The sequence below is a fragment of the Muntiacus reevesi genome, chromosome 8, assembly GCF_963930625.1.
Source record: "Muntiacus reevesi chromosome 8, mMunRee1.1, whole genome shotgun sequence".
NCBI classification, from domain to species: Eukaryota; Metazoa; Chordata; class Mammalia; order Artiodactyla; family Cervidae; genus Muntiacus; species Muntiacus reevesi.
In genome coordinates this window covers 30,735,858-31,005,047 of record NC_089256.1, presented here as the reverse complement: position 1 = coordinate 31,005,047, position 269,190 = coordinate 30,735,858, and the positions used below count along the sequence as shown (strand labels likewise).

At 41.1% G+C, this 269,190-nt stretch overlaps 2 protein-coding genes across 4 annotated transcripts; one reads left to right on the top strand and one right to left on the bottom strand.

Moving 5' to 3' along the window:
* The first annotated feature begins 29,227 nt into the window (after positions 1 to 29,227).
* LOC136173611 (collagen alpha-6(VI) chain-like) lies at positions 29,228 to 176,431 on the top strand. Its single transcript, XM_065943303.1, has 37 exons — positions 29,228 to 29,399; positions 69,178 to 69,275; positions 71,571 to 72,158; positions 73,458 to 74,078; positions 75,181 to 75,741; positions 77,352 to 77,909; positions 81,024 to 81,599; positions 85,827 to 86,396; positions 92,279 to 92,622; positions 92,707 to 92,785; positions 98,159 to 98,313; positions 101,784 to 101,876; positions 103,220 to 103,273; positions 105,501 to 105,572; positions 105,658 to 105,684; positions 106,017 to 106,061; positions 106,152 to 106,205; positions 106,986 to 107,048; positions 109,457 to 109,522; positions 110,737 to 110,790; positions 117,241 to 117,276; positions 119,047 to 119,109; positions 120,743 to 120,805; positions 132,802 to 132,864; positions 137,000 to 137,062; positions 137,904 to 137,954; positions 139,948 to 139,983; positions 140,682 to 140,744; positions 145,285 to 145,347; positions 146,482 to 146,517; positions 146,635 to 146,671; positions 148,855 to 148,866; positions 152,395 to 152,888; positions 157,155 to 157,251; positions 160,263 to 160,934; positions 164,222 to 164,318; positions 174,451 to 176,431. Exons 2-37 carry the CDS (start codon positions 69,209 to 69,211, stop codon positions 174,668 to 174,670), a joined length of 6,813 nt encoding a protein of 2,270 aa, XP_065799375.1. The 5' UTR covers positions 29,228 to 29,399; positions 69,178 to 69,208; the 3' UTR covers positions 174,671 to 176,431.
* A 2,109-nt stretch (positions 176,432 to 178,540) lies between these two features.
* PIK3R4 (phosphoinositide-3-kinase regulatory subunit 4) lies at positions 178,541 to 263,357 on the bottom strand. 3 transcript variants are annotated; one of them, XM_065942681.1, is made up of 20 exons: positions 262,906 to 263,357; positions 261,135 to 261,919; positions 250,693 to 250,826; positions 248,963 to 249,545; positions 244,538 to 244,672; positions 241,643 to 241,864; positions 231,450 to 231,623; positions 222,622 to 222,767; positions 220,491 to 220,694; positions 212,700 to 212,901; positions 210,605 to 210,792; positions 209,661 to 209,871; positions 202,763 to 202,928; positions 189,205 to 189,369; positions 186,312 to 186,523; positions 184,622 to 184,753; positions 181,143 to 181,243; positions 180,477 to 180,565; positions 179,954 to 180,062; positions 178,541 to 179,111 (listed from the first exon to the last, which is right to left on the bottom strand). In XM_065942681.1, exons 2-20 carry the CDS (start codon positions 261,865 to 261,867, stop codon positions 178,941 to 178,943), a joined length of 4,077 nt encoding a protein of 1,358 aa, XP_065798753.1. In that variant the 5' UTR covers positions 261,868 to 261,919; positions 262,906 to 263,357; the 3' UTR covers positions 178,541 to 178,940. The 3 variants fall into 3 exon arrangements, with proteins under 3 accessions (XP_065798753.1, XP_065798752.1, XP_065798754.1); XM_065942680.1 differs by having other exon boundaries at positions 262,912 to 263,357; XM_065942682.1 differs by lacking the exons at positions 178,541 to 179,111; positions 179,954 to 180,062; positions 180,477 to 180,565; ... (1 more) ...; positions 184,622 to 184,753; positions 186,312 to 186,523 and adding an exon at positions 188,547 to 188,916 and having other exon boundaries at positions 262,912 to 263,357.
* Between the last annotated feature and the right edge of the window lie 5,833 nt (positions 263,358 to 269,190).

Genomic DNA, 269,190 nt, shown 5'->3' with positions numbered 1-269,190 from the left:
AATCAACTAATTCTAGGTTGTCGAAAATTTTTACAGTAGCCTTTACCGCTCTCTGGGAAGTTCTATAGTGAACTCTACTCATTTAATAAAGTTTTATTTTCCCCTAAGAGTACATCAGATCCCTACATCTAAAAGTGACATGGGTTATCAAGAATATGAGGCCTGGAGGGAAGGGGTGGGGAAGGAGGTGGGAGGGAAGTTCAGGATGAGGGGGACACATGTATACCTATGAATGATTCATTCTGATGTATGGCAAAAATCATCACAATAATGTAAAATAATTGTCCTCCAATTAAAATTAATTAATTAATTTAAATTTTTAAAAATGTGAGGCCAACTATGGTGAACAGTATGGAGGTTCCCTAAAAAACTGAAAATAGGGCTATCATATAATCCAGCAATTCCACTCTGAGACATTTATCTGGAGAAAACCATAATTCGAGAGGATACATGACCCCAGGGTCTATTCCAGCACTATTTACAATAGCCAGGACATGGAAGCAACCTAAATGGTCATCAACAGATAAGTGGATAAAGGAGCTGTGGTACATATATAAAATGGAATACTACTCCCTTGCATGTAGAATCTTAAAAAAAGCAATACACATGAACTTACATACAAAACAGAAACAGACCCATAGACATGGAAAACAAAGGTGTGGTTACCAAAGGGGAAAGGGAGTGGAAGGGATAAGTCAGGAATTTGGGATTAACAAACACACTATTGTATACAAAACAGATAACCAACAAGGACCTACTATATAGCACAGGGAAGTATACTCAAGATTTTATAATAAAGTGTAAAGGAAAAGAATATGAAAAAGAATATATATATATGTATATGGACTTCCCTGGTGGCTCAGACGGTAAAGCATCTGCCTACAATGTGGGAGACCCGGTTTCAATCCCTGAGTCAGGAAGATCTCCTGGAGAAGGAAATGGCAACCCACTCCAGTATTCTTGTCTGGAAAATCCCATGGACAGAGGAGCTGGTAGGTTACATACAGTCCATGGGGTCACAAAGAGTCAGACACGACTGAACAGTTTCACTTCACATACATATATACACAGACATGCATACATGTATATATATGTATGTGAAACTGAATCACTTTGCTCTACAACTGAAACTAATACAACATTCTAAGTCAACTACACTTCAATTTTTTAAAAATGTGAAGCCAGAGAAATTCACACGATGCTGAGGAGAGAATGAAAGGTCTTGTCTGAACAGCATCCTCAGCCACGTCTGGCTAGATTTGTGATGCTCGTGTCCTACAACCCAGCAACCTCACGTTAGATTTCCATGCCTATAGAAAGTCTTACACAGGGTACTCAAGGAACCAAATACAAGCACATTCACTGCAGCACAGTGTGTTTTAGTGAAGACATGAACCAACCAAAATGTCCTAAATGTGGGATATGCATAGAATGGAATGCAATACAGCCATTAAATTGATAAGCTAGAGCTGCGTTTATGGACAAATCTTGAAAAGAGTTGCAGATGGATATATTATGACATCATTCACACAACATTCTTAAACCTGAGAAGCAATATCATGCATTGTTTATGAGTACCCACAAATGGAGATAGAGCATATGTGGGGATGATAAACACCAAATTCAAGACAGAGGTTATCTTTCAGTGGGGAGGTGTAAAGCTAAGGTCCAATTGTCATTATAATGCTTTATTTCATAAGCTGGTTGGTGGAAAGTGAGTTTTCCTTATATAATTTTTTATACATTTTTGGATGCCTGACATATTTCATGATTTAAAAAGTGTAAACCAAGTCATGGAAATAAGTGTAAAATTCAAGTAAAGCCTTATGCTATACCTAGAATCGTGTTAAGATTGTGAGGAAATAATACATACATACATACATATATATATATATATTTATTTGTTCAGTTCAGTTGCTCAGTTGTGTCCGACTCTTTGCAACCCCATGGACTGCAGCAAGCCAGGCCTCCCTGTCCATCACCAGATCCCGGAACCTACTCAAACTCATGTCCATTGAGTTGGTGATGCCATCTAACCATCTCATCCTCTGTCATACCCTTCTCCTCCTGCCTTCAATATTTCCCAGCATCAGGGTCTTTTCCAATGAGTCAGTGGCCAAAGTATTGGAGTTTCTTTACATCAGGTGGCCAAAGTATTGGAGTTTCAGCTTCAGCATCAGTCCTTTCAATGAATATTCAGGACTGATTTCCTTTAGGATGGACTGATTGGATCTCCTTTCAGTCCAAGGGACTCTCAAGAGTCTTCTGCAACACCACAGTTCAAAAGAATCAATTCTTCAGTGCTCAGCTTTCTTTATAGTCCAACTCTCACATCCATATTCTCTCTCTATATATATGTATATATAGAATGTACATATATTCATATATATGTATGTACATATATACATATGTATATATGTGTGTATGCATGTACATATATCTATATATATGTACATATTATATATAGAATATATACATATATATATTCTAGAAACTGACTTAATGCAAACTCCTTAGAGCAAGGATCATTTTTATATAAAATATAAAACACCTTTAACATCAAGCATCAGGGAAACTTTTCTCCTTTATTGGGATATCACAGAATTTGAATCAATGTATAAAATTAGTTTCAATTTTGATGTGAATTTTATATCTGAGTGGTCACAATTTGATGCATGTAAGAGTTAAAAATGGTGAAATTAAGTGATCTTGACTGGAGGAACAATTGCACTGCAAATATAGGGAACTTTTAAAAGAGTGTATTATGTATTTTGAACATTCAGGCCAGAAGTAGAATACTGGAATGTGTGCAATTGAGAACCAACAGCAGAGAATGATCACAGGATGATAAAAATACATGAATACAGAGTAAGGCTGCTAAGTAGAGCCAGTAATTGCTTTGGAAATCAAAGAAGGAATAAAAAACACTTCGATTTGAATAACTGGGAGAAACTTCAAAGAAGAAATAGGATTCACACCAGGTCTCTCCCTCTAGTTCCTTTAAGAAAACAGTATAAACTCCTTTCATGCCTTAAAAGACTGCAAAATCTAGCATTTGCTCACTTTTTTAGCCTAATCTCTCTCCCCTGGAGGAAGGAACCCCTTCCTCTCCCTTTCTCTTGCTCATCCTCTGGTTGGGTGTCACCTGCTTGGGAACACCTTCCATAAATTCTTGAAGCTGAGCAGGGTAACCATCCTCCCTCCCAAACTCCCACTATGTATTCTTCCATTCCTGGATTGTTCCCTCTGGGTCCTCATCATTTCAGTTCAGTTCAGTCGCTCAGTCATGTCCAACTCTTTGTGACCCCATGGATCGCAGCATGCCAGACCCCCCTGTCCATCACCAACTCCCAGAGCCTACTCAAACTCATGTCCACTGAGTCAGTGATGCCATCCAACCATCTCATCCTCTGTCATCCCCTTCTCCTCCTGCCCTCAGTCTTTCCAAGCATCAGGGTCTTTTCAAATGAGTCAGCTCTTTGCATCAGGTGGCCAAAGTCTTGGAGTTTCAGCTTCAACATCAGTCCTTCCAATGAGCACTCAGGACTGATCTCCTTTAGGATGGACTGGTTGGATCGCCTTGCAGTCTGAGGGACTCTGGGAAGTTTATACTGATATCCTGGCTTACCCATCCACTTCTCTACGTCCCCAAGGGGCACTGAAGTGAGCATCCCTATAAGTTCATCCCCAACATCCCAGATGATCCCTGGCACTTAAAAGGCACCCAATAAAGACTGAATGAATGAGCAAACTCATCTTGAAAGAGAAATGTAGTTTAGTTTGATGGGGAAGTGGGAAAGGGCATGAGAAATGACAAGGAAAAGCTGAGTAAACAGAACAAAAATATGTGTGTTTGTGCACTGGAGTGGGGAGATTGGAAGTGTGTGATTAGAGCTTGGAAGGGACCCAGAGTGGCTGGGTTGGAAGTCTGGGGACTACTGGAAGCTGAAGCCACAGCAAGTGTTGTTAGTTGCTGAAAAGCCTTATTTTTTAGACTTCAAAGAACCTCAACAAACTTAAAAAAAAATCTTGAACCACTTCCCAGTAGCCAACCTGTTTGAATTTGGAGTGTCCTATAAACAAAATTGCATACTCTCAGAAAGGAACCAAAATGCATGCATTAAGCACACATTTCCCCAGGGAGTCTGTGAAGAAAAGACCCCTAACCGAGTCTTGACATGGATGATACATCGCAGAACAGCTGGTCAGAATAACAGATGACTAATAATCCTGTGATATTTCTGGAAGACTTCATGTGACATTTAAAATCTGATTCCTAACTGTTTTATCTGAGTGTGAGCAGTAGGGGTGAGAATTTGAATAATCATAGTTGAAAATTTGTGCAGCCTCTGTGGGACTCCCTCAGCTAGACCCTCTTTCCATCTCTGATCCAGAACTCTTGAATTTCCTTCTGACTAAATTTCTCCTTCAGCCCCACCTTGACCACACTTGCTCCTCTCCTTTCATGATATGCTAGGATCTTAACAGGCACTCAAAAATTATTTTTGTTCAGGAAGGGGTGAATGAATAAGCCCTGTCTTGCTGAGCCTGGCTAATTCCCTACTTGCCTCCCTCTATTTTCCCTGGCTTTCACTTTCCAAGCTGAATTTGGATTCTGTGTTAAGAAGAAGTCTGATCAGAGCTAGAAGCTGTCCTGTATACAAATTCTGCTGAGAAGGAAACTCTCATCCCCTGTGATGAGGACAATAGCTGTGTGGGAGCCTGGCTCACAAGACAACTCTTTGAAGTCTCTTCAGAAGCATATCTAAATAGAAAGCCCAGAGATAAATCCACGCACCTATGGACACCTTATCTTTGACAAATGAGGCAAGAATACACACCAGAGAAAAGACAATCTTTTTAACAAATGATGCTGGGAAAACTGGTCAACCACCTGTAAAAGAATGAACCTAGAACACTTTCTAACACCATACACAAAAATAAACTCAAAATGGATTAAAGATCTAAATGTAAGACCAGAAACTGTAAAACTCCTAGAGGAAAACATAGGCAAAACCCTCTCTGACATAAATCACAGCAGGATCCTCTATGACCCACCTCCCAGAATATTGGAAATAAAAGCAAAAATAAACAAATGGGACCTAATGAAACTTAAAAGCTTTTGCACAACAAAGGAAACTATAAGCAAGGTGAAAAGACAGCCCTCAGGTTGGGAGAAAATAATAGCAAATGAAGCAACAGACAAAGGATTAATCTCAAAAATATACAAGCAACTCCTGAAGCTCAATTCCAGAAAAATAAATGACCCAATCAAAAAATGGGCCAAAGAAGTAAACAGACATTTCTCCAAAGAAGACATACAGATGGCTAACAAACACATGAAAGGATGCTCAACATCACTCATTATCAGAGAAATGCAAATCAAAACCACATTGAGGTACCATTACACACCAGTCAGGATGGCTGCTATCCAAAAGTCTACAAGCAATAAATGCTGGAGAAGGTGTGGAGGAAAGGAAACCATCTTATATTGTTGGTGAGAATGCAAACTAGTATAGCCACTATGGAGAACAGTATGGAGATTCCTTAAAAAACTGGGAAAAGAACTGCCATACAACCCAGAAATCACACTGCTGGGCATACACACCAAAGAAACCAGAGTTGAAAGAGACACATGTACCCCAATGTTCATCACGACACTGTTTACAATAGTTAGGACATGGAAGCAACCTAGATGTCCATCAGCAGACAAATGGACAAGAAAGCTGTGGTACATATACACCATGGAATATTACTCAGCCATTAAAAAGAACACATTTGAATCACTTCTAATGAGGTAGATGAAACTGGAGCCTATCATACAGAGTGAAGTAAGTCAGAAAGAAAAACACCAATACAGTATACATGGAATTTAGAAAGATGGTAATGATGATCCTATATGTAAGACAGCAAAAGAGACACAGATATAAAGCACAGATGTTTGGACTCTGGGAGAAGGCGAGGGTGGGATGATTTGAGAGAATAGCATTGAAACATGTATATTATCATATGTGAAATAGATGACCAGTCCAAGTTCGATACATGAAACAGGGCACTCAAAGCCTGTGTACTGGAACAACCTGAGGGATGGGATGGGGAGGGAGGTGGGAGGGGGGTTCAGGATGGGGGACACATGTACACCCATGGCTGGTTTGTGTCAATGTATGGCAAAAACCACCACAATACTGTAAAGTAATTAGCCTCCAATTAAAATAAATTAATTAAATTTAAAAAAGAAACATATCTAAGACTCTAGATTGATGGATATTATGAGAACAGACTAGCAAACAGCCTAAGTCATCTCTTTTTAATGTAGCATAGTTAGATTTACAATGTTGGGTCAGTATCAGGTATATAGCAAAGTTACTCAGTTTATACATATACATATATTCTTTTTCATAATGTTTTCCCATATTTGCCTGTGTGAGCTCAATCATGTCCCTATAGGTTATTACAGAATATTGAGTATAGTTCCCTGTACAATACAGTAGGTCCTTGTTGTTTATATATTTTATATATAGTAGTGTGTATCTGTTAATTCCAGACTCCTAATTTATCCCTCCCCCCATAAATTCTTTTATCCTCTCAGTAACTTAGCACTTCTTCAAGGTAAAAAAATTGTTCCTAGTGTGACATAAATTGATCTACCAGTGTCCTGTGTTTCATGGTGTTAGAGGGCCACAATCCAGGCAGATGATGGCCCGTGACCCAGCCTCATCAGCATCACCCGGGAGCTTGTTGGAAATGCAGAATTTCTGGGCTTCAACCTGAGGCAACTGGATCAGAATCTACACTTTGAACAACATCTTCAGTTGATTCCTGGACATATATATGTTTAAGTGCTGGCCTAGAATTCACTTGCTTGAAGTTCTGCAAATGAGTAGGTGCATTTTGCTAATTTTCATTTCAGCTTGGCATCAATATTGGGGATCAACCATATAGTGTGCATTTTGCCACAATTAGGGGATATAAAAGTAAATAAGGGCTTCCCTTGTTTATGGTGGCTCAGTGGTAAAGAATCTGCCTGTGATACAGGACACACAGGTTTGATTCTTGAATTGGGAGGATCCTCTGGAGGAGTGCATGGCAATCCACTCCAGTATTCTTGCCTGGAGAATTTCATGGACAGAGGTACAGTCCATGGAATTGTAAAGAGTTGGACTTGACTGAGCAACTAACAAAGGTAAGTAAAGGTGACCTATACCTTGAATTAATGATCTAGCCAGGAAGATTGAGTCAGAAAGAGAGATCACTTTGATTTCATGTAGTAGTGCTAGGAGGAAGTGAGCAGAGAGTACTGTGGAAATATGTAGGCCTCCTTACCCCAGCCTAGAGAAAGTTTCATAAAGAATAGGTCCATTGATCTGGAAGAAAAAGATACAGTTGGCCAGGTAAAAATCAAGTAAGTAATCCAACCGTAAAATAAATTGTCTTCCCCAGCTCTTTGTCCTTAAAGTAACAGGTTTTTGTCTGAACCATAAACCGTATTGTGTTCCTGGGGTAGGAAGATTGACTATACGATTCTGTGTTGCTAACTGGGCTTAGTGATGATGGAGATGAGAATGGAGAGGTGAATACAGGCCAGCCACAGAGAACCATGTGGACCACATTTAGCTTCTGTTCTGGAGGCACCAGAGGAAGGATGTGGTTGAACTTTTATTATGGCTGGTCTTGGCTGCTGAGGGGAGAGGAAATTGGAAGGGAGTACTGGGTACAGCAAAAATCAGGTAGTTATCCAGGCAAGAGTGGACAGTGCTGCTCAGGTTGGGAATGAGTGGACATGGAAGGGAAATATCTAAAAGGTAAGATGAGCAGGACATGATAATTGTATGGTTGGGACAGAGAATGGGGGAGAGAGGGCTGGGTATTAAGAATTCAGTTCTCAGACTTGGCTGTGCAGATGAATCCCCTGGAAAGCCCCACCCCACCCAGAGTTTTTGATTCGGTCAGTCTGGGGTGAGGCCTGAGAATGTGCATTTCTAACAAGTTCCCAGCTCAGGCTGATGCTATTTGTCCCAGGACCACACTTTGAGAACAACTGCTCAAGTCTAGCCCGTTGACTTTTGCATTTGATTGCTCCTTGGGAACCCCTCAGAACTTTTTAAACTGCTGATGCCTGAACCTTATGCCCAGGGTTGGTACAAGGTGCAGTGTAGACACTGGGCATTTTTAGCACTAGGTGACTTGGAGACACAGGTTTAAAACTCAACATTCAGAAAACTAAGATCATGGCATCCCGTCCTATCACGCCATGGCAAATAGATGGGGAAACAATGGAAACAGTGACAGACTTTGTTTTCTTGAGCTCCAAAATCACTGCAAATGGTGACTGCGGCCATGTAATTAAAAGATGCTTGCTCCTTGGAAGAAAAGCTATGACAAACCTAGACAGCATATTAAAAAGCAGAGACATTACTTTGCTGGCAAAGATATGTCTAGTCAAAGCCATGGTTTTTCCAGCAGTCATGTATGGATGTGAGAGTTCGACCATAAAGAAGGCTGAGCACCATAGAATTGATGCTTTTGAACTGTGGTGGTATTGCGGAAGACTCTTGAGAGTCCCTTGAATTGCAAGGAGATCAAACCAGTCAATCCTAAAGGAAATCAATCCTGAATATTCATTGGAAAGACTGATGCTGAAGCCGAAACTCCAATACTTTGGCCACCTGATGTGAAGAGCCTGCTCATTTGAATAGACCCTGATTCTGGGAAAGATTAAAGGCAGGAGGAGAAGGGAACGATAGAGGACCAGATGATTAGTTGGCATCACTGGCTCAATGGACATGAGTTTGAGCAAGTTCCAGGAGATGGTGAAGGACAGGGAAGCCTGGTGTGCTGCAGTCCATGGGGTCACAAAGAGTCAGATATGACTGAGCGACTAAACAACAACAAAGGTGATTTGATCGTGCAGCTGAATGCCAGCTAAGTACCATTTATCATATTTGGAACATAGTCATGGGAGTCATTTTGGCATTTATTAAAATTATTTCCTAATATTTTCATTTTCTTGGTTAGTTAAGTAACACAGCAAAAAGTTAATTGCCTCTCCTGGGTCTTTGTCCTTAGAAAAAGTTTTTTGTTTAAACCATACATCACATTGTGTTCACAGAGATGGGGGACTGACCATATGAATTTTTATTGAAATGCTTCACAATATGTGTCCTCACATGTGTAGAAATATGTAGTCAATCCATTTGGAAGATCAATATGATGTTTGGTGGTTACTATCTAAAAGGGCAAATATTGAATAAACAATATTCCTATTCCAATAGTGCCTATTGGCACTATTTCCAACCTAAGATGAGAGGAAGAAGGAAAAAAAAATCACAAATTTGTCGAGTTCTTACTGTATACCAGATGCTATAATTGGCAATTTATATACATTATTTCATTTAATGCTTACACACACAAAAAAGGAAAAGTAAGCCGTCATTACCTCTATGGTAAAAGTGAGGAATCCAGGACTCAGAAAGAAAATGTCACACAGTTCAAGGTAAAGAGGGATTTAGAAATGGGTTTTCCTGTTTCCCCCAATGACGGTATTCTTTTTGTTTACTGTCGTGAGAAGAGAAATTGGCTCTAAAGTACAGAAAAAAATAGTCACCTGAGACATCAGGTACTTGAATTCTAGCCCTAACTCCACCCCTAACTAAGAATGTTTAAGCATGTTTTGCATCTCACTGTGCCACCTTTAGTGAACTGTTACATCCTTTGGCCTTGATTTCCTCATCAGTAAAGTGAGAATAAAGATGGTACCTAGCTCCATTGATAAATAAATGCATAAAGAAGATGTCGCACGCATGCGCGCACACAAACACACCCCCCCCACACACACAGAGGAATATTACTCAGTCATAAAAAAGAATACAATAATTACATTTATAGCAATACAGTAAACCTAGACAGCTCTGGACAGCTCTGCAACCTGGACTCACTCTGAACAGTTATTTTTGTTGGGTATAAATTTCTGGGTTCTCCTGAAGTAAATCTGGCAGAAAATGACAAATATGATACCACTGTTTGTGAAATCTAAAAAAAAAAAAAAAAAACTACTATATAAATGAATTAATTTATAAATCAGAAATAAACTCATTGCATAAATTTGCGATTGCCAAATGGGGAAGATATATTAGGAGTATGGGATTAACAGAATATAAGTAAAACAGCAAAGACCTACTGTATAGCCCAAAGCACTATACTAAATATCTTATAGTATCTGGAAAATAATCTGAAAAAGCAGATGTATATATGTATTGTTGTTGTTAAGTCACCAAGTCACTTCTGACTCTTGCAAAGCCATGGACTGTAGCCTGCCAGGCTCCTCTGTCCATGGAATTTTCCAGGCAAGAATACTGGAGTGAGTTACCATCTCCTTCTCCAGGGGATCTTTCTGACCCAGGGATTGAACCCCAATCTCTTGCATTGGCAGGCAGATTCTTTACCACTGATCCACCAGGGAAGCCTACACACACACACACACACACACACACACACACAGCCATATATATATTTATAACTGATCACTTTGCTATACACTTGAAACAAACACAGCATTGCAAATTAACTATACCTCAATAACAGTAAAACTTTTAAGTAGCAGTGAGATGCAAAACATGCCTAAGTTTTTAAAAATCACACTTTCAAAAAAAAAAAAGTACCCAGTTCATTGGACTAAGTGAAATAATTTTTAGCACAATGCCTGGCATATGGAAAATAGTAACGTTACCTCTTATTCTCTTCCTCCACTTTATCATTGTTACTAGCAAAGTAGTGATACTGAACCCATATTCCCTACAATTGCCTTGTTTTATAAACTTCATGGTTAAGAATTTGCTGGTTCTTTGTTATCTACAGCTTCTTTCTGAAGCCCTTCAACCAGTGACCTCATCTTAAGAACTGGTCTGTGTTAAGATCAGCTGAACTCTCCGTCATCCTCCCACAGCACCTGTGTCCCTGGGATGTCCAGCCAGCTGTGGGTGCTCCATCCACAGCTGTGAAAAAGTCAGTGTTATGGTGACTCTCACAGCGTGGGCTTCACTGTGCGGAGTTGGCTGTGTTCAACTCCCTCTATAGCACCTGTGTGAGATCCCTCACGCCAGACCAGCAGGATTGTTGTCCAGTGGACACAAGAGCAGTAATAAACGGACCACACTTCACAGCTTGGATGCTGAAGACCCTGTTCTGTTATCTGATACCATGTAGGCTTGAAGATGGTCCAGGATGAGATTTGGAATCATGAGACATGCAAGACTTGCTCTGCCACATACTGGTTAGGGGATGCTGGGTTTGTGACTTAACTTCTTAGAACCTCCAATTTTCTCATCTCTGTTCAGCTTTGTAGCAGCTGCTCAAAGGCAGTTAGGAGCCATCCTAAAGACTCTATTTGGAAGCTGGTGATAAATTTCAGGGTAGACCAGGGGACAGGGTTGTATAGAAATTTGGAGAATGCTAATCATGGCTTTCTAAGCCTTTTGCAGTAGACTTGGCTTGCCATCACTGTGACAGTTCAGTCACTGCTCAGGTAGCATAGTGCAGCAGCAACTTTCTCTTTGGCATTCCCACTGGCTATGTTTCTAAGAATTCTCCTACAGATCATCTGGGATAGAACGTCAGACATCGTCACACGCATGACTGTTCCATGGCAGTGGGCTGACTGCATGGTGACCCAGTCGATGGCATTCCTTCTCACATATGCCTCCTAGTAGCCAGGAGGCTTGTTTACCCTCCTGTGAGCATGGGAGAGAATGTCTGCAGGGCTTGTGCCAATGTTTGCAAACTGCCAAGTTGGGAGACTTCTTCCAACTGCCTGCAAACACATTCTGACGTTGGTATCCAGATCTCCTGTTTCATCACTTATCCCTGCAGTTGGAATAACTTTCAATTAAGCAGGGTTTTACCACACAACACAGTTTTACCCCAATGCCAATACGAAAAGGACACAACTAACATAGGCTCAGATTTGCTTGATTTCTACTAGAAACCATCTGGAGCTGATCTCCCAGCAATACTGTGGCTGCTTTTGAGAAGAGTTTCTGAAGTGAGGTCCAGGGACCACGCTCATCAGAATTTCATAGGTCATGTTAAAATGGAGAGTTCCAGGCTCCCCTAGTTCTACTAACTTGTAATCTCTGGGTGTAAACACATAAGCCTCATTTTAACACATTTCTAAAGTGAGTCCTATGTTGTATTATACTTTTCTCTTTTAATTTAAGTTGCTATAAAAGTATTGCTGCTAAGTAGCTTCACTTGTGTCCAACTCTTTGCAGCCTTATGAACTGTAGCCTTCAAGGTTCCTCTGTCCAAGGGATTTTCCAGGCAAGAATACTAGCTGGGGTTGCCATTTTCTTCTCCAGGGGTTCTTCCTGATAAAAATATTACTAGCTCTATATTTTAAAAAATCAAATAACACTCTGTGGGTGAAGGTGAGGGTGGGATGATTTGAGAGAATAGCATTGAAACATGTATATTATCATATATGAAATAGATCACCAGTCCAGGTTCAATGCATGAGACAGGGTGCTCAGGGCTGGTGCACTGGAATGACCCTGAGGGATGGGATGGGGAGGGAGGTGGGAGGGAGGGTCAGCATGGGGAACACATGCACACCCATGGCTGATTCATGTGAATGCATGGCAAAAACCACCACAATATTGTAAAGTAATTAGCCTCCAATTAAAATAAATTGAAAAAAAAAGCTTAACGATTCAGCATGCTAATACTGCATGTCATATTGATTTTAGACGTTGTCTGCTGACTTCCTATAAAGATTGATGAATATTTAGCAATTTATTCAACATAATCATCCATCCTTACCAACTTCATATGGTCCCTTAAATTTTCGTTAAATGAAAAGTTACAATTGCTAGTTTATAACTTTATTGCTGATCCTGTTGCAGCACCTTCCCGCTGTATCTCATTTTGCGCACTTTGGGCTGAACCCATGGTAGGCAAGACATGAGATGAGAGGCTGGAGGAAAATATGGGTGGCCATGGGAGCTGCAGACACATTATTCTCTTCTGGCCAGCACAGCAGCTGTAGCAGGAGACATAACGTAACACAGCATGACTGCACACAGCCTGTGACCAAGCAAGTATACCGTGAAGGGCAGGTGCAGCGCTATAAGCGATGTCGGCTGTTACATAATCACCATTTACAAAACGTGGGGCGAGAGCCTGACCACATCATCTTGGCTAATTTGCTGTCTCCGCACAATGACTACGTAACGGTCACTTGGTATTGAGCCAAGAAGGAACTATGAATATCTTTCTTTTTCAGCTTCTGTTTTATCTTAGACTTTCAGCTCTATCAAACAACTACTAATTTAATTTTATAAATACTCAAATATATAAAATACTTTGCATTTTCTATCTATTGCCCCGGGACATGTAACCCCTAGAGTACCCCGTTCTTCTGCTATGTGTGGACTCCTAATTCTGCTTTCCTTTGTAGATTTCCTTTTATCTGCTTCCATATCTTCTACTTTCTTAATCTACTTACTTATTTTGAAAAAAGCACATCTAGTAACTTCCCTAAAAGCCAGTGCACTGGAGATAGAGTTTTTCAGTCCCTACATGACCCCAAATGTCTTTGTTCTTATCTTATACTTGGGTTGACGGTGTATACGAGGTTGAAAAGTGTCCCTCTTAAAATTCATGTTCACCTGGAATCTCAACGTGTGACTTTATTTGGAAATAGGGTCTTCACAGATGTAATTAGTTAAGACGAGGTCATACTTAGAGTGGGCCCTAAACCTAATGAGCAATGTCCTTGTAAGAAGGCTATGGGAAGACCCAGAAACACACACAGAGGAAAGAAGGTCATGTGAAGGCAAAGGCAGAGATTGGAGTGATGCATCAATGAGCCAAGGAATACTCAGAATTGCTGACAGCCATGGAAGCCATGGAAGAAACATGGAACAGACTTCTTTCGCAGAGCCTCCAGAAGGAATCAACCTGCCAACGCCTTGATTTTGGACTTCTGGTCTCCATAACAGTGAGAGAATAAGGTTTTATTATTTTAAGGTACCCAGTTTGTAGTACTTTGTTGTGGAAGTACTAGGAAACTAATCCATGCTTTATCTGGGTGTGCAATTTTGTGTTGAGCAAAGACCCTAACACAGTTTGCTCCAAATTATGACAGCACTGTTCCATGGTGTTATAACTTCCAGCATTGGTGAGGAATTGAGCGCCACATTAGTTCCCATTAGTTTCTTTGTATATGGCATGTTCTCTGATGATAAACTTTCAGAAAGTTTCTTTATCTTTGGTGTCCTAAAATTCATAAAGATCTTTCTTAGGTATTTCTTTTTTTAACTAATTGAGGGGAGTTCGCGAAGAAACCGGAAATGAGGCAAATCAAATACTTCACTTCTGGGGAATTCTCTTGTGTGATTTCTTTACAAGTTTTGTCTTCTCTATGTGTTGAAGATTAAAATCTCCCAGATTGACATCTCCAAATTTCTTATCCCATTTCCTAGTCTCTATTTATCTTGGAGGTTTCCTTGGTTTTATGCATCTACATGCCAAGAAATACTTGGCATTGCTCTACTTTGTTAGAGAATGTTCTATGTTCTACTTTCTTAGAGATTTCATTTGGCCGATGTTCTCTATTTCTTCCATGTTGCTTCTTCTGATTATTTGGGTCTTTGTAATATTGGGAACTTTCCTCAGATGCCCAGTGATCTTTGGCTCTCTGTATTTAAGAGCGCAGCAGCAACTCCAGTTCAGTTCAGTTCAGTTCAGTCGCTCAGTCGTGTCCGACTCTTTGCAACCCCATGGACTGCAGCACACAAGTCTTCCCTGTCCATCACCAACTCCTGAAGCTTACTCAAACTCATGTCCCTCGAATTATTGATGCCATTCAACCATCTCATACTCTGTCGTTCCCTTCTCCTCCTGCCTTCAGTCTTTCCCAGCATCAGGGTCTTTTCAAATGAGTCAGTTCTTTGCATCAGGTAGCCAAAGTATTGGCGTTTCAGCTTCAGCATCAGTCCTTCCAATGAACATTCAGGACAGATCTCCTTCAGGATGGACTGGTTGGATCTCCTTGCAGTCCAAGGGACTCTCAAGAGTCTTCTCCAACACCACAGTTCAAAAGCATCAATTCTTTGGGGCTTAGCTTTCTTTATAGTCCAACTCTCACATTCATACAATGACCATTGGAAAAACCACAGCCCTGATTAGGTGGACCTTTGTCAGCAAAGTAGCAACTAGATGATTGGAAACTCACTGTAAGGGAGGGTTATCAATCAATTCTGGAGAGAGGAAGCAAACCAAGGTCCCAATGACTTTGCATGCAAAGTTCTAGTCATTCTCCCTCTGGCCTCATGCCTCATTATTTTCTTCACTTGCTGCTTTAAATCCTGAGCTTTTCCAAATTTCTGAGGGAAGAATCAGATGGCTTCTTGTCTCTCTAGTTCCCAAACCCTCAGTGTTTGCAATTTCCCCCGCTCTGCTAAGAGAGTCATTGCTATCTTTGAGAGATCGCTCTCTTCAAAAAACTTGTGTTACTTGTCACTTGGACTGAATGTCCTCTAATTCTCTTTGTCCTTATTTGTTAATACACCCCTCTCCCCTCCTCCTCTGCCATTTAAAGTGTTTACAAGAAGAGAGATGTGTGTGGTGTGTTCCATGCTGAACCAGAACTTTTCTTTATATTCTAATATACAAAACACAGCAAGTATTTCTATTATAATGCTGTATTTAGTGAGAAACCTCTAGTTAAATTAGAACACTGTCATTGTAATTAGAGAGATATAAGTTGACTTCAGTTCTGATATTTACTGTACACTTAAATTTCCTGAAACTCAGATTCCTTGCCTTTGAAGAGAGATGGATATACCCACCTATGTGTAGTCAGTGCGTTGAGTTCATGATTTCCATTTTGGAGATTACTTAGAGTCAATAGAATCACAAGTAGGAAGAAAGTCACAAAGAGTTTAGGCTAATTCTTGCAATCTCTGCAGACCCTCAGCATCCCCTACCCCCAGTTTGGAATAAAAGAATAATGATGGTGAGTGATAACTAATCTAACAAAATCACTGGACTCAGAAATCTCATGATGGAGAACTAGCCTCAGAAATAACTCACAAACTGTTACAGTACAAAGGAAAGGGAAAAAAAAGTCAGTGAAAATTGCAATCTCTCTCTTCTTTTGGTCCAAATGTGACAAGAATGGGGCTGATTGAAAAATTAGTCTTTTACATGGTTTCCAGAAACAGTTTATCTTTTTCAAAATCTAACTATAAAATCTCTCAGGATTTAGAAAACATTAACTCAGAGCCAAAATTCAGAAAGATAGTAACAACTTATTCATGGCTCAAGACATGCCTTTAATAACAAAATGTGTTGAGTAGCTGTATTTGAAATATTAATAAATGTTCACAAATTCCCATGTGTACAACCAGACTGAATGATCTCCTCAAATTTTAAGAACTTCCTGAAGATATATTATTTCTGCTAAAGTCTAGAGACTCTTATTCCTGAAAAGGAGAATAGCTGTGCAGTGAATGTCTTGAAGGGCATATTTAAAATATTTTCATTATTCCTTGCTGCTGAAGATGACCTTATTTTTTCTCTTTCAGCTAACATTTTGCTGGTTATGAAAACAATGTATCCATTATAGAAAATTTCAAAAAACACAATTTACATTAAAATCTGCCATTACAGATAAAGATTATCTCAATTTGGGTGCTAACTTTCATCAAAAAATAGTTAATATATATTTTTCTGGGCTCCAAAATCACTGCAGATTTGATTGCAGCCATGAAATTAAAAGACGTTTGCTCCTTGGAAGGAAAGTTATGAGTAACCTAGACAGCATATTAAAAAGCAGAGACATTACTTTGCCAACAAAGGTCCGTCTAGTCAAGGCTATGGTTTTTCCAGTAGTCATGTATGGATGTAGAGTTGGACTATAAAGAAATTTGAGTGTCGAAGAATTGATGCTTTTGAACTGTGGTGTTGGAGAAGACTCTTGAGAGTCCCTTGGACTGCAAGGAGATCCAACCAGTCCATCCTGAAGGAGATCTGTCCTGAATGTTCATTGGAAGGACTGATGCTGAAGCTGAAACTCCAATACTTTGGCCACCTCATGTGAAGAGTTGACTCATTGGAAAAGACCCTGATACTGGGAGGGATTGGGGGCAGGAGGAGAAGGGGACGACAGAGGAGGAGATGGTTGGATGGCATCACTGACGTAATGGACATGGGTTTGGTTGGGCTCCGGGAGTTGGTGATGGACAGGAAGGCCTGGCATGCTGCAGTTCATGGGGTCGCAAAGAGTCAGACACAACTGAGTGACTGAACTGAACTGAACTGAAATTTCTTAAAATTCAAAGTTAAAAAAAGTCAGAGATTGAATCAGGGATGGATAACTAGATGGAACACAGAGAATTTTTAGGGCAGAAAAAAATTTTGTATGACAGCATAATGATAGATACGTATTATATACTTGTCCAAACCTATGGAATGTACAACATCAAGAATGAACCATAATGTAAATTATGGATTTTAGGTGATTATGATGTGTCAGAGTAGGTTAATTGCTAAAACAAATGTGCCAGTCTAGTTAGGGATGCTGATATTGGGCAAGGCTATGCATGTATGGAGCAGGCCAAATGAGAAATCTCTGTATCTTCTTGCTAATTTTGCCATGCACCTAAAACTACTCTAAAATATAGCTTTAATTTTTGGAGATAGAAATACCCAAGTTATTTCAAACATGTAAAATATTTCCAACACTTGAATATTTTTAAAAATTTAAATCTAAGGTAATTAAAATTAAATGAAATAAAAACTTTAGTTGTCATTCTAACTAGCCAAATATCAAGGGTTTGGCAGCCACATGTAGCTGGTGGTGGCTATAATGGACAGCACAGATATGGAAGGGGAGGTCCATAGACATGCAGATATAGGGTAAGGGTAGGGATGTGGATATGTCGCAAATGAGCATTTCCCCATATCAATAGCATGTCAGCTCTTCCTAACTTGGTCTGTAGGTTCAACACAGGCCCAGTGAAAATCCCAGTAAGTTATTTTATGGATATTAACAAACTGATTCTAAAGTTTATATGGAGAAGCAAAAGATGCAAAATAGCCAACACAGTATTGAATGAGAAAAGCAAAGTTGGATGACTGATACTATCCAACTTCAAGACTATATTCACTACAGCAAACATTGTTCTCAACTGTGAAAACCTGAAAGCATTTTCTCTAAGATCAGAAACAAGTCAATGGTGCCTGCTCTTGCCACTACTATTCAATAGAGTTTTGGAAGTCCTAGCCACAGCAATGAGAGAAGAGAAAGAAAAGGAATCCAGATTGGAAAATAAGTAAAGCTAACTGTTTGTAGATGACATACTCTATACATATAACACCCTAAAGATGTGACCAGAACATTACTAGAACTAATCAATGGATTTAACAAAGTCACAGGATGTAAAATTAATACACAGAAATCTCTTGTATTCCTATACACTAACAATGAAAAATCAGAAAGAAATTAAGGAAGCAATCCCATTCACCATTGCAACAAGAAGAATAAAATACCTAAGAATAGACCTACCTAAAGGGACAGAAGACATGTATGCAGAAAACTATAAGACACTGATGAAAGAAACCAAAGATAATGCACACATATGGAGAGATATGCTATGTTCTTGGATTGGAAGAATCAATATCATGAAAATGACAATACTACCCAATGCAATCTACAGATTCAATGAAATCTCTATCAAATTACCAATGGCATTTTGCACAGCAGTAAAACAAAAGATTTTACAATTTGTATGGAAACAGAGATGACCCAGAATAGCCAATGCAATCTTGAGGAAGAAAAATAGAGCTGGAGGAATAAACCTTCCTGAGTTCAAACTATACTACAAAACTACAGTCATCAAGATAATACTGGCAGAAATACAGAAATATAGACCAATGGAACAATATAGAAGCCCCAGAGAAAAACCCACACACCTATGGGCACCTTGTCTTTGACAAAGAAAGCAAGAACATACAATGGAGAAAAGACAGCTTCTTCGATAAATGGTGCTGGGAAAACTGGAGAGCTCCATGTTAAAGAATGAAACTAGAACACTTCCTAACACTATACACAAAAAGAAACTAAGGGCGGATTAAAGGCTTAAATGTAAGGCCAGAAAACTGTAAATTTCTTGGAGGAAAACGCAGGCAATATACTCTTTACCGTAAACTGCAGCAAGATCTTCTATGACCCACTTCCTAGAGTCATGGGAATAAAAACAAAAATAAACAAGTGGGACATAGTTAAACTGAAAAGCTATTGCACAGCAAAGAAAACTATAAACAAGATTAAAAGACCACCCTCACAATGGGATAAAATAATTGCAAGTGACTAACTGACAGAGGATTAATCTGCAAAACATAGAAGCAATTCATACAGTTCAATATCAGAAAAACAAACAATCTGATTAAAAAGTGAGCAGAAGACCTAAACAGACATTTCTCCAAAGAAGACATACAGATGGCCAATAAACACATGTACCCCAGTGTTCATTATACAATTATTTACAATAGCCAGGACATGGAAGCAATCTAGATGTCCATCAACAAGTGAATGGATTAAAAAAAAAGATGTGGTACACATGTACAACAACCTCAGATATGCAGGTGATACCATTCTAATGGCAGAAAGCAAAGAGGAACTAAACAGCCTCTTGAGGAAGGTGAAAGAGGAGAGTGAAAAAGATGGCTTAAAGCTCAGCATTCAAAAAACTAAGAATATGGCATTCAGTCCCATCACTTCATGGCTAAAATAGATGAGGGGAAAATGGAAACAGTGACAGATCTTATTTTCTTGGGTTCCAAAGTCACTGTGAATGGTGACCGCAGTCATGAAATTTAAAGATGCTTGCTCCTTGGAAGGGAAGCTATGACATAACTAGACAGTGTATTAAAATGCACTTTGTGGACAGAAGTCCATAGTCAAAGCTATGGTTTTTCCAGTAGTCATGTATGGGTATGATAATTGGACCATATAGAAGGCTGACCACTGAAGAACTGATGTTTTTGAATGGTGGTGCTGGAGAAGACTCTTGAAAGTCTTTTGGACTGCAAGATCAAACCAGTCAATCCTAAAGAAAATCAACCCTGCATATTCACTGAAAGGACTGCTGTTGAAGCTCCAATACTTTGGCCACTTTGATAGGGAATGCTGACCTCTTAGAAAAGACTCTGATGCTGGGAGAGATTGAAGGCAAAAGGAGAAGAGGCCAGCAGAGGATAAGATGGTTAGATAGCATCACCAACCCAGTGAATAATGAGTATGAGCAAACTCTGGGAGATAGTGATGGACAGGGAAGTCTGGTATACTACAATCCATGGGATAACAAAGAATTGGACATGACTTAGTGATTGAAAAACAACAGTATATATATACACACACATACACACCATAATTTTAAAATGCTTTATTGCTAAACCATGCTAACCATCATCTGAGACTGGCAATCATAATCGTTTTGCTGGTGGAGCATCTTTGCCCCAGTGTTGATAGCTGCTGACTGATCAGGGTGGTGGTAGAAATTTCTTAAAATAAGCCAATAAAGAAGTTTGTCATATCAATTGACTCATACTTTCATTAACAATTTATCTGTTGCATGCAGTGATATCTGATACCATTTTACCTTCAGTAGAACTTCTTTCAAAATAGAATCAGTCTCCTCAAACCCTTCTGTTGCTTTATCAACTAAGTTTAATATTTTAATCCTTTGTTGTCACTTCAAGAAACTTCACAGCATCTTCACCAGGATAGATTCTATCTTCAGAAATGACTCTCTTTGCTCATCCATAAGAATCAATTCGTCATCTGTTCAAGCTTTATCATGAGATTGCAGCGATGAAGTCACACCTTCAGGCTTCACTTTTAATTCTAGTTCTCATGCTAGTTCCAACACATCTGCAGTTAGTTCCTCAGCTGAATTCTTAAATCCCCTCAAGGTCATACATGAAGGTTGAAATTCAACCTCCTGTTAATGTTTATGGTTTTAGTTCTTCTGAACATGATGAAATCTAGAATGGTGGATCCTTTTCATGTTATCAATTTACTTTGCACAGATTCATCAAAAAATCACTATCTATGGCAGCTTTAGCTTTACAAAATGTACTTCTTAAAGAATAAGACTTAAAAGTCAAAGTCCTTGGTCTATGGGCTGCAGGATGGATGTTGTGTTGTTAGGCATAAAAGAAACATGAATCTTTTTTTTTTTTTTTAGAAACATGAATCTTTTTGCACATCCCTGCCAGAGCTCTTGGGTGACAAGATGCATCATCAAGGAACAGCCATACTTTAAAAGGAATCTTTTCTTCTGAGCAACAGGTCTCAGTGATCGGCTAAAACTATCCAGCAAACCATGTTGTAAATGGATGTGCTGTCATCCAAACTTTGTTCTTCCATGCATAGAACACAGACAGAGTAAATTTAGCATAATTCATAGGGGTCCAAGGATTTTAGGAATGGTAAATGAGTACTGGCTTCAACTTCAAACCACCAGATGCATGCATATTACCATATGTGAAATAGATCGCCAGTCCAGGTTCGATGCATGAGACAGGGTGCTCAGGGCTGGTGCACTGGGATGACCCTGAGGGATGGGCTGGGGAGGGAGCTGGGAGAGGGGTTCAGATGGGGGGCACATGTATACCCAAGGCTGATTCATGGCAAAAACCACTACAATATTATAATTAGCCTCCAATTAAAATAAATAAATTAATTTACAAAAAAGAAAAATAAATCACCAGATGCATTAGCCCCTGACAAGAGAGTCTGCTTGTCCTTTGAAACTTGAACTTAGCATTGACTTCTCCTCTGTAGCTATGAAAGTCCTAGGTGGCATCTTCTTTCAATACAAAGCTGCTTTGTATATATTAAAAATCTGTTGTTTAGTGTAGCCAGCTTTTTTAATGATTTTATTTAGATCTTTTAACTTGTGTCAGCTTCTGCATCAGTACTCCTGCTCCACTTTACACTTTTATATTGGAAGACAGCTTTTTTCTTTAAATCTCACGAAGCAACCTCTGATATCTTTAAACTTTTCTTCTGCAGCTTCCTTATTTCTCTCAACTTTCATAGAATTGAAGAGAGTTAGGGCCTTGCTCTGGATTAAGCTTTGGTTTAGGGAAAGGAGTGACTGGTTTGATCTTCTATTCAGACCACTCAGACTTTCTCCATATTAGCAATAAAGCTATTTTACTTTCTTACCATGGTGTGTTCACTGGAGCAGCACTTTTCATTTCTTTCAAGAACTTTTCCTTTGCATTCACAGCTTGATTTACTGTTTGCCACAAGAGACATAGACTTCAGCCAATTTCAGCTTTCAACATGCCTTTCTCAATGAGTTTTATCTTTTCTAGTTTTTTTATTTAAAGTGAGAGATGTGTGACTCTTCCTTTCACTTGAACAATTAGAAGTCATTATAGGGTTATTAATAAGCCTAAATTGAATATTATTGTGTCTCAGGGAATTGGGGGAGAGGGCGAGATGGAGGAACATTCAGTTGGTGGAGCAGTCAGAACACACACAACATGAAAGATCAAAATGTCAGATAGGAAGATGCTGGGCTCACTTTCCCTTATAAACACATCAAAACTGCAGCTATATATAGAGAGACTTTCACTGAAAGTGGTCTGGACACTGGCAGGTTAGCTTCTCTAAAACTAAGGCTGTGAAGAAGAATCCACATGGAGTCTGATAGGGAGAAAAAGCAACCTGGTCTGTACCCACTTTACTAGCAGGGGACACAGAAGAAGAGGGGATATCACAGGCTCAGGGATCCTCCCTGGGGGGGTGAGGGGTTCAAGACACATATTAGACACCCCAGACCTGGAGTCTGACATCAGGAACACAAACTCCCTTGGCTGATCTGAAAATCAGTGGGCCTAGCTGGAGAAGAGAAGCAGAAAATTTTAAGAAAAGGTAGTAAGGATACATGGAAGAACTATTCAAAAAAGATCTTAATGATCCATATAACCGATCACTCACCCAGAGCCAGACATCCTGGAGGCCAAAGTCAAGTGAACCTTAGGAAGCATCACGATGAACAAAGCTAGTGGATGTGATGGAATTCCAGTTGAGCTATTTCAAATCCTGAAAGATGACACTGTGAAAGTGCTGCACTCAATATACTAGCAAATTTGAAAAACTCAGCAATGGTCACAGGACTGGGAAAGGTCAGTTTTCATTCCAATCCCAAAGAAAGGCAATGCCAAAGAATGTACAAACTACTGCAAAATTGCACTCATCTCAAACGCTAGCAAAGTAGTGGTCAAAATTCTCCAAGGGACGCTTCAACAGTATGTTAACTGAGAACTTCCAAATGTTCAAGCTGGATTTAGAAAAGGCAGAGGAACCAGAGATCAAATTGTCAGCATCTGTCAGATCATTGAAAAAGCAAGAGAGTTTCAGAAAAATATCTACTTCTGCTTTATTGAATATGCCAAAACCTTTGACTGTGTGGATTACAACAAACTGCAAAATTCTGAAAGAGGTGGGAATACCAGACCACCTCACCTGCTTCCTGAGAAATCTGTATGCAGATCAAGAAGCAACAGTTAGAGCTGGACATGGAACAGACTGGTTCCAAATTGGGAAAGGAGTATGTCAAGGCTGTATATTGTCACCCCGCTTATTTAACTTATACTCAGAGTACATCATGAGAAATGGTGGGCTAAATGAAGCACAAGCTTTAATCAAGATTGCTGGGAGAAACATCAATAACCTCAGATATGCAGATGACACCACCCTTATGGCAGAAAATGAAGAGAAACTAAAGAGCCTCTAGATGAAAGTGAAAGGGGAGAGTGAAAAAGTTGGCTGAAAGCTCAACATTCAGAAAACTAAGAGCATGGCATTTGGTCCCACCAATACATGGCAAATAGATGGGGAAACAATGGAAACAGTGAGAGACTATTTTCCTGGGCTCCAAAATCACTGCAGATGGTGACTGCAGCCATGAAATTAAAAGATGCTTACTCCTTGGAAGAAAAGTTATGACCAACCTAGACAGCATATTAAAAAAAGAAGACATTACTTTGCTGACAAAGGTCCGTTTAGCCAAAGCTGTGGTTTTTCCAGTAGTCACATATGGATGTGAGAGTTGAACTATAAAGAAGGCTGAGTGCTGAAGACTTGATGCTTTCTAACTGTGGTGTTGAAAAAGACCTTTGAGAGTCCCTTGGACTGCAAGGAGATCCAACCCATCAATCCTAAAGGAAATCAGTCCTGAATATTCACTGGAAGGACTCATGCTGAAGCTGAAACTCCAATAGTTTGGCCACCTGATGCGAAGAACTGACTCACTGGAAAAGACCCTGATGCTGGGAAAGATTGAAGGTGGGAGGAGAAGGGAACGACAGAGGATGAGATGGTTGGATGGCACCTACTCCATGGACATGAGTTTGAGTAAACTCTAGGAGTTGGTGATGGACAAGGAAGCCTGGCATGCTGCAATCCATGGGGTTGCAAAAAGTCAAACCTAACTGAGCAATTGAACTGAACTGATAGGACCAGATGCCATGATCTTAGTTTCTTGAACACTGAGTTTTAATCCAGTTTTTTCACTCTCCTCTTTCACCCTCATTAAGAGACTCTTTAGTTCCTCTTCACTTTCTATCATTTGAGTGGTTTCATCTGCATATATGAGGTTTTTGGTATTTCTTCCCACAATCTTGATTCCAGCTTGTGATTCATTCAACCTGGTATTTCACACGATGTGCTCTGCATAGAAGTTAAATAAACACTGTGACAATATACAGCCTTGAGGTACTCCTCTCCCAAGTTTGAGTCAGTCAATTATTCCATGTCTGATTCTAACGATTGCTTCTTGAGCTGCACACAGCTTTCTCAGGAGGCAGGTAAAGTGTCCTTGTAATCCCATCTCTTTAAGAACTTTCCACAGTTTGTTTTGATCCACACAGTGAAAGACTTTTTCCTAGTCAATGAAGCATATGTTTTCCTGGAATTATTTTCCATTCTCTATGATCCAACAAATATTAACAGTTTGAGCTCTGGTTCCTCTGCCTTTCCTAAAACCAGTTTGTGCACCTGGGAGTTCTTTGTTCACATACTGCTTAAGTCTAGCTTGAAGGATTTTGAGCTTGCTAGCATGCAGGAATCTTGTTTGTTTGGTCCCTTGTATATCTTTAGTGTATAGAATAGTGCCTCCCACTCAGTACCTGCTCAACGAATCTTTCCACAATGAGTGATGAATGATTAAACAGTCCATATATCACCTCATACACTCCTGTGGCTTCAACTACCAATTTTATGATGAACCCAAATCTTGTTTCCAATTCTGGCCACTGAATATCACCTCTTGAACAGCTCCCAGGCATCTCAAACTCAAAATACCAAAAACAGAATTATTTCTTTCCTCCCTCCCTCACTCAAGCCCTCTCTCCCTCCTGGGTTCACTATCTCAGTAAATAGCCTCACATTTAATGTCAGAAACCTGGGAGTTACTCTAGAGTCATCTTGCACTCACCCACATCCTGACAATTACCTGCTCTCCCTTCTCCATCTTCACTTCATACCAGGCCCCTCTATCAGCCAGCCATCAACTTCCATGCTTTCATGGATACTGATTCCTCAGACTTCCTAATTCAACCCCAGGTTCAACACTGATCCCAAGTATCATCTGCCTCCAGAATTCCTCTTGTGGTACCCAGAGCATGCAGACAACTATCACATTAATCATTGACCTAGTGACTCATCTCCAACACAAGGCTCAGAGGTCCTAAATGTGGAGACCATAGCTAATCACATCCTAGTGCCTAAGGCTGTATCTACCGCATAGTAGGCATTTAAAACGTGTTTGTCAAATAGATCTCAGTAAAACAAGTAAGATGCCTACATTCCATATATTAGTTTAATGTATGATGAAAAATACAGATTATCATTATAAAAATGATTCCAATACTTCGGAGTGCCTGACCTATGGAAGCATTCAATACATATTTTGTTGAAACAATGAGTAAATAAATGCAGAGGGAGCATCCTTGTCTATGGCAAGGAAACATGAAAGCAACATGAGATCAAGCAATGGTGACCAATTCTAGGACACCAGGCTTCACAAATAGCGGTGGAAGGAGGGCAGAAGGGCAACAGTGAAGCCAGAAAGAAGAATAGGAATAGACATAAAGGGCCCTGAATTTGGATTCTGATCTACAGGCAGTGAGGAGCCCTTTAGGATATAAAGTCAGCAGAATGATTGAGCAGATGGTTTAGAAAGATCCCTCTGTCAGAAGAATGAAAGATGAATTGGCATGAATCAGGTGGGGTGGAGTGGGTAAGGAGATGGCTTGACTTTGGAAGGTCCAATAGAAAATAACTTTAGTAGCTTGAGGGTTTAAGTTGTGAAAGTCTATCTGGATTGAGTCCTGGATTTATGAGAGAAGTAAACCTGGATATTCCCAAGCTAATGGAAAAGACATTGATTTTCTTCCAAAGGCTGAACTATGAATGTACAAGGCTCCCAGAATCTCATCACTGTTATGGTAGACCACTTATAAGTATGGATTAGGTTAAGAGTTGTCCATGTTTTCTAATGAAATTCATGACCAGTTTGATGAGGCTGTCATAGGTGCCAAAAACCCATTCAAACACATATTCTACCCATACTTCCACAGAAGTTACAGATGTTCCTCAAAAAGCTCTGGAAATACAGCAAAGAGAACTGGCCAGTTGCTCATTATTTCTCTGCTTCAGAAATTAAGGGTTGCACAATGGGAAAATTGGGGTCATTTTAGGCAACCACCTGCATTTACAAGATCTTTCTTCCTTCTCTGCCTTTTTGCTCTAGTTTAAGTAAAAAGAAGCATTATTCTTTGGGTGCTGGCCAAAGTTTGATCCAGTTGTAAAATTGGTTTGGGCATCAAAAGATCCAGGGGACATACAACAGAGTGTTTTGAGAGACCCCAAACAATATGTTGAGGGGACGTGACTTGTTGTCAAGGCAATGCTATCAAGTCTTCACATTATTGATCTGACATGATCATTGGTTCTGGCTAGATCATGAGTCAGAGAATTCTGAACTCATGGCAGAAGCCATTCTATCAGACTGGTATTTCCTATGCTGCTATGATAAAATGGGCATTGTTTGTATGTGTGGTACACTTTTACAATTTCGGGGAGTTGGCTATTGGTTAGAAACCATGCTAGCAGGAACTACATCTGCCTTTTTCAATAGTGATCCTGAAACAAAGAACATAAACTTGAATTTTGAAATGTAGTTCAATAATATTAATGCTCTGGAAGAATATGAGAAGTTGAATTAATTTTAGTCATTTAGGTAAAAACAACAATAATTTGAAGGTTCCAATGTTTATGTGTGTGTGTGTGTTCCAATGTTATCTCAGTCTACTTTGCACCAAAGCCAAGGGACCCACAGAAGAGTCTCCATTCCATAGTCACCTATCCTGGCTCTGCCAAGCCTATAAAGCCACTGAATCTCTGCCATTCAGTGAGGGGCATGAGGGGGAGGAGCTAAGATGGCAGAGGAATGGGATAGGGAGACCAGTTTCTCCCCTACAAATTCATTGAAAGAACATTTGAACGCTGAGCAAACTCCACGAAACAACTTCTGATCGCTAGCAGAGGACATCAGGCGCCCAGAAAAGCAGTGAGGGGCATGAGTAAGTGTCTTTATTTACGTTCCATGGGGGAACAAACTAAAATTAATGACCTGGCCAAAATTACAGTTGGTGATGGTCCGAGTCTTGAAGTTATGCCCCAGACTCCAGGGGAATCCTTGTTCTATGGGAACCATCTCTGCGTTGAACTCATCAACTTGTCAAGTTGACACTCCACGCTACACAAGCACCCCCTAGTCTAGACTACCTGTGTTCAATTCCAATTCTACCACTTCCAAATTAGTCTTTCTTCAGGTTTAAATTTTTTATTTACTTAGTATAACACTAAATAGTCAAGTTTTAAAAACACTCTTAGTTACCGTGTAGAGGGACAGTGGAAACATAAGTCTGTCTTCGCAGTCTTTGCTGCTGTTGCTTCATTTGTCTGGGACTCTCTTTTCCCTGCTGTGTCACTGATCCTGCTAACAGTGCCAATTGTCTCATTGTATCTCACTGTGCGCACTGTTCATTGAACCCATGGTAGGCAAGGTGCGCGCTAAGAGGCTGGAAGAAAACGCGAAGAGTCCTAGGAACTGCGGACACATTTATTCTCTCCTCCCTGGGGCAGCAGCCAGTAGCTGCAGACATAATATAACACAACATAACCACACACAACCCTCCAGGACTTTTCCAGGGGAAGCTTATATATACTTACCAAACAGAGGTAGCCTGTGGCCAAGCAAGTACCTTCTGAGGTGCATGCACAGGGCTATATGTGATCTCAGCTGTTGCATAATCATTATTCACAAAACGGGGGTCAAGAGCAGAGGGGCCAGTGGGTCAAGAGAGCTTGACCATGATGTCTTAGCTAATTTCCTTCCCTACACCCGCTTTCATGCCTATCTCACTCTTTAGATTTCAGCTTGGGCTTCATTTCCTTTGGGAAGAGCCTTTTGGCCCTGCAAGACTTGAATTAGGATCCCTCCTTCTGTGTTCTCCTGGCCTCACTTACCCCACCAGCAATTACCACCTCGGTTCCTGTTTCCACTCGTCCCGCAGTGAGGCTGAGAACTGAGAGCCCGACTTGGTTTTGCATCCCAAGCACCTAATAACAACACTTAATAGGTGCGCAGGCATTGGTAGAATGAATGCAATGCATGGACAGACAAATGAATGGGCTGTCAGTGGATGAGAGAGTCAGAAATACTCGGCTTTGGACCCTGAATTCCAAGTGGGGACCTCCGAGGGCGCTTGACTTCCATCATGGGATGCGCAGGGGTCTGGTCTCCGTTCACAGGCAAGTTGGGGCAGTTCCCACCCCCCTGTGCATCTGGCGGGCGCAGAGAAGGCGCGCACCTCCAACACCCCAACTTCTCCGACCTCAGCTTCCTCCCCGGTCTGCAGCCGAGGGCAGAGGTTCCACGGAGGGGAGAGGTCGGCGGGGCAGTGACAGCCCCAGGAACCCCTCAACGGCTTCCATCCCCTCCCCGTGGCTGCGTCCCCTTCCACGGGGACGCGCGCTGGGCCGGGGCCGCCGGGGCGGGGAAGGGTCGGCTCGGGGCGGGGAGAAGCGTTTATATAGCAGCGAAGAGGGGTTGGGAGCTAACGCCCGCCTGCGGGACACCGGGAGGCCAGAGGCTGCCCGCGCCGCCTCCTCCCTTCCAGCGTCTCCCCGGTCACGGCGGGTCTCCCCGGCGCGGGGCACTGGGCACTGCGCTCCCGGCGGTGCCTTGCGCTCTGCTCCGCGAGATCTGCCCGAGCTCCGGAAGGGCAGGGGACCGCGAGGACGTTTCCTCGAGGTAAGTGCTGGAGCCGCCGTTAGCCGTACAGACCAGAGCCAAAACTAGGTTGGCAAGTGGTCAGTGGATGCAGGGAAGGGACGCGCCGGATGGAGGGTGCTGCGTGAGGACCCCGGGAAAGGAACGAAGGAGTGTAAGCAGCTCAAACCCGCCGCTTCTGTTTCCACCTCCTCCAGGCAGCGTTCGCTGCCCTCGCTGCGACTTTTTCTCGCATCCTCCCCTTGGAGAGCGCACAGCACCCTCGGGTCGCTCTCTGCACCCGGCTCCCTGTCCCACACCCCACGACTGCCCCCACTCACTAACGGTGTCCCCACGCCCAGCACAGGGTCTGGAGTGTGGCAGGCACCCGGGACCGCAAGGGGAATGGATGGATGAGGTTGTAACCAGCCGGGGTCAAAAAAGTCCCTTCCAAGCCCGTCCAGACCCAACATGTACGTTTGTTCCTGCAGTCACCCAAATTCATTAAAGCTGCTTGAAGTTTTATTGTTGATTGAAGGGAGGAGAGAAGATGGGGGAAATCCGCCCTTTTATGAATGCCCAGTAACATTCTACAGTGAGTGGATCCTCAGCTAGCTAGCTCAGCTCAACTGTGCAAATGATGTCAACGGGGCGGGTAAGGGCAGGCAGGCGGGAAGAGGGAAAATATTGGCTCTAGGACGTGATTTATTTTCTTCTGTGTCCTTTTGTGATAAAGATTTCTCATTTCTGTTTTTAGAAGTCTACTCTATGGAGATATTAGAGGTGGTCTTTGTCAGTTGGAGGAAAGGTTTCCATAGGGGACTAGGGTGGTAATGTTGATTACCAATAGCTGAGGTGTCTGTAAAAATCATGAGACTTAAGACAGGAAAGCTATTACAAGTTTTTCATTAAGAATTTCTACAGTTACCGAATCCGCAGTCACACTGCTTTTTTAAAAGAAGGATCTATTTGATGAGTACTATTTTAAGATAAAACTTTCCAGCATGGCATTGTCTAATACATAGGTGGCCTTAAAAGTTTTCCTTCATAAAGGAAGTTATCAGCTTTCTCCCTCCTCCCACATTTTATTCCAAAATATTAGAAGTGCAAAGGAAACCTGAAAGGGAAGCTTATCTTTTACTCAAAAGTCCAGGTTAGAAAACTGTCCAAAAGGACGCTGTGCCATGTGAAATCAAATTTTATGGTGTACATAAAAAACTTTATGGGAAGCACTCCTTGAAGAATCATCTTTAACCTTTTCTGTAGTAAGAAAAACCATCTACTTTTACTAAATCTTCTTGTGAAACAATTCTCAAAAAACCCCGTTGTTAAACATAACATGCTTGCAACTTGCACTTTTCACATCCCCTTCAGATAGTCCAAACTGCAAGAAAGTTTGGATATTTGGAATGTTTATCAAGAATGAATTTTTTCTTAATCTATTTACATGGAGGGTGCCAAGAGTGACTAATTAAGACACCAAACAAAAGTCAGATTATAAGCACTGTGATAAAAGTTGGTGCATGATGCCTCTATATACATAGCATTCTATGTAGTCCTGCTAATACAATAGTATTAAAAATGACTGAAAATATCTTCCTTGACAGTAAATATCTACTGTCCCTGGAATTTCTCAAAAATATACTATTGCCAGGTATACAATCTACAGATAAATAAAAGTGGTCCCAACTAATGAGGGTGTATTTGTAACCAAAAATCACTCACTCTTACAGTCCCAAGAAATAAGTATGAAGATTTTTCTATGCTTCTTCTTTTATAAATGTCATGAATATAAGACGTCTTCAGGGTAATCAAAAGTTGGCCAAAACCTTTTTTCTCTTGTCCTGACCTTTTTGTTGTTTCTTGTCATCGCTATTTAAAGTAGGAAGTGGATTAGCTTTGCCCTGAAAAGAATCTAGATTCAAATTATAGAAGAGCTTGAAGTGAAGTGAAGTGAAGTGAAAGTCATTCAGTCTTGTGTCTAACGATCCCATGGACTATACAGCCCATGGAATTCTCCAGGTCAAAACACTGGAGTGGGTAGCTTTTCCCTTCTCCAGGGGGTCTTCCCAACCAGGGATCGAACCCAGGTCTCCAGCATTGCAGGTGGATTCTTTACCAGCTGAGCCACCAGTGAAGCCCATAGAAGAGCTCGGACAACTGCTTAATCTCTCTGAATCTTTTCTCACCTGTCACAGGGAGCATGCTACCTACATACCTCACAGGGATATGTGAGGAAAGAAAAAAAGATCCTTATAAAATGCCAGACACACGTGATCAATAAACAAAGGTGATGGTGATGGTAGTGGTAATTCTTAAGGGTCAAGGCCCCTAGAAGTGTTCCCAATAATTCATTTATCATTGAGCCCAATTTTAGTCCATATTTTGATCTCACTGAAATACCTTGTTGCCATGGAGTGTAAGATGATTGTAACATGATTCATAGACATGCATAACTCACTCAACGTTATAATCTCCCTTTTCCACCTGGAAGTGTTCCAGTTGGTAGAGATCATTTAAGGAAAGACCAGTCACTCAGGCATGCTGCCATCCCGAAAGAACTGTTTGGGAGTTGTGGCTGTTCTAATTCATTCTGTGTCTCTTTGCCTCTTTTGCTTTACAAGCTAGAGGAAATTTTCTAGAAAAGTCCAGTGGTGCCTGCAGGTCGAAGACTTTGAAAAGTGCACTCACTGTTTTAGTGTCTTTGGATAATGGTTTTGTGATAACAAAAATATCTTTCTACTTTCAGCAGAAAGGCATTAGGTCTACATTTTCAGAATTTTAAATTAAAGGCCTATAAAGCAACCTTCAGTTCTTCAAGGGAATGGAAAATTTAGAAGGCATACAGGATGCTTTGCAGAACAGTTAAGGCCAGACCTTTTCAATGAAAAATAGTAGTTAGAAAGATTTGGTCTCCCTCCTTTTCCAGATTCCTCACCCTCATTCCAAACTTGTCTTTTCTTGGGGTGACCCCAGGGTGCTGACAGGGAAATTTGGATGAAGATACCATGAATAAAAATGGATACTGTTTGGCTAACATAAGCAATGCACAGAAGGAAAGGTCTCCTGTGGTTCTTGTAACCACTATGTTTCCCACAGTACCTGGCGCTTAGTCGGTACTCAAGAAATATTTGATAAATAAATGACTAACTTTAAGTCATTTTGCAATTTTAGTGAAAGTCTGGCTGATGGACCCTTTTCATGTAAATCTGGAGCAGTTGCACTGAGAAAATCCAGACAGGAGAAGCGGGATCACCTCTTGCTTATGTCTTTTGCTGAAGAAGAAAGATTCTAAATCTTAACTTTACAAGTCATTTTGATTGACTGAGATAACCCTAAAAGCTAACACTTTTTATGATTCTAAACAGCAAACCTCAGGAAATTTGCTGATTTAATATTTCCATGAAAAGAAAGTTTTCCCCCAAATGTTCAAAAGATGGAGAGGAGGCAAGAAAAACAAGCATCTAAACCAACTCTGTCTCAAGCCTTAGCATTCCCCTCAAATCACAAAGAGATAATATGTATACATTTAATGATTCTTTAGCCATTTATAGTTAAGGATGGGGTATTGATTTGACTCAAACATGTTTTTGCAATGCTTTAAGTACTGTATCCTAAACTTTAGTGGGGAAAGATTTTGCCAGAGTTAGTTGGCAAAGGCATTTGTCTTGGCTTGAAAACCCATAAGCTAATCACTTATTGAGTCCTTTAAAAACAACTTGATGAATGTCTGGCAAGATGTTGTGACTGAAATTCTCCATTGCATGAGTCCAAATACAATAGAACTTTGAAGATCCTGGGCGAGTCAGAGTCATATTTGGCAGTTTTTGTTTGGTGGGAAAAAAAATACCCCAGTGTATCAAATGGCCCATGTGCTATCTTTCAGTACCCCACCTCACCATAAGTCAGTAGGTGTGGATTATGCTGTGATCAATCACATTTGTGTGTGCATTTCTCTGGGCAGATGGTGTTTTGTGTTGTAGTAGATTTCCCTAATGCCCAGGCTTTTTTCTTCTCCGCTGGCTGGCAGAGGGCATCAGAGCCTTATGCGTGTCGTTCTGCGTTCAGTGTTTCAGTGCTAGCTGCAGGCTTCTTATGTCAAACCCCCATGGAGGCCTTGAGGCTTTTCTCTGGCCTTGGGAGCATGGTTGACTCACTCTGGGAGCAACTGCTTACCCAGTAACTGATGAAAGCTGGTGAATAAGTATCCTCAGGCTTCTCACACCTTGGGGGAGGCCACTCTTGAGGTCTGATCTTTATGTTCTTCCCAAGGTGCCCAAGGGGATGAGCTCCATCTGCCCAGAACGCTAACCCACTTGCTCATTCACAGCTCTACCTGGCTCCCTGTCTCACCTCCCTGCCCCTCTACAAGTGATTCCAGGGATCCTCTCCTCAATAAACTTGTTGCACAAATTCTTGTCTAGACTCTGCCTTGAGGGAACCCAACCTACCACGTGCTTGTTAATGGTTTCAGTAAAGGCAGTGTTTTAGCCCTAAGTATTCTGTAGATTGTAGTCTAGCCAAAAGGTGAATTGTATTGCTCTTCCTCCTGCTTGTGATGTTAGTTGTCTTGCTGTATCTCACTGTGTACACTATTTGCTCAACCCATGGTAGGCAAGACGGGAGCTGAGAGGCTGGAAGAAAATGCTAGGAGCCATGGGAACTGCAGACACATTTATTCTCTTCTGGCTGGTACAGCAGCCACAGCAGCATACGTAACACAACATCACCACACACAACTTGTGACCAAGCAAGTACCTTGTGGCATGCATGAAGTGAAGTGAAAGTCGCTCAGTCGTGTCCGACTCTGCAATCCCATGGACTGTAGCCCGCCAGGCTCTTCTGTCCATGGGATTCTCCAAGCAAAAATACTGGAGTGGGTTGCCATTCCCTTCTCCAGGGGATCTTCCTGATCCGGGGATCAAACCTGGGTCTCCTGCATTGCAGGCAGATTATTTATTCACAGGTAAAGAATCTGCCTGTGACATGCATGCACAATGCAATAAATGATCTCAGCTGTTACATAGTCATTATTTACAAAGCATGGGTTGAGAGCCTGAACATGCCATCTTGGCTAATTTTCTCTCTCCCCACTCTCCACCCCTTCCGGGTCTCTTGTAGCACGGATTATGTAGGTTCTGCCCTCTGTAGCATCCCCCTAGCACACAATGCCACCAGTTGAACAAACATCCTGTAACAGCAAACAGCTATATCCCCAACACATAGCAAAACTCAATGCCAGGCATCACCTGGAACACAAGTTGCTGAAGGGGGGTTAGAAGGGCCCCCTTCTAGTTCCCTCACAGGGTTAGAAGGGCCACCCACTCTGTGTGGAGTGCCTTTATCTGCCATGGGAAAGTCCAGTCCACTGTCTGTCCTTGTGAGAGTGCAGGAAAGCCTCTGCAGAGGCAACTCCACTCCTGTGGAATTTTATTACTATGGAACCACACGTGCTGGGCCCACCCCTTCAAGGAGGGGATTTTTTTTTTTTAAGGCATTCACAGCTCATCCATATGATCAGTTTTCTACATCCAAGGACACAGCCTTCACAGTACATTGTCTACATCATAGGACAAAGCCTTCACAGTACACTGTCTACATAGGACACAGCCTTCACAATACACTGTCTACATAGGACACAGCCTTCACAGTACATTATCTACATAGGACACAGCCTTCACAGTACACTGTCTACATAGGACACAGCCTTCACAATACACTGTCTACATAGGACACAGCCTTCACGGTACACTGTCTACATCATAGGACACAGCCTTCACGGTACACTGTCTACACAGGACACAGCCTTCACGGTACACTGTCTACACAGGACACAGCCTTCACGGTACACTGTCTACACAGGACACAGCCTTCACGGTACACTGTCTACACAGGACACAGCCTTCACGGTACACTGTTCTACACAGGACACAGCCTTCACGGTACACTGTCTACACAGGACACAGCCTTCACGGTACACTGTCTACACAGGACACAGCCTTCACGGTACACTGTTCTACACAGCACACAGCCTTCACGGTACACTGTCTACACAGCACACAGCCTTCACGGTACACTGTCTACACAGCACACAGCCTTCACGGTACACTGTTCTGCATAGGACACAGCCTTCACGGTACACTGTTCTGCATAGAACACAGCCTTCATGGTACACTGTTCTAGATATACATCATAAGAAACAGTCTTCACAGTACACTGTTCTCCATAGGACACAGCCTTCATGGTACACTGTTCTAGATATACATCATAAGAAACAGCCTTCACAGTACACTGTTCTGCATAGGACACAGCCTCTACAGTACAATGTTCTGCATAAGACACAGTCCTTACAGTATACCTTCACAGAAATCAGTCCCCATTTGCATCTGCATAACCCAGATGGGGCCCCCGCCAGTTTGGGCCCCCCTTGGGGTCTTCACACTTTCAAAATGGCATCTCACATGCTGTTCCTTCCACTTCTCTCAGTATGGACTCACAAAACCCCCACAGGTGCTGGGCCTACCCCTGTATCCCAGAGTCACAAAAGCCAAGCTGTCAAGGTTCCCCTTGCTTTCGCCAAAATTTCTTACCCACATCAACCAACCCCACCTGAGTATATGGTCGATGTCATGAACTCAGTCACACTGGGGGCCCTGTGGGGATGACCCCCTTGAACCGCTGGCTGCTCACTCTTCACTTTCTGCCGTGTGACAGTCCTCACTGCCAGATAGGGACTGGTGGTCTCAGTGTTCCTTGTCATCATCCCTCATTTTATCTCATAGTCAAAGGCACTGGGTTCCTCAAGGCCACACACCTCTTGCTCCAGCATGCACGTGCAGTGCTCTAGCCTTCCTCCTGTCTCTGCAATGTGCACTTATGCATCGTCATGGAGGTCACTGTCTATATTCACCTTCAAGGCAATCAGGAAGGTCCACCCCATGGTGCCGGTGGCAGAATGTGCCACTCTGTCCAGCAAATGGGAGTTCACCACCTATAACGCCTTCTCAAGGCTGTGTGGTGACCAGTCCACCGCCTCCCAGTCTTCCACCAGGGCCCACACCAAGAGGACCATGGCCACCAGGTACCACATGCTGTATGGTGGCCACTGGCTTCTGCCATCCAGTGGAGTCTTAGACTCTTCTACCTTCTGCGTATTCTGCCGACTATCCCCATTGTATCACTGACCCTGCTCACTATGCCAATTGTTCTCGCTGTTCCTCACTGTGTGTGCTATTTGCTGAACCCGTGGTAGGCAAGGTGCAAGCTAAGAGGCTAGAAGAAAATGCGAAGAGGAACTGCAGACACATTTGTTCTCTTCTGACTGGTACAGCAGCTGTAGCAGCAGATGTAACAAGGCACAACATCACCACATACAACCCATGACCAAGCAAGTACCTTGTGATGCTCATGGGCAGCGCTACAAAGGCTCTCAGCCATTACATAGTCATCATTTACAAAATGTGAGGCCAGAGGGCCTGAACACCACGCCATCTTGGCTAATTTGCTCTCTCCCCACATGAATCAAGAATGGAATTCTTACTTTCCACAGGATTTTGAACAGAATTTTGCCCCCAGCTAGTGCTATTTCAATTGTATCTGGGTCAGTTGGCTTGTTGGTTGTAACCTAATCTTGAATTCCCCTGAGCTCTCTGAGAACTGTGTCAGGAGCCCATGGAGGGAGATAATCAGTGGAGGGAGAGATCAGCAAAGGCTCAGTATGACCCCATCTTTAGAGAAATAGCAACTTCCAGGGGTTATGAGAAGTGGCTCAAACCCATGCGCCACAGAATGGGACCAGTGTCTCCATATTTCTGGTGGATGTTCCCACCTACTCACAGCTTTGGTCACCGCTTTTTTCCTGTGGTAGGGGTCTCTAATAAGATATATGGAGGTGTGTAGAAGTGGACATTAATGATAGGAATTGGCTCACATGATTATGGGGCTGAAAAGTCCGTTGATCTTCCACTTATAAGCCAAGGCCCAGGAAAGTCAGTGGCATCATCAGTCTGAGTCTGAAGGCCTGAGAATCAAGAGCTCCATAATCCAAGGGCAGAAGTAAATGGACTTTCTAGCTCAAGAAGGAGAGCAGATTCACCCTTCCTCTGACTTTGTGTTCTAATCAGGCCATCAGTAGATTGGATGATGCCCAGTTGCCGTGGTGAATGTTATCTTCTGTATTCATTCTGCCAATCCAAATACTAATCTCTATAGGAAACACCCTCACAGGCAAACCCAGAAGTAATGTCTTATCATCTCTTGCATGCGTAGTTGCTTCAGTCATGTCCAGTCCTTTGCACCCCTATGGACTGTAGCCAAGCTCCTCTGTCCTTGGGATTCTCCAGGCAAGAATACTGGAGTAAGTTGCCATGCCCTCCTCCAGGGGATCTTCCTGACCCAGGGATTGAACCCACATCACTTATGTCTCCTGCATTGGCAGGTGTGCTCTTTACCACTAGGGCCAACTGGGAAGCCCTTGCCATCTCTTAGCTCAATCAAATTGACTCATGAAATTTGCCATCACATTTCCTGGTTACTTACTAATCCACCTCCAACCCCAAGCCAGATCTCTCCGTGGAACTCAGACCCAGGCATCTAACTGTCAGAACATCTTCCACCAAAACAGCCTAAAAGCCCTGTTCTTCTTCCTAGTCTTCTTCAGTCCTATCTAATCAGTCTCTACATCCTACCATTTGTTTCCTGCTGATTTCTGCAAACCCCTCTCCATCCTCCCTGTCATCTCTGCTCTTGGTCCCCAAACACCATCCTCTTTTTCACCCAGACCACAATCGCCTCCTTGACCACCTCCCTGCTCCAGTCTTTCTCCTCTTCTAGCATTTTCCATATTTCAGCTTCAAGTGAATTCCCTAAAATTGCTTGCTCATAATTTTTTTTCTGCCTGAAATTCTCCATTGCCTTTGAATTAAATTCAAAATCCTTGCCATAGTTGAAAATCCCCCACTATCCAACCTTAATTCACCTCTTCCTGCCTCTGGCCTATTTCTTTGCTACCACGGCCAATCCTTCAGGAGACCTTGCTCTCTCTCACCTCCTGCCATTAACATTTGGAATTTCCTCCACCTAGAATAGTATTCTCTGGGCTTAAATCTGGCATACTCCTTCTCTCCCCTTAGGCTCAGCTAACATGCCCATTCCTTGGGAAAGTATTACCGAGTCCCGCCTACTAGGTAAGATACCCTTCCCTGAGTCCCTACCATACCCTGAGTTCCCACCATTTCCACTGAACTGTGATTGCTTTGTCTTTCATGTTCACCAAGTTATCTTCAGTATTACCTACTAATTAGATACTCAGTAAACATCTACTGCAGAAGAAATGAACTGAAATCGAGGCTTCCTTACTAGGTGATGACCAAGAGCAAGTCACATAAGCTCTCTGAACTTTCATTTTCACATCTAAAGTATAAATTCTATCCAAACACAGAGGTTGAGAGGATTTTGTTCATTGGTACTGAACAGAAGATTTTTCTTTTAGATTCATCAAGATAAGCAATATGCTTGACCTGAGCCTGTGATGTTATGAGATGGTAAAGCCCATGTTGCAGGATACCTAAGTTTAAAGGGTACTCTGATAGAGGGGCTTTGGATGGAAGCCAAAAGGAGGAAAGTACCATGTAGCTAAAATTATCCTGCTTTCAAACCCGAGGTGGAGTGTGTGCTTGGAAATGAAAGTGATATAATAACATATAAGGTGCCTAGTTCCCTCACACACAGTTTCTTCCAAATATCCTTCTCCTCCAGCTTCAACATCTGCATTTCCTGGGTTAATGCCATGAATCCAGCTTCTAAATTGAGGAGCTTATTCCAAGAATTTTGCCTTAAAAAATTATTCTCCACTGCAATTCCTCCTCAGTTTCCCCCTTCTCCAGGATTGCTGTCATCGTTCTTGAAACACACCATTAAGCATCCCATTCTTGGACTTCCAGGAACTTCTGAAAATCCTTACAAACCCAGCTGCACATTTGTAGATTTAACTGGGTGGAGGTAAGGACTAAATTAATTAACAGATTTGCACTGGGCAATGATTAAGGCAAAAAAGTTTTCATACTTTAGTAATGGGAAACTGGTTAAATACATAATTTGGGTAAAAATTAGGATAAAAAAGTAACTTCAAGAGCTATGTATCTGCACATGTACAGGGTTTTTATTTTTAATTTTAATTATTTAAAGCTTTCTTGAAATATAGTTGATTTATAATGCTGTGTTAGCTTCAGGTAAGCAGCAAAGTGATTTAGCCGTACACACAGACAGATAGACTTTTTAGAATCCTTTCCATTATAAATTATTGCAAGACTCTGAGTTAGCTCCCTGTGCTATTCAGTAGGTCATTGCTGTTCATTTATTTTATTTAGTAGTTTGTGTATATTAATCCCCAATGCTTACTTTATCCCTCCCCTCCTTTTCCCTTTGTTAATCATACATTTATTCTCTATGACTGTGAACTTATTTCTGCTTCATAGATATGTTCATTTGTGTTGTGTTTTAGATTCCACATATACAAGTGATAGCATATGGTATTTCTCTTCCTGACTTATTTCGTTTAGTATCATTATCTCCAGATTTACCCATGTTGCTACAAATGACATTATTTCATTCCTTTTATTGCTGAATAATGTTCCATTATATATAGATATAGATATAGATAGATAGATATAGATAGATGTGTGTGTGTGTGTGTGTGAAAGTGAAAGTTGCTCAGTCGTGTCTGACTCTTTGTGACTCCATGGACTATATAGTTCATGGAATTCTCCAGGCCAGAATACTGTAGTGGGTAGCCTTTACCTTCTCCAGGGAATCTTCTTGACCCAGGAATCAACCCGTGGTCTCCTGCATTGCAGGCAGATTCTTTACCAACTGAGCTATCAGGGAAGCCTACATATATGTGTGTGTGTGTGTATATATATATACATACATACATACCACATCTTCTTTATCCATTTGGCTGTTGATGAACACATAGGTTGCTTCCATGTCTTGGCTATTGTAAATTGTGCTGCAAAGACATTGGGGTACATGTATCTTTTCAAATTATAGTTTTCTCCAGATATATGCCCAGGAGTGGGATTACAGGACTGAAATTCTGTCATTGAAATTGAATTTGATTAATATTTTCATTAACAAGTTCATTGTCAACTTGTTGTTTGACTTTTCATTAGATTACAGGATCCCACTCCTTGGATATATTTGGAGAAAGCTATCATTTGAAAACTATAAATATTATAGCAGCTCTTTATTTAGTTTTTAAGAAAGACTTTTAAATAATATTTAGTAAGTTACTGCTTTGGCACATCTACGTAAATCTATGGCAACCCACTTTTTAAGTTCACTGAGCCTGGGATGCTCATCCCACTCTGATACACAAAGTTTATGAATGCTCTTTATTTCTATACATCCCCCAAATTTGTGCACACTTAGCCATTTGTGGGCTTCCCTTGTGATTCAGCTGGTAAAGAATCTGCCTGCAATGTGGGAGACCTGGCTTCGATCCCTGGGTTGGGAAGATCCTCTGGAGAAGGGAAAGGCTACCACCCACTCCAGTATTCTTGCCTGGAGAATTACATAGACTGTATAGCCCATGGGGTCACAAAGAGTTGGACACGAATGAGCAAATTTCAGACTTCACTTCAGCCATTTGTAATTAACAATCATTATACTAAGAAAAATGGGTAAATTAATGGTTGATAGCATTGTCAACATTTGAGACCCACTTCATAAATCCATATTTATGTATCCCTAGATGCAAAGTACTTTAGAGAGATGATTTTTTTCTCCCCAAAGCCTGAGGGTTTTATGTATCTCTTTTCTTTTTTTATTTATGTATTGCTCCTTTAGTTCTTTCCATTTCTTCATGAAGGAAGTTGCAATTAGGCATGGGTGTTCTGCTGTCATCTCAATCGACAGCTTTCCAAGGAATCAAGGAATTGAGCTGGGTAGCACAGTGGACACTGGAGAGATTGTGGCTCCGTATTTGTGAGTCTATAACTCCCAGCTGAGAAAGAAGATGTGACAAGAATAGGTGACAAGGTTAGAATCACCCGGGGTAGAAAGAGATGGTTGCCTCCAAATTTTTTTCACACAGTGGATCTCCAATACTCTATGTCATGGAAATAGTGGATACTATGGATACTCTATATCAATTACCTTATCACTTATTAAGCATGTTATATGCCTCATCAGATTTAATCCACAACTCAGTGAGAAAAGTGGTACTATCATTATCCCCCTTTCACTGATGAGGGTCTGAAGGTTTCATGATGCATCAGTTTCTGAAAATCAGCACTGGCCTGAGGGGTATTTGAATTCATGATGTCAGAGCTTGACACTGCGACCTGTCTATTCTGCTGGGTCTGCTAGAAAATGTGTGCTTCTGAAGCTTTGAATGCTGGTGTTCAACTTAGATCCCTGCATGATCTAAATCATAACTCATAAGTTGGGTTTTTCAGGATAAAGGGAAATTTTGACTCAACGTTATTTGGTTTTCATTTATCTCTTACTTTTCAGTGGACTGAATCTTGGTCATTGAAATTGACTTTGTCTAATATTTTCAAAGCTCATTCTCATTTTGCTCTTCGACTTTTCATAGGATCCAAAAATTTCAGAGTAAAAATGGGTCTTACAGATTATTTCAAGTAGGTTTTGGGCTTCCCAGGTGGCGCTAGCGGGAAAGAGCCTGCCTGTCAATGCAGGAGATGTAAGAGATGCAGGTTCGATCCCTGGGTCAGGAAGATCCCCTGAAGGAGGGCATGGCAACCCACTTCAGTATTCAACCTGGAGAATTTCCGTGGACAGAGGAGCCTGGTGGGCTACAGTCCATAGGGTCGCAAAGAGTCAGCACAACTGAAGTAACTTAGCATGCACGACCACATATTTTATAACAAAAGTGATTGTTTCTCCCCCATCCATCTCCACAGTTAATATATATAATGTCTTCCCACTAATCTTGGGATAAAAGCAGAAATCGTTAGTAGATCCTGCAAATCCATGCATGGCCTGGCTGCTTCTTTTTCAGCCTCAATAAATGCCATGTTCCCTTTCACTCTGTATTCCAGTCATACTGGACTTCCTTTGGCTCCATGACCATCTGTTCTTTCTGCCACAGGACCTTGACACAAGCCCTCCTCCCTCCTAGCATAACACACTCCTCTTGGCCTGGTTAACTCTCACCATTCCCCTACATATCACCTTAAACAGCAGCCCCTTAAGGGAGCCTTTCCTGACATCTGAATTAATCATTTCTCTTTATTACATGCCATCCCAGCATATAATTTGACAAATAATTATTGAGTGTCTTTCTATGTGTCAGCCATATTTTAGGTTCTGGGAAACAAGATGGGCAAAGTCTTACCTCCAGGGAAGACATAAGTTATTACTTTATTAAGTCAACAAATGTGTTAAATGCTAGGGGAAAAACAGAGGTGTTTAATGGGGTAGTAAGGGCATGGGAGGTTATTTTGGATGGGTGATCAGGAAGGCCATCTCCTGCATCTCAGGAGGAGCTGACATTTGAGCAGAAACCCGAGTGAACTTGGGAGCAAAACAAGATTGCCTGGGGCGGAAAGGAGACAGGAACAACATGGGCATGGGAAAAGTAAAGGAGGCCAGTGTGACTGAAGGTGGGTAATGAAAGGAAGTGTAAAGAGGACAAAATCAGGTCAGGGGGCATGCCCTCTGTCTTTGGAGACTTGTGGCTCATTTTAATCTAAGCTTCATGGAAAGTCATTGGAGATTTTGAACATGGGATATGGATCAAATGTATGGTCTTCAGAGATCATCCTGACAAATGCCTGAAGAAAGTATGAAGAAGGGCAAGAATCAAAACACTAGATCTGCTAGCGTCATAAACCAGGCAAGAAGCAGTGGTGGCGTGGACCTGGGTAGGAGGTGGTAAGAGTGGTTAGATTTGCAGGTACTGTTGGCAGACTCACTGATGGATGGGCTGAGGAGCCTTAGGAAAACCTCTTCTTTTCAGCATATAACACTGCTGTCATTTTACACTTATTGGTGTCATTCTGTGAAAAATACATTGCTCTCCCAGTGGATTGGAAGATCCATAAAGACGAAGACCACATCTGATTTTACCCTTCTGCCCATCTGCTGCCTACACAGGGCCTTACGTTTAAAAATGAGTGAATAAATAAGTACAGTGAAGTGAAGTGGCTCAGTCGTGTCCAACTGTTTGTGACCCCATGGACTGTAGCCTACCAGGCTCCTCTGTCCGTGGAATTTTCCAAGCCAGAATCCTGGAGTGGGTTGCCATCTCCTTCTCCAGGGTATCTTCCCAACCCAGGGATTGAACCTGGGTCTTCCACATTGCAGGCATATGCTTTACTGTCTGAGCCACTAGGGAAGACAAATAAATATATTAAAACTACCTAATTTACAGAGAAGGGAAGTGAGTCTCTGAGAGTTGAAGTTAAAAGATTGACCTAAAAGATCTCTCAGTCTGGACCAGAACCCACTTTTCCACCTTCTTCATACAAGCTACTTTCCCTTGTGCAGCGGAGCGCCTTCCAAACTCAGTGCTCTTTTACTCGAGGGAGGAAGGGATTACCAAATGTACTTCAAATAGTCCTAATGGGAGACTCCACGCAAATGCAGCAGCATTGTCCTAATAACCCTTGTGAGGCTCTATTGAGGCAACTTGAGTCTGTGGCATTCTTTCTTTCTTTAAGCTTGTTTTCTTCTCCAGGAGAAAATAATTGACCTTATCTCCCTGTGTTTTGCTTTATTTATTTAATTTAATTGTATTTTATTGAAGTAGAGTTGGTTTACAGTGTTGTGTTAGTTTCAGGTGTACAACAAAGTGATTCAGTTCAGTTTCCTTTACAGATTATTTTCCCTTATAGGTTATTACAAAATATTGAGTAGATTTCCCTATGCCGTACAGTAGGTCCTTGTTGTTTATTTTATATATAGTCGTGTGTATCTGTTAATCCCAACCTCCTAATTTATCCCCCTTTCATAACTATGCGTTTGTTTTTTATGTCTGTGGGTCCGTTTCGGTTTTGGAAATAAGTTCATTTACATTTTTTTGTCTCATTATCGGTGAGTGTTATGCCTCAGACCAGGAGGTCAGCCTCAGCCATCTGACTTGAGCAATTTAAAAAAGAAAAAAATGCTACAGCTTCAGACAAGAGCAACTGGCGTGCTTAATCTTCATACAAGAAGTTAGCCATTCAAAAATGTTCACTCCCCAAGGGCATTTTGGAAAAAAGTCAGTTGAGGCAAGCTGTGATTAAGAGGGAAAAAAAGAACAGAATGCAATGAAGGGTTTCTTTGGTTCACTTGGAAGGGAAAAGCTGCCTGAAGTGTAACTTTCTCAAGCAGTGATCACATCCTTGGACCTCTGCCTTTCTAATCAAATTCCTGAGATTATATATATATACACACACACGCACAGACACACACACATATATATATATGTACACATATATACATGTATATATATATATATATATTTCATTTAATGAACAGCTGGTAAAATTGGATCCTTTCTCTGTGCTCTGTGGAGCTTTACCAAAGCCCTTCAATGCTTCTGTGTGATTGAACAGTAATATTTAACCCTGGAATACAAAAAGAGGAAATGAGATCTAACCTATCTGCACCCCATCCAGGAGCTTCTACACTGCACCCTTTCTGATCTACATAGTAATTGGTTCTGCTATTTTCCATGTTGACTGGGAAAACACACACACAATCTAAAAACTGTGAGTTGAGTTTTATTCAGTGTCTTACTGAGGACTGTGGCCTGCAAGATACCTTTCTAGTAGCTCTGAGGAACTGCTTTGAAGATATGAGACTTGGGAGGTGCAGGCCAATGTAGTGTGATTTTGATTAAAGAATACATGCAACCCAGCATACACCTTAGTTGAAGGTCACTGCTAATTAGAAGGGACAGATTTTTCAGTTAGTAATTTTAATGCTTTTGTAAGTATGGGAAAATGTAAGGATGTGGGTTCATAAAAATTTCTCCTGAAATATATCTAATTTTCTAAAGTCTTATTTGGCCTGTTTCCCCAAAGCACAGAATATCTCTTCCTATTCTTCATCCTTGAACTCCTTTCAGGGCATACTATAGATTGACTGTAGTGGCTAATGACTTCATCCTGTGGAACCAGACGGTGAGTGACATTCCTTTGGTTTACATCCGCCAGATCACTTCCAACATTGCCCACATTCCTCTTTCCATTGCCTCTTCTTGGAAACACCACCCAGAGTGATTTGTACCTTTCTGAGCTCTTTCTCCTGCCTTGAGTCCCAGCCTCCACCCTTGTGAAGCTTCCAGTCTAGCAGGGGGACAGACATGAATGAGATAAACACTCAAATGAAGGTTTAAACACAGATTTGTGATGTGTTATGAAGAAAAGTAATAAGGTCCAATGGGAGAAAAGTCACAATGAAGATCTAATTTATGAGGACAGGAGAGGACCTCCCCGAGAAAAGAGGATTGCAATAAAGACCTGGAGGATGAGGATGAGCAGGAGGAAGGGTAGAGGGCAGAAGTGTGGCCAGACAGACTTCCCTGGTGGTCCACTGGTTGAGAATCTGCCCACTAATGGAGGGGACACAGGTTGGATCCCTGCTCCAGGAAGATCCCACGTGCTGCAGGGCAACTGAGCCCATGAGTCACAACGACTGAGCCTGTGCTCTAGAGCCCATGCTCTGCAACAAGAGATGCCACCACAGTGAGAAGCCTGTTCACTGCAATCAGAGAAGCCCCCGCTCGCCACTACTAGAGCAAGCCTGAATGTCACAACGAAGAGCAGCACAGTCAAAAATTAAATGAGTAAATTTTAAGTCAGAGAAACTACAATGAGGCATCACCTCACACCAGTCAGAATGGCCATCATCAAAAAATCTACAAACAGTAAATGCTGGAAAGAGTCTGGAGAAAAGGGAACCCTCTTGCTCTGTTCAGTTGCAAAGTCGTGTCCGACACTTTTGCGACCCTGTGAACTGTAGCCTACCAGGCTTCTCTGTCCATGGGATTTCCCAGTAAGAATACTGGAATGGGTTTCCATTTCCTTCTCCAGGGGATCTTCCTGACCCAGGGATCAAACCTGCATCTCCTGCTTGGCAGGTGGATTTTTTACCACTGAGTCAGCAGGGAAGCCTCTTGCACTGTTGGTGGGAATGTAAATTGATACAGTGTCTATGGAGAAGTCAGAACAATTGCTTCTTGGAAGGAAAGTTATGACAAACCTAGACAGTATGTTGAAAAGCAGAGACATTACTCTGCTGACAAAAGTCCATATATTCAAGGCTATGGTCTTCCCAGTGGTCATGTATGGTTGTGATAGCTGGACCATAAAGAAGGCAGAATGCCAAAGAATTGATGCCTTCAAGCTGTGGTGCTGAAAATTCCTGAAAGTCCCTTGGAAATAAGGGAAATAAGGGAAATAAATATTTCCCTTATTATATTATATTCCCTGAATAGTCATTGGAAGGACTGATGCTGAATCTGAAGCTCCAGTATTTTGGTCATCCAGTGTGAACAGTTGACTCATTGGAGTCCTAATGCTGGACTCACTGGAGTCCCAGTCCCTAATGCTGAGCAAGATTGAGGGCAGAAGGAGAAGTGGGCATTAGAGAATGAGATGGCTGGATGGCATCACCAATGCAAGGGACACGAACTTGGGCAAACTTCAGGAGATGGTGAGGGGCAGGGAGGCCTGGCATGCTGCAATCCATGGGGTCACAGAGTCAGACACAACTTCAAGACTGAACAACAATGACCACTATGGGGAACAGTACGGAGATTCATGAAAAAACCAGGAATGAAACTACCATATGACCCAACAATCCCACTACTGGGCATATATCCTGAGAAAACCATAACTGAAAAAGACACATGTGCCCCCCCCCCCAATTGAAGCACTATTTACAATAGCCAGGACATGGAAGCAACCTAGATGTCAGTCGACAGATGAATGGATAAAGAAGTTGTGGTTATATGGGTACAATGGAATATTACTCCTCCATTTGAGTCAGCTGTAGTGAGGTGGATGAACATAGAGCCTATTACACAGAATGAAGTAAGTCAGAAAGATAACAACAAATATTATATAATAATGCATATATATGGAATCTAGAAAAATGTTACTGATGAGTCTATTTGCAGAGCAGAAGTAGAGACATGGACATAGAGAACAGGTTTGTGGACACAGTAGGGGAAGGAAAAGGTGGGGTGAATGGAGAAACTAGCATGGAAACATACAGACTACCATATGTAGAATAGATAGCTAATGGGAGGTTGTCATATAACACAAGGGGCTCTACCCGGTACTCTGTGACAAGCTAGAGGCGTGGGATGGGGTGGGGGTAGGAAGAAAGGTCAAGAGGGAGAGGACGTATGTGTACTATGGCTGATTCATGTTATTAAAGAGCAGAAACCAACACAGCATTGTAAAGCAATTATCCTCCATTAAATATATATATATATATATATATATATATATATAGAGAGAGAGAGAGAGATGCTCAAAAACAAAGGTGACCAGGAGAATGGCAGTGGTCAGAGGGCAGTGGGCGGGGCTTCTCAAACCTTGCTGCACATACCCATTGCCTGGAGATCTTGTTCAATGGCAGGCTGATTAACTAGGGCTGGGGATTCTGCGTTTCCAGCACCCTTTGATGGTGTTCTACAGGGATTGAGCTGAGAACCACACTCTGAGTAGCAGAGGTGTAACGCAAAGGTTGGCAAAGCCTTTCTGTAGAGTCAGACAGTAAACATGATCAGACTTTGTGGGTCCTGCTGTTTCTGCTGCAACTACTCCATGATGTCTTTGTGATGAGCAGTGACTAGCATTCGGATCAGTAGACTATGGGTAAAGCAGATTATCCTCCATAATGTGGGGACCTCATCTAAGCATGTGAAGACTCTAAGATAGGACAGGACAGTCTTGTAGGATGTTTAGAAATATCCCTACCCTCTGCCCACTAGATGCCAATCACACAGATCCCTCCTCCAGCAGTAAAAATAAAAAATCTCTCTAGACATGGTTAAAATGTCCCCAGAGACAAAAAATCTCCTCCAGTTGAGAAACACTGGTATAAATAACTTTGAAATGCAGGCACCATTGCTCCAATTAAACCAATGCTGCCCTGTTGCCCATGGAGGTCCCATCGAAACAAGTTTATCACTTTCCACAAAATCAGGCTCAAAACCCACTTCCACCAAAGGTGACCCTCCCTCCTCCAGACACCACTTCTGTGACTCTCTTTCCCTTATGCACACATTACACTCCATCACACTGTTTTCCGTGGGTCTCTTTGTAGTCTCACACATGTGTATACTTTGTCCTCTTCCACTGAACCAGGGGCCGCCTTGATAAGGGGAGTAGATAATTGTACTCAAGACCAAGTACTGCTGTTTGCCACCTTGGGATCTTGGGAGAATCACTCATCCTTCCTGAGTTTCAGTATTAATATCTGTAAAACAGGAAGAGTTAAGTCTCCTTCACAGAGTTGCTACAAACTTTAGAACTATGAAAACAGTCTCTCGGTCATGTCCAACTCGATGTGACCCCAAGGACTGGAGCACATCAGGCATTCCTGTCCTTCACCATCTCCTGAGCTTGGTCAAAGTTATGTCCATTAAGCGGTGGTGCCATCCAACCATCTTGTCCTCTGTCGTCCCCTTCTTCTCCTGCCTTCTATCTTTCCCAGCATCAGAGTCTTTTCTAATGAATTGGCTCTTTTCATCAGGTGGCCAAAGTATTGGGGCTTCAGCTTCAGCAACAGACCTTTCAATGAATATGCAGGACTGATTTCCTTTAGGATGGACTGGTCTGACCTTGCAGTCCAAGGTACTCTCAAGAGTCTTCTCCAACACCACAGTTCAAAAGCATCAATTCTTCAGTGCTCAGCTTTCTTTATGATCCAACTCTCACATCCATATATGACTACTGGAAAAACCATAGCTTTGACTAGATGGACCTTTGTTGGCAAAGTGATGTCTCTGCTTTTTAATATTCTGTTTAGGTTTGCCATAGCTTTTCTTCCAAGGAGCAGGCATCTTTTAATTACATGGCTACAGTCACCATCTGCAGTGATTTGGAGCCCAAGAAAACAAAGTCTGTCACTGTTTCCATTATTTTCCCATCTTTTTGCCTTGAATTGATGGGATAGAATGCCATAATCTTAATTTTTTTTAATGCTGAGTTTTAAGCCAGATTTTTCACTCTCCTTTCAATTTCACCAAGAGGCTCTTTAGTTCCTCTTTGCTTTCTTCCATGAGGGTGGTGTCATCTGCATATTTGAGGTATTGATATTTCTCCCAGCAATCTTGATTCCAGCTTGTGCTTCATCCAACCAGCATTTTGCATGATGTTCTCTGCATAGAAGTTAAATAAGCAGGGTGACAATATACAGCCTTGACATACTCCTTTCCCAATTTGGAACCAGTCTGTTATTCCATGTCTGGTTCTAATTGTTGCTGCTTGACCTGTATACAGATTTCTCAGGAGGTAGATAAGGTGGTCTGCTGTTCCCATCTCTTGAAGAATTTTCCGTAATTTGTTGTGATCTACACAGTCAAAGGTTTTGTTGTAATCAATAAAGCACAATAGATGTTTTTCTGGAACTCTCTTGCTTTTTCAATGATCCAGTGGATGTTGGCAATTTGATCTCTGGTTCCTCTGCCTTTGGACTTTTTACATGGTGATTGGTCCCTCCAAGAACCCCATGAACAAGGATGAAAGCTGCAGGCTTCTTAGACATGGTGTTGAAAGTCTCAAGACATCACTTCTGCCACATTCTAGTGATCAAATAAGTTATAAGGATAACCTGGGTTCAAGGAGAGGGAAATTAGATCTCTGTCTCAATGGGAGCAGTAGCAAAGAATTCTGCCACTTTTCTAATGAGTATAGTTTCTTGTCCCCGACGATGATTTCTTTTACTTTTTTACTTCTCAGTAATTTTTTAAGGGAACATATAGTGGAATGAAATATAAATTTATTTATTCTCTGTGATACTAAGTTTCCTTACCAGCTTGGCTTTCATAAGACATGAATAGTCCCTTTTTAAGAGCCCCTGTTTCCTTGTAAATTCTTACATTCTACTGCTGAGGATTATCTTTTCTTTTCTTATTAATGATTTTTAAAAATACACATAAAAGAACAATGTAATAAATATTCCTGACCCTAGTTCAATACTAACATCATGCAATGGTTGTTTCAGCTGGAGTGGTGTGGGGTTGGGGAGCAGGGAGAATAGATAAGAAGGAAATGGGCTCAAAAGATTTGTAAGACTCAGATGCTACAGTGCCTTAATGGTAGGTCATAAGGAATTTTGAGTAGATGTATGATATCATCTTATTTTCTAGTTTAAAATAAATCACTCTAGAAGAATTTGTAGTTGGGTAAGACTGGAAGAGGGAAATCAATTAGGAGGCTTTTGCTATAATCCAGGTGAGACGATGGGGTCTTAGATGAGGGTAGAAGTAAAAATGGTGTTGAGACATGGCTGGATCTGAGATCTACTTTTTAAAATAAAAACACACTTGCTGCTGGGTGTCAAAAAGAGAAATCAATGATAACTCCCATAGTTCTAGCCTGGGCAACCTTGTAGAGGTCATGTATTTTACAGAGATGACAGATGCAGTTAACATGCATCATTTAACAGTTAATTGTTCTTTAATTATTGTATTTGTTACAGGCCTATAGTCAAATTGTAGGTCTGTGTCCCTCAACACAGGCAAGTACTGTGTTCACATTTGATAGATGAGTTGATTCCACTTCTATCAGTTAATAGCTGTGTGACTTTTGGCAACTTGACTCAATCTTATCTGTAAAACAAGTATAGTATTTATTGATACTCATTGGGTTACTGAGCGAGTTAAATGTTTCCCTTAGAAAAATGCCTGGTGTATAATAAGTGCTCAGTAGATATTAACTCTTCTTATTCATTCTGTGAATCCTCCCTCCAACCAGGGATCCAATAAGTTACTCTTTGCTGTATTTGCTCAATGTAAGGTCAGAATATTTTTCAAACATTTTGCAGTTGTTGTTCAGTCTCTAAGTCATGTCTGACTCTTTGTGATCCCATGAACTGTATCATGCCAGGCTTCCCTGTCCTTCACTCTCTCCTGGAATTTGCTCAAACTCATGTCTAGAGTCAGTGATGCTATCTAACCACCTCATCTTCTGCCATCCCCCTCTCCTCTTGCCCTCAGTCTTTCCCAGCATCAAGGTCTTTTCCAATGAGTCAGCTCTGCATCAGGTGGCCAAAGTATTGGAGCTTCAGCATCCATCCGTCCAGTGAATATTCAAGGTTGATTTCCTTTAGGATTGACCAATCTTATCTTCTTGCTGAGGGACTCTCAACAGTCTTCTCCAGCACTCCAATTCAAAAGCATCAGTTCTTTGGCACCCAGCCTTCTTTATGGTCCAACTCTCACATCTGTACATGACTGCTGGAGCTGGTAGAGAAAATTCATGCCAATTTAAGCATGTTACCATGTCTGAATCTCTTTGGTTATCTCTGGATTCTCTTAACCTCCAATTTAGGAGGTCAACAATTAAAGAGGATCAGTTAAGCCTAATTCCTACTTTCTGCCATCCTAAGCCATGTATGCTTTTAATTTAGCTGCAATGAATAAAAAATATTTTATCAATGACCCAATATATTTCATTACCTCTCTGGTCCTTCAGGGTATTGCTGGACAGCTCTCCAACTAGCTGATATCATTGTTGGCTTTTGTGAATTGTGTCAGTATAGCTGACCTTCTGTAGATTCAGCCAAATAGAGAAAAAGAGAAACTTGGAGATAAAGAGCCTTTATCCAGAGTTAATGGGATCAACTGCAAAGAGCAGGAATTCACATTTGACATTCATTGAGAAAGAAGATAATTTAAAGAAATAATTTTCAGTAAAAAAATAATTACAGACAGATGACCCAGTACATTCTAACACACAAGATAAAATTCCTCCTTCCTCAGAACTCGATAGCATGCAAAGCTTTGCCCCAAGGGAAGCTCTGTGATGTAGTGAAAAAAGTTCTGGACTCAGAATTCGAGGACTGGCCAGGACCTGGGCAATGTTTAGCTTCTTTAACCCTCAGATATTTCCTTTGTAAAGTGGGAATAATAATTCTTATCAGCCCCACGAGGCTGCTGTCAGGATTCAGGGAGGTAATGGCTGTGACAGGACTTGGAAAGGTGCAGAATATAATTCCTCAGTAAAGTTGGGCCTATAAAAGCCTGTACAAGTATTGAGTAAAAATGTGTGGGGGGAAAGGAGAGGAAGCAAATACATAGCCCTCCTAGGTCATTCTTGCTGGTGTTCAGTTGCTAATCATATCTGACTCTTTTGTGACCCCATGGACTGTAGCCCATCAGCCTCCTAGATCCATGGGATTTCCCAGGCAAGAATACTGGAGTGGGTTGCCCTTTCCTCCTCCAGGGATAAAACATGCATCTCCTGTGTCTCCTGCATTGGACGGTGGATTTTTTTTTAACCACTGAACCGCCAGGGAAACCCAGGTTATTGCATAGACTGTATCTTTTCTAGGTTGCTTTACTTAAAAGCTGTCCCACTGTGAGGATGGCAATAACAAAAATAAAAATAATAATGCTGATAGCTATCATGATTTTAATATCAACAGTACGGCAACGCTACACCAACTCCTTTACATGTATCAGTTCATTTAACCCCAACAACAGTTCCTTGAAGTGGCTGTGGCTGCAAACACCATCTTATAGGTGAGAAATGGGCTCAAAGGATTTAAATCACTTGCCTGTCCTCCAACTAGTGGGTCACATGAGCAGGATTTAATCGTGCAGTTTGACGACAGAGTCTGTGGGTCTGACTACTAGACGGCCCAGCCTAGAGCTGAATCGTGGTATAACTGGACTGCAACATCAGGGTGGTTGTTGCCAAGTCAGCCTCAGTGTAGTGAATCCCTCTGGGTCTCAGGAATTTGTTCTCACTCCCCTGTGCCCTGGTCACACCCTCTCCTGTTCCTACTATTTCCTGTTACTTGACCAACACAGATGTTGGGGGCTATATTGGTTTGGGGGACACTTGCTGCTCTAGCAAATACACCTCAAAAATGTACACTGGAAAGCACAATAAATTACCCTGTCACTGATGTATCAGAAGTGGGTGAATACACATGAATGCACATTCATGGGGCAGCCCCTCTCTACAGCCATTCCGACCCCAGATGGACGTAGCTCCCCTCTCTTCAACGTTTGGCCTTGAGATTGTCTCCGTTCAAGCAGACTAGAAGGGGAAAGGCGTGGAGGGCCACTCTGCAAGAGGAGGCATCGGGCTAATTGAAAGCAGGTGATTTTACTTCTGCTCACATTCTACCGGCCAGGACTCCATGGTTAGCCTTTACAAGTGGGTCTGGGACTTGCAGTCCCCAGCTGGCAGCCACAGTTCCCTGACTTCTCTACAACACAGAGGAAAGCAGTACAGACTTCTGGTGAACACCTAGAGGGGTCTGCTACCAGACTCATGATGCTAGGTGGTTTATCAGGGGTGAAAATCTGTTGATTTGAGTTCCTTTATTTGGATCCCGTAAGAGGCCATGGCGAGTTATGTATTTGGGGAAAGTTTTTTTGATCAAATGATGTTCATGTTTCCTTGTTTCCCATGCCACTAAAATTAAACTTTTCACAGACGACAGTCGCAGTGGGAGAAATTTCTCCCTGTGACTGTTCCATGTCTGCCCACAACACATCACTAGGCTCTTAGCTGGACTGCCCTTTTTTTTTCTTTTCTTTCCTCTAAATGTATTTAATTTTAAAACTTGGTTATTCTTTTCTATACATGTGTTGGCTCTCAGGTGCACAGATAGGATTAATTCTAAACTTTAGTTCATTATACACATTCATCCATAGGTTCTTTCCATTAATTTGCTTGCTGCTTAATAATAAACCCATGAAACTCTATCATTGTGAAAACTGGAATATTAACACTAACATATATCTGTAACAAGTTCCCTGTCAATTCCATTCCCCTGCCTCCCACATCCTATACATCCTAGGTCATGTGTTTATTATTCTTTTGCTTTTTTTCCCAATAGATTCTATTTTTTAAAGTAGTTTTAGATTCACATCAAAACTGAACAGAGGTACAAAAAGGTACAGAAATTTCTCATGTACCCTAACCCCCCCCCCATATGCACATGCATACCACATCAACAACCCCCACCAGAGTGGTACATTGGTTACAACGGATAAATCTACATGTACACATTATTACCACCCAGAGTCTATATACTATGGTTCACTCTTAGTGTTGTACATTTTATAGTGAAGTTGCTCAGTCATGTCTGATAATTCTATGTTTAAGGTTTTGAGAGATCTCGATACTGTTTTTCATAATGACTGCACCAATTTCTATCACCATCAACAGTGTACAAGTGTTGCCTTTCTCCACATCAGCAATTTATTATATCTTGTCTTTTTGATAGTAGCCATTCTAACAGGTGTGAACTGATCTCATTGTGGTTTTGATTTGCATTTCCCTGATGATTAATAATACTGACCATCTTTTCACTTGCCTGTTGGCCATCTGGATGTCTTCTTTGGATAATCTATTCAGATCTTATGACCATCTCTAAATTGAGTTGCTTGGTTTTTTGGTATTGCATGAGTTCTTTATGGGCTTCCCTGGTGAGTTCTTTATATATTTTGGATATTAACCCCTTATCAGATACATGATTTACAAATATTTTCTACCATTGGACAGGTTGCCTTTTCATTTTGTTGGTGGTTCCTGAACACCTCACCTCACATATGTATACAAGAGCTTTCCCAGGAGTAGAATTGTCAGGGCACAGGCCTTGAGAATGTTCACTTTTATAAGATAATGGCAAACTGTTTTCCGAAGTGGTTGTGCCAATTTGCACGTGCAGCAACAATGTATGTGAGGTCTTGCTCATCTATGTCCTCTTTGGTACTTGATTTTGTGAGGTTTTAAAATTTTTGCTGATTGTAAGATGACATCTCAGTGTGATCCTGATTCATATTTCCCTGAGCATAAATGAATTTGAATATTTCTTCATATGGTTAGTGCCTATATGTTCTTCAGGCAGGTCTATGTTTTCAGTTTATGTTTTTTGCCCAATTCATGGAAATTCTAGGAGTGTTATATATTTTTGATACCAATTTTTTTTACAAACTTTAAACTTTTTATTTTGTATTGGGGATATAGTTGATTAACAATGTTGTGGTAGGTTCTGGTGAACAGCAAAGGGACTCAGCCATACACATAGATGTATCCATTCTCCCCCAAATCCTGCTCCCATCCAGGCTACCACATAACACTGAGCAGGGTTCCTTGTGCTACACTGTAAGTCCTTGTTGGTTGTCCATTTTAAATATTGCAGTGTGCACATGACCTTCCCAAAGTCCCTAACTATCTTTCCCTCTGGCAACCCTAAGTTTGTTTTCTAAGTCCATGAGTCTCTTTCTTTTTGTAAATAAGTTCTTTTGTATCATTTCTTTTTAAGTTCCACCTGTAAGGAATGTCATATGATATTTCTCCTTCTCTATCTGACTTACTTCAGTCAGTATGGCACTCTCTAAGTCTATCCATGTTGCTGCAAGTGGCATTATTTCATTCTTTTCGATGGTTGAGTAATATTCCATTGTACATATGTACCAAATCTTCTTTATCCATTCCCCTGTCGCTGGACATTGAGGTTGCTTCCATGTCTTGGCTATTGTAAACAGTGCTGCAATGATCACTGGGATGTGTGTATTCTTTTGGATCATGTTTTTCTCCAGATATATGCCCAAGAGTTAAACTGCAGGCTCATATGGTAGCTCTATTTTTATTTTTCTAAGGAACTTCTATATTGTTCTCAGTAGTACCAATTTACATTCCCACCAAGTGTTAGGAGGGCTCCCTTCTCTCCACACTCTTTTTAGCATTTATTGTTTGTGGATTTTTTATGATAGCCATTCTGACCAGTGTGAGGTGATATCTCATCGTAATTTTGATTTGCATATCTTTAATAACTAGAGATATTGAGCATCTTTTCATGTGCCTATTGGCCATCTGCATGTCCTCTTTACAGAAACTTCTATTCAGGTCTTCTACCTATTTTTAAGTGGGTTATTTGTTTTGATGCTGTTAAGCGTCATAAGCTGTTTGTAAATTTTGGAGACAAATCCCTTATCTGTCACTTTATTTGAAAATATTTTCTCCTTATCTGAGGGTTGTTTTTTTTTTTTTTGCTTTGTTTATAGTTTCCTTTGCTGTGAAAAACCTTTTGAGTTTAAGTAGTTCCCCTTTATTTTTGTTTTTTTCCCCCATTATTCTAGGAGATGGATCAAAAAAAAAAATGTGGTTGTGATTTTTGTCAGAGAGTGTTCTGCCTATGCTTTCCTCTAGGAGTTGTATAGTGTCCAGTCTCACATTTAGGTCTTTGACCCCTTTTGAGCTTATTTTTGTGTATGGAGTTAAAGAGTAATCTAAGTTCATTTTTTCACATTTGGCTGTCCAGTTTTCCCAGCACTGTTTATTGAGGAAACTGTCTTTCCAAGATTGTGTAGTCTTGCTTCTTTGTCATTGATTAATTGACCATGGGTGCATGGGCTTAATTCTGAGTTTTCTATCCTGTTCCATTCATCTGTATTTCTATTTTTATGCCAGTATCATACTGTTTTGATGACTGAAGCTTTGTAGTATAGTCTGAAGTCAAGAAGCCTGATTTCTCCAGCTCCATTTTTCTATTTCAAGATTGCTTTGGCTATTTGGGGTCTTTTGTGTCTCCATACAAATTTTGAGATTTTTTTTTTTATTAGTTCTGTGAAAAAGGTCGTTGGTAATTTGCTATGGATTGCATCAAATCTGTAGATTGCCTTCAGTAGTATAATCATTTTGACAATATTTATTCCTCCAATCCTTAAACATAGTACATCTTTCCATCTGTTTATGTCTAATAAAATTGACAACTTGGAAGAAATGGACAAATTCTTAGAAAGGTACAGTCTCCTTAGACTGAGGCAGAAAGAAATAGAATATATTAACAGAACAGTCACAAGCACTGAAATTGAAACTGTGATTAAAATCCTCCCAACAAACAAAAGTTCAGGATCTTACAGCTTAACAGGCAAATTTTATCAAACATTTAGAGACAAGCTAACACCGATCCTTCTGAAATTGTTCCAAAATGTTGCAGAGGAAGGAAAACTTCCAAACTCATTTAACAAGGCCAGCATCACCCTGATATCAAAAGCAGACAAAAAAGATACCACAAAAAATAAAATTGCAGGTCAATATCACTGATGAACATAGATGCAGAAATCCTCAGCAAAATACTAGCAATCTGAATCCAACAATACATTGCAAAGATTTTACATCATGATCAAGTGGGAACATCCCAGAGATGCAAGGATTTTTCAACATCTGCAAATCAATCAATGTGATACACCACATCAACAAATTGAACAATAAAAAACATATGACCATCTCAATAAATGCAGGAAAAGCTTTTGACAAAATTCAGCACCTATTTACAATAAAAACTCTTCAGAAAGTGGGCATAGAGGGTACATAGCTCAACATAACAAAGGCCATATATGATAAACCTATACTCAATAATGAAAAGCTGAAAGCATTCCCTCTGAAATCAAGAGCAAGACAAAGATGTCCACTCTCACCACTTTTATTCAACATAGTTTTGGAAGTCCTAGCTACAGCAATCAGAGAAGAAAAAGAAGTAAAGGGAGTGCAAACTGGAAAAGAAGATAAACTGTCACTGTTTGCAGATGATATGATACTATACATAGAAGATCCTAAGGACGGTACCAGAAAACTACAAGAACTCATCAATGAACTTGGTACAGTTGCAGGTTACAAAATTAATTCACAGTAATCTGTTGCATTTCTGTACACTAACAATGAAAGATCAGAAAAAGAAACTTCAAGAAGCAATTCCATTTACCATCACATCAAAAAATAAAATACTTAGGAATAAAGCTACCTAAGGAGGCAAAAGACCTGTACTCCAAAAACTATAAGATGCTGATGAAAGAAATCAAAGAAGACATAAACAGATGGAAAGATACTACCAATTCTTTATCAGTATTGTGGATATCTTTTTCCAATATGTAACCTCTCTTTCCATTTTCTTTCAGATATCTGTGGTCAGAAGCACTCATTCTAATATACTAAAATGTATCAGTTTTGGGGGTATTTTCTGGGTCTTGTTTAAGAAATGTTTCCTTAAGTAAGATTGCCAGTCCCAAAGAGAGCAGTGCCAAAGAATGTTCAAACTACTGTACAATCATGCTCATTTCACATGCTAGCAAGGTCATGCTCAAAAACCTTCAAGGCAGGCTTCAACAGTACGTGAATTGAGAACTTCCATATGGATTTAGAAAGGGCAGAGGAACCAGAGATCAAATTGCCAACATCAGTTGGATAATAGAAAAAGCAAGGGAAATCCAGAAAAACATCTACTTCTGCTTCATTGACTACACTAAAGTCTTTGACCATGTGGGTCACAGAAAACTGTGGAAAATTAAAAAAAATAGGAATACCAAACCACTTTATCTACCTCCTGAGAAACTGGTATGCAGGTCAAAAAGCAGCCATTAGAACCAGACATGGAACAATGGACTGGTTCAAAATCTGGGAAGGAGTACATCAAGGCTATATATTGTCACCCTGGTTTTTTAATTTATAAGCAGAGTATATCATGCAAAGTGCCAAGCTGGATGAATCACAAGCTGGAATCAAGATTTCTGGGAGAAAGTTCAACAATCTCAGATATGCAGATGATACCACCCTTATGGCAGAAAGTGAAGAGGAACTAAAGAGCTTCTTGATGAAAGTAAAGGAGGAGAGTGAAATCTGGCTTAAAACTCAACATTCAAAAAACCAAGACCATGGCATGTGTTCCCATCACTTCATGGCAAGTAGATGGGGAAACAGTGATAGATTTTATTTTCTTGGGCTCCAAAATCACTGTAGACAGTGACTGCAGCCATGAAATTAAAAGACACTAGCTCCTTGGAAGAAAAGCTATGACAAAACCAGACAGCTAAAAAGCAGAAACATCACTAGTCAAAGCTATGGTTTTCCAGTAGTCATGTATGGATGTGAGAGTTGGACAATAAAGAAGGCCGAGCACCAAAGAATTGATGCTTTTGAAGTATGGTGTTATAGAAGACTCTAGAGAGTCCCTTGGACTGCAAGGAGATCAAACCAGTCAATCCTATAGGAAATCAACCTTAAATACTCATTGGAAGGACTGATGTTGAAGCTGAAGCTCCAATAATTTGTCCACCTGATGTGAAGAACTGATTCATTGGAAAAGACCCTGATGCTGAGAAAGACTGAAGGCAGGAGAAGGGGACGACAGAGGATGAGACAGTTGGATGACATCATGGATTCAATGGACATGAGTTTGAGCAAACTCACGGTGAAGGACAAGGAAACCTGGTCTGCTGCCATTCATGGGGTCACAAAGAGTTGGATACAACTTAGTGACTGAACGATAGCAAAGCAAGGTTCAGAATATATCCACCTAAATTAATACAAAATACTAGTTTTTACCTAATATTTTAAAGTTTTGTTCTTAACATTTAAGAGCTTTATCCCTCTGTAGTTGACTTTTGTATATGGTGTGAAAGAGAGATCCAGTTTCACCTATTTCCATGTAAATTAGCATTCCCTCCCACCCCACTGGTCATCTCTGAACTGTCTATTCCATTCCTTTGGAATATTGTTGTTCAGTAAACTTTGTTATCAACACTTTACATATTACATATTTTAATTTTGGAGGGAAGGAGGGTATTTGACATTGATACTTTGTTAACATGATTCTTCTACAAGAACTATTAAGTTTTCTGGTTGCTTACTGTATTTGTATGGAAATGCAATTGACTTTTATATCTTGATGTTATGTGAAGACATCTTGAATACTTGTTATTTTTAATAACTTGTCTAGAGATGTAGACAGTCATATCACTTGTAAACAGTGATAATTTTATTTGTTCTTATTGTTTTTTTCATCCTTCAGGCTTTAATTTTGCCAGAACCTCAGAGTAAAGGAGGACCACCTCTATGCTTCTTCATTTTAGAGAAAGTATTTCTAATATTTTCCCATTAGGTTGGTTATCTCTTGCAGATTTTAAATATATATCCTTTATCAAGTTAAGTTTTCTTCTACTCCTAGTTTGCTAAGTTTTTATAAAATTATGAATTAAGTGGTTTTTCTTTCGTATTTACAGTTTATCTCCTTTAGTGTATTGATGTGGTAATTAGGTATTTTCTAACTTTTTAGACCATATTCAGTCTTTTAAAAACTTTTTAAATCTACTTTTCCTCAATACTGTATGTTTATACAATTCTAAATATACTTTCATCTGCAGTTATTACAAAATATTGACTATATTCCCTTTGAGCCTTACATTTGTGCCTCCCATTCTCCCCACGATGTTGCCCACCCACCAAGTGGTAACCAGTAGTTTGTTCTTGGAGTCTACATCTTTTTTGTTACACTCACTAGTTTGTTGCATTTTTTAGATTTTACACACAAATGATATCATACAATATTTGTCTTTCTCTATCTGACTTACATTACTTAGTCTAATGCCCTGCAAGTCCATTCATGTTACTGCCAATGGCAATATCTCAATCTTTTTATGGCTAAGTAGTATTCCATTGTATGTATATATGTGTATACATATATGTACATATATACATATATGTACATATGTACATACATACTTATATGTATACATATAAATACATATACCACATCCTCTTTATCTGTTCATCTGTTGATGGGCATTTTGATTGCTTCCATGTCTTGGCTTGTAAATAATGCTTCTGTGAACACTGAGGGGTGTGTATCTTTTTGAGTTAGCATTTTGTTGTTTTGACTATATATCCAGGAAAGGAATTGCTGGGTCATATGGTAGCTTTGTATTTATTCTTTGGGAAACCTCCATACTATTTTCAATAGTGGCTGAATCAATTTATATCCCTACCGACAGTGTACAAATGTTCCCTTTTCTCCACATCCTCACCAACATTTGTTATTTGTGTTCTCTTTGACGATGGCCTTTTCTAAACAAGTTGAAGTGGTGATCTTGTTGTGGTTTTGATTTGCATTTCCTGATGACTAGCAGTGTTGAGCATCTTTTCAAGTACTTCTTGGCCATCTTCATTTCTTCTTTGGAAAAATGTATTTTCTAATTTTAAAAATACTTGCATACCTGACATAAACCCAACTTGATAATAGTGTATTGTCTTTTTTATACACTAAAGGAGTTGAATTGCTAATGTTTTACTTAAGATTTTTTGTATTTATACTCATGAATAAAATGGATCTTTAATTTTCCTTTCTCTTACAGTACTTAACTGGTTTGCATATTGAGATTTTACTGGTTCCATGTAACTGAAAGGATGAATATTCATCTTTTTCTAATCTCTGAAATAATTTGTAAAAGTTTCAGATGATCTGTTTCTTGAAAGTTTGGTGGAACTTGCCAATAAATCCATCTGGGCCTGGGATTTTCTTCCTGTGAATATTTTAAAATACTGCTTCAATTTTTTAAAAGTCTTTGCCTTATTTACTACAGTTATGTCTTCTTTTTCATTTATATAATTAACAACTTATGCCTTCTCTCTTTATTTTCACTTTGATCAGTCTATTTTGAGGTTGGTGTTTTCAAAATTTAATCTTCATTATATATTTTTCATTGAATTTTAAAACTTAAAATTAATCAATAAATTAAAATCAATTCATTTCAATTAATTTTATTTTACTTTTCAATTAATTTCAACTTAATTTTCTTTATAAATTCAATTTATATATATTTTTTTTCATTTATTTTTATTAGTTGGAGGCTAATTACTTTACAATATTGTAGTGGTTTTTGCCATACATTGACATGAATCAGCCATGGATTTACATGTGTTCCCCATCCCGATCCCCCCTCCCGCCTCCCTCCCCATCCCATCCCTCTGGGTCTTCCCAGTGCACTAGCCCTGAGCACTTGTCTCATGCATCCAACCTGAATGGAACTTTAAACATTATAATTAATTAACTAATTAATTTCAATTAAAAACTGTACAGGCAATCCCTGAAAGTATTTTATGTTTGTTTCATAATTTGCTGATTTCTGCTCAAAGTTTTAGTACTTTAGTCTCTCTAGAGTACTTTTGGATTTATTCTGTAACTTTTCTAAGTTGGACACTTCATTCCTGGTGGATCTGCCTCCTTGGAATTTTAGTCCCCTCGAGTTTATGTCATGGGATCTAGGAGGACTCCAGCATCTTCAGACCTGGAAAGGATCAGTAGTCTAGACAGGCTCCTCCTCAGGCCAGTGTGAGCCCTTCCACATAGAACTTACGGGGGCTCTGGGGCAGCTTCCTCCACAGAATCGTTTCAGGAGGCGACTCAGTATGTTTGTGTGCTCTTAGCTTAATTATTTGTGCTTCCCCCCCCCCCCCCAGTACTATTTACTAGATCACAGAATGGTTCCCAGTGTGGAGCTGCTAGAATTTAGAGAGAATGTAGCTATTGTGCCTCAGATGAGAAGCGTAGTGAAGTGAAGTGTATCTGAAGTCACACAGTTTAGAGACTGCATGAACGCAGGTCATGAGACTGTATAGCCAGAGCTCTTTCTGATGAGCTGAGCGCCCCTCAACACAGAAGGGTGTGCATTTTACAGTGTCAAGGGCACCTGCATGACCTTGTTCAAATATGACCTCCATGCATAGCCTCTTTCTGTGTTTCTAGAAAATGCACTTGGGGGAAAGTGTGACATGAACAGTAAAACTGTGAAACTGACTTGGCACGCAGGCTCCCACTCGTGTGTTCTGTTTTGCTCCCCATCGTTGATTCAATGTTTATTTGTTGCTGCTGTCTGCCAAGGATTTATCCCAACAGCATTTCAACATGAACTCAACTCTCACTTTGAATATTTTTCTTTTTACTTTTTGACTTATAAGAAGGGAGGAAGGGAAACAGTGAGGAGGTGAGGCATTTACTAAGCAAACAATCATTTGTCTTGAATTTTGTGACACAGGTTCAGCGTTGTTTCTTATAATACAAAAGCTGACAGTTTTCTTGTTTCTGAAGAAAAGTAAAATTGGTACTTAGAAATGATATTTCCTGTATGCTCACTTAAAAGGAAAGAAATGGCGTTTATCTTAATTCTGCTGAAGTCTTTTTTATATCCCTTACTGACTTTTAATATTTTTTCAAAGACATATCCTATTAGATTATGAATTGGCTCATAGGGGCAGAGATCTCCCTGAAGCCCCTGGTTCTTAATAGCCTCAGGAGAAGTGTTGCACAAGTTCTAAGTACTCTGGGTCTGGAGCCAAAGATAGGGTGACTGTATTGCTTTTGCAGCTGTAGTTTAAATTAGAAACATTCTACCTCCTCAAAACAAAGTTTACAGAGATCCAGATTTTTTCACTCTATTTTTATAAAATGAGCTATTATTCATATACATTATGTTAGTTAAAGGCGTACCACAGAGTGATTTTTTAACTTTTATACATTATGAATGGTCATCACTGCAAGACCAGTTACCGTCTGTCACCAAAGTAGTTATAATGTTGTTGACTATTCTGTATACATTACACCCTTGTGACATTTATTTTATAGCTAGAAGTTTGTATCTCTTACTCTCCTTCATCTATTTCATTTCTTCCCCAATTCCAGCATCCCTCTAGCAATAACAAGTTTGTTCTCTGTACTATGAGTCTGTTTCCATTTTGTTTTGTTCATTTATGGTTTAGATTCCACATAAAAGTGAAATCAGACAGTATTTGGTTTTCTCCATCTTAATTTAAACACATAATAATGGAAAAACAAGATGCATATATACAACAAAATGTTAGTCAGTCATAAAAAAGAATGGAACCTTGCCATTTGCAACCACGTGGATGGACCTTGAGGGTATTATGCTCAAGGTTTTGAGATCCAAATCTTTTAAGGTTTTTCTTAAAATGTATAATTTTGGGAAAGGTATATTAGCCCAGTTTGCCCAAATCAGAATGAATGGAGTACTAAAAATTCTGATTAAAGAGATTTGTACCTTTGAGAGTGTTTCTAAAATAAGAAGTGGTCAGACTACTGCTATATTAACATGGGGTGCACCATGAATTTAAGTTTTATGTTATTACTCTAAATACCATCTCCTTCATTCTCCCCTCATTTCTTTGAGTATTAACAACTTTGGTTTTAAATAATTAGATATTTTAAACATTTAAGAATGTAAATCCTGACCATGTCTGGTAAAAAAACAACATGTAGATTATAGGCAACCCACCATGTGGTAAAAATGGACCCAGGCTTACGCTGCATTGACTTAGAGATTTCATCTTCCTGCTGTCCGTACTGGCCCCTTGTATGCTTTCTCATTCACAGAGCAGTGCACATAAAACCTCAAGAGCCCCTTCCACTGGCTTCCAGATTGTATATATAGCCTTACAGTACGCTAGATTTTGCATTCCATTTAAAGTTTCAAAAAATTGTTTAACAAGATGCTATCTGAAAGAACTCAACTTTTCAGGAGATGGCAAGAGTGAACATTGACATCTTAGGAATTGGTGAGCTAAAGTGGACAGGAATAGGCGAATTTAATTCATACGGCCATCATATCGACTACTGTGGGCAAGTGTCCCTTACAAGACATGGAGTGGCCCTCATAGTCAACAAAAAGACTGAAATGCAGTACTTCTGTGTAATCTCAAAAACAGCATAATGATCTCAATTAATTTCCAAGGCAAACCACTCAGCATCACAGTAATCCAAGTCTACGCCTTAACCACTAATGTGGGAGAAGCTGAAGTTGAATGGTTCTATGAAGAGCTACCTTCTAGAACTAACACCAAAAAAAGAGAGATGTCCTTTTCATAGCAGGGGATTATAATGCAAAAATAGGAAGTCAGAAAATACCTAGAATAACAAGCAAGTTAGGCCTTGGAGTACAAAATGAAGCAGGGCAAAGGCTAACAGCTTTGCTAAGAGAATGTACTGGTCATAGCAAACACCCTCTTCCAACAATACAAGGACAATCTACACATGGACATCACCAGATGGTCAATACCAAAATCAGATTGATCATATTCTTTGCAGCTGAAGATGGAGAAGCTCTATACAGTCAGCAAAAACAAGACCTGGAGCTGAGGGTGGCTCAGCTCCTAAGCTCCTTTTTACAAGATTTGGGCTTAAATTGAAGAAAGGAGGGAAAATCACTAGGCCATTCAGGTATGACCTAAATCAAATCCTTATGATTATACAGTGGAGGTGACGAAGAGATTCAAGGGGTTAGATATGATAGAGTGCCTGGAGAACTATGGACCTAGGTTCATGACACTGTATAGGAGGTGGTGACCAAAACCATCCCCAAGAAAAAGAAATGCAAGAAAACAAAGTAGCTGTCTGATGAGGGCTTACAAAAGCTAAAAAAAGGAGAGAAGCAAGAGGTGAAGGAGGAAGGGAAAGATAAACCCACTGAATGCAGAGTTACAGAGAATATCAGGGAGAGATAAGAGTGCTTTCTTAAGAGAATGATGCAAAGAAATAGAGGAAAACAAAAGAATAGGAAAGACTATAGATCTCTTCAAGAAAATCAGAGATACCAAGAAAACATTTCATGCAAAGACAGACATAATAAAGGACAGGACCAAGAAGGAGAAGATATTACAGAAGATTCTAACAGAAGCAGAAGATATTAAGCAGAGGTGGCAAGAATACACGGAAAAACTATGCAAAAAAAGGTCTTAATGACCTGGATGACCATGTTGGTGTGATTACTCACCTAGAGCCAGACATCCTGAAATGTGAAGTCAAGTGGGCCTTAGGAGGCATCACTATGAACAAAGCTAGGGGAGGTGATGGAATTCCAGCTGAGCTATTTCAAATCCTAAAAGATGATGCTGTGAAAGTGTTGTACTAAATATGCCAGCAAATTTGGAAAACTCAGCAGTGGCCACAGGACTGGAAAAGGTCAGTTTTCATTCCAATCCCAAAGAGAGGCAATGCCAAAGAATGTTTTAACTACCATTCGGTTGCGCTTATTTTATATGCTAGCAGGGTAATGCTCAAAATCCTTCAAGCTAGGTTTCAACAGTACAAGAACTGAGAACTTCCAGATGTATAACATGAATTTTAAAAAGGCAGAGGAAACAGAGATCAAATTGCCAACATCTGTCGATGTTGTAGGGAAAGCACTGGAGTTCCGGGGAAAACATCTACTTCTGCTTCACTGACTATGCTAAAGTCTTTGACTGTGTGGATCACAACAAACTGTGGAAAATTCTTAAAGAATATCAGTCTTCTGAGAAACCTGTATGCAGGTCAAGAAGCAACAGCTAGAACCAGACATGGAACAATGAATGGACTGGTTCCAAATTGGGAAAGGAGTACATCAAGGCTGTTTATTGTAATCATGTTTATTTAACTTACATGCAGAGTACATCATATGAAATGCTGGGCTGGTTGAATCAAACCAGTCAATCCTAAAGGAAATCTACCCCGAATATTCATTTGGTAAGACTGCTGCTGAAGCTGTAGTTCCAATATTTTGGCCACTTGATGTGAAGAGTTGACTCATTGGAAAAGACTCTGATGCTGGGAAAGATTGAAGGCAAGAGGAGAAGAGGGTGACAGAGGATGAGATGGTTGGATGGCATCACCAAGTCAATGGACATGAGTTTGAGCAAACTCTGGGAGACAGTGAAGGACAGGGAAGCCTGATGTGCTATGGTCCATGGGGCCGCAGAGTCAGACACGACTTAGTGACTGGACGATGACAGTATTGACCACCTGCGTGGGGAAATGTCCAGATGCTGCATGCTGTTGTGTCCTTCCTAACTGACCCTCACTTTTCTATCCAGGTCTAAACTTGCATTCGGTACTATTTTCTTCCATCTTTGTTATTTACCCTATTGAGCAACCTAAAGCTTCTTCTCTTATCTCTCATAGCTCCTAAAGATAGCACTCGTTTATAAAGTTCATAATGTAAACAGATGAGAAGTGAACAACATAAAGCTCTGATTTGAAAAGCAAAAATAAAAAAGTATGAAAACAAATACCAGTATCTATCCCTTAATACTTAGGAAAAAACAGACATAGAACCAAAAACTTGGAGACACTTTTTGTGTTAATAATATTTTTTGGTATTGTATATAGAATGAATAAGCAACAAGGCCCTACTCTACAGCATTATGAATCAATAAACCATAATGGAAAAAGGACAAGAATATATTTATATATAACTGAATCATTTTGCTGTGTATCAGAAATTGACACAATATTATAAATCAGCTATTCTTCAATAAGATAAATTTTAGAAAAACAATATTAGTTTGGGATGCAGAGGAACTGAGTGCTGCAGTCCAGATTTCAAATCAGAGTGATTTGGGTTTTAGTCTTAACTAGGGCCCGTTTCATCCATGTTATCTTGAATCACATTCCCCTTTATGAATCTGCTTCCTTATCTGCAAAATAGGGACAATAAGATGACCTGCTTATAGGTTTGCTAGGAGAACATGTATAAAGCTGCTGGGACAGGGCATGGCACATTGTCAAGGCCAACCAGAGAATTTGTACAGAGAATATGACTTAATTTTCACTTTGGGCAATCCACGTTTGGGCTAAACTTTCTCTTAATGAAAAGATGGTCTGAATATAACCTCTTAAGGGCCCCTTCCAGCTTCCTGATTTCCTCTGAAACAGAATGGATAAACTGACTCTAAAGTCAGTTTATCTGACTTTAAACTGACTTTAAACAGTCAGTTTAAACTGACTCAGCCTGAAAAGTTTATATCATCCAAAGTTCCTATGAAGGAAAGAACAGAATCCCAAATTCCAGAATGTCAGAGGGACGATGGAGTAGGTGAGGAAATGGTAATGGAATTTTTTGTGGCAAAGGTCCATTTTCTGAAAGGGTAAAATATTACACAATAGGAGACTGCCTGACAAAGGAATGAGATAGCCATAGCCACACGTATCAAACACATGTTTGGGTAAGAATTAAGCAGAAAAGAGAAGTGCTAGTTTATTATCATGGATCAATTCATTTTTCATTCAGTGGGTGAGTGAGTGGATGAATGAGCCCAGCCTGCTTAATTATCAGATTTATTGTCAGTATCTTCAGTATCCTATTTTATCCAATGAAATGAAAATTCAAGGTGGCTGAAAATATTTTAGGCCAAATTAGATTCAAAAAGCCCTTGATTCATATGGTTATAAGTAGTTGGAAGCAAAATGGTACAAATTGTGTCATTCTGCGGAGCAAGACATCATATGGGATATGGAGGATCACTACTTATTTCTTTATGTCTCCTCTCAAATCTAAGAATAAAGGGAAATGGTTACTTGCTAATTATGTAAGAAAAGGAGTAAAGAAAATTTTGACCACATCTATAAATACTTCTCAAATATGAAACATACCTACATGTTCATGATGGAAAAATTACAAGTCAGGTCTTAGACTGTGTCCCAACTGTGAACTCTAAATTGTGCAATGAGTGGACAGAGGATAAAACTTGGGAAAATAATTACTAGGAACACATAATATTGGTGGAACTAGAATGCATCTGGCTACTTCCATTGGCTATCCAAAATCTCATGTTTCTACAGGGTCTGGGGACCGGAAGAAACTTTTTTATGATTCTGTAAATGTTGTAAATGTTGGCGGTTCATTTTTCCACAAAGCACAGATCAAATAATCAGGGAACCTCAGAAATTCCTTGTCTTCTGTTGTACCGAATTTATCATGTAATTTTGTGTGCTCATATGTGTGTGAGTCTTGATTTCTAAGTAATATCCACAAGAATTTTAGATGTTTATGTTTTTGCCTTTTCAGATTTCCGGTTGGTGATTTTTCAGGTTAAAATATGAAAATGCTGCTCATTTTGTTCCTTATAATAATTTGTTCCCATGTTTCTGTCAACCAACGTTCTGGTAAGGAAAATAATGAAAGGAATTCATTTCCTTAATTCTCATTATGGAAAATAGATAATATACGAGTCTGACTTGCTTAAAATATAAGAGTTTTGTTTTGTTTTGACTGTGATGATGGTGAGGGTGGGGGGGAGTGGTAGCTCAATTTCTTTGATGTCACCCCATGTTCCTTTGGAAATCATTTGTTTCTGGGGTTTATTCCCTCTTCACGATAGAAAGATATGACAGCTGTTTTCTTGTCCTCAGTTTCAGCTTCTTCTAGGTCTTCTGGGAGGTTGCATTTTCATGTGCAACCTTCTCTCTTCACATTAAGTTCAGGCCTGGAAAATTTGAAATGTCTCTTCCTACTTTGTTTGTTCCAAAATATTTGTCTTGGTCAAACATCCAGATTTGGCTCTAGTTTAAACTGTGTGTCTGCTGACTGTAAAGCAGGTGCTTTTACCCTGAAGAGGGAACTTCAGAACTGTCCTGTCTGTCAGCAGTCTATGTCCAATGGACTTGAAGTCAAAATACTGGTCAAGCCTTCACGGCCCTTACCACCTCCTAAAAAATCAGTCACTTCATGTCCAGGTTCTCCTAGATTGGTTTTACAGTTTTGTTTGTTTTTTTTTTTTTTCCCAAGGACTCTGACCTTGGAAGCAAGTTTTATGGAGAGGTAAATTCTTTGCCCTGAAAACATATTCCTTTGATGTCTCACTGGGCCTGATATTAAGCTTTTCAAAGAGAGGCGATGCTTTTTCTCCAGTTCCATGGCTCAGATAGAGTGATGGGCCTGGTTAAAACCTAAATATGTCTCCTGTGCTGGTGGCTACATTTCTTTCCTCCACACAGATGTGGGGATTTGTCTATGAATAGAAAGTTGAGCCACCCTAGGCAGTCCTCACCTGACAGTCCTCGGATGGGTCCCAGCCTTCTCTCGTTGGCTCCCCCTCACTTAGTGTTTTCCCGGAGATGCTGCTGGATATATGATCATCAAAGGAATCTCAAACTAGCTAAAATCAGGTTGCTTAGAAGAAAAGAAAGGACGATTGGTATCCATTATGCCTTGATTGGACTTCTCTAAAGAGAATGAAGTAACATGCAGGGGTACCAAGACTGTTTTCCTAGTAGTTGTCGACAGGAAAAAATTGAAGTTCCTTTCATTTGATCAGAATTTATATAGTAACTATTTCAGATAATCAGAATATCAGAGTAAAGAGAGACCTAAGATATTTTCTAGTCGAATCTACCCATTTTAATTATGAGAAAATTGAGGCCCAAGTATGTCAAATGGCTTGTTAGAGCTGGGAGAATTAGCTGATAACAAAGTCAGGACTCAGGTTGCTTGTTCAGTTTCACTGTGTTTTCTTAAACATAAAACATCCAGACACACAGAGGTATGTCCCTCCCTTCCCTGGACAAGAAATGGATCTTATATTACAGTCATGAGAACTCTGAATTCAAGCTAGCAGACAAACCACCAGCAAGTTATATTTTGTGCTTGAACCAAATGCTTCTCTATCACATACAAATATAATTTCACATACCTAACATTCAATCTGGCATTGAATGAAGCCTTAAAAGCTCAGCAAAGTATTCATCCCTATGTAAAAACTACATTATCAATAGAAACTTAAACTATAATCTCTTTCCTATCTTAAGGTATACTGATTTCTGTCACACTTTTCATATGTGAGAACAAATTTACCAATTATAATGCCCACTCTTGACTCATCAAAAAAATCATAAATAACTTTAAGATAGATTAATACATCTCTTATTTATGATTTTTAGGATTTTTTAAAACTCATCAGTTTGACACTTCGAATACAAAACCAATATGTTTATAAGTTAATTAGGTCACTTGTATTGTTTAAAAAAAAGTCAAAATGAAAGGCTATTTTTTCAGTTTTCTCTATTCAACAAATTTAATTCATTCTCAATAAAACTGCTTATTTTGTTGCTATAAACTGAGGTCAAATTCTGAAAGAAGAAAAGGACACAAAGGGAAATTATCCACTGAACTATCCATGTAAATATCCACATGATATTTTACTTCTTTATATGTAGCTATTTCTACTTAATTCCTTGCAAAAATGTTGCTTAATTTCATAAGTTCAAATGAGAAGGCTTATAAAAGAATTAGCCTAAGAAACAAATACTTCTCTTGAGAGAATATGTATTATTTAAAGTGCATTGGAAAGATATTACAAATGCAAGTAAAAAGGGAAGTAAGTTTTTCCCATATGGTTGGCATTAAACTTGGCAGTAAATGTTTGAAGTTTGCTTTCATTGTGTTTGTCTGTGGGTTTGTAGGTCCGGAGTATGCTGATGTGGTGTTTCTAGTCGACGGCTCTGACCACCTGGGAATTAAGTCCTTCCCGTTTGTGAAGATGTTCATCAACAAGGTGATCGGCAGCCTCCCCATAGAGGCTGACAAGTACCATGTGGGCCTGGCCCAGTACAGCGACGGGTTCCACGGAGAGTTCCAGCTCAGCGCCTTCAAGAGCAGGGGCCCCATGTTGAATCACATCAAGAAGAACTTCGGGTTCCTGGGGGGCTCCCTGCGGATTGGGAACGCTCTCCAGGAGGTGCACAGGGCCTACTTCTCAAGCGGGAGGGACAGGAAACAGTTTCCCCGGATCCTCGTGGTCCTGGCTTCCGCTGAGTCCGAAGATGCTGTGGAAGAGGCCGCTGAAGCGCTGCGCAAAGATGGGGTGAGGATCGTCTCGGTGGGGATGCAGGACGCGTCTGAGAAGACCCTGAAGTCCATGGCCACAGGCCAGTTCCACTACAGCCTCCGGACAGTCAGGGACCTCAGCATGTTCTCCCAAAACATGACGCAGATTCTCAAGGATGCAGCTCAATACAAGGACGGGGCAGTCAATGACGTCCTTGTGGAAGGTGGGTCAGGGTGCCTGTGTAGGGACAATGATGATAAAATACTTTCAGAAAATCAACATGAGGAAAGAATGCAGACTCTGTGAGCATCTCTTTCCCCAAAAGCTGAGCTGCATTTTCAGGTGTTAATTTCTGCATGCTCCACGATTGTGGCCTTTTTAAGCCAGTAAACTTGGGAAGCCTTGGTTTTCCATTTTTCACTTATCTCACTGCCTACTGTTTATAGGCTGCCTCCTCCCTGCCACCCAGCTGTCTGAGCTTTCTCCCTGGGCTTCAGCTGCTATGTAGCTTCACTTCTGGTTCATTTAAGAGGACAACTTGCTCCTAAAGAAATCCTTAATTCCTGAAGCCATGTAAAGTCATCCCAGATGGTTACAGCTTGAAACAACTTCAGGGAGTCCAAAACCTCTGTTCCACAGAGAGGAAGCTGCAGGCGCTCTTGGAGGAGATATGACCTGGCCCTGGGCCAGGCTGTGGTCTGGAGTTAGAGCTACTCCTGTGTGGGTTCAGCCCCATACTTGCTCCTTCCTGCAGCTCTGTTCTAAATCAGCGTTCCCGTGCTCTGCTCCAACTCCAACCTGCTCTCTTGGTCGGTCCCCCTGTACTAGTCTATTAGCAAGGATGGCCAAGTGTTCATGAACATCACTCAAGATAGGGACAGGGGAGAGCTGGTAAAAACAAAAAAAAACAAAAAAACAAAACTTTACTCTAAGTGTACAAGTCCAGACAAGTGACATATTAAACTCACATTATGTCTGGTTGTCAGAGTGAAGTGACGTATATTGACAATATATGCTTTCTTGTAGTAATCTAAGAAAATATGGAATCTTACTACTAGCATTTTCCCCAGATAAAATATTAGAACATCAACTGCTATTACATTTCCATCCATTAAGAATGTTTGGACTATAACTGCTGGTTTTAGTAGTGGATTTTAATACAATAGCAGCTTCTGTTAACAGAGTGACTTTTTATGTGCCAGTCCCCATGCTAAGCTTGACATGATCTCATTTAATCCATGCAACAACTCTATGAGATCAATATTCTTGTTACCTGTATGTTACAGACGTAGAAACTGAAGCTGGGAGGTGAGCTAAGATCCAGTTCTTGTGCCCAGGACCCCTTGATCTCAGCTGCATCATCAGTTTGGATACCTCCTTCCTTCTTTAAGTGCATAACTGAGCTCTAATTGCTTGGTTATTCTATGTGTATCCTATTTATAATTGCTCATAATTCCATGTGTCTTTAATGCCAAACAGAGATGCTGAATTAAAACTCTGCCTATTCATTCCTTGCCTGCAGTTTGCCAAGGCCCTTCTGTGGCTGACGTTGTGTTCCTGTTGGATATGTCCACCAACAGCAGCTGGGAGGACTTTGACTATCTTAAAGAATTCCTGGAAGAAAGCATATCTGCTCTGGACATCAAGGAAAACTGCATGAGGGTTGGCCTCGTGGCCTATGCCAATGAGACGAAGGTGATTAGCACCCTGAGCAGGGGTGTAAACAAGTCGGAGGTTCTGCAGGACATCCAGAGCCTTGCTCCCCAGGCCGGGAAGGCCTACACTGGAGCCGCCCTGAGAAAGATCAGGAAGGAAGTCTTCAGCGTGCAGCACGGCAGTCGGAAGAACCAGGGGGTGCCGCAGATTGCCGTGCTCGTGACCCACAGCCCATCCCAGGACAACGTGACCAAGGCCGCTGTGAACCTCCGGCGCCAGGGGGTGACCGTCTTCACCATTGGCGTAGAGGGGGCCAGCGACACCCAGCTGGAGAAGATTGCGTCTCACCCCGCCGAGCAGTACGTGTCCCAGCTGAAGTCCTTCTCTGACCTGGCTGCCCACAACCAGACGTTTCTGAAGAAGCTGCGGAATCAGATCACACACACAGTCTCTGTCATTTCCGAAAGGACCGAAACCCTCAAAGCCGGTAAAGCCTCTTGCAGGAGTAGTCTCATCCTACTGCTCTTTTTCTTGTCTTGCAGGTGTTCTCTCCTCACAAGGGCTTGGTGGGTGTGATGCAGGGAGAGAGAGTTGAGTTCCTGGTTTTTTAATTTAACCCAATAATTTAATTATTTAATTTAACCAATAATAGGAAATGTAAATTGGGGGAGAATAAAAGCTATTGAGGTGTTGGAATGGGAAGAAGGGATTTTTTTTTTAATTTCCTCTTTTGTGCAACTTTACTTATATTCTTCATTATTTCTTGACACCCCAGAACACCTTCCTTAGCTATTTCTCCCCCTGCCCTGCTTCCTTTCTTGCCTTTGCCTCTCGTGTTTCTCTGCTCTTTCCTTAGTTTCTTTTTGTGTGTGGAATTTTCTCTCCCTTCTCTCCTTCCCTCAGCCTCAAATTCCAACTTAGAGAATACACAGGAAGCATGATCTGGACTGAGGACAGGGTAATGAATTTACTGGGAAGTACTATTCTAGTATCAGTGAGTTTAGAGGGAGACAGAGAGCAAGGTACTTGTATATTTCATACATAGGCATGTATGCTACATAAATGATGTGTGCATACACAAGATTTACATATGTCTGCATCCTTCAACGTATATTTATAGTATGTTGACCCCAAAAGTGTCATTGCCCAGTGTAAAAGAATCCCCTGATAATACCCCTGTTGTGTTAATTGAGCAGCCGTGGATGAGGAGTAAATAACTCCTATGTCCACGAAGTCCAGTAAAATGCCTTCTTTAGTTAACAGAACACCACCTGACCTTTTGCTAAGCAGTCGCTCACTGGTAAGAGAAGCGACTTGTAGACAGTGTCTTCAAGTTTTCTTTCTGATCTTTTCCTACATCCAAATGGACTCCGATTCTGGATGCAAATCGTCTTAAACTATCACACACAGCTGACCCACCCCATGCTAAGGCTCCCCGGAGTCACGGCAGCAGAACAGGTCTTGCCCGCCATGAAGCTGTTTCCCTGTTTTCTGTCTGATGAGGCCAGCGTTGGCCCTTCCTCTCTCTAGCCCCTGCGTCTCTGCCCCACTTGCCCAGATGCCGCGTTCAGTTTCGGGTTGCATTTTAGGTTGTGTGGACACGGAGGAAGCAGACATCTACCTGCTCATCGACGGCTCTGGGAGCACGCAGGCCACGGACTTCCAGGAGATGAAGACCTTCCTGTCAGAGGTGGCGGGGATGTTCAACATCGCTCCCCAGAAGGTGCGGGTTGGGGCTGTCCAGTACGCTGGCCGCTGGGACTTGGAATTTGAGATCAGTAAGTACACGAACAAGCACGACGTCGGGAAGGCCATCGAGAACATCAGGCAGATGGGCGGGAACAGGAACACGGGCGCCGCCCTGAACTTCACCCTGGGGCTGCTGCAGAAGGCAAAGCAGCAGCGGGGAGGCAGAGTGCCCTGCCACCTCATTGTGCTGACCAACGGCGCGTCCCGGGACAGCGTCTTGGGGCCAGCCAGCAGACTGAGAGACGAGCTCGTCCACGTCTATGCCATCGGGGTCAGGGAGGCCAACCAGACTCAGCTGCGCGAAATCGCCGGCGAGGAGAAGCGTGTCTACTACGTGCATGACTTTGATGCCTTGAAAGACATAAGAAACCAGGTTGTTCAAGAAATCTGTGCTGAAGAAGGTAGGACTCCTTACCTTTGGACTTCAGCTCCCAAACTGCCTCCCTGCAGTATTTTCTTACATTGTTTGTTGAAGTATAGTTGATTTACAGTCTTCTGGTCAACTTCTGCTGTACAGATACACATATATAGACATTCTTTTTCATATTCTTTTCCATTTATGGTATAGCTCCCTGCGCTATGCAGTAGGACCTTGTTGTTCTCCATTCTATATAGCTGGCTTCTGCACCCTTCAGTATTTGACATTGCAGGTGTGGAGGAAGGGCGTAAATATCCCAGCTGAAATTTCTTGACTTTGTGGAGCTGTTTATTCTCCAGAAGAAAATGGAGGACCCATTATAGTGTTGCTCTATTATCTGATGTGTAAAAAGAGTATTTTATGTTTATTTAAGTTGCTTTTTAGTGAAGCTTATATGAAATCTTCTAAACCTAGGTAAGTAATTTTCAACCAGGGGTGACTTTCCCCCACCAGGGTATAGTTAGCAATGTCTAAAGACATTGCAGTGTCTAAAGACACTGTTGCTGGTCATAAATAGGGGGAGTGCTAGTTAATTGGCTTCTAATAAGTATTAATTAGTGTCTCGCCACAAATTCCTGTGAGGATAGATCTATGATTAGACCACTGCATGTGTAATATGATCAAATGATTTCTGATTCTAAGGATTATTTTGGGTTTATTTAAATCATTTTTTAATGAAACTTGTATGAAATCTTCCAGAGTTAGATCAGTAGTTTTCAACCATGGGTGATTTTGTCCCTTAGGGGATGGTTAGAAATGTCTAGAGACATTTACTTGTGGTGGTCATCACTGGGGGATGCTCAGTTCAGTTCGGTTAAGTTGCTCAGTCGTGTCTGACTCTTTGCGACCCCATGAATCGCAGCACACCAGGCCTCCCTGTCCATCACCAACTCCCGGAGTTTACTCAAACTCATGTCCATCAAGTCGGTGATGCCATCCAGTCATCTCATCCCCTGTTGTCCCCTTCTCCTCCTGTCCCCAATCCCTCCCAACATCAGGGTCTTTTCCAATAAGTCAGCTCTTCTCATGAGGTAGCCAAAGTATTGGAGTTTCAGCTTCAACATCAGTCCTTCCAATGAACACGCAGGACTGATCTCCTTTAGGGTGGACTGGTTGGATCTCCTTGCAGTCCAAGGGACTCTCAGGAGTCTTCTCCAACACCACAGTTGAAAAGCATCAATTCTTCTGTACTCAGCTTTCTTCACAGTCCAATTTTTACATCCATATATGCCCGCTGGAAAAACCATAGCCTTGGGGGGTGCTAATGGCATCTAATAGAGTACAGATGTCCTGCTAAACATTCTTCAGCATCCTACAGGGCGTGGATTTCCTTCCACAGTACAAACTTTCCAACCACAATGTCAGTTGTGCTGAGGTTGAGAAGCCCTGAGTTATATGTTAAAGCAAATCAATAAATAATAAAGAGATTAGGCTCCCCTTCATCATCTTCAATGCTTTATTTACCTGTTAACTACACTTAGCAACACACACCTAACTTCGTATAGAATTGTTTGTGTTTTAGCTTTTCCTGTTCACTCTTCCTCTTTTCACATGAAGCCACTTTGAATAGCCCATCTCCTTTCTCCCATGCAGCCTGCAAAGAGATGAAGGCCGACATCATGTTTCTGGTGGACAGTTCTGGCAGTATAGGACTAGAGAACTTCATCAAAATGAAAACATTTATGAAAAATCTGGTGAGCAAATCTCAGATCAGGGCAGATCGAGTGCAAATCGGTGTGGTCCAGTTCAGCGACGTCAATAAGGAAGAGTTTCAGCTCAACAGATACACATCCCAGGAGGAAATTTCAGATGCAATAGACCGAATGGCTCACATTGGAGAAACCACCTTGACGGGGAGCGCCCTAACCTTCATGTCTCAGTACTTCAGCCCTGCCAAGGGAGCCCGGCCCAACGTCAGGAAATTCCTCATCCTCATCACGGATGGTGAGGCTCAGGACATAGTCAAGGACCCAGCGGTGGCCCTTCGGGAAGAAGGTATCATTATCTACTCTGTAGGGGTGTTTGGCTCCAACGTCACCCAGCTGGAGGAGATCAGCGGGAGGCCAGAGATGGTTTTTTATGTTGAGAATTTTGACATTCTGCAGCACATTGAGGATGACCTTGTTTTTGGAATATGCAGCCCCCGTGAAGGTAAGCATGGGCATGTTCATCAGGGGGATCATCCAAACACCACACATCCATGTAGGTCCTTGCTTTCTGAACTAAGCAGACTGCTATGAACACTATAAACCAGTTTTGTTCAATTGAACTGTTTATCCAATGGCTTTTGGCTCACATATAGAAATGCAAGTTTCCTCAACAGAACTGTTAAAATCAGACAGTAAGGAACAATTCAGAACTGCCTAGGTTCTTTCCAGTTTGTAGATGAAGCACTAGGGGGATGAATCCTCCATTTAAGGAAAATAGTACCATACAGGATTTTAGGTCTGGTTCCCTGGAAGCAGAGTCTGAGTGAGGTGTTCTTGTGGAAGCAATTTATTTACTTATTGCTTTAAAAAAATTATTGAAGTATAATTGATTTACAAAGTCCTGTTAGTTTCAGGTGTTCAGCAAAGTGATTCAGTTATACATACATATATGTGTGTGTGTGTGTGTGTGTGTGTGTGTATTCTTTTTCATACTCTTTTCCCTTATAGGTTATTATAAAATATTGAGTATAGTTCCCTGTGCTATATAGCAGATCCTTGTTGGTTGTCTATTTTATGTGTAGTATATATATATATATGCTAATCCCAGCCTCATAATTTTTCCCTCCCCCCACTTTCCCCTTTGGTAACTATAAGTTTGTTTTCCGTGTCTGTGAGTTTGTTTTGTAAATAAATCTATTTGTATATTTTTTTAAGATTCTGCAAATAAGTGATATCATATAATATTTATCTCTTTCTGTCTGACTTAATTTAGTATGATAATCTCTAGGTCCATCCATGTTGCTGGAAATGACATTATTTCATTCTCTTTATGACTGAATAATATTCAGTTGTGTGTGTGTATATATGTATATATATGTGTGTGTGTATATACATATATATGTGTGTACATATATGTATGTATATATATACAATATCTTTATCCATTCTCTGTTGATAACACTTAGGTTATTTCATGTCTTGGCTGTTATAAGTGCTGCTATGAACGTTGAGGTGCATGTATCTTTTTGAATTATATCATTTTCTCTGGATTTATGCCCAGGAGTGAAACTGCTGGATCATATGGCAGTTCTATTTTTTAAATTTTTTTATTTTAAGAAACCTCCATGCTGTTCTCCATCGTGTCTGCTCCAATTTACATTCCCACCAACCACATAGGAGGGTTCCCTTTTCTCTGCACCCTCTCCAGCACTTATGACTTGCAGACTTTTTGATTTATTGAAGTGTCTTCAGAAGAGAAGTAGGGAAAGAAGGGCAGGGCATGGGTAGGAGTTAAGCGAGGAGGTTTTCTCAGCCGGAGTCTGGCTTCAGCCTGATCCAGCAGGGAGCAGAAAGCATGAATTACAGCACAGAGTCGGTTCCATCTGGAGGCAGGGTCCCGGCCTTATATAATCTGAGTTTAGGGGCAACATGTGGTCTGCTGAAGACAGGTAGTAGAGGGACATAACCCCTGGACAAGGTGGCTCTCCCTTTGACCTAATATCTACTATTTATGTTTGTTCATTTTACAATTTTTAAAAAATTTTTAAAATACTTATATGAAATGAGATAATCTTTGTAAAAACATGTTGATATTTATTAAATCTTATAAATGAGGAATATGATGTAGGAACTTGAGCAATTGATGCTTCAAAGGAAATAAATGGGTAGTCATCATTGTATACTCAGGGTACTGCAGAATGAAAGTAGTAAAGGTTCAGCAGAAATAAGGGACCCGTGGGGCTTGACAACACAAGCATTCCGAAAAACTTCTATGAAGGAGATGAATCTTAATGGAATTTTGAAGGAAAAAAAGGGACATCATCTTGTTCAAGTAGCAGTTCTGGCCAAGCCGCACTAGAAGTATTGGTGACTGCGATCTATATTTTGTGGCTAGAGGAGTAGACCTGGATTGTGCATCCTGGTAACTCCAACCAGAACTAATATTACTTCTCTGAAGGGTGCTTTAACTGAGCAGTCTGTCCTGCAGCCTCCGGGTAATCCAAGCAGGCTCCCCTGGGCAGCTGAAGGCCCAGGGGACATCGTTTCTATTTGTGTGAAATCAGATTTTCTGGGTGACATGGTCATGGCTCTGTACATGTGGCCTCTAGTTAGGTGGGTAAGTGTATTGGCTTTAGTGTTTGCAACAGTCTTACCATTGTTGTAAGGAAGTGGCTTCCAAAGAAGGGAATGTGATGAGCCTTGAGGAAGGGTTAGGGAAACCTTTTCACAATTCCATTTCTCCAGAATGGATGAGTTAATTATTGAAAATTACCTTCTTAAGGCCTGTAGACAGATGGTTCTACATAAGGACTAAATCATTCACCATCCTACAGCTCCACTTCTCTAGAATGAATGAGTTGGAGTTTGGAATACTGCACCTTGGGAACAGAATGTGATACACACATGGGTTACTTTACTTTTCCATGGCATTGACCCCACATTTACAAAGTGAATGAGAGGTCATGCTAGGATCACTTGGTTGGGCCAAGTGTGAAATGGGATAATTTCTACAACAAAGCCCAAACATGAATACAGATTATGTTTTAAGAAAGTCAATAAAAGGAGAAAACGTAACCTTGAAAAGTTAGCCATGAAGAAATTATAGTGTTGCCAAATTTGTTTTCATCTGGTCATTTCCCCAAGGTTTATCTTAAGAATAAAACCTCATGACCACTGTGGCTTAAAAAAAAAAAAGACAAATTTGTATAAATGAAAGCACATGTTGAAAGTACCACTTATACAGGAAAATTTCCTCAGAATTGTGAATTGAGTTTTTTTGGTCCAAAAACAGTTGTCATGTTTATCTCTGATGTCCTGTGACTGTCATTCCGCCCCCTTCCCACCCACTGTAGCAGGCTTCATGTCATATCTGCCTTGTCCTAAAAGACACACAAATCACTTCTCGGCCTTTTGGCTAAGATCAAGTCTAAAAGACACACAACTGAGCATGTGTGTTGTGTCTATTATCCAGAGAACAGACATTCAGATATACAGCTTGATCCTATGGAGGGGAGACCCTGGCATTTAAAATGTGGGGTGGGCAGGGTGGGTGATGTGAGTCCTCCATGATGTGCAAAGCTAATCTCATCAGTTTTCCTTTTCCTTCCTCTTTCAGAATGCAAGCGCATTGAAGTTTTAGACGTGGTGTTTGTAATTGACAGCTCTGGCAGCATTGACCATGATGAATACAACATCATGAAGGACTTTATGATCGACTTGGTGAAAAAAGCTGATGTGGGCAAGAATCATGTCCGGTTTGGGGCTCTGAAGTACGCGGATGACCCGGAGGTGCTGTTTTATCTGGATAGCCTTGACACCAAATGGGAGGTGATCTCGATGATCCAGAATGATCAGCCCATGGGGGGCAACACTTACACCGCTGAGGCCCTGGGCTTCTCAGACCACATGTTCACTGAAGCCCGGGGCAGCCGTCTGCACAAAGGGGTCCCCCAGGTCCTCATCGTGATCACCGATGGGGAATCCCATGATGCGGATAAGCTCAATGCTACAGCCAAGGCCTTGCGGGACAAGGGCATCCTTGTCCTGGCCGTGGGCATCGCCGGCGCCAACCCCGTGGAGCTGCTGGCCATGGCAGGATCGAGTGACAAGTACTTCTTCGTGGAAACTTTTGGAGGTCTGAAGGGGATATTTTCAGATGTGTCTGCCAGTGTATGTAACTCTTCAAAAGTAGGTAAGATTCATCCACTGAGTTTCCTTAATTATCAGAAGAGGTCCAAATAAGCAGGAAACCAAATGGGGCACTGAGGATTCTGTAGGAGTCCCCACCTTGTGAAATCTTCAACCTTGTATAGCATTCCTACTCGCCTCTGCCTAAATTCTTCCAATGATGGAAAATTCACCATTTTTTTTCTTTTGATGAAGAGGGGCTGTACTCCTTTTTTAAAATTCATTATTTTTTTAATTTTTATTAACACCAAAAACGTTTTGTATTGGGGTTTAGCCAATCAACAATGCGGTGGTAGTTTCAGGTGAACGGTGAAGGGACTCAGTCATACACACACATGTATCCATTCTCCCACAAACTCCCCTCCCATTCAAGCTGGCACATAACATTGAGCAGAGTTCCATGTGTTACACAATAGGTCCTGCTATATTTAAAATGAATAACCAACAAAATTCACCATTTTTTGAAGAGGCTGTATTTATTGGAGCCCAAATGGGTTTTTGCATGCCACTTGCACCCACAGAAAGTTCTTCTTTCTGTTCTTTACACAAGAAATCAAGTCCCTCTCTTGCTAAGAACCACTGGTTGAAGTCCTATCCCCTCCAGTCTGGAAGTTCCCAGTGCCTTCACATGTTTCTGTTACGACACAAGCTCATTTGAAACATGGAGCCCAGTGCTAAACACCCAATTTTAGCCTCAGATGTTTCCAGAGCAGAGAGCGTACAGGACTTCTTCTGCCCTAGATGCTGTTTTTGTTCTGACAGCTCGAAATTGTATTACCACATCCAAGTATGTATGTATTCATTCATTCATTTGTTCAGCTGCCAATTTATAATTTCATATCAAAGGGAGATTATGGTCTTTTAAAACTCCTTAGTATTTTTATTAGGATGTGTTTTACTAAAAATACCAAGTATTTTTGTTAGGAGAGTTAATATTAATCTAGGATTTCAATATCTTGGTGCAGTTCCTTTTAAAAATTATTTAACTTTCCTGTTTTTCATATGCTGTGCCTCTTGAGACTACAGCTACTATCTTTTTCGTTCACAAAACTAACAAAATCCATCTGGCTCTCAACAAAATCTGGGATGAGTCTCTTACCTTCAATTGGCCAATGTCTAAAATTCAGTCTGACCTTTTCAAGTCCACTGTAGAAGTTGAAACTGAATTTTTATACTGACTATTCTCCCTTGGGCACAAAGAAAGTTCATTTCCTTTATTTGAATCTGAAACAAAGGAATTTAATGAACTAACCAGTTCCTGAAGGATCTATTCACCCAATATTTTATCTCTACCTTGCTTATCTCAGCTACAGAAATCTCAGATATCTTTCAACTTTTCCGAGGCTAAAATGAGAATTAATAAAGTTAGGTCAGTGATGAGCTCTATGGGGAATTCAAGGAAATTTTAATGCTTTCCAGAAGGCTGAAGAACACACATGAGCATACGCCAAGCATAACTCATTCACTGACAATGGCCTTTCACATTCTTTTTTTTAATTTGCTGTGATAAGACAAGGGCAACATCTCTAAACCATAGCGCATTGTTCAAAATCATTTCTCTCAAGGGGACATTTTTGCCTGTATGCACCAGAAAGCAGGCTGGTTAAGAGACAAAAGAGACTAGATATAGGCTGAAAGTCTTGATTCTTAAAACTCAATTTGCCAGAAGCAAGAAAAGCGCTTATTGACTCAACTGGCCAGCAAGGCCAAGTCAATAATGAAGACCATCTGCCTGTTTGTTCGCATCCCTAGGTGGATGTGTCATTTATTTTTCTTGTTTTGCTACCACTGTTGCTGGGCTTTCTGGAAGTTAGCCTAGATTGCAGGTGAGAACTCATTTTCTATCACATCACCCCCAGTTCTCTGGCATCTCAGAAAAGAAAACAGTGTGAAGCCAAACAGAAAAGAGAAGCCTAAAAGGATGTGGGACTTTGCCTCATGCTGATTCTATGACATGGTGGTGTGTCTTTGTTTTCTCTCCAATTAATGGGACCACAGGGTGGCATAAGCTAAAAAACCACCTTCAGAAATAGCATTTCCTTTCAGCCGTTCAGTTCAGCCGCTCAGTCGTGTCTGACTCTTTGCAACTTCATGGACTGCAGCACTCCAGGCTTCCCTGTCCAGCGCCAACTCCAGTAGTTTACTCAAACTCATGTCCATTAGGTTGGTGCTACAATGCACCCATCTCAACCTCTGTCGTCCCCTTCTCCTCCTGCCTTCAATCTTTCCCAGCATCGGGGCTTTTCAAATGAGTCAGTTCTTCGCATCAGGTGGCCAAAGTATTGGAGTTTCACCTTCAACATCAGTCCTTCCAATGAACACCCAGGACTGATCTCCTTTAGGATAGACTGGTTGGATCTCCTTGCTGTCCAAGGGGCTCTCAAGAGTCTTCTCCAACACCACAGTTCAAAAGCATCAGTGCTCAGCTTTCTTTATGGTCCAACTCTCTCTTCCATACATGACCACTGGAAAAACCGTAGCTTTGACTATATGGACGTTTGTCGGCAAAGTAGTGTTTCTGCTTTTTAATATGCTGTCTAGGTTAGTCATAACTTTTCTTCCAAGGAACAAGCATCTTTGAATTTAATGACTGCAGTCACCATCTGCAGTAATTTTGGAGCCCAAGAAAATAAAGTCTGTCACATTTCCCATTGTTTCCCCATCTATTTACCATGAAGTGATGGGAGCAGATGCCATGATCTTTGTTTTTTGAATGTTGAGTTTTCAGTCAGCTTTTTCTCTCCCCTCTTTCACTTTCATCAAGAGGCTGTTTAGTTCCTCTTTGCTTTCTGCTATAAGGGTGGTGTCATCTGCATATCTGAGGTTATTGATACTTCTCCTGGCAATCTTGATTCCAGCTTGTGCTTCAACCAGCCTGAATTTTCGAATGATGTATTCTGCATATAAGTTAAATAAGCAGGGTGACAATACTCCTTTCCCAATTTGACATACTCCTTCCCTGATTTGGAGCCAGTCTGTTGTTCCATGTCCAGTTCTAACTGTTGCTTCTTGACCTGCATACAGATTTCTCAAGAGGCAGGTAAGGTTGTCTGGTATTCCCATCTCTTGAAGAATTTTCCACAATTTCTTGTGATTTACATAGTCAAAGGCTTTGGCATAGTCAATGAAGCAGAAGTAGATGTTTTTCTGGAATTCTTTTGCTTTTTCTATGATCCAGTGGATGTTGGCAATGTGATCTCTGGTTCCTCTGCCTTTTCCAAAACCAGCTTGAACATCTGAAAGTTCTTGGTTCACATACTGTTGAAACCTGGCTTGGAGAATTTTGAGCAATACCTTGCTGATGTGTGAGATGAGTACCATTGTGAGGTAGTTTGAACATTCTTTGGCATTGCCTTTCTTTGGGATTGAAATGAAAACTAACCTTTTCCAGTCCTGTGGTCACTGCTGAGTTCCAAATTTGCTGGCATATTGAGTGCAGCACTTTCACAGCATCATCTTTTATGATTTAAAATCACTCAGCTGGAATTCCATCACCTCCACTAGCTTTGTTTGTAGTGATGCTTCCTAAGGGCCATTTGACTTTGCACTCACTCCAGGATGTCTGGGTCTAGGTGAGTGATCACACCATCGTGATTATCTGGCTCATTAAGATCTTTTTTGTTTAGTTCTTCCATGTATTCTTGCCATGTCTTCTTAATATCTTCTGCTTCAGTTAGGTCCATACAGTTTCTGTCCTTTATTGTGCCCATCTTTGCAATAAATGTTCTCTTGGTATCTCTAATTTTCTTGAAGAGATCTCTAGTCTTTCCCATTCTATTGTTTTTTCTATGTCTTTGCATTGTTCACTTAAGAAGGCTATCTTATCTCTCCTTGCTATTCGTTGGAAGTCTGCATTCAGATAGGTGTATCTTTACTTTTCTCCTTTGCCTTTCATTTCTCTTCTTTTCTCAGCTATTTGTAAGGCTTCCTCAGACAACCATTTTGCCTTTTTGCATTTTTTCTTCTCGGGAGTGGTTTTGACCATGGCTGCCTGTACTCCATCCATAGTTCTTCAAGCACGCTGTCCATCACATCTAATCTAATCTAACTGTAAGGGATTTGATTTAGGTCATACCTGAATGGTCTAGTGGTTTTACCTACTTTCTTCAATTTAAGTCTGAATTTTGCAATAAGAAGTTCATGATCTGAGCCACAGTCAGCTTCTGGTCTTGTTCATTTGACTTCCCCTGCTCAGCAGGGGAATCTGATTTCATTGTTGTGTTCTTTGTAGACTGTGAAATTGAGAAAGTCGATCTTGTCTTCCTCATGGATGGCTCGAATAGCATTCATCCAGATGACTTTGGGAAGATGAAGGAATTCTTGGCGTCTGTCATTCAAGACTTTGATGTCAGTAACAACAGAGTGCGTATAGGAGCAGCCCAATTCAGCCACACCTATCGGCCGGAGTTCCCCCTGGGAACGTTCGTCAGCAAAAGGGAGATCTCGTTTCAGATTGAAAACATCCAGCAGATCTTCGGATACACCCACATTGGGGCTGCCCTCCAGCAGGTGGGGCACTACTTCCAGCCGGACATGGGCAGCCGGATCCACACAGGTACCCCCCAGGTGCTGCTGGTCCTCACGGATGGCCAGTCCCAAGACGAGGTGGCTCAGGCCGCTGAAGAGCTGAGACACAGAGGCATCGACATTTACTCCGTGGGCGTCGGGGATGTGGATGATCAGCAGCTCATTCAGATCACCGGGACCGCCGATAAGAAGCTGACAGTTCACAACTTTGACGAGCTGAAGAAGGTCAAGAAGAGGATTGTTCGTAACATCTGTACCTCCGGGGGAGACAGCAGTGAGTATCCAACAGGTCCCTAGGGTCTATGCCTTCTCTGGGGCTGGGGGGAGAATGCAGATTTGTGCCTGTTAATTTCAAATGGAACCTTTCAGTTATCACCTGTTTTCTGCCCCTTGTAGATTGAGACACAGGGTCTCAATCAGTTTTCCTCTCCTGGGAGCATATGCCCTCTTTGTGATGGGAATGCCTCACCTTCTGAAGGTGTGAGGACAAGGCCTGTTTACACTCTGGTTGGTTTCAGAGGCTGAAGAATGTGTCCCCCCAAAACAAACTATTTGACAGATTTGGGTTTCCTGGCAGTGGGGCTGCCAACTGCTGCCACAGGTAGGGAGGGAGCATCTTAGAGTTTAGAGCATTAATGTGAAACTTCAATGTGGAAGTTGGTAAATATCTTCTTAAAAATTTCACATTTTGACATTTTTTCCAGCAGATGGAAGGAAAGGTCTGGAAGGAGAAATAACTTTTTCTATTTTTATAAAAGTCACCGCTGGGTTGGCCGTGATTCTGTATAGCTACCTATGGTAAAGAGTAACCCTAGATTTCCACCAGGGATAGGAAGGCTAGACGGTTGTTAAGAGGCAGCTTTGGAGATGGGTGGTTAATGGACTATGAATGCCTATGTAACAGCCACTTTTTCTTGCACAAGTGGCTTAACTTCCCTGTTTAATTTTCTCATCTGTAAAAATTAACCACAAAACATCTAGTTCAAAAGATCCTTGTGAAGATAAAATAAGACATGCATATTTAACATTACTTTGAATAAACATGACACCTGGGATGTCATCATCAAGTCACTTCACTTTTGTCTACCATCGACCCATTTGATTTATTCACGGGGCCAGTTCTTGCCTTGCCCCCAGTCACTTTAAAGAAGTAAGTGACCCTCTTCTTGGTGATGAGTATGTCCATCCTTGTATAACTCTTCAGACTTCACACTCAGTCAAGTTCACTGTGCCTGCTGCAGGCCGAGCACCATGTCCATTTTAGTGCTCATTCCCCGCCTCCCACGTTGCCCCCTCCTCCCAGGCCTTCCCATCTCCTCACTGATCATGGTGTCCAGCCTCTCCAGAATGGGCTGGCCAAGGGAGATGGGCCAAGGAGGATCACGAAAGTTCTTAACTTGATGACACTTTTCAGAACTGCATTTTCTCAGCAACCCTTGTCCAAAGCTGGGCCCACCCGTGACTGCTTCAAAGACTTCCCCTTCTGCCCATTTGTCAGGTGCATCTGTCCCTTGGGGAAGGGGAGCATCTCTCAATTCCAGCTGTTCCCTTATGCCTTTCTCAGCTTCTGGGCATCTAGGGATGCCTCCTGCTTTATCTGCGGCTATCTCTTTGCCCCTCCAGGGGAGCCTTCTTGGATGGGAGACCAGAGAAACCCAACTCAACTCTTATGTGCAGGCATATCAACTCCATGGGAAACAATTATGTGTCAGTTTCCCCAGGAAACCCTGGAGTTCCAGTCCCCCAGTGTTGGTGTTCCAGCATGGGTGCCTCTCCTTTGTAGAAAGCAACATGACATCATGTGTCACTCTTTAGAATTTCTTGGCTGTATCATCTCCAGGTTGCCTCTCAAAGTGCCTCTCTCTTCACTTAAAGAGGACGTTATCTCCCCTCTTCGTGTGTGTGTGTGTGTGCACTTGTGGGCAGAGACTTATAGCACACCAACTGTCCCCTTCATAAGTCTTCTGGGCTCCAAGCACAAACCTTCTATTAGGCCCAGTGTGTAAGTCAAAGTTTAGGAGTCCTGCCATTGGTCAGGACTGTCTATGTAGATTGCACTCTACTTTCTTCCCATACTTTGTAATGTGCCTGGTGACCTCAGCCAAACATTCCACATGAATTTCCTGTTTCACATGAAATACCCATTTCCATTTATTCACATTAGGCTGAAAATGATCTTGGAACCATTTAATCTGTCCTTAATAGGGTGAAAGAAAGCCAAGCGGAAAGTCGAAACAGAAGTCATGAATGTATAAATAAATAAGAAAAGTACACTTTAAAGATAAACTTCAAGTGATTACTTAACAAACAAAAATGTGTGAGGCCTTTGTGGCCAAGCTGTGGTCTGAGGGCTAATGAGGCTGGAATGATAAAGCTGATAAAGCCTGTGCAAACATACTGGATGATACCAGCTCCTCTTGGACAATAAACTCCCAAATCAAAGGAAATCAGAAAGTAGCTTGATGTGTCTCAAAAGAAACCAGATTCAGAGCCTGAACATCCAGCTTTGCTTCTTATTAAAACATGTACCACTTTGGAACAGTCACTAACCTTTCTGAGTTTTCTCATTTGTGCAGTTAAATTATTTTTGTTTTTTCTTATTGTATTTAAGATTTAGTTTATGGGAAAGGATGATTAGCTGCACAGAGATATGAGGGAAAAATCAGTGTTTTTTGTGCCTCTATGGAGGGTCAAGCATTTTAAAATATTATAAATGCATTATCTCGTTAAACTCCCAAACTCTCTGTGGTTTATATTTTCATTCCCATTTACAAATGAGGAAAAGGGAGCTCTAAGGACTATTGGGAGCCCGGCCCAGATTTTACTGGAGGCAACAAACTAAGCAAATTTTAAAATCTACGTCTGTCTGATTCCAACCTATTTGTGGGTTGTTAAATTTTTTGATATAGTGGCTGTCTAGGTTTTCTTGATATAGTTGCTGTCTAGGTTATCTGGTGTTCACGTTATAAGTGTTGTGCTTCAACTATGAATTGCTGGACTTATTAAGACATCACGGGTTTATACCTCAAAAGCTTCTACTATGTAAAGAAGTCACTCACTGCTAGGCTGTCCCTTCCAGCAGTGTAATATAGCATTTGAAACCTGCATGACCTAGCATCACTGGCCACCCAGGAGGTGGTGGAAATAAGGTCGTTCAGTGTAGGGACTCCAGACAGGCCTGGATCTGATTCCCACATGCCAAGTCCACGATAATAACTTTGAGACCTCGGGCAAGCCTCTCTAAGCCACAGCATCTTCTTCTGAAAAATGAGTATCAGAAGCATTTCTATTTATTCCATGTGTTGTAGGGACACATGAGGAATGCGTGAGGACAAGTGTGTGTAAATATGCAGTGTGTCTTAGTAACTCTCATGGCGTATTGCCAAAGGTATCTTGAAGTGATTTTATAAGTCCTGGTGAATGGAGTGATGGAATAGTTCAGTTCACAAAAGGACAGTTTGCGAAGAGTTCCTTGATTCAGAAACTTTAATCATTTAGCAGTTCAGAGCTATATTTCGATTTAATGCCTCAATATACACCAAATTCCCGAAGCAACTAAACCGAACCCTGTTTTCTTAACTTCATCCATGCCAGTCTCCTGACTTTTCTTGGAGTCTGCATGTTCTAACCACCCAGAGAAGACCCCCAGCAGTTTTCAGGATATGGACTTGCTGTCTTCTTTGGCATGGAGCCATGACTAGGTCGGAGAAGGCAATGGCACTCCACTCCAGTACTCTTGCCTGGAAAATCCCGTGGACAGAGGAGCCTGGTGGGCTACAGTCCTTGGGGTCGTGAAGAGTTAGACACGACTGAGCAACTTCACTTTCACTTTTCACTTTCATGCATTGGAGAAGGAAATGGCAACCCACTCCAGTGTTCTTACCTGGAGAATCCCAGGGATGGGGGAACCTGGTGGACTGTCGTCTATGGGATCGCACAGAGTCAGACATGAATGAAGCGACTTAGCAGCAGCAGAAGCAGCATGACTAGGTAGCAAAAGAATTGAAAGTACCTCTTCTGTTTCACATTATCATGGAAGATGAGTCAAAAAAAACATTCAACCAAAGGCCAGTCTGATAAGGACAGAGTAGACACACTTTCAGGAACTGACTCAAGGAATATGAGAAATATAAGAAAAAATTGACAAGAGATCCTTGTCAACTTTTCTTGACAAGGATCTCTTTATGTTCCTGTCTTAATGAAGACTGTATAGTCTATGGAGTCACAAAGAATCGGACACGACTGAGCAACTTTCCCTTTCACTTCACTTACCTAACTATATTTTCTAGATCTTTCTTTCTCTTTTTCTTAATCTAAGATACCCCCTTCTTTTAAATCTCCAAAGAAAATTTTCTCTTATCCCAGCTAATAATCACCAACAGCCCAACTTTGCACTTGAAGTGTTTTCTCCAGAATCTGTCTTCTAATCTTATTAATATACCCTACTATCTTGACCATATTTTTTTCTTTTTAAAAAAATTTTATTGAAGTATAGTTAATTTACAGTATTGTGTTAATTTCTATTGCACAGCAAAGTGACTCAGTTGTACATATGTATCCTTGTTCATATTCTTCTTCATTATGGTTTATGATAGAATATTGAATATAATTCCCTGTGCTACACAATAGCACCTTGTTGCTTTTCTATTTATGTATATGGTAGTTTGTATCTACTAACCCAATTTGTCTCTCCCCCATCGCAATCCCTCTTTGGCAATCGTAAGCTTTTTCTCTATGTCTGTGAGTCTGTTTCTTAAGTAAGTTCATTTGTGTGACAGTGTTTCTTAATACTAAAACCCTGCCATCATTAATTCCAATTAAGGACTTTCTTTATAAGTCAGATAATTAGAATCAGCTTTGGGGTTTGGAAGGGAACCAGGAGACCATTACTGTCTTGCCCAATCCTTTCTCTTCCCTGTTCTTTTTGTACTTTTATCTTGAAATATATAATCTTCTTATTTTTATAGACAAGAAAGTTAATGCTCAGAGAGGTTAAGAGATTTGGCAGAAGTGATTTAGTAGTAACACAGTAGTGACCTGTACAGGGCTGAACTAAACGCTGCCTCCCCACTCCCGGCTTCCACACTGCTAGTTGTCAGATTCTCAGAGCACTGCTTTACTTGTTTTTACCACCCTTGGCAGCCAGTCCTCGCCCCCTTTTGATTTCCACTCCTGCTATTCGACTACCATCCTTCATTAATTCTCTTTGGAAATCCACTTTTAGCCTTCTTCCTAGCCCACTTCCGAAACCATTTCTGCCTCCTCTTGTTAGCTCTGAAGGGCTCTTGATTTGAAGGCAGACATCTCTGTAGAATCTGCAAGGCCATTCCGTGAGAGCCCACTTGACTTATATGATACACTCTCTCTAATTGTGTTTAGACATATGGCTGCCACCTCTGGACTGTTCCCCAAATTCCGTTTCTTTGACCACATTATCATGGACTCATTCATCAATCTGAATTAGTTAAATAAACAGCAGGAACTTATTTACTAGAGGTTGTAATTTTAGTAATCTAGGCAAAAAGCTAAAATACTCCATTTTTAAAGAGGACAGTTCCTAGGAGCACTCAATGATGACATTTTGGCATCTTTGTTTTTTCATAAGAGAGTGTTTTCCCTGAAGGCAGTAATGTGTTCTAGAAATTCAATGGTTTTCTGTTCAGGGATTAAATCATCAAAATCATTCCTTTAGGAGTTGTTGTTGTTGTTTTAATTTATTTTTCTAAACAACTTTTTGTTTTCAAATGTTTTTCCCTTTTAATTATAATTTAGTATTTGTTGAATGACCTGTTGATAGGTAGCATGAAATGAATTTCCTCTTTTGGACTATTAACATTTCCACAACATGTTTCAGCTATTTAAGTGACTCTTCATAGCTTCTTCAGTGGACACAATGCAATCTTTCAGAACTTTGTTATAGAATCATCTAGATTTTATAGATGCTGGGGGCAAAAAAAAAAAAAAAAAAACACCACTTTAACAGGTTGTGAAAGAGTAGTTCTGAGCCTTCCCAGTATTCACATCCTCTTCCTTGTTTTCCAGCTTTATAACTGGGGTGGAAACAAGAATTCCAAGTCTCATGATTCAAACATGACATCCAAATCAGATAAAGTTCTTTATTGGTCTAATACAGTATGCTTTTCCCTTGAATCCTAGATTGCTTTGTGGACGTTGTGGTGGGATTTGACATCTCAACTCAGCAGAATGGTCAGACTTTGCTCGAAGGCCAGTCCTGGATGGAAACCTATCTTCAAGACATCTTACGTGCCATCAGCTCCCTCAATGGGGTAAGCTGTGAGGTGGGCACGGAGACTCAGGTTAGTGTGGCTTTTCAAGTGACCAATGCTGCAGAAAAATATTCCCCCAAGTTTGAGATCTACAGTGAAAACATACTGAACAGCTTGAAGCATATAACAGTTAAAGGACCGTCTCTTCTCAACGCGAACCACTTGAGTTCTCTGTGGGATGCATTTCAGAATAAGTCAGCAGCTCGGGGAAAGGTAACTTAGTTTTATTTTACTTATTGGTTTTTGGTTACAACGACTTCCTTTTTACTCATTTTTCTTTTTTGAATACTCTCTTAGGTGGCTCTCTTATTTTCAGATGGATTGGATGATGATGTTGAAAAACTTGAACAAAAATCTGATGAACTTAGGAAAGAAGGTATGAAGCATAGGGAGTGCTGGGAAAGGAGTGTTGACAAACTTTATAATCTCAAAACTGAGTCCCGGCTCTTACACTTCCAGACTCTCAAATAGCTCTGACTTTGCAACCTCTCCACTCTGGATGCACTTGGGAGGGCAAACAAGCTCTCACAATGTTTTGGCATCTACTTTTTTCCTCCTCCCCATACGAAATAGCACTGAATATAGTGTCTTATCCTTTCTCTCGTATTACTTTATGTCTTCTTCCTAAGCTTTCCTGGAGTATGTTCCTGCCTCCCTTGCCCCATGCTATCTAATATTTCTATGTCTTAAGTGTCAGCAGAAGTGAACCTTGCATGTTTCTGCTTGACTAAGGAATGGAAGAGTTGGACAATTTTCTTCTAACACTCTTTAAGTTTTCAGAGTTGCAAGCATTGGTGGACAAGTTTACTCATGTCTTGGGACTTCATAATCAGTTCCTTCTTGCAGATGACAGATGGACCAACTATGGTGTTAATGAGTTTTTAAAGCTTTGGCACCAGGCTTTTGGCTTTAAGAACCAATGCTCATTCTGATTTATTGGCCATTTGTACTAAAATACAGATCAGTGGAAGGAAAATGCATTCACATGTTTTGAGTTGACTAAGAATAGAAACAGATTTTTGTAAGTGGTGTTACTGGTACCCCACCCAGACCCCTTACAGACAGGCTCTTTCATCGTCCAGCTGCTATGAGTGTTGGCTGCTCACATGTTACCCACAGGTTCCCCCTTTTTCTGGGGAACTGCCCTTCACCAACCTTGCCCGGAAGTTTACTCCCTGTCCCCATCTTTGGGCAGCAGGTGGAGTGCAGACACTTGGATGCCAATTGTGTGGTGTGACTCAGGCTCCAGAGTTCCCCACGGGATCAGGCTGAAGCTAGACTTTTGCTGAAACACTGTCTCACTCAGCTCCTTCCCCAGCCTGACCCTGCTTACCTCTGTTCCTTTCTTTAGAGAGTTCTTCCCCAATAAATCATGGGCATCTAACTGGTTATCTCAGACTCTGCTTCTGGGCATCTGGCCTGTCTCTCTGGTTAACTGTTAGAAGTGGATTGAAAGTGAAAGTGTTAATCACCCAGTCGTGTCTGACTTTGTGATCCCATGGACTGTAGCCCGCCAGGCTCCTCTGTCCATGGGATTCTCCAGGCAAGAATACTGGAGTGGATTGCCATTCTCTTCTCTAGGGGATCTTCCCAACTTGGGGATCTAACCTGCATCTCTCATGTCTCCTGCATTGCAGGCAGACTCTTTACCACTGAGCCATATTAGATTTTGTCTTTTCGTTGGTTCTCATTTCTCCATCTTAAACAGATTGTAAAATTCACTGAATTCACAGCTGAAGGGTAAGGTTTTTATTTTTATTGGATTTACTAAAGCTGCTTCTTTTTATTCTATTGCCTTAGCCTTTACTCTTGATCTGAAGAGGAAATATTAATGAAGACTGAGAACAGGACCCTCAGGTGGATAGGAAGTGCTTTTTCAATTTCAGCTTTTCTTTTGTGGGGGAAGATATACCTTTGCAGACAAGATCAGAGTTTTCTCCAGAAAGTTTCTCTTGGAACACCCAGATTTCTAAGACCCATCTTCTTTCTTCCAATTCATGAGGAAAACTGGTGAATGAGTTTTGACTTCAGAAGCTAGGTTTTTAACATCCTCAGAAATTTAGAATCTTTTTTCAGTATTCAAAATCAATTCTATTTCCAAACGCTGACAGTGAAAAACTGAAGAACAGAATTTAAAAAGTCATTTGCAATGTACACACGACAGGGAATGCCAAAGTATATGTTTAACAAAACATAGTTGCCTGTTTCCTGAAAATTACTAAAACAATGATAAAAAAGACTGAATGTGGTTAAATGTCAATTCTCTCCAAACAGATGTATAAATTCAATTAAGTCACAATCAAAATCAAGCAGGATATTTGTTAATTAAAAAAAAAAAAAAAGGTTCAAAATGTATGTGGAAATGCAAAAGACCCAAAATAGCCCAAACAACTTTGAAAAAGAGGTAAAGGTTGGAGGACTCACAGTAGCTACAGCCTTTCAATGGGAAAGATAAAAGGGTGTGGGCCACAGTCTTCTTTGAAAGGTGTTGAATGTCTCTCAGTTGAAACAAAGAACACCTCTGGCTGTGACCTCCCGTATTTAACATAGATGATTTCAGTTGATGCTGGGTCCTTCATCTGTTAACCCAGGAGAGCCTCTCTAACTTGAGGCCCCAGACTCTGTACCTGTAAACTGAGCCATCACTGTGGAACAAGAGGAGGCCAGGAGGAAAGGATGCTCAGGATGGATGTTACTTTATAACTAATCCATGTAGAGTCGGACACGACTGAGCGACTGAACTGAACTGAACTGAACTGTAGATTGGAGTTTGAATCAGGTTTTTCACTTTAAAAAATCCAGTACTCTGGAATCTACTCAGCGATTCTTTATTCTCCCAGTTTTTGAAAGCTTTTCTTAATTCATTTTTTAAGAATTGAAAAAAGTAAAGTTGCTCAGTTATGTCCAACTCTTTGCGACTCCTACCAGGCTCCTCCATCCATGGGATTTTCCAGGCAAGAATACTGGAGTGGGTTGCCATTTCCTTCTCCAGGAGATCTTCCAACCCAGGGCTTGAACCCAGGTCTCTCGCTTTGTAGGCAGACGCTTTACCGTCTGAGCCACCAGAGAAGAAGTGAAAACACTTGTGTTTAAGATCATATGAACCAGATGAGTCTGAAAAGATCAGGATTGGAGTCCTCTGTCCTGAGAAAAGTGAAAGTGAAAGAAAATGAAGTCGCTCAGTCGTGTCCGACTCCTGCAACCCCATGGACTGTAAACCTACCAGGCTCCTCTGTCCATGGGACTTTCCAGGCAAGAATACTGGAGTGGGTAGCCATTTCTTTCTCCAGGGGATCTTCCCAACCCAGGGATCAAACCCAGGTCTCCCACGTTGCAGGTAGATGCTTTACCAGTTGAGCCACCAGGGAAACCTGAGTTACAAATTATAGTTACATGCGTATTTCCTGCAAATCAACAACCCCATGGTTCTCATAACTCTTAAACTTCTACCTTTCTTGGGACTTAGAAGAAATATCAGATGTGAGATCTTTTCCCCTTCTAGATAGATCCCCTGGCATGCCTCCTTTTGATCATTAGACACCAGTTGATGAACTTGGCACTCTTCGTGGCCTCTCCCAGCCCCGATCCCGCTTCTCCCCATCATTCTCACTCTTGGAAGTGACCTGTCTTTGTTTGCTTGAGACAAACCAGAGACTGTTAGCATTAAAACCAGGAAAGTTCCGGCAAACTAGGACAGGTTAGTCACCCTGTTCTTTGGTATTTCTTCCTTTAGTTCGTGTCAGCAACCACATTGTTTGCCGATTGTAGAACTTGAGCCTCCCCACTGTATCCCTGAAACTGCGTTTTCTTCATTCTCCTTTTCCTCTCAAAGTCATATAGAAACTTATGTAAGAAAGCACTCTTGACTCTGCCAAGTCCTTGAATATTCTTTATTCTGATCCATTGGTTTTTAAGTCCCATCCAAAGAATTCTTCACCTATCCCTAATAAAGTGAGAAAAGGTATGCCAAATAGTTATGTTTTCATAAAACTAAATTTATCCAAGTTTAGGACTGGCCTTTATTATTATGTCCTTAGTACATTTTTGTTATTAAAATGTCCTTTGAGTGTAAGCTTTGTAGTCATGCTGTTGGGTGAAAACCTTTGCTCATCTGTAAAATAGAGCTGTAATCATACTTACCTGTAATGTTGTATTTATATCTTAAAAATAAGATAATGCACGTAAAGCACTTAGCCAACATCTAGGCACATAGTAATTATCAATAAATGAGAGCACAGTTGTTGCATGGTTACCTCCACCCTAATGTTTGCCTGGCTTATTACTATCACCATTTAATGTCCTTACTTTATAAAATAAGTCAGCCCTTTCTTAGTCTCTAAAAGTTTTCTTTGAAATGTGTTGATCTATAAACTTCCAGAGTCTATGAGTCACAGCTCTGGTTGGTTATATGACATTTGCTCCAAATTGCCTTACAAGAGACCTTTAGCTGTCTCTCGTACGTGTAATTCCAGCCGGATTGTGATTTAGACTTATACTTCTCAAACTTTAATGTGCATGTGAATCACCTGGAGATTTTATTAAAATATAGATTCTGATTCTGCGGGTCTGGATGGGACCTGAAATTCTGCATTTCTGATAAGCTTCCAGATGAAGGCACCACTGCTGCTCCAAGGACCTCCCTTTCAAGTGGCAAAAATTTAGAATACTTACGCTCTTGACATATGAATTCCTCTGTGCTTTAGTATGCTCTGTGGACTCCTTATTACTGTTATTAAATATAGTTGATTTACAATGTGTTGGTTTGTGGCATAGTGCAAAGTGATTCAGATACATAGAGATGCAATCCTTTTCAAATTCTTTCCCGTTATAGTCTGTTACAGAGTACTGGATACAGTTCCTTGTGCTATATAGTAGGACTTTGTTGTCTATTTTATGTATAGTAGTTTTTGTCTGCGAATTCCAAAGTCCTAATTTATCCCTCCCCACCTCCTCTCCCCTTTGGTAACCATAAATTGGTTTTCTATGTTTGTGAAGACTCAAGCATAGAGTCTGTTTCTGTTTTGTAAATAAGTTCATTTGTATTGTATTTTAGATTCCACATTTAAGTGATATCATATGGCATTTGTCTTTCTCTGTCTGACTTCACTTAGTACAATAATCTCCAGGTCCATTCATGTAGCTGCAAATGGCATTATTTCATTCTTTTTTTATGACTGAGTAATATGCATACTCTATGTAGCACACCTTCTTTATCCATTCATCTCTCGATGGATAGTTTGCATCCATGTCTTGGCTGTGGATCATAGTGCTGCCTTTTTTCAGGGTACATCAGGGTACATGCATCTTTTTGAATGATAGTTTTGTCTAGGTATATGCCCAGGAGTGGGATTGCTGGATCGTGTGATAGCTCTGTTTATAGTTTTGGAAGAACCTCTGTAATGATTTCTGTAGTGGCTGCACCACCAGTGTAGGAGGCTTCCCTTTTCTCTGTGGAGTCTTTTAAACTCACTATTTTACTTTAAGTCATCAGAGACCTCAAGGATCTGTGACAGTATATTATGTAAATTATTCTCCAACTTAATTAGTTTTGAAAAATGGAAATTCTTTAGTTCCCTAGTGATGATCTTGTCACTTGTCAGTTTTACAGTGTTTGGTGGGGGAGAATGAACTGTAAAACGAGTGTTCCTCTTGCAACTGGCTTCCTGGAATAGCAGCTTTCATACATAGGCAAAGAGGTTAAAGTACCCATACTCTCCTTAACTGGAGAATTGTTGACTGTGTTGGCTAGGCCTGAACGCCCTCATCACTGTTGCTCTGGATGGACCCACCAGTTCCAGCGACCTGGCTGATCTTCTGTACATTGAATTTGGGAAAGGATTTGAGTACAAGACACAGCTCACTCTTGGGATGAGGGATCTTGGGAGCCAATTGTCAAAGCACCTGGTGAGTTATTCAGAAAAGGCTCATGAGTTTAAATTTTCTATTTGTTTTGTATATGGGATTCATATTTAGGCTTATGAATGTGAACGAATTTTGTTCATTTGGGAGTAGAACCAGGCTTTTCTGATTTTGTGAAAAGCCAAAATGAGGGGGTGTTTTGAAAGAAACGTCATATCGTAGAGCAGTGTCAAAGCATGTTTCTTTTTGTTATTGTTCTCTATTTATTTATCAAAATATAGTTTATTTACAGCATTGTATTAATTTCAGGCTACAACAAAGTAATTCAGTTATACATGTAAGTCATATCATATGGCATTTGTCTTTCTCTGTCTGACTTCCCTTAGTACAATAATCTCTAGGTCCGTTATATATCCATATATATGGATATATCTATATATGCCTATACATATATATATATATATATATATATTCTTTTTCAGATTCTTTTCCCTTATAGGTTATTACAAAGTATTGAGTATAATTCCCTGTGCTATACAGTAGGTCCTTGTTGGTTATCTATTTTATATATAGTAGTGTGTATATTAATCCCAAACTCCTTATTATCCCTCCCCCACAATTTTCCTCTTTGGTAACCATAAGTTTGTTCTCTATGTCTGAAAACATGTTTAATTTATATGCTTGGCCAAGAGGAAAAAAAAGAAGGAAGAAGAAACTAAATAGCACCTATAATCCTGCCCAAATTACAGTCAATAAATATACTACCAAAAGGTGTCTAAGCCGTAAGAGTGACTTGGCTGATCCTCTAGTCAGCCAGTTTTCACATTCCTTGCAAATACTAAATGCCAAAATTCACCACACTGAATATGATTCTGCTGTTTAAGATATGTGTTTTCTCTGCAAATGGCCTGTGAATAGAGCTGATTCCACAGAGTTCAATTGAAAAAAGAACATCAGTTCCAATCTTGGAAGAAAAACTAGTGACGTGATGATGGACCCGCCATGTCATACTTTATGACAAAAAGATGTTTAAAAGTTGTCTTGACTGATGGAAATTTTTGCTTTATGGTCTATTTTTAGAACCTAACCCCTAGATAAGATGCATCACAATCCTGAAACATACAAGAATTCAAACTAGCTTGGTGAAGGTTTTCAAGTTATCTATAACTACTTTCACCTTTAATGAGTGAAAATTTGCAATTTGCTTGTAATTTATAAAATCTGTAACCAGCATATCAAGACACTTCCCAATAAGGTGCTAGCCCCTGCTACTTTCTTTTTTATAATTAAATGTATTTATTTTTGGAGGTGGTTTAGTGGCTAAGTCATGTCCGACTATTGAGACCCCATGGACTGTGTGTAGCCTGCCAGGTTCCTCTGTCCATGGGATTCTCCAGGCAAGAATTCTGGAGTATGTTGCCATTTCCTTCTCCAGGGAATCTTCCCAACCCAGGGATCAAACTCAGGTCTCCCGCATTGCAGGCGGATTCTTTGCCGTCTGAGCCACCAGGGAAGCTCTATTTATTTTTAATTGAAGGATAATTGCTTTACACTCCTGTGTTGGTTTCTGCCAAATATCAATGTAAATCAGCTATGGGTATACATACCTATGTCCTCTCCCTTTTAAACCTCCCTCCCCACCCTTCTAGGTTGTTACAGAGCCCTGATTTGAGTTCTCTGAGTCATATAGCAAATTCCCATTGGCTGTCTAGCTTACATAATTATAATGCATATGTTTCCATGTTAACTTTCTCCATACATCCCACTGTCTCCTTTCTTGCCTTCTGCCCATGTCCATAAATCTGTTCTGAATGTCTGTGTCTCTATTGCAGCTCTGCAAATAGGTTCATCAGTATCATCTTTCTATATTCTATATATATGCGTTAATAAATGATATTAGTTGTCCTCTTTCTGACTTACTTCACTCTGTATAATAGGCTCTAGGTTTATCCGCCTCACTAGAACTGACTCAAATGCATTCCCTTTTATGACTGAGTAATATTCCATTGTTTATAAGTACCACAGCTTCTTTATCCATTCTCCTGCTACCTTCTGACAATAGATCTTGCATATAGATATTTGAACAGTGTGTTCAGTGTAGTAATTATGTACAAATAATTGCTTAAAGAATATAGAAGTTTTGTTGTAACAATGTGGAAGTTTAGCTGTAATTCCTTTCTACATGGGAAAATGGTGTCTATTTTACAAATTTTTTTTCTGTCTCTGAAATTTGTAATGTAAAATTGGTAATTCATAGAGGGAGGAAGTTATTCTTCAAACAAGGTTATAGCTTTCAGATATCACATAAATGCAGTACTATATAAGAAATGTTTAATTTCAGAAATAGCCCATTTTAATGTTAATAGTAAAATATGCTGTAGGATGTTAGTGATCCAAAGAAAATTGATATCATCTAATACGAAATCACAGAATCCATTTTGTTGTTGTTGTTGTTTGGCTTCAGACATTTCAAGTTTTATTGGGTCTTTTGAGGTTTACAGGGAAAAAACAGAGGATTTTCTAATATCAGAAAAGAAACAGTATATAATAAGAAACAATTTAGAGGAGAAATTGTGAAATGGTTATAACAAAATATTTTTATTTTTCATCACGCTAGAATTTTGATGGGAAACTTCTCAACACAGAAATTGATTCTACCCCCACTGAGGCAAAGCACAGTATTTATTGCAGACAGAAGTTTCCTTAAAATAAATCTTATGGGTTAATTGTTCTCCAGGAAAGAATACTGGAGTGGGTTGTCATTCCCTTCTCCAGGGGTTCTTCCTGACCCAGGAAATGAACCAGGGTCACCGGATTCTTTATTGACTGAATCACCAGAGAAGCCCCCCCAAATGTGATGGAATATGTCAATTTTTCAGGGGATGACTAACTAGGCCCAGGATGAAATTCACTGAAATTTTAAAGATATATAGTATGTTTTTTGTTCAGAGTAAAAAATGTGACCAGAGTACAAAATCTCTTCATGTGCCCACCCTATACAGCAAGTGCTTCTGAATGTTGAACACATAATTGTTGTCTTTGAAATCCTGTCCCACACAAACTATTCTAGAAGTGTTGACCATTGAACTCCATGCCAAGCAATGTGACAGTGGACAGTTGTCTAAATTCTCCAGCATACAAATATTTCACAAAACAGGAAAAGGAAAAAAAAACCAACATGTATTCTTTTTATTGAACAAACTATTAGGGGCAGCATTATACAGGATAATTAAAAATACCATGGTCAATGTTGGGATGATGTGGGCACAGGAGATCCCATTAATAAATTAGCATGCAGTAAGTCGGCTGTGGCTAAACTGATGCCTTTTTGAGAACACAAAAACATCTTTGAGTTGATTCTGAGTTCCTCATTTGGTAGAGAATGCAGATCACAGAAGAAAGATGAAAGGTAAAGACAGTCTCCTTCATCCTCTCTAGAGCACCTTGAGCTTGTGTTGTGAGTGTGATTTGGGCAGCGAAATCATCAAATGTAATGTATTCCTACCCTCCTCAAGGTCAATGTTGCGGAAAGGACGTGCTGCTGTTTATTCTGCAAGTGCGTTGGAGGAGATGGCGCAAGGGGAGACCCTGGACCAGCAGGGAAAACGGTGATTTTAGTTGCAACAGTGGCTCAGTTTACTTGAATGTAGTATGTTTTTCAGAAACAGGCTTAGGTAGAAATAAGGGCTCCTAGGTAGAGCCTCTGAGGTAACCATTTATCACGCTGCTTATATGTCCAATTAGATAGGCTTCTTCTTGGTTTTCTAAATTGGAGTCTTTTAAAAAACCTTTTTATACAAGCATCAAGAGAAAAGCTGCTGATGGGACCTCCCTGGCAGTCCAGGGGCTATGAGTCCATGCTTCCACTGAGGGACCATAGTTTCGACCTACATGCCAGGCAGAACAGCCAAAAAGAAAAAAAAGAGAGAGAGAGAGAAACTGCTTAGATTGTTGATTATCCAGTGTCCTGGTAGTGATGACAAGATGCAGAAAAACCAACTGGAATCTCTTGTGATGAATAATGAAAGCCTCCTAAATACTAAGGAGTCATTTTAATTTCCATTTTTAATGACTGCAGTCATTTAAATCACATGGGGAATAAGTTGTGTAGTCTGCTGAAAAGCTAGATCAGATCACCCTGTCACAGCAAGAGATGCTAAGATGTTTCATTCAGCTCTACCCAGACCAAAATACTGCCAGAAATATGTAAGTAAAAACAGACCAAGTCTAAAAACAGTAACTAACAACAGATTCATATATTTCCTAACCCAAAGAAGTTAATGTACCCTTATGTGAAAATATGATTTGGGCTTTGAGGGAATGTTCAAATATGCATAAACATACTATGGGTGTGTTTAACAATTTCAGTACTACTTATTTACATGTGTGTTTGATTTGGGGTAATTTATAGATAGTACTGTAACTTCCAAATCACCATGGCTGTCTCTCTAAAGAAAGTTTTTGGACTAATTATTTTCTGAATCCTTTGATTTCATGTACAGAGAATGGTAGAATTTTTTTAAACAGGTATCAGGAAAAATGGAAAGAAATATGTGTGGTGTATTTTACATGTAGCATAAATCCTCAAAAAGAAATTTTAATGAAAAGAGGATAATTCTAGCCTGTCAGGGGCAAATATAGCTGTGTTCATTGAATGTTTGTCTAGGGAAAAAGCTCCAGCTCTATAAACCCCAGCTCTAAACCCCAGAGAGAGCTATGGAAAATATATTTCTCACACACCCACCCTTGAGTTATCTGGATACTTGTCTCAAAATTCCGTTTGTTTTTATGTGTGTAAATGCAGCTTAGTTTGTGGAGGGGGAGGACTGTATTTTGCAAACTCATACTATTCTACATAAAGTAAAACTGTGAAGTTGAGGAATTCTTGCTTGATTACCTCTGAGTTTTGGTCTATGGAGTGCTAATGTATCCTTCCTTTCCTTATTCCCAGGGACTTCCAGGTTTTAAAGGCAGTGAAGGCTACTTGGGAGAGGAGGGCACTGCTGTAAGTCAAGGTTTTTTCCAGCTCCATCTATTCCTAAGAACGTATCTACGCTATGACATCATTTATGTCAATTCAGAAGGAAGCGAGAAAAGTCAAGTTCTAAGGCTTCACTCTCAAAGTCTGAGGTTTTTCCAGGTCACCAGTGTTTTATTAACCTACTGTCCCCTCTTGGACTATCCACCAACACTTTATAATTAACTTAATGAAAAACTTCTCTTTTTCACTCAGAGAGTCAAATCACTGCCCTTTCCCCCTTCCATTCTGCATGAGTAAACCCACTCACCACACTGTGTATCTAGGACCTTGCCCTTTCTTGCATCTATTCATCCATTTGTCTTTCCTTCCTTCTTTCTCTCCTTCCTTCCATCCATTAACTAAGTGTATATTAAGCATCTTACAGTTTATCACATTATTTATCAAAGACCTCATCATAAATACACTCAGCATTCATTTAACAAATGCGTCTTAAGGCATCTCTCCATGTGCCAGGCACAGTGCTTTAGACCACAGAAATAAAAAAGAAAGAAAAAAAAAAGGATTGCTCCTATCTCAGGTAAATTCCAGACTAGTGGAAAGACAAATGAGAAGCAGTAGGTCTAGTTGTTATACACGAGGACTCTGCTAGAGGTATATGAGGTGCAATGTGATAGGGTGTGGAAGTGCAAATACCGAGCAGCCTCAGGTGACAGCCTGGGAGGAAGGTTGCAGACAGAGGGTAATGCTTGGGTGGATCTGAGGGAAGATAGAACTTTCTCCAGGCTAAGAGCCCTGGGGAGAATATTCTACTACAGGGAGAAGACTGTGATCAAGGGTGTGTAACTGAGTCAGAGAATTGTGTGTTTGCAGAATGACATATGGTCAAAATGGCCAGTATCCAGGACACGGTGAGAGGAGATTACGTTTCAAGACCCAGAGTTCTGGGAGTCTTGAAAACTCTGAGAAAGACTTGGAGGTGTCTTCCAGTTGATGGGCATCACTTAATGATGTTTAGTTAGTTCAGTTGCTCAGTCGTGTCTGACTCTTTGTGACCCCATGGACTGCAGCACACCAGGCCTCCCTACCCCTCACCAATTCCCAGAGTTTACTTAAACTCATGGCCATTGAGTTGGTGATGCCATCCAACCATCTCATCCTCTGTCGTCCCCTTCTCCTCCCACTTTCAATTATCCCCAGCATCAGGGACTTTTCAAATGAGTCGGTTCTTCGCATCAGGTTGCCAAAGTATCAGCATCAGTCCTTCCAATGAATATTCAGGACTGATTTCCTTTAGGATAAACTGGTTGGATCTCCTTGCAGACCAAGGGAGTCTTCTTGAGAGTCTTCTCCAACACCATAGTTCAAAAGCATCAATTCTTTGACACTCAGCTTTCTTTATAATCCAACTCTCACATCCATACATGACTACTAGAAAAACCATAGCCTTGACTAGACAGACCTTTGTTGGCAAAGTAGCATCTCTACTTTAATTTCATGGCTGCAGTCACCATCTGCAGTGATTCTGGAGCCCAAAAAAATAAAGTCTGTCACTGTTTCCACTGTTTCTATGATGTTTAAGCACAGGATTAAAAACGTCTAGGGCATGGGTTTAGAAAGCATCTCAGGCAACATCATGGAGGATGACAAGGTAGGGAGCAGGTGTCAAGCAGCAGGTGCAGGAAAAAGTTTAGGGCAGTGTGAATAGACATGTTAAGGAGGTTGAATGGATGTAGCTTGGTGATCACTTGCGGGGAGAATGACTGAGGATGACATCTTTGTTTCAGCTCACAAGACTGCACCGGCTGGTGGGATTATCAAGACAAGGATCACAGGAGTGGATTTGGGTTAAAGATAGAAAGAGAGAAAAGGAAGGAATTTGGTCAAGAAATCTGCCCCTTGCTTAGATCATACCTAGAGCATCCTGCTCTGATGTCTCATCAATTCTTCACTGTCTGTTCCCGGAATGTCTTCTGTAATCTCGAGAATGCATTTTAGTTGCCAGCCGTTGTCTGTGTTTTATTTAGATCCTACCCCACCCTGGAGAGTATCCAGGTGGGATCCCACACAGAGGGTTGTCATCAGAGTAGCTCTGATTTACTTCCACTCTCAGTTTTTATAAGCATGAATTCTGGGTTATAAACCCATGAGCAGTTGCACTTTTTTTTTAATCCAACACAAAGGTTGTCAGATTTCCAAGACAGATTCCAGATGACAATAGGAAAAGCTCATCTGTGTATGTGCTCTTCCTTAGGGAGAAAGAGGAGCCAGTGGACCTGTGGGGGAACAAGGTACTAAAGGATGCTTCGGTGCCAAAGGCCCTAAGGTAAGGATTGCATGAAACACTGTGAAGTCTTCCCCACGTTAATTCCTTTTCCTACACTAACCCCCACTGTCCTTTCTATTTTCAGGGAAACAGGGGACTAAATGGACAGGAGGTATGGAACCAAACATCATTTATCTGCCCATCTGTTGTTACTTAGAAATACTTTTCTTTTTGAGGTGATTGACCAGTAGATTGTACAAATGAAGCTTTGTTGACCTTCCTTTTTGTTGTTGATCATTTTGTTTTGTTTACTAATGCCTTTTATTGCAGGCAATGTTTATTATTGGCTGACAATCTCTATGACTCAGTAATCTTTAATGTGACCCAGGGCCAGCCCAGCAAAGAGCATGTATATAGAACCCAAAATTAGACTTTTTATTTGGTGTCTGGCTTCTTTCCACATAAATGCAATGCACTGTATTCTGACCACATCTGTCTTTTCAGGGAGAAGTTGGGGAAAGTGGAATTGATGGGTTAAATGGAGAACAGGTAGAACCTTCTCTTTGTATCATGAAAACCCTCTGAGCTAGTTCTCATTAAGGAAATGAGAATTTGTGTTTATTGTTCTCTGTGTTTTAGGGTGACAGGGGTCTTCCTGGAGCAAAAGGAGAGAAAGGCAATGAAGGAGCCCAGGTAGGCATTCAATAAAGGGACAACGTAGAAACTGCACTGGGAATTCAAGGTGTGACTAACAGTAAGACAGCTACACCAGGTGTATCTGTCAGCTAGGATGAAAGTGTTTTAGGATAATCAGAAGACCTCAGCTGCACGCAACAAGAAACATTAATTTCTGATGTGTCTGGGAAGTTCAGCTGATCTAGGCAGTGCATGGCTGACCTTGGTTCATGTGTCTCTAGGTTGGCTGGGGACCTTGTTTCACTTGCTCCTATTCTTCTCTGGGAGCAGAGAGCTGCTGGGCCACGTTGACCAAGACCTTTTATGGCCGTGGCTGAAGCACAAGGGAGCAAATAGAAACACACAAGTTCTCTCGAGGCCCCTTGGGGCCTAGGCTTGGAACTCTCATGGAGACACTGGTAGATCTTACACGTAGACCACGTGTTGACCACGCCCAAACTCGGGGGTAGGGAGCCAAATATGGATAACCTCTCTGAATCTCAGTTGCCTCATCAAAAGAAGGATAAAACCAATACCTGGTGCATACAGTAGTTATAAAAAAAAAATGGACAAGACAATGAATCTGTCTGGAACATAGAGTTCACCACTGTGGCAAATATTTGTGGCCACTTTTAAATTATTCACATGGTGTCTGAAACTACTGGTTGTTCCTCTTTTCTACAAAATAACTTTAGTAGGAAAACATTTAATAATTCAAATCAGGGAGAAGATAAGCTCCTTGTTTTTATTAATGTCACTTAAAATTCTTGTCCTTCTTCTCCTTTGTGTTGACTTTAGGGAATCCCAGGAGAGAGAGGAATTTCTGGGGACCATGGAGCAAAGGGCTTGCGTGGAGATCCAGTAAGTGCTTGGACCAAGGGGCTGCAAACTAGTGTCACGTCAGGGCTCATTTCCACATCAGCGCTTCTGGTGGGAAAGGGAAGCACTACTTTAAAGTACTGCCATAGCAGTTCTGAATTAAAATCGTCATGGGCACATCTGTTTAGAGTTTTAAAAGCAAGTCCCTTGTGCCTGATACTTGTCATGTACAAGATAAGTATGTACAGTGAGACAGTCTTGCCACTATTTGCATATGTAATTTTTGAGAAAACATTTTCAGAACTCCCTTGTGTTTCCGAGCTATGAAGGAATTCCACCCTATTCCATTATCTTCCTCAGGGTACCTCAAAATATGGACAGGATGAAAGAAATGGAGCCATCTCTTTTTTCTCTTCTCCAAGAGTCTTTCTCCATTGAGAATATTAGCTTCATTTCCTTGAGTCCAAGTCAGCTAAAAGTACATTAGGCAAAACATAGAACCCAGAAATACCTGCTTTAATGGGGATGCAACCCAGTTGAGTAGGCATAACCTACACCAAAACAAACAGGACGCATGCCAACCTAGGGGATATGCCAAGTCCATTGGACATCAGTACTCTAGGACTTTGATCACCCACACATCAGTCTTCAAAACCTTAATGGATTAGGATTTTGTAGGTTTTTTTAAACATCCATTAAAACTTTATAAATTGAGATATAATTGTGTATACAATGTGATATCTATATAACACTGCATACGTTTAAGATGTACAACAGGTTAGTTTGATATATTTATATACTAGGATTACCATCTTAGTGTTAGCTAAGTCCTTTAACACATACATAATTATCACTTTTATTGTGTGGTAAAAACATTTAAAACCTAGTCTTTTAGCAACTTGGAAGTGTATAATACAGTATCACAGTCTATAATCACCATGCTATTCATTAGATCTCTTGAATTTCCTGTTAAACTGTAACATGCATCAGAGAAGTACAGACATTATAAATGCACAGCTTGGTGACTATAAATACCCTGTGTACTCACCACTCAAGTAAAGAAACAGAACATCAGACAAGAGAACAAACCCCAAACCACCTCATGTGTACTTCAGTCACTACCAGCCCCCCTAAGGTAATCACACTGTCTCAGGACCATGAGTTAGTTTTACCCATTATTGAATCTTTCAGAGGAATTATATAGGATACACTCTTCATTTCCAGCTTCTTTCACTCAAGTATATTCTTGTGAGATGAATCAGTGTGGTGAATATCAGTGTTCATTCAGTCTCACTCAGTTGAGTTAGGTTCTGTTCAGTCACTCAGTCGTGTCCGACTCTTTGCCCCAGGGACTGCAGTCCACCACACTTCCCTGTCCATCACCAACTCCCGGGGCTTGCTCAAACTCATGTCCATCGAGTCGGTGATGCCATCCAGCCATCTCACCCTCTGTCTTCCCTTTCTCCTCCTTCCCCCAATCCCTCCCAGCATCAGGGTCTTTTCCAATGAGTCAACTCTTCCCATGAGGTGGCCAAAGTATTGGAGTTTCAGCTTCAGCATCAGTCCTTCCAATGAACATTCAGGACAGATCTCCTTTAGGATGGACTGGTTGGATCTCCTTGCAGTCCAAGGGACTCTCAGGAGTCTTCTCCAACACCACAGTTCAAAAGCATCAATTCTTCGATGCTCAGCTTTCTTCACATCCATACATGACCACTGGAAAAACCATAGCCTTGACTAGATGGACCTTTGTGGACAAAGTAATGTCTCTGTTTTTTAATATGCTGTCTAGGTTGGTCATAACTTTCCTTCCAAGGAGTAAGTATCTTTTAATTTCATGGCTGCAGTCACCATCTGCAGTGATTTTGGAGCCCAAAAAAATAAAGTCTGACACTGCTTCCACTGTTTCCCCATCTATTTCCCATGAAGTGATATATAACTGAATGCTGTACCCCCGAAACTATCACACTGTTGGAAACCAACTGGACTTCAATAAAAATAAAACAAACAAATGAAAAAAAAAAACTTTGCCTTCCCCAAGGGCAGGGGATGAGGGGTAAAATCTACCAACCCTCAAATATAAACTTGCTGAGGCCCCAAGAAAGAAGGTCAGAAGCTAAGAGAAAGAGGGTAGTAGCAAGAAGGAAACACCTCCAGACCCAGGATAGGCGTTTCCCTAAACACAACTCATGCCCCCCTGCCTCCTCGGCCATGTGTTCCATCACAGGCTCTCGCTTGGGTCTACACACTCGCCTTAGGTCTCCGTGCTCTCCTGCTAATGCAGAGCTTGGGAGGAAAAGAAGGCATTTATAAACCATTTATAATATAGTGTACTTCTGCTTTCAAATGGGTTAACCTTCTCGTCACTTTTTGGGGGGGGTGACCAGGTATGTTACAACCAATCACAGTTTTAGGAGAAATGTTCAAAGCCTATTATTTTCTATTTTTAGGGAGTTCCTGGATTTGACAATAGCATAGAGGGACCCAAAGGCTTGAAAGGAGAACTTGGAAGACAGGTAACTGTGGGGTTTTGGAAGTAACTTTGTAAATATGTGACAATGGTGGGCTCAGGGTTTTAGTGATAGAATATGAAATGTGTATAAAGAATTTGGAATCAGAGTGAATATACCTGATACAGAAAATCTAGTTTTAGAAGCAGAAAGATTTTTTTATTCCTTCTTACTTGCTATGCTGGAACTTAAGACACATTCTCTCTTCTGAATCTGATGCAAAGATCTAACCTCTGATTTAAAATGTAGGGCTAGCTGATAGAAAGCACTAGCAAAAGAACTGTGGGCCTTCCCAGGATCCAGAGGACACATATCCTAAAAAGATATCATATTACACATGGTACCTGATGTTTTTACAAAAAGGAGCAGAGAGAAAATAAGATCTGGTAGATATCTGCAAGCCACACTCTAAAGGCAAGTCTCTTGAGATTAGTCTTATGGGATAGCATACATCTAAATCTGATCATGTAAGCTTATTTTCCAGAATTTTAGGAAAACAATTGTCTGGAAAATGTGTGTCACTGGATTCATGGTGAGGAAGTTCTTTGGTGACTCCACCTGAGAGAAAGCCCTTTGGGAAAAGGCCTAGCCTTCATTTCAGGCTCTGTACCTTAGCGACTCTGTGGCCTCAACTACTTTCTACAAGTCTCTGTTTTCTCATCTTCAGAATTGGACAAGTAGCCTACTTTGGAAAGGGATGTGGGAATTCAGTGACAGAGTCTGCTACATCATAAACCTCCAGAGAGTGTTACCTGCCCTTTTATATTAAGTGGCCAGTGTATGTCTTCTTATAGACTCTATGCCCCCTTTTCCTACCTTGGGAGGACTTGTGTATTGGGAGATTTTATTCAGATTAGGGTGCTAGTTAGGCTGTTACACAGGCTAGCCAGACAGAACAGGAAGCCCCAAGAAAGAAATCCACACAAGTGGTAGCCATCCCATCACACGGATGATTCTGCGGCAACATCGAGACAGTTTGGTTGAAATACTCTAATAGCCCAATCACAAGTTAGACGGTGGTGATGAACAGATGAGGCCACATCACACCGGCAGAGAGGTGTGGTTTGTGACCAGTGGGTCAAGGCCTCATCCCTCAGGGATGGTAAGTCTAACCTGTGAGTCCCCATCCACCCTCCCGGGAGCACAAGAAGCCAGTGTTGAGGAGCGCGCATGTCAGTGCTGCGTCATTATTGTCAAACTGCTGTCTGTTCCTTTGACAGGGAAGAAAAGGCTGGCCAGGCCCCCCTGGAACTCCCGGCTCCAGAAGGAAGACAGTAAGGACTCACATAGACAAAGTGGCCCGCTCTGGGGGAGCCTGAACTGGGGTGATGAAATGGCTGATGGCGGGGCGGTTCCCCGGGACTTGCTACCCTGGGGAAACTGACTCAGGGTGGAGCTGGCAAAGGATGCAGGAAGGGCCCTGAAGCTGAGGCCAGACGGTGCCGGCTGCAGGGGAAATGACCAAATCGGAGGAAAGTGCCGGGCAAGGAGAACGAAAGGGTAGCCAACTAGGGGAAGAGTAGTCACAGTCTGGCCTGCTTACTAGGCCAGCTGAGGTTTTAGGTCCAAGACTCCATTCCTCTGCCAGATTCTATGACTATGCTTAGAAAAGTCAGTCCTGATGCGAGTCCTCTGTTCTTCTTTCCATTTTCTCTGATTTGCAAAGAAGAAGAATGTGTTCCAAGATATATAAAAATATTTTCTTGGATGAATTACAATATATGGTTCTGTGAACTCCTCCTCAGAAAGCAGAATGCACAATAAATGCAATATATTGAACTAGTTTTTATTTGTGCTAAATTTTTAAGTATTATAAATACAAATTTTATTGAGATATAATTGATAGATAACATTATATTAGTTTCAGATGTACAACATAGTGATTCCATGTATGTATGTATTACAAGATGATCACCATTCAGCTAGTAAGTCTAGCTGACATCCATCACCACACATAGTTAGGATTCCTTTTTTCTTATGATGAAAACTTTTTACGATCTCCTCTGTTGTGTAGGTGCTATGTTGTGTCCAGTTCTTTTATGATCCCGTGGACTGTAGCCCACCAGACTTCTCTGTCCATGAGATTTCCTAGGCAAGAATACTGAAGAAGAAAAAAAAATACAAAAGAGGGTTACCGTTTCCCTCTCCAGGGGGTCTTCCTAACCCAGGGATTAAACCCGTGTCTCTTGCACTGACAGGCGGATTCTTTACCGCTGAGCCACCAGGGAAGCCCTTCTACTCTCTTAGCAACTTTTACATACAATATAGTGTTATTGAGTTTCCCTAGTGGCTCAACAATAAAGAATCTGCCTGCCAATGCAGGAGAGGCAGTTTCAATCCCTGGGTCCGGGAGATCTCCTGGAGAAGGAAATGGCAACCTACTCCAGTATCCTTGCCTGGGAAATCCCATGGATGGAGGAGCCTGGTGGGCTACAGTCCTTGGGGTCTCAAAAGAGTCAGACACAGTGGAGCAACTACACAACAACATACTCTTATTGACTATAGTTACCATGTGAAGTGAAGTGAAGCGAAAGTCGCTCAGTCGTGTCCAACTCTTTGCAACCCCGTGGACTAGCCCATGGAATTCTCCAGGCCAGAATACTGGAGTGGGTAGCCTATCCCTTCTCCAGGGGATCTTCCCGACCCAGGAATCGAACTGGGTCTCCTGCATTGCAGACAGGTTCTTTACCAACTGACCTATCGTGCTATACATTAAATCCCATGACTTCTTTATTTTCTAACTGGAAGTTTATGCCTTTTGATTCCCTCCACTCATTTCACACCACCCCGCACTCCTCATCTCTGTTCTGTGTATCTATGAGTTTAGTTGGTTGGTTTATTTGTTTTGTTAAGATTCCACATAAAAGTGAGATAATAGGATATTTGTCTCTTTCTGGTTTATTTAACTTCACGTAATGCCTTCAGGACTTCCCTGTAGCTCAGATGGTAAAGAATCTGCCTGCAATGTAGGAGACCTGAGTTTGATCCCTGAGTCAGGAAGGTCCCCTGGAGAAGGCAATGGCTACCCTCTCCAGTATTCTTGCCTGGAGAATCCCATGGAGAGAGGAGCCTGGTGGGCTACAGTCCATGGGGTTGCAAAGAGTCAGACACGACTGAGCAACTAACACTAGTGCCTTCAAGGCCCATCCATGTTGTCCCAAGTGGCAAGATTCCTTCTTTTTAATGACTGAATAATATTCCACTGTGTGTATATGTGTATGTACACACACATGGTGGGTGTATCTTTTTGAGTTCGTGTTTTTTTTTCCTCTGGATAAATACACAGAAGTGGAATTTCTGGATGATATGGCATTTCTATATTTAAGGTTTTTGAGGACACTCCATACTCCTAAAGAGATTATATGTAATATATGTCTATAAAAACATATCTGAGAGCAAAACTAGGTCACTTGCTTATGAAACCTTTGGGGGGTCTTTGTTGTTTTTTTTTTCAGTAAGTATTTTTAAAAAGAGTTTCTGTGTTTGACTTCTTGGAAAAGTATTGACATTGTAAAATAAAATCTTTATCCATTAAGAAAATATAACTTTAATAAAATATACTTAAATGCCTGCATTGGGTTCTAAACTAGAACCCAATGTCTCTTCTCATTGTGCAACATTTTCTTTCCATTCTTTATTTCGTTATCCAGACTTCTCCAACTTCCTTCATCCCTCCCCACCCACTACATGTAGTGATAGATGCTAACTAGATTTATTAGCTGAATGATGGTCTTCTTGCAATATATACATATATGGAATCATTATGTTGTACATCTGAAACTAATATAATTTTAACGTTTTAAATTTGAAGACAAATAAAAACTAGTTTAACACATTACATTATTATGCATTGTATTTTCTGAGCAGAAGCTCATAAAACCAGCTATTATACTACAACAGGAAAATATTTTTTATGTTGGAACATGCTTTTCTTCTTTGTAAGACAGAGAAAAATAAGAACAGGGATTATGTTTAAAACCTGCAGAATTAATTATTGGGAAAGCCCTTAAAATGCATCTAAAGATTTTTAAAAGTACATTGGCTATTTATTTGACTTTCTAAAAGGGTGTAGCCAGTTTACATACCGCAGGAAAGTATTTTGAACTTAAAGAATATCGTCCAAAAAATCCTGGCATGGGAGATGTATTTTTCTTATTTTATAGAGGCTATAATCTCTCTGGAGGATAAGGCAATATCACCATGTATTAGCTAAACCACACAACTCCTGAGAAATACGGTCCCTTCTTGAATTATAGATTCAGCAGTGTCATTCAGGAGTAAAATTAGAATTCCACCTAAAGATAGTAAAGTCAAGGGATTTTTTTTTATACTACTACACTTCTATGCAACTTGCCAAAAACAATAAAAGAAATTTAAAATGAATTAACAAAAATGACAACTTCAAGCCACACATGATGACAGATGTTGGCCAACTATTTTACTTTTTAGAGGTTTTACTTTACTTTGTTGAAATACAGTTAGTTGTATTAATTTCTGCTGTATAGCAAAGTGATTCAGTTATATGTATATGTGTGTGTATATATATATTCCTTTTCATATTCCTGTCCATTATGCTTTATTACAGGATATTGAATACAGTTCCCTGTGCTATAAAATAGGATCTTATTCTCTACCCATTCTATATATAATAGTTTGCATCTGTTAATCCCAAACTCCCAGCCCATCACTCCCCCATATGCCTTCCCCCTTGGCAATCACGAATCTGTTCTCTATGTCTGTGAGTCTGTTGGTTTCCTAGATATCTTCATTTGTCCCCAATTTTAGATTCCATACATAAATGATGTCGTATGGTATTTGTCTTTCTTTTTCTGACTTACCTCACTTAGTATGATAATCTCTAGTCCATCCATGTTGCTACAAATGGCATTATTTCATTCTTTTTTATGCCTAATATTCCACTGTATGTATGTACCACATCTTTCTCTGTGCATCTGTCAATAGGCATTCAGGTCACTTCCATGTCTTGGCTATTATCAATAGTGCTACAGTGAACATTGGGATACATATGCTTTTGAATTTATAGTTTTGTCTAAATATATGCCCAGGAATGGGATTGCTGGATCATCTGGCAACTTGATTTTTAGTTTTTTGAGGAACCTCTGCATTGTTCTCCATAGTAGCTGCATCAATTTATATTGCCACTTACAGTGTAGGAGGGTTTCCTATTCTCCACAGCCTTTCTCCACAGTCTCCCTCCACAGCATTTGTTATTTGTAGATTTTTTAATGATGGCCATTCTGACTGGTGTGAAGTGGTGGTTGTTCAGTCGCTCAGTCGTGTCTGACTCTGCAACCCCGTGGACTGCAGCCCACCAGACTTCCCTGTCCTTCCCCATCCCTCAGAGCTTACTCAAACTCATGTCCATTGAGTCAGTGATGCCATCCAACCATCTCATCCTCTGCTGTCCCCTTCTCCTCTTGCTTTCAGTCTTCCCAGCATCAGGGTCTTTTCCAATGAATCGGCTCTTCCCATCAGGTGGCCAAAGCTCCAGCATCAATCCTTCTAATGAATATTCAGGATTTATTTCCTCCAGGGTTGACTTGTTTGATCTCTTTGCAGTCCAAGGGACTCTGAAGAGTCTTATCCAACACCATAGTTCAGAAGCATCAATTCTTTGGCATTCAGCCTTCTTTATGGTCCAACTCTCACATCCATACATGACTACTGGAAAAACCATAGCTTTGACTACATGGACTTTTGTCAACAAAGTAATGTCTCTGCTTTTTAATACACTGTCTAGGGTGGTCATAACTTTTCTTCCAAGGAGCAATCATCTTTTAACTTCATGGCTGCAGTCACCATCTGCAGTGATTTTGGAGCCCCCAAAATAAAGTCTGTCATTGTTTCCATAGTTTGCTCAACTATTTGCCATGAAGTGATATAACTGGATATCATGATCTTAGCTTTTTGAATGTTGAGTTTTAAGCCAGCTCTTTCACTCTCCTCTTTCACCTTCATTAAGACACTAGTTCCTCTTCACTTTCTGTCATAAGGGTGGTATAATCTGTGTGTCTTAGGTTATTGATATTTCTCCCAGCATTCTTGATTCCAGCTTGTGCTTAATCCAGCCCAGTATTTCCCATGATGTTCTCTGCATAGAAGTTAAATAAGCAGAGTGACAATATATAGCCTTGACATATTCTTTCCCTGATTTTAAACCAGTCCATTGTTCCATGTCCAGTTCTAAGTGTTACTTCTTGACCTGCATACAGATTTCTCAGGAGGCAGGTAAGATGCTCTGGTATTTCCATCTGTTTAAGAATTTTCAACCGTTTGTTGTGATCCACACAAAGGCTGCAGCAGAGTCAATAAAGCAGAAGTAGATGTTTTTCTGGAATTCCCTTGCTTTTTCTATGATCCAACAGTGTGAAGTGTACCTCATGGTAATTTTAATTTGCACTTCTCTAGTAATTAGTGATGTTGGGCATCTTTTCATGTGGCTGTTGGCCATCTGTTTTTCTTCTTTGGAAAAATGTCTATAAAGTCATTTTTCAATTGGAAGAAACCCATATTTCTGTCTTCCCCTTTCTTATGGCATCTGATATATTGTAAATATTTGTAGCATTTATCTCCTCTCCACTGTCTTCTGAGGTCAAGGACTGTGTCACCTTTATGACCCTATGGTTACCATCCTATATACTTTGTGGATAGTAGATGTTGGATAGATATTTTTCTGAATGAAACTGATGTGAATTGAACCAGAAAAGATAAACCCTTGTGGGAAAGGAGTAGAAAAAACTGCTTTTCATCCCTCTGATATGGACATTTTGACATTCATCACTCGGTGTTAAAGAAATAGACCTCTAATCATATCCCCAGACACATAGTCTATTTCCTAAATAACAAGAGATCTTGACTGAAATATAATTAGAAGAATTTAAAATTTTCAAGACCAACCTCACATAAAAATTTGACTTGACTATCTCAAATAAATTTCCATTACAAAAATGTCTAATATGCATTGAATTTTACAAATCCTGGATATCAGTCATGCTATAATCTGAGTCAGACAATAAAATGTCTTAGTCTCTTGTTTCCCATATTTATGAAATATTGATCTAGAAATACTCAGATTTTCACTTTATACATGAGAGTTGTAAGAAAAATCCATTTAGTCTAGCCACTTTTTTTGATCAAGTATTTTGTTAATATACTGAATTGAGTAATCTTGAATGCTTAAGTTGATTTTTCATTTTTGACAGGTAAGCTTGTCTGACTTCTTGAAGGGGAAGAGGGCTAAAATTAGTTTTTCTATCATTAGCTTCTGAAATCAATCTATAATAATGTTAATGAATTCTCCTAGTGTTTCCTCTGGCATCCTGCCATTTGGCCATTTCTACACTTAATTTCTGGCTTACTTGGTAGCACTTTGGAAAAATGAAAAGAAATACAATTCAAGTCAGCCAATTGTGGTGCTTATGGTAACTTCTAGCAGTAATTTAGTAGAAGATGAATTACTGACCACAATTTGTTCCAACCAGTATGTATAGTTTACATTGTTTAGGTTTTATTCATCTATTGCCCTAGGATAGAAATTCAGAGTTGGCAATATTTTGCTTTCATGGTGCAGTGGGTAATTTAAAGCAATATGTGGTAACTTTTTGTTTTAATGTCAATGCCCCAAGGGGTCTGTTATTAATTTAAGTTAAACTTTAAAAAGAATTTTTCAGGGTTAATGATATCTACTTTTTTCCCTACTGTAGGCAGCTCATGGCCAGAGGGGACATACAGGCCCACAGGTACAGAGATCTTTTTTTATTTTTTTTATTTTCTAAACTGCAAATGATAAACAATGTGTGTCCAGTCAAGGAGCCTGAATAAAGCCTTTGGAAAGTCTAAATTTATTTTGGTTTTTGATAATATTGGTTATAGAATCAAATTTGGGAAAACTTTTAAGCTATAACTTAAAGAACTCAAATCTTTAAAGAAAATTAAATATGGGCACTTTGATTAAAAAAAAACTCTAAATATTAAAGATCAGAAACAATGCTTGGCCCAATTAGTATTAAATTTAACTTTGTTTGATTTCAAATACAAACTCTAGTAATTCAGGTTGTTTTCAGAAAAATAACCTACAATTTTATACCTAGCTGTACTATGAGTGTACTATGACTTTTCCAGATAGACAAAGACCAAGAATTTACTATCCACAGATGCAACACACACACACACACACACACACACACACACACCCCTTTCTTTCAAATTTTTGTTCAGTTAACTCTGAAACCTTATTCATAATTTGCATAAACCCCTTTTTAACCAAGAGAGTACAATAAAACCTTAGTACAAATTGGATAATCTGAATGTTTTGTTCAAAAGTTAATCATGCCATCTGTCATATCATGCCCCCTTTGTACATGGTGGTGATATATTATACATGAACTTACAGTATTTATAAAAGAGCACTGATTTAGAATTTTACAAAATTGAGGAAGCACACATCCTCAGATTGAAGATGCAATAAGGATAAATAATAAATCCATTCACAATCACATCATGGTAAAACTCCAGCATGTTAAGGAAACATCTTAAACACCACCAGAGAGAAAAAACATTTTTACCCATGAAAGGAATAACCAATTAGAATTGCAATAGGTTTCTGCTCAACAATAATACTTGCCAAAAACAACAAAGTAATGTTTTGCAAGTGCAGAAGAAAAACAACATACAATTTTATACCTAGCTATACTATGAGTGATTATGACATTTCCAGATAGATAAAGACTAAGAATTTACTATCCACAGATGCTACACACACACACACACACACACACACACACACACAAACACACGCTTTTCAAGGTTAGATTGCAACAAAATGGATAGCAAATAAAAAAAATCGTATGAAGTGAATGAGATGAGATTGGGGAAAGAAAGTGTTGAGGAATTTCCTCTTTATTAGTTCTAGGAAAATGTATCAGTGAGGGACAGTTAATCTCATCTAACTGTGTAACAACTGAGACATAAATATAGGCTATCCAACTATCTAAGTTAAACTTTTTAATCTTATTTGGAATTCTTATCTGTGGCAGAGTTCAAAAGCAATGTGAAGGGAATGATCAACTTTTGATCCTTATTTAAATATTTGAATATAAATATAATGTAATATTTGAATATAAACATAATGTAAGATAGATGCATGAAGATCTTTTAAGAAAATGTGAAATAAATTGTGAGTTTCTATAGTTCAACACCCAAGTTTGATATAGTGTATAACCAGTGTTACAGGCAAAGAAGGGAGTGTGTGTGTGTGTGTGTGTACACATGTGTGCATGCACATATGCATGTGGTGTATGAAGAATGAAAGTAAATACACCAACATATTAAGCTATGGTTATCTCTACTTCAGATTATAGAAAATTTTTGTTTGCCTTCTTATATTTACATTTATTTTTCAAATATTCTGCATTGTCATCATGATTGCAAAAATATTTTGAAACTTGCACATAAAGGAGACAAAGTTTCTGAGAAAATACTGTTAACAGTTTGATTCTCCCTCCCCATAGGGGAAACCGGGCATCCCAGGTCCAGATGGACTTGCAGGGTCACTGGGACTTAAGGGTCCTCAGGTACGTAACAAGACTAACCAGGCTATGAGAACAGAAAGAGGAATCTGAACCCTTGATAGAATACAACCTTCTTGCAAAAGTACAGATGTTTCAAGTGTTTTCAGAGTAACGAAGTATGGAAGCGACACAGTCTTGACTTGTACAGTGCTTGTACATGTTAGTGATATATGTGAACTTGCAATGTTTATAAAGGGTTCTGTCCCAGTCAGGAGGTGAAAAGGGAATGAACTCTGGGCAGTGGTCCCTATACAATGGTCCAGGCTGACTGGTGTATCCTAGGGAGATCTTGAGCCAAATAAAATGCTGGGCCTCAAAACTGGGATTTTTGGTCAATTGAGCTATGTATCTGGATGCCTGTAATGTAGAAAAATTGGCTCTACCCTAGCAAAGAATAGAGCTGAGGTCTTCAGTCGGGGTGATGTATAGTCATCTTCCTAGCTCACTTCTCTAGGGAGCTGCCTCAAACACTTTTTCCTTTGCAAAGAACAAGCAAATGGTTGGCTCTTAACACTGCTTACATGAGGGGAAAGGAAACGTGTGCCAAAAAGAGCAAAATGTAGCCTAAAGCAATCATGGGGAGGGGAGGGAAGGGAAGTCCTCAGAAATGCTGAAGAAAGGTCAGGAATAAGAAAGTAAGAATATGTTTTTTTCTCTATAAACTTTTACTTTTGAAATCTTGAGAAGTAAATTTGCTCTTTGGCAAATGCAGGACAGCAATGATCCTGCAGTTTTTCAAGGTTGTAATCTATGTAGCTAAAAAAAAAAGGAAGTAACTTTTATATGTTGGCAGCTTGCTGCATGGAAGTTGGGCAAAATATCCATAAACATCAGAGGAGAAAGTTAATCCACATTTTACCAAGATTTCAGAGCAGTAAACAGTCTGCCCTTTGGACCTCTTATTACTTTCTAGTTTGATTGCTTTTGTTTGTCTTTCTTGGCAACTGAGGAATGTTCACTTTTCTTACCTTCAAGTGAGAAATATATGCCACTGGGATTGTAGGGAAGCGTTTCAATAGATTGGCTGGCTTTACTTCACGCTAAACAAGTAATACTACATCTATTCATCCATTTTATAGGCTCTTGCTTTTTTATGACATAATTTAAAATGAGATGCAAAAGCCAAACACAGTATGAAGGTTTCTCTGCATAACATATGGAATACAAAATTAATAGAAAACATAATACTCCAGATGTACAATTATCTAAATTTTGTCTTACAATGTGCTATGTCTTATTTATGACCAATCTTTAGTGTGGTTATTAAATAGAAAATCCACTTAATTATTCCAGTTTCAGATTTACATAGGTAAAAATTACTTTTAAAGTAACAGATACATGAATTTTAGTACAAAGATCCTTTAGAATAATTAGGAAGCAATACTGGAAAATTTAGCTGTTCAGTGTTTCTTCATTTTGACTGCAAATGCCAAGCCATTTAAGCACTAGACTGGACCCTTATGCCTTGGAGAGAAGGAGAAGTCGACCAAACCAAAGAGAACCAAAGGCATGAATGGAGTTCTCTTTTTAATTTCTGTCCATGTTACCGACTTAGCATTTCCATTTTTAACATTCAAGTTAATATTCTGATGTTCTCTTTTGGGGAGAAAATAACACTTTAATTCTCCATACGTAGGGTCCAAGAGGAGAAGCTGGTATGAAAGGAGAAAAAGGAAATCTGGGAAGTAAAGGTCCCCAGGTATGTAATGAGAGACAGTGTGCATCTGACTCTGATCTTGGCTTGAATGTGGATGTCCTTGTGGTTGCCTCTCCTCAGATGGAGTTATCTGCTGCCTGTGAACCAGCAAAGTGGATGAGGTTTGACCTTGGAGCTCAATGCGGTGGCTGCATCATGTTCTGGTCACTGCCTTGCAGAGTGGGTGTCATTATGTCAGACACAGAGGCGAAAGATAACAGCTCAGCCATTATTGTGATGTCAAGAATTCCTTCTTTATGTAATCAGGTCACATGACTCACAAATCCCAGTCCTCAGGGGCTTATCTTTGCACCCAGAATACAAACTACTTCAGTGGTCCTCAACTAACCACACATAAGAATCTCCTGGGAGAACTGTAAAACACCCAACCACCTGGAACCTGCTCCAGATGACTTAAATCCAAACTCTCATCAGGTCGTTCTCACATACGCACCCAGTATGGGAAGTGACTGTCCAACACCAACACTTCTTCACCTTCAAGATACTGAACAAACCTAAAGAACTTAAATGGAAGATTCTGGTTGAGCAGGTGTGAGATGGGGCTTGAGATGCTACACTTCCAACAAGCTCCTGGGTGATGCCGATGCTGCTGGTCCCTAGACTACACTTTGAGTAGTAAGTCTTCTACCTGCTATAATAGAATATATTTATTTTCTTAGCTTAACTATTTCTGAAACAGGCAAATTTAATTCATATGACCATTATATCTGCTACTGTGGACAAGAATCCCTTAGAAGAAATGGAGTAGCTGTCATAGCCAAAAAGAGTCTGAAATGCAGTACTTGAGTGCAATCTCAAAATGACAGAATGATCTCTGTTCCTTTCCAAAGCAAAACATTCAATATCACAGTAATCCAAGTCTGTGTCCCAACCCCCAATGCCTAAGAAGCTGAAGCTGAATGGTTCTATGAACCTGCAAGACCTTCTAGAAATAACACCCCCAAAAGATATTCTTTTCCTCATAGGGGGCTGGAATGCAAAAGTAGGAAGTCAAGAAATACCTGGAATAACAGAGGCAAGCTTGGCCTTGGAGTACAGAATGAAGCAGGGCAAAAGCTAACAGAATTTTGCCAAGAGAATACACTGGTCATGCAAACACTCTTCCAACAAAACAAGAGACCAACTCTACACATGGACATCACCAGATGGTCAATACCAAAATCAGACTAATTATGTTCTTTCCAGTCAAAGATGGAGAAGCTCTATACAGTCAGCAAAAAACAAGACCAGGAACTGACTGTGGCTCAGATCATGAACTCCTTATTGCAAATTCAGACTTAAATTGAAGAAAGTGGGGAAAACCACTAGGCCATTCATTATGACCTAAGTCAAATCCCTTAGGATTATACAGTGGAAGTGACGAGTACATTCAAGGAATTAGATTTAATAGACAGAGTGCCTGAAGAACTATGGGAGGGGGTTCATAACATTGTTCAGGAGGCAGTAATCAAAACCAGTCCCAAGAAGAAGAAATGCAAAAAGTCAAAATGGCTCTCTGAGGAGGCCTTATAAATAGGTGAGAAAAGAAGAGAAGTGAAAGGCAAAAAAGAAAAGGAAAGATACTCCCATTTGAATGCAGAGTTCCTAAGAATAGCAAGGAGAGATAAGAAAGCCTTCCTCAGTGATCAATGCAAAGAAATATAGAGATGGTTTCAAGAAAATTAGAGATACCAAGGGAACATTTCATGCAAAGATGGGCTCAATAAAGGACAGAAATGGTATGGACCTAACAGAAGCTGAAGCTATTAAGAAGAGGTGGCAAGAATATACAAGAGAACTATACAAAAAAGATCTTCATGACCTAGATAACCATGGTGTGATCACTCACATAGAGCCAGACATCCTGGAATGCAAAGTCAAGTGGGCCTTAGGAAGCATCACTACAAACAAAGCTAGTGGAGGTGATGGAATTCCAGTTGAGCTATTTCAAATCCTGGTAGATGATGCTATAAAAGTGCCGCACTCAATATGCCAGCAAATTTGGAAAACTCAGCAGTGGCCACAGGGCTGGAAAAGGTCAGTTTTCATTCCAATCCCAAAGAAAGACATTGTCAAAGAATGTTCAAACTACCACACAATTGCGCTCATCTCACACACTAGCAAAGTAATGCTCAAAACTCTCCAAGTGAGACTTCAACAGTACGTGAACTGAGAGTTTCTAGATGTCCAAGCTGGGTTTAGAAAAGGCAGAGGAACCAGAGATCAAATTGCCAACATCCATTGGATCATAGATAAAGTAAGAGAATACCAGAAGAACATCTACGTCTGCTTCATTGATTACTCTAACGCCTTTGACTGTGTGAATCACAAAAAACTGTGGAAAATTCTTCAAAAGATGGGAATACCAGACCACCTTACCCGCCTCCTGAGAAATCTGTAGGTCAAGAAGCAACAGTTAGAACTGGACATAGAACAATGGACTGTTTCCAAATTGGGAAAGGAGTACATCAAGGCTGTATATTGCCACCCTGCTTATTTAACTTATATGCAGAGTACATCATGTGAAATGCTGGGCTGGATGAAGCAGAAGCTGGAATCAAGATTGCCGGGAGAAATATCAATAACCTGAAATATGCAGATGATACAAATCTTATGACAGAAAGTGAAAAGGAACTAAAGAGCATCTTGATGAACATGAAAGAGGGAGTGAAAGAACTAGCTTAAAATTCAGCATTCAGAAAACTAAGATCATGGCATCTGGTCCCATCACTTCATGGCAAATAGATGGGGAAACAAAGGAAACAATGACAGACTTTATTTTGGGGGGCTCCAAAATCACTGCAGATGGTGACTGCAGCCACGAAATTAAAAGATGCTTGCTTCTTGGAAGAAAAGCTATAAGCAACCTAGATAGCATATTAAAAAGCAGAGAGATTACTTTGCCAACAAAGGTCCACATAGTCAAAGCTATGGTTTTTCCAATAGTCATGTATGGATGTGAGTGTTGGACTATAAAGAAGGCTGAGTGCCGAAAAATTGATGCATTTGAACTGTGGTGTTGGAGAAGACACTTGAGACTCCCTTGGACTGCAAGGAGATCCAACCAGTCCATCCTAAAGGAAATCAACCCTGAATATTCATTGGAAACACTGAAGTTGAAGCTGAAACTCCAATACTTTGGCCACCTGATGGAAAGAACTGACTCAATGGAAAAGACCCTGATTCTGGGAAAGATTGAAGCCAGGAGAAGGGGATGACAGAGGATGAGATGATTGGATGGCATCATTGACTTGATGGACATGAGCTTGAGCAAACTTCAGGAGTTGGTGATTGACAGGGAAGCCTGGCGTGCTGCAGTCCATGGGGTTGCAAAAATTTGGACATGACTGAGCGACCGAACTGAACTGAACTCACTCTTTGTCTTCCCTTCTAAACTGTAAGCTCTGTGAGAGCTAGGACTTTGTCCCAGAGCCCAGAATAACAGTGCTGCCACAAAACAGAATCAACGCGTATTTGTATAATGAACCAGTTAGTAAATGAATGAATGATTCTCAGTTGGGACTTGTGCTCAAGGCTAACATGAGGATAAAGCAAATCCCTTACTTTGTGTTCATTAGTTAAACTGGGCAGTGGTCCAACATTTAAGTGGATATGTTCATCTTCAGAATTTTTAAGTAGCTCTTTGCATGAATGTGTATCTAATAACACAATATTTAAAAGCATATTAATTACTGTTCATAATGATATTTTGTTCGTAATTTTGATGACTGTGCCCCTTTGAAAAGCATGAAAACCTTAAAATTTCATGTAGGATTAAACTAATGAAAAGTAACTGCTTTGCACTCACATCCTTGAATCTAAGAAAGGTTGCTGGCACCACAAACTGGGATTTTAAAATAACAGTAAGTGCCAAAGGAAATATATATGTGGCGATTATATCATCAGTTTATGTGAAATATTGAGATGTAGATTGACTGAAATCCAGAGCTTGATAATTCCCTTGCTCTAGAATCCAGAATTTTATCCAAATGGCCATTACTCAAATAAGGTATTTCATTTGCCGTGTAGCTGACTTCTACGGGTGGGTGCCCCTTAATCTCGCCTTGGCAGGGTTGGTCATATCATAAATCACCCAGCCTCTTGGCGTTGCCAGTTAGTCAAAAGGCACCACCTCCTTCTAGTTGAGCTCATCTGTTTATCTGCCTGGAAAGCATGGTTCCTTCCTTTCTTTGCTTTTCTTAAAACACCCTCATGAACACAGTGAAAGCACCATTTCAAAATGTGTAGATTTTTCTATGCTTAGGATATGAGGAACTCGATCTCAAAATTATTGCTTTCAGAGGGAAACCACGGGAGACAAACAATCCAATAAGAGAATGTTATTCTTCATTGGCTCTATAAATCCACAGATACATGCTTTGCAATGTTTTACAGCACAAGGACCAGTGTCTCAAATGGAATTACATGAGTGTTTCCTAACTGCAGTCTTTTGAAGTTTTTCTTAGGATGTACAGTTAGAAAAAGGGATGTGATTTTTGTTGATGGTGTCCTGAAGACTCATTAATTTATGCACTGTTGGAGCGTTCTGCATAAATCAAATGCAGAATGCAGTCCTAATGCAGTCAGGTATATGCAATAAAAGAGATACAGTCCGTAGCATAATGAAAAAGAAGAAAGGACTTTGAAAGGAATGGCGTATTCTTTTGTACCTTTCTTTGTTCCCTTCTTGTTTGATTTACTTTTAAGCCCTATGCTAATGTAACCAATGCCTACAAAAGAAATGGAAAGTAGATGCAAAATACTAATTCCAGTTAGAACTGGCATTATTCCTTGAATATTTAGACTTATTAGTGAGATAATCACTAGCATCATATGAAATATCAAGGAAGGTTGAAATTATCCAGTGCAAATTTGGAATACAAAATATAACTTCTGTTGTAATTTTTGCAAAGCCTAGCATAGTAGTCAAGGGCACAGAGTCTGGAGCCAAGCTGCCTGGGTTAGATTGCCAGATTTGTACCTTCTTAGTGGTGTGGCCACGGGTAATTTATTTAAGCTCTCTGTGCCTCACCTTTCCCAGATGCAAAATGAGAATAGTAATAATAGCTATCATAATTATATAATAATAATAATAATAGTTATAATACCACATTGGATTGTTGTGAAAGTTAAATGGTTTAATATATATAAGAATTTAGAATGATGCCTGCATTACAATAAGCATCATATAAATGTATATTACTACCATATTGTATCAACATTAGCTAACAGTTACATTCTATACCCAAGGCATGCTAATGCCAAACCAAGGAAGGCCATAATAGTAGTACCTCTATACAATACATAATCTGTATTGCAATTATTGAATTTCATCAGTCTGTGTAATCTGGGTTGGATCATCGACCATTTCTTCCACTCACTTGACAAACGAGTACTGACACACACTTCCTGTGGGTCAGGCCCTAATAGTAAGATAAAGGCTGAGATAAACATAGACCCTAGCCTCAGATGCTCCCAATCTCATAAAGGAAACTCGTGCAAACACATCGTTGAGATGTGACATGCTGAATGTTAAAATAGAATTATATGCAGGGGATAGAGCGGTGGGAGAGAGGGTGGAGTTTAAGGAGGACAGTGGCTTAGATTTTTATGGGATAAGGAGGTGTTTTCCAGGTGACCAGAGGAGAGGCAAGCATGGGAAAGGAAACACATTGTGTAAAAAGAGATGAAGATGACTTTGGGAAGCCATAAATGGTTCAGTGTGGATGGAGTGTAGGGTATACAAAGAAAGATCAGAAGTTGAGCTCGGGGGCCGTCTCCTAGACCAGCACTCTCCAGGTGAGCATCTTCTCAGGTGTCCCGGCGTTTGTTCTTGTATTAACCCTCCCCTTGCTGGTCTCTTGATTTCTATTTTCTCAGACTTAGCTCATATCTGGCTCTTCCAGAAGCTAAGAGCTTTATCTCCTTGAGGTATTCTATCCTGGCCTGATATCTGCTGGTTGTGAGTGTAGAAAGAATTTTACCCCCACAAAAATAGTGAGACGATTTCTTTTAAGTGTGGGAAGGACCCACGTCTTCTGCCCCTGCCCTGTCACAGCCTATCCAAAGGGTTCTATCCAAGATAGGTTTTCTTGGCAGCATCCCAGCCATTTATCCCAAACTCCTAGTGCAACTCTTTCTGATAAGATGCTACCTAAGACATAAAAAAAGAGAAAAAATTAAGCTCTAAGCATCTCCTTTCTATCCTCACTTAAGCAGTTGTGGTTGCCAAGGACGCTGTGTCAGAGTTGGAGTTTAGATCTCTCTAACCTGTTAGATCGCACATGTTGGAGGTTAGATCTGTCCCAGCCTCCTGCATCAAGTTTGGAGATTCACATTTTTAAAACTCCAATCTCAGATGATGCATGGATGGTAACAGTTTTGAAATCCTATCTGAAACATGGGCCTTAGGACAGAAGACAAGAGTGGCTAGGAGTTCAATCTCTAGAGACAGAATTGGATTCAGTTCCCATCTCATCCTCTTAACTGAGTGATTTGGGGTTAAATGCCTTGAGAATCTGTTTTTAACTGGCAAAATGGTGTTAACAACATGTGTCTCATTGTGTTGTTGTAAGGATTGAATAAGTCTATATATAAGTATCCTGGAGAAGGGAATGGCTACCCACTCCAGTATTCTTGCCTAGAGAATTCCATGGACAGAAGAGCCTGGAGGGCTACAGTCCATGGAGCCGCAAAGAATATATACCTCTCAGTACAATGCCTTTCACAAAATAAATGCTCAATAAAAGTCCACCATTATAGCAAAGCCGATGGAGATTTGACTTCTAACCAATGTCCTTTCCTTTTAGTTCAGTTCAGTTCAGTCGCTTAGTCGTGTCCGACTCTTTGCAACCCCATGGACTGCAGCACGCCAGATTTCCCTGTCCATAACCAACACTTGGAACTTGCTCCAACTCATGTCCAATAGGCCTGATGCCCTGGACACCTCTTTATTCTCCACAGCTGCTCTTCATCTCAGATCAAGTCAGTTTTTTGACTCGATATCTTGGGAGTGACAGGGAATTTTCCTTCTTTCCTTTAGAAACATGTCCCTTTTACAATCAGCAGTATTTGAGCAGGTAATATATCTGGGTACCAATTCCCTGACTCTTGAGCTCCACTCAAGCAGTCACAGACCCCAGTTTGTGTGATCTGGCCCAGGAAACAGAATCAGGTTTTCTGATGTTCTAATTACAAACCTGTCCATTTCCACCCACCCATCCATCCATCCATCCAAGAAATCTTTTGCTTTGGATGACTTTCAAACAGGATAATCTCCCATTATGCTTGTGTGTGCTTGTAGGGACTATACATGAGTAGCTCTGAGAAGTCTGCTGTGTCTCATAGAGCTCTTTACGTCTAGAGAAAACACACAAAAAGTGAGCTCTTAAATAAGACTTCCAATATATCCCTATTGTCAAGGGCAAATAAAATCCCTACTTCAGAAGTATGTTTCATGTACATGTGAAATACAAACAAATTTCATATGGAAAACCAACAAGCTAAGCACACTATTTCATCCCCCTTCGGGACCATTTTTGGATAAGTGGATGGATAGATAGAGGCATGGATGGGTGGAGTGATTGGTTCTACGTACACTACTAAGCCCAGAAATACAAAGTCAGTAAGACATGCCCCTTCCTTCAAGGAGTGTACAGGCTGGCATCTAGTGGATGAGAGAAATAAAAGAACAACTACATACGGAGGCATCTGTGGGACACTTATGAGATCCAGTTCATCCAGGGGATTCAGATCTTCCTGAAAAAGTGATGCTAAAAGTAAGACTTTTAAGGAAAGGGAGATTGTACCTCTCCCTAGACAGAAAATGGAACAGTTAAAGTAACAACTTGCGTAAGTGTGGAGACGTAAGACAGCAAGTATTTGAGAACTTCACATGGTTTAATGAGCATGACCACAGAGTGACTGATGAATGCACAGGCATGCAATAGCCACATTTTGAGGGATTTTACATATCAATAAAGGCCATCAGCTTTATTGTGAAACCTATTTAGAATTCAGAATTTCAGACAAAGTGATAGCATCATCAGCCTGACATTTTAAATCGAAAGGGAGAAAGAGAGGAAAATGGATTAGAGCAAGGCCAGGCTACATTTAGGGAAGCTGGGAATTTGGGCGAGAATTCAAGAAGGACCTGAAGGTAGGTGATGGCCTTGGGAATGGAAGAGAGATGAATAGAGAAAGGAAATAGAATCTGTAGGACTTGTGGCTGAATGGCTTTGAAAGATGATATAGAGGGAAGGGTCTAGGATGATTCTTAGGTTTCCAACCTGGGTTTCAAGGGAAGTCAGGGTGGTACCATTCCTTATGAAAAGAATAGGACTGAGTGTGACTGGTGGTAAATATAACTATCTCTGGTAATCAGTTTTTATGAAATACCCAATTGTTTAGTCACTGAGTTGTTCCCAATTCTTTGCAACCCCATGAACTTTGCAGCCCACCAGGGATCCCCCGTCCATGAGATTTTCCAGGCAAGAGTACTGGAATGCCATTTCCTTCTCCAGAAGTACGCATCTTAATAGACGAATCTGCTGGCCAGTTGATTGTTTTGGACCGGAATCATATATTTAGGATCATTTGATGGAAGTGGTATGTGAATCTATGGGGCTGTCACTCTGGAATAGCAGATGAAGTAAAAAAAAAAAAAAAGTCAGAGGAGTCCTTGGTACATGGAGATTTAAGAGGCCAATAGAAAGGAAATCTTCAATGGTTACTGAGAAGAAACCAGAGAGGAGACAGGAAAACCATGGTAACTGGGTGTTACAGAAGTTAATGGAAATGCTTCAAAGAACACAGTATTCATTATATAAGATAAGAACATTATAAATTCAACTGGATTGAACACACAGGTCTTGGGAACTCCATGCAGCAATGAAAGTAAAAGTTAGATGGGAGAGGAATAAGAGCTATGGAGAGTGAAGAAATTGAGACTCTCCCTTTTTGCAGGTTGTAGGGAAATTATTATCATCTTCCCTAGTAAGCAATCCGTTGTTCCACAGTCTTTCCTATTAGGAAATCTTTTATGTCCATCTTATCAAATCTTTAATTTTTTAAAAGATGAAAAGGTAATGTTAATTTTTTCATCTTGAATAAAATTAAGTTACTAAGGTTCATGCTTATTACACAGATTTGGATTGTTTATTTTTAAATTATAGCAGTCATGGCAAAAAATGGGAAAATGACTTCAATTCATTGGTGTTTGGATTATTTACAAGTACCTGTAAGCAGTTTAACCAAAAGAGCTTTCTGTTGCCATATGTTTGGAAATCCCCAAGGAAATATTCAATCCCAAGTGTCAAAAACATAGAAAGGTTGTTGGGCTGCTCTGAATTGGGATCTTTGAATGCTTAGCTCTATTCCAAGCTGTTCCAAGAAAGCATGCTTTCCTCCACATCCTCTCCAGCCTTTACTGTTTGTAGACTTTTTGATGGCAGTCATTCTGACCGGCTTGAGATGATACCTCATTATGGTTTGGATTTGCATTTCTTTAACGATAAGTGATGTTGAACATCTTTTCATGTGTTTGTTAGCCATCTGTATGTCTTCTTTGAAGATTGTTCAGTTCTTTGGCCCACTTTTTATTGAGTTGTTTGTTTTTCTGGCATTGAGCTGCATGAGCTGCTTGTATGTTTTGGAGATTAGTTCTTTATCAGTTGCTTCATTTGCTGTTATTTACTCTCATTCTGAAGGCTCCCTTTATGCCTTGTTGTGAACAACTAGGTGTTGTTTCACCTAGTTTCCTTCATTGTACAAAAGTTTTTAAGTTTAATTAGGTCCCATTTGTTTATTTTTGTTTTTGTTTCCATTACTCTGGGAGGTGGATCATAGAGGATTTTTCTGTGATTTATGTCAGAGAGTGTTCTGCCTATGTTTTCCTCTAAGAGTTTTATAGTTTCTGGTCTTACATTTAAATCTTTAATCCATTTTGAGTTTATTTTTGTGTATGTATAGAAAGTTATAGTTTCATCCTTTTACACATGTTTGACCAGTTTTCCCAGCACCATTTGTTAAAAAGATTTTTTTTTCTCCATTATGTATCTCTCTTATGTGTTGGTGGGAATGCAAACTGGTACAGCCACTATGGAGAAGTGTGGAGATTCCTTAAAAAATTGACACATATGACCCAGCAGTTCCTCTGCTGGGCATACACACCAAGGAAACCAGAATTGAAAGAGACATGTGTACCCCAATGTTCATTGCAGCGCTGTTTACGATAGCTAGGACATGGAAGCAACCTACATGTCCATCAGCAGACGAATGGATAAGGAAGTTGTGGTACATTGTTCTGCCCGTAGTCCGAGTCCCCGGTCAGGAAAGAAGACTCCTCGAAACAATGCAACTCGCAATAGGGGAATTTATTACTGACTCGAGCCAGGGCCTCCCGCCCTCATCAGGTGTGTGAGGACGAAAGGCCCCGAGCCCCAGTTCTCTCGGGTATTTATTAGGTCAAAACAAGCAGCAGGTAGTAGGCGCAATCGGATTGGTTACACAGTGGGTAGCTGGTGTAAGCGGATTGGTTGCACAGTTGCAAGGTAATTTTTGTTGGCCCTACGTGGGGCTTTCAGCTTTTCCCTGATAGGCTCCCTTTTTTCTGGCTAGGCATATGTTGACTGGCTGGCTCCAGGAGGCCTGATAATTATGTTACCCCGGGAAACCAGGCCTACTCCTACTCTAGGCTGCCTGCCATGGCATTAGCCGTGACAGCCTCACAACATATACACAATGGACTATTACTCACCTATAGAAAAGAACGCATCTGAGTCAGTTCTAAAGAGGTGGATGAAACAGGGGTCTATTATACAGAGTGAGGTAAATCAGAAAGAGAAAAACCAATACAGTATATTAATGCTTATATATGGAATTTAGAAAGACAGTAATGATGACCCTATATGCAAGGCAGCAAAAGAGACATAGATGTTAAAAACTGACTTTTGGACTCAGTGGGAGAAGGTGAGGGTGGGATGATATAAGAGAAAACATTGAAACGTGTATTACCATATGTAAAATAGATGACCAGGGCAAATTCAATGCATGAAGCAGGGCACTCAAAGCCAGTGCTCTCATACAACTTTGAGGGATGGGGTGGGGAGGGAGATGGGAAGAGGGTTCGGGATGGGGGACATGTGCACCCATGGCTGATTCCTGCCAATGTATGGCAAAACCACCACAATATTGTAAAGTAATTATCCTCCAATTAAAATAAATTAATTAATTAAAAAAAAAAGAAAGCATGCTTTCTAGACTACTGGAGAGACTTCTATCACATCAAATAGATTCTCCATATTGACACATGATATGCTTATTTGTTTGTTTTGCTATTAGGTTTATCAATAAAATGTTAAAACTTTATTTATGTAGATCTTTTATCTTTCTTGTTAAATTTATCCTGAGTACTTTGCAGGGTTTTTTTTTCTCTTATTGGTAACTGGAAATATATTTAGGTTTACTCTTCTGATTTATCTAAGAGAAAAAAATGTCAGAATGTTTATCTTGTACCACCTGAACCTGTCTTATGAGTGTTAATTATTTTTAGTAAAGTTTCTTAAGTTTTCTATCGTACTAATCATATTATTTGCAAACAAAGATAAGTTTGCCTTAACAACAACAACACACTTTTTCGGAACGAGAAGAATGCAGTTCTAGGCAAATGTCATCTGGGATGATGCCTTCTTCAAATGTTAGACATTTTGACAACATCTGCTCTAACAGCGAAACATTGAGAACCCAAAATCTCTTTGGAAGAGAAGACTCTCCGGGAAACACAGTCATTTAGGCACCATCTGGTCTGAATTACTTTATTAATTTTCTTTTATTTACTAGTCTTCATTTGACAGTTGTGGTACTTTTTTCCAGAGCGGGAGTCAATAAAGCCGTAACTCTTTCCCCATCTGTGGTTCATTTTCCTCTTAGAAGAGATACAGAGGGTTTCAAGGAAAGTTGCTTTATGTTCTGCTATATTTGCAATTCTTCTTATATTTCAGGGGCTTCCAGGACCAGCAGGAGAGGCAGGGAGTCAAGGCCGTTTGGGAAGCCAAGGAAATAAAGTAAGTCACATTCTTTTTACCCATGAAAGCTGAGGTTTTCTTCTCAAGGGAAATGTGTCTGGTTATGTTAGCCAAAGCCCTTTCAACACAGAAGAGAACATATCTCATTGCCCCTCTACCCTGGCTTGATTCTTAGAGAGCCAGCAACATCTAAGGACGTGGGTGTGGACCCAGATGAGGTCAGGGAATCCAGCTCAGCCTCAGCTCATGAGGAGCCACACCCAATCTGAGAATCTCGAGGAAGGGGGACTCTTCTAGACCAGCCCTTCCTTCTTTCTCCACCCCCACCCCTTCCTTCTCTTCTTTTATTTCTCTCCTCCATTTATACGAACATATGCTGAATACCTTTAAAGTCAGAGTCACTATGCTGGCCTTCAGCTGGGCTAACATCAGCTCCGAAAGGGCAGAGGTCTTTATTTTGCTCACTGATGCATCCCTAGAGCTTTGACTAGTACCTGGCATGTCATCAACGCTTAGAAAATATCTGTTTAATGAAAGAATTTCTGGGTCGTGAAGTGATACCTATGACATAGACTCAACCCCACAAAATTGAGAGAATGTTCAAGACAAGAATCTACAATGGGGCTTCTCTGGTGGCTCAGAGGTGAAGAATCCACCTGCCGACGCAGGAGACACGGGTTCCAGTGTTAATAGAAGTATTTCCAGACTGGAAAAAGAGGCATCATAAGGATATAGATTTTGAGTAGACTTTGGAAGATAAGAAGTGTTTAGTAAGGAGTGAGAAGGGGCAGGGGAAATTTATTGGAGAAATATTTCTTCAACAAATATTGAAGAAATAAATAAAGGAAAACACAAGACTGGAAAAAACCCACGAGCAAGTGTTTGGGGGTGAAAATTATCCCCCTGGGGGACCATGAAGAACAGGAAGGCCTGTGGTGCCTGACTTGACTAGGCAGCCAGTACAGTGCTGTTGACAGTTTGTGATCTGCATGTGTGAACACAGTCAGGTTGGGAAGCTTCTAAACAGGCAACTCAGTGTGGGAATATTTTGAAGACGGAGAGATTGTAAGCCAGGAGGACTGTTGGCCCCTCACAGACGTCAAGACAAGCCATGACTGGGTGACTCAGCAGGGGAGGCCAGGAGGGACTCAGGAGGGGCCTATGGAGCGCTCCCAGGAGGGAACTGAGACTCAGAGAAGAGGGCTGGATGGCTCTGGGCCCCCTACTTGAGTGGGAACCCCATCACAGAAGTGGGAAAGGCAGAGTGGGCAAAAGAGTGAGGGAAACCCCTTGGTCTGTGGGTGGGGCAGAGAGTCTAAGGCTGATTGAAGATGCAGGTTTCAGAATCATTGGAATTTACAAAAGGCTCTTGGTGATGACTCTTTGTAAGAAGGGTAAGAGGAGGCAAAAAAGGAACCATTGGAAAGGAGGGGGGAGAAACACAAAAGCACACTGGCTTCGGAGAAGGAGAGTCTTGGAGAAGCTGGGAGCCTCAGCTGGCATCAAGTAGGTAAGGGAGAAAGGACTAGAGCAGCTACCACTTCTGGTGGCCGAGATGCACCAACGAACAGATTCCAAAATGTAGCAGTTGGCCAGCTGCAAAGGACGAAGCAGTGTGTTTGGGATGGAGACCTCAGAAAGGCAGACATGATGGAGCTTGCAGTTGAGGGTCACAAAGACAGCTGATCACAGGATGCAATGAGATCCATCGGTGACAAAGATAACTGGCTCCGAAAGGGATTACTAGAGATACGGCATAGCAATAACGGTCTGGAAAGGAAAGTTTGGAACAGACACAATGGTGCCTTCTCGCCCTGGAGAGGGCTGCGGGGGAAGCGGTGTCTCTGGAAAAACTGTTTGTCCTACAGTGAGGATGCATCTGTGCAGACATCATGGGCATATAGAGAAGGTTTGCGCGTGAAATGAGAGCACTCCATAGGGGAGTGCTGGAAGAGACCACGACAGAGGTAGACAGAGACAGAGGGACCCTAGAGCTGGATGTAGATGAGAGTGTAGAAGTGTACAAGGAGATAGATAGGAGCAGGGTAGTTGTGCCAAAGAATATCATTGCTAATAAGAGAGATTTTTCAATGGGACGGGCAAGAATTTGGGAGGCAAGTGCCCTCAATGCCAACCCAAACCCTTTGGGAACCTCAAGATGGACCAAGTTCTCCAACTCTGAGATGAGCCCCAGACACTTACTCCTACCTTATTCCATTAAGCTCAGGTTCCCAGGGAAGCAACCAACCCAGCAGTTCATCCCAGGCTCAGTGTCCGGCTGTAACCAGTAACAAAGTGTTTGACCTTGAACAAGCCCTATGGCTTCCTTTGTCTCCCTAACTTCAAGCAGATGTTCTCAAACTTCAGTGTGCATAAGAATCAGCAGAGAAGCTTATTCATAAAGGCATATCCTTGGGTTCCACCACCAGAGACTGACACCAGCGGGATCCAGGAATTTCCTTTGGCATGTGGACCCTAGGTACATGGGAGGCAGGTGGCTTCCAGAGCACACTTTGGGGGCCACTGCCCTGGAAGAAAGTCTGCAAGGCGGGGGTCTTCTGCCACCCTTCCATGGAGCCCTAGTCAATGTGCCCCTCCAGGGATCAGTGTTGATGGACATTTGTCCATTTGGACTCCTCACACGTACTGTATGGTCTTTCTAATCTTAACAGTGAGTTGACCACTCCTTCAGTGTGGGCTGTGCACACTTCGGCTCTCTTGGAAAGGGAAAGGAGAATAACGAGACAGTGGAGAAACTTAGCCACACCTTCCTCAGCCAGATGGCCAAGGTCAATAGTGTCAGCCACATTGATAGGATATACTCTTTGATGTGAGAAGAAGGGCCCTTCACTTTCTCTCACTATGGATATTTTCTCCCCACTCATAAAACATAATCATGAGGAAAACATCAAACTCCAATTGAGGAACATTCTACAAAATACATGATCAGTACTCTTCAAAACTGTCAAGATCATCAGAAACCAGAAAATCAGATAAACCATCCCCATCTAGAGGAACCTACTGAGACCTGGGATCCTGGGACTGGAAACAGAGATTTGGTGGTAAAAACTAAGGGAATATGAATAAAAGGAAGCTGCTTGGGGCTTCCCTAGTAGCTCAGTTGGTAAAGAATCTGCCTGCAATGCAGGATACCCAGGTTTGATCCCTGGGTCAGGAAGATCCCCTGGAGAAGGAAATGGCAACCCACTCCAGACTTCTCACCTGAAGAATCCCATGGACAGAGGAACCTGGCGGGCTGCAGTCCATGGAATTGCAGAGTCAGACATGACTGTGCAACTAACTTTCCTTTCCTTTTAATTAATAAGAATGACTTACTATCCATGGGTTTGTTGTGATGAATATTCCCTACGAATGTAACTAATGTGAAGCTAACAATAGGGAGGCTAGATGTGATGTGTATAGGAACTCTTTATACTGCCTTCACAACATTTCTGTAAATTTAAAATTGAGATTTTAAAAGCTTTTTTTTTTTTACAAAAAGGAGTTAACTTTCTTCATTTATTTTTATTAGTTGGAGGCTAATTACTTTACAATATTGTAGTGGTTTTTGTCATACATTGACATGAATTAGCCATGGATTTACATGTATTCCCCACCCCGATCCCGGAGTTAACCTTCTTTTGTAAACCTATGTTAACTTTCCCAAGTAGCTGTGTGTCCTCAGTGTGAGACTGAGGTTGATTTATAACCCACAGTAGACGTGCTACTAGTCGGAAGTCAGAAACTGTTGCCAGGGATGTCATGCTATCTTGGTTATCTTGACTAAAACTCGATTAATAAGTCAGTTGATTCTGCAACATCCCGATGATTTGTATGGCTCATCACAGAGAACAGCTTTGTTAATTTTTAAAACCGTCCAGAGCCTCCTCTTTGACTCATGGTAAGACCTTTCCAAGGGCGTGGCTCATGGCCCCGAGTTGCTAAGATGGCAACTTGTACCAAACAATATGTCAGACTTGCCGGGGCTTCATTTATCAATGGAGGACACTTCACTCACCAACAGCAGTGCCTCTTGAATTGCTTACAGACTCAGTCCTAGCCACAAACCCATGATCATGGATGCAGTTGAAAATTCTTGTCTTAGTTCCATCATTTCTAACATCCTTTACAAAAGCAACCTAATAAAGACACGTGTCATTTTTCTGTTTCACAGGGAGAACCTGGCGATCTGGGGATAAAGGGAGCCATTGGCCTTCGGGGTCCTCGAGGCTTGCCGGTTTGCGTTTTATTCCTACTTTTGATCTGGCTCTTGGACTCTTTTTAGTTCAATAGGTATCTCTTGATGTGAGAAGGGCCCTTCACTTTTTCTCATTATAAGTCTTGAAAGTCTTTAGAGTGGTTCTCTAAAGAGTGTGATGAAGATAACAGCTCAATTGAGCTGTAGAATTTGCTAGAAATTGAGATTTCATCTTCATCTTGGCCAGCTTTTCCAAAGTGACAACTTCCCAGGTATCAAGCATCCTGGGTGGGATGCTCTTAAAGCCAAATGACAAAAGGGACAAAGCCTGTGGTTGACATCCCCCAACCTTGCTTCCGCTCTTTCGTCTCATTCAAACCCCTTCATGTGAAATCCAGCCCATCCTTCCACCAGTGCTAGGGGCTTCTCACTAAGGCCTGTACAAGGATCCAGCAGCAGCCAATACCCAGACACTTGGGAGATCTTTCTTTTATCCAGCAAACTGAAATGCTTTAGAGATAAGGTATATCTCTCTATAAATACAAATGTTATCCAAGAGAGATAACACTTCTACCTTCTTTTATTAAGATTATTATACATCTGAAATTTTCTCATTTCATTCTCAGAACACGATGAGCAGGTATAACTATTGTTTTTCTTTTATGATGAGACAAGTGAGATTAAGTGACAATGCCTTGTCTGCATTTGCTATTGAGAGTTCCCTTTAGTGCCACTATGTCAGTGGGCTCCCCCCGAGGGAGAATCCTGCTGCTTAATTTTTCTTAAGCAAAACAGAAAACTGACTGTCTAGTTCTCTTGTGAATAAACCTGTCTCCATCCACTGTTGGGGATGTTTGTAAATAATTGCTGCTTCTTACAGGGTGATGATGGCAACCCAGGTTATGGTAGTGTTGGAAGTAAAGGAGCAAAGGTAAGACCCATTGACTGAAAGCTGGTCATTTTCAGTTTTGTTGTTGCTTTTTTTGGCCACATTTAAGAGAAAAAAAGGAGTGAATAAGGTAGTCTTAGATCTTTGGAGATAGATTTTGATCATTTATTTGATGATATCTTATGGAGAATATGATAGGAAAAAAAAACTTGATAGTTTAAGGGGCAGGCAACAATTAAAACTCAAAATTAATTTCCAGTTCTTTGCAGAGATGTGCATTCAGGGGCTGACTGGTTCCAGCCTAGACAGTACATCTAATCTAGAACCCGAGGGAGGCATTCCAAAATATGTCCTCTGAATATGTTTTACTCTAACCATTTGTGAGAAGTTCTGCAGGGCCTTTCCAAATGCAATGGGCCAAGCAGTCATTCTAAGATTAAACCTCATAACTTTATATCAGAATTATAACTTAACATTGTCACTGAATACTGAAGTGCTGGAAGTAAGACAGATAACTTTACCAAAAGCAGTGATTGCTGTATACCAACAATAATCACTTAGAAATCATAGTAGCATCCATAAAAACATAAAATAGTTAAGAATATCCTTTCTACAAAAATATTCAAGACCTATAACAAAAATTACTAGGATGTAGAATTCCAATAATTGGAGACATACAAAATACTTGTTGGAAAGTCTGAAACATTATAAGGGTCAATGTAATCTCAAGTGAAATCCCAATGAGAATGATGTAAGGGTCTGTCTAGAAGGATAAACAAACTCCCCAAAGCTAAAATTTCTTTTTAAAAAACCCTAATGAATGAAGGATTTCCAGTGACATCTTCATTGAAAGTAACCTTAGTATCTGATAAAGTGGAACTATTAAGTAGCTCATAGCCCTGGAATATTGAAAGTGTTAGTTGCTCAGTTGCGACTAAGCTCAGTTGCAACCCCATGAACTGTGACCCTACAGGCTCCTTGGTCCATGGGATTCTCTAGGCAAGAATACGGGGGTGAGCAGCCATTCCCTTCTCTAGGGGATCTTCCTGACCCAGGGATCAAATCCGCGTCTCCTGCATTGCAGGCAGATTCTTTACCATCTGAGCCACCAGGGAAGCCACTGAAATATTAGCCACTCCTTAAAATGAATGTAGATGCTTTTACACATAATATATAGAACTTATGTGACAATGTCAAGTAAATATCAAAAAGTAATAAGAAAAAAAAACAAACGTGTATTCTAACTGATCTACCTGATCTCACTTGCCTCAGTTCTCCTGATGTGTTTGTAAGTCACCTTCAGGTGGTAAGCTTAGCCATGCTGTCCTCTACCTTAAGGCTTCCGCTCCTACTGGAAGCACTGACTGAGCCCAGGAAATGCCAGCTCCTGTGATAGCATCAGGGCACAAAATAAAATATGGCAAAATATTTATAGTAATGGTTCTGGGAAGTGAAATTTGGGTGAATTTTCTTCTTTCTGTCTTTTTATTATTTTAAATATATTTGAGGAGAGATGACTTCTAATGATCAGAAAACAAACATTATCTTAAATAAAATATTTTTTTCATCAAGTTAGGATTATCATACGTTTACAACTATAGCCTGTGGCCAAAGTAAGGTAAACAGAATACCAGAAAACAAATGATCCGATTTAGTCTGCAGGCTTCCCCAATTTTTCCTTCAAAGTTGAAATCCAGTTTAAGAAGACTATTTCAGAAACACATGGTCAGATCACCAGCTCTCCTGCTGAATGTTTATATTTGAAGGAGAGCTGAGGTGTACATTTTACCCATTGATCTTAGGTTGTCATGATGTTTTGGTGAGACCAGTCAATAGTTTAATTTAGAGACTGGAGTTAGTTTCTCAGACCATGCAATACAGGGTTTTTTTGGGGGGGGCCCTTCCTTGGTTCAGAGGCACTTTTTTTTTTTTTTTGGTTCAGAGGCATTTAAAATAAATAAGGCAACAGGCAAAATTAAAGTCAATATAAATCTACGCCAGTGATATGAGCATATATTAATTTTCTCAATTATAGGGGCAAGAAGGATTCCCTGGAGAAATTGGACCTAAGGTACTGTGTACTTCGTGCTAACTAGAGATCAGAGATACTCCTGGGTTTATGAAATGTGTTGTAGGACTATAGAAGAAAAATAATTATAAATGGATAAAAAGAAACCTTTACGGAGCAAGGGGAGAAGAAAGAAGCAGGCTTTTAAAAGTAATCTTTTATTTCTAGCTTTTTAATTCACAAGGAAGAAATCATCCATGTTTTTCTCCTCATGTGTCCTCCTCCCCCTCTACCGTATGTATTTTCTTCTTTGCTCAAAGGGAAGTAAAATGTGAGAAAAACCAAAATTACCTGATCTCACTTGCCTCAGTTCTCCTGATGTGTTTGTAAGTCACCTTCAGGTGGTAAGCTTAGCCATGCTGTCCTCTACCTTAAGGCTTCCGCTCCTACTGGAAGCACTGACTGAGCCCAGGAAATGCCGGCTCCTGTGATAGCATCAGGGCACAAAATAAAAAGCACAGTCCATATCTCCAAGGAGGCTGTGTTCCACCTGGAGAGACAGAGAAATAAAACAGTGAGATTTCAGTGGGGTGTGCTGAGAATCAGAAAATGGGGTCATCAGGGCAAGACACTTCAAAGAAGGCTATTAAAGATAAAAATATGTGTGAAAAATGTCTTCATTTGGAACCAGTATAAAAAGACACTGAGATATACCTCTGGTTTTACTAACCGTTTTGTTTTGTTTTTCTGAACTTATTTAGGGTGAGGTCGGGGACCCCGGTGGCCCAGGAGAAACTGGACGCAAGGGCGCTAGAGGCAAGACGGTAAGTTTCTTCAGTCATAAAAACCTACAACCTCAGCTACAGTGGGAAGTCCTACCTCAGGTTCTTATAGTCGTTTGAGTTGTCACTTTGTCCCATAAGCTTGTAAAACGTGTAGTTTTTGTTAAGGCAAACTTGGTGCAGGGAAATGGATATTTTGCTCCTTCTTTGCCAGCAATAAGGCAATGAACTATTGGCTCTTAGTGACCAGGTTCGCCTGATCTGACTGATAAGGTACCATTCTTAACACTGGAAATAAGTTGTGCATTTTTTTTTTTTTCTTAAGGAACCCTTGTGGTCCAAAATAGTGTTTGCACCACCAAATATGACCCATTTAATCCTGTCCCCTCAGCAGACTTCATGTAACTTACTGCCCACTGGCATCTTGTCTCCCTTTTTAAGGTCTTGTCTAACTACTTTAAGGAGGTGATCTTCTCCCAGTTTAGCTCAGGAAAGTACATCTTGAGCTATCTGAGAAAGTTTTCATTTATTATGTAAGACAGTGCCTAAAGCTTTGGACCACCCGCCTCTCGTACCCTCAGAAGCATCTGTACCTTGAGCTTGCCTTGGGTTCTCGTGGGCTAACAATGGGTTTTGCCTTTGCTGACTCTATTTACCATACATTGCAAAAGTGAGATGGTCGCTTTATAAAAGACACAATCTTATGACAGTCCTCTCCTGAGACATTATCTCTTTTCATCAGAACAACTCTGATCAGGTAAATAGATCTTGATACCATGTCAATTGCTGGATAAGAAAAACACAAAGTCTGATTTAAAAAAAAAAAACTGTTGCTTGAGGTGGTTTTTCAGTTTTGTCACCATGGTTGGTTTGACCCTGATCTGTTTTTTCCTACAAAGTATAGCGAAAACTGTATGTGAAGAAACTATTCATGTGGGCTTTAGGGGTACAAAGTTTGAGAGAAAAGCATTGAATCATGTATATTACCATATGTGAAATAGATCGCCAGTCCAGGTTCGATGAATGAGGAAGGGTGCTCAGGGCTGGTGCACTGGGATGACCCAGAGGGATGGGATGGGGAGGGATGTGGGAGGGGGCTTCAGGATGGGGAACACATGTATACCCGTGGGTGATTCATGTCAGTATATGGCAAAACCACCACAATATTGTAAAGTAATTATCCTCCAATTAAATAAATAAAAAATAAAATAAAAAACAAACAAAAAAAGAAATACACTATAATGATAAAAAAAAGAAAAGATACTTCTTTCCCTCCACCTTACTTTTCCCAAGAGGACTGCTTCCTGGATGTAATTCTTTGCCTTATACATGTTTTTGGTTGACTGTCCTTTAACATTTTTGCTCTCAAAAGAAAAAAAAAAAGACTGATAAAAGAAAGATAATTGGAAAAGACTTTCAAATTAATCTAGATGTCATCTGCATTTTGAATCCTTTCTCTGCACGTGTTAATGAGGTAGTTTACCCGTGAACACTGGAGACACGCAAACACAGCCAGCAGTTTCTTGACTTCTTTTATTGCCCAGTGACATATTTACCATTTAAAAAAAAAAAAACAAAAACAAACTAATGGGGAATATATAATCTTTTTCTCTTGGCCTTTGGTTACTTCATCTTTTTCCCACATTGGACAATTTATCATTGTCTTCAATTTGTTTATTTCACCTGCCAAGCTGCCTGTTTCTACAACTTGTATTTTTGAGTTTGAAGTTTAGATACTGAAAAACTTCCAAGTTTTCGTTGGAGGGTTTTGGTAATAATGCTTTGAGTATCTCTTTAGTTCTCTTGGAATGATTATATTCCTAGTTTAAGTTTTCTAAATCTTTACCTTCTTTCACCCCAACTGAAGCATTTGTTTTTTTGTTTTTTTTTTAATCTGCTATGATTTTTAACCTGCCTTGTTTGGGGTATAAAGGTATGTTTGTATTTACACTTTTATCAACTTTACAAGTGCACACCCTTTGAGGCAGGGTTCCTCGGTCACAGCACCACTGACATTCTGGGCTGGATAATTGTGGGGGCTGTTCTTTGCTTTGTAGGACATTTAGCAGCGTCCCTGGTCTCTACCCACTAGAGTCAGCATCACCCACTCCCCCTCCCCCCATCGTTACTGCCAAAAATATCTCCAGACATTATCAAATGTCGCCCCAGGAGTCAGGGCTGAGGGTCACAGAATTCCTCCCAGTTAAGGACCACTGGTTTGGAGAGTCAACTAATTTCACAAAGTTTCTGCCACATAGCTCCTATTTCTCTAAAAGCTGTCTTGTTGCTCTACTTTCTGGGAGATTTCTTTGACTTTATCTTACAATGCTTCTTTCACAGTTAAATTTTCAAGCATTCATTTTTTTTTTTTTTTTTTTTTGCTGCTTGAATATTCTTTCTTAAACTATCTTATTTTTGTTTCGTGGTTGAAACAGCTCGTCTCTCTGAGGATATACATTAGTACTTTTGGAGTCTCCTTTGCCCAATATAGCCTATTCCCGGCAGGGTTTCTTTCTGCTCTGCTCTCTGGGGCTCACGTGTCTCTCTGTTGAAGAGCTGAGGACACAAAATCTGACTGGAAGCCCCAAGGAAATGAACGGGGCTTGATAGCTACAAGTTTCATTAAAGAGTGATCTGACTGAGTTGCTACTTAGCAAACATCTGAGAGCAGCATCTTGGGGTCTTCTCTGTCTAGTCAGGTTCCCCTGAAAAGATTCTTTCAATCTTCCACCTAAGGGTGAAGGTCTGGCTGCCAGCTTTCTGGGAGCCTCAGCTTTCTGGGGGTCTTGCATCTATTCCACAGCTTCATTTGATTGCCTCGTTCTCTGGACAGTACCACAACCTTCAGATCTGCCTGGGGTTTCCTAGCGTGGGCCAGCTCACTTTTACCTCAGTCATCGAGGAGAAAGAAGGGACATTCGACTCAACTGTTGAGAACGGGGAGGAAGCTTGGGGATTCCCCAACCAACCTGCCTTCTTTGCCCTCTCTCCTTCGTGCCCACTTCTAGAGGTACTTTCTGAGGATGCATTATAAAACACTCAGCCTCTTAGGTTTCCCTGCTGCTGGCCTAGGATTCAGCTTTTTCAGCTCTAAGTCATTTAATGCTTTCCAGTTTGAAAGCTATTGTCTCATTTTTCATTCTCCCCATGTTTGTAATTTTTTGTCTTTTAAAAGAAAATTGTCTGCTCACTATAATTTTAGTAAAACACTGGAGGAAACAAAAGTAAACACTTATGTTCAATAAACCTTTTATTCCCCTAGAGGTTAATCTATATCTTCTAAGTAAAATAGTAAGGTTGTATTTTGTTTTTCTTTTTCACTCAACCCAGCAGGCTGTGCATATCATCAGAAGACACAAAGGCCATCAGTAATTATTTGCTATTTCATAGGCAATGCTTTTAGATATTAAGTTGATTTTAAACAACCTTATTTTTCACTCTGTTAAAGCTTATACATCTCATGACATTATGAATAAACAAAGAAATACTGTCCTAATTTTTAAACTAAATTCTAGCTTTCTTTATGATAAATTATATTGTTGAATGCACACACATAAAGTAAGTAGTCAACAACTGTTGTTTTTATTTGCTACTGCTATTCCCCATTTTACTACAAATATTTCCAGCCAACTGTTCTATACTTTCTTATGGTTCTTTCAAGGGTTTTTAATATTTAAATTTTTGCTTTTCTGAGTTTTTTTGTTTGTTTGCTTTCATGTGTTTTTTAGTTTAGTCACCTGCTAAATTTAGATAAATTGAGATAAAAATTCATTTAGATATAAGTTTCTCCCTTGACCCAGCAATTCTAGTTCTAGCAATTTTTCTTAAGGAAATAATCGGAATTGCACATATGACTTTATAGTGGTATGCTTATTGTAACAACAGCAAACTTAAATGCCAACGATAAGGTACTGATTAAATAAATCATAGTATCTTCATTTAATAGCATATTATGGCAGCCATGAAAGTTGATTTTTGTGAAAGAATATTTAGTAACATGAAAATGTCCAGAAATATATGTTTAGTTTAAAAGGCAACAATAAAAAGTATAAAAATATATTAGATGGAATGTAAAATACCAGATATGAACTCTAATGTAAACTATGAACTTTGGGCGTTTATGATGTCAATGTAGGTTCATCAGTTGTAACAAATGTACCACTTCAGTGGGGGATGCTAGTAATGGGGGCATCTAGGAGTGTGAAGGATCAGGATATATATAGGAAACGTCTGTAACTTCTTGATTTCTTTTCTGAACCTAAAATTGCTTTTAAAAAATACTCTTTATAATTAAAAATAAAGACCATGATTTTAATCTAAATATATATATATATAAAATATTAAGATATATATAGATTAACACCACAAGGATAAATAAATAAAAGACTGGAAGAAAAAACACCAAAATATCAGCGAGTATTATTTGGGGGAGAAGAGGTTGCTGAGAATGTTTTTCCTTCTGTGTGCTTTTTTGGGAATCTCTCAGTTTTCTAAAGTGAAAGTGTATTGCTTTTGAAATGTAAAACACCCACATCCACAAACACATATGTATAATTTTAAAGTAAATAAATTCTGCTTTAAGGTATCTGCTGGGCTTCCGGGAGAACCAGGGTCCCCTGGGGAGCTGGGACCTCCTGGACGCAAGGTAAATCAAAAACCCATCAATCACATCAGCTCCTTTTCCAGATAAATAGTCAGTGCCCAAAGTCTTCATTATCCAAACGTGTATGCTTTCTGTGTTTGCAGCTTGGCAATGATTTCCACCTTTAATGTGCTCAGGGAGAGGAGGGGGAAAAATTGCTGATTAAATATCAGTTGCCATTTCTCGGGTGGTGGGGGGAACTGAGGAAGGAAGCGAAAAGAGATTTCTTATTTCATCTAGAATGAGGTTTCTCAATGATCAGTGAATTTTACTTATCTGACCAATCCTTGCCTTTTTCTCACAGTGAGTGATCAGTGAATGAAAGAACAGAGAGGAAATTAACTAATAGTGAATAAGTTACCAACACTGCATTCATATGGAACTTATTTTCTTGAGGAGTTTGGGTGGGGCGCCATCACATTTTTCCCTGTCCCTTTGAGCTCAGCCAGACTCTTCCTGTTCCAACTTGAAACTGAACAGATGAAATACAAAACAATTCCACTTTGTTCTTTCTATACCCTACTCATATAGATAGATATGTACATATGTATGTGTGTGTGTGTGTGTGTATATATATGATCATATACACATATATATACAAATATATATATGTATATATATATTCATTTTTGGAAGACAGTGAGGATTACCTTTCCAGATATTTGGCTTGTCCAGTCCCTTTGTCATCCAGCCGATGATGGGCACAGATTCAGGCTCTGCTCAGCGGCTGCCCAGTGGCCAAGGCAAAGCGTTGGGGAGCTTGAGACCTCTGTGTTAAGGAGGGGCTGGCCCAGGGGATGGCTCAGCCTTGTCTAGTTCTAGCCCCAGGATCTGCTCCAAAGCTCTCCTGGCCAGTGTCTCATCGCCAGCTCTGTCTTTATCTTCTGGACAACCCTTATCGTCCAGAGACACAGCTGGAGGACAGCGGCCACTGGAGGCTCACTACTTACAGTTTCCTCCCCTTAGAATGTTATTGTTAATCTGGTGATGAGTATCCTGCATGGATTTGTTTCCTCCCTCTTACTGAGAATAAAAAGGTTAAGAAGCTATCTTTTTCTTAGAGTAATGTTGATGTGTATTCTGGCTCCTGAGATGTGCTTCCAAAACCCTGAAACCACATTCTTTTTGTTTCCCCAGGGTGTGAAAGGGGCCAAAGGATTGGCTTCATTCTCTGTACGTATCTGCTGACTCCAACAGAGCCCGAGCGTCCCGTGACATTTATTTATTTCTCAACTTGCAGGACCTGGAGCTGTTGGTTAATTCATTCTGTTTTATTTTTTTGAACTGCAGACATGTGAGCTCATCCAGTATGTGCGGGACCATAGTCGTAAGTACCACACTTAGGATGATCACCCGGGGTGTCAGCATTCGTAGAAGAAAAGCAGCAAATTCTGCACTCAAAATTGAGACTAGTTACCAGACAGTTTCTTAAAATTAGAGATGTCACTGTGTGTATTTGGGGGCGGCATAGACTGATGTCTATTAACTCCCTCTCTGGCGGCCAGCATGTCTACTGAAACGCATCCCAACACTAAGGAAGGATATATTTAGTGCTTTTAATCAGGGAAAAATGAAGATATGAGGTCAGAACTCTCCTGATGGTGAAATCAACCAGTGAGGAGTCACATTAAACTTTATAAAATTATTAACCCCTGACAACAGCTAAGGATTGAATCCAGCTGCTGTGAAAGAGCCAGCCATGGCAAGGAGGTATCCTGGCAGGTGGGAACTCTGACGTTTGTTTATCATTCCCTGAGAAGGTGTGCTTGACTACCTTGAATTAGACTCATTTGCTTCTAAAATTACCCAGTCTGCCTGTATTTTCTTTACTTTCAAAGTTTTAAAAGCCAAAAAGGGGTTTTGATTTGGCAAAGGCTCTTTTGAATTTGCTTTGAGACCCTTAGAGCAGCCTCTATCAAAACACGAGTTAGCAGCATCAGAGGAATTCCATGGACAAGATGAGGAGACTTGGTTGTCTAATGTTCACCTACAAATGACTTCCAAGATAAACGTTAGGACTGAAAAAAAAAGTCACGGTTCCCTCAAGGCATTTGAGGGGAGAAAACAGACAAATTAAGAACCCATTTCTGAAGAGGGGATGGGTCTCAAAGACATGGACTTTCCAAAGCTTTGAATGCAGTACTGATCTTAACTTTGCCTTGTAGCAGAATGGAACCATCCATTCTGGGAATCAGATCTATGCATTGAATCATGAAGATTGCTTGCTTTGAGGCTGGAGTAGAAGAGTGGGCTCTCTGATGTTGGAGTCACGTGACCTATATATTGACTCAATGGTAGATCCAAGTGTGATGAGATATGAGCTTTCAAAGTGTGAGGGATTTAATACAAAATTATAATTCCAAAATGAGGTACAAAACTACTTCAGAAGTGTCATTTAGAACAAGAAAGGAAATCACAGCCAATGACTTCTACCTGTTATAAAAGTATGTGATCATGTGAACGCATGGCTGGGCGCTTCACAAGGCCTTGCCAGGGGCCCCTTGGGTGAGAAGTTGACAACAGTGCTGCCCAGAACTTTCTGCAATGATGCAAGTGTCCACTGCACTGTCCAACATGTAGCCACTAGCCACAGGGGAATTTGAGCCTTGATGGATGGTTAGTGCAAGTGAAAAGCTGCATTTATCTCATTTAGTTTAAATTAATTCAAATGTAAAGAGTCACAGGAGACTAGTGGCTTTCCTATGGACAGTGTGGTCCTAAAGCTTAAGCTTCATTTGTGTCTGTTAGTCGCTCAGTCGCATCCGACTCCTTTTGGACCCCCCTGGACTGTAGCCCACCAGGCTCCTCTGTCCATGGGATTCTCCAGGCAAGAATACTGGAGGGGGTTGCCATTCCCTTCTCAAGGGAGCTTCCCGACCCAGGGATCGAACCTGGGTCTCCTGCCTTGCAGGCAGATTCTTTACTGACTGACCTACTAGGGAAACCCACATCAGAGAGTAATTTGACAATACCTATCGAAGTTGAAGATGTATGATCCTCTGTGTCCCAGAAATCCTGTTCCTACACAAATCCCTAGAGAAAGCTTCATTTACTTAAGAATAAATCTATCGAGGATGTTTACATATACACACACATATATAAATATGTATATATGTGTACCTATATATAATCAGTAGCTATAAATACCTACATGGGGGAATTTAGAGTGAAAAGGGATTAAGACCTTTTAACTTTCCAAATTCGGTGCATCTCTCTGCAACGTGCTGTCCCCTCCCAGGCAGAGAGCCTTTCCCTCTGACAGCTGGCTGCCTGCTACTGATTTATGGTCCTCCTGTGTCTCCAGCCCTGTTTCTCTGTGGAAGGACCTGTTCTTTTGCCAAGATGCTTGATCTGTCTGTGTATCTTCAAACGCTCTCTGTGGCCTTGATTTGTTGAGTTGTCTACAAAAAGCTCACAAAGTCGAGTCTCGGTTGTCATGATTTCTTACACAATACAGAACGCTGTTCTCCTACTAAATAATAACCCACTTCTTTTGTTCTTCTTCCCCAGCTGGCAGACAGGGTGAGTAATTTTATTTATAGCATCTTATAATCAAGCTCCAAAGTGTCGCACATCTGGAAAGATGATTTAGAACATTGTGTTGCCTACGAAATTATATAAATTTTATCTAAGCCCTCTTGGTAGCACAGCCCTCCAATAAATCACTTGAGTTTAAGCTGAGTCTCACAGCTCTTTGTTAACCAAGTGTTTGATTTTTTAATTATTAACATTTTAATGACTACCAGTACCGTTTACCTTACCAATAGACTTTTTGTAATGATATTTTCCCCTCCCTCCCTTTTCTTTCTCTATTTATGTCTGTAGTCTAGTTTTTAAGGATTAAGATGCAAAGGGCAAAAGTGCATGGAATAAAGTTAGGGATGATAAGATAGCAAGTAAGCTACATGTGTAGCTCAGATAGTGCTATAATCTATGGCGATCATGGCTGATGTTAATTACCAAATTGGCTTAATATATTCTGGGCCAGTTTTCAGGAATATTACACAAACTGGTTATATGATGTTTCTGTTTAACCCAGAGGGCGATGGTCCTCCATACCTTTATACCCTTATACTTCTTATATAAACGCATCAATCCATGTACTCTGGTTGCTTGTTCACTCATTCAACAAATATTTATTGGAAGCCCATTATGTTGCAGTCTCTGTCCCAGACAGTGCTGACTAAGATGGACATAATTCCTGTCTTTGGAAGCTTCCATTCTTATGGAGGATCCAGATAAGTGAACAAGCAAAAGAATTACAGAATCCTTTAGTTACTATGAAAGAGATAAAGAATGCAATATTCTGTCACAGAATAACATTAGAGGAGGGGAGAAATGCCTTTGAAGGGCGAGTTCATCAATGAGGCAATGACACTGAAGTCTGGATGAAGAATAAAGAAGAAGCCAGCTTTGCAAGATCCAGGCAGGGAATCCTGCAAGTGAAAAGGCCACAGCACAAGAGAGACCCAGGTGTTTTCAGTTCCTGATGGAAGCCCAAGGTCACTGAGCCACGATGGTGAGGGGGACAAGGCATGTGAAGAAATGGAGAAGGAAGCAGGGACCAGATCCCACTGGGCTTTGTAGGTTACATTTAGGAGGCCAGATTTTATTCAAAATGGAATGGGAGGGCATTAAGAGTATTGAAGATGTGAACTGATGAACAAGTTTTTAAAGTTTACTTTGGCTGCTGTGGGAGACTGAATTGTAGGGAAAGAGAAAGTCGCTCAGTCCTGTCCGACTCTCTGCCACCCCATGGTCTATAGAGTCCATGGGATTCTCCAGACCAGATTACTGGAGTGGGTAACATTTCTCTTCCCCAGGGGATCTTCCCAACCCAGGGATCGAACCCAGATCTCCCACATTGCAGGCAGATTCTTTGCCAGCTGAGCCACAAGGGAAGCCCAAGAATACTGGAGTGAGTAGCCTATCCCTCCTCCAGGCATCTTCCAGGCCCAGGAATCAAACCAGGGTCTCCTGCATTGCAGGCAGGCTCTTTACCAGCTGAGCTACCAGGGAAGCCTTGCAGGGAGGATGCGTGTAAAAGCCAGAGGACTCGCGTTGCAGGGAGGGGCCGTCTGGGGCTCTTCTAGGCCGGCTTGGTAGCGGCCTGGACGGGCCTCCGTTGCGGGGTGGTAGTCCCTGGCGAGACCTGGGTTCGCCTCCTTCCTTCCTCATTGTCACTTGCTCTATGCTATGCAGTGACCGTCAGCATATCGGTCCTCCACGTGGGGACTCACATCTGGGTAGGTCCTCCCCAGGACCTCCACAGTCCAGCCCAGCGTTCCTCAGAATCCTCGGGGTGCTGGCAGCATGCTGGTGAGCCCTGAGGGGTTTCCCCCTAAAAACCTGAATTTTTTTTGTTATCGTCAGCCAGGGTGCTTGTACCTTTTTCCCCTGTATGGAGCTGAGGCTGCAATGTTGTTATTGCTGCTGTTGCTGCCATGTGAGACGGCAGCCCAAACAAAAAACTAGTGGAAACTTTGTCGTGTTTGGTCACAATTTTACTCAGTTTTATTGTAAAATTGACGTGACGTTGGTTTTTTGAAATTTCTGAAATTTTTAAGTTTCTGCTCAGCCCCCTAAATTAGACTCAGAAAGCTAGTAAATTCCGTCCTTCTCCATTGAGATGTGCAATTTGGGGGTTGAATATTTATTCTTACTTGTCCTTTTGTCTATGAAGGTCCTAGCATCTAGGACCAGAGGAGATGATAACCCAGCACTAAGGTGATGGGGTTCCCCTTGTAGCTCAGCTGGTAAAGAATCTGCCTGCAATGCAGGAGACCCGGGTTCGATTCCTGGGTCGGGAATGGAGAAGGAAATGGGGTCCCTGGAGAAGGAAATGGCAACCCACTCTGGTATTCTTGCCTGGAAAATCCCATGGACAGTGGAGCTGGCAGGCTACAGCCCACAGGGTCGCAAAGTCAGACACAACTTAGCAAGTAAACCACCACCAAGGTGATGAGGTCCAGGTAGACCAGCTGAGAAGGTGACCCCCTCCTAGGCCAGTTGGCCAGCTTGGGTCAGAGTCCTGAGCTCGCCTGGGAAGAGTTGACTTGCTAGCCTCTGAACGAGAGGCGGCCCCCCTCCAAGGGAAGGACCACCCCCGACCTTCCTCTTACCAACATGCATCTCAACACCAGGCATCTCATCCATCTTGAAAGTTCTGTTCTTCTTTCTGTCCCTGTTCCAAAGAACTGTGCTTTGTTTGCTTCTTTTTCATTCAACATTTATGAGATCCCAGATACATGGCAGGGACTAATTATCAGCCATAATCATACCTGTATCAGTTCAGTTCAGTCACTCAGTCGTGTCTGACTCTTTGTGACCCCATGGACTGCGGCATGCCAGGCCTCCCTGTCCATCACCAACTCTCAGAGTTTACTCAAACTCATGTCCATTGAGTCGGTGATGCCATCCAACCATCTCATCCTCTGTCGTCCCCTTCTCCTCCCACCTTCAATCTTTCCCAGCATCAGTGTCTTTTCCAGTGAATCAGCTCTTTGCATCAGGTGGCCAAAGTATAGTTGATTACAATGCTGTGTTAATTTCTGCTGTATGTAAAAGTGATTCAGTTATATACATACATACATGTATATGTATATATATATTCTTTTTCAGATTCTTTTCCATTGTGGTTGATTATAGGATATTGGATATAGTTCCCTGTACTATACAGTAGGACCTTGTTTATCTGTTGTATATATAATATTGTGTATCTGCAATCCCAAACTCCGAATTTATCCCCAACCCCTTTCCCCTTTGGTAGGCATAGGTTTGCTATGTCGGTGAGTCTGTTTCTGTCTCATAAATGAGTTCATCTTTTGCTTTATTTAAAAGAGCAAAGTCAGTTTTTAGAATATAATCTTAATTATTCAAATTTAAATATTTGTGTTTTACTATTTGAGTTGTTAACATTTAATGACTTAGTTGTTTCCATAGTTTAATGTTTAACATTTAAAATTACTTAGCCTTCTATGCACGGATCTTTTTTTTTTTTTCATTTTAAGCAAGCGGTCTCATGGTAAGGCGCCTGTTCTGGCCTTTTAGGAGCGCCTCAGTGCCCCGTGTACCCCACGGAGCTGGTGTTTGCACTGGACCAGTCACGGAGCGTCACAGAGCCCGAGTTTGCGCGGATGAAGGCGATGATGTCCTCCCTTCTGAGCGGCCTCCGGGTCCGCGAGGACCACTGCCCCGCAGGCGCGCGCGTGGCCGTGCTTGCCTATGACTCCCACGCCAGGCTCCTCATCCGCTTCTCCGACACCTACAGGAAGGACAGACTCCTCCGAGAGATCGAGGCCCTCCCTTACGAGCGCTCCACGGCCAGTAGGGACATTGGCAAGGCCATGAGGTTTGTCTCCAGGCACGTCTTCAAGCGGATGCTCCCGGGGTCTCACTCCAGAAGAATCGCCACCTTCTTCAGTGGCGGCCCATCCGTGGACCCCCAGACCATCACCACCGCCGGCCTGGAGTTCAGCGCCCTAGACATCATCCCGGTGGTGATCGCCTTCAATCAGGTGCCTGCTGTCCGGCGATCGTTTGTGGTAAGAAGGGCCACCTGCCTCATAAGTCTTCTCTGTCTTTCTGCCCCTGTTCAGGGACATTTACAAGAAAGCATGGAGCTGCCTGAGTGTTTGTTACTATGTACCAGGAGCATGCCAAGCCCTTGATATGCACCTTCCTGTTTAGTTCACACAAGCAGTGTGTGTGAGATGGGAATCACTGTTATTCCCATTGTGTAGATGAGAACTCTGAGTCTGCAGAGTGAGTGAGTGAAAGTCGCTCAGTAGAGTCTGACTCTTTGTGACCCCATAGACTATAGAGTCCATGGAATTTTCCAGGTCAGACACTGGAGCGGGTAGCCTTTCCCTTCTCCAGGGGATCTTCCCAACCCAGGAATCGAACCCAGGTCTCCCTCATTGCAGGCAGATTCTTTACCAGCTGAGCCACAAGGGCAAGTCCAAGAGTACTAGAGTGGGTAGCCTATCTCTTCTCCAGCGGATCTTCCCGACCCAGGAATCGAACCGGAGTCTCCTACAATGCAGGTGGATTCCTTACCAGATGAGCTATGAGGGACGCCCGAGTCTGCAGAAGTGGACCTATGAGCCCAGGTTCACACAGCTGACAAGTGGCAAAGTCAGGGCTTGGATCCAGGCCTCTTTTCTCCAAGACTCTCTGAGTTGGCGCTGGTGTATAGACACTAAGTTGGAGGGCCAATAGACATTCAAGGATGTCACTGAGGTGGCCGGCATGTTGGTCACTGCTGTCATGGAAACCAATGGACCGATTTTATAACTTTACCCATCATGTAAATATCCACCCTTTATGAAGGAAAAGTCATTCCAGTTACAGCCTCTGAGGTTGAAGATTAAAAGCTTACCATGTAATATTTCTATTGACAGTTTGATTTCTTTATTTTTCATTCTTGAGTGCCCAGCAGCTTGTGAGATCTTAGTTCCCTGACCGGGCATTGAACCCTCACCCTCAGCAGTGAAAGCGCAGAGTCCTGACCTCTGGGCCACCAGGAAACTTGCTGTGTAGCATTTCTAGATAAACCACCCGGTATCACAGCGGCGTTCAAAACTCCCTGTGGCAGAGGTTCCTTACAAAAAAAGAACACCCGCTAGACCCAGCACATTGACCTTCTGGTCATCGGTGTCCCCCCAGCCTGCTGTATTGTTCTCCATTCATGGGAGAGCCGTGAGGAGAGATCACAGCGCAACCACAAAGGGTGTTGGAAAATACAACCTGAGCCAAGAAGACAAGTGTTTGAAAATTATTTCATGGAGAGGAGGGGAGGTGAGAAGCAGCTGAGCCCCTGCCTTCAGGTGTGTGGAGGGTTATTACTGGCGAGAACTAGTCAGCCAGCTCCAGGAGAGGAAGCTCTCCCATTAGAGAAACTGGGAGCCATAGCAGTGGCAAACCCTGGTTTAGACCTGAGTAGGAACTTTCTGAAGGCAAGACTGGTGGATGTTGTCACAGCCAGATGGCTAAATGTAAGTGGGCAAGACGCCTCCTTTCTCTCAGGCCTTTTCTAGGGACGGTCACTCACCTGGCAAGGGTGACCTCCATCTGTCCTGGAGAACTAGGATTAAGAGGCCTTTGGGAAGATCCCCTGGAGAAGGAAATGGCAGCCCACTCCAGTACTCTTGCCTGGAATATCTCATGGACAGAGGAGTCTGGAGGGCTGCAGTCCATGGGGTCGCAAAGTCGGGCACCACTGAGCGACTAACACTTACTTACTTACTTAGAGACCCTCTCCAGCTCCCTAATATTTTCTGTGAAAGTGCTAAGCTAAGCAGATCAGAACTGAAATACAGTACTCCTCCATAAAATGCATAAAGCAGTGCTTGCTTCCTGAAGTTGGTGCAAAGAGGAAATGATGTCGCTCCATGCACCAGTGCCTGGGATACAGGAAACACTCAAGAAAGGTAGTTCTTTTAATTAGGATTATTAGTCCTAATTAATTAGGATTGTTTAATTGTTCTGTTAATTAGGATTATTTAATCAGTTTCTTTTTTAATTAATTTATTTTAATTGGAGGCTAATTACTTTACAATATTGTAGTGATTTTTGCCATACATTGACATGAATCAGCCATGGGTGTACATGTGTTCCCCATCCTGAACCCCCTTCCCACCTTGATAGTGAACTAACGTCCGTTTAACAATATTAAAGTCTGCGTTGTTAAGAAACTGAAACTACTATTAGCATCATTGAACAAACTCAGAGTTATGCAAAGGAACAGGTTAATGTATGAGGCTCAGAAAATAAAATGCTTGCACATTAGAAGCTGGATCCAGCCTACGCTAATGAAGTTGCTGTGAGAGGCAGTGGCTCAAAAGCTCTGTGAGTGGACCCACAGTCGTCCTAATTCCCTATCTTTATTGGGAGCCCCCATTGTCCTTTGATTTTATGTAGTCGCAGAAAAGACAACTCAGTATCCTGATTCAAATAACTGATGGTACCTGTGATACAAATTTAAACAGACACAATTCCACCCACCCACTCAAAGGTATGTGCATCGCATAAAACTTTAAAAAAATGCATTTTGTTGAGTTTTTCTTTTAAGTTTTGGAGGACTGACAATCCCACTTAGAGTTTTTACCCAAATCACCTAAAGACTCCTTGTTCCTTTATTGAAGGAGTTTATCTCTGAAGACCACCAGTGGAGGTTCAAATTCTTGACAATGACCCTCATAGACCAGAGCAGTATTGGCTTCAACCTCCCTTGGGTAGAAAAAGAGTTAGAAATGCAGACAGAAGTCAGGCTTGGTCCCAAGGTTCATTCATCCTACATATGTTGAGTGAACAGCTCAGATATACCAGGTGCCATCCGAGACCCTGGGGATATCGGAGTAAGTAGAAAACCAAAAGACCTCACCCACTAGAGGATGGAGCTATGCAGGGATGTCCAGAGGGCTCAGAACAAATTAATAGGAACCTAATACCGGGCATTGCACAATAGAGATGATGTTACTACTTTTCCTTTTCCCCTCTGCTTCTTTTCGAATTTATTTTTAATTGGAGAATGATTACAATATTGTGATGCTTTCCACCGCATATCCACACGAATCAGCCATAAATATGTCATTTATTAGTACCTTAGGAACAGAGCTCAAAATTTTAATGACATGATACACTTTTATTTGGAGGCCATGTTACAAAGCTGTCATCTGTTTCATAACCATTGTTACTTTTCTACATCTCCATTTGCCTGAGAGTTCAGCAGAATCCAGCTGAAATTCAAAACTAGTGTAGACGCCTGTGGCAGGTCTCAGACGAAGCTGCTCTGACAACACGGGCTCGTTTCCCTGTGTTCCTGAGTGAACAGATTGTGTAACTCCCATCCTGGACATTTTTCACGATGGTGTGAAGCTGAGTGATGAGCCATTCATTCTGCTGTAACACAAGGCTATTTTGATTGAAAAACTTTAACCTCAGCCTTGTTTTGCCCTAAAGGTTTTTTCTTTAAATTTGTTGGGCAATTACCTCTTAATTCTGGTGAACTTTTATTTGCTGCATGTGAAGAATTCTAGTGTAGAATGGGCCTCCCTTTACAATATACTTACAAGAAATGTATCATTTTTCAGTTCAGTTCAGTCGCTCAGTCATGTTCGACTCTTTGCAACCCCATGAATCACATCACGCCAGGCCTCCCTGTCCATCACCAACTCCCAGAGTCTACCCAAACTCATGTCCAATTGAGTCGGTGATGCCATCCAACTATCTCATCCTCTGTCGTCTCCTTCTTCTCCTGCCCTCAATCCCTCCCAGCATCAGGGTCTTTTCAAATGAGTCAACTCTTTGCATCAGGTGGCCAAAGGACTGGAGTTTCAGTTTCAGCATCAGTCCTTCCAATGAACACCCAGGACTGATCTCCTTTAGGATGGACTGGTTGGATCTCCTTGCAGTCCAAGGGACTCTCAAGAGTCTCCTCCAACACCACAGTTCAAAAGCATCATTTCTTGGGCACGAAGGTAGACTTTGGTGGTACCTACCTGATACCAGTAACATGCTTTTCAGTTATGAACTCATTTTGTGTGCACCCTTGCCCTTTTAAAGAGTAACATGACTGTTCTGTTTCACAGATGAGAAACCAAGGGCAAAGTTGCTTGTCCTCCAGCTAGAGGGAGAGTCACGGGTTAAACCCAGACCAGTGTTCTTAGGCCCCGCTGACGTTCTGCCTCCCAGGGACCCTCTGAGGGGAAGGGGGCTCCTTTGCTCTCTGCAGGTCTCAGCTCTCTGAACCATCCTGGGAGGTGCCACAGCCCCACCCATGAAGCTCTTCTCACTTCTGCTTTTTGCAGATTGACGACACAGGCAGATTCCAAGTCATCATTATCCCATCCGGAGCTGACTCTGTACCAGCACTCGAGGAACTCCAGCGGTGTACTTTCTGCTACGGTGAGACCCCTGGGGAGAGCGTAACTTGATCAGGTCATTCAGCAGCACAGTGAGTCACTATGGAAAGGAGGGGCTGGAACTCGGCAGCAGCAAGTGGTCTTGGGAGGGTCTCCCGGGGGCTCACCCTGCCACACAGCCTCATCAACAGATGGAGCCTCTCAGCTCATGCACCTTCTGGGAGACAGGAATCATCTTTAGAAATAAACTCAGCCTGTCTCATGGCCAACTTCCTTGTGCGGTGAAATACATTTATGAGCTTTCTAAACCTCAAATGTTCACAGTCCCAAAGAAATGCTTTACCGTGGAAGTGGAAGTTAGCAGAAATGGATTTCTCATTGGAAAGAGGCTTTCTCTTTCATCTCTAACATCCCAAATGTTAGGGATCAGAAAGATTTGCAATGCCGATTTGCCTGTGACTGTTTACACCCAATATGTAGTTCTAGCTAGAGAACTGGCCAAAACCTGCATTTGAGTGTTCCAATCATTTGAACGTGCTAATAATTACAAAAGTGGGAGTTGCTGAGGTTTCTGGTGGGTGTGATTGCTAATAGTTATCAGACATTCATTATTAGCCACGCACTGTTCTAATTGCTTTATGTAACAGTGATGGTGGTGATGATGATATTTAATACTTAGGCTATTGGGTTTCATGCATTCCAAGTGCAGTGCAGTGCAGTGCAAGTCGCTCAATCATGTCCGACTCTTTTCAACCCGTCCATGGAATTCTCCAGGCCAGAATACTGGAGTGGGTAGCCTTGCCCTTCTCCAGGGGATCTTCCCAACACAGGGATCAAACCCAGGTCTCCTACAGTGCAGGCAGATTCTTTACCAGCTGAGCCACAAGGAATGCATTCCAAACACCCTTGTAATGGTTTCATTTGATCCTTGCAATGGCCCTAAAATTTTCGAATGATTATTAGATCCATTTTACAAATGAGGTGAAATAATTTGCTCACAGCCAAATTGAAATCAAGAAGACTGGTTTTAAGACACCTGCGGTTTATGAGAAACACAGATCACATTATGCTGTTCCCTGAGACTCTGTACTTGGCCTTGAAGGAAACTGTGAATTCCTTTCCTCTACGTGTGTCAAAGAGATGCTCCTTCTGGCCGTATGAGTGACTCCTGGGCAGGTGGTGACTATGAGAGGGAGGCGGGATTCTCTCTCAATAACGCTCTCTTCCTGCTGTCTTGCCCTCTGCTGCCCTCTGATCAGTCATTTCCCCAACCCCGAGGAGCTCACCACACTGCGGGCAGATTCTTCCCCCTCGAGTTTTCAGCTGTGGGTTCAGACTCCTCGGTGACACATGCGCCAGTGTGATTTGTGGTCGGAAGTTTTCCGCGTGTGTCTGGAGATATATCTGGGCTCCATTTCTTGGTTTAAAGCCTTGTTTTGTTTCTGAGGCACTAAATGGAAGGTGTTTTGGCTGTTGCTTCCCGCAATGGAGAAACCCCACAAAACTGAGCAAATGGGCGGGCTGCTGGTTTTAAATAAGTATTTATTTCTTTGGCTGTGCTGGGTGTTAGTTGCAACACATGGGCTCTTTAGTTGTGACATGCAAACTCTTAGCTGCGGCATGTGGGATCTAGTCCCCTGACCAGGGGCTGAACCTGGGCACCCCTGCGTCGGGAGCTCGTAAGTCTTAGCCACTGGACCACCAGGGGTGTCCCCAGAGTTTATATCTTTTTTGAGTTCGTGAGCAAGACTGGAGTTCTGAAGTTTGCTCCATCCATTAAGGATCTGCACTCTGCTTATTAACCTTTCATTTAATCGCTTTTATTCATGGCTGGGCCCTTGTCTAAGTACTGGCTGTCCACATGTGTAGTTAGTTTTCCATTTCTCTTTGGTTTTTAAAGAGAAAAGTCTCTTTAATGCTCATCCTTAACCATCAACTGTTATTGAAAATGTAGGACTGCAGAGTGTTGGCCCTATAAGGGCTCTCTAGGTGCATCTGATCCAACCATCTCATTCTATGGAACTGGGGCCCGGTGGAGGCTTGGACAGGGGCACACAGCTTGTTTGTTACTGGGGACAGCCAGACCAGAGCCCAAATATCCTGACTTTCAGGCCAGTGGGCCTATCCACCCTGCTGAACCATTGGCCTTGCCTCAAACAGTACAGCGCTGACTTCATATGCAGATACTTCTAGAAATGCGGTGTCCTTTGGCAAAATGATTTTATTCTCCTGCCCTCAGGCTCTTTGGTAAAATTAGATTAGATGACCTCTAAGATCCTTTCATTTCCAAGTTTTTTTTTGTTCCTCTGAGTATTGTGGTCAGATTCAGTAAAATGCACTCTGTTTTATTACTGCACTTTCTTTTAGAAAATGAGATATGCACACATTAAAATGACCTCATATTTTATGAAAGCCCATTAACATGTAGTATTTATATTCATTTATTTAATAAACACATACTGAGCTTTCAACTGATCGGTATAATATATAAATGGTAGCTCTGTTCTTAATGTCTCTACAGAAAAATAAAAAAACATTGAATTATAAACCTTTATTTAAATTGAAATAAAAGATGCATTGCTTTTTTGCACTCTTACATTTTAAGCAGATTTCTTTTCGTAATAAGGTAGCATGTGCAGAATGACAGGGGCCCTTGGTTTAACCTGTATATTGTCAATTAGAGAGGTCATTTCTTTTTATGTCATGATGCAGTAAACACACATGCAAACATGAGATCAACTGTCCCAAGTCAATCTTTATAAACTTAAAATGCAGCCAAGGTGAAACTTCTGTTGAAAGCAACCTAATTTCAAAGAGTCAGATAGTGTCAGTGAATGGAACTCCACACATGCGCTGAGTTTAAAATCTGTACTTTGGGGATCAGGGTGCAAACCACATTGTAGGAAATCTTCCTGTTGCTGACCTCCAAGTCATTTAGTTACTATATTAACATCAAAGATCATGCAGACTCCAAATGTCGAAATGCTTGAGATGCTATCTTCCCTTTTTCTGTCTGTTTCTCTTTAGTAACCCTAAATGACTTTCTGTCTGCAGATGTGTGCAAGCCGGATGCTTCTTGCCATCAAGCCAGACCACCCCCTGTGCAATCTTACGTGGACGCTGCTTTCCTTCTGGACGGCTCCCGGCACGTGGGAAGCGCAGAATTTGAAGACATACGGGGATTCTTGGGAGCGCTGTTAGATCACTTCGAAATCACCCCAGAGCCTGAGACCTCTGTCACCGGAGACCGGGTGGCCCTATTAAGCCTCAGTCCCCCTCACTTCCTACCTAACACTCAGAGGAGCCCTGTTATAAGCGAATTCAACCTGACCACCTACAAGAGTAAGCGCCTCATGAAGAGACACGTGGAGGAATCCGTTCAGCCGCTAAATGGAGATGCTTTCATTGGTCATGCCTTACAGTGGACTCTGGACAATGTCTTCTCGAGGGCACCCAATCTGAGAAGAAATAAAGTCATTTTTGTGATATCTGCAGGGGAAACCAGCCACTTGGACAGGGAAATGTTAAAGAAAGAATCCCTGAGGGCCAAGTGTCAAGGTTATGTCCTGTTCGTGTTTTCCCTTGGGCCTTCTTGGAATGACCAAGAGCTGGAAGATCTAGCCAGCTACCCTTTGGATCACCACTTGGTCCAGCTTGGCCGCATTCATAAGCCTGACCACAGATACGGTGTGAAGTTTGTGAAGGCTTTTATAAGCTCAGTCAGGCGTAAGTCATAAAATCATATTCTTTCTTGCACATTTCAGTATATTTGGTATTCCCCAAAGAAGGGCTGATGAACTGACATGGATTCTGGAAAGCCTCTGTCTTCAAGGGCGCTGCAGGGTCAGAAAGGAAAATAGGGAATGATGGATGGTGGAGGGAGGAAGCCTATGATTTCTAAGCGTTGAATTCTCTGGCTCCTCTTTTTTATGCCTGTGGTTCCTATGGAGAAGCAATCATAACAAACAGCTATTCACACATCTGTCTGCAGGGAGCAGCGTAGTCTGGGAGTGTGAAATCATAGCCGGGATACTAGTTACGAAGTAGAAACCCTTGCCATGTAACATTATCACGCTGCCCTTTGATGGAAAGTTTGACCAGTTAACACTCCGAGAGGGAGCTAAAGAAAAATTCAACAATCCTTGGCTTTACGCTTACAAGTTCTAAAGGGAGAGTTCGAAGCTTTAGGAGGCACCACATTACATGTCAGAATGAAAGATGCATCCTTGCAAAACTTTCTCAGCTTTATTAATGATTTTTTATGATGCCAGTAATTAGTGTCACTGTTGCCCATAAAAAAGAAACGTGGGTTGTATTTCTTGGCACGAGCTTGTCTCGAAAGTATGCAATTCATTTTAAATGCAGCAGGATGGATTCAGAGAAGCCCTGTCCTGATATGGCTATGGAGGTCAAAAAGCACTGTCATACTTCTGATCATTTTACTTTTGGAGTTCAGATGAGGGAAAGAGAACACACAGGCTAACGGACACCCCGTGCTGCATCCTATGTCTCAAACGTGTCACTGACATTCACCGTGAGACCAGCTAAGGCTGCAGAGACCCTAACTGGTCAGGGCCGGTGAGGTCTGAGGGGCCTTGGGAAGTGGTCTATGGGGTCCTCGAGTTGTCTGCTACTCTAGGTGTGAGTCTAGGACCAATGTCGCAGCATCTCCTGGGAGCTTGTGAAAAATGCAGACTCTCCTGCCCCACTCTGGACATTTTGTTCCAGAATCTGCATTTTATCAAGACCCCCAGTGATTCCTATATACATTATGGTTTGAGAAACACTGATACAGATGCTCCTGTGTTCCATATGCTCCTAGAATAAAACTTCTGTGGATGGGTTCTGGAATAGGAACCAGAAAGAAGAGCTGGGAAAATGACGGAAAAAAAATAAGTGAAGGCCAGGGGTCATTTGGAAAGAAGAAATCATAAGGCATTTATAAGGGTAAAACAAAAGAACACCTTGAAACTCAGCCACTGAAAAGCCAGGCACTCTTTTTATTAGCATTCCCCTCCCCCTCCTTCCTTCCCCTCTCTACAGAAGGGTTCTCCTGTCCTTACTATGTGGCAACTTGCTTGTGCCTTGTAATGGTTCCAGACCCTGAATTACAAGAGTCTGCTGATGTCAAATAAACCCATTTTCATGGAAAAGCAGAACAGAAAACACCTTGAAAGACTGAGAAATTTGTCAAGAAACACTTCTCATAAAGCAAAAAGTTGAAAGGAAGTTTAGATGGAATTTCCTTTCCTGGCCCCACAAAATTCTTAGTTGTGTTTCATGGTAACTAGTCAAACTGAATGACTAGGTAAATGACACCCTCACCACCACCTAGGGAGAGGGAGGAGATGCTTTAAGAAGAATCACTTGGGGTGGGTGAGAAATATATAAAGTGCTTGTCAAAGTCATGACACCACTTTTCTGAAAAGTACCTAGAAATCTCCAGCATTTAAACTATAGCTTTCAAAGTACAAAAAGTTGAAAAGACTTTGACATTCAGTTCAGTCGCTCAGTCGTGTCTGACTCTTTGCGACCTCATGGACTGCAGGACACCAGGCCTCTCATGCCCATCGAGTCGGTGATGCTATCCAACCATCTAATCCTCTGTCGTCCCCTTCTCCTCCTGCCCTCAATCTTTCCCAGCATCAGGGTCTTTTCCAATGAGTCAGTTCTTCACATCAGGGGGCCAGAGTATGACTCTGACATAATCATATTCAATCCCGCATCCTCCATTCAGAGCAGGCCCCCAGACCCACACACACCTCTTCAGTATTAACACATATGTAGGGGCTTTTCAGGTGGCTCAGGGGTAAAGAATCCGCCTGCCAATGCAGGAGATGCAGGATATGTGGATTCGATCCCTGCCTTGGGAAGATCCGCCGGAGGCAGAAATGGCAACCCACCCCAGTGTTCTTGTCTGAAAACTCCCATGGGCAGAGGATAGGCTCCAGTCCACAGGGTCACAAAGAGTCAGACACAACTAAGCAAATAAGCGCACAGCACATTAGGTACCTACTCTGAGCCACTCACTGTTGAGGGGCGGGGTATCAAGGAGGAACCAAAACAGATCTGGTCCCAACCCTCCCAGCATGCGCATCCAGCTCCCTCTCTACGCCACTCTTGTTTACACGCTACTGTGACAGAATTGGCTATCAGACACAATTCACATCAGAACAGACATATTTTCTAAGCAAAACTACTGACTAACAACCTGATACTTAGAGTGAAGACAGATAGTTAAACATCAGACGCGCATGAAGGAAACATCCCAGCCTTGGCCGTTCAGTCTAGACGCACACAGTTCAGTTTGCAACAGCAACCCAGGAGATGGCGCTGGGCCACAGCCCAGGGCCAGCTTGCAACTTATGATGACCCAGGATTACCAGCAAGAGGTTTAATCATGTTTGACACACAATTAAATAGAAGGCTTCAAGGAAATAAATAATGCCTTTTTAAAAGTTTCTCATCAAAAAAGTCTTTTTAATGTTTTAAATGGTATTGGAAGAAGCATGCTTTAATAGTATGAAAAAATAATATATTTCAGATGAAATGAATCATAGTGAATTAAAACCAAAATGGACTGCAGTTACTGTTGTTCTTAATGATACAGAGAACGTTAGGGGAATATCCTTCTCCTTTTGCAATTTGGCATTTCAAAGGAGCAAATAAAAAAAAAATAACTATTCTGATTAGTTCATGTCAGTTAGAGGCCAGACTGTTAGGATGGGCCCATCTCCTCTAATGTTTAATGGACTTGAGCAGCTAAGAGCATCTTATTGAAAAGTAAGTTGAATTCTCTACTTATACATTTGGCAGTCGTGAACCCAGTTCTAGACCTACTTTTAGAGAATCTGGTGAGAAATCTGCTTTCATCTCATATGGCCACCCTAGTTAGTGTCTTTCTTTCACGGATGTTGAGTACAGTGATGTGATGCTTTGCATGCAAAACCGATTGCTGTCATGTTCATTGCTGTGAGTGAGAGTCTCCTCACAGATTTTCTTTTTCTTCCTAGGTGCAATCAACAAATATCCACCAATAAATATCAAAGCAAAGTGCAACAGACTCAGCTCTACGGATCCACAGCAGCCCCCACTACAGTTTGTGCGAAGGTATTAACCTGCTTGGTATTTACTTGGACAAGGAATGTGCCACCCTCTTCCCCCACCTTCTTTTCTCCCTCTTCATCTATGCTATTTGGACAAAATCTATCACTATGTGACAATAAAATATAAATTGAGGGAACAAGAGATAATAAAAAATGACCAGGTTGAACTGAAAACAGAGTTTTTTAAAACAGAAAATCTAATTGTTGAACTAAAACAACCAATGGGACACCGCTGTGGCAATGAGCACACCAAATAGCCAGATTTTGTTTCCTAAGAATCATTCCCATTGAAAGCAATCAGGGCTCCTTGGAGAAATAACTAATCCCAGGCTGTAACAGGGCAAGTGCAGTGTGAACCTGGAACATGCATTATGCAAGAAAGTAGCAAAAAATCACAGTCATGTCAAAAGGACAAATGAGCTGTCTTGAAAGGGTTTACCACTGGCAGGATTTTGGACTATTTGAACATCAGAAAGAATAATGATGGTAATGGATCACAACACTGACTTTTAAAAATATGCAGCTCTATGCAGATACCCAGAAAGAGAGGAGGGGAGGAAATGTTCTTTTTTTATACAAGTATGCTAGCTAATAAATGTAGAAGACGTGGTAGAATTAGAAAACCACAAGCCTGTAATCCCTGTTGTAATAACTGAGTCAGGCAAGGATAAAGGAATGCTAAACCCAGTGGGTGACTATTTCCAGCCCCAGAGAAGCCCTCCCCACTTACTAATTACAAACAAGGGAACCTACCCTTTCCTGCTGAGGTCGGGCCACACCCACTGTAACCAGGATCTGACACTCTGTATCTCCTGAGGGGAGGCAGGGGAGACACAGTACCAAATGTGGGATTCTGGCTGGAGAGCTTTGACCCAAGTCAAATAATGGGGAAACCATGGGACAATTACAGAATGTGGACCATCCTTCAAAGCAGCCCACCTGTATTCTTTCTAGGTGTCAACATCATGAACAGCAGAGAGATGTGGGATAATATCCTAGGATGGGAGAGACTACAGACAAAATAGCCAAGTGGGGTGGTGTGAACCTTGATTGGATCCTAGAGAAGAAAAAAAAAAAAAGCCTATGTTAATGACATCTGGAGAAATGGCAACCCATTCCAGTATTCTTGCCAGGGAGAACCTGTGGACAGAGAAGCCTGTTGGGCTACAGTCCATGGGGTCACAAAGAGTTGGACACAACTGAGTGGCTGAGTACACATAACTGGGGAAACTTGAGTATGAAAATATGTTGCATGATATTATTAATTCATGTGAATTTACTTAGGCGTGGTGATAGTGTATGTTTGTATAAGAGAATGTTCTTGTTCTTGAGAAAGGTATGCTGGAAAGTATTTAAGAGTAACATGGATGATGGCTATAACCTACTTTCAGATGATTTCATAAAAAGAAGCAAAGCATGTGTGTGTGCATATGTAAGTATAAATGCATATATATGTGTGTGTGTGTGTAAGGAGTATGACAAGGCTGTATATTGTCACCCTGCTTATTTAACTTCTGCGCAGAGTACATCATGCAAAATACCAGACTTGATGATCACAAGCTGAAATCAAGATTGCTGGGAAAAATATCAACAACCTCAGATAGGCAGTTGATAATGATTCTCATGGCAGAAAGTGAAGAGGAACTAAAGAGCCTCCTGATAAGGGTGAAAGAGGAGAGTGAAAAAGCTGGCTTGAAACTCAACATTCAGAAAACTAAGATCATGGCACCTGGTCCCATCACTTCATGACAAATAGATGGGGAAAAAGTGGAAACAGTGACAGATTTTCTTTCCTTGGGCTCCAAAATCGCTAGATGGTGATTGCAGCCATGAAATTAAAAGACGCTTGCTCCTTGGAAGGAAAGGTATGACCGGTATTAGACAGGTATGCTGTCTAATATGACAGCATATTAGAAAGCAGAGACATCATTTTGCCGACAAAAGTCAGTATAGTCAGTGCTATGTTTTTTCCAGTAGTCATGTACAGATGTGAGAGTTGGACCATAAAGAAGGCTCAGCACCGAAGAATTGATGCTTTTAAACTATGGTGCTGAAAAAGATTCTTGAGAGTCCCTTGGACAGCAAGGAGATATGTCAGTCCTAAAGGAAATCAACCCTGAATATTCATTGGAAGATCTATTGCTGAAGCTCCAATACATTGGCCATGTGATGTGAAAGCTGACTCGTTGGAAAAGACTTTGATGCTGGGAAAGATCGAAAGCAATAGGAAAAGGGGGCAACAGAGGATGAGATTGTTAGACAGCATCACCGAAACAATGGTCATGAATTTGAGCAAACTCCAGGAGATAGTGGAAGACATGCTACAGTCTATGGGGTCGCAAAGGGTCAGACACAGCTTAGCAGCTGAGCAACAACAAAATGTATCTATGTGTACACACACAGGGGAGCAAGGCGATAATAGGTGGGAAGACCACTTAGATGAAAGGTATATTGGTATTTACCCATGGTTCTCTGTTCTCTACAATATTCTGCAAACTCGACCATTTTCAAAATAAAAAGATAACTTGTAAAATTCAATGGCTGGATTAAACAGAGCAATAGACACATCTGAAGAGAAACATAAAGAACTGGAAAATAAAGCTAAAGAAGTTGTTCAGAATGCAGCAGGTGAAGTCATCACAGTGAGAAGCCCCCTGTGAAGAGGAGCCCCTGCTTGCCACAGTCAGTGGAAGCCTACTCAAAAAGAGCAACAAAGACCCAGCATAGCCAAAAAAACATCAAATAAAAAAGAACTCACGACAGACATGAATTAAAAGATGAAACAAATGCAAGGTGTAACAGGCAGGATAAATAGAAAAAAACAAAAAACAGTTAGAATGGTGCAGGGGAATGCGGAACACCAGGATGAACAAAACTTAAAAGCAGCCAGAAAGAGGAGATCTGCAGAGAAACTATAATTAGGCTGACAGCTGAATAATCAGGAGCAACAGTAGAAGCCACAAAGCTATTGAGAACCTTCTAAATAATGGAAGGAAAGTTTTGCCAGCTTAGAAAAACTGCCTTTCAGTGTTTTTAACAGAAAAAAAAATACAAGTTGTACTAAGACTGTAAATGTGTGTTGATAAATATTTATTATTTATCAATAAACATGAGAAAAGACACCAAACAATGCAATTATCTTTCGGTTATTAAAAATGAAGCCTTGAGCTTCAATGCAGTGACAGAAAATGAAATGAAAACAAGCAATATAATATTTTTAAAGTAAAAAAGCAAGAAAGGAAAAATAGAAGTAGTAAGCACAAAGTAAGATAGCAGAATCCAGTCCATTTCTATATGTCAGCAATCATAATAAAAATACACAGATTAAGCATGTCAGTTACTAGATTTAAGAGAACAAAATAAAATCCAGCTATAACTGGTTTTAAGATAAGGACAAGCCAGAAGGTAAGGGCAAGGGAAAGTTGAAAGTAAACTTATGGAAAAAAGTATAGTAGGCAAATATTTTAAAAAGAAAACTGGAATAGCCTTATATTCAATAAAATATACTTAAATTTTTTTTATTTTATTGAAGTATAGTTGATTTACAATGTTGTGTTAGTTTCTAAGTGAAGTCAGATAAAATATACTTCTAAACAAAACCATTTTGTATAGATACAGTACATGATCACTACATGATGATAAAGTATTTAATTCATGATGAAGATATAACAATTCTAAATTTATATGAGGGGCTTCCCTGGTGGTTCAGATGGTAAAGTCTGCCTGCAGTGCAGGAGACCTGGGTTCAGTCCCTGTGTCTGGGAGATCCCCCTGGAGAAGGAAATGGCAACCCACTCCAGTATTCTTGCCTGGAAAATTCCACAGACAGAGGAGCCTTGTGGGCTACAGTCCATGGGGTCGCAGAGTCAGACATGACTAAGTAACACTTTCATAAAATAATATTGAAATGTACAAAGTGAAAATTGAAAAAGGAGTAGCAGCCATTAAAATATCATTAGGGTTGGAGATTTTAGTACATCAGTTTGAATACTGTTAGGTCAAGCAGACAAAAATTTAAGTGGTTTAATCATAAGTAACAAGCTTGATTGAATAGACTCATATAGAATTCTGCACAGAAAAATGAGACATTCTTCTGAACAAATGGAATGTTAATGACTCTCCATCAGGGTAGAGTGTACAGATGTCTATTGTGCAATTTTATTTATAAAGCAACTATCAACAAATCTCTAAGAACTGGCTTCATACAGTCCAAATTTATCACAATTAAGTTAGAAATTCATACATGCAATATTTTCACAGCCCATATATTTTTAAATCAAAATCACATTTCTAAATAACTAATGAAAAAGTTCATAATAAAACTTAGAAATATTGTTAGAAGTACATAACAATCAAAAAACTACATGCCAAAATTTGTGGGATGCTTGCTTCAGAATTCATATTTTAGCAAAGTTCATAGTTTTAATTCTTGTGTTAGGGAAATATCTTTGACATTCAATGTTATATTAGTTTCAGGTGTACAACACAGTGATTCAACATTTGTATACATTACTAGATGATCACCATGATAAGTCTAGCTATTCTCTGTCACCACTTAAAATTATAACAATATTATTGACTATATCCTATATTCTGTATGTTGCATCCGCATGACTTCTTTTTTATTTTATAACTAGAAGTTTGTGCCTCTTAATCTCCTTCACCTGTTTTGCCCATCCTCCCACACGCCCTCCTGTCTATCAACCACCACTTCATACTGATGAATCTGTTTCTGGGTATTTTGTTCATTTGCTTTGCTTTTTAGATTCCACATGTAAATGAAATCACATGGTGTTTACCTTTCTCTGTCTGACATATTACACTTAGCATAATACTCTCTAGGTCCATCCATGTTACAAATGGCCAGATTTCTTTCTTTTTATCACTGAGTAATATTCCATTGTGTATAAATTCCACATCTTTATCCATTCATCTATTGATGGACACTTAGGTTGCTTCCACATCTTGGGTATTGTATATAGTGCTGCACTGAACATACATTTTTTCAAATTAGTGTTTTCATCTTCTTCAGGAAAATACCCAAAAGTACAATTGCTGGATCATATGGTGGTTCTATTTTTAATTTTTTGAGGAACCTCCATACACTTTTCCATGGTATGTCAGGGAATCTTTTAAACTTTAAAAGCTAATGAGGTAGACATTGTTCTTAAGATGTAATAGAAAATATATACTAAAAAAATTAAATAGCAAGGTCCCACTGTATAACACAAATAACTGTATTCAGTACTCTATGATATTGGATGGAAGGGAATCCAATGGAAAGGAATATTTAAAAAAAAGAATGTATATGTGTGTGTGTGTAACTAAATCACTTTGCTCTATGCCAGAAATTAACACAACATTGTAAATCAACTATATTTCAATTAAAAACTTTTAAAATACTTCAGTAAAAAAATACTTCAATAAAAAAACAGAAACCAACACAACATTGTAAATTAACTATACTTCAATTTTTTAAAAGATGTAAAATGTAATTAAAAAACAATTTAAAAAAAATTCAAGTACTATAGGACAAAAACAGAAATACTCAAAGAATGGAATGACAGTAGAACTTACTTTTTAAAATATCTTAATTTAAAAAATTGCCAGCAACAAAGGCAAAAGCTAGTTATTTTAAAACAATAATATACATATAGATCATATCCTTTGCATGTACAAATATTACTGATTTTTAAAATTAGAAATAATTGAAATCAAGCAGTTAGGAGAGTGTTTTTTTGTGTCAGTGTAAATCACAGTGTACTAACACACGTCCCCCACGTACAGCTGAAGTCAGAGTGCCCCAGTTGGGGCTGAGACAGACGCCTCTGAGTGTGGCCTCTCTCGCTGTGAGGAGGGTGTGTCCCCGCGTGGTGATGGGCTGGAGAGCCCCCCTGATTTGGCTCCAGAAGCTGCAAGAAGCCTCTGCCTGGAGGCGCCTCACCTTGCTGGGAGGCAGGGGAACTGTCCAGCAGCAAACGCTTCTGAAGTCAGGCTCAACAGGCTGGCGCCGTCAGTCCAGGAGGGGCAGGGCTCCCCCTGCTGCAGGTGTCTGGCAGCATGGAAAGTGCCCTCGAGTTTGCATGAGCATCAGGCTTCATATATTATAGGTAACTGCAAGGTCTATGCGGGAGCCAGCCTATCAAAATTAAAGACATTTTTGGAAAACCTTCCCACCCTGCATTTTCTCCTGCTTCTGCACTTTTCCTTAAGATATACTCAGTTCAGTTCAGCCGCTCAGTCGTGTCCGACTCTCTGCAACCCCATGGACTGCACCACACCAGGCCTCCCTGTCCATCACCAACTCCCGGAGTTCCCTCAACTCATGTCCATCGAGTCGGTGATGCCATCCAGCCATCTCGTCCTCTGTGGCCCCCTGCTCAGATTCTCCTGCATACCAGGAAGGGTGAGATGCCAGGAAATGCCAGGCGTATGGAGGAGACAGATCCACACTGCTGTTGGTGATTCCCTGACAGTGTGTCTGACCAAGACTCCCCGGGTGTTTCCTAAGTCATCAAAGACCGTAATAAAAGCTAACAAGCCACACGGCTGCTTCTGAAACTCCCTGCCTGAGCCTTTCAAGAGCTAGGTATGCAGGATTGAGGGAGATGAGAATGCCTGGCAGCAAGGGGCCTGGCCACCAGGATGACTTCTTCGTCCTCAGAATGACTTGCATGAGAAAGGAGGTCATTCCACTGTCAGATTCTGAGAAATACAGATTGAAATTGGTTCTTTTCCAATGGAAAAAAAAAAAAAAAAAAAGACACTGAACCAAACCACAAGCAACCAAGGAAATGGATGCCCATGAGGGAGAGAATGCAGCCTCTACATAAGCACCTACATCCACTCAGAGAGAAGACCAAAAGCCACCTGCCTACTCATCTAGGCAGGCAAGAACTCCTGCCAGACTTGGAAGCGACAGCAGGCAGGCCAGAACCACAACAATTGAACTGTTAAAATGGACCCGGTTACCAGTGCCATGTGACTACACATCTGTTGTAATTCTAATTTCCAAAGTGTTTTCTCTAGACGCACAAAATGTGTAAGACGAAAAGAATTCTTGAAATAAAAGCCATTTTGCCTGCATTTTCCTCTCCACTGCACCCAGTCAACTAATAAATGCAGCTTGACTGATTCCTGGCTGTCTGCATAGTTGAAGGAATCTGTGATCACAGAGGAATGAAATCTGCAATTAGTCCCACCCATTTTCCTTTCCCAAGTTTTACTGGAGCTGGGCACAACTGCAAAATGAATGGATGGCATTTCATTCTTGTTTCTTCATGTTGACTACATCTTGTTGAAATTACCCATCAGCAAAGAAGTATCTGAACAACATAGAATGAGAGAAAGAAAATCAGAAAGTCTCTGTGATTTCTGGAATAATCAAATCATTGTTACCGAGCACTTAACCAATTACAAACTCCATATATGATCCAGTGGAAAAGATGGAAGATTCAGAGATACAGTGTTTATCATGTTCAACCCTTTTAAGAATAAAAATATTTGAGGGGGAAGGGTGGCATCACAATGCTGTACAAGGAATTTAACTTTTTCTTAACAAAGAGGGAGGAGGAAGACAAAGACAGCAAAATTTGCTGGAAAAAGGATCAAATACAAAGGGAGAGAGTGAGGCTGGAGAGAAGAAAACAGTATAGACAAGGGAAACTCAACCGAGGAAACAGTGTGTCCCAGACCTGAGACAATGTCCCCTCACGATCAGCGGGGCCATGGTTTGTGCATATAGACAGTTACCACTTTGGAGGATTTGAATCCGTAACATTTAGTCTGGAAGTTAACCAGAAAATGGGGCTTTCCTCATTGCTCAGTTGGTAAAGAATCTGCCTGCAATGCGGGAGACCCCGGTTTGATTCCTGGGTTGGGAAGATCCCTGGAGAAGGGATAGGCTGCCCACTCCAACATTCTTGGGCTTCCCTGGTGGCTCAGCTGGGAAAGCATCTGCCTGCAATGCAGGAGACCTGGGTTCAATCCCTGGTTTGGGAAGATCCCCGGGAGAAGGGAAAGACTACCCACTCCAGTGTCTGGCCTGGAGAATTCCATGGACCGTATAGTCCACAGGGTTGCAAAGAGAGACTAAGTGACTTTCACTTTTCACTTAAACAAGAAAATATAGAGAAAAGCGCAAGAGAGGAAGGTGTGAGGAAATTGCGTTTGCCCTGGAATTACGCCAGGGCTGCTATTCTTGGTGACTGAAGGAGCTTGTCAGTTGACACAGCGCATCCATGAGAGCACGGATAGAAGCCCAGACACAGCATACACGGTGCAAACGCCTCGGGGTCTGTGTCACAGGACCTCTCTGTTGGTCTGAGGTCTCCCTTACCCACCGCCCTCACTACAGACGAAGAAGAAAGCGTGGTGAGTGTGTGAGAGAGAAAGGGGACAGTAAGATAACTTTAGCTTCTTTTTACGCCCTTTACTTACTCGTTTTCTAAACCACGATGCTTTTGTGAGAGAGAGCGGACTGACAGCGGGACAAAGCAGAGAAATCCAGACTCAAAGGAAGGGACTGTGGTGGATGTGGTGGATGGCGGCTGCTGTCCTCACGGTCTCAACATTTTGGAGTTCTTAAGTATGACTCTTCCACAATCAAAACGCAGCTAGCTTCTCTTACGCCACCCAGGCCCCTCTCATTTATTTAAACATATTTATGGAGAGCTCATGGCTTCCTAACTTCTGCCCCTGGCAACCTGCCCTCCTTGCAGCCCTGCACCCGTGTATCCAGGTCTTCTGACAGCATGACTTCATCATTTCACTTTCTTATTCCAAATATCGTGAGAGTCCTCCATAGTTTCCTGGGTAAAAACCTAGTTTCATGGAAGTAACACAGGACTCTTAAACTCTCAGAAGAATCTGGTTGTAGTCTCAGCTCTGCCTCCCCTGAGTCCCACATTCACCTCTAAGCAGCTGACGCCATGGGGCTTTGTCACTCACAGCATTGGTGGGTTTTTAGTCTCTTTACACCTGAAGAAACAAGGATCCCTCTAGTTAAGTGGGCTGCTCAGCTAATAACTAGAGGACCTAGAATACAAGAATGTTTCAGGACCCACAGCTCTTTCCACGGCCTCCCTGTAAGATAAGGTCTGAAACAGCTCCCGTTCCATACTGTCCATTTCTGTTACCACCAGCTTTCAACTAAATGAAACTAAAGATTCACTTCCTCATCACACTATGCACATTTCAAGTGCTCAGTTGCACGTGGGGCAGTGGCTGCCAAACCGGCTAGTGCAGATCACGGGAGCTTTCCACCAGCACAGAAAGCTCAACGCGACAGGCTCAGACTTGTGGTCAGCTGCACTCGGCTTCTGACTCCCCTGACTCGCCGCACTGGCATTCAAGGCCTCTCCGAGTCTGGCCCTAGCTCCACTTTACTGTTGGATTACTCTTGACTCCCAACCAAACACCTGCGTGCTGGCCAGACCGGGTGTTAGGTCTGTATCCCCCACTGTACCTAACACAGTGCTTTCATTAGAGTGTGAACCTTCGGATGGACGGATGATGGATGGATGGGAGGGAAAGAGGAGGAAAGAAGGGGGAAGGAAGAGGAATTCATCCATATGCTTTCACTAGATCAATGCTGACAGCTAACATGTGCTAAGCACTCCTCTGGTTTCCTGGGGTTACCACAGTCACCAGATTTGGCTTTATGACACTTTCTGTCTGGGATGGTGGGAGGATGGGGAAATCACAAAGTTTACAAGTAAAAATTCAGATAGTGGTTAAGTGTTAGGAAAAAAGTAAGAGCCTATAGTGCTGAGTGTCTGGGACGGGGACAACTATACATATGGTGGTCTCTAACGAGGTATCATTCGAACCAAAATCTGAGTAAACAGAAGCCAATCATACGAAGTTGTGGGTAGAATGTGCTCCATGAAGAAGAAACATTGCTGTTACAAAATTAGACTTTTGCGTACTTTGACAAGGTGTCTTACTCATCCACTTCTGATATACCTGTGCAGTGTAAATCCCCAATCGAATCATCTTAATACACTTACCCTGAAGGAAGGCTAAAACAAAGAATGGGTACACGATCATTTAGGAAGACAGGTTAATACAGAGTCTGTTCCAGTTGACATGGTAATATTTATCTTCTATGTTGTTTTTCTTCTTTCACTGTATAGCTTTGTTCCTGGGCCACACAGGGCTACCCTCAAAGAAGATGCATTGAAGAAGGCAAAATTCTTTCAACACAAAAAATACTTTTCAAGAATAGCAAGAGGAGGCAGAGATGATACTATTCAAAATTTTACCAGAAACATATTCCATGTCTTTGAAAATGGAAAAAGGGTGATAAAAGCTGCTCCCAAACAACACGATAAAGGAAGCGCTCAGAGAGTTTAACCTCAGGAAGCATGGTAAGACTCTGGGCTTAAATAACTGCATTCATAGACACAACGTCGGGCAACTTTGACTTGCATTTCTCCCTGCATCTGAGGTCCAGTCTGAACATGTCACAGGTGATGGGTCACTGTGCAACCTGACCCCATGCACTCATTGGTAGTAGGATGCATCTTGTCCATTTATTTGACCATTCCTGATAGTTCTAGCACTCAGAGACTGGTATGTTCAAGAACTGTTATCATCAAAAGACAGAAGAATAAAAGGACTGTTTTGGAAAGCCTCATGGAGATACAATTTGAAGGTAAATGTTATGTCACATATACATGTGTATACACGGGCCAGCGCTCATGCTTTTGAAATTGAGGATCTCCATCTAGTCCACCTTCTACAGGCTGAGCCTTGCTTCTGAGCTTAGGACTGATTAATTCTCATCTATTTAGCCAAAGGTTAATGTTTTGGGAGATCTCAGCACCAACCCTAGATACCAATGCCATTTGTATGCCTAACTTTGAAAATCTGACCTTCCACGATTCCATTTCAACCCACCTCTGTCTCCTGGGACTGACTGGATCTCCGATGGGCTTGTGCTGGAAGCTTTCCTCCACCCTGTATAGCTGTTGGCTTGGACAAAAACAGAGGTTAACTTCCCCAGCTCCAAATCCTCTTTAAACTCGCTGGAAAACTCATATTTGCTAAGAACATAAATTAAGTAGACCTTGTGCCAGCACATTTTGATAGGACTTTTCTTCTTTCTCATTACTGTCAGTTATTATTCTTTTAAGTAACCTATGTATGCTTAGGCAAGAACGGTACAGAGAACATCGTGGGTGGAAGCTCTGCATTACCTGTCAGGTGGCTCTCTTGTTAATAGTGAGCAGCACCAGAGAGAACTGGCAGAGATCTGAAAAGGGCTTCAGTGCTCACTGAGCTTGGAAAAGACAAAGGTGTCCTTGTCCTCATCTACAAACTCTTATGGGGGGCGGGGGGAATGCAAAGAGGTCATTGTGAGTGACAGCAGGCAAGTTCTTCAAAGTGCACCTCTGGTGGCTCTTTCTGCTCACTCCCATCCAGAGCACATACCAAATTTTTAACCAGCTAAATAAACACTGAAGGAGCAATACTCAATTTAGACCTAACGTCAGGTTCTAAGAGCCTGCTCCACAGCTGGTCACAGGAGCCTGGCCGCGTAGACGGCCGTGGTCTCCGGGGAGGCCCTGCAGGGGTGGGTGAGGCACACAGCTATGGACACCAAGTCTGGCAGGGATCCCGACTCTCCTCCCTATGCCTCTGTTCACAACACCTGGGCAAGAGAGCCATCTGCAGTGTTTTCTCCAGATCACTTCTGCCATCCTTCCCCAGGCAACTCTATAGCAGTGGCTCCCAGTGTCTCCAGAGCAAGGAGTTAAACCGTTGTATCCACACTCAGGTAACAGAGAAGAATAAAGCACATTGGCCTTCTTTGTGTATACTAAATGGTGCTTAGGGGCTCAGGAAAAATTCAAGTACTGGAAATTGATGCGCGATATTTAAGAGGTATTTGAATAAAAGGGATTTTCCTGGTTAACTTTGGATTAAGCAAAAATTTCTTTTTTTGTTATTGTTGGAAATATTGTCTATCCTCTCTGTATTGGTAAGTACACCAAACAAGTATCCCATTGGTGATTTGAGATTATTTTAGCATTTTGTGGCATATTTTTAATCATTAGTTAGTGAGGGGTCTGAAAGCCTAATGTAAATATTAAGTTCCTTTAAAAAGTATTAATCCCTAATATTAGCATGTTTCCGTGATTTATTTTTCTCTTAAAAGGGCAAGTACCACAAATTGTAAATTAAACAAAACCTTTTTTTTTTCAATTTATTTTTATTAATTGGAGGCTAATTACTTTACAATATTGTAGTGGTTTTTGTCATACATTGACATGAATCAGCCATGGATTTACATGTATTCCCCATCCCAATCCCCCCTCCTACCTCCCTCACCACCCGATCCCTCTGGGTCTTCCCAGTGCACCAGGCCCAAGCACTTGTCTCATGCATCCAACCTGGGCTGGTGATCTGTTTCACCCTAGATAATATACATGTTTCGATGCTGTTCTCTCAAAACATCCCACCCTCGCCTTCTCCCACAGAGTCCCAAAGTCTGTTCTGTACATCTGTGTCTCTTTTTCTGTTTTGCATATAGGGTTATCATTACCATCTTTCTAAATTCCATATATATGTGTTAGTATACTGTATTGGTCTTTATTTTTCTGATTTACTTCACTCTGTATAATGGGCTCCAGTTTCATCCACCTCATTAGAACTGATTCAAATGAATTCTTTTTAATGGCTGAGTAATATTCCATTGTGTATATATACCACAGCTTCCTTATCCATTTGTCTGCAGATGGGCATCTAGGTTGCTTCCATGTCCTGGCTATTATAAACAGTGCTGCAATGAACATTGGGGTGCATGTGTCTCTTTCAGATCTAGTTTCCTTGGTGTGTATGCCCAGGAGTAGGATTGCTGGGTCATATGGCAGTTCTATTTCCAGAAACAAAACCCTTTTTAAACCAAGAATCACACAAAATAAGCAGTGATGCTCTTGATATAGAAAATCAAATTAACTGACTATAAAGTATAAAGGACAATTTCTTCTATTATCTCTGCACTCAGTATGAGTCAAATGTGTTTAAAAAACAAACAAAAAAAAAACTATGGAAGTCCAAAAGAGATGCAGACTTACTGCGGCGGCAGACAGTAACACTCAGAAACGATTCAGCCAAATGGCCTTTTTTGAAGCGGTGGAGGGGGGCGTGGTCTTTAAGCGAGAGAGTGAACAGGGAGAAGTCCGGGAGAAACGGGCGGCGGCACCATCTCTCCCCTCGGGATCTCCAAGTCCGTCCCTCTGTGGCTTGTCTAACAGCTCCAGGCTTGAGGCCCCTTTTCAAGTTGATGTCTCAAAAGCTGCCCCCAACCTCTTCAGACTCCAAACCTGACTCAGTAGCTAGAAACTCTACCCATGTGGTCTCGGCAGAGCTTAAGGGAAACAGAGGGTCAGCAACATGACGGCGCCCATGTGAAACCTGCAAGTTTCGGCGCTCCGCGGACGCCCGGCCCAGTCCTGGCCTGACGGGACTGCCTGACAGCTTTACTGTTTCCTGGTCTAAACACCAAGTGCGCTGAATCCTGTGCCCTGCAACTGTCATGTACGGTACTAAGTCAGGTATGTAGTTATAGAAAGTTAACTTTTTGGCATATTTCTTAAACAAGTATTTTCCCTGGACTCAGATTATCTATTCAACTTCTTGATTTTACAGACTCATGTTAACTAATTTCAAATCAAAATATTTTTGAACACCATAAACTGTTTGGCAAGTGGATGGACAGTGAAATGTGGATGGAGAAGTTCCTGTGCAGACAATAATCGATAAATCTAAAGGGTTCATTTTAGCGGGGAAGACCAAATTTTGGTCTTTTGAAAATATAAATTTTGGCATGTTTTTAACAGCTTCATCTTTTTACTTTTTTCTCTTCGTGCATTTAATAAATAATATACACTGGATAAAAGCAAGTTGATGGGCCAAGTTCCATAATTTATAGGAGAAACTATAAAAAAAACAGTCATGATGATCAAGAAGAGACACGTTTCTCTGGAGCTGACAATAGGAGATCAAGTCTCCAGGGTTAGACATCCAAGAAGGCCAGCTCTAAAACAACGGAGAAAGGGTGGGCCGGAGCAGGACGCATGCCACTCAGAGTTCAAAGCTCTGGACACAGGCCTGGCTGTGTTACTGAGCGCCTGTCACACCGGGCCCACACACTGCTGAAGGCTACTCTTCTGCCAAAGTTTACTGTTAAAAACACCAACAAACACAAACACACACCCATTAAAATGCTTGAATACAGTTTATTGGCTGTTTTGAATAGCATTTTTAATAGCAAAAAAAAAAAAAGCACTTACATTATAATAGCTTACAACCAACTTTCAACTGTCTTTTTTTAATACAAAGTAAATTGAGATCACGTAAGTCATTTTAAATTCCTTACCTCTGTGATATACAATAAGAAAGTGCCAGATACTACTGTCTAGCTAATTCCAGCTAAGATACACACAGGGACGCCAGCAAGTTCTTTAACCACCTTGCACAGGACCTGTTTAATCATGAAATAGACGTGATTCCGAAAACTAAGCAAAGGAATCTGCACTCACTCTGTTCTCTAAAAGCACTTTTTCTCGAGACACAGTGTGTTTATGTGTTTTTACAAACTACACCTATCTCCTAGGCTTTACTTCCACACCTTAACAATGCCATCCCTAGAGGCGGTCACGATGAAGCCCTGGGTGGTCTGGAAGGTGGCGACGTCCGTGATGATGTCGTGGTGGCCCACGGGCAGGGACTCCGGGCCCCTCCGTGGGCCGTCGTCACTCGGTCCCACCTTCTGCTTGTTCTGAATCTCCTGTGTGGTGGTTAAAAGCAAGGAGAAGGCCACAGTCAGAGGCGGGAGCACATCCTACTGCCTGTCCGCACCCCTGCTTCTAAGGAGCGCTGCTGTTTGTTTAGGCCGGCCCTGGTTCACCGGAGTCACAGAGGCTTTCAGAGGCACTGAGCAAGGGCGTCACAGCAGAGCCAATGAGACGGTCTAGGTGTCCAGTCACTGGACTCCACGCAGCCACTTACAAACATGGAAACTTACAGACAGGCTGATAACCTGTGCGTGTGACCTCCGTCAGCTTCAAAGAACAAAGGGAAAGAACTGGGAGGCAGCGACGACCAGGGCTTGGACACACGTATGTGCCCGACGCTCCAGCCCTCCTGAAGCTCGCTGCCACTCATGACGGAGCGCCGCCCGCCCTGCACTCGCAGGAACGCCAGCTCCTTTGCAGCCTCTGCCCGACTCAGGAACCCCAGCTCCTGAGCCCCGCTGGACAGGTGTCAGTCCCCACACTGCTGCTTACTAGCCGGCGGACCTGAGACCAGCTACTCAACCTCGATGTGCTTAACTTTCTCATTTACGGAAGGAAGATAATAAAGGCATGAAGTAGGACCCAGCAAGTGTTGCAAGTGCTTTACCCCATGTACTTATACATGCACTTTCTATGTTTATTCTACCTTAGTAAACTCAGTTTTAAAAATACAGAAAAGTCAAGAGAAAATAAAATATTTTTTAAATTCAAAGAAATATTGCCACTCTTGGCCAAAGCCATTTATGGTATTTATGTCAGCATAAATAAACATGATATTTATGTCAGCCATTTTTGTTCCTACAAAAGTTGAAAGGAAAACAAAGACTGCTCATACCTGGACGACTTCAGTGCCTTCAATGATTTTCCTGTAGTAGGACACAGACGGGGAACTCGTGCTCCCCGCGACGATGTACGACCTCTCTGGGTAGGCCAAGTCCCAAAACCTGGGGAGGAGGAGAGAAGGGACGACTGATCACTGACTGACACTCATCAATGCTGGTGTGTCCTCTTCTGCATTCGTAAAAGAGGTTCTTCTAGAAGAGCCTAAAATCAGTTATAAATGAAGTATTAACAGCTGTCCCTGCAAGATGTGGATGACTGCAAACATCATACCACTGCTGGTATCTATAACAAACACCCCTTTGTGGTAACCACTGTTAGTTACTATTCTCCTCTCAAGTGCTGAATGGGAAGTGTCTGCACTGTACCTTACTCTCATGTCTGAGCCCGCTGTCAGCAAGATGGGACTTCACTGTACCTTATTTTCATGTCTGAACCTGCTATCAGCAGGATGGGACTTCACTGTACCTTACTCTCATGTCTGAGCCCGCTGTCAGCAGGATGTGACTTCACTGTACCTTATTTTCATGTCTGAGCCTGCTGTTAGCAGGATGGGGTTCCCATCTGCAGGACTGCAGTAGAGCCCGTGGACACTGTGAGAAGAAGGCTGAAAGGAAGTAAAGAAATGGAGAGTCAAATGTCGCCCATACAGGATGCAGTCACTTCTAGAGATAAGTCAGCTATCAGCAGTTAACTGGAGAGACCAGAGACAGATCCCGTATGTCTTAGATCTTTCTTTGGGAATTTAAGATACATTTGTTCTGCATCACTCTGAATGAAGAAGCAAAGCCTCCTCAGCTTCCTAAAACTCTCCATTTGGAATGAGAAGGATCCCAAGTAAAGGAGTGAAAAACCTTTCCTACCCTCTGCCCCAACAAAGCACCTTTAAAAAGTTATGTATGACAGGGTCATGTGCCATTTTTTGAATGACCTAAGCTTTAATCTTTCCTTCTCTAATTAACCCAGATTCTACTGCGTTTCCAAAGAAACGTCACTTATGGGGCTGGCAGCCAGAACACCCACAGAAGCAGACACCGGTAAACTTGGGGAACTGGAAAGCAGAGGGTAGCAATTCTGCACTTACTAAAACCCAAGCTTACAGGACAACCCCCAAACCCACCAAGGATCGCGGCTGGCAAAGTCGCCTGAGCAGCTGGGGGTGTGGGAGAGGATGCTGGCCTCACCTGTAGCTCGGACAGCGGGGGTGCACTGCTGGCCCAGAGTGTGAGCCTTCGGTCACCCGTCTCCATGTCCCACATGGACACCTCGTTGTTGCCCTGGACAGCTGCGGGAGATAGACCAGCATTACTCAGACGAGGGCTCCGCACAGCGAGTCTACGTCCTGGCCGAGGACGTTAGCCTGCGCACGTTTCCATTTGCTCCCCACCCTGTGGGAAATGCTCACGGACACTTTAAGTCACGCAGTCACCCTGCCTCCACGCTGGAGGGCAAAAAGGAAATGTTCTGACAACCTACTGGGCAGTATTTTACTGCCGTCCAGCTGAGTGTAGAGGTGTGTCGGGTGGAAAGCAGAGCACAAACAGATTCTGCCCTCAAGAAACCTACAGTCTAGCAGGAAAGAAAAAAATACAAAGTGTAAGACAGTGAGCACAGAAGACAGAATGCAAAAGCCCAGGTGCACTCGGGAAGGAAAGGTCACACCCAGGGGTGACCGGATGAGCGAGGCCACTTCGGGGAGCACTGTCCTGGGACAGACACGGGGGCACCGGGTCATGGGGGCAGGCAGGACGGAAGGAGCCGAGCACACCCAGCCGTGTCCGAGGGTCGTGGTCAGACTGGGGTACGTCTGAGATGAGATGAGCGCAAGCAAGGGCAGAGGGAGACGCTGGGAACGGTCCCTGCACGCCTGAGAGGTGACTTCTCGGAAGTACTTTTGAGCAGCATTTTGAGGAGTGACAATACCCCAGCTTTCACTTCTTCATTAATGTTTACTGAACCGACTCTGTTTACTGTGAGCCAGTCCCTGTCCTGGATCTTGAGGAAAGGAGGACAAATAATACAAAAAAAAAAGAGAAAATTCCTTTTCACAGAAGTCACACCCTACTGGTGACAACAATCCCAGCAAAACGCAGAGGCCCTCAAGCAGGAATCTGCCCGAGCTCAAGGGGAAGGGCAGAAAGCCCTGTGGTCGGAATCTGGTTTTACTGCGCCGTGCTGTATGCTGCTCACACCCACACCTTTGAAAACAGTCCCTCTGACAGTAAGTGCTCCTCAAATGATCCTACTTGGGGCATGCCATCTGTTTCCTGCTGGAACCCTGACTGGCCAAGAAGGTGGGTGAGGAAGTGGGAACAGACCCCACAGAACCTCTGGGCCATAGTGGTGAGCCTGGCTGTTACGTGAGAGGCAGTGGCAGGTATCGAGCAGAAGAAAGAACCGGCCTAAGAGGAGGGATTCACTAATAGGAACAAGAGATGATGTCATCTGGGCTAGGGGACAGTGGTGGAGACAGTAAACGGTGGTCACTTCTGGACACACTTTGGACACACTTTAAGACAGGACATGTAGAAGTGGCTGCTGAACTGGAAGTGGGAAGTGGGATGAGAAAGAGAAACAAAACCAAGGACGGTGTCAGGGCTCCTCCGGAGCTTCAAGCTGAAACGGCTGCCATTTCCCGGGACAATACTTCGGGCGGAGCAAGCTTGTACCAGGGGAGGTGGCGGTGGGTGGGGGGCAGGTGGAAAGGAAACCAAGGGTCCAGCTTCAGCAGGTCAAGTTTCAGCTGGCTATCAGACATCTTAGGGAAGATTTTATTTTCTAATTATTAGACTTTTATTATTAAAAATGATGTTAAGATTTAACAGGAGTGATATAATCTTAGGTGATAATGCTGAACGATCTTTGTTGACTAAGTTGTTACCCTTCAAAAAATAATGAGCCAAGATGAACTTGAAAGGTAGAAGGCCAACAAAATGAGCAGATATCCAGATAAGCAGTTTACTAACTGCTTTCCTTTGCATCAGTTTCCATGTCTTTAAAACCTATGCCCTTCTTACCACACAGGGAGGCTGAGGTGCTGAAGCAAATCTTCAAAGATCAGTATTACGGAGTAATTTTCTCTTTGCAAGTGACAGAGCACTTCTGTCCTTAACTGTCCTTAATTTTTAAATTAATTTATTTTAACTGGAGGATAATTACTCCACAATATTGTGACAGCCTCTGACAAACAGCATACATGTGTCCCCCATCCTGAACCCCTGCCCACCTCCCTGCCTACCCCATCGCTCTGGGTTGTCCCAGAGCACCGGCTTTGTTGCTCTGCCATCTGTTTCACACATGGTAAGGTACATGTTTCAACGGTATTCTCTCCAATCATCCCAGCCCCGCCTTCTCCTGAGTCCAAAGTCTGTCCTTTCCATCTGTCTCCCCTGCTGCCCTGCATCTAGTATCATCGGTACCGCGTTTCTAAATTCCATATACATGCGTTAACAGACAGTATTGGTCTTTGTCTTTCTGACTTACTTCACCCTGTGTAATAGGCTCCAGGTTCATCCACCTCATTAGAACTGACAAATGTGTTCCTTTTTACAGCTGAGTAGTATTCCATTGTGTGTACCACAGCTTTTAGGGAAGATTTTAAATAGGTAGATATAAAAACCTGAATAAATTTGGTACTGTTTTGTCTGGGACTGGATGTGCTCACACAGGGAGCCAGTGCAGAAGGACCAAGACTGAGCCCTCGGGCTGGCCACAGATTAACAGTAGGAAGAGGAGAAACAAACAACAAATCAATCAATAGAAGAACCAAGAGAGTGATGACCTCAAAATCAGAGGAGGAAAGTTTCAGAGAGAGGAAGTGATCAACCAAGTGAGCGACAAGTCCTGTAAGACGCAGGGTGCGTGATGGCCACAGGAGGCGGCAGCATGAGTGATCATGACAGCAGGCGGGCTAGAGACGGACACGTGGACGGGGAGGGGGCAGGGAGGGGCCGCGTGGAGAGGAGGGGGCAGGGAGGGGCCACATGGAGAAGAGGGGGCAGGGGGCCTGGAGGGGATGTGTGGGGAGAAGGGGGCAGGGAGAATGGAGCCGACGCGTGAGGAGGAGGGAGCAGGGGGCCTGCAGGGAAGACACCATGAGGAAACACAGAACAGTAAGCGCCACTGCTTATCAAGCACTCACTGTGTACCAGACCATATGCATCACATGTGTTATCTCACATTCTTACAACTCTGCTAGACAAATATTTTTAACCACATTTTACAGTTGAGAAAAATGAGTTTCAAAGAGTTGCCCAACTGTCTTGCCTAAGAATCTATACAAGGAATTCTGAACACCCAATAAGAGAAGGGGAGGGAGGCTTGCAAGAAATGCAACAGAAATGGCCGCTGAGAGGGATGACCCAAGGTTTCCAGCTCAGATTTTCAGGAAGATGATGGCAACTTTAGCAAAAGAACGGGGAACACAGGAGAAAGAAGACAGTGGGAAGGAAACGGTGGTGGACAGGAATGGATGGTGCTGGTGTGACTGATGAGACTTCGTGAAACGCAATAAATGAGAAATGACCATGACATATCCATGGCAGGAACTTCCACAGAATCAGAGCTGACCACAGAAACCAGCACTGGCTCACAGGTAAAATAAAACTCCTTAGATGATGAATGTGGGCAGCAGGGCCCTCTGCCCGGCCCGCCCGCCTCCTACCTGCGATCACCCAGGACTGGTAGAGCGGGTGCATGGACAGACGCCGGACGCGGGCCCGCGCCGGGTGGCAGTGACTGGAGATGGGCAGCTGGAAGCGCATGTCCCAGCATGCCATGGCGCCGCTGCTCGTGCCTGCGGGGAGAAGCGCAGACGTGACCGCTGCAGGCTCCGCATCGGTGGCGAGCCCCACCGAGGTGATGCTCAACCCAGCTGGCCGCTTAGAAAAGAGGCTTTGCTTTCAGGAAGCTGCCCGCCCACCCCTCGGTTCCAAACAGCACCTTAGCCCAAAGGTACAGAGTGCTAGCACAGTGCTATTACAAACCCAGCAAGTGTGAAACAAGCATGAATAACTCATCAGTGACTGACACTTACTAACTGCCAAAGGCACCCGCGAAAGGAAACCAGAAGATCTAGAGAAGACATAAAACAATCTGATAAAGCAAAAGACCCAGACGGCCTTAAGCGAGCAGAGGGGGTTTACCGGCGCTCGGTAATCTCAATCAGCCCCAAGCAGCAGCAGCTCTGCAGCTGTCCTCAGAGCGCAATCTCGGCCACGTGCCCTTTCCTCTGAGCCTTCTGGAGACAGGCATGGCTGTCCGGGCACAGCAGACTCTGGAGAGACTGCCTGCAAGTCTGCCCACGACATCTGAAACCCCACTGAGGGAATGCCACCCATCCCAAAGAACAGCATGCACTCTAATGCCGAGACTGGTCTCCAGGTCCAGTGGAGATGGGGGTGGGAAAAGACCAAAGGGGCGGCAGGCCACTCTGTCTCCCGGCCCCTCTGCAGGCCCCTCAGAGCTGGTGGGGCTGTGTGAGCGCCACCGGGGCAACTCGCTAACCTGCGGCGTGTGTGACAGCTACTTTCCTCGGCCTGCACTACATCTTCCTGTGCCAGGGCAGCTTAGGCAAAAAATAATGTATTTCACACAAACCATATAAAATAAAGGGCTGATAATGTCACAAATGCAAGACAGGGAATCTATTGAATAGAAACTTAATATTCATGCGGAGCAGAATCTAATTCTTCTGAAAGAGTGTGTCAAGTGGCAATGAGTAAGCTCCAGTACCTTCCAAACGGGCAGGTTCAAAGCCTGGCACGGGGAGGGGGGGCAGTGAAAATAAAACAGGAAAGCAGCAGCAAGATCACAGGGTATGTTTCAGCGAGCAAGGAAAGGCGGTGGGAAGGGGTCACAAGGCAAGCAGCCACTGTTCAGCTCTCCTCCTGTGCTAGACGCTTTCACCTCATTAAATCCTCAAAGCCGCCCTTGGAGAGAATGGGCCCATCTGAAGATGAGGATAGTACAGAAGGGTGAAGCAGCTTGCCTGTGGTTACTGGGATTTAAAACTGAGCGTGCTCAAATTCAAATGCTCGCATCCCATAAACCCAGCCTGTTGCTTCCCTGGCAGAGTAAGAAAACGCCAGCAAATCTGACCACTGTAGAGCCTCGTTTAAAAACGGAGAAAGAGAGTAAACTGTTATACACACTGGATATTGACCTCACTCTTTTAAATTTGTTTTTTAATGCAAAAATTGAAATGCAAGTATTATAATAATTATGGGGGGTAAAAAAAAAAAAAGGACAAGGGGGAAAATTACCAATGAAGATAAAGGAAAAGAGCTTTCTTAAGAGGCACGCCCGACAGCAGCATCCAGACCCAGTCAAGGACCTGAAAGGCAGCTCCCTACCGATGCAGAGCCAGCACTGGTGGATGTCCACGGCAAAGGAAGTGATGAGGCCTGCCTTGAGATCGTGCCTCAGCGTCCAGGCGTTGCTGGAGGAGCGGAGGTCCCAGCCCACCAGAGCGCCGTTCACAGTTGCATAGGCCAGCACAGATTGCGCCCCGGAGCTGAAGTGATGCAGGTCCACCACACAGCCGTCCTCCTTCTGGTCTAGGACTCTAGGAGACACATGCCAAGAGGCAAAGACTCGTCCATCACTAAAGACACAGCACCCGCCTTCACCGCAGATCAATCTACATCCATCACTAAACACACAGCACCCGCCTCCACCGCAGATCAATCTGCATCCATCACTAAACACACAGGACCCGCCTCCACCGCAGCTCCATCTACATCCATCACTAAACACACAGCACCGGCCTCCACCGCTGATCAATCTACATCCATCACTAAACACATTGCACCCACCTCTACCACGGATCAATAAACATCCATCACTAAACACACAGCACCCGCCTCCACTGCAGATCAATCTACCTTCTAACCATGGTCAAGAAATAAAAACTCTGTGGCCTATCTAATACAAGGATAGATGAGCATTTTTTAAAAAATTACTTCAGAACTACAGAAGAGCTGCAAAAGTAGTGCACAGACTCCCATGTATCCTTCACTCACCTTCCCCTCATGCTGACTTCTTTTATTAGAAAGGATTTAAGATTCATTGCTGTTACTGCATTAACCAATCATTCATTCCGTTTTATTACTGATAATAAAGTGAAGTAAATAAAATTAGTGATTCCTTTTTAAGTACTATTCCATTCCTTGATATACCTGTTTTGTTTTTTTTTTTCAAGCTGAGGTATTTTTAAAATAAAAATAATACCATAAACATACTGGCCAACTTTCTTGATCAGTATGTATCAAGCCTCTGCACACACTACTATTTTAGCTTTATCAAGGGTCAGCAAACATTGTGTCTGTAGGAGCCAGGTAGTAAATATGTTAGGATTTACAAGTCACATACATCTCTACTGCATATTCTTTTTTTTAAAACAACCCTTTGAAAATGCAAAAATCATTCTTAATTTATGGGCCATACTGCTAGCTGTAGCTTGCTAATTCCTGTTTTAGGCAAACAATTGTATTTATAAACATTCTAACACTGACAATATTCCATAAAGTGATGATGAAAAGTCCAAATGCCAAATAAGCAGTGAAAAGGATCCACAGAGCCAAGGTAACATGAGTGGACTGAATGCAGGGCCCGCGCAGGACTTCCTGGGAGTACCTGCCATCAGGCAAAGCTAAGCCTCCTGGAGCAACCTGCCAATCCAGAGTCAGTGTTGCTCAGTGAAAGTTGCTCAGTCGTGTCTTGACTCTTTGCGACGCCATGGACTGACCATGTGATTCTCCAGGCCAGAATACTGGAATGGGTAGCCTTTCCTTCTCCAGGGGAATCTTCCCAACCCAAGGATTGAATCCAGGTCTCCCGCACTGTATGTGGATTCTTTACCAGCTGAGCCACAAGGGAGGCCCAAGAATACTGGAGTGGGTAGCCTATCCCTTCTCCAGCAGATCTTCCTGACCCAGGAATTGAACTGGGGTCTCCTGCATTGCAGGCAGGTTCTTTACTGACTGAGCTATGAGGGAAGCTGTAAGCGTTGCTCAGGGTAGACAGTAAAAGCTAGCATTCGCAATGAGAAGTGCCGTCAGCGCAGAGGCTCTCCTGCACGAAACCTACACTCTGCTGCCAGGTCCCCATACCACGCACACCGCCAAGAGCCCTCTGGTGATTTACACAGAACGCCGTGTGAAGGCTGCTCTGTAGCCACTGCCTGCCAAAAGGACTTCTTAGTTCAAGGTGATCATAATGGGTCCTGGACAGAAGCTGCCCAAGTCTCTTTAGTGAATGTGTTAAAAAAAAAAAAAATCTTAATTGGTAAAAGCAAAACAAAGAACAAACAAAACAATACAAACAAATAACAGAGTCCCAGGTGACCCAATCGTCACCTGGCTCTTCCTCAGTTGCCCAATGGCGGTGAGCTATGATCCACGGGAACTGTGGAGGCGCCTGCTGGCTCTGCTTCCTCCCGAGGGTCCCCGCTGGGCCTGCCCCGCCCCTCGCCACCACCTGCTGTGGCCACACCGGGTGTCACCCCTCCAGGCCGTCTCCCCGATCCAGCCAGAAGCTGGCCCCCATCCTGGTCACAGGGATGCTGGCATACTGCACTGAAGTCATCAGTTCTCTGGTCTGTCTCTCCCACTAGGCTTGTTTCTTAGAGAGTATAACAAACACATCTTACTCATTTCTTGAATTTTCCGTGTGCAGCACATACTAGTCAGCTGAAAAATTGTTCTATTTGACCTTTAAATATCTTACCTTGCATGGGTTTAATCTACAAGCAACCACAATCTGTAAAAAGTGGAGGAAATTCTTAGATAAAGCCAGCCAGGATCTTGTTTTTAAAATGATAAACAAACCATCTGACTGAAGGCTCTGCTCCATTCCCAGCAACTTCAGAGGCTTTACTGCCAAGTGACAAAATGCTGACAACACTTTTGAGTTTTCTTTAATGAAGAACACTCACATTTTCGAAACCAGCAGCCAGAGCTGAGACAGAAGATGTAACTGATAATTAGGTTATTCAGATTCCAGACTGGGATGGGCCACAAGTTCAAAGCTGCCCTTCTAACCTTTGGACAAATTGGCAGAAATAGTTTCCTCAAACTGTATGTGATAGATTTGAGTTGGAAACCCAATTTTATTCATTTCATGTGCTTAAAAAAAGAAGTACATTGTCACAAGCCCTCAGCTGATCCAAACTGTATTACAGAAGGAGGGTTTCATTATCCCAGGACACCAAATGCAGTTTAAAAAACACAAATGACAGACAGATACCTGCTTTGCAGAGGATGAATCTTGGGAGACTTGGGCAGCTTAGAGGCCTCAATCGCAAGAAGTTGGACAGCACCATTATCAGACGCTATGGCTAAGTAGTGGGAACCCTGGCAGAATGTGAGTGTCTTGACACGGCCCCCGATTCGGCTATACGTGAGGATAGACCTGCACAGAGAAAAGCAAAACTGTGTTTCTGAAAAGCCACAGAGTATCATTATTGCTGACCTTAAACAGCTACATGACTATTAACAAACAAAAAATGATACCCGGAGGTCCGTTTCACTCCTTGATCGTGTAACAGAAATAATTACCCTCAGAAGCACTGGTACAAAACCACCTTTCCTTCTGATATTTTTCAGTGGCCATCTTCACACGCTTCTCTCTGATCACAGAAAGACTGTCCATCCTCCTTTCCAGCTGGAACTCCCACACAGTGGCCCTGACCCAGCTCGCTTCCTTTCTGCAATTCCTGAAGCCCTCCTCTTACCCCTGCAGTTATTCTATAATCCCGCAGGTGCAGCCTGCCACAGCAGGACAGCACTGGCTTTGCAATCTGAGGGCCAAGTTCCACTGACTGACCACCAGTATGATTTGAGTCAAGCCATTTAACCTGCACTCCATCTCAGTTTACCCACTTACCGCCCAACGCTTCTAACTAGGACATGGTGTAGCTCAATTAACATATAAATCATGAAACATTCATTAACGCACAGTATCACTATAGTATTCAGTCTCTCCCACACACACATTGACCTATGATTCTGTCTATCCTCCTCCTTTAAATTTACCGCTGAACCTCCTGAATATGACGAGCGGTGCCTGCCTCCCTCACTGCAGAGGTCCTCCTTCATCACCCTCCACAAGGGTCACATACTCAGCCTTCTAAGGGGCCACTCCTTAAAGGTCACAAGCCCCAAAGCACCAAATTTATTCACCGCTATCTTCTATAACTTTATTATACAAGTTAATACATCTTAAATATACAAAAACTATTAAAACAAAAGAAAAGTAAAAACAACTCTATCACCCAGAGAGGAACACTTTTATTGTTGCTAAGTTGCGTCTGAGCCTCTGAAACCCAGTGGACTGCAGTCCCCGAGGCTGCTCTGCCCAGGGGATTTCCAAGACAAGAATACTGGAGTGGGTTGCCGTTTCCTTCTCCAGGGGATCTTCCAGACCCATGGATCAAAACGCTTGTCTCCTACATTGTTAAGCGGATTCACCACTGAGGTACTTGGGAAACCCACAGAGGAAAACTACAGACATTATTATATAGACTTCCAAAGACTTCTATTCATAATACAATATATTCACATTTGATTTATAAGTAAATATGGAATACTTTATATATTAGTCATGCCTCTCCAATTCACTTCTTAATAGCAGCTTTGCTGAAATACAATTCATATGCCATAAAATATAACATTCTAAAGTGTACAACTCTGTGACTTTTGTAGCATGTCTTGGCATTTTATCCCTTCCATGGCTAAATAATATTCCACTATATGGATATACTGTATTTGCTTATCCATTCAGTAGCTGATAGACATTATGGTTTCCATTTTTTGGGTATTATGAATAATGCTACTATGAACACTCATTTATAGATTTTCATGTGAACAAATGTTTTCATCTCTCTTAGGTTTATACCTAGGAGTAAAACTGCAGAGTAATAGGTAACTCTATGATTAGCATTTGAGAAACTGTCAAATCTTTTTCCAAACTTGCTGCATCATTCTACACTCATACCAGCAAAGTACAAAGGTGCTAATTTCTCCACATTGTCTCCAGCACTTGTTCTCGTCTTTTTGATTATATTCATTCTAGTGGGTGTGAAGTGGTATCTCACTGTGGTTTTGATCTGTATTTCCCTAAAGATGCAGAGTATCTTTTTTGTATACCTACTGGTTACCCCTTCATATTCTTGGGGGACTGGTTCCAGGACCCCCAGCAGATTCCAAAATCAGTGAATGCACTAGTCCCTCTAGGCCCTCTATATCCAAGGGCTCCATATCAACAGAAAATATTCTATCCATGGTTGACTGACTCTGCAGAACCCACAGGTATGAAGGGCCAACTCTATCTGAATCCTCTGCTTTTTAATTATTTGTTTTTTTATTGTTGAGTTAAAAGAGTTCTTTATATATTCAGAGTATTTAAACATACGATTTAAAAATATTTATCTCACTCTGTGGATTGTCCTTTCACTTTCTTGACAGTGTCCCTTGAAGCACAAATGTTTATAATTTTGGTGAGATCACATCTATTTCTTGTCACTGTGTTTTCCGGTGGTATATTTCAGAAGTGAAAGTTGCTCAGTCATGTCTGACTCTTAGTGACCCCGTGGACTATACAGTCCATGGAATTCTCCAGGCCAGAATACTGGAGTGGGTAGCCTTTCCTGTCTCCAGGGGATCTTCCTAACCCAGGGATCAAATCCAGGTCTTCCTCAACAGGCGGATTCTTTACCAGCTGAGCCAGCAGGGAAGCCCAAGAATACTGGAGTGAGTAGCCTATCCCTTCTCCAGCAGATCTTCCCAACTGAGGAATCAAACCAGGGTCTCCTGCATTGCAGGTGGATTCTTTACCATCTGAGCTGCCTAAATCCAAGGTCATGAAGAATTACAAGCCTATGTTTTCTTCTATAAGTTTTACAGTTTAGCTCTTACATTCAGGTCTATGATCCATTTTGAAAAATTCTCTGCAAATGCATTCTTTTGCATGCAATTGCCCAGTAACCTCTACACCATCTGTTCAGGCTATTCTTTCCCACACTCAGCTGTCCCTGTGTCAGAAAGCAGTGACCATAAACATACCTCTGCATGTCAGTTCTAGCCCACTGATTAATACATTTATCCCTATGCCAGTAACACAGTGTCTTGACTGCTGTAGCTTTGCGGCAAATCTGGAAGTTGTAATTTCTCCAACTCAGTTCTTTCCTTAAGACTGTCTTGGCTATTTAAGTCCTTCCCATTTCTTCATGAATTTTAGGATCAGAATGTCAAATTTCTGTAGAAAAGAGCAGCTGGAAATTTCATAGGGAAAATCTGAGGATCAATTTGGGGATGTCAGCTATATTAACAAACAGCAAAAGTTTTCCATTGAATGAACATGGGATGTGTTTCTACTGAGGTCTTCTACAAATTTTTTAAAATATCATTTCTTTCAGTGATGTTTGTAGCTTTCAGTATTCAAGTCTTGTACTTTTCTGTTAAGTTTATTCTTCACTATTTTATTGTTTCTGATGCTCTTGTATATAGAATTGCTTTCTTTAGTTCATCTTTGGATTGTTCGTTGTTGTTGGTGGTGGTTTAGCAGTTAAGTGGTGTCGGACTCTTGCGATTCTGTGGACTGTAGCCTACCAGGCTCCTCTGTCCAAGGGATTCTCCAGGCAAGAATATTGGAGTGGGTTTCCATTTCCTTCTCCAGGGGATCTTCCCGACCCAGGGATTGAACCTGGGTCTCCTGCATTCCAGGTAGGTGATTTACCAACTGAGCTATGAGGGAAGCCCCTAGTTCACTGTTAGCACACAGAAATCCAACTGACTTTTACACATATAAACACAATATGATCTTACATTCTACAACTTTTTGTTGAACTCATTTGATAGTTCTAATAGGCTTTTCTTTTTATTGCTTACTGTCCGCTAATACAGTTTTACTTCTTCCTTTCCAATCTGTATGCTTTATATTTCTTTTCCTTATCTAACTGACCCTACTAAGAACCATGAAAGCAGTTGAGAGTGGACATTCTTACATGGCTCACCTCAGGGAAAAGTGTTCGGTCTTTAATTATGATGTTAGTGGGCTTTTCATAGCCGTCCTTATCAGTACTCAACTGTAACTACTTGAGTTGCTTTTAATCATAAAACAGTGTTAGATTTTAACAAACTCTAAGAATCTTTTGAGACCATCTGTGGTCTTCATCTTTTATTCTATTAGTGTGATATATTCACTGATTGATTTTCAAGTGTTGGAAGGGTTTGCATTCTTGGGATAAACCACTTGGTCATGGTATATTATCCTTTTAACATGCTGAATTCAGGTTACTAGTATTTTGTTGAGGATTTTAAAGCCCATATTACCTATGCACCTTGGTCTGCTGTTTTCTGGTGATATATTTTGCCTGGTAGTGGTATCAGGGTAATACTGTCCTTATAGAATGAGTTAGGAAATGTTCCCTCATCTATTTTTTTGAAAAAGTTTTTGAAAGATGGGCGTTAATTCATTAAGTATTGGTAGAATGCACCATGAACCCATCTCAGCCTGGACTTCTCTTTGTGGGAAGTTTTTCTTTTAATTACTAACTTGTTTTCTATTTATTCTTGATTACCTCTGATAGGTTGTATCTCTCTAGGAATCTAATATATCCATTTCACCTAGGTTATTTCATTTGTTGGCATACAATTGCTCATAGTATTCCTCTGTGCTCCATAGCGATGGACTCAACAGTAACATCCCCTCCTTCCTAATTTTAACTTTAGTAACTCTCCCTTTTTAAATTGGTTACTGTAGAAAAGGTTTGCCAATTCTGATCTTCCCAAAGAACTGACTTCTGCTTTTGCTGGTTTTTCTCCTTTACATTCTATTCCCTATTTCATTTGTTTCTTCTTTGGTCTTTTATGATTTCCTTCTGTCTACTTGCTTTGGGTTTACTTTGCTCTTCTTTTTCTAGATTTAAGGTTAAAGCTAAGTTACTGATTTATGATTTTTCTTCTTTTTAAATACAGCTGCATGCAGGCATAAATTTCTTCTTGAATACTCCTTTCTTTAACTACACACTTAAGTTTTGGTTTGTTGTGTTTTCATTTTCAATCATCTCAAAATATTTCTCTAATTTCCTTTGGAACCACTGGTCATTTTGCCATGTGCTGCTTAACCTCTACAAACCTGTGAATTCCCCAAAATTCTGTTAGTGATGTCGAGTTTCATTTCACTGTGGTTAAAGAACATGTATGTTTATATAGCTCAGTGCCTTTAAATTCACTGAAGCTTGGCTTCTGTCCTAGATATTCTGCTGCAGTTGGGTAGAGTTCTATAGTTAGGCCTTGTAGATCTGCAGTGTGTTCAACTCCTCTATACAAGAAGAGCATTAAAGTCTCCATCTATTACTGTTGAACTACTTTCCCTTTCAATTTTGTCAGTTTTTCCTCCATCCAGGGGTTCTGCTGTTAGGAGCGTGTTTGTAATTGCTATTTTTTCCTGATGGACTGACACTTTTGTCATTATAAAATATCCTTGTCTATCTCTAGTATCAATTTTTGTGTTAAAATTTTGTCTAAGACAAGCATAGCCACTCCGACTCTCTTTTAGAAACTGTCTGCATGGTGTATTGTTTTCGGTCCTTTTACTCTCACACATCTCTGAATTTAAACTGTTGTCTCTCGTGGGCAACACACAGTTATATCATATTTTGTCTTATTTTCTACCAGCTCTGCTTTTTGACTATATTTAATGTGATTACCAATAAAATAGGACTTATATTTGACATTTTGCTATATGTTTCTATGTCTTACATGGGTTTAGGGTTGTTGTTGTTGTTGTTTTGGTTGTTGTTCTAGTCCACCACTGTTGCCTTGTGTTATAAAGATGTTCTCCAGTACACCATTTTAATCCCTAATTTCCCTTACTACACATTTTTGAGTTTTCAGTTCAGTTCAGTCATTCAGTCATGTCCGACTCTGCGACCCCATGAATTGCAACACGCCAGGCCTCCCTGTCCATCACCAACTCCCGAAGCCCACCCAAACTCATGTCCATGGAGTCGGTGACGCCATCCAACCATCTAATCTTCTGTCATACCCTTCTCCTCCTGCCCTCAATCTTTCCCAGTATCAGGGTCTTTTCAAATGAGTGAGCTTTACACATCAGGTGGCCAAAGTATTGGAGTTTCAGCTTCAACATCGGTCCTTCCAATGAACAGCCAGGGCTGATTTCCTTTAGGATGGACTGGCTGGATCTCCTTGCTGTCCAAGGGACTCTCAAGAGTCTTCTCCAACACCACAGTTCAAAAGCACCAATTCTTTGGCGCTCAGCTTTCTATATAGTCCAATTCTCACATCCATACATGACTATTGGAAAAACCATAGCCTTGACTAGATGGACCTTTGTTGGCAAAGTAATGTCTCTGCTTTTTAATATGCTGTCTAGGTTGGTCATAACTTTCCTTCCAAGGAGCAAGCGTCTTTTAATTTCATGGCTGCAATCACCATCTGCAGTGATTTTGGAGCCCAGAAAAATAAAGTCGGCCAGTTTCCACTGTCTCCCCATCTATTTCCCATGAATTGATGGGACCAGATGCCATGATCTGAGTTTTCTGAATGCTGAGCTTTAAGCCAACTTTTCCACTCTCCTCTTTCACTTTCATCAAGAGGATTTTTGGTTCTTCTTCAGTTTCTGCCTTAGGGTGGTGTCATCTGCATACCTGAGGTTTATTGAGATTTCTCCCAGCAATCTTGATTCCAGCTTGTGCTTCCTCCAGCCCAGTGTTTCTCATGATGTACTCTGCATAGAAGTTAAATAAGCAGGGTGACAATATACAGCCTTGACGGACTCCTTTTCCTATTTGGAACCAGTCTGTTGTTCCATGTACAGTTCTAACTGTTGCTTCCTGACCTGCACTGAATTTTACTAAATGTTTTTAAGGGTTTCTTTCAGTGGTTTCCCTGGAAAATACAATCAACATCTAAAAACAATCATATGAGCACCCATTTTGCTCCAATATATCTGCTCCCTCCTCCCTTGTCTGCACTATTACTGTCACACAAATTACACCTTCATGCATTATAAGCCTGTCAACGCAGTTTTATAATTATTTCTTTACATAGTCTTCTTTTAAATCAGACAGCAGGTAAAAAAAGTTACAGAAAAAAACTAACTTGTACTGTCTTATGTTCACTCATGTATCTATTGATACCTTTACTCAATGCTCTTTATTTCTTCATGTGGTTCAAGTTGGTCTCATGTCCTTTCCTGTCAGCACGAGAGACTCCTTTTAGTATTTCTTTCAGGGAAAATCTGTTGGCAATAAATTCTCTATTTTTATTTACCTTGGAATATCTTAATTTCTCCTTTGTTTCTGAAAGACAATTCTGCTAGACATAGAATTACTGTCAGTCTTTTTCTTCCAAGACTCTGAATGTATCATCTCACTGACTTCCAGGCTCCATCCTTTCTGATTAAATGTCAGCTATTAACCTTACTGAAAGTCCCTCGTACAAGATGAGTCTCTTTCCTCTTTTGCTCCAAGATTTTCTATGTCTTTCAACAATTTGCTTATCATGTCTCTAGTATGGCTCTCTGATCTTTATCCTATTTGGAGTTAGCTGAGCTCCTTAGATGTACAGATTAATGTTTTTCACCAAATCTGGGGGTGGGGGTGGTTCAAGCAATATTTCTTCAAATATTCTTTTTGTTCTTTTTTCTCTCTCCTTGCCTTCTGGGACTATCATGTGTATGCTGGTACACCTGATGGTGGTCCACAGGCCTCTGAGGCTCTGTTTAGTTTTCATTATTCTCGTTAAGTTTTTATACCTCTGAATGGATGTCAACTGAACTATTTTCAAGACCCTGGTTTTTTCTCTTGCCAGTTGAAATCTGATGTTCAGCCCTGAACTCTTCATTTCTGTTATTATGCTTTTCAACTCCAGGATTTCTGTTTATCATTTCTATCCCTTTACTGACATTGTCTATTTGATGAGACATTTTTCTCATAATTTCCTTTTAATCCTTTAGGCCATGATTTCTTCTAATTTTCTGAACATATTTTTAATCACTAATTTAAAGTCATTGTCTAGAAAGTCCAATGTCTGGGATTAGTGAGGTACTGTTTCTATTACCTGCATTTCTTCCTGTATATAGGACATGCTTTCCTATTTCTTTGCCTCACTTTTAACTTTTGTTCAAAACTAGATATTTTAATTGGTAAGTACTGACTCCGGAAATAAGATACCAATGTTGTCACTGCTTGTTTAGTGACTTGCCTACACCAATTCTACAAAGTCTTTTATTTCTCATGTGTGGCCACTGAACTCTCTCTTCAGTTAGATTAGTGAACAGCTAATGACATTTCCTGGTGTCATTAAAGAATCTGCCTGCCAATGTAGGAGACATGAGTTCAATTCCTACGTTGGGAAGATGCCCTGGAGAAGGAAATGGCAATCCACTCCAGTATTCTTGCCTGGGAAATTCCATGGACAGAGGAGCCTGGCGGGCTACAGTCCCTGGGGTTGCAAAAGTCAGATACGACTTGCTGACTAAATGACAATGGCATTTCCTTATATCTCATGAGCGGATGTGGGTCCAGCCTCTGTGAGGCTCTATGCTTGCTGGGGCACACCTTCAACACAGCAGTTTACAGCTCGGCCGCATCCTTCACCTCCTGCTCAGACAGAGACTCAAGGTCGGCCAGTGGTTAAGAACTTGCAGCCTCCTGAGTTCTTTCTTGGGCTTACACACAACCCTGCAAATGCATGTGGTCTTATAGATATACCCATGCATACATCCAAACTTTTCAAAAGCCCCCTACTGATATCGCACACTTGCTTTAAAGTTTTTCGTCAGCCTCTTCTTAGCTATAATTGGGACTGCCACCTCAGACGGCTGCAATGTTAAACAAATCCCACCAACAATTTCAACAAATGCTCCATGGGTAGAGTTTTTCCTCAAAGAACAAAGTAACAGGTCAAATAAAGACAGGACAGGCCCTGATCACGGAGGTTTACAGCAAGCTGATCAAATAGTGATAATTCTCTGGAAACGGGGCATTGGAGGAGTTCCAAAGCCATTATGACCCCTTCAGTGGCTACTAAGCTATTGGTTGTCATGGTTACTGTAGCCGTGGGACTGTAAGTTTTCCAAGCCACTGTACAGCTTGGAAGTAGCGGGGGATGAAATCAGGGATCACATACATGGCTCACTGTTCTGAGAGTCAGCTGTTATTCGCAAACAATTTTCAGATTGATGAAGGACTTTAATTTCTAGAATTCTGAAAAAGCTGATTTTGACAGCTTTTGCCAGTGTGTTCACTGTTTTAAGGAGGAAAAAATTTTTAAAAACCTTACTCTGTCATTCTAAAACCAGAAATCCTACATGAGTTCTTAAACCGACTTCTCAAACCTGTATTTTCACACACTATATCAATATATTCCATATCAAAAAAATGTACTTCTACAGCAATCACTTTATTTCCATAATAATCACTTATTCATCCATTTTCACTCCTACTGCTGAATCTTTAGTTCACTCCCAGTTTTTTACAATTAAAAAGAAAGCCAGAAAAGATAACCCTCAAAATGAGAGAAAACAATAAGGAAATGAAACAACTAACAAAGGATTAATTTCCAAAACACACAAGCCGTTCATGCAACTCAATACTATAAAAAAAAACAGCCAATCAAAAAGTGGGAAAAAGACCTAAACAGACATTTTTCCAAAGAATGCAAACAGATGGCTAATAAACACATAAAAAGATGATCAACACTGCTCATTATCAGAGAATTGCAAATTAAAACTACAATGAGATATCACCTCACACAGGTCAGGATGGCTGTCATCAAAAAATCTACAAACAATAAATGATGGAAATGGTATAGAGGAAAAGGGACCCTCTTGCTTTGTTGGTGGGGATGTAAACGGGTACAGCCACTATGGAGAACAGTGTGGAGATTCCTTAAAATACCAGGAATAAAACTACCATATGAGCCGACAATCCAACTACTGGGCACATGCCCTGAGAAACCCATAACTGAAAAAGACACATGTACCCCAATGTTCACTGCAGCACTAAATACAACAGCTAGGCCATGGACGCAACCTAAATGTCCACCAACAGATGAACGGATAAAGCTAGCTTTGGTATATGCATATAAAATGGAATGTCCCTCAGCCATAAAAAGGAATGCATCTGAGTCAGTTCTAATGAGGTGGATGAACGCAGAGCCTATTATACAGAGGGAAGTAATTCAGAAAGAAAAACAAGTATCATATACTATCACATATATATGGAATCTGGAAAGATGGTACTGAGGAACCTGTCTGCACGGCACAGGAAAGACGCAGATCAGAGAAGAGACGGGTGGACACGGCGGGGGAAGGACTGGGTGGGACGAATCGAGAGAGTGGCATGGAAACATATGCATGACCATGTGTAAAGAGAGAGCCAGCCGGAGTTTGAGGTATGACTCAGGGAACTCACACCGGGGCTCTGTGACAACCTACAGGAGTGGGATGGGGTGAGAGGTGGGAGCGAGATTCAAGAGGGAGCCGTATATGTACCATGGCTGATTCATGATGTTTGGCAAAAAGCAAAACAACACTGTAAAGCACTTATCCTTTGATTAAAAATAAATAAAAACGTTAGGAAAAAAAAAAAAAAGCCAATCTGAACAGCCTCAAAACTAAATATTTGAATTTATTCTTTTTTCTCCTTAGAATATGTACATCTTAAAGGCTTGTGATATATAATGTCCAAAAGCCTTCCAGGGGTGATGGATGCATTAACCATACTCACCAAAAGTCACTATGTGAGAACATCCAATTGTTTTACCAGGCTTTCATGCCACTTGGCACTTTTACTGCATTTGAGAGCTGCTGATAAATCTCTTTCTTAAACCCTCCCTTCTGTTGCAGTATGACATAACTTAAATGGTTTCTTCTCTCTTCTTTTCTGACTGCTCTCTTCTTATCCCCAAAATTCAATTTTGTAAAGTTCAGGCCTCAGATTAACCCTTTACTTCAGGGTAGCCATATAACTCAGAAACTTCAACTTCTAATACTATCTCAGACTCTAAACTATGTAATCCTAACACTGATAACTTTCTTGCACAACTCTTCATTGGAATAAAACTCTACTTAGATGTTTCACCATCAAATTTGGCAAGTAACAAATATATCAATGTTTCCTAAAATCAAGAAGCTAAATAAGCCAAAAATGGGGGAGCACAAAAAGCATTATGGAAAATACAGCTTAGAATACTACAGAGGATTAAATTTTAAAAACCTATGTGAAAGTTAAAAAAGCAAAAAAACCAAGCAATTTTTCAAGAATTAATCCCCAAGGGAAAAACTAAAAGTTTAACTCAAATAGGAAATAAGCAAACAGCAGAGCCAAGATCCAGATGGCCTAAATCACCGATCCAATTCAAGGAAAAGTCAGGGGTGCAACAGGGCGGTCAGCCAACATACCGCATGGGGGAAAGCCTCGGCAGTCAGAATGGACTAGTGAGACTGCCCAAGAAAACACTGCACTGCTCAGAAGGCCTCCTTCTCCCTCATCAGTTCACAAAGGTGTACGATGAGGGCAACACTTATTCCCTCGCCCTCTTTCTCTCTCTGGACCTGGAATGAAGCACCTCCAAGCTAAGGCCTACAGTCTGCTCTTACAGACAAGAGAACAGCTGTGTCCAGGGGCCACCCATTCTCCTAAACCTCATACAAACGTTCATTCCAAAGACTACAGTTACTGTCGGCTCAACTGTCACACTTTCTGGTTTACCACTGCCTAAAATATGACACTGGGACACAGGAGGCATGGCTCTGTGACAAAAATCATCTGGAATTAACGAGAGGTTTTCGCAAAGTTAACGGATGATTCCAAGATTTTACTTGAGAGGTTTATGCAAATCAATTAAACTTACCCTCCTAATAAAAGCAATAATAAATAAAACTAATGATGATAATAACAAAGAACCATTTGGAAAACAGTTATCAGAGGAGGTTTTTAAAACATTAATCAAAATGCTAATAATGGTAGGGAAAATCAAAGGAATGTCTGTAGACAGGGAGGAGGCAGGCATTTTATGCAAAGGAACATGAGGGAACATTGTAGTTGTGTTCCGTATCTTGAGAGTGGTTTTTAAGTTGCACAAGTATCTGTATTTGTTGGATCTTATGGAATGGTTAAGATATGTGTGCTTCACAGCATACAAATTTTATGCCCAAGAACAAAACGAGAACTATAAATAAATGTTAGCAATACACACGCTGAAATTTTTAGGAGAAATGTCCTGATATCTGCAACTCACTTTGAAATGCATTTTTAAAAGATGAATTGATAGGAAGATGAATAATTATATGACACAACAAATAAAGTAAAATTATTAACTATTTAGAGTCTTGCAGCAAGCATATGTATATTCACTGGAAAACCTCTCTCAAGGTTTGAAAATTTCATTTAAATACTGACAAATAACTAAGCGTGCTGCAAAAATTAGAGCACTTTAAAAAAAATTAACAGCACAAAATCCTATCAGGTGGGTAAGGAGTAAATTTATGAACTATTTTAGTTTATCAAAGATATTTTGTTGACCATTGTGGTTACTGGTCAAATGGTCAATTTGACCAGTTACTGGTCAAATGTGGATTAGACATCAGTGATTCAATGGTCATAAACCTGAGCAAACTCCAGGAGACAGGGGGGACAGAAGAGCCTGTGTGCTGCAGCCCACGGGGTCACAAAGGACTGGACACGACTTAAGTGACTGAAAAGCGGCACAGTCAATGAACTGAAAACGAGAAAAGCAACAAAGATTCCCCACATCTTTTCACGTACGAAGATTCAATTTTGATTTCTAATAGCTTTCTTTTCAGATCCAGACCAAATTAGGCACACAACAAATATGAATATCAAGTGGGGACACAACTATAAAGTTGTACAAATCTAAAATACTCCCCCCACTTATCATAACTTCTTCATGCATATTTGAAGAGTCTTCAAGATCTCAAGTAATAATTACGTCTCTCTTGACTGGGCACTCTAATCATTTCCTATTTTATCTGTTGCTCACACTCCATGTAATAATCCCTTCAGCAAATCCTGTTGACTCCAGCATCGAAACAGATCCAGAACGTGATCATTTCCCACTGCGTCCCCCATCTCACTCAGTTACAGAAGTCTCCTCATCTTTCTACCCTGCACCTCCTCAGTCTATTCTCAACACAAGAGCCAGAGTAATTCTGCTGAAGTTTGACTCAGATCATGTCTCTCCACCACGCGGAACCGTCCGAAGGCCCCCACCTCACTCAGAGTCTACGCCCCTCACCACAGCCTGCAAGGCTCTGTGAACTTGGGCCCCCTGACCTCCTTCCCCCTCACAGAGACCTTCCTGCTCTTCCCCAAACATGCCAAACGATCCTCTGCTTCATAACCTCTGAGGCCCATGTTTCCTCTGCTGAGAAGGCGCTTTCCCAGGACATCCACGTGGCATTTTCTCTCATATTTGTCAGGGGCCTCCTTAAATGATACCTTCTCCGTGAAGAAGTCTCTAGCCAATTTCTTTAAACTCTAGTCTACCCCACCTACTCATTCTCTATCCCTCTTTTTTGCTATCACTTTTTCCATAACATATCTTATCATCCCCAAACATGACCAGTTTTACTTACTTACACCCTGTTTATTATCTGTCACCGCCCATGATGTAAACCTTCCCAGAATATGTACTTGTGTCTGTTTATCACCACTGTATCCCTGGAACCTAAAGCAGCACCTGTCACGGCGTGAGCGCTCGGTAAACACGCTGACTGGGTGGGTGGGTGGGCTCTCCACCCGTGTGCAGCCTACCTGGTGGTGGTGGTCTTCCCCTCCATCTTCTGACTGTTCCAGACTTTCACTGTGCCATCGTTGGAACACGTGGCAAACAGTGAATGCTCGTCAGAGACTCTGATCCGATTCACAGCAGACTTGTGCTCGTGAAGATGTGCCACGAGTAGCCCCTTAGGTCGCCACCCTGAGGAAAACCAAGAGTGTGTCCTAAGTTTCAGTTTACAAATGCAATCTTCCCTTTATGCCCAACTACAAGCATCAACAGCCAACAGCACAGTTCACAAGAACTGAACAAAGGGTCCCAACACCTAGTCAATACTGAGTGGCCTACTGGACCACATCAGATACTGTTGCCTCTGGAGGAAAACATCCTTTCAAACAGCCTTAGAAAGAGTGCCCTATGGCCTTCTCCAGCATCTGAGAGGGCACACCACTCACCTGCTACCAGGAAAGACCCCGACTACTTGCTCAACAGCAAGAGGTAATGACTACCTTGATGTAGAGAAACAAGGCACTAGGGAGACAGCCCACTCCAAAAGCCTCAAAGACCCAGACCTATCACACCACAGTGTGACCTTGGGGTACTTATTTAAATTCTGTGGTTTCAATTTCCTCAAACACAAAATTGGGGTAAATTACTCAACCCACACAATGACTGTGTGGGTAAATGATACATAAAGAGTCTAACACTGCCCCAGGCCCACAGTAAAACCCAAATGTGGATTTCTTCTCTACCTGCAATCATTTATCCTATGACATCAACAGACTGGTATAAACAGGATTATAAATTAGGCTCAGAACGTCCAAGGATTTTCTAGTACATTATGACATCTATACACTTTGTTTGTGTATATTCTTTTCATGAATAATTAATGTCCTCTAATAAATAACAAAGTCCCTGAGGCCAGAGACTATGTTTTATCCATCCTGTATCATTCACAATATCCAGCATCCGTCTTTATATGTGACATAATATTTAATATTAATCAATTTTAAAATAAAACCTAGAGGGTAGGATGGGGTGGAAGGTGGGAGGGAGGTTCAGAAGGGAGGGGACATACATATGATGTTCAGTTGCTCAGTCGCGTCCAACTCTTTTGCGACCCCATGGACTGCAGCATGCCGGGCCTCCTGACCATCACCAACTCCCAGAGCTTGCAAAAACTCATGTATATTGAGTCAGAGATGCATCCAAACATCTCATTCTCTCTTGTCCCTTCTCTTCCTGCCTTCAATCTTTCCCAGCATCAAGGTCTTTTCTAATGAGTCGGCTCTTCCCATCAGGTGGCCAAAGTATAGCAGCTTCAGCTTTAGTATCAGCATCAGTCCTGCCTTCAATCTTTCCCAGCATCAAGGTCTTTTCTAATGAGTCGGCTCTTCACATCAGGTGGCCAAAGTATAGCAGTTTCAGCTTTAGTATCAGCATCAGTTCTTCCAATGAACACCCAGGACTGATTTCCTTTAGGATGGACTGGTTGGATCTCCTTGCAGTCCAAGGGACTCTCAAGAGTCTTCTCCAACACCACAGTTCAAAAGCATCAATTCTTCAGCGTTCAGCATTCATTATGGTCAACTCTCACATCCATGCATGACTACTGGAAAAACCATAGCTTTAACTAGATGGACCTCTGTTGGCAAAGTAATGTCCCTACTTTTTAATATGCTATCTACGTTTGGCATAGCTTTTTTCCAAGGAGCAAGCGTTTTTAAATTTCATGGCCACCGTCACCATCTGCAGTGATTCTGGAGCCCAAGAAAATAAAGTATGTCACTGTTTCCACAGTTTCCCCATGTATTTGCCATGAAGTGATGGGACTGGATGCCATGATCTTAGTTTTCTGAATGCTGAGCTTTAAGCCAACTTTTTCACTCTCCTCTTTCACTTTTATCAAGAGGATCTTTAGTTCTTCTTCACTTTCTACCGGAAGGGTGGTGTCATCTGCATACCTGAGGTTTACTGATATTTCTCCTGGCAATCTTGATTCCAGCTTGTGCTTCCTCCAGTCCAGCGTTTCTCATGATCTCTGCATATAAGTTAAATAAGCAAGGTGATAATATACAACTTTGACGTACTCCTTTTCCTATTTGGAACCAGTCTGTTGTTCCATGTCCAGTTCTAACTGTTGCTTCTTGACTTGCATACAGTTTCTCAAGAAGCAGGTCAGGAGATCTGGTATTCCCAACTTTTTCAGAATTTTCCAGTTTATTGCAATCCACACAGTTGAAGGTTTTGGCATAGTCAATAAAGCAGAAATAGATGTTTTTCTGGAACTCTTGCTTTTTCGATGATCCAATGGATGTTGGCAATTTGATCTTTGGTTCCTCTGCCTTTTCTAAACCAGCTTGAATATCTGGAAGTTCACGATTCACATACTGCTGAAGCCTGGCTTGGAGAATTTTGAGCATCACTTTACTAGCGTGTGAGATGAGTGCAATTGTGCAGCAGTTTGAGCATTCTTTGGCATTGTCTTTCTTAGGGACTGGAATGAAAACTGACCTTTTCCATTCCTGTGGCCACTGCTGAGTTTTCCAAATTTGCTGGCATGTTGAGTGCAGCACTTTCACAGCATCATCTTTCAGGATTTGAAATAGCTCAACTGGAATTCCATCACCTCCACTAGCTTTGTTTGTAGTGATGCTTCCTAAGGCCCACTTGACTTCACATTCCAGGATGTCTGGCTCTAGGTGAGTGATCACACCATTGTGATTATTTTTTGTACAGTTCTTCTGTGTATTCTTGCCACCTCTTCTTAATATCTTCTGCTTCTGTTAGATCCATACCATTTCTGTCCTTTATTGAGCCCACCTTTGCCTGAAATGTTCCCTTGGTATCTACTTTTCTTGAGGAGATCTCTAGTCTCTCCCATTCTATTTTTTCCTCTATGTCTTTGCATTGATCGCTGAGGAAGACTTTCTTATCTCTCCTGGCTATTCTTTGGAACTCTGCATTCAGATGGGAATATCTTTCCTTTTCTCCTTTTTGCTTTTCGCGTCTCTTCTTTTCACAGTAAGGCCTCCCTCAGACAGCCATTTTGCCTTTTTGCATTTCTTTTGCTTGGAGATGGTCTTGATTCCTGTCTCCTGTACAATGTCATGAACCTCCGTCCATAGTTTATCAGGCACTCTGTCTATCAGATCTAGTCCCTTAAATCTATTTCTCACTTCCAGTGTATAATCATAAGGGATTTGATTTAGGTTATACCTGAATGGTCTAGTGGTTTTCCCTACTTTCTTCAATTTAAGTCTGAATTTGGCAATAAAGAGTTCATGATCTGAGCCACACTCAGCTCCCGGTCTTGTTTTTGCTGACTGTATAGAGCTTCTCCATCTTTAGCTGCAAAGAATATAATCAATCTGATTTTGGTGTTGGCCATCTGGTGATGTTCATGTGTAGAGTCTTCTCTTGTGTTGTTGGGAGAGGGTGTTTACTATGACCAGTGTGTTCTCTTGGCAAAACTCTATTAGCCTTTGCCCTGCTTCATTCTGTACTCCCAGGCCAAATTTGCCTGTTATTCCAGGTGTTTCTTGACTTCCTACTTTTGCATTCCAGTTCCCTATAATGAATGAAGGTCTTGTAAGTCTACAAACAACCATTCAATTTCAGCTTCTCCAGCATTACTGGCTGGGGCATAGGCTTGAATTACCGTGATATTGAATGGTGTGCCTTGGAAACGAAAGGATATCATTCTGTCATTTTTGAGACTGGATCCAAGTACTGCATTTTGGACTCTTTCTGTGACCATGATGGATACTCCATTTCTTCTAAGCAATTCCTGCTCACAGTAGTAGATATAATGGTCATCTGAGTTAAATTCACCCATTCCAGTCCATCTTAGTTCACTGATTCCTAGAATGTTGATGTTCACTCTTGCCATCTCCTGTTTGACCACTTCCAATTTGCCTTGATTCATGGACCTAACATTCCAGGTTCCTATGCAATATTGCTCTTTACAACATCGGACCTTGCTTCCATCACCAGTCACATCCACAGCTGGGTGTTGTTTTTGCTTTGGCTCCATCCCTTCATTCTTTCTGGAGTTATTTCTCCAATGATCTCCAGTAGCATATTGACTCTGAGGGCTACTCCATTTCATCATCTAAGGGGTTCTTGCCCAGAGTAGTAGATATAATGGTCATCTGAGTTAAATATACCCACTCTGGTCCATAGTAGTTCTCTGATTCCTAAAATGTCGATGTTCACTCTTGTCATCACCTGTTTGACCACTTCCAATTTACCCTGACTCGTGGACCTAACATTCCAGGTTCCTATGCAATGTTGTTCTTTACAGCGCCAGTCACATCCACAACTGGGAGCTGTTTCTGCATTGGCTTATCCTCTTAATTCCTTCTGGAATTATTTCTCCACTCTTCTCCCATAGCATACTGGGCACCTACCAACCTGGGGAGTTCATCTTTCAGTGGCATATCTTTTTGCACCCAGAAGTCAATACAGTAATGTAAAGCAGTTATCCTCCAATTAAAAATAAATAATTTTCTTAAAAAGCTATGCTGAAGGATCTATGCCTGCTAAGTACAATGTCACCTTAAAATCAACTTATTTCTTTTACCAAGAAACAAACTTGAAACCAAGCCCATTGCCAAACCTGGAACATTCAACAGAAAAATACCATTCCCCTTGCATCTCTAGGTCACATGTGTGGAAAGAACAGCTGAATGTGATTTCCAAGGAGGATATGCTGGATTTGAGAATACTCAAAAACACTCTGCCGTGAAGTCTAGGTAATAGAGCAGGCTAGGTTGAACATTTCCCCCAAGAGAAAATCAATTTCACAAAACCACTCAAGTGTGGAAAGAAAAAAATAAAAGTCCAACAGTCAGTGTACATTTCGTGAACCATAAAATCTGACACCTTTTCTGGGATTACTGAATAAAACATATAGCTTCACTTAAGTATAAAATGCCACTTGTAAAGACAGATTCTATAATAAAATAGACAGTGTGTGATCAACATTTTTTGTCTTTAAAGCAGGGCTGATAAATCATATTGAACTGTATTATAGAAACAACTTAAACATTCCAGGGTGTTTATTTTCTTTAAACAAAAAAAATTTATGTGACTAAAGATACCACTCAGTAATATTTCTGAAATCTTTCAGTCATGGCTCTCCACTGGCATTTTTCCCACATTCACAATGGAAGCCTGTGGGAACTCATGTGGTTTTTCAACCTCTACCCAATACTTTGGCCACCTGATGCGAAGAACTGACTTATTTGAAAAGACCCTGATGCTAGCAAAGATTGAGGGCAGGAGGAGAAGGGGATGACAGAAGATGAGATGGTTGGATGGCGTCGCCAACTCAATGGACGTGAGTTTGAGTAAACTCCAGGAGTTGGTTGGTGATGGACAGGGAGGCCTGGTATGCTGCAGTCCATGGGATCGCAAAGAGTCAGACATGACTGAGCAACTGAACTGACTGACCCATAAGTGTATATTTCTTCTCAGTTTTCAAGTTACATATTTATTATTAAAATCTATATAGAAACTCATTAAAAATGTTTTTAAAAATCTGCCAATCCAGTATCAGAGACGAGCTCCACCACATAACACTGGGCATGTCTGTTAACATAGTTCAGTCACAATTCCCATCTGAAATATGTCTCAAGTTTCTTTACATTTTCTCAGAATACAGAAGTGTTTTCCCAAAAATATTAATGTTGATGATTGCTGAGTGATGGTTATAGGTGATTTTGTTTTCTCTTCAAAGCATTCATTATTTTCCAAATGTTTTTACCTAATTTTTAAAGAAAATTCATAGTTATTAAACCCTTCAGAAATTGAAAGCCAGAGTTTACTTGACGAAGCCTGACATTTAGTGAGAAAGTGGCATGACGCTAAGCAGGCAGGTAAAACCCAGCACTGTAAATGGGGACCATGGGCCATAGATAAGATAAACAGTAGGTTACTGGCCTAAAAGGCACTGTCAGAGCCAAGGAGATCCAAAGTCCACAAATACTGACTTGGGACTTCTCACTCATGGCTCCTCCTGGGCACTTTCCCTCATATATATATATATATGTATATATATGTATGTATGTATGTATGTATGTATGTGTGTATATATATACACATGTATGTGTATATGTATGTACGTATGTGTATACATATGTATGTGTGTATATATGTATGTATGCATGCATGCATGTATGTCTGTGTATATGTATATGTATGTGTGTATACATGTGTGTGTGTGTGTATGCGTGTATGTCTGTATATATGTATGTGTGTATATGTATATATGTGGGGCTTCCCTGGTGGCTCAGATGGTAAAGTGTCTGTCTCCAATGCTGGAGACCCAGGTTTGATCCCTGGGTCGGGAAGATCCCCTGGAGAAGGAAATGGCAACCCACTCCAGTACTCTTGCCTGGAAAACCCCATGGACAGAGGAGCCTGGTAGGCTACAGTCCATGGGGTCACAAAGAGTTGGACATGACTGAGCGACTTTACTTACTTACTTATATGTATATATGTATGCACATATGTATGTGTGTGTATGTGCATGTATATATGTCTGTGTGTATGTATGTAGGTGTGTATATATGTGTGTATATGTATGTCCATGTGTGTATGTATGTGTGTGCCTGTATATATGTATGCATGTATATACGTATGTGTGTATATATATGTATGTATGTATGTATGTATTTAGGCTGCGCCAGGTCTTAGTTGCAGTATGCAGGATCTAGTTCCCCGACCAGGGATCAAACCTGGGTCCCCTGCACTGGAAGCATGAAGTCTTAGCCACTGGACCACCTGGGAAGGACATCAAGTATCCTGCTTTCAAAGTGCCAGCCTTGTGGTCACTTCCTTTGTCTGGTAACTGCACTAGTTTCTTCCACTGGATCCCAGACCCTGGCACCCGGCTGGAATACGGCCGCCTGTCAACAGCACACGTACCAGGTGGTGGGGGTTTACTCTCCCACTCAGCGTTTTCCATCATCTGCTTGGCTATCCTCTCGGCATTGCACTGCTCCCGTTTCTGTTGTATGAGCTGCTGAAGCTCAGTTTTACACGTTGTGATCCGGATCTGGTACGTGGACGGTAAAATTGTACTACTTAAAACCTGTATTGTCGGTTTTCTATTTTGGACATTTGTCACTTCTGGAACCTGCAAAACCAAAAGAATAAGTATCTGTGTCATAAGCAAAGTTATGCTTGATGATTAAAATGTACCCATGGTCTATTTATTACACCAGACTTTTGTTCTTATTAATGTACCAATTTTTAAATCCATCTAAATACAGGGACATATTTTTCAGTGAAAACCTAATTAAAATAAAGTTTAACCACTAATTCCAAGTCTCTATTTTAAAAAATTTATTAGTGTAGCAATAACATTAAACAAAACTCTTCATTAATTTAAGTGAAAAAAAGAAAGAGAATTTTAATTCATCAGTTGATTCAATTAAAACGTAACTGGCTAGGGAAGAGTTACCTCAAATTAAAAACTTCCTTCAAACATATCCCAGTCATGACATTTCTCACACAGAGCAAACTTGGGACTTTTCTTCCCAGAAGTACTTTTGCTATCTTACAGATATAACTATGCTATATTAAATGAAGAATAAAAGAAGATTTTAAAGGTTCACTGCAGCCTATGACTAGAACCATAGTTCATAACGACGTCTTCACCCCACAGTTTCAGACCACCTTATTCGGTGCTTTCAATACTAGATTTCCCTTTGGCTGTGAAGATAAACCTCTCCTGGAAAGAAAAATGTCCTTCCTAAAAGATACGTCACTGTATTGATTTTTCCAGCACAATACACAGCCTTTAAACACCCAAAACAGTAGAATGAGATCCCCAAACAAAAAGCGCACTACTGCCGGGATGACAGTACCTGTGGAGAAGCCGACAAAGGGACGCAGATCCCAGCGGAGGACTCGGAACGCGGCGGCTTCCCAGCTGGTATCACCTCCTGATCACTCCCTTTAGGCAGGGCCTGCTGGATGCTCGGTGGTTCCAGCGAGCCAAACATGCTTTTCCACTCTTCATTGACATTTGAGTCTTGTTTGACATGTTTTCTAGCTATGAAAAAAGATCAGAATAATCTGAAGGAAGACCCTATGGCAAATACGGCTTTTATTACTCTTTGTGTGCGTGGGGCGGAGGAAGGGGGGCAGCATGGACTTCATGCGCTATGTCTCTTCATGAGGGCCAGTTTATTTATATTCACATCTAAACTCGCTAGTTCTCATTTCATCTCTAGGGCAGATAGACAGAGGCACTTTCAACAGTGTTAATAATAACTAACTGCTTCCTAGTTGTCCACGGCTAGCTCAATTTCAAGGAAACACTTTACTTGAAGAACCAACAAAAGTATAACTTTTTCAAATGTCACTGACTACACTGATAAATATGGCCTCTCTATATCCAGAATCAGTTACATGGGGTGAAAAAAAGAAGAAATAAAAAGTCATTTGCATCCTTATTCCTTCATTTGCATGCATATTCCTTCACATGTCTGTCAGCGTTTCTATGAGAAATTTCCAGAACTGAAAATGTAAGTCAAATAGTAAAAAAATAATCATATTAATAATATGTTCAATTTATAAGCTCAAAAACAGTGAATTTAGTGACAATGCTGACACACGCGTCATCAGTCTTCACTAATTACAAAGGCAGAGAATGGCATCCCATGTCTATTAGCATTCACTTCATTGTTCACCTTTTAAATGTGTATTTCTATCCTATCACTTGTATGTTCCAATCCTTCACTGTTTTTCTCTAGGGAGCTTGTGGTTTTCCTTATGAACTGCATGAGTGCTTTGATTTTACGGCTCTGAGTCAGGGGTGCCCACCCCAGGGCGTGGCCTTCAAGGAACCAGGCTGCACAGCGCATGGCTGAGTAGCCAGCGGAAGGGAAACCAACCTCATCCCGCATCTGCGGAAAAACTGTCGGTAACAGGTGCCAGAAAGGCTGGGGGATGCGGCTGTAACCATTCAGAGTTAAGCTGCAAATACTTTATTCCACGTTTAACAGTTAGAGGTCTTTTCTTTTTTTAATGTAATTCATCAACTGCCCTCAAAATCTGATACTAGAATGTTGTTGTTATGTTGCTAAATCGTCTCTGACTCTTTGGAACCCCATGGACTACAGCTCACCAGGATCCTCTGTCCATGGGATTTTCCAGGCAAAAACACTTAAGTGGGCTGCCATTTCCTTCTCCAGGGGATCTTCCCAAGCCAGGGATCAAACCTGTGTCTCCCACATAGCAGGTGGGTTCTTTACCACCCAGCCCCTGGGAAAGCCTGATACTGGAATGAATACAAGGATTTTAAAAGGCACTGGAAGTGAGTGTATTTCCAAAAAAGGTTAAAATGAAGAAAGCATGAGATCTTAAAACCCTCACACAATCAATACCAATGTCACAAGAGCCAATAGTTTTAAATCTCAAGACTTAAAATCATGAAAATTCCAAGTAGCCTGGTGGGCTACAGTCCATGGGATCGCAGAGTCAGACACCACGGTACGACTAACACTTTCACTTTCAAATCGTGAATGCATCTCTCCTTTGCAAGACTATTCAATTCACTGGCAGTTACCCACTAGTAACGGGCTAGGAAACTTTACCCTCATTTTACATAGACTATTGACGTTGGGTTGTTGCTTAAAGGATTAAAAAATAAAATTCTGCCTTCAATCATATACTTCCACAGAGCCAAGCAGACTCTGGAGTCAGACTTTGGACTGAATTCTGACTCCACACATGCGAATCCATGAATTTGGAAAATTGCTTAATTTCTTAACTGTAAGTCCACTTCTCCACCTTTCCTCCCCCAAATCTTCTTGCTATTAAATATAAATGGAGTCATTCACTCACTGTATTTGAAAGTTATATATCTGAGAAATGTGACTTCTTAGTTTTACTACTAAAAACTTATGAAATAACTAATAATAACAAGGTAACACACACACACACAAATGTACTAACCTCGCTTGTCATCTGGTTCCTGTTTAGTTTTAACAAGATCAACTTGTCTTCCAGTTATACCTAAGGCTGCCAAATCAATTACACCTTTCTGACTACTATCATGGAGATGACTCTGATCCACTATATTGGCCTTTGCTTTGTTAGATTTCATCATGAAGTCTTTCAGAGCCAAAAGCTTGTCTTCCTCTTCCTCTGTCATTCCCTAAAAACAAATAAAACCATATGTCCTACGTTATTTCTGCAAGTAATAACAGGCCTCAAAATGACTAACAACTGAAGGGTCAAACCACTCAATTTAAAATTTAAGAGTCAGAATGGTAAAATGAAGCAAGCAAAGGCAAGAGAAAAAGAAATTATCAATACAGAACAACATTACTCTGATCTCCAAGGACACTCTCCCTCTATTGGGCATTTTCTACTTTGTATTGTGATTTATACCTTAACATTCTTTCTAAAGGCAACATTCAAATATAATTCACCTTTGAAACCTCCAAAGAACTTTATAATATAGAACTTTTAAATATAGATCTTTAAATATACAACTTTATAATATAGAACTTTTAAATATAGATCTTTAAATATACAACTTTGATCTTTAAATATACAACTTTGAATAAATAAACATCTTGTATCTAAAAAATTCTGCAAATACAATATGAAGCAGAAGAAAGTGCGTGTACGTGGACTTTGCCCCTAGACGTGCTGGGACACCGCTGTGAAGGCACTCCGTGAGACATAAAGCATTTTGAATGCATGCCTCATGGACTGACAGGCAAATGGAGGCAACACACATGCCAGCATCCTAAGGTAGGATCCTTAGGTTCCTAAGTCAGGCAGCATCCCAAGTCAGGCTGCTTCAGTTCAAATTCCAGCCACGTTACTTACAATCTGTATGGCCTTGGGCAAGCCACCCACTTTCTCTGGACCTCTGTTTACCTATGAGGATAATTACTAGCACCCATCTTAAAAGACTATCATAAAATTTTAGTAAGTTAATCCATATAAGACAAAACACTTCAAACTGACAGCTAATGAATACTAATTAATTTAAATAATGAATTCAATGTGCAAAGTAAACATTCTGGTACTTGGAGCAGTTCTGCATTTTCTTAACTTTCCAACCTTCACCAACTCCTATAGAATGTTTTTATTATGCAAACGAAAAAATTAATAAAATGACAATTCCCTAAGGCCTCAACCTAAAATCCCTCTGAAACTGAAGCTTAAGGGAATAGTCACGATCCACTGGCACAAGAGGAAAATCAACTCTAGAAAGTCAAAAAGCTAAGGAATAATGAAATTAAATAACATTAAAGTATACCCCTTGTACAAGATCCTTGACAAATTTTTTCCAATATTAACCTGAAATTCATTTATTTACACGGCTCCTAAAATCTGCTTGGACAACGACATAGCTAACAGTTCTACTTTTTTGTTAGCCTACATTTCAGCTCACAGGAAAGGACGGCTCTGCTTCAGTCCACACAAGGGAAGGCCAGAACGAAGGCTGAGTGGAGAGACTGCCCGACCATGGAGGAGCTGTAAACATATTCCACTGAGCAAAAGCAGCCAGTCACAAAAGTTACATGCCATATGGTCCCATTTACACGAGATATCCAAGACAGGCAAACCCACAAAAACACAAAGCTGACTGAGTAGCTGCCGGGGGAGAGGAAAGTAGGGAATGACTGCGAACGGAGAAGGATGTTCTTCTCAGGTTGATGGAAATGTTTCAGGGGCGTCCCTGGGGACTCAGATGGCAAAGTGTCAGACTGCAGTGCGGGAGACCTGGGTCAGGAAGATCCCCTGGAGAAGGGAATGGCAAACCACTCTAGGATTCTTGCCGGGAGAATTCCATGGAGAGAGGAGATTGGCAGGCTACATACAGTTCACGGCGTCCCAAAGAGTTAGACACGACTGAGCAACTTCACAAATTCTAGAAAATGTTCTAGAATTATTAGACAGTGGTGATGGTTTCACAACCTTGTGAATACACTAAAAACCACTGAATTTTACTCTCTATGAACTATATCTCAATTAAAAAAATGTTAGAAATGCACCATCAGACAACAAAGAAAAAAACCCTGACAAGGACAATCAGCTCAGTCGATCAGTCATGTCCGACCCTTTGCAACCCCATGAACGCCAGGCCTCCCTGTCCATCACCAACTCCTGAAGCCTACTCAAACTCATGTCCATCACGTCAGTGATGCCATCCAACCATCTCATCCTCTGTTGTCCCCTTCTCCTCTCGCCTTCAATCTTTCCCAGCATCAGGGTCTTTTCCAACGAGTCAGTTCTTCACATCAGGTGGCCAAAGTATTGGAGTTTCAGCTTCAGCATCAGTCCTTCCAATGAATATTCAGGACTTATTTCCTTCAGGATGGACTGGGTGGATCTCCCTGAAGTCCAAGGGACTCTCAAGAGTCTTCTCCAACATCACAGTTCAAAAGCATCAATTCTTTGGCACTCAGCTTTCTTTATAGTCCAATTCACACATCACTACATGACTACTGGAAAAACCACAGCTTTGATGAGCTGGACTTTTATTGGTAAAGTAATGTTTCTGCTTTTTAATAGGCTGTCTAGGTTGGTCATAATTTTTCTTCCAAGGAGCAAGCGTCCTTTAATTTCATGGTTGCAGTCACCATCTGCAGTGATTCTGAAGTCCAAGAAAATCAAGCCTCTCACTGTTTTCATCATTTCCCCATCTATTTGCCATAAAGTGATGGGACCAGATGCCACGATCTTAGTTTTCTGAATGTTGAGCTTTAAGCCAGCTTTTTCACTTTCCTCTTTCACTTTCATCAAGAGGCTCTTTAGTTCTTCTTCACTTTCTGTCCTAAGGATGGTGTCATCTGCATATCTGAGGCTATTGACATTTCTCCTGGCAATCTTGACTCCAGCCTGTGCTTCATCCAGCCCGGCATTTCACATGATGTACTCTGCATAAAAGTTAAATAAGCCGAGTGACAATATACAGTCTTGACGTAGTCCTTTCCCAATTTGGAACCAGTCCATTATTCCATGTCCAGTTCTAACTGTTGCTTCTTGACCTGCATACAGATTTCTCAGGAGGCAGGTAAGGTGGTCTGTTATTCCCATCTCTTGAAGAATTTTCCACAGTTTGTTGTGATCCACACACTCAAAGGCTTTGGCGTAATCAATGAAGCTGAAGTAGATGTTTTTCTGGAATTCTCTTGCTTTTTCAATGATCCATCAGAGGTTGGTAATTTGATCTCTGGTTCTTCTGCCTTTCCTAAATCCAACTTGAACACCTGTAAGTTCACGGTTCACGTACTGCTGAAGCCTGGCTTGGAGAATTTTGAGCATTACTTTACTAGCGTCTGAGATGAGTGCAATTGTGTGGTAATTTGAACATTCTTTGGCATTGCCCTTCTTTGGGATTGGAATGAAAACTGACCTTTTCAAGTCCTGCAGCCCCTGCTGAGTTTTCCAAATCTGCTGGCATATTGAGTGCATTTGTTCATAGTGATGCATCCTAAGGCCCACTTAACATGGCACTCCAGGATGTATGGCTTCAGGTTAGTGATCAAACCATCGTGGTTGTCTGGGTCATGAAGATCTCTTTTGTATTGTTCTTCTGTATATTCTTGCCACCTCTTCTTAATATCTTCTGCTTCTGTTAGATCCATATCATTTCTATCTTCTATTGTGACCATCTTTGCATGAACGGTTCCCTTGCTATTTCTTATTTTCTCAAAGAGATCTTGTCTTTCCCATTCGACTGTTTACAGCAAAAGTGTAGTCCATTAACACCCCCTCAGACTTCTGCTTCCAGCCATGATGTATACCAGGGACAAGATTTACCCTCCCACTTAAAACAACTTTGAAACCAGACAAAAAATATGAGATGACACTTTTCAGACACTGGAAAACAGGAAGCATAGGACAATGATTCCCCCAGATAAAAATGAGTCCTATGACTGTCCCAGCTTACTTTTTGAAGAGTTTCCCAGCCATGGCGTGAGGAGAGCGATGGTGGGGGGACTCAAATAGAGTTCATCAGGGCCATGTTCAAAAGACAAATCAGAGTTCCAGGAAGCCAAATGGTCAAGCATGGGGCAGTGCCCTGAAGAAGAGAGATCCCACGCCAAGCAAGAGCTGTGGTCAGGGCACTGCCAGTCTCCCTCCAAGTGCTGAGCTTCATGCATATGAACACCAACACCCAGGAGCCAAACAACCCCAGAGCTGACACAGGGCTGGGGATCACTCACTCTGCTCCTACCAGCCAGAAGTGAGAGACCGCTTATCACACAGAGCATCATGTCCTCACAAGTCCCTAGGAGTCGAGCTAAATAAAGGTTGCTCTGGATCTCTCCTAACAAAGCTCGAAACCAAGGCTTAAAATCATCAAACCAACTCCAAATAACTTTAACTGTAGAAAAAATCCAACACTATACAGCCATCCTCAAGACCCCCACACATAACAAAATCCACAGATGCTTGATCTCCTAGATAAAATGGCAGCACAGTATGTGCAGGGAACCTACAAACATCTTCCTATATACTTTATTTTTTTTTTTTTGAATATACATAGAATATTATTAAGCTTTAAGAAGGAAGGGAATTCTGACACATGCTAAAACATGGATGAAGCTTGAAGACATTCTGCTGAGTAAAATAAGTCAGACTCAAAAAATCTTAGAATACCTAAAATAATGTAAATATTATGTAAAAAGTTGTAAATACAATGTAAATTATACACAAATAGTTACCAGAATGAGGCAAATTCAAGTTGTGCATTTTGGAACTTTGTGGAATTTTTTTTTTTTTTTGTATTTTCGACCCACGGTTGGTTGAATTCATGGATGTGGAATGTGTGGATACAGAGGGCCACCTGTGTAGTGTAAAGGGATTCAGCACCAAACAGTATAAAATTCACGATCAACAGAGAAAGAAAAATGGATGGCCAGGAGTCAGAGATTAGATGAAAACTTACATTTTATGTATATCTTCTTATAGAGCTTTTCAATTTTATACCATGCACCTATACTACCAAGTCAAAATCTTTTTAATTAAAAATATGTAAAAGTTTAAAATGTAAATTAAAGTATCTGTACTAGTATCTGTTTAAATGAATATGAAAAAAACAAGGAGCTCTCTCATAGAGAGATCAATCTAAAATAATCCTGACATGTGTTACCTCCAGATGGGAAAGTCTATTGAAAATCTGGAGTACAGGCAGATTTCAACTCCCACAGAGGTAATGTTCCAGAAGTGTACTTTAAGTCTATTATCTGGTGCTCTGTCAGAGAAACAACACTAGGCTGCTCTGGAAAGGCCTATTTCACTCACCCCATATCTCAAGTGTCTCAAGAGGTCCTACAGAAAAGAGCACTGAAGAACCCCAAGCAAAAAAAAAAAAAAAAAAAAAAAAAACGAAATGCTGTAGGAGGGTAAATTCTGCAGGGGCTAAAAACATATGTCTCCCCTCTGTATTCCTGACATTAGGAGAAGGACTCAGTTCTCACCTTCAAAACCTCCTCTGGCTCCAGGCCACTTCTAGTACTTCTAGCCACTTTCCAACTTCTAGTACTTCTAGTCACTTCCCAACAAACTCAGTAGCACAGGGACCAAAAAGGGAAAGCAGAGAAAAGGCCTGCAAAGGGCTGGAAGAGATGAGCTGCCCAGGGGCCTCTTCCTCAGTCCACATAAAACCCCAGCAAGCCTCTCAGCTTTGGCTCCCTATCCTCTGGGCATTTTGAGAGGCAAGATGTCACTTTGTGGGGGGGTCGTGGTCGTGTGTAGAGTGAAGACAGGTTTAGGGTCCAACACTAGCTCTGAAACGTAATGTTCACTAACTGTGTGCACAGGAGCTTAACTACCCTCACTGAGTCACAGTTCCCTTATCTAATAAAATGATGCCAATACCTACTTGTCAAGCTTATTTCAAGGACAAGCACACAACACAGAAAGTAGACTCACTTCGTGTTCTCGAACTGGAGAAGCCAGTGTTGTGCTGCTACCGCTGAGGGCCTCAGAGACTCCAGCCTGCTGTCCCTTCCAGCAGCAGCACGTAGCCCTTGAAGCAGAGCATCCTTGCCCCTGAGGAGTCTCCTGAGACTACCTGTGACTAGTCTCCTAAGATTATTCACAGAAACAGCATAGGACAGGGGATTCCGTGCTCCCCGCTTCCACTCACAGAAAGGAGAGACGAGCGAGGACCTCAAGCACTGAGGCTCAGGAATACAAGTCAGTGAGAGTGCAGTGGTTTCATCAGGACCCCAGTGACGGGGGCTGGCACCAGGGGAGCAGCAGGGCCCTGGGGCTGGGAAGAAGAGCAGCAGGACACAGAAGGGCTACTGATGCTGCCCCTTCCCTCGCAGTGGGAAACTTTACCCGTGGCAGTGGGAAACTGACACCCATGGCAAGGTGAAAAGCAAGTATCAGGAGCTAAGGTGGCTCCACAAAATAACTAATGACTCACACGGAAGAGAAAACTTCTGTATAGAACAGTTCAACTTATATATAGGATTTGCACGGAACAGAGAAAATACAAAGGAATCATACTATTCAAGCTCCAAGAAACATCTAAATTGGGGTGGTTTTTATTGCAAGCTGAAATCTTTTTGATAAGAATTACTTGCTCAGGAGAAAGAAATGGAAAATGTGATTCAATAGTCAATTTCCCACAAACTGGAAAATATATCTAATGTACAAGCCAAGGTTAAAAGAAAACTCAAAGAAACAAGCTCTCTGGCAATTCAAGTCACACCAAATTGAAGTTCTCTGAAACACAGGAAACAGAACCGCTGGCTTAGAAGGGACGTTCAGAGGCAGCTTAAGTCTCCAGATAAAGTTAGACCTCAAAGAACCAAGATGGTTATTCATCAGCATCCCACGGAAGCCTACTGCAGCATTCAATCACTCAAACCAACATGTGGACATCAGATGGTACCAGATGTTCAGTGACAGGCATCACTGTGAGAAGGGATTTATCTCCCAAAGCTGACTGATTCTCTCTCCGCAGCAGAGGTGTTTCCTCATCTTCTTTTCTCTTAGACAAGACAATGACTGATACTCATGCTCTTAACCATCATGTCCCACAGACTTAAAGACACTCATTAAAGGCGACCCCAAGTATTCACTTTAAGGCTCTCGGAACATCTTTTCAGAAACCGTAACCTTTATTTCTAACCAGTTACATTTCTACTTTGTCTTCTCTAGGATCCACACATCCCCTCTAAAACAGGATGCTGAATCTAGATTTAAATAATGCCAAGCATAATAACAAGGATTCCTAGTTCTAATGAGATTTTAGGATTGAAATCCACAGATTTCCAAGATATAGCAGTAAACTACTGGTTTATTCAATCTAAGACACATTGATAAGTCCCAGCATTTTAGTTGCTTGCATGTAGTGAAGACTCTAAATTTGAGCTGAATTAAACCAAGATTTTTCTTTATTGTGTTTGTGTTCTGTAATTTTTTTTCTAACTTTCTTTATATTTTTGATGAAATATGAAATACAATTAAGAATATTACTTAAATCTAAGGTTGTATCTACTTTTTCCCTTGTTTACATAGCCAGTAACCATAAACACACTTACAGTAACCATAAACCCATGATTCCTTATTTAACTCAACCCAGTGCCTTATCATCATCACAGCATGCCTTAGATATCAAAGCAAATGCGTATCTGCCAGATTTTTTATTCATTTGCTATGCTACAACTTAATCAAAAATATTCTTACACACTAGATGTATGCCTCCAGATTTTTATAAAATCTGCATTTAAATATAAGATTTCGGAAAGGCGATATTACCTGTGAGAGCAGTTTCTTCAGAAGCTGTGCTATGGCAGGATCCTCAGGTGGAGGGCAGTCAGGAAGAGACCCCTTTCGCTTCTTCTGACGCATGTGAAGATGTCTGAACAAGCTAGTAATATCTTTAGACCTCAAAGCATAATCAAATATAGAACGGCTTACTGGTTCTTTTAAAACACTGAGTAGAACAAGTTTTCTTTCAATCTATATTAGAAAAACAAAAAGAATCAGCCAAAGATATAATATTCAGTACAGCTGTTTTCAAATTCAATACATATAACCTGTGTAAAGTTAACATAGGTATTCATTTTCTAAGAAAATGGGAGATATCAACATCTACAACTTTTGCTTAGAAGAAAAAAGAACACCAGTGACCTTTAGAGAGTGAAGGTATTTCTTCATTCATTGTTAGCATCTGAGTATACATTTGTGTCTATCATACTTGAATATTACCAGTGTCCAGACCAGAAAAGTTCAGAGCCCGTTTTCTAGATCTCAAAACGTCAGATGACTTTCCAGATCTACGAAGTATCTGCAGTTCACAGGTCTAACAGCCAAAAGGTTCTAATCCAGGGAAGATGCTCAACAGCCACAGGGCTACCCTTCAATCATCAGCTTTCCCCAACAGCTTCAACCATTTCTAAAAAACAATACTCTCTCCAGAGTTCTTAAAATCTTTTCTTTCTTAATTCCCAAGAATATTCTCCTTGTCAATGTGTTTATAATAAAAGGGGTTAGTTAAACAGTAACCAAGAGGACTTTTTTAGATACATTTAACTACCTGGTGAGTTGGCCAATAGAAACCAGCATAAAAAGGTATCTTTTGTCTAATTGAAACTGCAGAAAAGTAAGAATTGTGAAACATATAGATAAGCAGTCTCTCAACTCCTAATCCTGGCCTTTCAAGATATAAAACAATGATAAAAGCAAAAGGTGACACTAATGACAATTTCTGAGAAACAAGGAGAACGGTGGAGATTTCTAACAAACCATGTAAATATCAGATTTATTTTAGTAAAACACAACTAAAGTTACTACAAATGTATGCAATTTTTCAATCCCAGAAACACTTCTTTCTTTCATTAATAGTTTAATAGCCAAACCTCTATGGCTCATAAAAGAATAAGCAGTCAAAGCAGTAGGGATCACTAGACCTGTTTCTAAGAAAGCCTTAATAAACTTCAAAAAAGGAGGATGTATTTTTAGCAATATTATCCATCTTTCACAGATATATAAATTGTTCTCGGGATAAAAATTTTAATTTACAAACTCTATGAAAGAAAGAATGATGAATCTCCAAGTTGGATTAATCTATTATGAAAACTAAAGACTGAAGACAGTCACAGCCACTTATTTGCAGAGGATATCCAGGCCATTTTCTCCAACCGCAGGGAAGGCACACTGGGCTTATAAAAGTAGAAGAAAGCTAGAGAGGAACAGGAAATTGCAAAAGAAAAACAGGTATTTTAGGCTGTTTTACCAGCTAGAATCCTCTCAACAGTCCATTCAATTTAAATATCAATATTTTGATAGTTGACTGTCGAACAAAATGAAGGGTATAAACACTGACAAGGTGGATAAATAATTGCCTTGCACAAACCAAAGACCCAAAGTTTATCAACAAGTGCTACACTGCTTGGGAAGGGGTGGGGGAGGGGCGGGGGAGCAAGAGGAGTCAGTGGTCATTAGGTTTTAAAAAAAAAAAAAGAAAAGAAACCAGAACCAGTGAGTGCTCTGAAAACCAACTTCTGAAAAAGCCTGCTTCCAATTTATTACAAATGTGGACCTGGGCTGAAATCAGCTATACTTTTATAACAAAAGCAGGGCCATCAATATATATTTCTGCTATACTTCCCGTAACAGCAGACGCCTCAGACACCACACAAAAGAACAGGTGAACCACTGAGAGCTGCACTGCACAGCGCATGATGGTCAACATAACAGCTCCCTGGACTTCTCTCACCTTCCAGAGCGTCTGTTCATTAATATTAACTACCTTGAAAGAAATATGAAAATTCTATAGTCCAATTTAAATCTTTACAAGTTTAAATAAAAACAGAGCTCTCCAAACCTTTTTCTTAAAGGGGCCCAGTTGGAAGGGAGGTTTGAGTCCAAGCTGGAACATGCATACCTGTATTATTGGTTGAGTAATATATGGGTCAAGGTAAGGCATCAGTTTGCAGTAGACATCAGCTGTGCTTATTTGGTGAGCTACCACAGTGATAAATCCCACAGCGCCATAACGTATCCATAGGTTGGGATGACACAAAAAGGGGGCTAAGAGGAAAAAAAAAAAAGGCATGGATTAAACCATGTTCATAAAGAGTTTCACACTATCAAGATACCATGTTCATGAAGAGATTCCCACTATTAAGATAAACAAATTCTTACCTTATAACACTACTGATAAAGGGATTACAGCAAATGTTACCATCAGGTTGCCTCTGATCTTCCTGGGACATAAACTGAACCAGGCGGACATACTGACGTTATAACATTACCGACCATAAATATGAACAATGCCATACGAGAGTAAAAACAGTTACCTCTTTCCTCGGGATTTAAATTGTTATATTTTCAGTCAGGGCTGAAGATGAGGGGACACACACTCATTTAAGAGACTGAGTTAAAAACTAGTGGACAGAGACGTGAGCCCCAACAGTACACGGCGAACTGTTACCCCCCATATAATCCACCTCACGGAGTCCAAGGACGCAGCATCTACCACATAGAGGGCAAGGACACCACGAAGATGGTTCTCCTCCAAGTCATGGCTTGGGTTAAGGGAATGATTTCACCTGACTGACATTCATTTAAATGCAAAGATCTGATCGTATCAAATACAATACTCATGAATTCATTCACAAGGCAATATGAATTGAGGCTGAAAGGCAGAAAACATACGCTGATGATTGTTAAAGAGTAAGATGCAAGATTAAATCACAAAATTAAATGAGTATCTTTTCACATCTTTTAACTATTTTCTGTACAACACCTAAAGTCAACGATTTCAATTAACTGAAGATTTAGAATAAAATTCAAACAGTTAAACTAACTGGATTTAGAATAAAATTCAAACTTCTAAAAACAAAAAACAAACCAAAAAAAACAAAAAACTTAGTTCTGAGGATACAAAAACATCAGCATTGAGGGAATACTGACGTCATAAGAAACTCAGGCTAAACCACTACAATATTGTAAAGTAATTAGCTTTCAACTAATAAAAATATATGGAAAAAAAAAACAAAAAAGAAACTCAGGCTAACAGAGAAGTAAGAATTCTGTCACCACGATGTCCATACTACAGTGGAGTGAGATGCTCCCTTCGTCTCTCCCCTTTACTCTACAATCAGTACAACACCGAAAACTCAACAAAGGTGCCTCTGTCCAACACGACCAGGTGCAGAATTCCACTTACCTAGACCTCTAGAGGTGGTGGTGCCGGAGCAAACGGGGAAGGTGGGAGCAGGGAATACAGTGGTGACTGCAGTCTGCCCTCTGCCCATGGCAGCTGAGCCGGGGCCCCAGAGACAGCGGCTCACGTGGCCCTGGCCTCCCTGCGGCAGCACCGACAGCCTCCAGTGACTGGGCATCACACCGACAAGCCTCCGGTGACCGAGCGGCAGCGGGCCCGGGGCCCCATCTCCCCAGGTACAGAGGCACCCACAACTCCAGCCCCCACACCTCCAGCCACGGCAGCAAAGCCCTCAGACTACAACACCAGACCCATCAGAGACGGCCCCGCGACCCCAGCTCTTGCCCACCCTCCCCCTCATCCTGTGAGAGTGGCGCCTGGGACTCAGGAGATGCTGCACGTGACTAAGGGCCTGCTATCCCGATGCCCCAGCAGGGACGCTAGCAAGAGCAGAGCACACGGCACACCACCCCCGGGGCGCGGGCAGCAATTGTGAGGTCACAGGCTACACCTCTAAGAGAGGCAGCAGACGGTGCAAACCTCAGGCTCCTAACTACAACCAGAGGCAGCAGACAGATGAATTTTACAAGTTAGGCTACAGTGCCACCTAACGGACAACAGGGAAAGACTACTCACTTCCAGCCCGGTGAATCAGAATGAAGTGTTCACTATTTCCAAGGTACAGGAAGAGAAACACCCTCATCAAGCACCTTGAAGAAGAGCAGGAACATTGTGCCACAAAAAGGAAATGAAAATTTTCCAGAAACTAAATCACTGAATATAGGGATCTGACAGACAATTCCAGATAGCCATCATGAGGAAACGCAGAGCCACAGGAAAACTGACAGAGGCAGTCCAGTGAGCTCAGGAATGAAATGAATGAACAGGAGGAACAGTTTACCAGAGAGAGTACAATGCAAAAAAAAAAAAAAGAAGTTTGCACTCGTGGCTCTTTGTCAGCGAGCAAGGACGCTTCTGAGAAAGCAGAATGGCACCAGCACCCGAGAAAGACCACCCCCTTCAGTGACTATCCCATCCAAAGGGTCAGAAGGCATCTTCTGGGGTCTTCGGGAGCCCCGCATGGGGCTCAGCCTCTGCAACCGCGAGGAGCCCGCTGAGGTGCGCAAGCAGGCAGACTTCCCTGGTAGAAAAAAGGAAACCTTTCTCCAGATTCACCAGAAAAACACTGACCACTGTCATCACTGCGAGGAGGTTTCAGTGTCTCAGGAGCTGAAACCTTTAAACAATCAGGGACTGCATGCTTCTAGAATGAGAACACGCCAGGAGCCCCTTGGGCTGGGACTGGCAAGATCCAGCCCTGGAGTCTTTGGAGTGGAAGCACTGACTCCAAGACCCTAGACTACCAAAGAACTAACCCTGGGAGTGTCAGATAGTGAGAACTCACACAAAGGAGACCACTTGAATACAAGACCGGGCATCACCCAGCCACCAGCAGGACCCTGTGCAGGACGCCTAAACAACAAACAAAACAAAAATACAAACCCAATCATGAGCAGACAGGATTACCACCTCACTCAGCCTTGCCCATCACAGGAAAAACAAACAAACAAACAAACAAAAACTCAGCACAAATCTCACCCTATATGAAGCGTACACAAACCACTAGACCAACCTTAGGGGGGCAAAAAACAAAAGGAAGAAAGAATTCAACCTTGAAGCCTGGGAAAAGGAGACCTCAAACATAATAAGTTTAAAAAATAATCATGAAAAGGCAGACAAATATTTCACAAAGGAAGGAACAAACTTAGAAACACAGAAGTCCAAATAAAGGAAGAGGAAACTACAAATCAAAACTACAGTAAGATATCACCTCACACTGGTTAGAATGGCCATCATCAAAAAGTCTACAAAAAATAAATACTGCAGAGGGTGTGGAGAAAAGGGAACCCTCTTGCACAGTTGGTGGGAATGTAAATTGATATAACCACTATGGAAAACGGTATGCAGATTCCTTAAAAAAAATATGACCCAGCAATCCCACTCCTAGCCATATACCCTGAGGAAACCAGAACTGAAAAAGGCACATGTACCTATGAGATGTTTTATATAAACCTCATGGTAACCACATGGACTGTAGCCCGTGAGGCTCCTCTGTCAGTGAGATTCTTCAGGCAAGAATCCTGGACTGGGTGGCCATCCCCTTTTCTAGCAGATCTTCCCCACCCAGGGATCAAATCCGGGTCTCCTGCATTAGAGGCAGATTCTTTACCAAAGGGGCCACTAAGGAAGCCCATGACATCCCTCATATGTGGGACCTAAAAATAAATGTTTCAAATTAACTGACTGGCAAAGCAGAAAGAGCCTCACAGACTTAGAGAATGAAACTATGGTTGCCCTGGGGGGAGGATGGTGGAAGGCACAGGCAGGGAGTTTGGGGTGGATATGTACACAGTGCTACACTGAAAGTGGATAACAAACAAGGAACTACTGTATAGCACATGAAACTCTGTCAGTGTTATGTGGCAGCCTGGATGGGAGGGGAGTTTAGGGGAGAATGGATACATGTATATGCATGGCTCAGGCCCTCTGCTGTTCACCTGAGACTATCACAACATTTTTAATCAGCTACAACCTGATACAAAATAAAAGGTTAAAAGAAAAAAACAAGACCCAAATACGTATGCTGCCTCCAGGACACTTACCTCGGCTCTGAGGACAAACATAGGCTCAAAGTGAAGGGATAGAAGACTCCAAATTACAGCCTCAACAGAAGGAATGTAGTCATACTCACATCAAGTAAAACACTCTTCAAGCCAAAAAACGGTAACAAAACACAAAGATGAACAATATATAATGATAAACCAGACAATTCATCAGGAAGACATAATAGTGATTTGTATATACATATATATACACACACACACCTAATTCAGGAGCACCAAAACATACAAAACAATCATTAACAGACCTAATGAAGAAACTGACAGCAAGAGAGTAACTAGGGGACTTTAACAGCCCACTTACGTCAATGGATAGGTCATCACCCAGAGAGAAATAAACCCACACTTGTGAACAAGAGCACACAATATACAATGGAGAAAGGCCAGTCTCTTAAATAGCGTTGGAAAAACGAAACAACTACCTGCACTCTCTCTCATCGTACACAGAAATCAACTCAAAGTGGATTAAAAGCCTGAACGCAAGACCTGAAAGCATACAACTACTACAAGAAAACATAAACAGCATGCTCTCTGACATCAGTCTTAGCAAAAGTCTTTAGATATGTCTCCTCAGACAAGAAGAACAAAAATAAATGGGCAACAGTAAACTAGAAAGCTTCTGCACAAAAAAAGAAATCCTCAGCAAAACAGGCAACCTACTGAGTGGGAGAAGCTATCTGCAAGTCATGGAGCCGATAAGGGGTTAATGTCGATGTATACAAAGAACTCAGACAACTCAACAGCCAAAAAACAACCACCTGCATAATAAATGGGCAGAGGAGCTGAATTTCTCCAAAGAAGACATACAGTTGGCTGGCAGACACAGGGAAAGATTTTCACCACCACTGATTATAAGGGAAATGCAAATCAAAACTACAATGAGCTACCATCTCACACTCTTAGAATGGCTGTCATCAAAAAGGTGAGAAACACCAAGCACTGGAAAGCATGTGCAGAAAAGGAAACCTGTTTTACACTGCAGAAATGGAAACTGGAGGAGTCACTATAGAAAACACTGTGGAGATTCCTCAAAAAGTTAACAACAGAACTACCATAAGATCCAGCTATTTCTGGCTATTTGGTGTGCCACACGTAAGTGATTTATCCAAAGAATAAAACACTAATTCAAAAAGATATATGCACCCCTATGTTCATTACAGCTTTATTTACAATAGCCAAGATAGGGAACAACCTAAGTGCCCATCAATGGATAAAGAAGTGGTATAAAGATGTGATGGAATGCTACTCAGCTATAAAAAAAGCAAAATCTTGCCCTGTGAGACAACATGGATGGACCTTGAGTGTATTAAGTTAAGTTAAATATGTCAGACAGAGAAAGCAAAATACCATATGACTTCACTTATGTGTGGCACACAAAAAACAAACAAAAAATAACGAATGAACTAAGCTAAACAAAAACAGCATATAAATAGAGAGGACACAGTGACAGTTACCAGCGGGGAGGGCAGGGAGAAGGGTAAGACAGGGAAAGGGGGTCAACTGAATGATGGAGGACAGAAACTCAGTTTTGGGGGTGAGCACACCACAGCGTGCACAGAAGCAGAGAGCTAATGCTGCACACGTGAAACCTGGATGATGCTACAAACCAGGGCTACTTCCATAAAAATAAATTTAAAAAATAAGAGATGACTGTTTACACAAATAGGGCAAGAGAAAAAAATTGTTCAAGATATCTGTCTCCAAAGTTCTCCCGTTTCCAATTCTTCTAGCTACACACGGAGTTGATTTTGGTTATTCCATCAACACCCTACAGCTTCTGAGACAGCCAGCAACGGAAGGGTTAGAGTTTCCCTCTAACAACAGAGAAAATGAGGGCTGGAAAAATACTGGAAAACCTCCAAAAGGTAACTCAACTCAAGATAACTTGGCAGAAGTTAGGCAGGAGACGAGGCTGAATCAACGGTCCCAGTCCTCTGTGTTACCTGTGTTACAGTCCCAGCCTTACCTGGCGCTCACCTGCACAACTGGTCCATCTCTGCCCGCCCCTCGGCTGTCACAGCACCTGCTCTAGCCAATGGAACGCCTGCAGATGTAACACAGACAGAGGCTCCAAATGCGCAGCATAGCGAGGCCTGTGCCACCACCCAGGACGCCACCTGGGCAGCTGCTGCCCCTCCGACATGGCCCCAGGAGGAGACAGATACATCCCAGTCCCCAAAGACAGTCTGGGAGATGCAAGGCCTAAAGCAGAGCCGCCCACAGAGCTCACATCTAGATGCATGATGAGAACCTGACTGAAGCACTTCCTGAGATTTCATGGTTGATTAATGTACAGCATTATTGTGCTGGTAAGCAGCTAACGGATACAAAGAACCTCAAAGATGCCAAATACAAGAAAACAGAATCAAGAGGATTTTCTGTAAAACATCCAATACATCCCCAGTTTTCTGGGGACAAGTGGAGGGAAGGTAGCGGCTTCCCAGGTGGCTCAGCAGTGAAGAACCCGCCTGTCAGGGAAGGAGATGCGGGTTTGATCCCTGGGTCAGGGAGACCCCTGGAGGAGCAAACGGCAACTGGCTCCAATATTCTTGCCTGGGAAATCTCATGGACGGAGGAACCCGGTGGGCTACAGTCCATGGGGTCGCAAAGACTAGGACATGACTTAGCGACTGAACGACGACGACGAGAGGGAAAGGTGAGTTTTCATAATGTCAAAGTGGGAGGATGAGTAATATCAATCATGACAATCACCACCACCAACACAGTTCCCATTAAGAATTGCTGGAACAGACTAACCACACACAGTTTAAAGAAAGAAAAACAGAGACATGCATACAGCTTATCATTTGTTTATAAGTAGGTGTTTCTAAGTTATTAAAAGCATTTTTCTTTTAAATAGTTCAAAATGCCAACAAATGATTATTTGCTTGATTTTTCTCAGCAAGGCTCATCTTCATCCCCATAGGTAGTATTAAATTCAGTTCTAGTTCCAAGGGAGTTCCACATCCAAAAAGCTCCTAATCCAATGTACCACACTGGATTTATTCTATACCTCAAGATAATTATTTTTACATTAAATTTAAGATACTTGAAGACCCCGACTAGAAACAGCAGGACTCAGAAAAATCTCTGTAGATTTTGATGAAAGGTAAAAAACTGTCTTTTATGATCATTTTAGCTTGAAAACTGACGGACATCCATTTTGCAGATAAATAAAATGCTACTTATATGCTATATCAAATCTCGAAAATAATTTCCAGATAAGCAACAGAAGGAATACATTATATGAAATTATAATATACAAGTACATATTTATATACAGAGGATTTTCATTAGAATAAAGACTATCAAAGTCAAAAGCAGGGAAAATTTGACCCTTAAAAAGTAATGCCACTTTCACAGGAGAAGGAAAAAAAAAAACAACACTAATGTGAGAAATGAGCAGGAAAATATTGCAGGCAGCAAGATATGTGTTAGGATGATACGTTTTCTCTTTAATATACTTATGAAAAGGGGTGCTTTCTACATCTGCCTTATACTACATAGGACAAGAAAGTCAAAAAACATTCTAACATCTTTTATTGTATTAATAATTTTTGCTTCCCGAGCAATTAGCTCTTTAAAAATTGAGGAAAAAAGAGAGATGATTCCCTCAAGGTTTAGTACTTTGTAGCTTATACAAAAAAATTAAAAGCATTTCAGTGTAGCAGACATTTTTAATATGACTACATTGCCAATACTCAAAACTTCACTATTAAATTTGTCATTCTTTTTAACATAATCACCAAAAAAGTTCAAATTAGGATTACAGACTAAAAGAATGATTATAGATATTAGAGTACAAAATAAGAAGTGTACATATACTCAAATTTCCACAAATATTTTCTTTTAAAAAGCTATATTCATGCATAAAAACTTTCAGAAATTTTATACCTCTACTATCTAACCATCTAATTTCAATAAACAAACTAATAATTCCTTTGTCTTTTTTGTCTGAGGATTGCCTCAAGAGAAACTTATCAATCAAATCTAATTAATTTTTGAGTTTTTATAGATTTTTTTTAGCAAAGTATTAAGCAGTAATAAAATATTTTATCTAAAAAGGTAATTGTCGAAGATTTCATGTCTTCTCAGTACAAAGTCAACTTGCAATCTTACATTGGTGGCTTCCTTAAAATGAAGTGATGAGGAAACTAAAAGCTTCTAGCATTTTTACTTTTACAAAGGGTCACATGTATCTATTAGTTCTTATTCTGAATTTTAAATTGACAAACACAGGTAGCTATTATAAAGGCCAAGGAATTACCCCTTCACTGGTTGACAGAACTGCTAACAGCAGTGATGGCAGCACTACGGGCGTCTCACTGGCAATCAGCGCAATGACAGACGTCACAGGCAGTCTTTCACACACGGTCTCAACACATCTAGCCATCAAGCGTCCAAAAACAAGCTAACTCTTCAGAGTGGCTGAAGATTTTATCTACATTGTGCTAAAAATAAAAAAATTTTCACCTTTCAAGGATCACCAAGACTTAACTACAGATTAAAACAAAGATGTATTTCCCAGCCTGGGCTGGAGAACCAAGGCTCCTGTGAGTGGCCTGTGTGTCACATATAACACGCATGCAGGCATAAGCATGCACGAGGGTGTGCATACATGTGCACACCCACACACACGAGACAACAGAGCTGAAAATTTGACTCGAGATTGTTTAGAAATCTCACAGTGCTATCATCAGTTGTAGCCATGCCCTTTCCCAGGGGATCTTTCCAACCCAGAGATGGAACTCAGGTCTCCTGCACTGCAGGCAGATTCCTTACCACGTCAGCCACCAGAGACGCCCACATTTCTCTTACCACTCCCTAGTTTTCCCATCCTAATTTTAAGAAGCAAAAACTTACCAATATCACTGGCAAACTCATAGACATGGGGTTTTTGCAGCAGCCCTAATTGACACATACAGGTAAGGGCATTAAGAGCTTTCACAATAACAAATTCCTCAGCATCACTAAGACCTTGTTGCAGCAGGGGTTTGAGAATTGAGGAGCTTTGCCAGCCAACATAGGCAGCAACACCTGAAAAAGAGAAGCAACCATACATGACTTTTTTATACCTGAAATTACAAATGTTATTAGTGAAAGTATTAGTTGCTCAGTCGTGTCCTCAACTCTTCGTGACCCCATGGACTGTAGACTGTCAGGCTCCCCTATCCATGGAATTCTCCAGGCAAGAATATTGGAGTGGGTTGCCATTTCCTTCTCTAGGGGATCTTCCCAACCAGGGATTGAACCTGGGTCTCCTGCATTGTAGGCAGATTCCTTACCATTGAGCCACCAGGGAATAAAATGAATCAAAAGCCAAATATGTTAAGCAATAACCCAGGGAGAGACACGGCATTTCCTACCCAGCACAATAAAAAAAAAAGACTCAAACCAATGCCAATCACCAAGAAATTCTGTGACACCAAGGGGAAAAAGATCCTATAAGCTTACAGAAAGAAAAATACAGATCCCCTAAAAAGGAAGTGGAATCAGACTGGCATCAGATGATCTTCAGCACCCATGCAGGCTAGAACACAACAGGGCAAGATCTTCAAGATTATGGAAGAAATTTTATACCCAAACTGTCAATAAAATAAGGATAAAAAAATGAGTCATCGTGAGACATGCAAGAACTATATGTGGTTAACTCCCATGCAAACATTTCTAAGAAAGTTTCTTGAGGATATTTTCCAACAAAATGAGGAAAATGTAGAAAGACAAAATGGTAGATATAAATCAAGAATTCAAGGGGGGAAAAGGATAATAGCTAGTAAAGACATAGAAATCAATCAGCCCAAATTAAAACTAAAAGTCAATAAACTTCAAAAATGTTATTAAGAAGAAAAATGGAAGAGATTATAAGAAATAGATAAAACTAGTAAGAAAGAAGCTAGATATTATAAACAGAGTGAAGAAAGTATATTTTCTCTCTAAAAGGAAAACAAAAAACTCAAACTCCAAAACAAAAAAAAAGAAAAAACTGTTCAAGAAAGTCATAGTGTAAAAATGAAATAAATTAAAATGTACTGTGTATTTTGTTGTCTGCAGAGGAGAGGAAAAAGAATCCATTGACCTTGATACTACAGACAGTCTCATCAAGTGATAAGAGTCATGGCATCAGAACTGTGGTGACTTGATAGGGATTGCATAGAATCTATAGATTGCTTTGGGTAGTATACTCATTTTCACAATATTGATTCTTCCGATCCATGAACACGGTAATTTCTCCATCTATTTGGGTCCTCTTTGATTTCTTTGATTACTTTCATCAGTGTTTTATGGTTTTCTATGTATAGGTTTTTTGTTTCTTTAGGTAGATATACTCCTAAGTATTTTATTATTTTTGTTGGAATGGTGAATGGTACATTTCCTTAATTTCTCTTTCTGTTTTCTCATTGTTCCTGTATAGGAATGTAAGGGATTTCTGTGTGTCAATTTTATATCCGGCAACTTTACTATATTTGCTGATTAGCTCTAGTAATTTTCTGGTAGAGTCTTCAGGGTTTTTTATGTAGAGGATCACGTCATCTGCAAACAGTGAGAGTTTCACTTCTTCTTTTCCTATCTGGATTCCTTTTATTTCTTTTTCTGCTTTGACTGCTGTAGCCAAAACTTCCAAAACTATGTTGAATAGTAGTGGTAAGAGTGGGCACCCTTGTCTTGTTCCTGATTTTAGGGGAAATGCTTTCAATTTTTCACCATTGAGGATAATGTTTGCTATGGGTTTGTCATACATAGCTTTTATTATGTTGAGGTATATTCCTTCTATCCCTGCTTTCTGGAGAGTTTTTATCATAAATGGATGCTGAATTTTGTCAAAGGCCTTTTCTGCATCTATTGAGATAATCATATGGTTTTTATCTTTCAATTTGTTAATGTGGTGTATACAGAACTAGAACAAATAATTTCACAATTTGTATGGAAATACAAAAAACCTCGAATAGCCAAAGTAATCTTGAGAAAGAAGAATGGAACTGGAGGAATCAACCTGCCTGACTTCAGGCTCTACTACAAAGCCACAGTCATTAAGACAGTATGGTACTGGCACAAAGACAGAAATATAGATCAATGGAACAAAATAGAAAACCCAGAGATAAATCCACATACCTATGGATACCTTATCTCCGACAAAGGAGGCAAGAATATACAATGGAAAAAAGACAACCTCTTTAACAAGTGGTGCTGGGAAAACTGGTTAGCCACTTGTAAAAGAATGAAACTAGAACACTTTCTAACACCATACATAAAAATAAACTCAAAATGGATTAAAGATCTAAATGTAAGACCAGAAACTATAAAACTCCTAGAGGAGAACATAGGCAAAACACTCTCCGACATAAATCACAGCAAGATCCTCTATGACCCACTTCCCAGAATATTGGAAATAAAAGCAAAAATAAACAAATGGGACCTAATGAAAATTAAAAGCTTTTACACAACAAAGGAAACTATAAGCAAGGTGAAAAGACAGCCCTCAGATTGGGAGAAAATAATAGCAAACGAAGCAACAGACAAAGGATTAATCTCAAAAATATACAAGCAACTCCTGCAGCTCAATTCCAGAAAAGTTAATGACCCAATCAAAAAATAGGCCAAAGAACTAAACAGACATTTCTCCAAAGAAGACATACAGATGGCTAACAAACACAGGAAAAGATGCTCAACATCACTCATTATCAGAAAAATGCAAATCAAAATCACAGTGAGGTATCATTACACACCAGTCAGAATGGCTGCTATCCAAAAGTCTACAAGCAATAAATGCTGGAGAGGGTGTGGAGAAAAGGGAACCCTCTTACACTGTTGCTGGGAATGCAAACTAGTACAGCCGCTATGGAGAACAGTGTGGAGATTTCTTAAAAACTGGAAATAGAACTGCCATATGACCCAGCAATCCCACTCCTGGGCATACACACTGAGGAAACCAGTTCTGAGAGAGACACGTGCACCCCAATGTTCATCGCAGCACTGTTTATAATAACCAGAACATGGAAGCAACCTAGATGCCCATCAACAGACGAATGGATGAGGAAGCTATGGTATATATACACAATGAAATATTACTCAGCCATTAAAAAGAATTCATTTCAATCAGTTCTAATGAGATGGATGAAACTGGAGCCCATTATATAGAGTGAAGTAAGCCAGAAAGATAAACACCAATACAGTATACTAACACATATATATGGAATTTAAAAAGATGGTAACAATAACTCTATATGCAAAACAGAAAAAGAGACACAGATGTACAGAACAGACTTTTGGACTCTGTGGGAGAAGGCGAGGGTGGGGATGTTCTGAAAGAATAGCACTGAAACAAGTATACCACCAAGGGTGAAACAGATCACCAGCCCAGGCTGGATGCATGGGACAAGTGCTCGGGGCTGGTGCACTGGGAAGACCCAGAGGGATGGGATGGGGAGGGAGGTGGGAGGGGGGATCGGGATGTGGAACACATGTAAATCCATGGCTGATTCATGTCAATGTATGGCAAAAACCACTACAATATTGTAAAGTAATTAGCCTCCAACTAATAAAAATAAATGGGAAAAAAAAAAAACTGTGGTGAGCAATTATAAATACAGTCCACTACTTGGTTCTAAAGTCAATAAAATTTACACACTCATGTAAATTATTTTGAATTTTCAGAATCAGTCTGTACAAGCAGAAGAGACTTCATTATGACTACAGAATTTAAATATTATCAACTATAAAAATGCAATTAGTAGTTGAAGTATCAACCAACAGAAGAAGCAGAAAGAAAGAAAATGATAAAAAAGGAATGAAGGAAGGGAAGGAGGAAAACACAAAATTCTTCGCAGTCCAAATCAGAAGACCAATTAAGAAACAACTGAATTATTTAAAGTTATAAAAACAACATAGTGATCAACAACTCAAAACAGAGAGGACAAGAGGGATCAGATTATGATATGAATGAGTTAACTCTTCATCTGGCACAGAAAAAAGTCAAGAGATAAAGTTGATACTCCTAAAAAGAATAATATGAAAATACTATACAAGATAATAGTCACCTGAAGATATCAAACCAGAACCACACACCAGAGTAAGCGCCTCTGGAAAGTGCAACTACTGCCTTTCACACATTACTTCTTATATTTTGAGTAATTTGTAAAAGTATATTTCTCTTATAATCGACAAAGAATTTTAGAATTGTTTTCTGTAGTAAAAGAAAAAAACGCTGTCTAAAATTCCAGTGAATTATATTTAGAAACTTTACAAACTAAAACGTGTAACAAATTAAAATAGTTCAAAATATTTTGGAAAAGAAGACTGACATTTGGGGAGCTTGTTCTACCAGATACTAAAGTTGCTTATAAATATATAATAATTAAAATATAACTATAAAGAGTATAATATTGAGAAGTGAATTTTTAAAAAATCAATGGAATAGGATACCTAGAAAAGTGACCCTAAAAGACATATGCATGCAACAGATGATAACAGAAGCTTCACAAATAAGTGGAAAATAAATGAAATGTTTAGTAGATAGTGCTGGGAAAATTGGTTACATTCCTGAGAAAAACTGGGATTTCACCTCATACCACAGCCCCAAATAAAGACTAATTAAGCAGTTCATGCTATGCTGTGCTCAGTCGCTCAGTCGTGTCCAACTCTCTGCAACCCCATGGACCGCAGCCCGCCAGGCTCCTCTGTCCATGGGTTCTCCAGGTAAGAATACTAGAGTGGGTCGCCATGCCCTTCTCCAGGGGATCTTCCCAACCCAGAGATCGAATCCAGGCCTCCTGCATTGCAAACCAGATTCTTACTTCTATGTAAAGCTTTAATACAAAAAAAAGACATGCACCCAATGTATAATTAACCTAATTCTGGAATGGAAAAATATTTAAGGGCAAAAGTAAAAAAAAAAAAAAGAATGAAAAGATCAAATAAGTTGACAACACTAAAATTATTTTAAACAACATAAAAAATAACAGTCAAGCTGAGAAAAGGTTATTTGCCATAGAAGTGATAAAATGTTATTTTTAATGTATACATAAAAGACTCAAAACAAATTATAAGAAAAGCATAACACCATCCAAAAATGGGAGCCAAAATAATAAATTAAAAATTCACAGAATTTTTATTTTATTTCAAAGAAATATGAACGAGTAATCAACATGAGGAATTTTTTGAACCTTCAATGATAAGCAAATAAATATACATCAAAACAAGTCATCACTTTAAGCTACCAACGAAGACTGACTAAAGCCTATTGCATACTGGAAGGCTGTGCAGTACTATTGAACAATACCCACCAGAGTAGATAATGATATTATCTCTTTGAAAAGCTTAAAAATGTGTCAAGTTCTAAAAATATACTCATATTATTTAACTCAGTAATTAAAATTTCTGACTCCCAACCTGAGAAAATAATCAGAAGAAAATATTTACGTAAATGGTTATGTGTATAATTGAAGGCAGGAGGAGAAGGGGACGACAGAGGATGAGATGGTTGGATGGCATCACCGACTCAATGGACATGAATTTGGGTAAACTCTGGAAGTTGATGATGGACAGGCCTGGTATGCTGCAGGCCATGAGGTTGCAGAGTCGGACACAACTGAGCAACTAAACTGAACAGATGTGTATCATATATGTTGACCAAAGTAAAAACAATTTAAATATTCAAAAGAACAGTTCATTAAATTTTGGTAAAAGTATAATAAAATATTTCTACTTGTTAGATTACGGTTTCAAAGAATTTTTAGTAACATAAGAAAATGTTCAGAATATACATGTTACTAGATAAAGGTTTAAAAAATAACAAGACTGAGAAGTAATATAATACATACAGAGCGCTTAGGGGCTAGGCATTATTACACATGTTAATTCATTTTATCTTCAAAACAACTAGTGGGTTAGTTAATATTATTATCCTCATTTTACAGGCAGGGAAACAAAGGCACACAAAAGATTAAATGATTTCCCCTAGAACCACAACCAGCAGGTGACAAAGCCAGGACTTGAGCCTAGCAATCTGGTGTCAAGAGTGGCTGCTCTTACAAACTCGACCAAGTGTTCAAGAGCAACCAACTCAAAACAAGATCCTTCTATGACCTACCTCCAAGAGTAATGGAAACAAAAACAAAAATAAACAAGTGGGACCTAAATAAACTTAAGAGCTTTTGCACAACAAAGGAAGATATAAGCAAGGTGAAAAGACAATGCTCAGAGTGGGAGAAAATAACAGCAAATGAAACAACTGACAAAGAATTAATTTCCAAAACATAAAAGCAGCTCATACAAGTCAAAACCAGAAAAACAAACAACCCAATCAAAGAGTGGGAAAAGATCTAAACAGAGATTTCTCCGAAGAAGACATACAGATGGCCAGCCAACACATGAAAGATGCTCAACATCTTATTATTTCCTCTGGTAGCTCAGATGGTAAGGAATCTGCCTGCAAGGCGGGAGATCCAGGTTTGATCCCTAGACTGAAAAATCCCCTGGAGGAGGGAATGGCAACCTACTCCAGTATTCTTGCCTAGAGAATTCCACAGACTGAGGAGCCTGGTGGGCTACAGTCCACAGGGTCACAAAGAGTCAGACACAACTAAGTGATTATTAGAGAAATTCAAATAAAAACTACAATAAGATATCACTCCACACTGGTCAGAATGGCCATCATCAAGAAGTCTATGAACAATAAATGCTGCAGAGGGTGTGGAAAAAAGGGAACACTCTTGCACTGTTGGTGGGAATGTAAATGGATACAGCTACTATGGAAGATGGTGTGGAGCTTTCTTAGAAAAACTAGAAATAAAACCACCATGCTGCTAAGCTGCTGCTAAGTGACTTCAGTCGTGTCCAACTCTATGCAACCCCATAGATGGCAGCCCACCAGGCTCCGCCATATGACGCAGCAATCTCTCCTAGGCATTATACCCTGAGGAAAACAAAATTGAAAAAAGACACATGTATCCCACTGTTCATTGCGGCACTACTTACAATAGCTAGAACATGGAAGCAACCTAGATGTCCATCAACAGGTGAATGGATAAAGCAGCTGTGAGGTGTGTGGGGGGTGGGGTGGGGAATAATAGAATATTACTCAGCCATAAAAAGGAATGCTATTGAGTCAGTTCTAATGAGGTGGATGAAACCAGAGTCTATTACACAGAGTGAAGTAAGTCAAAAAGAGAAAGATAAATATAATTTACTAACACATATATATGGAATCTAGAAAGATGGTACTGATGAATTTATTTGTAGGGCAGCAATGGAGAAACAGACACAGAAAACAGACTTATAGACATGGGGTGGGGGAGTGGGGGGAGAGGGTGAGATGTATGGAGAGTAACATGGAAACTTTCATTACCATATGTAAATAGACAGCCAATGGGAATTCGCTGTATGATGCAGGGGACTCAAACAGGGGCTCTGTGTCAACCTAGAGGGGTGGGTGGGGAGGGAGACGGGGGGTTCAAGAGGGAGGGGACACATGTATACCTATGGCTGATTCATGCTGATGTTCAGCAGAAAACAACAAAATTCTGTAAAGCAATTACCCCTCAATTAAAAAAATAAAAAAACAGTGCCACTCTTAGCCAGTACATAACATATGCCTCACAGTATATATGGCAGAATGGGATGATGGGTGGAAAGAGGAGGCAACGATGACCCAGAGGAAGGGAAAAAACAAAACCTTAACGGAGGCTGTACATGGGCTGGAGAACTGGAGGGGAGTTGTTTTAAGGTTTTTAGATCTTCCAATTTTTCTACATCTGTGCTAAGTCGTGTCGGGCTCTTTGCAACCCTGTGGACTGCAGCCCGCCAGGCTCTTCTGTCCATGGGGATTCTCCAGGCATGATTACTGGAGTGTGTTGTCAGGCCCTCCTCCAGGATCATGACTCAGGGATCAAACCCACATCTCTTATGTCTCCTGCATTGGCAGGCAGCTTCTTTGCAACCAGTACCACCTGGGAAGTCCAATTTTTCTATAGCAAGTATGTATTAACTTTTATACACAAGAAATAAATGAAAATTACTTTAAAAGTGAAAAAAGATGACCCATAACTACAATGACCCAGAGAGATGGGATGGGGAGGGAGGTGGGAGGGGGGTTCAGGATGGGGAACACATGTAAATCCATGGCTGATTCATATCAATGTATGGCAAAAATCACAACAATATTGTAAAGTAATTAGCCTCCAACTAATATAAATAAATGAAAAAAAAGAAAAAAGAACATAAAGGCCGTGTTTCAAAATACACATGGGGGCTTCCCTGGTGGTCCAGAGGGTAAGACTCCACCTTGCAGTAAGCACAAGGGACACGGGTTTCACCCCTGGTAGGGGAAGATTCCGCATGCTCTGCAGCAGCTAAGCCCGTGGCCACACTACTGAGCTCAAGCCCTAACGCCTGCAAGCCGCAACTCCTGAGCCTGTGCGCCACAACTGTGGAAGCCATGTGCCCGGAGCCTGCACTCCACAACAGGAGCAGCCAGCAATGAGAAGCCCACGCTTCACAAGAGTGGTCCTCGCTCATTGCAACTAGAGAAGCCCGAGTGCAGCAACAAAGACCGTCCAACATATAAAAAACAGAAAACCCAAAAATAAAATAAATAAATCAACAAATCTGTTTTTTTTTACATCTACATGAATTGGCCAATAGATGAAGTTTCAAGAATTACCTTTTCCAAAGAAAAGAAATAAAAATAAGATTACTTAAAGGAGAGAGCAAGACAGAAAGAGGTGAGAAGCAAAGCATACTGTGTTCAGGAGTTGAGTTAGATGGAGTCCAAGACGGAAGGCTGAGATGAAACAATAAGCTAATGCAAAAGTTAAAAACAAACTAGAAAGGTCTGAAAAGAGGAGGTACAGTAATCTCCAGTTATAACAAGCAAGAACAGTAATTTCAAGACTTTTGAAAAGTAGGAAGTATCCTTTTTTCTACAACATTATACAGTAATATTAGCAGAAATAGGAATACTATTGCTAAATGAGTTTCTTTCCTATTTTTATTTTACAGGAAAAACATCCAACAGCAAACCTTTTACCAGTTACTGTCCCAGATTACTGAAAATCAAAATCTATAAACCCCACAGCTTCTGCTACCACATGAGAAAGTCTGGATACCTACAAAGTTTCCCACTGTGCAGAAGAGTGTTTAAGCTTTTTGAGTTAATAGACAAGTTTTATAATCATGTGCAAAATGATATATAAAGAGTTAGTGGGTAATTGTAATAATATGGCATTAGCATATAATATTTCATAAATAACAAACTTAAAATTGAAAAGGTCAGTACAATCAGGTGGAAAATAATCAGTTACTACTCCAAAATGAAAAATAGTAAATCTTAGTGTAGAACATGACTTAATCTACTCAAAATAAGTTGATTTCTTTCTAATTTTGAATCTAAATGCAACAGGAGTCATATGCAGATAAAATCAAGATTAATTCTCTTCTTTAGATAAATCTGAAAATTAAGAATTCAAACATTTTGAAAAAATAGTGGGAAAAAAGTCAACCAATTTTTCACAGATTTTTGGTTTTACAAAAAGCAAAGCCTGTAAGCTTCCTAATTAGACTGATTTTCAATCATAACTATACTTTGTTATTTTCTGATTGCAAAAGTGATGCATGTTTACTATAGAAAATTTGACAAATATGGAAAAATGAAAAAAAAAAAAACCAATTACCTGTAATCCCAGCCCCAGAGATAATCACTGTTCACATCTTAGTATATTCAGCCTTTTTAATAAACATATCATTTGTTATTATTATTACCTATACTCAAATGAGTTCAGTCACTTTAGTAATATTTCATGGTACTTTCCCAGGTCATTAAATATTCTTTCAAAACATACTTTTTAACGACTACATGGTATCCCTTTATATGCAGGTATCAATCTCTTGATCAGCTAGGATATTTCCATCACCCTGAAGCATGAAGGACAGAAATACCAGGAATTCATTTCCCTATTAATGAAATCTGGTAGTACTATCACCTTTCAGATTGCATGGAAGTTATCTGTTTGAGAAGATAATCCAAATCTTAAAGATAAATTTAAAAACAAACAAAAACATACCAACTATACTATCAAAAAAAGCTCCACGCAGATGCCAATCATTTTTATCATTCAGGAAAGTGATCATGTGGGACAACAAAACATCATTGGCTTTCTGACGTCCAAAGAATACACACAACCGTGTTATCCCACTTTCCATTAAGGTTTGTTTCACGATATTTTCAGGGTCACTTAGCAAAGTGACAACTTTCTGCTGGACCATTTCATGTAAGGCTTGGAGCTCTAAAAAAAGAAAAAAGAAAACTGTGATCAATTTTTTTTCCTCCAAACATACAGACCCAGTCTTTCTCACTCCTTGGAGGAAACAGAATGATTATAGAAGCCACCACAGAAAAACTACAATCACTAAGTTTTTCCACTATTCAAAGCTTTGAAGGACAGCTGGGAAAATGAAACATAGACTGAAAAACATTGTAATAAGCAGATGCTACAAGCATGGTTACTATCTCACCATTTACTAGCTCTATTTATGAGGATCCAAGAAAAAAACTATGGAGAAGCACCAGAGAAAGATACTGTCCAATAAGATCGACCTAAGGAAGTGAAACCGCTTAAGACTGGTCAGGATATAATCTGATGGTACAGGTGTTGGTTAATTACAGTTTAGAAAGCCAGAAAACATACTGCAAGTCCTGACAAGACTTCACATGATCTGGCCATCACTTCTTTCTCTGATCTTATCTCCTACCCACCCTACCTTTTTCATTCATTTATTTAAGTAGATGGTTGTCTTCCCCTTACTAAAACAGTCTCAAGAGAGCAGGAATCTCTTCTGTCTCACTTACCACCATATCCCTAAATGTTCACAGCAAGCACACAAACTGCCTTATGCAAAACTCATTTAACAGTTATCCACTGACTAAATGAATGAAGGCAGAGCCCACTTCTGGTACAGCCACTGTCAAGGGAGAAGGTGGTCTGAAAGACACAATTCTATATTCACGTTAAGAAAAACTTTAGATTAACTCCCCAAAAGTTTTATTGCCTAACTTCATTACTTAAAACGTCCAAGGACTTTTCCTGGTGGTCCTGCTGCTGCTGCTAAGTCGCTTCAATCATGTCCAACTCTGTGCGACCCCATAGAGAGCAGCCCACCAGGCTCCCCCGTCCCTGGGATTCTCCAGGCAAGAACACTGGAGTGGGTTGCCATTTCCTTCTCCAATGCGTGAAAGTGAAAAGTCAAAGTGAAGTCGCTTAGTCGTGTCCGACTCTTAGCGACCCCACAGACTGCAGCCCACCAGGCTCCCCCGTCCCTGGGATTCTCCAGGCAAGAGTACTGGAGTGGAGTGCCACTGCCTTCTCCCTCCTGGTGGTCCAGGGGTTAAGAATTCACCTTGCAATGCAGGGGGTGTGGGTTTGAACCTTAGTCAGGGAACTAAGATTCTACATGCCCTGGAGCAATTAAGCCCATGCTCAACAACTACAGTGCCCATCCACAATGAAAATTCCGAGTGCACCAACTAAGGCCCAATGCAGTCAAATAAATATTTTTTAAAAAATAAACAGTCCAATTACATGCTTATAGGATGTACAACAGTATTATTTTCCAAGTAATTCTGAGAATTTCCATTCTGATACATTATTTCTAAGTTTAAAATTATTCCAGTGTCTTCAATTCCAAATAATATTTGTTGTATAAAATGATCCATTTAACAAGTAAATGAGACACTACAGCCATCTTCAGTTCAGTTCAGTTACTCAGTCGTGTCCAACTCTTTGCGACTCTGTGGACCGGAGCACGCCAGGCCTCCCTGTCCATCACCAACTCCTGGAGTTTACTCAAACTCATGTCCATCAAGTCGGTGATGCTATCCAACCATCTCATCCTCTGTCGTCCCCTTCTCCTCCTGCCTTTAATCTTTCCCAGCATCAGGGTCTTTTCCAATGAGTCAGCTCTTCGCATCAGTCCTTCCAATGAACACCCAGGACTGATCTCCTTTAGGATGGACTGGTTGGATCTTCTTGTAGTCCAAGGGACTCTCAAGAGTCTACTCCAACACCACAGTTCAAAAGCATCAATTCTTCGGTGCTCAGCTTTCTTTATAGTCCAACTCTCACATTCATACATGACTAATGGAAAAACCATAGTTTGACTAGGTGGACCTTTGTGGACAAAGTAATGTCTCTGCTTTTTAATATGCTGTCTAGGTTGGTCATAACTTTCCTTCCAAGGAGTAAGCGTCTTTTAATTTCATGACTGCAGTCACCATCTGCAGTGATTTTGGAGCCTGAAAAAATAAAGTCTGCCACTGTTTCCACTGTTGCCCCATCTGAAAAGTAGATTTCTCTAGTTTTTCTGAACTAGAAATATCTTAGAAAACATCTTAGTATATTATTTGACTTACAAATATTTAACACAATAAACATTAACTAAAAGCCTGTTAAAAAGCTGTATGGATGTAGATAAACGTGAGCCAGGGACAGACCTTACAGACTTCACCATTACATTGTTCCTTTATGATAAAAGGTATGAGTTTTGATACAAGAATCATAGGTAGTATGAAATAAACACAGTTTATGACTGAGTATATGTCAGAATATACTCATATAAGTAGGAAAGGTTTAGATTTCTTAGCTATGGTGTTGTCAATGTTTTTTCCTTTATCCTATAATTATTTTATAATTCAGCTAGCTTTGCTGTTGACACAAATCAATTCTGGCTGAAAAACTACTGAGCTTAGAATCTGTGGTGACAGGCTGTCATTTTCTGGCTAGATAGCAACGCAAAAGAGTAGAAGAGAACAGTCAAAACAATAGGAATCCTTTCCTTTATACATCTGGTATTCTTTCATTTTACATTAGAATTATAAAAGAGAGTTTGCTGCAAGTTCACATTCTAAGTAACAGCAATTTGTTATAAATAACAGAAAATTCAGAAGAGAAAAATCATACTACCTGTGTCATAATTTCCATTGGGGTGTGTAACTTCATCTATTTCTTCACTATTTGGGTCATTTTCCATATTGAGATTTTTCAACTGTACTAATTCCAGGAATCTCAAAGCTGTTTCTGCCAGCAGAGCTATGTTTTCTATAAAAGGGAGAAAATTTATAATAATTATAATCATAAATTTGTATAACGCTTATAACTTATCTTCCCTAAATCTTAATACATATAAATAATAAATCATAACACTAAAGAAAAGCAGGACTTTCCAATTTAGCACTTAACCTAATCTGACTTTTAGTGACTGACCTCATAATCTACAACTATACCCAAACTACCAGTTTTAATAACAAAACATAAACTTCTTTAAAAAATACAGAAATGTATAACATGATAACTACAGTTAACATTGTTATATGGTATATATGAAAGTTCTTGGAGTAAATCCTAAGAGTTCTCATTACAAGGAAAAACGTTTTTTTTCATTGTTTTTTATTATATCTTTGTGAGACGATGGGTGCTAACTAAAGTTACTACAGTAATCACTTTACAATATATATAAATCAGGCCATTATCCTGTACACCTTAAAACTATATAGTGATGTATGTCAATTACATCTCAGTAAAACTGGAAAAAATACCAAATAACCAAAATATAGCACTCAAATCATTTGAAGCAAAAAAAATAGCTTAATTCTTCCACAAAGACTTATCTCTTCAACAGCATCAAGCTGAGTAAGAGACACGCAGCAGGCTACCAGAGAAACACATTTCACATTAAATAAAAAAAGTCGACCTTTAGGATCACCCAGAGCCTGGCTCAGACCTCGACCCCGACACTTACAGCTGACTGCTCAGCCAATCTGAGTCTCAGTTTCCTCACACATAACTGAGTCAGGACTACCTAAGAGGCCCACTACCCACGCGCATCAACCCTTAAGGGACTGCTTTACAGTGACCCCAGGGTTCCTGCTGAACCAGTCGGACGCTCTCTGTCACGCCCCTGCAGTGGCCCGCCTCCTCTCCATTCTCGCAGATCGTCTAAGACTATTCCCCCCTCCTCGCCACTGTGAGAACATCTGCTCCGTAGTGCTGCTGCCACACCTGCAGCTGCTGACTCTATCTGCTCTGGGCTTCCACCTTCCTCCTCCTCCCATCTTTATGTATTCCTGCCTCTATCCTTCCCCTCTCACTTCCATGCTTTATATGTGACCACACCCTGAGACATACTTTCTCTTCTCAGCAGTCAGTGGCACTGAACATGAACTACCTCCTATTCATCCTAAGAGTCACTTTTTCTTCACTTTTTAACATCTCTGAAATAGAGATGCATCCCACCATAACTGACGTTTTTTAGTCTATCAAATACAGTGATTCCCTTCATCATGGAGTCCCACCCCCTAGGCTTGCTAGGTTCAACACTTTTCTGAATAGAACAAAAATGTACCTCTAAGCAAACAAGTTACTGATACCTTGCAGCACCTACTCACCCTAAAGACAGGCGAATTCTATACCATTCTCTGATGATTGCAGATGAATACTCCCACTTTAATGAAAATATCTTTATTAGGAAAAGTCTCTTCTTTTCCTGGGCACCTCTCAAGTCTGAATAGATCTATCACTTATCTCCCCATTTATGCTCATAAGCCACAGCATACTTGTCAATTCACTTTACACAAGATACAAATCTATAGCAGCATCTCTTGAGTTTAAAAACACTATAAAAAAGAAAATTTTAATTGATTTTTAAACATTTATCATTATTGACACGTGTGGTTTAATGACACTTAGCCACACAAGCTCAGAGAGACTCCTGACTCTATGCAGAAACACAGCCTTCTCATGCTTACGCCAGGGCTCACCATGGCCGGGTGGCACGGGGCACTGCAAGGTCCTGGCACTGACCCTGGGTCACCACAGCCTCTCACCCTGAGACCAGCGGACAGGTAAAAGCAGGGTGCCTCAAAGTCAAGGTCCACATCCGCAGCTCTGAGAACTGAGAAAGAACCAGGCCTGGTACACTCTGGTGGTATCCCTTAGCCTCTCCCCTCCCCAACTCCTCAGCTGGGAAATGAAGACACTCTAATACCTACTGCTCAAGACTGGGGTGTCAGCTTCAACAGCTAGACAGACCTTAAATCTTAGAATCCAGAACCTAGAACCTGGAGCCTTTTACACAGAGTGAAGTAAGTCAGAGAGAGAAAGACAAACACTGTATATTAACGCAGACATATATGGAATTTAGAAAGACGGTACCAAAGGTCCTAAATGCAGGGCAGCAAAGGTGGCACAGAGGGAAAGGACAGACTTCTGACTCAGTGGGAAAAGGCAAGGGTGGGATGATTAAAGAGAACAGCACTGAATCATATGCATTACCAAATGTGAAATAGATGACAAGTGCAAGTCCAATGCATGAAGCAGGACACCCAAAGCGGGTGCTCTGGGACAATCCAGAGGGATGAGGTGGGGAGGAAGGTGGGAGGGAGATTCAGGATGGGGCAGACGCACGTATACCTGTGGCCGATACATGTTGATGTATGGCAGAGGTCATCACAATATTGTAAAGGAATTATTCTTCTGTTAAATTAATTAATTAAAAAAAATAAAGAATCCAGAACCTATTTCAGAATCACTGTATCTTATATAATTAACCCTTGCAACCATGAGCAGTACATGCCCTTACACAAAGCAGATTTTTCAATAAACAGTCACTACTATTTTTATGCTATGACTGCTAGTAAATGAATGTAAATATGATATATTAATATACCTACACATCAGAATCTTACCTATTCACTACAACTGAGAAAAGACTAAGACACACTGGGCCAAAAGTAGCTCATAATAGTTTAAAAAACACAGCTTGTTTTTAAAAACCATAGGCTTTTCTTTAATTTAATTTTATTCAGTACAATTAAGTTGATCCTTGAACAACATATGAATTTTTCTCAATATTAAACTGAAATATTAATATTAAATATTTTATATTTATATTACTAAATAATGCTAATAAATAACTCAACATTAAATTAAATTACAGCATCACACAATCCATGGCTGGCTGAAATTCACAGATGCAGAACCATGGACGAAGGGCCAACTATAAACTATAAGAAGATTTTCAACCGTGTGGAGGGTCAGTATCCCTAAGCCGTATGTTGTTCAAGGGTCAACTGTATTTCTCCTTACCAAGTGAATTATAAACATGTTTTGTTCCAAATAATAAACCTGGATATGTCTTAAAAGAAATTCTGAATTTCCTAAGCCTAAAATTTACACCTATACAGCTATGGATATCAGAAACCATAAATAGGCAGATGGATAAATATTTTTTAAAAAGCCAGCAAGCACCAATCACTATGTGGATGTGTGTAGCCATAAAGACAGAATCCAAAGATCATTTCTCACATTCTATGAAAATAACGAGTAAATCATAAAATAATGAACTAGTAATAATAATAAACTAATAATAATCTTTCAAAAAAAGAGACATTATCATCACCACACATATGTCACATACTATTTACAAAGACTTCAGAACTCCTGATTTCCATCAGATTATATCTTAGAAATAAATCATGGAATTATGTGAATATTTCAATGACATTTTCCATGCAGAAATAAGCATTCAAAATCAATTTAGGGAGCTAAAAATACAAATCTGTATCACTTGATTTTATGAGTGAGAATTATTTACATAAACAGGTAGATGTGTTAATGTAACACACCCACTTCACCACAAAGAAGTCACACTTCCTAAGCATCATAGTAACTGAGTGAGTGAAGTCACTCAGTCGTGTCTGACTCTTTGTGATCCCACAGACTGTAGCCTACCAGGTTCCTCCATCCATGGGATTTTCCAGGCAAGAATACTGGAATGGGTTGCCATTTCCTTCTCCAGGAGATCTTCCCAACCCAGGGATTGAATCTGGGTCTCCCACATTGTAGGCAGACGCTTTACCATCTGAGCCACCAGGGAAGCTGAAAGAACCTTCAAATTCAGTAACCTAACAGGCTAGATCCTTTCAACATCAAACTACCCAGCAAAATTAACCTTTTTCAACAGCAATAGACTGTAATACCCTAATACTAATATTTAAGCAAACATATCTGTTCAGAGAAACTTTAGAAAGGCCCAAAAACACTAGATCAGAAGCACATAGTTGCAAACATCTTACTCCAAATTAAATATTTCCAGTAAAATCATAAAATTCTGTGCTATATATTTTTCACTTAATAACTGATCATTTCAAATAATGAGAGTACACACAAAGCTTGAGTTTCATGAACAGATCAGCTATAAATATTACCAAGATGTACACAAATAATTCAAGGACCAGAGTTCAAGGTTATCTTTGGAATTTCCAAAAATATCAGAGAAACAAGAGGTATTACGGATGTCAGTGGTCATTTACTGCGACAATAAGCTCTTACCAGCGTAGGCTAGCCTGACAATTGTGGCATCATCCTGGGCCAAGTGGGCTATGCCTGGCAGGATGTACTCTGGGTAAATGTTGACATCGTTGCGAGGAACCTCCTTCACAAGAGCAAGAACTTTAGTCAACGTCCTCAAGGCTTCGGCCCTTACTCTGGGAACAGAGTCATTGCTGAAATGCAAAAGATAAGGAGTAATACGATCCAAAAGAATTTCTACACTTAATCTTGGGGCCAAATGGAGGATAAGTTCCAAAGCGGCAAGCTTGGAGTCGCAGTATTTCAGGGTCTGCAGGCAGGACGTTATAACTGACACCAAGATAACCAGCCCATTCTCCTTGGGCTCTCCGTCCGCTTTCTCCAGCAAATCATGTCCACAGAGATTGTGAATAATGTTGTCCAAATCCTTCCTTATAACCAGAATACGCTCATCTGCTGAAAGAAATGTTTCTTTGGCAAACTGGGCCATATAGGGCTGAAGAAAAGTGTAGAATATTTCAGGAAAGGCATTGCCACGTTGCTGCTTTAAGTAATCTTCTGCCTCTAAACGCTTATCTGGTTCACGGTGAATCATCTGAGTTACCTACACCAAGGGGAGAATGGGAGTAGAACACACATTTAAGAAAAGCAAATTAAATCAGACCAAAGCTACAACAGCAACTTACATGTGACTTAAAGGGATTCTGAGGTAATACCAACTCTTTCCAATCTTCACCTTGCAAACTACTTTCAGAACCTGACTACTGAGTAAAATATGACTCTACTATCATCCTATAAGGCAAGAGGAAATCACGGAGTAACGTACTCTAGATGGTCCAGACACATAAAGAGGATCAAGTCTTAAAAAGTAGTCAAATTCATTCCTTTTACAGCTAAGAAATGGTAGGCCCAAATTCATAAAGTTACTTAGTCAACACAACATGATAAGGAGCGCCACACTGAGGACAGACAGGTATGCCAGCTCCTAAATCCAGTGTACTGTTCACTGGACGTGAGCTAAACTGGCTTCCTCTGGAGCATCTTACTTTTCAATATTTGCCATTTTTAAAAGAAATCAAAATGCCTGTTTCCCTACCTTACTAAAGAATGTTTTAAAGATACCATATAACCTTTCAATGACTCAGACTCATCATCAGATGCATTAGTTACTGTAGTAAATGCTGTTAAAAAAAAAAAATCCCCTCAAACAGCAGTGTGGATATACAGCTGACATAACCTCCCAGTATCCCTCACATCTGATCTGCTATACTAACGGGTGATTCAACAGCCCCCTGCCAGACCCGCCCTCAGAGTCAAGGGAGGTCTACAAAGCTAGTTGCTTCTATATGAAATACCCTGTTACTGTTCCATTACACTCAAGTTGATTCTCCTGTCTCCTCATTTATTTATCCTCTTCATTATTTACCAGCAAGCTATATCTGGACATCCTCTCTAATGCCCAAGCACCTCCTTATTTCCTTCCAAATCTGTCCAAACCAGAGTTCGAATTTTAATGGAAGGATGTGTGTATATGCCTGTGTGTTTGTATTATACAGTCAAATGAGCTCTGTGTCTAAGAAGGGGGAAAATTTATACATTTCCGCCTAACAAACTAAAAACAATAGAAGGCTTATATTAGTCTATGGGGCTCTATTGCTTGTCACAAATTCAGAATGTTCCAGAGAACTAATATAAAAGGAAGAATATAATTCTATTTAAAACATTACGGTAAATATTTGCAGCATAGTTACCAAATCTCTGATACTGCGATCTTCGATTTTACTCAGCACCTGTTCAGGGAAAAACTGCCCATTTCTATAGGCCAAAAGTTGAGACAGATCAAACAGAGGCACACCTTCCGTAAAAAGCTCAGCGATAACACAACCTGAAAAACAGCAGGGAATAATTCCATTAAAAATGAAATACAAGAGATCATCAATACAAATCAAGAACTCAGAGAATTCATGAAACTCAAGGTACAAAACTTCTTTAATGTAACATACAACTACAATCAAGCAAGGCAGAAAAAATGACTACTGCCCAATCATCAGTTTCCAAAAGTACGAAGTCAAAAAAGGCCTACTTAATTCTTCTCCTTCTTAGAAAAATTAAATAAAATTACTTCCTTGTTCAATAATTTAAAACAAATGTACTACACATACTTTATATATACACACGTATTAGGAGACACAAGGATACACTGAAAGTCATAATACAGTGTTTTTATTATGATTTTATACACATTAAGTTCATAAGAAACTACTGAGAAGTCTAGCTGACAACTCATTTACTAACCATTAAACAAAAAGTTATCAGGTGCCTACCACACACTAGACTTTAACAGTGCATGAAACAGATAAAATCCCTGCCCTCATGAAGCTCTTACTCTAGAAAAGAGAAAGTAAACCAGTGAACAAACGCAATTATAAAATGGGAAGTGCTAAGAGGTGTGGTTGTAAGATTAAAGGGGGAGAAAAGAGGTACCCTTCATTGTGCACTTACATAATCTTCAAACAAGAAATAAAGTATTTACATTCCCAAAAAGACAAAGCTGTTTCACTGAATCATCCCATGACACAGATTTAACAAGGTTTTTTTTTGTTTTTTTTTTTTAATATTATTTTATTAGTTGGAGGCCAATCACTTCACAACATTTCAGTGGGTTTTGTCATACATTGACATGAATCAGCCATATAGTTACACGTATTCCCCATCCCGATCCCCCCTCCCACCTCCCTCTCCACCCAACTCCTCAGGGTCCTCCCAGTGCACCAGGCCCGAGCACTTGACTCATGCATCCCACCTGGGCTGGTGGTCTGTTTCACCATAGATAATATACATGCTGTTCTTTCAAAACATCCCACCCTCACGTTCTCCCCCAGAGTTCAAAAGTCTGTTCTGTACTTCTGTGTCTCTTTTTCTGTTTTGCATATAGGGTTATCGCTACCATCTATCTAAATTCCGTATATATGTGTTAGTATACTGTAATGTTCTTTATCTTTCTGGCTTACTTCACTCTGTATAATGGGCTCCAGTTTCGTCCATCTCATTAGAACTGATTCAAATGAATTCTTTTTAACGGCTGAATAATATTCCACGGTGTATATGTACCACAGCTTCCTTATCCATTCATCTGCTGATGGGCATCTAGGTTGCTTCCATGTCCTGGCTATTATAAACAGTGCTGCGATGAACATTGGGGTGCACGTGTCTCTTTCAGATCTGGATTCCTCAGTGTGTATGCCCAGAAGTGGTATTGCTGGGTCATATGGCAGTTCTATTTCCAGTTTTTTAAGAAATCTCCACACTGTTTTCCATAGTGGCTGTACTAGTTTGCATTCCCACCAACAGTGTAAGAGGGTTCCCTTTTCTCCACACCCTCTCCAGCATTTATTGTTTGTAGACTTTTGGATAGCAGCCATCCTGACTGGCGTGTAATGGTACCTCATTGTGGTTTTGATTTGCATTTCTCTGATGATGAGTGATGTTGAGCATCTTTTCATGTGTTTGTTAGCCATCTGTATGTCTTCTTTGGAGAAATGTCTGTTTAGTTCTTTGGCCCATTTTTTGATTGGGTCATTTATTTTTCTGGAATTGAGCTTCAGGAGTTGCTTGTATATTTCTGAGATTAATCCTTTGTCTGTTTCCTCATTTGCTATTATTTTCTCCCAATCTGAGGGCTGTCTTTTCACCTTACTTATAGTTTCCTTTGTTGTGCAAAAGCTTTTAATTTTCATTAGGTCCCATTTGTTTATTTTTGCTTTTATTTCCAATATTCTGGGAGGTGGGTCATAGAAGATCTTGCTGTGATTTATGTCGGAGAGTGTTTTGCCTATGTTCTCCTCTAGGAGTTTTATAGTTTCTGGTCTTACATTTAGATCTTTAATCCATTTTGAGTTTATTTTTGTGTATGGTGTTAGGAAGTGTTCTAGTTTCATTCTTTTACAAGTGGTTGACCAGTTTAAAGGAGATCTTTGAACAACCTTAGTCAGAGCCTTTGCATGTGCTAGTCCCTCTGCCTGGGATGCAACTCTATCAAGAATCTTCATGGCTTATACCTAAACCTCTTTCAGATCTTAAATGAAATGTCATCTTAGCAATATGGCATTTCTTGACTGCCCAGTTTAAAACTGCAAGACCCCAACACAACTACCCCACCCTCAACACCTAGCACAATCCCCTTTCCCTGCTGTTTTTCCCCACAGCACCAAATGCCACATTTTATACTTTATGCATTTATTTCTTTGCTGTCCATATACCCACTAGAATGTAAACTCCATAGGGATTTTTGTCTAATAGACAAAAAGATCTGTTCACTAAAAGATCTTTAGTGACTAAGACGGTTCCTGATATATAATAAACATTCAATAAATTTCTTAATTACTATCCATATAGTATCAAGTTTTATAACAAAAAAACTAAAGATAGTTATTAAGAACACCAAAGCAAAAAGAAAACAGAAGAACTGAACAATACTATAAACTAGATCTAATGGATATCAAAGAACACTCACTCCATCTAACAGAATACAAAATTCTTCTCAAGTACATTTGGCACACTCTCCAGATGAAACCTATGCTAGACCATAAAACAAGCTTCAGTGAGTTTTAAAGGACTGAAATAATAGAAATTATGTCCTTCAAACCACAATGGAATGGAACAAATCAGTAACAGAAGAAAAATCTGAAAAATTCACAAATAGGTAGAATTAAACAACACATTCATAAATAACCAATGACCAAAGAAAACTTAACAAAATACTTTGAGATGAATGAAAATGAAAGCAATATACAAAAATGTATGGGATGCAACTAAAGCAGCATTTGAAGAAAATATAAACCATAAACACCTATCTTATAAAAGAGAAACTTAAAACAATAACCCTAATCTTAACCTTGAGAAACAAACTGAAACCAAAGGAAAAAGAAGGAAAGGAAAACCAGAAACTGGGGAGAAAATTTATGCAATCGGGTATAAAATACACTAGAGACCATTAACAAAACCAAAAGCTCGTGCATTGAAAAGCTCAACACAACTGACAAACTTTTACTGACATGATTCAAACTACTAAAATCAGATAGAAAAAAGGGGACATTACATTACTACCAACCTCACAGAAATAAAAAGAATTTTAGGGGAATAATTTAAACAAATGTATGTCTGCCAAATATTAGACAAACTAAATCAAATGCACAGATTCCTAAAAAGATAAAAATTACCAAAGGTGACTTAAAAGAAAATCTGAATAGACCTTGTAAAGAGATGCAATTAGTAATTAAAAACCTCCCACAAAGAAAAACCTAAGCCAACTAAACAAGTGAATTCTGCCAAACATTAAAATAATTAACAGCCATCCTTGACAAATCCTAACAAAACACAGAGGAGAAGGAACACTTTCCAAGTTATTCTATGAGGCCAATCTTAACCCTAGTAGCAAACTAGACAACAGCATCATAATTAAAGAAAACTATACATTAATATCCCTGATATACAAATCCTCCAAAGAATATCAGCAAACTGCAGGTAGGAATTGAAGAGTCCATAGCAGTAGTAGTGAAGTCGCTCAGTCGTGTCCGACTCTTTTGTGATCCCATGGACTGTAGCCCACCAGGCTCCTCCATCCACGGGATTTTCCAGGCAAGCGTACTGGAGTGGGTTGCCATTTTCTTCTCCAGAAAAGTCCATACCAATAATAATAAACAAATTAGGGGAAAGAAAGTATACTTAAGCACACAGAATGCTGAAGGCCTACGGTGGAAGGTGCTGGAATTGGAAGATCATCATTTTGCAACCATCACAGTAAAGATCAAATAAGGCAAGAATGATTAACAGATGCCAAATCAAAGAGGAAATCGTGAGGACTGGCAGGATACTAGCATGGTATTAAAAGTTTCTTCCCCCAGGTTGCTTACTAACTGCAAGGGATTAAAAACAAAAATAAAAAGTAACTACAGATAGGAGAAATTGGGCAAGAATTTGACCACATGATCAAAATAAACATCACCAATACATACCATTTGCTCGAGATACCATAGTATAAAGACATCATCGCCTACGCAGAGGCCCTGAGAATGAATAACCTGAATCTAATCACAAGCCACCTTATATGAACAGTGCAAACAGAGGAAAACAACAGAATGGGAAAGACCAGAGACCTCTTCAAGAAAACTGGAGATACCAAGGAAATATGTCACGCAAGGACAGGTACAATAAAGGACAGAAACGGGAGGAACCTAACAGAAGCAAAAGAGGTTAAGAAGAGGTGGCAAGAGTACACAAAACTATACAAAAAAGGTTTTAATGGCCCAGATAACTTACAGTAGTGTGATCACTCATCTAGAGTCAGATATCCTGAACTGTGAATTCAAGTGGACCTCAGGAAGGAAATTCCAGCTGAGCTATTTCAAACCCAAAGGGATGATGCTGTTAAAGTGCTGCACTCAATATGCCAACAAATTTGGAAAACTCAGCAGTGGCCACAGGACTGGAAAAGGTCAGTTTTCATTCCAAACCCAAAGAAGGGCATTGCCAAAGAATGTTCAGACTACCAAACAATTGCATTCATTTCACATGTCAGCAAGGTAATGCTCAAAATCCTTCAACTTAGGCTTCAGTAGTACGTGCGCCAAGAATTTCCAGATGTACAAGCTAGATTTAGAAAAGGCAGAGGAACCAGAGATCAAATTACCAACATCCAGTAGATCACATAGAAAGCAAGGAAATTTCAGAAAAACATCTGTTTCACTGACTACGCAAAAGCCTTTGACTGTGTGGATCACAACAAACTGCCAAAAAACTCTTCAAGAGATACCAGACCACCTTACCTAAGTCCTGAGAAACCTGTACGCAGGTCAAGAAAAAAGTTAGAATCAGACATGAAACAGCAGACTGGTTCAAAATTGGGAAAGGAGTACATCAAGGTTGTATATTGTCACCATGAGTATTTAATTTCTATGCACACGAGTATTTAATTTCTATGCAAAGTACATCATGCGAAGTGCTGGGCTGAATGAACTACAAGGTGGAATCAAGATTGCTGGGAGAAATATCAGCAACCTCAGATATGCAGGTGATACAATTCTGATGGCAGAAAGTGAAGAGGAACTAAAGAGCCTCTTCATGAGGGTGAAAAAAGAGAGTGAAAAAAACTGTCTTAAAAACTCAACACTGAAAAACCTAAGATCAGGGCACCCAATCCCAACACCTCATGGCAAACAGGTGGGGAAAAAGTGGAACCAGTGACAGATTTTCTTTTCTTGGGTCCAAAATCACTGTGGACAGTGACTGCAGTCATGAAATTAAAAGACGTTTGCTCCTTGGAAGAAAAGCTATGACAAACCTAGACAATATATAAAGAAGCAAATATCACTTTGTCAACAAAGCTGTGTATAGTTAAAGCTATGGTTTTTCCAGTAGCCATATAAGGATGTGAGAACTGGACCATAAAGAAGGCTGAGCACTGAAGAACTGATGCTTTTGAATTGTGGTGCTGTCCCTTGCACAGTAAGATCAAACCAGTCAATCCTAAAGGAAAAACCAACCCTGAATATTCACTGGAAGGATTGATACTGAAGCTGAAGCTCCAATACTTTGGCCACCTCCAATACTTTGGGAAGAGCCAAATCACTGGTAAAGACCCTGTTTCTGGAAAGATTGAAGGAAACAGGAGAAGGGGGCAGCAGAAGATGAGACAATTGGATGGCATCATTGACACAATGGACACGAGTTTCAGCAGACTCCGGGAGATGGTGAAGGACAGGGAAGCCTGGTGTGCTGCAGTCCATGGGGTCGCGAAGAGTTGGACACAACTTAGCCACTGAACAACAACAATAATCACAAAGATCAGCAGATACATCCAAAATGAGAACCATTCTACTGAAAAAGAAGGAGGTGAGCTTGAACTCGCACACATATTGCTGGTAAAAGCTAATGAAAACTGAAGATGATCTAGGTCTAGTCAACAGTAATGCACCAGTGTCAACTCCTGATTCCGATTTGGTACTAGAGTCAGTAAAATGTCACTACTGGGGGAAGCTGGACAAAGGGGTCTTTGTTATGCTTACAAATTATTGTGAGTCTATTATTCTAGATAGAGAGCATAAAAATAATCTTTAAAAAGTTAAGGGGAGAGAGATTCTTCAAAAAATGCCAATGTTATAATGACAAAGAAAGGCTATGAAAATGCTTCGGATCAAATGAAGCTGAAGAGACAACTAAATGCAATACCTGATCCTAGACTGGGTCCTGTCCTGCATCAGGAAAAAGGCTGTAAAAGACATTACCGGATCAGATACAAAATGAGGATAAAAAGTGTAGATTATTGTATCAATGTTAAATTCACTGCACGTGGTAATTACAACACACAGCTAGGTAAGAATTATGTAAGAGACTACCAGGGATTTAGAAAATACACACTAAAGTACTTAGGGAAAGGGGCCGTGGAGGGGTGGAGGGGTGGGGAGGGGTGATGACAGTTGGGGAGCAATAAAGCAACTGGAAAAAACATTAACAACAGGTGAATCTGAGTAAAGGATTTATGGGTGTTTTATGTACTTTTTTTATTTCTGCAAGCTTTTTTAGATTTTTTAATTTGAAATTATTTTTAAATACTAGAAAGAGTTAGAAAGAAAAACTATTTACAACTAAATGGAGGTTGTTTACCGACTGAACTATGTCCCTCACCACCCGCCTAAATTCCTGAGTTGAAGCCCTAACACCTAGTACCTTAGAATGTGACCATTTGAAGAAGGGCCTTTACTCTTTGCAAACCCATGGACTGTGGCCCGCCAGGCTCCTCCATCCATGGGCAAGAATACTGAAGTGGACTGCCATTTCCTTCTCCCGGGGATAGTCCTGACCCAGGATCAAACCTGTGACTCCTGCATTGGCAGGCAGATTCTTTACTGCCTGAGCCGCCAGGGAAGCCCTTTAAAGAGGTAATGAAGGTTAAATGAGGTCGTGAAGGTGGGACCCTAATCCGTTTGACTGGTGTCCATGTGCTCACCTTAGCGCACACATACTAGAGTCCTTAGGAGAGGAAGGACCACCAGGGGACGCCCACCTGCAACTACTCAAGGATGGAGTCCTCAGGAGAAATCAACCCTGCTGGCACCTTAGTCCTGGACTTCCAGGCTCTGAGGGAACTTTCCAGAACTGGGGAAAATAAAATTTTTAAGCTACCCAGTCTGGAGTATTTTTGTCATATTACCTCTAGCAAACTAATATAAAGGTAAAAATAGGATTTTTTTTTTCCTCGCAACTTTTAAAATGGTGTTCTGGAAGAGATACTACTGGGTGGTATTTTGTAAAAGTTGCCTTTACCAACTTTACCAACTTTACCAAGCCCTTCTTTACTACTCAGATCTCCGCTAAATGTCACCTTCTGGGGAGGCCTTCATTGCATCCGCCGGCCCTTGCCATCCACTTACCAGTCACAGAGCTTCATCACAGTGCCTGTCACTAACCACACTAACTTTCTCACTCCTTTACCTTTGTATCCTCTCGCCCCGCCCACACTTGGAATGCAAGTTCCATGAGTGCAGAAACTTTCAGTCTTGTTCACAGCTGCACTTCCAACATCTACACAACAGTAACATACATACACAACACACGTAACAGGCACTTGGATACTTGTCGAGTGAATGAATGAAAGATCTCCAGCAAAAAAGGCTCTACCCATACGTGTGACCAGAGACAGAATATACACACTTCTCCCAAACCAGCAGCAGGAACAATGGATATGCATCAAGATGCAGAAAAGTAACATTCGAACCCAAAGGGCCTACATCACATCTTAGGTGCCACGGGAGGGGAACCCATCCACCTCTTTCAAAGAAATGAAAAGGGCCTGTCTTCAACCAAAATAATGTATAGCTATACAGTCTGGAAAAACAAATACGGAGTGAAAATTGTGTTGAACTTTACAAAACTATAAAGCACACAGAAAGGATAAATATAAATTCTTCATCAACCCCTGAAATTTAAAAACTATAACAAACTTCTAGTTATAAGACAACTACGTCATGGAGATGCACAGCAAAGTGACTAGAGTGGCTAACAGAGTAGACTTCAAAAGTTCTCATCTGCAAGGAAAAAAAAATTGGTAACTACGCACGCATAGCAGCAGATGTGGTGATCATTTCCCAATATATACAAACACCAAATCAAAATGCTGTACACCTAAAACTAATGTTATATGTCAATCATAACTTAAAAAGTTATAAATGATCCACTATAGCTAAAAAGTGATCACATCTCTAAGCTGGAGGAGTCCTACTTATAGAACAGTAAGCTTAATATGTAAAAATGACTCAAGAAAAATTTAGATCAAGCTGGGACTTTGGTGCATGACATTTCTAACATTCACAACCCGGAATCCACCCTGTCTCATCAGAAACACCGTCCCTGAGTATTTCCCTCGCACGTAGATTAGTGGGCTTAACACCAACAGAGGAACAACCTTGGGCAACAAAATCATTCATCTGCCTAGACGAAATACATTTCCTTGTCACTTTTCCTAAAAACCTAAAATACAACTCAGTTTATGGTATCTTTGTAGGAAACCTACAGGTGAGAAAAAAATTAAAGCCAACCTTTGCAAAACTTACAAAAAATGGCACTGAGTTCATATGGTATTCCCCTGGATACCACCCTCAGGCCACTTCTCCCAGAAATTCATACATAGCCTAGGAAGCCTGACCAAGTTTCACACGGTCTGTGTATGTAAATAGTAGTATGAATGCATGGTACTTTTTTCCAAGGAAGGACGTGACTGGTTTCATCAGTCTCTAAGGGGAGCCAAAAGCACTGAAGAATCACTTCACAACCTCTCCCCGACTACAAATGCATTCCCTTGGCTACAGTAACTATTTCCGAGTAACTATCAAATCTCTATCTTGGTCCCAAATTTCTATGCACCATACCTTTGTAACCAACTGCCTGTCGCACATCTTCTCCTGGATACCCCCTGACACCTTCAACTCAGCATCTAATACAGACCTCAGCATTTTCCCAACCCCAATCTGTTCCTTCTCATGTGTCTCCTAGCTCAGCGACCAGTATCACCCTCCCCCAACCCAATTTCCCAAGCCAGGGGAAGAGGAGTGTTCTTGAACAGACTAGATCTGACTCTCTTCATGTTTTGCAGACACACTTCTAACCTTCTGAGATGATAAGGAGAATGTATGGTACCTTTGGGATTCCCTGGTAGCTCAGCTGGTAAAGAATCTGCCTGTAATGCAGGAGACCCCAGTTCGATTCCTGGGTCAGGAAGATCCCCTGGAGGAGGGCATGGAAACTCAATCCAGTAATCTTGGGCTTCCCTGGTGGCTCAGACAGTAAAGAATCTGCCTGCAATGTGGAAGACCTGGGTTCGATCCCTGGTTGGGAAGAGCCCCTGGGAGGAGGACATGATAACCCACTTCACCCACACAACCTTTAGCATGCATGCACGCCCAAAGCACCTTTGGGTTCACCAGTGGCCCAGTGGTAAATGCAATGCAGGAGTTGCGGGTTTGATTCCGGGGTCAGGAAGATCCCCTGGAGGAGGAAGCGGCACCCTACTCCAGTATTTCTTACCCGGGAAACCCATGGACAGAGAAGCCTGGCAGGCTACAGTCCCTGGGGTCGCTAAGAGTTGACCACAACTCAGCATCTGAGCAGTAATTACCTTACAGGTCTCAGCTTAAATATCACCCTTCCAATAAAGATGCCTTTCCTGATTCTGCCTCTCTACCCATCACCACCAGAGACTCATTTAAGTATTCATATGTTCCTATAACAGTACCCTAAGCGTATCACCACCACAGCACATGACAGTGCACTGAAATCACTTTTCAATATCATATCAATCTCTCCATTTAAAGTGAAAGCACCTTGAAAAGAGAAACTTAATTATTCACGTCTCTCACTTAAGACAGTGCCTGACCCATACAGAAGAATTCAAAGATTCCTTAAACATCTGAATAAGCGGACCACTCTTTGCATTTTCTAGGTACTTAAAACACATCCAATGAAATAATGCATCCATCTGAAGAGTAGGTGGATTTACCAAAAAGTTAATTTTCTGTATTCAATAAATTTATTATAAATTATAATATAAATTATAACATAAATTATAAATAAATGTATTCAATAAATTCAATAAAAAATAAATGCACATCCCCGTCTTAGCAAAGTTCACCAACTCAAATACCTGCTGAAAAGATATCCATTGCTCGCTTCAATTCTCCTCTTGTTCTCTGATTGCTGTTTAAGTCTACAAGTGGAGTTGAAGGATCTCTCATATATTCTAACTCTGTGGCAAACAATCCACCATCGACAAATCGTTCGGGAGCAATGTAACAAGTTCTCCTCCGTGAAGTGTCAAAAAAATAATTGAAATCTGCTGGGTTGTCCTCTGGAAGGTAAGTGGGCTTGAAACTGGCAAAATCCGTTAGAAGAACCCAATTCCAACTGGTGACCATCACATTCTCCGTCTTGATGTCCCCATGACGGACGCCGGATTTGTGCGCTTGGTCCACAGCTGTGAGGATCTGGAAAGCGATCCAGCGCTTCTCGATGTTATTTAAGAAGGGACGGGTGCTGATGCGGTCGTAGAGGTTGTCTCGCACGTACTGCCGGAAGAGCATGGCTGCCTTCTCAGAAGCTTTTTCGGCAGCTTTCTGGAAAGGCAGGCAGTTCTGGGCAGAATGAAGCCTGATTTTCAGTTCCTCCAGCTCTTGTTTATAGCTGGTGAGAGGCAACGTGGGATCCTGAATTGCAAAGACCTTCACAACCACCAAGCCTTCTCGGTGTTTCGCTCGGGCAACTTTAAAGAACCGAGTACTCCCCAGACTCTTATCATATTCAAAGTCATGGATGTCTGAGAAATAACTCTCCACAGAAAGGATCTGGGAGGGAGCAATGCCAGCAAGCTGGTTTCCCATGATGGCAGCAAACACCTCCGAGACAGCAAGTTAGGGTACAACACTTAACTTTCTGAAAAAAAAGAAAGAAAAAAAGGAGAAGAGAAAAAAAAAGAACCAATGAAACATCATTTTTTATGTGGCATCCTTCTACAAGGTAGATGTATCATATTCCTCTTCCACCCCACAAGTTGTTAAGTTGTTGTACTTAACAACTTCTTGGCAGCCTCTAAATTTCAGACATATTTATCTTAAAAGATCTTGTTATTTTGTCGTCCTTTCCAGGAGCTTACAGGAAAACAGACCCCATCAATATTAAGTTGAAATATCAGAAAGTGTATTTTCTGATACTGATACTTAAAATTCAATGAGTCTTTACTAAGTGTTTACTAAGTATTGTGCTTGGGGCTGAAAGAGTCACCAAAGTGCTATATGACACAGTTATTCGTCCAAGAAGAGTCTGTAGTCTTGAATAGGAAACCCAAACACATCTTAAATCTAACTAAGAATCGCCAAATACAAACAGGTTAGGCTTGGCTTCCCCGGTGGCTCAGATAGTAAAGAATCTGCCTGCAAGGCAAGAGACCTGGGTTCAATCCCTGGGCGGGGAAGATCCCCTGGAGAAGAAAATGGCAACCCACTCCAGTACTCTTGCTTGGAAAATACCATGGACAGAGGAGCCTGGCAGGCTACACAGTCCACAGGATCGCAGAGTCACACAAGACTGAGTGACTTAAAAAAAAAACAAACAAACCCAAACCATCACCATATCCTGGACCCATCCAGCCTTAACTCCAGCGCGCCTTTCCACTCAGCTAACTGAAGGCAGAAGAGCTGTTTAGTTTACAACAACAACAGGGAAGAACCCCTGGCAGAGATGTTAAAGAAAAGTAAATCAATACACCCTATTTGCCAAAACACAGCCCAAGGTTCTCCTAGTTCGGATCTTGCAGGAAATCAAAATACCCTCCTTGCCAATTACAGCCCAAGGTTCTCCTAGCTCAGATCTTGCAGGAAATCAAGGCACACAAGCACGCACGGATGTGCACACATGCAAACCTTTACCCCGGGGCAATGGGAAGTGTCACAAGCCGACCGCTCGCTGCCTGACGAGGAGCTCACGGCTGGTCCCGTCGGGGTCTGGGCGGCAAAAGGACCCAGCAGCCGGGCGAAGCCCCCTCAGAGGGAGAGCAGGGGAGCCGCGGAAGGCGCCCGGGACCCCTGCGGCCCGCGCGGGGAGCTCTCGGGGCCGCGGCTGACGAGAGCCCAGCGCCCGAGGAGCGGGCCCGCCAGCCCCGTCGCCTCAGAGGCCACGCGCTCCCGGGCCTCGCCGTCCTCTCGCGCGGGCCTGAACCATCAAGGTCCTGTGACTCCGCCAGGGCCTCCCCGCACCAGCGGGAGACGGAGCCCCGAGGACTGGCCGGCTTCCAAGGCCCAGGGAAACGCCGCCCCTCCCACTGCCGCCCGGCGACGCCTCGCGGGCCGAGCTCCCGAGAAAAGCCGCCGGCTCGGACCCCACTTCCTGTAGCGCAGAGGAAGTGACGTCAGAGCGAGGCTGGAGGAGGAGGAGCGCGGGGGCGGGGCTGGTTGCTAGGAAACCAGGGAGGGGCGTGACCTGGTACCAAGATCTTGGAGGAAGAAAACAAGAGGGTGTCCCTGGTGCCTCAGCTGGTAAAGAAGCCGCCTGAGGTGCGGAAGACGTGGGTTCCATCCCTGGGTTGGGAAGATCCCCTGGAAAAGGGAACAGCTACCCACTCCAGGATTCTTGCCTGGAGAATTCCACGGACTGTATAGTCCATATATATATATATATATATATATATATATATATATATATATATATATATATATATATGCTGTTTTCCTTGTAATTATTTTGTGGAAATGGTTATAATTACCAATCTGGTTATATTGTTAGATAACAAATATTTGTATGCTTACTACCTGCTGGTCCTTGAAAATGGGGATATATCTATATATAAAACAGGGGCTCTGTTTTCTAGTATGGGATAATCTGCAATTAGGTAAGAGCAGTTATGCTACTTGTGCTTTGAGACCATCAAAGGGACAAATGGCTAACTGAACCCAATCGTGGTATTGGGGGTCCTTAAAGAGTATTTTGATGAGATTTTATTTATGCATGTTGTTCTTATAATATTGTTTTCTCTCATTCTTGGTGGACAAGAACCATACATAACCTGAGTAAAATATCCTTTTAGAGGAGCAAAAACTACGAGTATATTTTTGGCAAATTGGTGCTACATGGGAGTATTTAATTTGAGTGTATGTTTGGGGTTTCCCTTATGGCTCAGCTGCTAAAGAATTCACCTGCAATGTGGGGGACCTGGGTTCGATTCCTGGGTTGGGAAGATCCCTTGAAGAAGGGAACAGCTACCCACTCCAGTATTCTGGCCTGGAGAATTCCATGGACTGTATAGGCCATGGAGTTGCAGAGTTGGACACAACTGAGTGACTTTCACTCACTTATTTCCCATCTCGGTCTTATTCCCCATCTAGGTCTTCTACACAGTCCCTAAACTCTGAGGCTTTCTGACATCCCATAGAGCCTGTTCAAATAGCCTTCACCCAAGTACACCAGAGCAGAGTCCTTTAAGAGAATTCACAGGCTTATTTAGGAAAGTTAATATATCCTAAGTTGAATTTTTTGAGAGCTTTATAAAGATATAATTTACAAACTATAAATTTAATCTAATTAAAATACACAAATCACTGGGTTTTTTGTATATTTTCAGAGTTGTGCAATCATCCCTATAATCTAACTTTAGAACATTTTCCTGACCCCAGAAATGAAACCATGTAACTATTAGCAGTCACTCCCCATTCTGCCCATGGCTCCTCCCCTTCCCAGTCCTGAGCAACTGCTAATCTATGAATACTTTCTGTTTCTTGCCTATTCTGGACATTTCCTATAAATGGTATACAGCATGTGGGTCTTTGTGACTGAATTCTTTTACTTCACAGGTTTCTGAGGATTATCCCTGTTGGAGTTGTATTTCATTTCCTTTTACTACTCAGTATTCTACTGTATGAATATATCACATGAACTGATAAACATCTGGGTTGTTTCTACTTTTTTGGTTCTTACAAATAATGCTTCTATGAATATTTGTGCATAAGGCTTTTTGTGCTCCTATGTTTTCACTTCTCTTGAGTTAACATCTAGGAGTGTGGAGTCACATGGTAACTCTATGTTTAAGGAAATTCAGTTCCGTCAGTCATATCCAGCTCTTTGTGACCCCATGGACCACAGCACGACAGGCCTCCCTATCCATCACCAACTCCCAGAGTTTACTCAAACTCATGTCCATTGAGTCGGTGATGCCATCCAACCATCTCATTCTCTGTCGTTCCCTTCTCCTCCAGCCCTCAATCTTTCCCAGCATCAGGGTCTTTTCAAATGAGTCAGCTCTTCGCATCAGGTGGCCAAAGTATTGGAGTTTCAGCTTCAACATCGGTCCTTCCAGTGAACAGCCAGGACTGATTTCCTTTAGGATGGACTGGTTTGATCTCCTAGCAGTCCAAGGGACTCTCAAGAGCCTTCTCCAACAACACAGTTCAAAAGCATCAATTCTTCAGCACTCAACCTTCTTTATAGTCCAACTCTCACATCCATACATGACCACTGGAAAAACCATAGCCTTGACTAGACGGACCTTTGTGGACAAAGTAATGTCTCTGCTTTTTAATATGTTGTCTAGGTGAGTCATAACTTTCTTTCCAAGGAGTAAGCGTCTTTTAATTACATGGTTGCAATCACCATCTGCAGTGGCTATACTCTAGAAACTGTACTTTCCAGCCCCGCCCCATCTCTTGTGTCTAAGTGGGGCCATTTGAGTAGCGTTGTGAGAAGTACAATGGCAACCCACTCCAGTACTCTTACCTGGAAAATCCCATGAACGAAGGAGCCTGGTAGGCTGTAGTCCATGTGGTCTCAAAGAGTCGGACACGACTGAGTGACTTCACTTTCACTTTTCACTTTCATGCATTGGAGAAGGAAATGGCAACCCACTCCAGTGTTCTTGCCTCGAGAATCCCAGGGATGGGGGAGCCTGGTGGGCTGCCATCTATGGGGTCACACAGAGTTGGACACAACTGAAGCGACTTAGCAGCAGCAGCAGCATTGAGAAGTACGAGCAGAAATTATGTTTCACTTTTAGGTCAAGACAATTAAGAGAAGAAGGATCTTCTGCACTCTCTCTTTCCTTCAGCCTAGATGAACTTCAAGGCCTTGGGTAATGCCAGAGTCATAAAACTGTAGAAGCCTGTGTCCCTGAGTTACCACCTGCAGAAAGACCCCTGTTAAATGGCAACACCTGCACAGGACGTGTACACGAACAGAAGCAAATAGCCATGTACAAAGCCAGTGAATTGCTGCCGTTTCCCTTCACACGCACATGTACCTTCCTGACCTCTTCTTGTTCGTACCTTGCCCAAGCTGCTTGTGCCTCCTCAGTGCAACCTTCCAGGAGGTGTCCACGTGGACTCTGCGAGCCCTGCCTCTTAAGGGAAAGGAGTAAAGAGAATCACCAATGAAACTGACACCTTGCCGTTAATAGTGAAACTTTTTGGTACTTCACTGGTGGTCCTGGAATTAGGAATCCACCTTCCAATGCAGAGGATGCAGGTCTGATTCCCGGTGTGGATCCCACATGCTGTGGGGATAATAAACCCACATGCCACAGCTATTCAACCTTCACACTCTAGAAACCAAGGGCCACAAGGAAGATCCCACGGGGTGGGAAAGACCCTGAGGCTGGCTGATGAGGGTGAGGGAACCAGAGGTCCACATGCAGCCGTGCCTTGCTCAGCGAGTCCACAGCAGCCCCTGTGCTGGTGAAACATTGCTGCTGAACCACAGAAAACACCGGAATTCTTGGTCTCCAGAGGAGAAGAATTCAATCCGGGGCCAGAGACAAGGCTTGATTGCTCAGCACTTTTGTTTATTAAAGTATAAAAGAGATAGAGAAAGCTTCTGACATAGACATCAGAGGGGGGCAGAAAGTCCTCCTGCTAGTCTTCAGCCAGATGTTATATAGCTTCTCAGTCAGTTCAGTTCAGTTCAGTTGCTCAGTCATGTCTGACTCTTTGCAACCCATTAATCGCAGCACGCCAGGCCTCCCTGTCTATCACTAACTCCTGGAGTCTACACAAACCCACGTCTATCAAGTCGGTGATGCCATCCAACCATCTCATCCTCTGTCATCCCCTTCTCCTCTTGCCCCCAATCCCTTACAGCATCAGGGTCTTTTCCAATGGGTCAACTCTTTGCATGAGGTGGCCAAATTATTGGAGTTTCAACTTCAGCATCAGTCCTTCCAATGAACGCCCAGGACTGATTTCCTTTAGGATGGACTGGTTGGATCTCCTTGCAGTCCAAGGGACTCTCAAGAGTCTTCTCCAACACCACAGTTCAAAAGCATCAATTCTTTGGTGCTCAGCTTTCTTCACAGCCATACATGACCACTGGAAAAACCATAGCCTTGACTAGACGACCTTTGTTGGCAAAGTAATGTCTCTGTTTTTTAATATGTTATCTAGGTTGGTCATAACCTTCCTTCCAAGGAGTAAGTGTCTTTTAATTTCATGGCTGCAATCACCATCTGTGATTGCAAATCACCTGTAGTGATTTTGGAGCCCAAAAAAATAAAGTCTGACACTGTTTCCACTGTCTCCCCATCTATTTCCCATGAAGTGATGGGATCAGATGCCATGATCTTAGTTTTCTGAATGTTGAACTTTAAGCCAACTTTTTCACTCTCCTCTTTCACTTTCATCAAGAGGCTTTTTAATTCCTCTTCACTTTCTGCCATAAGGGTGATGTCATATGCATATCTGAGGTTATTGATTGCCGGGAGCTGGCACACGAGATCCCACCCATGACAAGGTCATGAGGGAGAAAACCTGACAGGCAAGGCGGATCAGGTTTTCAAGGATTCCGAAAAGCTGCCCGCAGTGCTCACCTTAAAGATGATATCTGTCTTTCTGATGCTTGCTTCAATAGACTACTCCCTAATTTTTGTGACACAGGCAGAAGGCCTTCCCCGATCTCTTTCCAAATAAGAATCAATTTAGAACTTTAATCAATAAGTTTCCCGGGTGGTGGTATTTTATGAGATTATCCAGGATGAAAGGAGTGTTTCAATTTAAACTCCTTTGCTAGCATTCTAGTTTGTTTAGCAAATACGTCTATTCCCTTGGTACTAATATGCATGACTGCTCATAATACCTTAATCATAAAGCAGCATAAAGAACCTGATCATATAAAGGCCCTAATAGACATAGAGCCCTTCGGGGAGTTAGGAAGCCCTATTAGAAAACACAAGAAAAATTATTCTAAAAGTGGCTATTGGGTTAACATTTGCTTGCTGTGTTTTTGCTTTTAATGTGCTAAGGTTGTGCAGTGGAAACCATTGTTAATATAGTTATAGATTTAGAAAAATAAGAACTTAGCCCTAGAGTGGTACCAATGAGACGGTTGTTAATTATTAGCCAGGAGTGCTAGGCAAGGCCTGCCTCACTGAAGCCGCAGAGTCTGTGTGAGATAAACCTCTTAGATAGATTCAAGTGACAACTTCTGCAAAAGAACTGACTTTTATGTTAACAAGGTTATAATTCTACTATGTTGTGACATGCTGTACTGTTGCCCTATGAGACTGTAACTTTTCTGTTAAGATCACCACAGAAACAGAAAATAGGTTTACATTCACCTGATCTGCATAAAATGTCAATGGGCCCCAAGGCCAGAAGATAATGTACAAGACCCTCATAAACACAGAAGTATGCAGAAAACACCCTGGTTTCATGAAGGACAAGCTGATGTAATGTTAAACTATCTTCCCCTTAGAAATGTACCAACTTAGGGTATAAAAGCTACGGTAAAAAATAAATCATTGCCAGACCCTGCTGCACACCCCCAGCCTGGTCTCTGTCTCTCTCTCTCTCTTTCTCTCTCTTTCCTTCTCTCTCTCCCTCACCGAAGCCGTTCATCCTGAGGGTACCCCTGGATCCTGCCAGGGCTGGACCCCAGCAATTGATATTTCTCCCAGCAATCTTGATTCCAGCTTGTGCTTCTTCCAGCCCAGCATTTCTCATGATGTACTCTGCATATAAGTTAAATAAGCACAGTGACAATGTATAGCTTTGACATACTCCTTTCCCTATTTGGAACCAGTCTGTTGTTCCATGTCCAGTTCTAACTGTTGCTTCCTGACCTGCATACAGGTTTCTCAAAAGGCCGGTCAGATGGTCTGGTATTCCCATCTCTTTCAGAATTTTCCACAGTTTATTGTGATCCACACAGTCAAAAGCTTTGGCATAGTCAAT

Excerpts from the sequence above, each read along its gene's own strand:
- LOC136173611 (XM_065943303.1), top strand. The coding sequence starts at position 69,209 with ATGAAAATGCTGCTCATTTTGTTCCTTATAATAATTTGTTCCCATGTT. Across the intron at positions 92,786-98,158 it reads TGATGAACTTAGGAAAGAAG|GCCTGAACGCCCTCATCACT; the intron begins GTATGAAGCATA and ends TGTGTTGGCTAG. Across the intron at positions 137,063-137,903 it reads GGGGTCCTCGAGGCTTGCCG|GGTGATGATGGCAACCCAGG; the intron begins GTTTGCGTTTTA and ends TGCTTCTTACAG.
- PIK3R4 (XM_065942681.1), bottom strand. The coding sequence starts at position 261,867 with ATGGGAAACCAGCTTGCTGGCATTGCTCCCTCCCAGATCCTTTCTGTG. Across the intron at positions 222,768-231,449 it reads TGAGTTTGCCAGTGATATTG|CCCCCTTTTTGTGTCATCCC; the intron begins GTAAGTTTTTGC and ends TTTTCCTCTTAG. Across the intron at positions 220,695-222,621 it reads TTACTCAACCAATAATACAG|ATTGAAAGAAAACTTGTTCT; the intron begins GTATGCATGTTC and ends TTTCTAATATAG.